The sequence below is a fragment of the Rhineura floridana genome, chromosome 4 (genome assembly GCF_030035675.1).
Source record: "Rhineura floridana isolate rRhiFlo1 chromosome 4, rRhiFlo1.hap2, whole genome shotgun sequence".
NCBI classification, from domain to species: Eukaryota; Metazoa; Chordata; class Lepidosauria; order Squamata; family Rhineuridae; genus Rhineura; species Rhineura floridana.
In genome coordinates, this window is record NC_084483.1 from 186,994,264 (window position 1) to 187,232,549 (window position 238,286).

At 43.8% G+C, this 238,286-nt stretch overlaps 3 protein-coding genes across 13 annotated transcripts; 1 reads left to right on the top strand and 2 right to left on the bottom strand.

Annotated features, from left to right (window-relative positions):
• Positions 1–4,499: 4,499 nt before the first annotated feature.
• Positions 4,500–44,320, bottom strand: FBLN7 (fibulin 7). 2 transcript variants are annotated; one of them, XR_009762597.1, is made up of 9 exons: positions 44,044–44,320; positions 38,685–38,844; positions 33,333–33,503; positions 26,505–26,630; positions 22,409–22,546; positions 17,928–18,065; positions 12,318–12,456; positions 5,172–8,687; positions 4,500–4,612 (listed from the first exon to the last, which is right to left on the bottom strand). XR_009762597.1 is itself a non-coding variant. In XM_061626464.1 (8 exons), exons 1-8 carry the CDS (start codon positions 44,116–44,118, stop codon positions 8,315–8,317), a joined length of 1,320 nt encoding a protein of 439 aa, XP_061482448.1. In that variant the 5' UTR covers positions 44,119–44,320; the 3' UTR covers positions 4,915–8,314. The 2 variants fall into 2 exon arrangements, 1 of the variants encoding a protein (XP_061482448.1); XM_061626464.1 differs by lacking the exon at positions 4,500–4,612 and having other exon boundaries at positions 4,915–8,687.
• A 7,418-nt stretch (positions 44,321–51,738) lies between these two features.
• On the bottom strand, positions 51,739–134,754 carry MERTK (MER proto-oncogene, tyrosine kinase). Of its 3 annotated transcripts, none has more exons than XM_061625526.1 (19): positions 134,549–134,754; positions 126,723–127,161; positions 123,265–123,365; positions 121,783–121,956; positions 112,391–112,477; positions 106,297–106,412; positions 93,044–93,227; positions 91,274–91,425; positions 83,571–83,724; positions 81,178–81,301; positions 72,666–72,751; positions 72,063–72,158; positions 71,140–71,220; positions 66,493–66,585; positions 64,061–64,179; positions 61,563–61,672; positions 57,159–57,318; positions 55,758–55,894; positions 51,739–53,214 (listed from the first exon to the last, which is right to left on the bottom strand). In XM_061625526.1, the coding sequence occupies exons 1-19, from the start codon at positions 134,652–134,654 to the stop codon at positions 52,713–52,715; spliced, it is 3,021 nt and encodes a 1,006-aa protein (XP_061481510.1). In that variant the 5' UTR covers positions 134,655–134,754; the 3' UTR covers positions 51,739–52,712. The 3 variants fall into 3 exon arrangements, with proteins under 3 accessions (XP_061481510.1, XP_061481509.1, XP_061481512.1); XM_061625525.1 differs by having other exon boundaries at positions 51,740–53,214; positions 81,178–81,334; XM_061625528.1 differs by lacking the exon at positions 134,549–134,754 and adding an exon at positions 131,286–131,316 and having other exon boundaries at positions 51,740–53,214; positions 81,178–81,334.
• A 19,004-nt stretch (positions 134,755–153,758) lies between these two features.
• Positions 153,759–236,987, top strand: ANAPC1 (anaphase promoting complex subunit 1). Of its 8 annotated transcripts, none has more exons than XM_061625529.1 (49): positions 153,759–153,918; positions 155,259–155,293; positions 157,805–158,041; positions 161,781–161,942; positions 163,161–163,212; positions 164,067–164,170; positions 164,806–164,888; positions 165,622–165,695; positions 167,121–167,269; positions 168,138–168,358; positions 171,340–171,546; positions 172,702–172,797; positions 174,050–174,140; positions 174,257–174,322; positions 178,180–178,317; positions 186,098–186,238; positions 188,150–188,210; positions 188,475–188,662; positions 189,757–189,831; positions 191,129–191,394; positions 192,224–192,315; positions 193,986–194,134; positions 197,150–197,228; positions 197,915–197,951; positions 199,751–199,821; positions 200,848–201,026; positions 202,402–202,628; positions 203,951–204,069; positions 206,294–206,565; positions 207,984–208,218; positions 209,815–209,906; positions 210,101–210,235; positions 211,232–211,314; positions 212,776–212,854; positions 214,187–214,261; positions 217,005–217,081; positions 218,952–219,042; positions 220,017–220,070; positions 221,014–221,207; positions 222,999–223,085; positions 223,268–223,385; positions 224,851–224,928; positions 226,175–226,242; positions 227,335–227,473; positions 230,232–230,318; positions 231,436–231,531; positions 232,508–232,706; positions 235,709–235,843; positions 236,629–236,987. In XM_061625529.1, the coding sequence occupies exons 3-49, from the start codon at positions 157,829–157,831 to the stop codon at positions 236,742–236,744; spliced, it is 5,850 nt and encodes a 1,949-aa protein (XP_061481513.1). In that variant the 5' UTR covers positions 153,759–153,918; positions 155,259–155,293; positions 157,805–157,828; the 3' UTR covers positions 236,745–236,987. The 8 variants fall into 8 exon arrangements, with proteins under 8 accessions (XP_061481513.1, XP_061481517.1, XP_061481518.1 ...); XM_061625533.1 differs by having other exon boundaries at positions 167,124–167,269; XM_061625534.1 differs by having other exon boundaries at positions 165,622–165,683.
• Positions 236,988–238,286: the final 1,299 nt, after the last annotated feature.

Here is a 238,286-nt window from a genome sequence, read left to right on the forward strand (position 1 = left end):
CTGGTGGTGTCCTGAGGTGCTGCCTACTGAAAGGCGGTAGCCACAAGCAGGTGGGAACCTGACAGGTGGAGCCAAAGGTGGGAACGTCACAGTGTTCCATTAATCTACATGAACTATATGGATCTGAGACACATGATTATCATTTTCACTGTTATTTCACTATCAGCCCTGGCCAGGACATTTTGCTTCCTGAGGCGAAGGATAAGATGGTGTCTCCCTTGTCCATGTGTAAAAACTGACCAGAAAGCTGAAGTAAGCCAAATCTTACTTCAACATTGGTATTGAGACATTGTCTTCCACTGTGCTTACAGGCAATAGATTAGTGGAGGGAGTGGAGGGCAGGCTCTGTGGCACACACAGATCTAACTGCTCCCTGCCCCTCAGAATCTGCTGTCTGAGGGGGCTGCCTTATTTTGCCCAATGGTAGGGCTGGCCTTGCCCAATAGTCTACTAATTAGTGTGCTGGTTTGTCACAATCAAATGTTACGCTTTTCAGTGTACACTCAAATCTCGTCTACATAACCCAAAGCAACAAATGTGAAATCTCCCTGTGCAATAGGACCTCTTTCTGCATGCTCCCCCCCAATCTGTGTTGGGTTTTCCCCAACCCTCCAGGGTAGATCTGAGAGAGGTGCAGGGAGCATATGGGAGGAGGAGAGGGAGAGGAAGTCTTGTTGCATAGGCAGAAGTCCTTGCACTATCAGGACAGCTGAGTTGGATACAATCCCAAGGTTAACTAAACCAGTTTCTCTTTGAAGAGGGCCTCAGTCAGCCCACAGGCATGCAACCTGTCCAGTGGGGAAGGGAAGGGAGGAAATGTGGTATAGCAACTGGATTTTTTATTCCCTTCCCACAAAATAACCACAGGAATGGAGGAGCGCTTTCCAATCCTGAGCCACAAAGCAAGATCCTCCAGCATCATCCCATGGCTTACCACTTAGATGATGGTCTGGATGAGGTCTTTAGGTCCCATCCAAGCCTGTAATTCTGTATCTGTAAAGTTGGTATCTGTAGTGGAAGAAACCTGCTAAACTGGTCAAGTCATTTTCTTTGTTAAGTTAATGGCCCTAGCTGGATCTGTTAAGCACCCTATTTATATGTCTCCAGACTTGGTCAATAACAGATGTGTTGCCATAGGAACAACTGGCTAGTGATGCTCTTTCAGGATGGGGTAGACCACCACATCCTGGGGCCAGGAGCTAGCCTTGGCTAGTCTGGTCTGGAGCTGGGAGCTGGAAAGCCACAGAGGCTTAACTTGCTGTCTGTGCTGAATCCAAAGCTATGGCTTTGGGAAGCCTCCATGGAAACTTAATGGGGAAGTAAGATCTATTGGAGTGTTGTGAGCCCCTCCATCTTATGTTCAGGTTGTATATATGTGTAAGTAAAACCATACATCCTAAGATGTGGAGAGAGAGAGAAATAGAGAGAGAGAGAGAGAGAGAGAGAGAGAGGAATACAGTGCTAGTTTGGCACTCTTGGTTGGGAAAATTAATGCTAACATTCATTTGGTTATTTGACATGACTTAAATCAATCAACTCTACCTGCATAAGCTAGTTAGCAAGCATTCAAACGTCCAATAGATGAAACTAATCCCTTACAAACAAAGAGCAGTCTGCCTACAATATTTTAGCAAGACTCCTTTGAGAACCATGGCTGCATGGGAAACTTGAATGCCCAGGTCCATGCAACCAGAAGGAACATTCAGTTTTGTTTGCTCCTGTCTACAGGTGACTTCAAATTAGTTCAAGCTTCTTAACCAATGGCTGAGTCACATTGACACAAATGTTTTGAGATCACAGGATGTAAAAGGGATTGGAGGAAGATAAAAAAGGTATTATCAACATCTGTTTCATCGAAGATTTCATAAGAACATAAGAACATAAGAAGAGCCTGCTGGATCAGGCCAGTGGCCCATCTAGTCCAGCATCCTGTTCTCACAGTGGCCAACCAGGTGCCTGGGGGAAGCCCGCAAGCAGGACCCGACTGCAAGAACACTCTCCCCTCCTGTGGCTTCCGGCAACTGGTTTTCAGAAGCATGCTGCCTCTGACTAGGGTGGCAGAGCACAGCCATCATGGCTAGTAGCCATTGATAGCCCTGTCCTCCATGAATTTGTCTAATCTTCTTTTAAAGCTGTCCAAGCTGGTGGCCATTACTGCATCTTGTGGGAGCAAATTCCATAGTTTAATTATGCGCTGAGTAAAGAAGTACTTCCTTTTGTCTGTCCTGAATCTTCCAACATTCAGCTTCTTTGAATGTCCACGAGTTCTAGTATTATGAGAGAGGGAGAAGAACTTTTCTCTATCCACTTTCTCAATGCCATGCATAATTTTATACACTTCTATCATGTCTCCTCGGACTCGCCTTTTCTCTAAACTAAAAAGCCCCAAATGCTGCAACCTTTCCTCGTAAGGGAGTCGCTCCATCCCCTTGATCATTCTGGTTGCCCTCTTCTGAACCTTTTCCAACTCTAGAATATCCTTTTTGAGATGAGGTGACCAGAACTGTACACAGTATTCCAAATGCGGCCGCACCATAGATTTATACAACGGCATTATGATATCGGCTGTTTTATTTTCAATACCTTTCCTAATTATCGCTAGCATGGAATTTGCCTTTTTCACAGCTGCCGCACACTGGGTCGACATTTTCATCGTGCTGTCCACTACAACCCCGAGGTCTCTCTCCTGGTCGGTCACCGCCAGTTCAGACCCCATGAGCGTATATGTGAAATTAAGATTATTTGCTCCAATATGCATAATTTCCCATTAGTATTGTTAACCAAGATTTACCCTTCCTAGCTCTCCCTGGTAACTCTGCTCTGAGTGTTTGGTTTGTCTCAGTTTCTCATTTTTCTATCATTAAGTACAGTTTTCCACATTTCCACATCAGTTTGTGAATATTTTTGAAAAAAGTCCTCATGAGAATTCATCAGCATTTTAGTGCATATTTCTCCTAATGCACATATTTCCATATACTATTTTGCCTAACATACACATTTTTGCAAAGTAGTTTTCCCTAATATAATGCACAAACGCATATTATTTTCATAGATATGTCCAATTATATGCATACTTTACCCTAGTATATGCATTTTTGTACACATTACTTGGCTAGAGAACGGCACTGCAAACTCTGGAGAACTGTAAATTTTGAAGAATGGCTGTGTTTTGGATGACGTATTGTTTCATAAAATGCAAATCAGTAAGTTTAAATGCCAACTGAATCCCCCCCCCATCCCTATTTATAGCAGGGGTGAACCACCTGCTGCTCTAGGGTCATATGTGGTTCTTGGTCTAATGTGTTTAGTGGAACCTGGAGGGAGAGAAGAGATGGGAAGGGAAAAATCCAAAATGGAGGGAGTTCAAGTACTTGAAAGGTTGTCACACAGAGGAGGGACAGGATCTCTTCTTGATCGCCCAAAGTGCAGGACACAGAATAATGGGCTCAAGTTACAGGAAGTCAGATTTCAACTGAACATCAGGAAAAACTTCGTAACTGTTAGAGTGGTACGACAATGGAACCAATTACCTAGGGAGGTGGTGGGCTGTCCAACACTGGAGGCATTCAAGAGGCAGCTGGACAGCCACCTGTTGCATATGCGTTAAGTTGGATTCCTGCATTGAGCAGGGGGTTGGACTCAATGGCCTTATAAGCCCCTTCTAACTCCGCAGTTCTATCATTCTATGATGGAGGGGGGAATCAGTTCAGACTATTCAGTTCAGACTAGCAATGGAATGATGTGTCAATTTCTGTTCTCTAAGTTTCTCATTTTTTCTAATTTTAAATTCAGTTCTCCACATTTCTGCAGCAGTTTGTGATTTAAAAAAAAATTCTCATGAAAATTCCTCAGCGTTTTAGTATGCATTTTTCCTAACAAATAATTTTTTGTATGCAGGTTTGACTCATGTACACATTTTTGCAAGCTATTTATCCTAATGTAATGCATTTTTGTATGTTATTTTCAGCAGTATATTTATTTTGTGCAACTGTTCCTCTAAAATGGGCATTTTCGTAAACATTGTGTGGTTGGAGAACTGCACCACAAAACAGGTGAGTGTGAATTCCGAAGGACGGCTGTGTGTCGGTTCTCACATAGTTTCAGAAAGTGCAGATTTGATAAATCCAGCTTTAAATGCAAACTGAATCAGCCTCCTCCTTGATTCCTAGTTCAGACCTCTAGCAAGAGCAACCTCTCCCTCTCACAGCAGCCTGGTAGGCAAGGAGGAAGGGGCAGGGAAAGAGGAAGGGAGTCAGAAAGAAAAGGGAGCGGCATTAGCCACTTTGGATCCTGGCCCTGCACCCCACTGGCTTTGGCCCAGCCAGCAATGGTACGTGGCTCCCGGCAGATTATTCCTCAAGGGAATGTGGCTCTCAATAGAAAAAAGAGGTTGCCCATTGTCAATTTATAGTTAAAGATGTCACTGTGTTGCAGGGGTGGGGAACCTCAGGCCTAGGGATTGAATGTAGTCCTCCAAGCCTCTCTAGCTGGTCCTTGGAACTCTTTTTGGGCCACGCCCATCTCCAGGCCACGCCCCTCACTGGTCCTGCTTCACACCCTCCTTGAGTGTTTTTGCCCAACTGGATATTGTCCTTTAATGCATCTTGCTTGTCTGGATGGAGAACAGAAAAGGGTGCGTCAGCATGTGCAGAAACTCATCTACTGTACAAATTAGTTTTTCCCACCCATATTTGCCTCTGGCCCCACCCACCACTGGCATGTGGCCCTCAGGAGATTGCCCAGAAGGGAATGCAGCCCTCAGGCTAAAAAAAAGAACACTGATGGCCTTTGAGGCCCAGTGGCTTTTAGCAGATGAGGTGCGCCCAGTACCTTAAGCCAGGGCTGGAGAGAAACTGTTTGAGCAGCCACAGAAACCTGAGATTTAAAAGTGGATTGCAAGAAGAGGACTCCAGGGATATTTTATTTATAAAAGAATTTATATACTGCCCTCTCACAAAACATCAGGGCAGTGTAAAGCAACATACAAACATTTAAAAGCAATACAAAACAATCATTAAAATGAATGGCTACGCAAGAGGCATTTTAAACAACTGCAGAGGCCTGTCAGCACAAAAACGCCTTCAAGAGACGCCTGAAAGTCAAAAGCACGATGCCTGATGAATCTCTGCTGGAAGAGTGTTCCACAGCATGGGACCGGCAACACTAAATACCTGACTTCTGGCTGAGATCAGTCAGGCTTCTGTAACGTGGGGACAACTAACAGCTCTCCTCCAGATGATCTCAGTCATTGGGCTGCAATATAAGAGCTCTGTTATCCTGGACCCAAGTCGTTCAGGGCTGTGTATATTAACACAAGAGCCTTGAACCTGGCCCGAGGGCAGCCCTACATAGAACACATTGCAGTAACCCAGTCAAGGTTACCAGTGCATGTTGCTCGCTTTTGAGGAACTGATGCTGATTTACAGATAAGCGCTGCCTGTTTAGGCACTCCCTGTGTATGCTCAACTCGTATATTTGTAAATAAACATACAAGACCTTTCTTTTCATAAGGGAGTTGACCATGGAAAAATAGCTCCTTACCACTTTGGATTGTGGGGGACACAACGATTGCAGTTGTGTAGACCTGAGCATGAGTCAGTCTTCAGCTAAGTCAATCAGTCTTGCAGAGGGCAAGGGGCAGATAAGGGACAACAAGAGCCAAGAGGGTCAAGCGAGCCTATGCAGGTCGCAGATCATACACTGATAGGGATCCAGGGCTAGTCTCAGACATTTTGCTGCCTGAGGCAAAAGACAAGGTGCCCACCAATGTTCATGTACAAATGCCAACTGAGCTGACAGTTGATTCTTCTACACTAGCACAAGGAGTATCCTCCACTGCACCTGAGGGCAGCAAGCTAGTTTAATGGCTGCTTGACAGGCCACATGACAGACATAGCTCTGCCCTTCAATGGAGGGGAACAGCGGGGGGGCTGCCACCAATGTGCCCCCCGCAGCGTCACTCACCTGAGGCAGTTTCCTCACTCTGCCTAATGGTAGAGCTGGCCTTGCAGGAGTCTCAAAACCAATGACTGACAACTTGTAAAAGCATCACACGCTGCATAGCCATGGTGGCTTGCCCGGAAGAGGGAGTTGTTGGCCCCCTGTAGTTAGGAGGACAACACTAATGCAATTGGCTATAGTGCTTATTGTCTGGCATTGGTCAGGTGACCCATGGGGCCAATAGCAGTCCACTAGGCTCTATAAAGCCTCACATTCTGGCCTGATTCTCAGTCTGAGGAACTTGCTGCTTGCTTGAGCTGCTCTCAGAATGTCTAGCCTAACTTGCCAGAAAATTTATCAAGTTGTTGCCAGCCAATCACAGACTTTAAAAAACCCTGAGGGAACAGCGATTGATACGCCTTTTTCCAGGCTTGCTATTCTGGCACAAGCCTGTACCCAAGATACCCTTGGGGCCTGGCGCTTGATATTGAGAGCCAGATTACGAAGAAAATGCTGCAGCTGTTTCTGCTACTTACGGAGAACCATTAAAAACAAACAAAACATATGCAGGTATAAACCCAACCAGGAGGCTGAGTAAACAAGACAAATCTGGATGAGCTGACATTTGCCAGTGTTCAGGTTTGTATATTTTATAATCCAGATTTTCCTCATCTCAGTTTCAATGAAACTGCATCTCAGTTTTGATGATCCATGATCCCAGAGGCATATATAGCGCAGGAGAAGACAATAAGAAAAATCCAAAATACTCACAGAAAAACAAAATGCAAATAAAGACATCCCGCACTTTTCTTTGAAAAACAAGATATCTAAGTGGGACCCAAATTCTTTTTATTCCGGAGCTGGGGGGGGGGGATGCACAGGGATCATAAGCAATTTGCATAAGACCAATTAGAACCATTTTAAGAACATACATTTATGTTTATAAAAGTATGTTGGTCCTTTGGGATATTGCCACTGATGGAGGCTCTTGGGTTTAGTGGGATTAGGAAGAGAAAAAAGGAAGGTGCAAAAGGTATCAAATTTGGCAAGTTACTGCTTAACATAATAGTTTCTAAAATTCATCACCAAGGCTTAAGATTCAGTTTCTTCAAAGTCTCCCTCAAAGCTGTATTTCACAGGCAAAGTATGACAAATATATATTCAAATTTTAGTTCTGAAGTGAGGCTGAAATTGTGAGTTTGTTGCAAAGTTTAGTTTCAGCTCTGCTAAGCACTTTGACCCCCCTCTAGGTTGCACACCTTAACGTGGTGAGGGGGTTTGAGAGTGTTGAAGAAGCCAAGAGCAATGCCGTCAGAAGTCTAGACCAAGAGGCTAGACTCCTAGCAGGGTCACCCAAGGCGGAATCGTCAAAGCTGAAACACCAGACTAAGATGCATTGAGACTCAGCGGAAGGCAATAGTAAACCACCTCTGAATATCTCTTACCACGAAAACCCTATGAACAGAGTATCCAAAATGCAATAACAGAAGGGAGTAGAAAAAGAGGAAGGCCAAACAAGAGATGTATTGATTCCATAAAGGAGGCACGTTGTGCTTTTCTCTCCCACTGAAGTAAATGGGAATTAAAGGTGTTTCATTTTGGCTGGATCATGCCCACTGTTTTCTACATCAGATCAGCACTTAGCACTATATGAACATTGGAGAGCAGAATCTTGCAACAGAGCTATAATACTGCTTTTATACACCATGAGAGGGGGGGGAGGGAGAGAGAGAGGGAGGGAGGGAGAGAGAGAGGGAATCTATCCCCCTTGCTTGAATTTCTGCTTGGAATGAGGTCTACATTAAGGACAGGTTGTCTGTATATGTGACATGCTGGATTGGCCATCAAGGGGAAGGTTAGAGCAAGGAGGGCTGCAGCCTAGGTGGGCCACAACAGTAGTTTGTACTAAAGCACATTATGATCCCTCTAAGGTGCTCAGGGCAGCCCAGGTGGGCTACAACAGTAGTTGGTACTAAAGCATATGATCCCCCTAAGGCATTCAGGGCATCTAAAGATGTGTTTTACTCAAACAGGGATAGCCAATGTGGGTCCCTCCAGAAGTTGTTGGACTCGATCTCCCATCAGCTCCAGCCAGCAAGACCAATGATCAGGAATGATAGGAGTTGTAGTCCAACAACATTGAGAGGACACCATGTTGGCTACCCCTGGAGGAGAAGCAGAAAGGCTATAGGCATTATATCAGTGCTGGGAAGACATGGCTGGTATTAACACAAGCAAGTATGCAGATAGCCCTTGCCCGGATGTCAATCCCGGATATTATACTGGAGCTGATGGTTAAAGCACAATAAAAAGTTCCCAATGAACAAGAACAGTCTCTGAGCTACTTATTTCCTCCCTTGTATAAACTCTCCCTTTAAAACTCATAAGCTGACACAAAGACAGTGATCTTTGAGACATGCTTGGCTTGGAAAGTGCGGTCCAGGAACTCCGTCATGTCCACCTCCACTTCTGTGGTCTGAGGCCCTTGCAGGCTCTGGACGAGGATGAGCTCTCCAGTCTGCCGGTCCGAGCGCTGCATCACAAAATGCCCTTGGCTGTTTCCTCCCACAATCCCAAAGCGCAAGCTGTCGGGACCAGGCCGCCCAGGAGCCGAAGCAGTCGCCATGCGGAAGAGTGGGGTGGGAGTGATGAGGTTAGATGGCAGAGGGAGGTAATGGAAGGAGATGGTCTTTGGGGCATGATGGCAGGATCTGCTGTCCATTGGGCATGGGTTCCGCTCACATTGACTAGGAAGGAAAAAAAGGGAGAAGATGCACTTATTTCCTCATTGTATTGTATTTCCTCATGAGTAGTACGGCACATGACTAGTGACTAGAGACAATATATGGGGATGCAATTTCCCCTTCAAACTGTAAAATGGATGTTAATGCAATGCCCTGTTGTGGATAGGGCATAAACATCCATTAGAAGACTTATCTCTGGATGCATACTGGACCCGTTTATGAGGTTTTCTGTCCAAGGCAATCTGTGCATGCAAACCTGCTTCTAAGAGTGCAACAGTGGAGGATAAGGCTGTCAAAGGCTACTAGCCATGATGGCTATGTTCTGCCTCGACTGTCGGAGGCAGTATGCTTCTGAACCAGTTGCTGGAAACTGCAGGAGGAGAGAGTGCTCTTGTCAAGCCCTGCTTGTGACCTTCCCACAGGCATCTGGTTGGCTACTGTGAGAACAGGATGCTGGATTAGATGAGCCACTGGTCTGATCCAACAGCCAGGCTCTTCTTAGGTTCTTAGGCCCGGTTTTGGCACCGAAACAGCCTTGGTCACCCTGTATGATGACCTCTGTCGGGAGAGGGGGAGTGTGACTCTGTTGATTCTCCTTGATCTCTCAGCTGCTTTTGATACCATCGACCATGGTATCCTTCTGGGGAGACTCACGGAGTTGGGAGTCGGGGGTACTGCTTGGCAGTGGCTCCGCTCCTACTTGGTGGGTCGTCACCAGAAGGTAGTGCTTGGGGAACACTGCTCGACACCCTGGACTCTCCGTTGTGGAGTCCCGCAGGGATCGGTACTGTCCCCCATGCTTTTCAACATCTACATGCAGCCGCTGGGTACGGTCATCAGGAGTTTTGGGGTGCGTTGTCATCAGTATGCTGATGACACGCAGCTCTATTTCTCCATTTCATCCTCAGGTGAGGCTGTTAACGTACTAAACCGTTGCCTGACCGCGATAATGGACTGGATGGGGGCTAATAAACTGAAGCTCAATCCAGACAAGACCAAGACGCTGCTGGTGAGTGCCTTCACTGCCCAGATGGAGGATGTTCATCCTGTTCTTGATGGGGTTACACTCCCCTTGAAGGAACAGGTTCGTAGCTTGGGAGTTCTTTTCGATCCTTCCTTGTCTCTTGAGGCCCAGGCGGCCTCGGTGGCACGGAACGCTTTCTACCATCTTCGATTGGTAGCCCAGCTATGTCCCTATCTGGACAGTGATGACTTCGCCTCAGTTGTTCACGCTCTGGTAACTTCTAGGTTGGACTACTGCAATGCGCTCTACGTTGGGCTGCCCTTGAAGATAGTTCGGAAACTACAGTTAGTCCAGAATGCAGCGGCTAGACTATTGACGCGGACCAGACGGTCCGCTCATATAACACCTGTTTTGGCCCATCTGCACTGGCTTCCTATTTGTTTCCGGGCTAAATTCAAAGTGCTGGTTTTGACCTATAAAGCCCTACACGGCATGGGACCGCAATACCTGGTGGAACGCCTCTCCCAATACGAAACTACCCGTACACTGCGCTCGACATCTAAGGCCCTCCTCCGAGTGCCATAACATCGAGAAGCTCGGAGGGCGGTGACTAGATCCAGGGCCTTTTCAGTGGTGGCCCCCGAATTGTGGAATAGTCTCCCCGATGAGGTACGCCTGGCGCCGACGCTGCTATCTTTTCGGCACCAGGTGAAAACCTTTTTATACTCCCAGGCATTTTAAAATTTTTAAATATTCTTTTTAAAGAAATTGTTTTGTAGTGTATTTTAAAACAGTGTTTCATTGCTGGTATGTTTTGATGTTGTCTGGTTTCTGTTCTTTGTTTGTTTTGCTTTTTGATTTTCTTATATTTGTTCTATTCATATATTTTCTTGTTTATCCTCTATGTACACCGCCCAGAGAGCCTTTTTGGCTTAGGGCGGTATATAAATAAAATAAAATAAAATAAATAAATAAATAAATAAATAAATTATAGCACATTAACGTCAATGGGTTTACTCTGAGTAGGACTAGCACTGGATATAACCCAATCTCCTCAGTATCTTGAAGAGCCAGCTGCAAAGGAGACTTGCTGACATGAATCTGGAACTTTTTCTCACTAATTTGTGGCTTGGCTTCTACTTTCCATTCAGGGCTAATTCATGTGAAACTTTCTTATGTGGTTACTGGCACAACCACAGAAGCAAAGTAGGCAATGGCCTAATGTTACTGAAACGCAAAGGGTGCTTGTCTTAGTTTGTCAATGTCGGGGGGGGGAGGGTTGTAGCCAACTGTGTTCTACTCAGAGTAGACCCACTGAAATTAATAGACATGACTAACTCAGGTCCATTAATTTCAATTATTGTACTCTTTGCTTGAACAGACCTTTGCTGGATACAACCAAGAGAGTTGTTATTATTATAAATTAGATTTATTGGTCACTTGATACCCAAAAGTCTCCAAGCAACTTACAACAGTGGTAAAAACGAAAGCAAATACACAGGAAGCTTGGGCAGCATGCTAATAACAGACAACATCATCTCAGTCTTTCAAATGCCTGGGAAAAAAGGTATGTCTATCTGGCACTGAAAAGATGTCAATGAAGGTGCCAGGTGGACCTCAATGGGTAGCGTACTCTACAGATGAGGAGCCACAACGGAAAAGGCCCTCTCCACTAGCCTCCGATCTCCCTCAGAGGGGGGAGTTGCTGCTGGCACTTTTGAAGGAGGTGCACTGAGGCAATTTAGCAACTCATAGGCTGGGTCAGGGGCAGCCAATGTGGTGGCCTTCAGATGTTGTGGAGTGCAACTAGGGATGGGGGAGGATTTGATTCAGTTTGCATTTAAAGGCAAACTATAAGCAAACCAAAACACAGCCTTCCTTCAAAATAAGCCCTTCTCTGTATGCAGTGCATTTCTCTAGCCGAGTAATGTGTACAAAAATCCACATAGCAGGGTACAGCCTGCATAAAAATGGATAGATTAGTGAAAATAACATACAAAAATGCATCATATTAGGGAAGATTGCTTTGCAAAAATGTGTGTGTGTGTGTGTGTATGTATATATATATATATATATATATATTAGGCAAAACCACTGCAAAATTGCATATTAGAAGAAATTTGCACTTAAATCCTGATGAATTTTCATGAGGACTGACTTTAAAAAAATCACAAACAGATGTGGAAATATGGAGAACTGAACTAAAGAGTGGGAAAATTTTTTAGACAGATTTGCCCATCCCTAACTACAGTTCTCATTGAGCCTGATCATTGGCCATGCTGGCTGGGGCTCACAGGAGTTAGAGTCAGGGTTGCCAGGCCCCGCCTCCAAGAGCTCTTCTGTATCTTTAAAAGTTGTGCAGGGGGGAGAATTTCACCCTGTGGTTTTTCTCATTACGGTGTTGCAAGAAAACCTGCACTTGGCTGAATTGTCTCTTCTCTTAAAGATACAGAATCGCTCTCAGGCCCTGAGCCTGGCAACCCTGGTCCAACTACAATTGGAGGACACCATCTTGGGGAAAACTGGCTTACGCTGCTATTCAATACATGTCTACTCAAAAGTAGGCTCCATTGGGCTCAATAGGCTCTACTCCCAGGTAAGTGTGTATTGGATTGTAGCCTTAGTGTAACAAGAGTGCAAAAATATCAGATTTCCCTCCTTATACTTACAATTGCGATGTTTTCACATAGCTGACATTTCCACTAGGCTTGGGACACTCTGGACTAACACACTGAAAGCCTCCTCCAGTATTGATACACGTTGTTCCCCTTGTGCAGTTGTGCAGTGAGAGAGCACATTCGTCTATGTCTACAAAACACGTGGAAATGTAAAAAGTGCTGTACCAGATTCAGTTGTTTACAGGACACACTCTGTACAGAATAATTATAATTATTAATGACTATAACACAGAAAGGTATATATATATGATCTCTCCACCCTTTTACCCTTAGGGCCAGTTACGATCCACACATTCAAACAGGTGCACAAAAGCTCCATCTAACTTGCCACTTTCCCATGTACATTATAAGACTTTGGGGCTAAGCTCTGCCAGGGAAGCTTTGATAGGAATTCTGTCCTCTAGGGATGTTTAGGTTGTCATCTATCACAAGCAGCGCCTCCCCCCACCTCATGTCTTGAAATTAGGGATGGAAAGATCTGTCCATTTCAGTTCTCTCTGTTTCTCATTTTTCCAATCTTAAATTCAATTCTCCACATTTCAGCAGCAATCTGTGATTTTTTTAAACCCTCATGAAAATTCTCCAGCGTTTTAGTGCAAATTTTTTGTAGACGTTTTGACTAATGTACACATTTTTGCAAGCAATTTATCATCATAGAATGCGATTTGTAAGGTATTTTCACTCATATATTCATTTTTGTACACACTTTCTCTTAACATATCCATTTTTGTAAACATTGGTTAGCGAACTGCACTGCAAAATCCGAATAAGTGTGGATTTTGAAGAATGGCTGTGTTTCAGGTCTCGTATTGTTTTGGAAAGTGTGAATTTGATAGATTTGGCTTTAAATGTGAACTGAGTCAAATTTCTCACCCATCCCTACTTGAAATTAAGGGTTATGTTTTCCTGGGAGGCTGCAGTGGTCGGTGGGATGGAGCAGTGGTGCTTGTGACGCCCTTCCCTGGCTCTCCCTGTCAGGTTCCTACCTGCGCGTGGCTACTGCCTATCACTAGGCACCACCAGGGACTCCACCAGTCCGGACTGTCCTTTTTTATTGTTTCTCTCCCCGCTCTAGCACAGATCTCAACAGATCCCCCTGCTAGGCAACCACCAGTCACGTCCTAATACTAGTATTCCCAGAGACTCTGAATACTGTTATTCTCTTCACCGCTGCCACCATTTGTTACAGTTTCCCTTCAGCCTTGGTCATTACCTTACCCTCCCTTCTGGTCTGTGAAACCCCAGCCAAGGATCAGGCCTTTGGTAAACCAAATTAAGTATTTATTAAAGATAACAAAGCTAACAAGATTAACAAGATTTCTTCTTAAGGCACATAAGCATATGGTTTTACTCAATACTAATCCGAACTCCACCCCCCTCCTTCTCCACTCTCTCCTGGCAAACCACTCTCTCAAACCCACCAAACAACCCACTCTTTCTCTTCTCCCCCCAGATTCCACTCTCACTCTTCCTTTTATACGTTCAGCCATTTTAAACACTCAGCCAATCATCTAGCATTCTACTGCCCATTCACTCCCCCTCCTCTTTCACTCCACTTACCATGTATCTTCTAAACAACAACACTTACCATATATACATAATATAGGAACATCACAGTGCTCACCTGATTTCCCATCATCCATGCCACTACTACTTACAGGGAGATAGGGGGAGGTGGTGGTAAGGTCAGCGCAGTGGAAACACATTTGCAGGAGCCCCATATTGGCTCTACTAGTACATTTGTATTGTGCCAATCTCTTCCCTCCTTCTCTACCTCCCAATAAGCAGCAGTGATGCAGGCAATGGGAGGTCAGGTGAGCATTGCTGTATTGCTGCCTGCTATGCTGGGACACCCATAGACCATTTGAACCTACTGATTCCAGACCATAAACCATGGCTTATTAAGCTGGAAATAACAGTTGTATTTGTACACTCCCCCTTGCTCCTCCCCTCATATGTCTGTTGCATCCAAAACACGAAGCTGCAGTTTAATCTCGGACTCCAAACCAGGATTTGATGTGGATTTTATATCCTTGAGATGGCATGAGGCGTTGGCTCCCTAAGGCAGAAAAACTGCTGATGTTGCAATTGTGTCCGTATGTGTATTTCTAATTGCCACAAATCAGGGGGTGGGGATGGGAAACAGGTGAAGAACACAGAAAGCCTAACATGCAATTTGTTGGCAATATAATTGTCTGGATTCAATAAATATAATGCTTAAAAAGAGAGGGAGAGTCCAGAGTCTGTGAGTCCAGAGTCTGTGAGTTCAAATCCTCACTCGTGTCTCCTGGGTGTCAAGGGGCAGCTAAAGATCACCCCCACAGTGAGTGGCTCAGGAGTTACATGCTCTGCCACCTGTGCAGCTGTGGGCAAGCTGCATAGTCCCAAGGAGCCCACTTGCCCCCCAGCTGGCAGTTGCGGACAAGGAAGGGGCTGGCTTGTGCAGCTGTGGCAAGCTGAGCAGGACCTAGCCAGCTGGGGAGGACTAGCCTCAGAGGGAGGCAATGGTAAACCCCCTCTGAATACCGCTTACCATGAAATCCCTATTCATAGGGTCGCCATAAGTCGGGATCGACTTGAAGGCAGTCCATTTCCATTTCAATAAATATGCAATCCCTGCATATTGATTTGCTTTAAACTGGTCATCTGAAAAGGTCATAAATTCCCAGCACCCTTAATAAACTACAGTTACCAGGAGTCTTGAGGAGAAGTCATGTGCTTTAAATGTATAGCATGGATGTGGCCATGGGCCTTTCCTTCACCCCCTACCTTGGCCTACTGCCTCAGGTGTGGATATTATCCAAGTACCTGTGTTGAACTAAGATTCAGCTGCCACTCCAGCTGGCTTCTGTAAGTAGAATTGGAAGGGGTTGTCATATTGTCCTTCACCTGACCTCAGGCAGCAAAATGTCTTGAGGTGGCCCTGCTTGTAAGACCATTAGGTCCAGAGGGAGGCCCTGTAAAACAATTAAGTCCAGTCTAAAATTATCGGAATGAACCACTGCTGGTACTATTGCCACTACTATCACCACCACTGTGGATTGATTTTATCTGCAGTTGTACAGACAACCATTTAGGGCCTTTTCAGATGACCCATTTAAAGCACAGCAGTATGCAGAATCCTGGAAACGGAAGTGTACCTTTCACAGAGCTACAGTTCCCAGCACCCTTAACAAACTACAGTTCCCAGGATTCCTGGCAGGGAGGAGGGAGTGTGCTTGGAATTTGCTTTAAATGTATGGAATGTATGCAGCCAAAGTAAATAATGAATTGAACTCTTCCAGCTTAACAGCCTTGTGAAGGGGACAGAAAATACTGTAAACACTACAACTTCAGTCTATTTCCCTAAGATGAGATGTTTTAATTTTAGAAACCAAAAAACACAAACAAATCCTAATGATTAGTTCTGTTTTATCAGAATTTGAAGGCATTTTTCTACAGCAGCCCAAGAACACGGAGTCCACGCTTCATGGATACAATATCACTATTCAATTCCTGGCAGCTTTTGGCACTTCACCTTCATACCTCCAGACATACCGAAACTGCATTACAATGTATACCTTGTTTGGGAGTCTTGCTCTCTTGGTAATTCACAGCTTGAATTTTAAGTAGTTGTACGTTACAAACTATTACAAAAATCTGGCCTGTGGCATGGTATTTGGAAAGTCCAGCTTCTATTCTGTTAGCATTTCATTGCATGAATAGTCAGTAAAATGGATCTAGTGTGTAAAAGTGCGGAGCAGACTTTGCTAGCCCTACTAATGCATGGAGTCTGTACGAGGTGACTGAGAAGCAAAGAAATGGCAACCAGCCTGCGCTCAGGAGCAAACTAGATGTTAGTGGCATGCCCATAGAAATAAAGGGAGCTGCTTTATACAGTAGGGCCCCGCTTCCCGGTGTTCGGCTAATGCGGCGGCTTTAATTCCCCTTTTTAAAGCCGATTTTTGCGATTTTGTGGCATTTTCACATCATTTTTGTGCGACACGCCCCATTATAATCAATGGGGTTCTGCTTTACAGCGATTTCTGCTTTACGGTAGGGGTCCAGAACGGAACCTGCCGTATAAGCGGGTCCTGCCTGTACCAGGTGAGATCATTGGTCCACTGAGGTCAGTATTGTCTACACTGCCTGGCAGCAGCTCTCCAGCATTTCAAAAAAGGGGACATTCCCAGTCCTACCTGAAGATGTTAGAGATTGAAGCCAGGACCTTTTGCATGCAGAGTGTTTGCTCTACCACTGAGTCACGGCCCTTCCCTTTTTACAGAAATAATAGTGCCAATATAGCAGAGAACGGAACTGTGTAGTGTGTTTGCTGCCTAATGCTAGGGTAGGAGTAGCATTCACACAGGAGAATCAGTGGCAGGGAAGAGCTTAACTCCGCCACTATTCCACTCCAAACCTCACTGTGTCCCGTCCTCCCCGAGAGATTTGGCACTGACTATACACCCAGGATCAGCTGCCATCAACCAGGAGCCAGAAGGTAAGCCAGTAACCAGGGCCTGAAGTACCTTTTTTGTAAATTCTCAACCAGCATAGGAACTGGCCATATACCCAGTCAGACTATGAGTCCATCTCACCCAGTATTGCCTAGTTTGACTGGCACTCAGTCTCTCAGGCAGAGAGTCTGACCATGGCTTTCCCTAAAGAATCCAGGAAACTGTAGTTTACCCCTTACAGTGTAAAATGAAATGGACTGCCTTCAAGTCGATTCTGACTTACGGCGACCCTATGAATAGGGTTTTCATGGTACGTGGTTTACCACTGCCTTCCTCTGAGGCTGAGAGAGTGACTGGCCCAGGGTCACCCAGGGAGCTTCATGGCTGTGTGGGGATTTGAATCCTAGTCTCTCAGATCATAGTCCAACATCTTAACCACTACACCACTCTGGCTCTATTATTATTATTATTATTATTAATTTTATTATTGTTGTTGTTGTTGTTGTTATTGCCCACTCTTCACCAGTAGGTTACAGAAATTAGTATTAAAAGAGTTAAAACACATTACATTCACAAGAATAGAATGGGTCCTGAAAACATACATGTCAAGTCCCAAAAGCCAGTGTAAAGAGATAAAATGCCAACTAAATGAATTTCTCCCCAATAAGCACTTCCTGCTATGCACTGCAAATGCCCCCCTTCTTCACACTACTGTCTGGGAAACATATTTGTCAAGGTAACATGCATTTCCACCTCTACATTTGGTTGCTGAGAAGTCCCCCAGTTCCAATAGCCTTACACACATCCTTTTGAAATGTCCTCAGCTCTTAGCTCCAGATAACACACATGTTTTCTGGACCAGTCCTGAGTTTGTGGCATTATAAAAAGAACTTAAGGTGGATCTGGAGACAGTGAAATGGTATGCATGTCCACTCAAAAAGTAAGTGCGACTGAGCCCAGGTAATTGTGTACAGGATTGCAGCTTAAGCCCTAACTACAAAGAAACACTCTGTGTACAAATCCTGTGCTTCATTTCAACCAGTTTCTTCATGACATAAAACTCTGTATGAAGCCTGAAAATAATGCCACTAGTGTGCCCGATTCTTTCGCTTCTGCAAAAAAGCCATCTGCCTCGTGCTTAAGCAACTGTAAAGCTATGTGTCACCTTCACAGCTTTTCCCGTCACTGAAGACTCTGTATCCACTGGGGCAGGAACAGCGGTATGAGCCAGGAATGTTGATGCAGGTGTGCATACAGAGACGAGAGGTTCCCTCCAGCTTGTAAACTTCACATTCATTCACATCTGCAAAGGGGTGGGTGGGAACATTGACATGAACCTATATTTCTGCATGGACAAATTTCATGAGAGATCACTGCTACTGATGTTATATATCAACAGCATGTTTTTTTATTATTTGAACATCTATGAACTATATGGATTTATTTAAAAACACAGTGCCTGGTGCTTCCTTTCAAATAACGTAAGAAAAGTCCTGCTGGATGTTATGTTATGTTATGGTTTATTTCTAGGCTGCCTTTTGGCTGAAAAGGCCCCCAAGGCAGCTTACACGCAAATAGACTGTCTCACCCCTGCAGACCCCCTGGATCAGGCAAAGGGTTGATCTAATCCAGCATGATGTTCTCACAGTGGCCAACATGATGCCCACGAGAAGTCCACAGGCATGGGGTATTTATTTATTTATTACATTTATACCCCAGTTTTCCTCCAAGGAGCTTAAGTGGTGTACATGGTTCTCCTGCTATTATACAGTCCTTTGAGATTGCTTTTAAAAGCTAGAACTGAGACACCAAAATGGCAGTTGTTGAGGCTGCCAGACCCCTCGATGCTAGAATCCAAATGGCATGTCATCTTTGGAAACTTCTGTGTGGGAACATTAATATCTGCTAGTAGTATGACCTGGTTACAGCTGGTAACAGCAGTAGCAAACCTCCAAATCTAAGGGGAAGGTGCGAGGGAAATGTCCACTAATAAAAAAAATGTAAAGAAAGTGAAAATGATCAGATGCATACTTGATTTTATCGACAAAGTGAACTCAGAATGCACCGATTCTGTGCTACTGAAATCTGGAATGGATACGATTTATTCTGAACCCTTGGAGAGCTCTTTTTCCAGACTCTGAAAGAAGTCCTGAGGAAGCCCCGTGGGCTGAGGCCTGGCACACTGACACAAGTCAAGGATATCAGTGACCTGTGTTGACTTGCAAATCTGCATGCTGCTACTGATGAAGGGCTGTAGCTCAGTGGTAGAACAGCTGGTTTACATGCAGAAGGTCTCCGATTAAATCCCCAGCATCTCCAGGTGGGACTTGGAGAGACCTCAGCCTGAAATCTTTGAGAGCAAGGTCTTCTAGCTCAGTAGAGGTCCTCCAAGGACACATGCCAGCCAGCCAAAAGCACTCGAGGAGAGCTTGGAGCATAGCCTGAGAGAAGTGTAGCCTAAGGAGGGAGCATAGGTTGGGAAGAGTCCAGAGGGCCAGACGGAGAAGCCTGAAGGTCCACATTTGGCTCCTAATGTTCCGTACCCCTGTTCTAGACCTTTTTTTCTAGGCTTATTGCTGGATGCCCAATGGACTTTTGCCAAAATTATTAGGCAACTGCTTCTAGATCACAACTAAGCACAGTTTGCGCACCCCTCAGTGCAAATGCGCTCTTATTTCAAGCTATATTTGATGACTCTGAACTTATTTAGAAGATCATTTACCTGGGGGTAACAATCCCTGAACTCACTTTAACCTCATATGTGTTTATACTGTCACAGAGTAAGATACTGTCCAAGATGAAAAGGAGCAGACAGCTTCTGGCATGATTGTGGATTCTTAATTCTCTTTCATCTGAGGATAAACCACTATGTAACTAACAGCAAACTTGTTAACTCCAGCAGTTCACAGTTCCCCAAATCATGGTGACCTGTGAGTGACCCAAAGACATTCCGCAAGATGGTGTTGAAACCCTCTGGAATTCCTTATACATGTGACAGGGTTCTTCAGACAACAAGCAGATGACAGCTTCTGCAACTTCACAGCTTTCTCTCTTTAAAAACCACCCTTTCTGTCAGGGCTGGCCCAAGGCATTTTGCTGCCTGAGATGAAGGACAAGGTGGTACCCTCTCCCCCATTCCTGATGCAGAAGCCAGTTGGACTGGCTGTTGAACATTCACAACATTGGTGATGGGATAACATCTTCCATCACACCTGCTTAGCTTGGAGGAGCCAGGACATGCCCTGTAGCTGGCCCAGCTCTGTCCTGCAACTAGGGATGGAAGGATCTGTCACTTTCTCTTCTTTCCAGTTCTAATTTTTCTAATCTTATATTCAGTTCTCCACATTTCTGCAGAATTTTTCATTTTTTAAAAAAGATCCTCATGAAAATTCTTCAGCATTTTAGTGCAAATTTCTGCTAACACATTTTTGCATGCAGTTTTGACAAATGCAACCATTTTTGCAAGCAATTTATCCTAATATAATGCATTTTTCTATGTTATTTTCTATTTACTTTTATACACATTTCCCCCAAACATACGCCTTTTTGTATATATTGTTTGGTTGGAGTTCTGCATTGCAAAATTTGGATAAATGGGAATTTCAAAGGATGGCTGTGTTTTGGTTCTCATATTGTTTTAGAAAGCGTTGATTTGATAGGTTTGGCTGCCTGAAGTGGCTCTTTGCCCAATGGTAGGGCTGGCCCTTTGTTTTATGTGACACCTATGGCCCTCATCCAGAATTGAAACTAAGGTAGCACTTTTACATTCACTTGATTTTGGAGTAAGCCTAATTGAACTTAGTGGCACTTACTTCCAAATAAACATGCTCATAGTATGACTGTAATCCTAAGTGTATGTGCTGTAATTGCATTTATTTATTTAAAGACTGTATAATCCACTTTTCCTTAAAAATTAATTCAGTTATTTACACATCATCTAATATCAATCTCAAGTCTTCAACTGTTTGCGCTTCTGTTGCCAAAACTGCACCACCCATGCTCAAGAGGCCTTTGGATAATTATTTTTCTGTCTGGTGCTTGGCATTATTACTGTGTGTTTTGGTTTTTGTGATTTTTATGGTTGAGTTTAACTTGGACATTGTTTTAATAATGTGAAAACCCTAATCAACTATGTATAAAAAACTTGGGTGTTGTTTTTATTTGAAATATTGTTTTGGTTCTGTGACTTGTTAGACACCTTCAGTTTCACTGAAAGTATGTATAATGTAGGTTTTCAAAATGTTTTTTTTAAAAAGGAATTGGCAAACTTGGGATAACCCCAAGCTTTGCAGAAGTACAAAAAATATTTAGAAAAGAACCCAAATGGGGAGGGGAGGTGGAAACCCAAAACAGCCTAATAAGAACTGAGCATGGTCAGCATGGAATGTTCACTGACTGTTGAAAGAAACTAAAACTGAAAATCAGGTTTTGGAGGGTGGAGGGGGAATGGATTGAAATAACTGGAAAAGAAGGGTAGAGGAAGGGACATATAGTGTTAAAAGTTGTGGAGAGAACCATCTCCTTGTCTGGGTTAGGGATGGAAAGATCTGTCCATTTCAGTTCTCTCAGTTTCTCATTTTTCCAATCTTAAATTCAGTTCTCCACATCTAGGCAGCAGTTTGCGTGTGCGTTGTTTTTTTAAATCCTCATGAAAATTCTCCAGCATTTTAGTACAAATTTCTCCTAATAAACACATTTTGGTAGGCAGTTTTGACTGATGTACATATTTTTGCAAGCCATTTCTCATCATGTATTATCTTTTTATATGCTATTTCACTCATATTTTCATTTTTATGAACACTTTCCCCTAACATATGCATTTTTGTAAACATTTTTTCGTAGGCCAACTGGATTGCAAAATTTGAATATGTGGGAATTTCAAAGGATGGCTGTGTTTCAGTTCTCATATTGCTTCAGAAAGTGCAAATTGATACATTTGGCGTGAAATGTGAACTGAATCGAATTTCTCACCCATCCCTAGTCTAGATAGATTGTTTACTGGCTCACACTGGAAGCTATATTTATATTTGTTTATTTACTTATTTATTGCATTTGTATACCGCCCCATAGCCTGAAGCTCTCTGGGTGGTTTACAACAATTAAAAACATTAAAAACAAATATACAAATTTTAAAACACATTTTTTAAAAAAGCAATTTAAAAACACATATCCCCAGGGATGAATTGCCAATAGTAATCAGTGGAAAATTCTAAAATTTTAATGTAGCTGGGATTGGGCCCCAGTGTGTCTGCTCCACCAAAATCAAAAAAACAAAAACAAACTCAATGAGGCCTGAGCATGCCTAGCAGGTGCAGAATGCTTGCTGATTTTTTTGGGGGGGGGGACCAGAAAACTGGGGACCTCAACAGAAGCAATCCACACTGCAATATTTTGTTGCAGTTCAGCCCTTCTTTCCCTTATTCTGCCTTCCTTCCCTTTGTCATCTTTCTCACTGTTGGGATTTATATTGTAAGCTCCTTGGATCATCTTTTACTCCAGAAAGCACCATGTACAATGATGGGGGTATATAAATGAAAACTACCACTACCACTCTGCAGCTTAGACGTGGTTTAACTTTGACTGGGAGCACAAGTACCTCCTAGTGGCTAACTCTTCTTCAGAGGAATCCTTCAATTACTCTCTTACCCTGACAGATGCTGTTTTCTGCTGTGCCACTCATATGGAAGCCTGCTTCACAGCTGCACTGTTGCATTCGGTCAAATTTGGCACAGCGTGGTTTACGGCTGAATGCTGGATCATTTGTTACACTCCATTCTGGTGGTACTGAAAGACAAGTGGGGAGGGAAGTCATTGCCTCCAGACCAGAACATCTGACTCTGAGGGTGTATATATACCATACTGATCATTACCAAAGGATATAGGGGCCAGCTATTTCTTCTCATTGTGCCTTCTTCTCTTTAAACATTCTCTGTTTATACCATTTCCATTCTTTTTTTCTAAGAATTGTTTCAGTAGTTGTGCAAAGGGATCTTTCTTTTTCCTCCAAAACATTTGGGTGAAAATGGTCACTTTCAGATGGTGCAAACCTCAGGATCAGTAGTGGATGGCTAGGTGGGGTGGCAGTGTTTATCTGACCTTCCAGCAACGGAGCCGCTGCTGCTTACCAGGAGATGGTCAAGGTGGCAGGGAAGTCAGTGCAGTGCAAATACCACAGCAAAGCAAAAACAGCACTCTTGCTGGTGCATTTTCACAGCTTCAATCCCTCACCGTCTTGCTGCTCTCATTCTCCCTCCCAGTTAAGCAGCAGTGACCCACCTGCCAGGAGATCAGGTAACTGCTGCCGCCACACCATGCTGCCTGCTACTGCTCAGGACTATGTGCTCCCTCCTGCCTCCATCAGGGAGCGGGAGGGAGAGTGCATGGTTGTGCTTCTACTTTACGGCAAGCCATGTGGGGCTGCCCTTGAGATTGGTACGGAAGCTGCACCTGGTGTAAAATGCGGTGGTGCAACTGCTCACTGGGGCAGACTATCGCCAACATGCTACCCACTGCTGAAAGAATTGCACTGGCTGCCTATTAACTGCCAAGTTCAAGGTGCTGGTTTTGGTGTATAAAGCCCTTTTATTTGTTTGTTTGTTTGCTTTACATCCCACCCCTTCTCCCAGTAGGAGCGCAGGGCGGCAAACAAAAGCACTAAAAACACTTCTGAACATCATAAAAACAGACTTTAAAATATATTAAAACAAAACAACCATTAAAAACATATTAAAATAAAACATCTTTAAAAACAATTTTAAAAAGCTTTAAAAACATATTTTTTATTTTAAAAAAAGTTTAAAATATATTAAAAAGCAATTCCAATACAGACGCAGACTGGGATAAAGTCTCTACTTAAAAGGCTTGTTGAAAGAGGAAGGTCTTCAGTAGATGCTGAATAACAGGGATGGCACCTGTCTAATATTTAAAGGGAGGAAATTCTACAGGGTAGGTGCCACTACACTAAAGGTCCATTTCCTATGTTGTGCCAAATGGACCTCCTGATAAGATGGTATCTGCAAGAGGCCCTCACCTGCAGAGCACAGTGATCGACTCGGTATATAGGGGATAAGATGGTCTTTCAGGTATCCTGGTCCCAATTGTATAGGGCCTTGTACTCCAAAACTAGAACCTTCAACTTAGCCCAGTAGCTCATAGGTAGCCAGTGCAATTCTTTCAGCAGCAGGGTGACATGTTGGCAAAGCTTTTTTTTTTTTTAAAAATGTTTTTAATGTTGTTTTGTTTTTATGATGTTTTTAAGTGTTTTTAGCGCTTCTGTTTGCCGCCCTGGGCTCCTGCTGGGAGGAAGGGCGCGATATAAATCAAATAATAAATAAATAAATCATACCCCACCCCAGTGAGCAGTCTCGCTGTTGCATTTTGTACTAGCTGCAGCTTCTGGACCAACCTCAAGGGTAGACATAGAGCACATTACAGTAATCCAGCCTGGAGATTACCAGTGCATGGACAACAGCAGTCAGGCTATCCTGGTCCAGAAATGGCCGCAGCTGTCTTACCAGCTGGTAGAAGGTACTCCAGGCCATTGAGGTCACCAGAGCATCTAGTGACAAAGATGGATCCAGGAGCACCCCCAAACTACAGACCTGCTCTTTCAGAGGGAATATGACCCCATCCAAAACAGGCAACTGACCAATTATCTGAACTCGGGAACTACCAACCCACAGCCCCTCCATCTTACTAGGATTCAGACTCAGTTTATTGGCCCTCATCCAGTCCACCAACCAGTCCAGGCAGCTTCTCCCTATTCAGATGTTACAGAGAAACAGAGCTGAGTATCGTCAGCATACTGCTGACACCTCACTCCAAATCTCCTGATGACCACTTCCAAGGGCTTCATATAGTTGTTAAACTGCATCAGGGACAAGATAGTACCCTGCGACACCCCACAGCACAACTGCCAGGGGGCCATAGCACAACTGCCAGGGGGCCAATGCTATTCTCTGAAAACAACCCTGGAGATAGGATCGGAACCACTGTTAAACAGTGCCTCCAATACCCATCTCACCAAGTCAGCCCAGAAGGATACCATGGTCAATGGTATCAAAAGCCACCGAGAGATCAAGTAAGAATAACAGGGTCGCACTCCCCCTTCCTTCTCCCGATAAGGTCATCCATCAGGATGACCAAGGCCAATTCAGTCCCATAACCAGGCCTGAACCCAGACTGGAATGGGTCAGATAAGAATACTTGCAATTGCTGCACCACAACCCTCTCAGTCATCTTCCCTAACAAGGGGTATTTGTGACTGGGTGGTAGTTGTTGCAAACCAATGGATCCAGGATGGGCTTTTTCAGGAGCAGTTGAATCATCGCCTCTTTCAGAGCAGCTGGAACCACTCCCTCCCGCAACAATGCTTTGACCACACCCTGGATCCACTCGGTCAAACCCCCTCAGCAAGCTTTAATAAGCCAAGACTGGCAAGGGTTGAGAGGCTGGCCACATCATCACAAGCACCTTGTCTACATCACCAGGCCGCATCAACTGAAACCGTTCCCAAGAAGTTCCAGCAGATGTTGCACTGGACACCTCATTGGGGACTACAGTAGATGTGGATGGGGCATCAAGCCTGCTACGGAGGCAAGCAACTTTACCCTCAAAGTGCCTTGCAAACAATTCACTGTGGGCCTCTGAAGGGTCTAAAACTCCATTTTCTGGAGTTGATGTCAACAGATCTCTGACAGTACAGAAAAGCTCCACTGGATGGCTACTTGAGGATGCGATGGAGGCAGACACAGAACACACAGGCAAGTGGGCACAGCAGATGAGCAACAAGGAACCTATCCATGAGAGGAGTGGGACTGAGAAACAAGAAGAAGACAGCCTTGCTCTCATCTTCTATAGTAGTTCACCACCTCCTCATGGCTATACCTGCCTCTACCCATGATCACTGAAACTGAAATTGGGGTGGCATCACCCATGTTCCTCCTTACTAAGACTCCTCCTAAACACCTAATATGGACCCAACAAGAGCCCACCTACAAAACCTACCTGAACCAATTATCCCAGTAGGTCTCTGAGAGCTATGCAGCTTAGGACCAGGAGACCTGAAAGACCGTCTTACCCCTTACATACCCAGTCAAACACTGCACTCACAGGTGAGGGCCTCCTGTAGATACCATCTTAGCAGGAGGTCCATTCTACACAACATAGGAAGCAGACCTTTAGTGTAGTGGCACCTACCTTATGGAATTCCATGAAATATTAGACAGGCGCCATCTCTGTTATTTTTTTGGTGTCTACTAAAGACCTTCCTCTTTCAACAAGCCTTTTAAGTAGAGACCTTACCCAGCTTGCATTTGTTTTGAAATTGCTTTTTAAGATGTTTTTAAAGATTTTTTTTAAAAAATGTTAAGTTGTTTTATTTAAAAAGTTTTTCAGATGTTTTGTTTTTAAGATGTTTTAAGATGTTTTTAGAGTTTGTCCTTTGTTCGTCCCTGGGCTCCTTCTGGGAGGAAGGCTGGAATAGAAACAAGAATAAGAATATTTTTTTATTTATTTCATTTAACAAATTTATATACCGCTTAAGCGGTTGCTTTGCAGTACAGCTGCTGCATTCTACACCAGCTGCAGCTTCTGGACCAGGCCCAAGGGCAGCTCCACAATACAGAGCATGTCAGTAATCCAGCCTCAGGGTTACCAGTGCATGGACTACACTGGCCATGGTCTATTTAGGCTTAAATATCTCTCGTTTCCACCCTCTTTCACCCCTCATCAAAATACATACCTGTTTGTGTTTGATACTGACAGTTGGGACCTGTCCACTCTGGGAGACAACTGCATTTGTACTGGTTACCGCCATCAACACATGTTCCCCCGTTCTGGCACAGATGAGTTGTGCACACACTGATATCTAACAAAAAGCAAATAAAATAATATTTCTGAGCTTCACTATGTTTCTGCAAACCATAACCTGCTTTTGAAGTTCTTCAGTGACAGACTATAGAGTTTTGAGAATGTAAGAAGACCCCTGCTGGGTCAGGCCCACATAGTCCAGCATCCCGTTCTTGCTGTGGCTGACAGGATGCCCATCAGAAGCCCACAACCACACCTGAGCACAACAGCCCTCTCCCCACTTATGATTCTGGCATTGTATCCAAGGTTGCACTGAGTAAGTGCCACATCAGTGCAAGGGTTACCAGTAGCACAATGGGACTCTCCCCCCTCTCCTTCCCCTAAGTCCCCCTAAATCTGTTCCAGGGGTTCCCCCTTCTGGAGCAGATTTGGGGAGGGTGCAGGGCATGCATGTGGGGGAGGAGAGGAGGAAAGTCCAGTTGTGCTAGTGGATTTCTTTGTGCTGATGGAATCTGTTGGTAGAATACCACCCTCATTCCCCATCGTGGCTAGTAGCCACTGATAGCCTTCTCCTCCATGAATTTGTGTAATGCGTTCTAAAAGCCATCCAAATTGGTGGCCACTGCCTGGCAACGATGAGCATCTGGCTTTAGAAGATACAGAGGTTACAAGCTGAGAAGGAGTGATGAGGTCACGCCCTTGGCTGTGGTGCAACATCTGAATAGGTGCACATGGCTCCAAATGTCATGCAGCAATCACGTTTGCTATAAGTACACTAAAGCAAACACACAAAGCGTGAATGAAAGAGGCATGTCCGGGAGTGACGCAATTCCACTCATCATGCTCCACTTGGCCACCCCTGTTGGCAAGCGTGATAAGCTCCTGCCTTCCTCCCTACGTTGGAAATGGGGAAAGGACAAGATGGTACTCCAAGTACCATAAGAATACACAGTGGTGCAATTTTGATAATTTTAAGATTCTGGTCATGTCCTCCCCCCACCCCAAGTTTAGATGCATTACTTCACTTCAAAATGTGTATTACTCTGGTCACATCCACACCATATATTTAATGCACTCTTATGCCACTTTAATGGCTTCCTCCACAGTAGGCTACATCAAAGCCATGCACAATTCTCAGGTTTCTAGCAGGGGTGTGGTTGTGCAGGGTCTCGGGGGATCTTAGACCCTTTACTTTTTTGGGAGCAGGGTCCCAGCATCCTACAAACCAATCAGTATGAAAAAGGAGTGCATTAGCCACCGAGAAGAGTCTTCTAACATGTTTCCTTGTCCTTTCCTGCTGATTGGAGCCAACCAGAGTGAAAGGAGGTGAGTTAGCCATTGAGAAGACTCTTCTCAGCAGCTGACACTCTCCCCTTTCATGTGTATTGGTTCCTAGGCATTAACAAGGATCTCATTCTCAACCCCACAGCAAAAAAAGTGAGGAGGAGGCATGGCTGTGATTAACATGAAGGGAACTTGCACTTCTGAATTTGCCACTGCACTGCTGGTTTCTAGACATGCCTCTTCTTTCCATCTAGGCAAATCAGAGGCATCATCACAGTCCAAGAGCACATTCTAGCCCATCATTTGCACTAAAGGGAAAGAGCCATCGCTCTGTGGTAGAGCATCTGCCTTGCACCCAGGCTCAGTCTCCAACATCTCCAGGTAGGGCTGGAAGAGAACCAATCTGGAACCCCGGAGAGCTGCTGCCAGTCCATGCAGACAATACTGAGCTAGATGGACCAATGGTCTGACTCAGTATAAGGCAGCTTCTTGTTTTCCTATGTAAAGGAGGGGGTGGAGCAGGGCCGGTGAGCAGTGTAGCATGGGAAGGGGCATGACCTGAGGAGAGTCTCAAGGGCCAGATAGAGAGGCCAGGAGGGCCACATTAGGCCCCTGGGTCTGAGCTTCCACATCCTTGCTTTGTACATTTGTTCCAGGGAACACTAGTGCAGGGGTAGCCAACTTGGTGCCCTCCAGATCTTGTGGACTCCAACTCCCATCAACCCCAGCCAGAATGGTCAATAGTCAGGGATGGTGTGAGCCGAAGTCCGCAACATCTGGTGCAACCTGTGATAAAGACAACCACTCCGTAAGACAACACCACCTCAATGAGTCTGCCTACCTGCCCCCAAATGCAAGGCCCTCTTTGTTGACAAAAAGACACCAGCCACATACAGGTTTGCCACAATGTTGGGCAGTTTCCTCCGAGTTTTCAAAATGCACATTTCTTCCTCGAAGGCACAACACACTTGAACAGAAGAAGCCAAACCCTTTATTTGCAAGAGCTGGCCAGATTGCCCCCAAATTCCTATTCACCTAAGACCCCCTTTGACCTCTCCCTGGCTTATTATGTGTTGAAATAATTAGCGCAGAGGAATTTGTCAAAGAAGCGGGCTGGGTGCTAATACCTTGTGGGTTGCAGTTGCTTGCTTTCCATCGGCCAAGAAAGCCAAGCTCTCCAGCTCATCAATAGAATATTCCAAATAATCAGGGGTCATCAGACCATGAAGTTATTGAACAAGCAGCCAAGGAGCTGTAACTCTCCCCCCGCCTTCCCCCTCACGTCCTGGAACTTTCCTCCGAACTGAGATTCTCATCTGGCTCAACGCAGTGAGTATGTGTATTGGGCCTCATCAACACCTGGGCTAGGCCATGTGCTGTCAGGCATGCAACAGTCACTGCCCAGGTGTTCTCAAGAGAACACAGGCTAGTTTTGCAACCAGCACAGAGGCCAGCTACCAAACCTTTTACGTGTATGTCAGGGACGACATTGTGGACAACACCAACTGTAATTCTTTTCCCCACCATTTGCTTGATTCTAGGCCAAAGGTGCCAAATGCAGCCCTCTAGACCTTTCTGTCTGGCCCTTGGGACTCTCTCCAGGTCACACCCCTTCCTCTGCCCCACCCATTCTCCTCAGGCTTTCGCCTGGGTGGGATGTGTCCTTGAACTCTGATAACGGCGGCATGCACACCATCCATTGAAAGGAAATGACTTCGTCCAAAGAATCCTGGGAACCGTAGTTTACCCCTAACAGAGCTGCAATGCCAAGCATCCTTCACAAACTACAGTTCCCAGGATTCTTGGGGGGAAGTCATGTGCTTTAAATGTATGGTGTTTGCGCAGCCTCTTAGTTGCCTGGATGGAGGAGAGAGAGCGCTGTGTGAGTGTGTATGGAAAGTAGCCTACTATACAGAGGTAACCCTTACATTCATTGTTTTCCTCCTTTTGCCTCTGGCCCTGCCCACCATGGGCATGCAGCCCCCAGAAGGTTGCCCAGATGGGAGTGCAGTCCTCTGCCTGAAATAGGTTCCCCATCCCTGTTCCAGAATCCCATCTGCTGTTTGACTAGTACAGCGTGCCATAATCTCTTTAGAAACATCCATCTTCTCCAACACAATGGAGAGCAGCAGGCCCCTGTCCTCAACAGCAGCGCAGGCAGCAGCTCAATGGCTCATTAGCATTTTGCACAATGAGGTGGGAATTCACTTAAACAAACAGCACTGTCAATTGCACAGGGGCATAAGCACCCTGAGGAGGAGCGTGTGAACATTTAAAACTGCACAGACCAGGGCAAGAATGTTTGCATCAAGTTAACTTTTTTTTTTTTAAAGGTCAGGAAAATGGATGCAAATGTAGCGTGTGAGTGTAGAGAGTTTGTCTCATATACTCTTGATCTGATGCTCAGTAATTTTAACCAACGTTTGAGACGAATAATTCTCCATCAAATGGCAATGTGTGCTGAAGGACCCATGTTAACAGGAAGCAAAAATTGGCTACCTACAGCAAGCTATTTCTTTGCTATTTCTTTACTTGGCACTTGGCTTTCCTCATATAGTTTAATTAAGGTGGCTTACAAAAATAGTAAAATGCAGCACAACAAAAGTAGCAACATATGAAAAGCAACGATAAGAGGCAGCAATAAAACAGTTTAAAAGCAACAGGCTAAGAAGTGTAATAAAATACATCACAAAACCAAAACTAAAAACCAGAATTAAAAAAAAAACACCAGAAGGACTGCTGACAATTATTGTAAGCAAGCAATAAAAATCCCAGTCCCTAAAGGCCAAGGCTTTTCTAAATATATACTAATACATATACATAATACATATATAGATATCCTTTCCTTTTCAAATTGGTTAAAACAGGTCATTCTTAGCTGTGAAATCTCTTCTGACTTCTTTCATAGCACAGCCTGTTAACAGGGGCAAACAGTAAGCTTACCATTTATTTATTTATTTTAAAATGTATGCCACAATTTCATTTTAAAAAATTGTCAAAGTGGGTGGTTTACAACACCATACAATAAAAACCATGCAAAAATTAAAACAGATCACCAGATGACAATTACAGAAAACATTTTTCTTAACTGTCTGTATAAGCCTAGCAGCAAAGAAAAGATTTCAGCAAACATTTGAAAGTAAATATAGAAGGGGCCTGCTGAATCTCTCCTGGAAGAACACTCCACAGAAGTGGGCCAACAACACTGAAGGCTCAGTTCTGTGCTGATGTCAAATGAGTCTCACCAACCATAGTATAACTGACTATAGGTTTAATTGTAGAATTGTAAAACAGCCTTCCCCAAGCTGGTGCCCTCCAGATGTTTTGGACTACAACTCCCATCATTCCCACCCAACACTAATGGGAATTGTAGTCCAAAAGATCTGGAGGGAAGGTTGATGTAGAAAATGTCCATGTGTTACAAAGAGCATTTCTAGATATTCTAAACCACTACCCACTAGACTTCTAAGAGACAGAAACTGACAAGACAAGAATTTTCTGGCAGAGACAAATGATGAGAAAGCTTAACGGGTTTAATTGCTGCATGCAAGGCCCCTGTGCAAGACAGTGGAACAAAGTCAAAAGCCCATTTCTATGGCTCATGGTAGTTAATTCCCTATCTCAATTACATGTCAATAAGCAAAAGACAATAAATATACACGTTAGAGATAAGAGCAGATTCAATTTCTCTACAACATATAATGTTCATACTTGTGGTTCCAACATTAAGGAATAATTCTGGAGAGTCTAAGGACAGCTAATTTGTTTAAATAAATGGCATTCCAAGATTTTATTAATCGGGCATTAATAATATCTGGTATTAACTCAGATTTCCAGTTTTTGGCAAAAGCAATTTTAGCAGTTGTAATAAAGTTAGGGTGCAATCCTACACCTAGATGCACCAGACTGAGCAGAGTTAGGATATGGCGTACTTTAAACCGGCTTAATTTACACCAGTTTAAGTTATGGTGGCTTCCTTGACATAGGATTGCTCTGCCCATCCACAATTTCAAAGGGGCTGGATTTGCCACCTCTTTTCTGCACCCCAACCAAGTCCTGACACTTTTGTAACTCCCAGGCAGAAAGTACCAGCCTGTGTTGCATCCTGTATCCTTTTGAATACTTGCCTGTATAGTTGAATACCTGCCTATATTTTGAAACTCACCTGTTTAATGTACAGTTTGGTATTTGAGGGCTTTTTTCAGCTGAAAGGCCGTGGCTGGGGTGGGAGACCTCCAACCCACATGTCGTATCTGGCCCACAACATCAGTCTGCATTGGCAATTATGTCCCTTTAGTCTGGTCCCAGCCTGGTCTTCCCAGTATCCCTTGTCCTAGTCTGTAGGTCAATATTCTAGCTTCTACCCCAGGGGTAGGCATCCTCCATCCCATGGGTCTATTTAGGCCTGGCACAGGTCCCCATTGGGCTCACTCATGAGGCCATTTCCCCCAAACCAGGCCCACCTGCCTCACACCTGACATCAGACGAGGCTGATGGGAGTTGTGGTCCATATGACCTGGAGGTACTGGGGTAGGCTGCTGTACAGTACCAAGCAGCAGAATTATAGTTTTCAGAGACATCCCATCATGTCTTCCCACCATGCTTTGTTGTTCTCTGTCACCGTTCCACCATTGCCTTCTTACAGCTACAGGCAAATCCGGTAATAATGGCTGTTCAGGAATTTAAAATGTGTGTTAATCCAAATGGATGCTTGTGATCATAGAATAGCCTTCTGCCCAGGAAACAGGTTTTTAATAGAGGTAATTATGTATAATTTACTTGTTTGCCAATCTGGATAAACCTCATATTGGCATGTTTCTACATAAGCACATTAAATTAATTACTGTGTTTTGTGCCATGGCAGCCAGTTTAAGAAAGATGTTGGCATCTGTTTATTAGCAATCAACTGTCTATTTTTTTTAAAAAAAGTGACATATGCTTGGATCTGCAGCCTTATCCACAATGAATAACAGTCACATGGATTCAGAATGATTGGCAATATTCAGGGCACCAAAAATCCATTCTGTGGAACAGCTTTTTTGCATTGCAAGGAAAGCCTCCACTAGTGTCAATAGGTGTTTACCCTGAAATGCAAATACCGGCTTGGGAAAAAAAGAGTTAAACTCCCCCTCCTCACCCCCCATAGTCTTAAGGCTGCTCAGCTTCCCTGTTGCTGCCGTTTACAGTATACAAAAACAGGCATGCTCATTTCATTCAAAGTTGCTCCTGCTTTGGCCCTAACCCTGCTTGGCTGGTAGTCTTCCAACCATGGTAGTCTTCCAACCATACAATGTCCAGCAAAGATGAGGAACCTGTCGGTGCTCCAGATACCACTAGACTTCAACTCCCAACAGCCCCATTCCATTGACATCTGTGAGGTGGGGGCACCACTTTGGCTACTCCTGAAACAGGTTTGCTTGACACTCTGATGGAAAGCATTTATGTCCAGACCAAGGGAAGGGGAAGGGCAAAGTACCTCTGCACTGAGGAACGTCTCCTGTCCAGCTGCCATTTGGCTGACATACTTGAGAACTGGAACCGATGAGCTGAAATCCAGGATCACAGGTGAAATGGACTTCGTGGTCCACCATGTTCTTGGTGCCAAATCTTTTGCCGTTCAGGGGGGCATCCAGTGCAGGACAGAACACTACAAGTTGGGTACACAAGGATTAAGAAGGCATGTGGTTAGTCGCTCTTAGAGGAAATAGGACAAATAGTAAGGATAATCACAAAACCATGCTAGTGTGTAGGGGCATTCTTAGGGGGTGACTCAGGGTCTCATGGTATTCCTGATCTCTATGTATGGATGTGAAAGCTGGACAGTGAAAAAAGTGGATAAGAGAAAAATCAACTCATCTGAAATGTGGTGTTGGAGGAGAGCTTTAAGCATACCATGAAAAAGACAAATAATTGGGTGTTAGAACAAATTAAACCACAACTATCACTAGAAGTTAAAATGATGAAACTCAGGTTATCATACTTTGGACACATAATGAGAAGACATGATTCACTAGAAAAGACAATAATTTTGGGGAAAACAGTAGGGAGTAGAAAAAGAGGAAGACCAAACAAGAGATTGATTGATTCCATAAAGGAAGCCACAGACCTGAACTTACAAGATCTGAACAGGGTGGTTCACGACAGATGCTATTGGAGGTCGCTGATTCGTAGGGTCACCATAAGTCAAAATTGACTTGAAGGCACATAGCAACAAAAACAACAGGGTCTCAAGCCCCAGGTCTCCCACCCCCATTCCTTTTTATTACCATAGTATTAAAACCTTTGCGGGGGGGGCATGTTGCAAAGCACACTGCCAATGAGATCCCAGCCCCCTTCCACTGTAATTTGCCAAAAGGCAAATTTGTGTCAAGGGCCTGTGCTCTGAGTCTTGCAGAGGTAACTTGCAATTCACACTGAAGTCATGGTTTGCTTGCCTTACCATGAGGCAAGTGAGAGCCTCTCCAGACATCATTTTAATTGCACATTCATTATTTTTTGTGCTCATGATGGTATCAGGGCAGCCATGTCCAATCCCACTTTCAATACTGTATGCACCTGCAAAAGTTCTATGGTGGTCACATGGCTTAATTTCTGGTCAGTGTTCATCCTGTAACTTCCTGCTGAAATCCCATAACTTTTTATACCACAAAAGTTCTTGTTTATTTTTGTCCCACTTTTGTTGCACTATATCCCCTCCAGACAGCAATAAGGTGGTAGAGGAGAGGGCCTTCTCAGTGGTGGCCCCCAAATTATGGAATGATCTCCTTGACGAGGTGCGCGTGGCACCAACACTGTTATCTTTTTGGCACCAGGTCAAGACTTTCCTCTTCTCCCAGGCATTTTAGCATGTGTTTTTTAATTGTTTTTAAATTTCTTTAAATTGTGTTTTTAATTTTTTTTTTGTCTTTTAAAATTTGTATATTTGTTTTTATTGTTTTTAATTGCTGTAACAACTAACAGGGCAGCAAAAATCCACCGCTAATGCACTATTATTGTGTCAAGGACTTGTTGCCGAATACAATAAAAAATCAGTCTGGAGGAGCCCTGAGATTTAAAAGATTGTGAAAGCCCAACTCAAACAGCATCCTTCTGACAACAAGGCATATTGGCATGTACAAAGTCTTTCCCATGCCCTCTTACATGAGTCTATGGAGAAGCCAGCAGGGACTGCACCCTGCATGCAAAGCATGTAACCACTGAGCTCAGTCACCTGCACAGGCTGGCAAGCTCTGGAAATCCTGAGATTGCCAAGGGGTGGTGCAAGTCGAATCCTGCAGTAATAGTCAAAGATGGCACTTTAGCAGGGTCCCAATCTAAAGAAAGTTAGCCATGCTCTACCTCCAGTTGAAACCAATATGTCTTGACTTAGGAATGACTAACTTGTCCCACTGAAGTCAGTGGGGACAAGTGTGACTTTTCCTGGATATCAAGGCCAGGGTTTTCAAATGGCTACTACATATCCAAATGTTGTGTGTGAACAGGCTCTCAGGGTGTTCACCACACAAATAATTTACCTTTGCCTATGCAGCTTGCTTTGCAGTTCTTATATCCTGCTATACCTTGATTGAGCTAGGTATCCTTTGAATCTGAGCCAGGTGCTGTTTGGATGGACATTCAGCAGAATCAATTAGCTCAGAATTCCATACTGAAGGTTTTCTGTGTCTGCACTGAAAATGCTTCTTAAACAGTGTCTCTTGCTTGGCTGGGCGAGAACAGCCCTTTCAGGAGAGGGGCTGCTAAGCCGCATGGCTGATCTGTGTTTGCAAAGTTTGTCCAGGACCTTTGTCATGAAAGTATACAGAGGTTTAAAATTAAAGCTTCTCTGAGTCAACAGCCAGGCTCCTCAGGATTGCACAGTTATCCTCACATTTTTTTAAAGTATAGAGAAAAGGAAAAGCATTGGCTGTTAATCTTTTTGGTGACATTCTCTAATTTCTCCCAGAAATAGATCAGAATATGACACACTAATTCAGAAGACGGGATTGCAACCATGCTCATTTTGACTCTCCCTTCAGCTGTCCCTCTAGTTTTTTATTAGTGCTAAATTTGGATTCTAATGTTTTCATAACTGTATATTGGGGTGGGGAACTTTTTCCAGCCTGAGGGCCACTTTTGCTTCTGGGCAACTTTCCAAGGGCCACATGCCAGTGGAGGGCAGTGCCAGAGGCAAACGTGGGCAGGGCAAAAATATAAATGCTACCTTTGTACAGTAGGCTACATTCCAGTCACATAAGTGAAGTAGATGTCTACACATATACAACTCTCCATCCTCCACCCAGGCAAGGAAGAGGGACTGTCGCAGTTCAGGGACACACTTCAGGCTGGCAAAAACACTAGAGGAGTGCGCAGAGCAGGACCAGTGAGAAGCATGGCCTGAGAAAAGTGGCCGTGGGCTGGGAAGCACCCTGAGGGCCAGATAGAAAGGCCTGGAGGGCCTGATTTGGACCCTAGACTGGAGATTTCCCACCCCTGAAATAACGTATTATTATCACCCTGCAGAGTAATAAATGGTCTTTCTGCAGATATTTGTGTTGCTGTTAGCTAAAGGAGTGTCCTCAATGGACATTGATGCAGGGCTGGCTTCATGTTTGATGGGTCTTTGGGTAAAGTGCCCCACCTGCCAGGTCCCCTCCACTGCTGGTTATTTGTCAGGGCATGTAGCAATGGCAAGCAGCACACTGAGCAATGCTAGGTTGAGGGCAATCATATACATTTCCCATAATTCCCAGAGCACAGTGACATCCATTGTGGGAAATTTAAATGGTAGCTAGATCCACTTGCTCAGTGCTGCTCACTGTGCTAGATTTTTTTTTAAGAGGGACTTAAAGGGTGAGCATCAACAGTGGACCCTGTCTGGGCCCTGTGACCTGTGCTGATATTACGAAACACAGCATATCTCACCAGTGCCATACATGAGAGTAAGAGCCTACATGCTAAATCAGGCCAAAGACTAATCACACATGTATATCTTATGAAAATATCCAAAAGCTGCGAAAACTTGTCTTGGGGGTGGGGAGAAAGCATCTCCACCTTTCAAGTTTACATAGGTTCAGAACTCAGATTCAGAATGTCAACCACCTGCAAAGGTCCCAGGCTATGGCCTGAAGGCACATGAGGCCACCATCGGTCTGGTCAGTGCCTGGATGGGAGACTGCCTGGGAACCATATGTAAGCTGCCTTGGGTTTCTATCATGAAAAGAAAGGTGGGATATAAATGTAATAAAATAACTAACTAAATAAATAAATAAATAAATAAATAAATAAATAAATAAATAAATAAATAAAGGTTACTGTTGTGAGGAAAGTGAATGAATCCCCCATTCAAATTGCTGATAGTTCACATAGACTAGTACTAGTTCCACTCAATTTGGCACTGGTTAGGCCTCATCTTGAGTACAGTTCTGGACACGGCACATTAAGAAGGATGCAGGCAAAGTGGAACAGGTTCAGAGGAGGGCAACAAGGATGATCAGGGGACTAGAAACAAAGCCCTATGAGGAGAGACTGAAATAACTGGGCATGTTTAGCCTGGAGAAGAGAATGGGAGATATGATAGCACTCTTCAAGGACTTGAAAGGATGTCACACAGGGGAGGGCCAAGATCTCTTCTCGATCATCCCAGGACATGGAATAATGGGCTCAAGTTGCAGGAAGCCAGACTTCGACTGAACATCAGGAAATACTTCCTAACTGTTAGAACGGCACGATAGTGGAACCAATTACCTAGGGAGTTGGTGGGCTCTCCAACACTGGAGGCATTCAAGAGGCAGCTGGACAGCCACCTGTCGGGTATGCTTTAAGCTGGATTCCTGCATTGAGCAGGAGGTTAGACTTGATGGCCTTATAGGCCCCTTCCAATTCGACTATTCTATGATTCTATTACTAGCGAAATCAGCAGCAAGGAGAGAAAGGGAAGCAGTACCATTTCTCAACACAGGTGTGGTACCTTAAGCCACCACCCCTCGCATAAGAGGAAGCACTTCTTAATGAGACACTTTCTGTTTATTCTCCTTTCTGTGTTGATAGAAGGTCCCTACTCTCTCTTTGCTCTTAATAAGCAACCCCTAGATTTGTTCCACTGTGGCTGTGTACAAACCATTAATTTAAAGCACATGGCTTCCCCCAAAGGATCCTGGGGAAAGTAGTTTACCCCTCCCAGCGCTACACTTCCCAGGACCCTTAGCAAACTAGAGTTCCCATGTGCTTTAAATGTATGGTGTATATGGTGAATGTATAACATACTAGAGGGCTTTGTGATGCAAATGGAAGACACAGACAACTGGATCCCGGTGCCTTTTACTTGCTGTCCCGCTACAATAACTTGCTAGAGGATGGGGCTATTAGCCTGCTCTCTGCTGTGCAGTTGTGGCGGTGTCAAACTTCCCTCCCATCTCCAGCATTGCTGCAACTTACATGGGTGGGAATGGGGCAGGGCAGCGGTGAGGTTGGGGCTGTGTGGATGTACTGGCAAGAGAACCAGATTGGTTCCGCTGGCGCATCTACACAGCCCTGGTCTCGCTGCCCCCCCCGCCTTGCTGCAACCTCATTGAAGTAAGCTGCAGTAATGTTGGTGTCAGGAGAGCAGCTTTGCAGCTCTGCCCTATAACGCAGGCTGCTCCTGTGCTTTCAGCACCACCACTGCAGATGGCCAAAGGGTGGTACTGCAGCTACCAGCTCATCAGGGGTCAAAGTGACACAAGGAGCCAATTGGGTTCTATCTGGTGCTATAAAGCTGCTGACTGTGGTCTGAGTCCCAGGCTGAGCAATGTTGCTCAGATACAGGCTCCCACTCCCGAACAACCATCACCATCATTTTGGAGTTTTTTACCAGTTTGTGGGCCTGGGGTCGCTTTCGTGACTATGTTTTGCAGAGTTGTCAGTCGGTGTTTCATGACGCGGATTCCCTCAGCAAATCTGGTTTCCTGCCCCTTTAGAAATTGCTGCATTTGGCGGATGGCAGCCAAAAGCTGCTGCTTGTTCATGCAGTTCTGTGGGAAATACAAGGAAATGAATGAAGCAGATGGACCAGTGCTTTAAATACACCACACTTTGGCAAACCCCTGGTCCTTTATCTGTATGTTGTTGAGTGTGACCAGAAAGCAATTTGCTCCAAAGCCTTCCCCAGTTGATTTATATCCTTCAGGATGCTCCCAGTGCCAATCTTACAAAGTAGGATTGGCTGAGGCACTGTGACATGCCCAGTGCCACCCACTGAAATCCACAGTTCATCTGAGGAACCCAATGGCCGTTTTACACTATATATACATGTTGCACATGGAACAACCTGTGTACTCACAAGACTATGTGAATATAAAAATAGACTGCCATCAAGTTGATTCCGACTTATGGGCGACCCTATGAATAGGGTTTTCATGGTAAGTGGTATTCAGAGGTGGTTTTACCATTGCCTTCCTCTGAGGCTCAGAGGCAGTGACTGGCCCAAGGTCACCCAGTCGGCTTCATGGCTGTGTGGAGATTCGAACCCTGGTCTCCCAGGTCATAGTCCAACACCTTAACCACTATACCACACTGGCTCTCTATCTGCATATAGCAAATGTGTTTAAAGGCAGTAGTTCTGATGTGAGCTCCAATTTCAACAGAGGCAAGGGTACGCTGGACAGCTCTATGCAGGGATCCGCCAAATGCTGCCTGAGAGCAGAGCTTAAATCGGGTGGGGAACCTCTGGCACGCAGGCCAAATCTTGCCCACCAGGCCTCTCACTTTGGCCCATTTTGGCAAGCCACACACACATGCCCTATGCCACATGTCACATATGGTGTCAGGTGTGGGGCAGGTAACGGTGGAGCTTGGTCAAAAGGAGCCTTGCAGGCACCGCCAACTGACCATGCTTGCAAGGCCCCTTGCACAGGACTTCCCAAACACCCAACAATCAGCTGGTTGTCAGGCATTTGGGAAGTGCTGTGCACAGAGTTGAGCAAGCCCTTGAGCAAGCTGAGGCTAGCAAGAGATGCTAAAAGCAACAAAAACGCTTTCTTCAGGTACGTCCATAGTAAAAGACAGAGAAAAGAAATGGTGGCACAGCTATTCAACGTGGAAGGCAAAATGATAATGCATGACAAAGAAAAGGCAGAAGTGCTCAATTCCTACTTTGGCTCAGTCTTCGCCCAGAAAAGGGTCTATGACCCTCCTGGGAAACATGAAGTAGAAGAGGCAGGATTGGAGCTTGAGATTGACAGACAGGAATACCTAATCACTTTGAATGAGTTCAAATTGGTAGGGCCCAATAAACTGCATCCTAGAGTATTGAAGGAACTGGTTGAAGAACCCTCAGAACCGCTGTCTATTATCTTTGTGAAATCGTGGAGGACTGGTGAAGTGCTGGATGACTGGAGGAGAGCTAATGTTGTCCCTATCTTCAAAAGGGCAAAAAGGAGGAACTGGGGAACTACAGACCAGTCAGCCTAACATCAATCCCTGAAAAAACTCTGGAGCAGATTATAAAGCAGTCAATCTGTAAACACCTTGAAAACAATGCAGTGATTACTAGGAGCCAACGCAGATTTATGAAGAACAAATCCTGCCAAACTAATCTCATCTCATTTTTTGATCGAGTAACCTCCCTTGTAGACTGTGGGAATGCTATGGACATGATATTGTATTTTATGCTGATTGTTGTGAACCGCCCAGGGAGCTTCGGCTATGGGCGGTATATAAATTTAATAAAATGAAATGAAATGAAATGATATATCTCGACTTCAGCAAAGCTTTTGACAAAGTGCCCCATGATATGCTGATTAGCAAGCTAGCTAAATGTGGGCAGAATGGAACAACTATCAGGCGGATTCACAGTTGGCTCCAGAATCATACTCAAAGAGTGCTTATCAATGGTTCTTTCTCAAACTGGGTGGAAGTATCGAGTGGGGTACCACAGGGCTCGGTCCTGGGCCCAGAGCTCTTCAACATTTTTATTAACGACTTGGATGAGGAGGTACAGAGCATGCTTATCAAATTTGCAGATGATACAAAATTGGGGGCACAGCTAATACCATGGAAGACAGAAAGAAAATTCAAAGGGACCTTGATAGGCTGGAGCATTGGGATGAAAGCAACAGAATGAAATTCAACAGCTGCAGCACTAGGGGGGAACAGCTGCAGTACTAGGGGACTGAAGAAGACTCAATGTCCTTATTGGCCCCTTCCAACGCTACTATTCTATGATTCTATGATTATTTGCATGTTTATTGAGTTCAGTAAGATTTACTCCTGTGCAATCATGCTTAGGATAGGTAAAACTGACCATGGGGAAGGAGGAAGGGGAGGAGGGAAGGGGAAGGGGAAGGGAGATTGGAAGGGGATGGGGATGGGAAGGGAGGGGCAAAGAGGGGGAGGGGCAAGAGGGGATAGGAAGGAGGAGAAGGGAGGGTAGGTTTCATCATTTGCATACTTTTTGAGTTCAGTGGGATTTATTTCTGTGCAATCATTTTTGAAAATGGAAATGGACTGCCTTCAAGTTGATCTCAACTTATGGCGACTCTATGGTAAACGGTATTCAGAGGTGATTTTACCATTGCCTTCCTCTGAGGCTGACAGACAGTGACTGGCCCAAGGTCACCCAGTGAGCTTCATGGCTGTGTGGGGATTCGAACCCTGGTCTCCCAAGTCATAGTCCAACACTGACCCAGCAGAGGGGCAGGGAGGAGAGGAAGAAGGGGAGGGGAGGAGATTGGGTGGATGGGCACTGGGCAGAGGGGAAGCCCCTGTGCTTTCCAAAAGGAAAACATTGTGAACAGTATCATTGCTTTTCAGCATTTCCCCCACCTTTTTATTCTACAGCAGGCACATGTAGCTTCCCACCCAAATTTAAAACAAAGCTTTTCCTGGCCACATCCACACCTGACTATTATTTCACTTTGGACAGTCACGGCTTCTGTCAAAGAATCCTGGGAAGTGTAGTTAGTGAAGGGTGCTGAGAGTTGCTAGGAGATGGTCTGTTCCCCTCACAGAGCTTCAATCAGAGCAGTTGACTGTTAAACCAGTGTGGCCACTGGAGCTCTTTCAGGGGAACAGGAGTCTCCTCTCAGCACCCTTCAGGAACTACATTTCCCAGGATACTTTGGGGGACGCCATGACTGTCTCAAGTGAAATCAAAGTCTGGTGTGGGTGTGGCCCTCTGATTAGCCAAGCCAAGCAGCTGTGAGTCTGGTTTTAGAACACTGACAGTTGGTTCTTACTGAGCATGCCCGACACTATCATTCAGTTTAATGCAAAATTTATTAAATTAATTAAAGATCAGCGAGGCATTTTTTAAACTTTTAAACTGCAGAAGATGAAGGTCAGAGTATGGGGCAAGGTCAGTAATAGGATTACAGGTACTCTGTGAACACGGCTGATTTTTAATGAATTTCAACAGATTATGAGAACTTGGACAAAAAAAAGCCCAAAAGGGCTCTGAGTTTTTTCCCTCTCTTTTTAAACTTTGAACTCTCTATTCTCTCTGATTGTTTTGTGTATCACCATGAAAATTTAGAGGGTTGTTAAGCAAGCATTTCTGAGTTCAGAACTATAAGCTTTGCAAGGTTTTGTTTTGAAATGAATTTATGGGAAACGTCAGAATGGCATGGGGGTATTTTTAAGTTAACATTGCGGAATGTGAAAAATCCACACTGGCTATAGTATACAGCCACTCTTGTGGCTTTATAATCTATCTGTCTCTCTGTCTGTCTGTCTGTCACACATAGGGATGGACAAATCTGTCATTTTCAGTTTCTTTCAGTTTCTCAGCCTCAAAGTCAGTTCGCTCATTATTGATTCAATTTGCAATTTTTTCTTGAAAAAGTCAGCAGAAAAATTCATATGCATTTTAATGCACATTTCCCCTAATATATGGAATTTTGTATAACAGATACACATCTTTTTGCAAGCAGTTTTCCCTAACATAGTGTAGTTTTATATGTTATTTTCATGAATATATGCATTTTTGTGCACTCTTTTTGGTTGGAGAACTGCATCACAAAATTCAAAAAAGCATTAATTTTTAAGGTTAGCTGTGTTTTGGAATACTTACTAGTTTCGGAGTGCGAATTAGACAAGTTCACATTAAAAATAGCCAAGTTCACACTAAAATTTGAACTGAACTAATTTCTCCCCCTCACACACATGGACACACACACAAAAATGCAGTTTTTGCTATGGAATTGACTTTTTTTGTGAATTGCACAACTTCACCAGGATCAAGTCAGCACTAATACAGACATGGTATAGCTAACTGTTCACACAATTTGAATGAAAAATAATTTAATTGCCCTATTTTATATAAGCAAGTGTTGGGGAGTGACTGAGTGATTTTTTTCTTGCTCAAGATTCTTATTGTATATGGCAAAAAAAAGGCATACTGCATACTTTTATAATAAGCTCTTTGTTAGGGGTTATTTTTAACCTAACTGCTGTGGTACAGTTAACCATAATAAACTTCACTGTACATCTCTCTCAGTCCATGTTGATATTCCAACAAGATGACTTGAAATCACAAGCTCTGTAATTACTTGATTGGACCGGTTTATTTGGGCATTAACAGAGGAACAGGCTGAGTTTATTTTCGAATCCAACAAGAGGTTTACATATTTGAACCAACATAAAACAATATAGCTAGTAATAAGGTTCAGAGGCAGATTAATTGCATATGTAATTATATACCCAGCGCGTCTGGAGCTGCACTCAGCTCTCCACCTAGATCAGCGTGGCGGGAATTGAGAATTAAGTGATGGGAACACTCTTTTTATTATTCAGTTTTTTCCTGGTGAAGAACTGAGTACAAAACTGATGTTTATTGGTCTTTAAGCTCAGTTTACCTCTGCACCTTTGGGCTGACATTGTTTCATGCACTTTTTTCATTTATACCAAACTTATCCCCTCACTTGTCTGTGGATCTAAAGCTGAAAATTAGAGGAGGTATATAAAAGCCAGAGGGCATTAGCAATCATAATTTCACCTTCCTGTTGCCTTTGAAAAAAAGACACACAGAAGGAAAAAAAGCTAGACAAGTTCAGCCTTTTTAGAAAAACTTTGCAAAAGAACCGTCATTCATTTTACTCTCGAGGGAGCTCGTTCTCTCTTTCACGCATTGCGTTTTCCTCCCCACACAAAATTATGGATGCTCATTTAAAAAGAAGAAATGTTACCCAAATAAAACAGCAACCAGCTGTGGGTTTGGAGGGAACAGGACTTACCTGGGACACCCGAGATTCCTGACATGATGTTAGGCACAAGAAAAGAAAAAGGCTGTACTGAAATCCAGAAATCATGGCACTGTTATTCCAAGACAGAAAGAAGAAGAAGAAAACACCTCTTTTCCGATTGCACCAGTGCTTGGCCAAACACTTTCCTCCACAGTCAAGTTTCCCTGACTGCAAATCGAGTGGGGGGGGGGAGAGAAAGAGAGCAAGAGCTCCTTTGCTCCGATCACAAATGACTGCAGCATCACACAGCAGGTTTTCCAAAGAGTAAAAATGCTCAGTTTCAACCTCTATCATTGGTAGGCTGATTTTGCTGCAAGTGTACTCTCTGATAGGAGCTGTCCTCCCCCCTTTCCCACCACAGAGAGAGGAAGAGAGAGAGAGAGATCTTACAAACTAACACCTAAGATTGATGGCTCTTACTGGGAAGCTGACTTGCTTTATTTCGACTACTCAGAGATGACTAGAATAAGCAAAACTCCCCTCCTCCCCCCCCAACACACATACTTTTAAAAGCAGCATCTCAAATGGGGGGGGAAAATAGGACAACTATTTATTGATCAAAATGGGAAATGGACTGCCTTCCAGTTGATCCTGACTTATGGCTATCCTATGAATAGGATTTTTATGGTAAGCGGTATTCAGAGGGGGTTTACCATTGCCTCCCTCTGAGGCTCGTCCTCCCCAGCTGGCTAGGGCCTGCTCAGCTTGCCACAGCTACGCAAGCCAGCCCCTTCCTTGTCTGCAACTGCCAGCTGGGGGGCAACTGGGCTCCTTGGGACTATGCAGCTTGCCCACGGCTGCACAGGTGGCAGGCCATGTAACCCCTGAGCCACTCACTGTGGGGGTGATCTTCAGCTGGCCCTTTCCACCCAGGAGACACGAGTGGGGATTTTAACTCACAGACTCTGGACTCCCAGCCAGGCTCTCCTCCCCACTGTGGTATACCAGAATTATGGGTATCATTTTGATGTAGAACCTGTCCCCCCAACGCAAGGGCCCACATTAAATATTAGTGATATGTATTATTTATTTTATTTATAGTTTAAATTTATATCCTGCCCTTCTTCCAAAAAGCAGCCCAGGGCAGCAAAAAAGTGATAAACTATTTAAAAAAAATCTTAGAAACAGTTCTAGTACAGATGTAGATGGGGAAAGACCTCTGCTTAAAAAGCTTGTTGGAAGAGGAAGGTAGACACAAAAAAATGATCAAAAAACCCTTGTAAACCCCCCTTCCCCAACTCCTACCATTATTTGTTTGGGCTAGTCAGGAGGCATCATCATCATAATCCATATATTGTCAATCATTTGGGGATGTCTCATGGGAAACTATTCATAAATAACAACAATAACAATTAATGCATATACCATTTGACAAAATTAACCCAGTCGTCCTTACAACCACCCCATGCGGTAGGGCTGCATGGTTACCTTTGGTATTATCTGCTGTTGTAGGGAAGTGGCTAAAGGCCAAACTACACATTATGTTGTTCACAGCATAATATTTTATTCTGGAGGGGGGAAAGCCTTACAGGGCCCCAGTCAGGATCAGAACACAGCACCAGTTTCCCCACCCCCTCCCAAATTTGTACTTGTCTCTGACACTTGTTCAAACTTTCATTTGTTCCCATCAACAGCACTGCTGACAGTAGGATGGGTGGGTGGGGAATGTGCACTAGGGCCTCTCCCGCTCACCTCACTGGTTGGGCAGGATCATATGGAGGAGGGATTCTTTCAAGTACCTGGCTCTTTCCATTGCAGAAAGTAATTCAGTACAAAGATATTCCATCTTTTCACAAGTGGAGCTCATCCCTAACCCTTGCAGCCTTTAATAACCATAATTCCCTCTAATAGTCAACTTGGGTGGCTGAGTGCCTAACAATTCCCAGAATTCCCTGGGAAGAGGGATGAACTGCTAAGCCACTCTAAGAACTGTAGCTCTGTGAGAGGAATAGGGGCCTTCTAATAACTCTCAGTATCCTCAACAAACTACAGTTTGCAGGGATCTTTGGGTGAAGCCAATGGTATGATATTGCTTTAAATGTAAGGTGCAGGTGTGGCCCCCATTTGGCAGCGGAAAGGTGGCCACACAAAAATTACATAGTGGCTTCTACATACTTGAGGGACTCCTTTGTAAGCAACACAGAAGTATATAAATGTCTAGAACAGTTTTAACTCTCCCCCCCACCCCCCACAAATGGCCCTGTGAACTCCCAGGACATATTGCATGCTGAGGCCATAGAAATAAGAAAACTTTAAGAAAACTCATCATTTTGTCTGGAAAGGGAACTGAGTTCATATTGAGCTATTGTTTTCGCTGCTACCTTTTGTTTGGAGGATGGGGGCTGGGGTTGGATCAGAAATTTGATTCCGTTTGCATTTCAAGCCAAGTCTATCAAATTCACACTTTCCAAAACAGTATGAGAAGCTAATCTTCCTAATTTTGCACTTTTGTGATGCAGTTTGCCAGCCAAACAATGTTTACAAAAATACATATATTAGGGGAAACTGTGCATAAAAATGAATATAGTTATAAGTGAAAATACAGTACAAAATGCATTATATGATAAGAGATTGCTTGCAAAAATGTGTACATTAGTTTGAACAGCCTACAAAAATGTGCTTATTAAGAGAAACTCACACCAAAATGATGGAGAATTGTCATGAGGTTTTTTTGTTCGTTCGTTTTTTTAAACTGCAAATTGCTGCCCAAATGTGGAGAACTGAATTTAAGATTGGAAAAGTGCGTAACTGAGGGAACCAAAGCCAGAATTGGCCGCTCTTTCCATCCCTAGTGGAGGCAGAGAGACATAGCTCATCACAGCTATGCTGAAGTCTTGGGTTTCCCCCCTTGCTTTCTAAAAGCAGTTCTCGCTTCTGCTTCAGGGAAGGACATTGGGGAAAGAGGTCTAAAGGGACTAGAAGTCAGGTACAAGTCTGTAAGGCCAAAAAACAATGGTTGATGGTGGTTGAGTCATGGAATGTCGGAGGTGTCACCTGGTGAATCAAAAGAGGAAAGGGAACATAATTGGTCTGCTTCAGGCCCTAACAACTTAGAGCGGCCCCAGAGCCACATTTTGTTATGGCAAGGGCAATCTCCCAGAAGCTCCATACCGCTGGTAGGCAGGGCCAGATTTAAAAGCAGGCAGAACAATCGGAGTGAGTCTTACCTTTGTACAGTAGGACTGCTTACATGCCATACATTTAAAGCACCCCTCCCCAGAAAAAAAATCTTAGGAACTGTAGTTTACTCCCCACAGAGCCACAATTCTCAGCACCCTCAACAAACTACAGCAGGGCCCCGCTTTACGGCATTCCGCTTTACGGCATTCCGCTTTACGGCGTTCCGCTCATGCGGCGGCTTTCAATTAGGGGACATTCCCCGTTTTAAAGCCGATTTTGTGCTTTTGCGGCATTTTGCGGCATTTTGGCACGATATGACCCATTATAGTCAATGGGTTCCGCTTTACGGCGATTCCCGCTTTACGGCGGGGGCCTGGTCCCTAACCCGCCGTATAAGCGGGGCCCTACTGTACATTTTCTAGGACTCAGAGGAGGGGATATTCTTTCAACGTATGGCGTATATGCAGGCCCAGTTACATTCCAGTGATACAAAACATTAGGTTTCTCCAGTCCACACACACCTGTTCAAGGACACCTTCCAGCCATGCAAAAAGCACTTGAGGGTGTGGTCTCTGGGAGGGGGGGGCAGTGTGGGGAGAGTCAGGTTCCCCACCCCTGACAGGACTGGCAAAGGGTGAGGATAGTTGGAGTCCAGAGCTTGTTGTGACCACTCCATTTAGCTGGCAGGGGATATGCTGCAACATTTTGTTATAGGCCTCCCGCGCCTGCCCGCCCCCCAAAAAAGTTTGTTGAACAAAACTACTATGGATCTTTAAAATTTGCTTTGGTAAAATTATTGCAACATCTCATTGCAACAAATAAAGAAAGTATTAATTTATCCTAAACTCTAGCACCACCTGCTGTAGAATTAGTTAAAATAATCACTACAGTGGAAGCAAAACACATAGACCCAGTTAGGGTTGCTAGGTTCAGGGCTTGAGACTGATCCTGTATCTTTGGGAGAAGAGAAAGTCAGCCAAGTGCAGGTGTTCTTGCAACCCTGTAATGGGAAAAACCACGAGGTGGAATTCTCCCTCCCCCCTGCACAACTTTTAAAGATACAGAAGTTGTGCAGGGGGAAGGGATAATTCCACCTTGTGGTTTTTCCCATTACAGGGTTGCAAGAACACCTGCACTTGGCTGACTTTCTTTTCTCCTAAAGATACAGGATCAGCCTCAGGCCCTGAACCTGGCAACCCTAGTCTGTACAGTAAAGAGGTTGGAGCAGCTACGTTAAAAGGTAGGCAGGGCATTCCAGGCAGGGGGTTGCCAACCCTGCTTTGATATCAATATCATTGCAAAGAATTAGAGCATAAGAACATAAGAAGAGCCTGCTGGATCAGGCCAGTGGCCCATCTAGTCCAACATCCTGTTCTCACAGTGGCCAACCAGGTGCCCGGGGGAAGCCCACAAGCAGGACCCGAGTGCAAGAACACTCTCCCCTCCTGAGGCTTCCAGCAACTGGTTTTCAGAAGCATGCTGCCTCGGACTAGGGTGGCAGACCACAGCCATCATGGCTAGTAGCCATTGATAGCCCTGTCCTCCATGAATTTGTCTAATCTTCTTTTAAAGCCATCCAAGCTGGTGGCCATTACTGCATCTTGTGGGAGAGAATTCCATAGTTTAACTATGCGCTGAGTAAAGAAGTACTTCCTTTTGTCTGTCCTGAATCTTCCAACATTCAGCTTCTTTGAATGTCCACGAGTTCTAGTATTATGAGAGAGGGAGAAAAACTTTTCTCTATTCACTTTCTCAATGCCATGCATAATTTTATACACTTCTATCATGTCTCCTCTGACCCGCCTTTTCTCTAAACTAAAAAGCCCCAAATGCTGCAACCTTTCCTCGTGAGGGAGTCGCTCCATCGCCTTGATCATTCTGGTTGCCCTCTTCTGAACCTTTTCCAACTCTATAATATCCTTTTTGAGATAAGGCGACCAGAACTGTACACAGTATTCCAAATGTGGCCGCACCATAGATTCCTAGTCAAGCCTTACCAACAGCACAATCCTAACATTATCTATTCAGAAGCAAGTTCTGTTGAGTTCTATGGGGCTTAGTCCTTTAGCGTGTTTAGAATTGCAGCCTTCGGGGGGCATCCATCTTTACTCCTGAGTGCTCCCATCTAACATCTCCACAACACTAGGCTTTCTTCCTACAATGGCCTTCTAGTGACTGGCCTGGCCTGAAGGAACTTAAACCCTTCTTGCCAGACACAAGTAGGCTAGATTAAATGTTTCTTACCCAGGCTCTCTAAGCAGGTGAGGAGGAATGATCCGGTCACTTTAGCTGGATCTGGAAACACCCTCATTTAGCTAAGATTTCTATCTTAACTTCCAATCAGATTTTTTTTGTTTGAGTGGTATCCTCCAAGCAGCTGTGGTTTATGCTTAATGTATCATGCTTAATGACATCACTAAGGTCCACCCCTGAAATCTCAGGGGTTGGGATGCTTCTGATCTAGCAACCCTATTCCCCATTCCTGTTCTAGTTAAAACAACTTGATCATTACTATTCCATTCCACTGTATGTTATAGTACAGCTTGAGGACATTGACAAGGTGCTTGGACAGGTTCGTGCAACCACTTCTGTGCTGGATCCTTGCCCTTCTTGGCTAATAAAACCTAGCAGGGATGGGACAGCCGGCTGGGCCAGGGAAGTGATTAATGCTTCTCTGTGAGAGGGGGTGGTCCCTGGCTGCCTGAAAGAGGCAGTAGTGAGACCACTCCTGAAGAGGCCCTCCTTGGACCCAGAAAATCTTAATAACTATAGGCCGGTAGCAAATGTTCTATTCCTGGGCAAGGTCCTTGAACAAGTGGTTGCGGGCCAGCTCCAGACACTCTTGGATGAGACTGATTATCTGGATCCATTTCAGTCAGGTTTCAGGACTGGTTTTGGCATGGAAACAGCCTTGGTTGCCCTGTATGATGACCTTTGTTGGGAGAGAGACAGGGGAAGTGTGACTCTGTTGATTCTTCTTGATCTGTCAGCGGCTTTCGATGCTATTGACCATGGTATCCTTCTGGGGAGACTGGCTGAGTTGGGAGTGGGAGGGACTGCATGATAACTGCATGGTAACGGAAACTGCAACTTATGCAAAATGCAGCGGCTAGATTGGTAACAGGGACTAGATGGTCCGAACATATAATACCAATTCTAGCCTGCTTGCATTGGCTGCCTGTATGTTTCCGAGCTCAATTCAAGGTGCTAGTTTTATCCTATAAAGTCTTACACGGCTTGGGACCACAATACCTGATGGAACGCCTCTCCCGATATGAACCCACCGTACATAACGCTCAACATCTAAGGCCGTCCTCCGGGTGCCTACTCTGAGGGAAGCGCAGAGGGTGGCAACAAGGGAGAGGGCCTTCTCAGTGGTGGCCCCCAAATTATGGAATGATTCTTTTGACGAGGTGCGCCTGGCGCCATCAGTTATTTTTTCGGCGCCAGGTCAAGACTTTCCTCTTCTCCCACGCATTTTAGCATGTGTTTTTAAATTGTTTTAAAAATTTTAAATTGTGTTTTAAATTGTTTTTAAAAGATGTGTTTTAAATTTGTATATTTGTTTTTAATGTTTTTAGTTACTGTAAACCACCCAGAGAGCTTCGGCTATGGGGCGGTATACAAATACAATAAATAAATAAATAGGAAGTACATCCTTTGCTAACATTGCAGATCCTTGTTCCATGCTTCTGGTACATACTCCAGCTTGTAGAGGACTGAGCTAGCAACAAGATGTCTCTAGAGCAGGGGTAGCCAACATAGTGCCCTCAAGGCACTGTTGGACAACAGTTCCCATGTGAACCTGCCAGCATAGCCAATGATTAGGTAAGATGGAAGCTGCAGTCCAACAACATCTAGAGGGCACTACATTCACTATCCTTGCTCTAGAGAGATAATCCTTCTTCATAATTATATGAAGCAACTCTTCTTCCTATTGTTCAAAGCACATCTTTTATTTCACAGAAACATACAACAACTTTGTAATATAGGACATGATTATCTTCTTTGTATTGCAGATGGGAGACTGAAAAACTGGAGCTTATCTTAGGTCTTCTAGGGAGTTCATGACAGAGGCAAGTTTTGAATTGGAGATTGTGACGCCCTTCCCTGGCTCTCCCTGTCAGGTTCCTACCTGCTTGTGGCTACTGCCTGTCACTAGGCACCACCAGGGACTCCACCAGTCCGGGCTGTCCTTTTTTATGGTTTCTCTCTCCGCTCTAGCACAAACCTCACCAGATCCCCCTGCTAGGCAGCACCCCCAGTCACGTCCTATAACCAGTATTCCCAGAGACTCTGCCTGAGTCTCTCTCAATCAGGTTACCTCTGTGACTGCGTGCTTAAGCTGTCCCAATCCCTTTGATCTATATAGAATGCATATAATTCTGGGTTGCTCTGGATACTTGTGGTGTTGTATTCTTCCCTTCACCGCTGCCACCAATTGTTACAGTTTCCCTTCAGCCTTGGTAAGTACCTTGCCCTCCCCTCTGGTCTGTATATTCCCCAGCCAAGGATCAGGCCTCCGGTAAACCAAAATAGTGTTTATTAAATATTAGAAATAACAAGATTACTTTATAAAGGCACATAAGCATATGGTTTCATCTATTCCTGTGGTATTTGTCTTAGTATTAATCCGAACTCCACACTTTCCTCACATCCACCAACTCTCCACACAATCTCCTCTCAAAAACCCCACCAAACACCTCTCAAACAACCCACTAACGTCCACCCAGATTCAACTGTCATCCTTCCATTTATACTCTCAGCCATCCAAACACTCAGCCAATCATCCAGCATTCTACTGCTCATTTACTCCACCGTCCTCTTTCACTCCATCTACCACATATCTTCTATACAAACAGCACTTACCATATATACATTAATACAGGAACATCACAGAGATACCCCAGCTCACACTCTTAGTCATTACACTGGGTGGCATTCAATGCTAGTCCTACTCAGAGTAAACCTATTGAAGTTTGTTTTATTTAACAAAATTTATATGCTGTTTGATTGTAAAAAAAACCTCTCAGCAGTTTACAAAAAATTAACAGACATGACTAAGGAGGCTCTCCAGGATTTCAGGCAGGAGACATTCCCAGCCCTATGCAGAAATCTACAAAGCAGATACTCTAACCACTGAGCCACGGCCCTCCCGTTGCCATTAAAAAAAACATGGGAAAGGCAATGATGTGCTAACGTCATGTCTAGCGAGGCTCATACAGAAGCTGCAAAGGAGCTTGAAGACAAATAATCTGTAGAAATCCATATTTTAATGAAAAGAGAGAGATCAAACCCCCTTGAAAAGAACCAATAAAAGAGACCATCATAACGGGGTGTTGTTTATTAAAATATAATCTCTATAAAGATACCGTATTATACAAAAGAGAGAGAGATAGAACACCGTTTCTATAAATCACATGCTGTACATTAGGCTTGGAGAGGTTGCTACATAGGACTGGCTTTGCATGAGAAAAACAAGTAAAGTCCACTGAAAAAGTTCCTGCCCAAGGAGCAGCTCTGCTCTGCAGCTCCTTCTTTCACAGGGGAATTTCAGAGTCCTCCAAAGAGTCATCCGCATACAGTAGTTCACCTGTCAACATGCTCCCAAAGGGAAGTGTGCTAGCTTCAGACCATGACGTCCTATTCTGCAAGGGCATCTGCTGCAGCAGAGGAATAACTTCCTCTTCTGTTCTTGCCAGGCTGACACTGTGTTCCTCACTACCCCCGCTTAAAATGTATCTCTCCCCCATTCCGTTGCTGTCGTGGATGTCAACAGTGACCACCGTGGTCTCTGGTCTCTGGGAACAGGACTCTATAATGTGGTTAGGATCAAGATCCGTGTCTATCTGGGGAAACTCAGAGTCTTCTGACAGCTCTTCCATGCTCTCCTCCATCAGGCTAGTGTTAATATAAATTACGTTGTCAGGCTCGCTGAGGGCTGGCAAGCTTTCCAACAGCTTCTCCAGATGAAGCTTCAGGTCTGAGAAGGTGGGGCGGTCCACAGGATCTACCCTCCAACAGGAGTACATTATTTCATACCTGAGGCAACAAGAAATACATTATGGTGAAGCACATTTTTGTTTGTTTTATTTTATTTAAGAGATTTATTGACTCCTGTTCAAAATAAATATCTCCCCATGGGGGCTTACATTTTAAAAAATAATACAGTATCATCAGAACAGCAACAGTAAAAGCATTACAAATCCTTCTATATAATCACAGTCTGGTGTTCCAAAAATAGGAGTAACAGAGGCCAGAAATGGGACATTAAAAAGAATTCTACAAAGGAAAGAGTGCATCACTTATCTAGAAATAAGTCCTAATGAACTCAATAGGATTTAAATCAGTTCAAACCTACTGACACCTTGCTCCTCTGTACTTTGGTTCCTAGCACCTTTTTTAAAAAAAAGGCTTTGTAGCTTCAGGGAACTGCAGCCTTCAAGCTGCTGCCAAAGGGTAGATGCCTAGGGCAGGAAACTGGTAGCCTTCCAGATGTTGTTGGACTCTCAACTCCTATCAGCCTTGGCCAGCACGGCCAACAGTCAGGGATCTTGGAGTCTAACATCTGTAGGGCCATGGCTTCCCCATCCCTGGCTTAACGGAACCGATCCTTTGGGTATATACAGCTATGTTTGGGAACAAAGCTTCCAAGCAGAGATTATAAGGATGCAGGCTCTTTCTAATCTCCATGGCGCAGAGTGGTGAGCGGCGGTAATGCAGCCGAAAGCTCTGCTCATGGCCGGAGTTCAATTCCAACGGAAGGAGGAAGTCGAATCTCCGGTAAAAGGGGTCGAGGTCCACTCATCCATCCGTGGTCAGTAAAATGAGTACCTGGCATATGCTGGGGGGTAAAGAAAGGCCGGGGACGAAACTGGCAATCCCACCCCATATATACGGTCTGCCTAGTAAATGTCGCAAGACGTCACCCTAAGGGTCAGAAACGACTCGCACTACAAGTGCGGGGACACCTTCGCCTTTACAAATTAAGTGTGCTGCTGATATTGACATGGGGGGCGGGCAGGTGTGATCCCCAATGGGACATAGTGCTTCAATTGGTTCCCTGGTTGTTATCCCAGTGTGTGCTTGTTTTTAAAGTTCCTGGTTAGTCTGAGGACCCACAACACAGCCACCTGCTGAAGCTAAGAAGATTTGGTCTGGCCAGCACCTGGATGGGAGACAGAGTGCCTGGGAATCCTGTGTGTGCTGCTGTGAGTTCCATGAAAGAAGAAAGGGAGGATATAAATGAAATAAATAAATGAAACAGCCCTTGAAGTAGCTTGTAAATATTATTTTTGTGGGTACTGGAAAGGAATTATTATTAGATTTCTCACCTGCCTTTCACCATGAGGATGCTCCAACATGGTGGAAGAAGGTATGCTCTAAGAGGGAGGGGCAAAGCCAGAACCATGTCCCATAATGAAGGCTAAGAAAATGGGAACCGGGGGGGGGAGGAGTACAGAGGATGAGAAGTAATTAAATTGTATTCTGAGGACCAGGTGGTCAAAAATAGGACAAAATGCTTATATAAGGCATATAATAAAAGAGACTCAGAAGCAGACAGTTTGATGCAGAAAGAGCATCTACAAATGCTGGAAATTGAGAGGCAGGGGGGGGCCACGCAAAAGATATAGGATGCAAAGAAACAGACCTCACAGCTTCCAGCTTCCCAAGCTGGCAGACTGCAGTACTAGCAATTGTCTTGAGTAAGTCATGGAGTTCCGCTGTATTGAAAAATCTCAGTCAAATGACAGGGAAGGCTCATAGCTCAGTGGCAGAGTATCTGCTTTGCATGCAGAAGGTACCAGGTTCAATCCCCAGCTTCTCCAGGTGGAGCTGGGAGAAACTCCTGTCTGAAACTCTGAAGAGCCACTGCTAGTTAGTATAGATAATACTACACTGGACCAATGGTTTGACTCAGGCCACATCCACACCACACGTTTAAAGCACATGGCTTCCTCCAAAGAATCCTGGAAACTGTTGTTTACCAGCCACAGAGCTATAATTCCCAGCACCCTTAACCAATGACAAATCCCAGGATTCTTTGGGGGCAGCCACACATTTTAAATGTGCTTTAAGTGTATGGTGTGGATGCTGTATCAGTACAAGGCAGTAGACACCAAAAATATAAGAGACTGTGCCTGTCTAATATTTAAGGGGAGGGAATTCCACAGGGTATATGCCACTACACTAAAGGTCCGCTTCCTATGTTGTTCTGAACAGACTTCCTGATAAGATGGTATCTGCAGGAGGCCCTCACCTGCAGAGCACAGTGATCAACTGAGAATATAAGGGGTGAGATGATCTTTCAGGTATCCTGGTTCCAAGCTGTATAGGGCTTTATATACTAAAACCAGCACCTTGAATTTAGCCAGGCAGCTAAATGGCAGCCAGTGCAATTCTGTTAGCAGTGGAGTAACATGCTGATGATATTCTGCCCCAGTAAGCAGTTGCACCGCTGTGTTTTGCATGAGCTGCAGCTTCTGGACCAGCCTCAAGGGCAACACCACATGGAGTGCATTACAGTAATCCACACTGGAGGTTACCTCCTATGCATAGCTATCACAGTGAGATAAAATACTTACAACTCATCTAAACAGTCTTCTGGCTGCTTCAGCCTATGCCCGTGAAGGAGGTAGTCATAGATTTCATGGTTCTGCACTCCTGGGTACGGAGTCATTCCTCGCGTCGCTATCTCCCACATTGTGACACCAAAAGCCCACTACACGGAACAAAGAGACAAACATACTTTTAAAAGGCATTGCAAAAAGTCTGAATTAATTAACTAGGAAAGATAATTTCCTAAGGCTGCAATCCTAAAGACATTTATCTGGGAATAAGTCCCATGGAACTCAGTGAGATTTATGTCCCAAGTAGACATGCAAAGGATTGGTCTGTGCTTCCTCGTATATTGCTTGAAAAATCGTGTTTGTGATATTGAGTTCCCAAAGCATTTGATATTATTGTAGTGTAACTTGCAAGACTTGGGGGGGGGAATAGTGTTTTTGTTGGTGTTGTCAAATTCATTATGTATGGTTCTGCTGCATCAGAACTAGTTGTAAAGGCAAGTCTAAAAACTGACACAGATATCTACATTTTGGCATGTGATCTTTACTAGTTTTTTCCCTTGATGGTAGGGCCATAACTCTGTGGTAGATTACACGCTTTGGATGTGTAAGGCACCAGATTCAGTCCAGATCTTCAGGCAACAGGATTGGAAAAGACCTCTCCGTCTGAGATCTTGGAAAGCCAGTACCAGTCAGAATATAGTACTGGGCTGCTAGATGGATGAATGGTCTGACTCAACGCATAGTAGCTTAATACATTCATACAGTTTAGAGTTTGTTGGACTACAACTCCCATCATCCCCAAACAGCATGGTCAATGGTCAGGGATGATGGGAGTTGTAGTCCATCAACATCTGTGGACCCAAGGTTGAAGAGTAGTGGTTTAAAGATAAAAGCACCTATATTTTGAATCACATGTGCCTCAGTCTAGCAATTTCTCAAGGTGTAGGGGCTCCAATGCACATGCAGAGTTCTCCAGCTTTAAGGACTTCTCTACTCTCTTTAGTGCACAAAACCTTTTGTGCATTCTGGGCTACCTTTTAAATTCAAATTAATGTGAAGTCATTTTTTCAACCTTAAATTCAGTTCACCACATTTCTGAATTCCAAAATATCAGCTTGCAAGTTTTAGGGTACATTTCTCCTAATATATCTATACACATTTAGGGACTAATTTCCCATAACATGTTTGCGTATGTTATTTCCACCAATATGTACATTTTTATCCACACTTTCACCTAAAGTAGACATTTTGTACACTTTTTTTGGTTGCAGAACTGCATTGCAAAATTCGGAAAAGTGCAAATTTCAAAGAATTGCTGTGTTTCCATTTGCATATTGTTTCAGGAAATCTGAATTAATCAGGCTTGCATTAAAACGCAAACCAAACTGAATTTCTCTCCAATCCCTATTTACACACCACATCGCTTTTTGTTGTGTAGACTCGATCGGCAAGACTTTCTATTGCAATCCACTTCACGGGCATCTTTGCGATGCGCCCTTGCCGGTAGTAATCCCCACTGTAAATCTTCTTGGATAAACCGAAGTCTGCCACACACACAGTCATGTCATCCCGTAACCTGTTGATTGATTTAAGGCACAATATTAATACAAATATGTTTGAAAAAGACAAAAACCTACTCAAAGATGTAAAATTACATTATGGACATGACACTGGGAAAAACAAAGGTGCAGTTGCCTAGCTTTGAAATACACATGGTCTTTCGGCAGAGAACGCTGGGACGACAAAGACTTGTTAAGAGATCAGGGATTTCTAAATGTTCTCAGTGCCTTCACAGAACCTCAGTCCCTGGGAAAGCTCTTAAGAGTTACAATTGGCTTTTAATTGTATAGCTTTGATGCACCTTGAACCGTTCCAGAATGATAATTTGCACTGATGGGATGTTTCCTGGCATAATGCCTATCAATGTACACATTTAATCATAGAATAGTAGAGTTGGAAGGGGCCTACAAGGCCATAGAGTCCAGCCCCCTGCTCAATGCAGAAATCCAAATCAAAGCATTCCCGACAGATAGCTGTCCAGCTGCCTCTTGAATGCCTCCAGTGTCAGAGAGCCCAGTACCTCTCTAGGTAATTGGTTCCATTGTTGTATGGCTCTAACAGTTAGGAAGTTTTTCCTGATGTCCAGTCAAAATCTGGCTTCCCACAACTTGAGCCCATTATTCTTTTTCCTGCACTCTGGGACGATTGAGAAGAGATTCCGGCCCTCCTCTATGTGACAACCTTTCATGTACTTGAAAGGTGCTGTCATATCTCCCCTCAGTCTTCTGTCATTGATCACAAGCTGAATATGAGCCAACAGTGGGATGTGGCTGCAAAAAAGGCAAATGCTATATTATATTTATATTTATTTATTTATTAATTCAATTTATATACCGCCCCATAGCCGAAGCTCTCTGGGCGGTTTACAACAGGTAAAAAACATCTGACATACAATTAAAACCTCATATTAAGCAGTTTAAAAATAAGTTAAAATATCAAGAATTAAAACATAATTAAACACACACTAAAATGCATATTAAATACTACTAAAATGCTGAAAATGCCTGGGAGAAGAGGAAGGTTTTTATCTGACGCCGAAAAGATAATAATGTTGGCGCCAGGCGTATCTCATCAGGAAGAATATTCCATAGTTCGGGAGCCACCACTGAGAAGGCCCTTTTTCTTGCTGTCACCTTCCGGGCTTCTTTCTGAGTAGGCACCCGGAGGAGGGCCTTCGATGTTGAGCGCAGTGTGCGGGTAGGTTCATATCGGGAGAGGCGTTCCATCAGGTATTGTGGTCCCATGCCGTACAAGGCTTTATAGGTTAAAACCAGCACCTTGAATCGAGCCCGGAAACATATAGGCAACCAGTGCAGGCGGGCCAGAATCGGTGTTATATGTTCGGACCGCCCGGTCCCAGTTATCAGTCTGGCCGCCGCATTTTGCACGAGCTGCAGTTTCCGAACTGTCTTCAAGGGCAGCCCCACGTAGAGTGCATTGCAGTAGTCTAATTTAGAGGTTACCAGAGCATGGACAACTGAAGCAAGGTTTTCCCTGTCCAGATAGTGGCGTAGCTGGGCCACCAACCGAAGCTGGTAGAACCCACACCGTGCCACCGAGGCTACCTGAGCCTCCAGTGACAGGGATGGATCTAAAAGAACTCCCAGACTACGAACCTGCTCCTTCAGGGGGAGTGCAACCCCATCCAGGACAGGTTGTACATCCACCATCCGGTCAGGGGAACCACCTACTAACAGCATCTCAGTCTTGTCTGGATTGAGCTTCAATTTATTCGCTCTCATCCAGTCCATTATCGCAGCCAGGCATCGGTTCAGCACCTTGACAGCCTCACCTGATGAAGATGAAAAGGAGAAGTAGAGCTGCGTGTCATCAGCATACTGGTGACAACGCACTCCAAAACTCCTGATGACAGCACCCAGCGGCTTCATGTAGATGTTAAAGAGCATGGGGGACAGAACTGACCCCTGCGGAACTCCATATTGGAGAGCCCAGGGTGCCAAGCAATGCTCCCCAAGCACTACCTTCTGGAAACGACCCGCCAAATAGGAGCAGAACCACCGCCAAGCAGTACCTCCAACTCCCAAATCCGCAAGTCTTCCCAGAAGAATACCATGGTCAATGGTATCAAAAGCCGCTGAGAGATCAAGGAGAATCAACAGAGTTACACTCCCCCTGTCTTTCTCCCGACATAAGTCATCATACAGGGCGACCAAGGCCGTCTCCGTGCCAAAACCGGGCCTGAAACCCCATTGAAATGGATCCAGATAATCGGTCTCATCCAAGAGTGTCTGGAGCTGGTCCGCAACTAGGCTGCTTTAACAGAAGTATAGTTTCCAAATCGCGTGAAGTACTAGTTCCCCTCTATTCAGCATTGGTTAGGCCTCATCTTGAATACTGCGTCCAGGTGTGGTCTCCGCACTTCAAGAAGGATGCAAACTGAAACGGGTTCAGAGGAGGGCAACAAAGATGATCAGGGTACTGGAAACAAAGCCCTATGATGAGAGACTGAAAGAACTGGGCATGTTTAGCCTGGAGAAGAGAAGACTGAGGGGAGATATGATAGCACTCTTCAAGTACATGAAAGGTTGTCACATAGAGGAGGGCCGGAAACTCTTCTCGATCGTCCCAGAGTACAGGACACGGAATAATGGGCTCAAGTTGCAGGAAGCCAGATTTCGACTGGACATCAGGAAAAACTTCCTAACTGTTAGAGACATACGACAATGGAACCAGTTACCTAGAGAGGTAGTCGGCTCTCTGACACTGGAGGCATTCAAGAGGCAGCTGGACAGCCATCTGTCAGGAATGCTTTGATTTGGATTCCTGCATTGAGCAGGGGGTTGGACTTGATGGCCTTATAGGCCCCTTCCAACTCTACTATTCTATGATTCTATATCTTTTCCATTTCTTCAGCTATTTCCGTCAAGGCAAGGTTTGCAGTCATTTAGAGGAAAGAGGTTAAAGGAGAGGAAAGCAATCTTTACCTCTCTAAGGCCCCATCTGCACTATACATTTAATGTCATATCATGCCACTTTAAAAAGTCATGGCTTCCTCAAAGAATCCTGGCAATTGTTATTTGTTAAGGCGGCTGAGAGTTGTTAGAAGACACCTATTGCTCTCCCAGAGCTACAATTCCCAGAGTTCCCTGGGAAGAGGGACTATTATTAAAAACACTCTGGAAATTGTAGGTGTGTGAGGGGAAGAGTGGTCTCCCAACAACTCACGGCACCCAAGTTCCCAAGATTCTTTGGGGGAAAGCCATGACTGTGGTGTAATACTGCCTTAAATGTATAGTGCAGATGGGGCCATAATCATAACCCACCTACCACCATCATCAGTTTGGTAGCAACCCAAATCCTCAGATCTGGGTTCTGCAACTGTACACCCAGACCAGCCTATAGAAAATTTGCACATCAGGGAAAAGTCTGGACCAAAATAATGTGTTCGTTTTCTAAGCGCAGGAAGTCTTTTGCCTCAGAAGGAACATTCAAATATGAAACCCCCCCACCTGCAATCTGAAGTGGTACAGTCCCAAGACATAATTGTTTCGAATGTGTGCATCACCTCCTCCAAACAATGTTCAACATTTTGAAAGAAAAGATTAGAAAAATAGTTTCGCAAACTCTGAGCAAGATTTACAAAGACTTAATAAAGCAGAGCCGTCGCCGGGACCATGTCACCCCAGTGTTGATGGAGCTACACTGGTTGCCAGTTGTGTACCGGGCCCAATTCAAGGTGTTGGTGTTGACCTTTAAAACCCTATACGGTTTTGGCCCAGTTTATCTGAAGGAACGCCTCCAGTATCACCAAATATGCCGCCAAACAAGATCAGCCTCACAAGACCTTCTCTCGGTCCCACCAGTGAAAACAGCTAGGCTGGTGCGGACCAGAGAGAGGGCTTTTTCGATCGTGGCCCCCACCCTCTGGAACTTGCTTCCTTTTGACCTCCGACATGCCTCCTCCCTGATGGCTTTTCGCCGAGCCTTAAAGACCTGGCTATTCAGGCAGGCCTATGGGATCTCTGGGGTGGGCTAGGTTCTTATACTGTATTATTGAAGGGATGGTTTTAGATGAATTGATGTTAATGTTGTGACTGCTATTGTATGTGTTTTATATTGTATTTTATATTGTTGTAAGTCGCCCAGAGTGTCCGTTAATTCGGACAGATGGGCGACTAACAAATAAAATTTATTATTATTATTATTATTATTTTATTTCTCTTTCCAGAGCTGCAAACAGACAGATGATGAAGCTGGACTGTTTTATTCTAAGTTGAAGAGGGAAGTGTAGAAACTCACATGCAGTTTCGAGCAGCCAAGTCTCTGTGGAGGAAATGTCTGTTACTAAGGTATTCCATTCCTAGAGCGATATGGATCATAAACTTCAATAACGTCTGCAGAGGTACATTCTGGGAAGAGAAGAAGTCAAAAGTTGTGATATAGTCATCATATGGTTAACAAAAAACAACGATAACAACCATAGTGAAACATAATAAACCTCCTACATCTTTAGTCAGACATTTAAAGCGAGTGCAAACAGGACTGATAGCACTGAAGGAGAAAACCCAATCAATTAAAGCACATTCCCCTAACAATTCCCTAGGATGGAGTGCAGCTCCAGATATTTCTGGAGTCCAATTTCTAACAGCCCCAGCCAGCGTCAAGTTTCTTAGTTGCTTATCTATCAGATATCTTGATGAACTGACAACAGCGTATATCTTGGGTTTTCCTGTACAACAGAAAAATGTCTTCCCCAGAAAACTCCTGATGCTGAATCAAAACTGCTCAGCCCTTCATAGCTGGGCTCTAATTAATGATAAAATGAATGCACCCTGCTTCTTTTAAAAAAGGGAAAATGTAGTCCATTTCCCAATCTGGAACAATGGCAAGCAGAATAAGCCTCTCTTTGATGGTTCCCAATTACATGCAAAGTCACTGTTTAAATTTCCACTCATTCACTGGTCATGGAGATTCATATGCTCAGCCATGAACAACTTCATTGTTTGTAGCCGGTCAACAAAACCATCATTTGTTTATAGCAGGCTTTTATTTCTTTTTATTTTTCTTTAGTGAAACAAATATGAGAAATAAAATCGAGTAATTCCAGTTTATCACAAAAAGGAACATCATCAACTAACTCGATGATTTCCTTGCTGCTGAAACACTCTTCACTGTGTTGTCCTTTTTTAATAGGGCTCCTTTGTGGGAATAACCGATCAAAACAACAGAACTGCTTTCGCCATAAAATGAAGGACAGCCATGTCTTCCAGAGGCATTGTTTGCAGAACAATTAAAGCCTTTATCTACTGTTCTAGACTAGAACCAGAATGACAGTCCATCCATGCATGACACTAACAAGAAGGACCACAGCCTGTTTCAGTTATAGGTATAATTGTCCAGAAAGCTGTCATATATCTTGAAAATCAGACTCTTAACATTAGTGGGCTTTGAACAGACATCAGGTTCCCTTCTGACTGTCAAGATTGTGGCCTTTAATCAATCAATCAATCAATCAATCAGATTTATATCCCGCCCTTCCTCCCAGTAGGAGCCCATAACTCGCTGAGTGCAGCACAACTGAACAACACTCAAAGGTCAGGAAACAGCAGTGCAGCTGAAGCACACAAGAATGCAGTCCCAGCCCATTCCAAATGAAGTGACATTGCGGACTGATCCTAATACTTATTCTGCCAGGCATACGTCTTTACTTAGTTCCACTGTACAACATCCTTTTATCCTTTATCCATCAACCCAAGACCATAACAAGAGGTGGGTGGAGGTTCATTGGCCCATCTACTTCTATCCCCCACAGTATTCCTGGTTACAACCACTAATCCCTTCATGCATCTCTCTTGCCTCTGGATCAGGTGTGGGGAACCTCTGGCCCTCCAGATTTTGCTGAACTTCAATTTCCATCACCCCTGGCCATTGGCTATGCTTGGTGGGGCTGATAAGAGTTGTAGTTCACCAACATCTGGAGGGCCAAAGGTTCCCCACACCTGCTGTAGATTGCCAGACAGTATCCCTCCAGTTAGTGGATTTGGTTCCTGGGCCTCTAAAGAAGTCTTCAGAGTCTTTATAAAGCCTTCTCCAGTCCTAGGTCCCCAGATATTGTGGACTACAACTCCCATCATCCTTGACAACTGGTTATGCTCACTGGGGATGATGGCAGTTGCAGTCCAACATCATCTGGGGACCCAAGTTTGGGGAAGGATGCTTTATAGAATATGGCATTCCGGTGTGACTCTGCTGTGTTGCTGCTGCTGCTGCATAACTATGGGCAGGTGACTAACTGAGATATTCAGAATGGCAGCCTATGCAAACTTTCTTGGGAATAAGCTCCACTGAACAGTGGGACTTCTGGAGTAAGCATGCATAGAATTGGGTTGTGTATCAGTTAAAGATCTTCATTTGTTTAACCCCCTTTTATGTGGAACTACAGTCAATTTGTATTTGCCATGCCAATAATCCTCCAGAACAGTTCAACAGTTCCCCTTTGTGAGCTGCACAGCATGCCTTTGATTTTGTTTTCTCGGCTGCAGAAAGGAGATACTAAAATACATGGGAATGACATAGCAGGATTCAGCTCTAGCCTCTAAATGTTTCCCTACATTCGGTATGGGCCCACTGGTGGATGGGGACCTCCTTGTTTCTTAAGAGAATTAAGCAGGTTTTTGTTCTCTCTCTCTCTCTACTCTGAGGAAGATGTCAATAAAAGGTTCTGTTATCACATTTCTATCCAGCTTTCCAATCTTCTGTTCTACTACAGGGCAATTTTCTCCCGAGTTGTTGATTACCTGTGGGCCCATTCCAAGCCTTGAGCGAAGGAGGAAGCTATGCAAATCTCCGTATTTCATGAATGGGAGGATTACCATGGGCTTGGGAACCTGCTGAGAACTTGGTTCTATACACACACCTAGAAAGGATGAAAAGAAATCAGTACAGCACACTTTCATTCAATAACAGTGCACTGGAAATCATGAAGTAGGGATTGGTACAGTAGAACTTCACCATAAAGACCTTAAAGCAAGATTTGATGCACATAGATCAAAACATACACCTAGTCCACCATGCTGATCCACACAGTGGCCAGCCAGATGCTTGCAGAAAGTCCACTAGCGAGGAAGGACAGAGCTCTTCTGTGCTTGTGGTATATAGCTTCTGACTATAGAGGTTCTATTTAGCTATTACAGCTTTGATAGACTTTTCATCCACAAACTTGTCTAATCCCCTTGGTCATCACTGTATCTCAAGGCAAGAAATTCCATAAGTTAATTATGCATTCTGTGAGCTTTTGTTTGTCCTGAATCTACTTGCGTATCACCACCTAAACTTACTCTCCACCTTTGTCGGTATAAAGGCTACCTAAGTTTCTCTTTATCCTTATTTTTCGCCTACCAAGGAGCCTATGTGTTTTCGTCTAAGGATAGAAACAAACTAGGGTGACAACTGTTCTTTGTATTTCCAGAGATGGGGAATCAGCCGTTATATATTTCTCCTTCCCACTAGGCTTTTGCACAATCTGAAACCAATCTGAAACCCACTAGGCTTTTGCACAATCTTCAAATACCCTCATTTGAATGTTTGCTACTTCCTCCCACGCTCCATTAAAAAACCTCTCTTACCAGATGCAGATTCAGGTGGCACAGCCATTTCCCCCCTCCTGCTTGCTCTATTTACCATCTAGCCTGATGAAGAATTCTAGAGAACTCGAAAGCTTGCACACTGTTTTGTGAAAATATGATGGAAGGGGGAGCATAATGCTCTGCTTCACCTTTGTGCAGCTTATTAGCGTATCCTGGAGGAGAGCATGTTGGGCAGGTTGAAAACCTGTTGGGAAGTGTTAGGATAAAAATTAAGTTGGACTTGATATAATTTTAATATCGGTTTATTTCCCTGTGACCTGACTTGTGACCTTCCAGTGGCTCTTGATTAATAAAAGCCTATTTCAGCTGGATTTCATTTCCCTCCCTGCATCTATATGCATAGTAGTAAAGTGGCCCATATAAAGTTGCCATGTAGTATCACGAAAGCATTCTTGTATTTGATTCATATGCTTATAGGCCTTGACACGCATATCCCTACAAGTGTAAAGTGTAACTTGAGTGATCTTTCTGATTTAATGGCTCTGCCTGTAGTTATTCCTCCCACATTATCTGTTTCTGTGTTCTCTCCTGACTGCACTGCTTATCTCAAGGTCGCATACTTATGCAAACCCCTAGCTAAGAAGAAACCAAGATTTTCTTTGTTATTCTAAAGCACCCCTTTCCTCCTATCTATACTGTTACTTTGTCTAGTAGAAACCCGAATGTCTGAGAGCTTTCTTATCTCAAGCACCCCATTTCTAATGTTTTGATATTACAATGACTAGCAGTTTTCTTGAATGTAGTGACGCATAAACTCCCCAGTTTTATTATCTTTGGGGAAACTCTCTGTTCTTTCAATAAACGGGGTTCCCACTTCTGAAAAGCATCTTGCTTGAAGGCACTGGGTCCCCTTTGCAAAGGTAAATATTGCGTGTGTGTATTATTATTATAGCCTCTGGCAGTGGATAATTGCGCTCAACTCCGCACCTTCCCGGGTGTTTGCGAGCTGAGAAAGACAGTGATGGCTCACGTGTTGGGTTTGGACCTAACAGAAGCAAGGATGCACTGCAACATTATGTTGCAGCTCCACCTTATCAGATTAATTACTAAGCTACCACGGTGAAAGTCTGGGCAGTTTCAGAAATAAATTAGCAGTAAATTGCCAATATGAATACTACCATGATGTTCTGCTTACTTTCTGAGATACAGATGTCATCATACCCTTTGATTTCTTCCTGTTTCTAGATGATAACAATATAAGAAGATCCACTGTGGATCAGACCAATGGACCATCTAGTCTAGCATCCTGCCTCCCACAGCGGCCAGCCAGATGCCTCGAGGAAGCCCACAAAAAGGATATGAGCACAATAGCTGTGTTTGTATTTCCCAGCAACTGGTATTCAGAGGCATGGCACCTCTGATACTGGAGATAGTGCACAGCCATTATGACTACTAGCCACTGATAGTCTTATCATCCATGCATTTGTCTTGCATCAAACTTTTTCTCAGGGTAATTTGTATGCAGAAAGAAACATTTACAAGACAAGAGAGTTGCTACATAGGCCTCAGCAGAGATAATGGCCCTTGACTGTATTATGAATGAAAAGTTGCCCCTAACAACTGCCACTTGCTGATTGACATACCAAGAAGTTTGATGACATTTGGATGATCAAAATCTTTCATGCAAGCTGCTTCTCTGAGGAACTCTTCAATTTCTCGCTGGGAAAAATTGTCCACTAAAAAAAAAAAGTTCTTATTAAGAAAGGTAATATCACTTCCTTTTTACAAAAATAGTAAACAACCTTTTGCCTAAGTAACTATGAAAGGAACAGACTGTCCCTGGCGGTAATTTAGGTGGAAGAAGATCATTTAAGTGGAAATTTAAAAACAGCCATTTTTTCCCTTTGGGTTTATGCAAAGCTTAGCATGCATATAGTATATCAAAACCAGAGTTGTTACCTCAGCAATATTTTTGGCACAACTAGGTGTTTTAGTTGAATATTTCAAGATAGGTTTTCTGAGTTCAGTTGGAACATGAACTAGGACTAGCTCCTTTGTAAAATGAGCTTCCCAAGCTCTGTTTCTACCATTCTCCGGCTTGTGCTTCACACGGAACCAGTGGTGGCTCCGTGGGGCAATGGAATCTGCTCTGGGCTTTAGTCCAAACTTTCAAGGCGCTGTCCCAAGGTGCTTCTGCTTCTTCTTGAAAGTTTGGGCTAAAACCCAGAGCTCATTCCACTGCTCCACTGACATGGAGCCACCAGCCTCCAATGTATGGAACTATCCATGCAGCTTAAACCTTGCCTTAGCAGAACCTGAACTCAGGCTTGCTTGACTTCACCCTTGCTTGCTTTAGCAGACCCCAAACTTGTGTCTACGACCCTTCCAGGGCTAGAATCTTATCTGGCTGAGACCGCTGCCTGGGACAGTACAAGCCTGTATATTTGAAAGTTAAGGAAAATATGTATATATATTAGGGTTGCCAGGTCTCCGGTTTTCTGCCAGAGTCTCAGGGTAAATGGGGGCGTCTCCGGCCTCCGGCCATATGTCAGTCAAACTGGTGGATCTCCGGCTTTGTAGCGGCCCCCTCAGCCACGCATGCGTGAAGAGGCGGTGGCTGTGGAGGCCAGGCTGGGCTGGCTCCTCCTTAGGCAGTTCTCCTGCTCCGGAAAGGAAAAGAACTCTTTCCTGTGGCAGCTCAAGCTTAGCAGACCCGCAGAGCTGGCTCGCCCGGTGGAGAGAAGGCAGCGACTCTCGCCTGGATTCAGAGACCCCAATTGCTTCGGCTAGCGGAGCCCAAATGCACAGGAAACTGTTCAAGGTGAGGCTGCCTTGATTTAACCCTGTCCACTTTGGAACCCGTTTCCTCGCTTTCGTGTTATGTCTGGCCCCGAGATCTCCCTCCCCTCCCCCGTCGCTTCTCCCTTTCTCTCTCCGCCCGCCCCCTTTCCCTGGTAATAACGACATGTATGCCCTCCTGCCCACATTCTAGCAACCAGGAATGTGCCAAGCGCCGCAGCAGGCAGCTGCTGCCACCCACTCACCTTGCCTTGCCTTGCCTTGCCTTGCCTTGCCCTGCCCCCTCGCGCAATGCAACGGACCCCCACCCCGGAATCCTGCACCCCCTCCTCTTTCCCTTGTCAGTCAGACAGACGGAGCCGGACTCGGCGAAGCTGGCAGGCGAACACTCACGCCCGGAGCTGCCACAGCGCGTGCATGCGTGCTCACACACCGAGCGAGGCAGTCCGAGCGGGAGCTGCAGCTTCTCCGAGCAGCATGCTCTGGGAGGGTGGCGTGGGTAGCTTGCTGGCTGGCTGGCCGATGCCAGCCTTGCCCCCCCGATCGGGGGCTTGGTGGGTGGGGAGAGGAGACCGGGAGCCTTTGGGAGCCCTGACTGTGCCGCCGCACTCCCTCCCGGCACCGTGTGTGTGAGAGCAGGTGCGTGTGAGTGTGTGAGAGCTGCAATCGGCAGGGAGGGGCTGAGCGAGAGGTTGACAGCCGCAAGTGGCTGCATTGCAGCAGCGGAGGCGCGCACCCCAGGCACCGCACGGGCCAGCCGGGGACCAGCAGGCGAGGGGAAGGGAAGGGAGGCCGGCCGATGCCAGCCTTGCCCCCCCCGATCGGGGGCTTTGCGGGCAGGGAGAGGAGACCGGGAGCCTTTGGGAGCCCTGACTGTGCCGCCGCGCTCCCTCCCGGCACCGTGTGTGTGAGAGCGGGTGAGTGTGTGAGAGCTGCAATCTGCAGGGAGGGGCTGAGCAAGAGGTTGACAGCCGCAAGTGGCTGCATCGCAGCGGCGGAGGCGCGCACCCCAGGCACCACACGGGCCGGCCGGGGACCAGCAGGCGAGGGGAAGGGAAGGGAGGCTGGCCGATGCCAGCCTTGCCCCCCCCGATCAGGGGCTTGGCGGGTGGGGAGAGGAGACCGGGAGCCTTTGGGAGCCCTGACTGTGCCGCCGCGCTCCCTCCCGGCACCGTGTGTGTGACAGCGGGTGCGTGTGAGTGTGTGAGAGCTGCAATCGGCAGGGAGGGGCTGAGCGAGAGGTTGACAGCCGCAAGTGGCTGCATCGCAGCAGCGGAGGCGCGCACCCCAGACACCGCACGGGCCGGCCGGGGACCAGCAGGCGAGGGGAAGGGAAGGGAGGCCGGCCGATGCCAGCCTTGCCCCCCCCCGATCGGGGGCTGGGCGGGGAGAGGAGACCGGGAGCCTTTGGGAGCCCTGAATTGAGGTGGGGAGGCTGAAAGAGAGCCCACTTCCTTGCCGGCTCACCCCTTTTTCCCCAAGGGAAAGAGGAGGGGGTGCAGGATTCTGGGGTGGGGGTCCGTTGCATTGCGCGAGGAGGCAGGGCAAGGCAAGGCAAGGCGAGTGGGTGGCAGCAGCTGCCTGCTGCGGTGCTTGGCACATTCCTGGTTGCTAGAATGTGGGCAGGAGGGCATACATGTCGTTATTACCAGGGAAAGGGGGCGGGCGGAGAGAGAAAGGGAGAAGCGACGGGGGAGGGGAGGGAGATCTCGGGGCCAGACATAACACGAAAGCGAGGAAACGGGTTCCAAAGTGGACAGGAAAGGACACACTGTTCACTGTGGACTTTCACCGTTAAAACCATTTGGAACAGAAAAAAGATCAGCTCTGTATTGCTAATTAGAATAAGGAGTTTTGTAAAGACTGCACTAAAGAGTATCAAAGAAGCTATTGTATAGTGACCAGCACTATGGAAGCCCCAAGAGTGTTGACATCAAAAGTGAAGGAAAACCTCTACATAATAACAAAGAAAAACAACAAATTTTGTGGAGGCATGTTGGGAATGCTAGTGAAATGGACAATGGAAAGAAGGACAGTGGATACTCCTCTTTGTTGGCCAGTCAGCACGAGCCCACAGATAATGACGATAGTATGCTACTGGCAGGAAACATAAGTGATACACATATATGCATATTCTTTATCTTTTAAGGAGGCAAGTCCTAAATGGGGGGTGGGGGAGAGAGAACACACACCTCTGCATTATTTTAGAACAATGAAATGGTATATAAATAGTCCCCTGAAAATATATGTAGGTGACATTGTGTACTTTGTAAAGCCAGAAGCAAGTAAGCTAGATTAAATGTTCCCTAAAAGTGTTGGACTGTGACCTGGGAGCCCAGGGTTCGAATCCCCACCCAGCCATGAAGCTCCCTGGGTGACCTTGGGCTAGTCACTGCCTCTCAGACTCAGAGGAAGGCAATAGTAAACCACCTCTGTCTGAATACTGCTCACCATGAAGATCCTATCTGGGATCAACTTGAAGGCAGTCCATTTCCATTTTGCATCACCCTAAGCTTGTGAGAAAGAATGACCTTGTCACTTCAGATGGACCTAGGAACACCCTATTTTAGATAAGATTTCTATTTTAATCTCCAGAGAATTTTTTTTTGAATGGTATGCCCCAAGCAACTGTGGTTGATACAATGTATCGTGTTTAATGATGTCACTAGGGCCCGCCCCATGACATCACTAGGACCCACCCAGTGACATCAATAGGGCCCGCCCCGTGACATCACTAGGGCCCGCCCCATTTTCTCAGGTTTTTGGATGGTTCCGACCTGGCAACCCTAATATATATATATATATGCAGTTGCAACAGAGGTACCGTCTTCTTCCCAGATTGAGCTGAGGGGGAATTTGTTGGTTTTTTCCAGTCTGACCAGATGCCAGGCTTGCACAGTGCTGTTGGGCTGGCTCTTGTCTTCATTCACAAAAGCTATCTCTTCCATTCTCAGAGCAAAGCTGAGGACAGCACTGACTGGCTAGCCCTCATGTCAGTCAGAATCCCACCCATCCTTGTCAGAGCAAGTGTGTTTAAAAAAATAGAGAAGACAAACCTAGGAGAAAAGAAAAGTGCCCAGCAAGGGCTGCTTCAGTATAGAAATGAAGGCAGATGGCGCCATGATCACCCTACAGCAAGTATCAGTCCACAGTCATTTCCTTTTCTAAGAACATCCTACACCTAAATGTGTAGAACTGAGCAGACCATATATTCTTCCTGTTTCACCACAATCCTTCCCTGTTATCTCCTCTGTGCCAAATTTATATTGTAAGCACCTCAGGACAGGGATCTTTTTCGTGCACATTGCTGGTGATATATGCGGGCCTTCTTACTCTCCACGTACTTGCTGGATTTTTAAAGCAAAAAGGTTTCCTATCGTTCTTCGTAGAGAAGCGCCATGGTACCGTCTTCCTCCCTCCCTCCCTAAGGGTGGGTGAATGTTTCTTAGAAACAAACAACTCCAGACCTATCCAGCTCTGTGGATACTTACACTTCATAGTTTTCACAGCTACTTTCTGGGTAGTTCCGTCAGGATTGCTGAGATTCCCTTCCATGACTGATCCAAACTCCCCTAAAGGAGGGGGGGAAATCTGCATTTGTCTCTGTTTCCGAAAATTCCACCATGGAAATCAGTCAGCAGCTTCATTTTAAGAGGGACACATTTCCTGAGATAAGAACAATTCAGGGTGGGCATGGGAGAGAGAACCTGGAGTGGACAACTGGTGGGCGGGAGGTTCAGTTGCTTATCCCACCCATTGGTTCTTGCCTGCAAATCCACCTCCCATACTGTTTTCTCCTGTGCTCACTTCTGATTTCAGAGCCCAGATGGAAAGAAAAAGTGATACCTACCGGGGGGGGTGATATCTGCATGGGAAAATGTCGGTAGAGGAAGGGTTAAGAACCTGTTACTTAAGGGAAACCAGGCAAACTGAACCAGCAGAAATTCATAATGCTGGTCTCAAATATTCAACCCAGCTGATTTTATAATTGGGGGGGGGAGGAGACACCCTGAAGTTGTAGCAGATATTTTGTTTTAATAAGTTTTTCAGGATGTTTTGTTGTAATATATTTTAAAGTCTGTTCTTATGGTGTTTTAGAGTATTTTTAGTGCTTTTGTTTGCCACCCTGGGCTCCTACTGGGAGGAAGGGTGGGATATAAATCAAATAAATAAATAAATAGTAATCTTTGGGGAAGGACAGGTGAATATAAATAGCACGGCCAAGCCAGGTCCCAACCGGCTCAGCTGGAGATCCGCTGCATCCAACTCCCCTCAGCTTGGTATAAATGCAAGTTGGATTGCACCCCAAGTCTGGTCTCACAGAAGCTAAGGAAGTGCACTTGCACCTTGCCCAGCAGAGGGCAAGTGGGAGCTCGCTCATGCCAGTCTACAGAGAAGGACGTGTGATACTCACCCTCTCCCAAGATCTTCCCCAGAGCCAGGTTGTTCCTGACAATCACAACATCCCGGAGTTTCTCCTGCAGTTCTTCACTCACACCAAGGCTGCCCACTGCAACGGAAGCCTTTTGATGAGTTAGGAAAAAGGGCACTGTATGCATTTCACATCACATGCCGAAGACCACAAGAGGTCGTCAGCTGGTACGAAGAAAGCAGATCCTCTTTTCTGCTTCCACTTAAGAGCTTGTAAGCAAGTTGTAGAATCACATGGTAGGTACCACTTCAGGCCACAGGTGAATAATCTAATGACTGACTGCTTCCTATTGTAAGGGGACTTTTCTGCCAACAGAAAATTAATGGGCTACTAATTAATAGACTATTAATGCAGATGAGTTATGTGTGGCCTCTTTCCTAATGTGCTGTGTGCAGTGAGGTGGGCTTTTTGTAGGTGGTGCCTCCATGGTGGTGTCTCTCCCTTATCACCATCCTCTGCACCTTGCTCAGAGGCAGCACCCAGAGGAGGGCCTCAGATGAATTGTTCTGTTCCACCAAATGCATAATCCTGTGGTAATGCCAGCAAACCAAACAAAATAGCTGTAGTGACAAATCTAAAACTTACACGTCAGTTCAACAGCTGTGCGGCAGTAGGACTTCTTTGCTCTGTAATTTACAGCCAGTCCTGATTCATCGCTGCTGAAGGCATACCTAATGGAGGGTGGGCAGAAACACAACATTTTAATGCCAACACAATAGTGTTCCCATCAGCTTGAATTCTTTTGGGAAGCATGGGGCTGCAGCTGCAAAAAGGGGCCAGAGTCGTCATGGACAGGTGTTGGGCTCACAATGAATGAAAAACAATACAAAATGCCAGCATTCTCTCCCGTCATTTTTTCCTCTGGTGGCATCATGCAATGCACTCAGTTCCATTGCTTTATCTCAACAGACACCCGAACTAAACTTGACTGTAAAAGAAACACTGAGTCACCCAGCTATTTTTTTTTGGGGGGGGGAGAACTATGCAAGTTACAATTTCCTATTCCTGTAACAGCATTCTCACTAATAATACCACAAAAACTATACACTTTCACTTCCATACACAATTTTATTTTTCCTTTCTGGCTTGCAGTTCCAGCTTCTCAAAAAGAAAACAAGACCTTCTGAGTTGTAAGGGACAAAGCAATTAAAAGGAAATCCTCCCCACCCCCCCGGCAGCAGCTATTCTTAGTGTTTTTAAATATTGTTCATTTTTAAACCATATTTATTGTTTTAAATATGTTTTGTTTTATTTTAATTGTATTGTTTTACTTCTTGGTTGTTTTCCGGCTTAGGCTCCTATAGGAGGAAGGGCAGGATAGAAATTGAAAATCATCATCATCATCACCACCACCACCCTTGGAAAGAACCTTCCATCTAAACAGAACTAAAATCAGCATCCATGCCAGCAACGTCCCCAGTCAACTCAAAAGTTCAGTTTCCCTATTTCGTCTAATATGTGTATGTTAGGGGTGGAAAGATCTGTCAATTTCGGTTTTATCAATTTCCCATTTTCCCATCTTAAATTCAATTCTCCACATTTCTGCAGTAATTTGCCCTTTTTTTAAAAAAAAAACCCCATTAAAATCCTCCAGCATTTTAGTGCATATTTCTCCTAATAAACACAGTTTTGTAGGCAATTTTGACTAATGTACACATTTTTACAAGCAATTTCTCATCATATAATTTTTGTTTATTTACTATTTGATTTATATCCCGCCTTTCCTCCCAGCAGGAGCCCAGGGTGGCATAATGCATTTTTGTATATTATTTTCACTCATATATTCATTTTTATACACACTTTCCCCAAACATATGAATTTCTGTAAACACTGGTTAGTTGGCGAACTGCATTGCAAAACTGAAATAAGTATAAATTTCGAAGGATGGCTGTGTTTCAGTTCTCACACTGCTTTGCAAAGGGCAAATATGATAGATTCAACTTTACATGTGAATTGAATCAAATTTCTCGCCCATCTCTAATTTATATGTACACATATATCCTTGACCAGAAAAACAGAACACAAAAAAGGGTGACATTTCACGATATCTGAGCTTTGATTTGGTGTGATGGAACTGAGCAATCAGGAATAACACTGTCCACTTGTATTAAACTGCTGGACTTTTGCAAATCTGATAATAAGGGCTGCTTTTACACTGCACTTTATTCTGTTATTCTGATGATTTCTTACCTGGTAATTTGAGCATTGTATTTGATCTTTCAGACAAAGGACAAGCTAGTTCTGGAATTCTAGTGGAATATAGCACAAGTTTAGTGCTAATTTTTGTGATAAATAATACCAGAAATAATCTGTTTGCAAGCTTGGGAGCCCGGAAAATTGCAGGTTTTCACTAGCATCTCAGCATGCAGTCCCTTCCTGCCCTTTAGATGTGCACTTTTGTTTCGTCTGACAAAAAATGTATTGGTATTCCGGTGTAAGCGCAGGTAGCAGCATCATTTCCCACCCACCCCTGTGTCTGTACAACTAAATGTATATACATGCATGTATGTCAGATGTTAAAGGGAGAGGGGTTGCACGGCGACAGATGAGATCTTAGACCTCCCACACAGTGGGGAACCACGGTGTGCATGCATATAATGGGTGAGGGTCAAAAGCAAGACGTTCATTACAGCCATGTGAAAGACAGTTGCGTGAAATGCCGGTATGTCGGCTGAAAAAGGTACTGTTCCTTAACCCTGCACTGGTTGCCAATATGCTTCCGGGCCAGATTCAAAGTGTTGGTATTAACCTATAAAGCCTTATACGGCGCGGGACCATGATACCTGTCGGAACGCCTCTCCCGATATGAACCGACCCGTACACTACGGTCTACTACGAAGGCCCTCCTCCGGGTTCCGACTCATAGGGAGGCCCGGAGGGTGGTGACAAGATCTAGGGCCTTCTCAGTGGTGGCCCCCGAATTGTGGAATAGTCTCCCCGAGGAGGTGCGCTTGGCGCCGACATTGTTATCCTTTCGGCGCCAAGTTAAAACCTTCCTCTTCTCTGAGGCATTTTAATTTAAGTCACTTAGTTTTAAATGTGCTGTAACTGTTCTTAGATTGTTTTATTTTATATGCTTTGTTGTATTATATTGTGTGATTTTATTGTATTTCTGTTGTTCACCGCCCAGAGAGCTATTGCTAGTCGGGCGGTATAAAAATCTAATAAATAAATAATAATAGTAATAACCCAACAGGTACTGCAGTGTAAAAGGAATTTCAGAAATCGGGACAGACATGCTACCATTTTAATCCATTAAACTAACACAATAAGCTCTATGTATGAAAACAGCCAAGGTTACCCTACAGCCAAACCCAACAAGCCTCTCTGCTGAAAGTTGGTGTAGCTTACTGGCTAAGGGCCCATTCTAGTCTAAGGGCACAAAACTCCTTCCCTTGTGACGTTATACAATAAAGTTCCAAAGAGATCAGCTCTTGCCCTTTCCAAACCCGGCTCCGATCCCGGAAGTTAGCTGGCAAGGGGGAAATATCTGAAAGCAAAAAAGCACAGGGAGGTAGGGCCAGGTGTCACCCCCTCACGTAAAACGTCCACCTGCCCCCATTTTTAATAGCCAGACTAGAAAGCTGGGATGGCTGGGGCTGACAGGAAAATCCAAAACAACTGGATAGCACTAGGTTGGGGAAAGCTTGTCATAAAGCATATGCGCCAACCAGTGGCGGCTGGTGGCTCCATGTCAGTGGGGCAGTGGAATCCGCCCCTCCAGGCGTCTATGTCTGGCCCTTGGGACTTTCCCCAGGCCACAGCTCCTATGCAGCCACATCCCTCACCAGCCCTATTTTGAGTGCTTTTGTCTGGCTGGAGGAAGTTTGTCCTTAAACTCCAATAATATCTCTTGGTTGCCTGCAGGGGAGGCTAGAGAGGAGTGTGTGAGTGTGTGTAGGTTGTCCACATGGGGATGCAGCCCTCAGTCTGAAAAAGATTCCTCGCCCTTACTTTCATCAAATGTTATTGTGAGTTGCTGGCTGCTGTTCTTTAGGGTTCAGTCTACTAGATCTGTTTGTGTATATGTGGGAAACACATCATGCCTTTCTTGCCCAGATGTGCAGATGCACCTACATAAACACCAATTAAGGCATTACAGTATATTTTGCATTCAGGTTTCAGCCGAGCCAAATTTCCAGAGGCACATTATGAAAAAAATATTTTTGGGACACTCAGAACAGCTGGTTATTTCAAAAGGTCTTAAAAGGAAAGGGCAAGAGCTGATCTCTTTGGAACTTTATTGTATAAGGTCACAAGGGAAGGAGTTTTGTGCGCTTAGACTACAATGGGCCTTTATGTAAGGATTGTTTTCCAGCAGCCTCCCATGTTAGAAATGACTAAGGATTAAAAGCGTTGTGTGTTGTAAACAAGACTAACAGTTGCACAGCACAGCCTGTGCTATTTCTAGAGGGCTGCACCACATAACTTCTGCCTGATTCCCATTGACAGAATAACCCCCAATTTTACAATAACCATGGGCATATTTCCTTCAGAAAGGCACCATCTGCACCTTACATTTCCATCACAACTATACCACTTTAAACAGTAATGTCTTCCCCCAAAGAATCCTGGGGACTGTACTTTGTTAAGGGTGTTGAGTGTTGTTAAAAGACCACTATTAACCTCACAGAGCCACAGTTCCCTCAAAGTGGTTTAACAACCAAACCCTTTTTCCAGGGAACTCTGGGAATTATAGCTCTGTGAGGGGAATAGGGGTTTTCAGACAATGCTCAGCACCCTTAACAAACTACATTTCCTAGGATTCTTTGGGGGAAGCCATGACTGTTTCAAATAGTATGATACTGCTTTAAATATGGCCCGGTGAACTGCATCCTAGAGTATTGAAGGAACTGGCTAAAGAACTCTCGGAATCACTGTATTATCTTTACGAAATTGTAGAGTATGGGTGAAGTGCTGGATGACTGGAGAAGGGTTAATGTTGTCCCTATCTTCAAAAAGGGCAAAAGAGGAACTTGGGAACTACAAACCAGGCAGCCTGACATAGATCCCTGGGAAAATTCTGAAGCAGATTATAACCAATCTGTAAGCACCTTAAAAACAATGCAGTGATTACTAGAAGACAACATGGACTTATCAAGAACAAATCCTGCCAGACTAATCTTATCTTATTTTTTGATTCGGTAACCTCCCTTGGGTAGACTGTGGACATAATATATCTTGATTTCAGCAACACTTTTGATAGAGTGGCCCATGATATTCTGATTAGCAAGCTAGCTAAATGTGGGCTGGATGGAACAACTATCAGGTGGATCCATAGTTGGCTACAGAACTGTACTCAAAGAATGCTTAAAAATGGTTCCTTCTCAAACTGGGGGGATGTAATGAGTGGGGTACCACAGGGCTCAGTCCTGGGCCCAGTGTTCTTCAGCATTTTTATTAATGACTTGGATGAGGAGGTGCAGGGAATGCTTATCAAATTTGCAGGTGATAAAAAATTGGGAGGAATAGCTAATACCCTGGAAAACAGAAACAAAATTCAAATGGATCTTGATAGGCTGGAGCATTGGGCTGGAAACAACAGAATGAAATTTAACAGGGATAACTGCAACGTTCTACACCTTGGAAAAAGAAATCAAATGCACAGTTATAAGATGGGGCATACTTGTCTCAGCAATACTACATGCAAGAAGGATTTTGGGACTGTTGTTGATCACAAGCTGAATATGAGCCTACAGTGTGATGTGGCAGCAAAAAAGGCAAATGCTATTTTAGGCTATATTAACAGAAGTATAGTTTCCAAATTGTGTGAATATTATTTCCTTTCTATTTGGCACTGGTTAGGCCTCATCATGAGTACTGGGTCCAGTTCTGGACACCACACTTTAAGAAGGATGCAGATAAACTGGAACAGGTTCAAAGGAGGGCAACAAGGATGATCAGGGGACTGGAAACAAAGCCCTATGAGGAGAGACTGAAAGAACTGGGCATGTTTAGCCTGGAAAAGAGAAGACTGAGGGGAGATACGATAGCACTCTTCAAGTACTTGAAAGGTTGCCACACAGAGAAGGGCCAGAATTGTCCCAGAGTGCAGAACACAGAATAATGGGCTGAAGTTGCAGGAAGCCAGATTTCGACTGAACATCAAGAAAAACTTTCTAACTGTTAGAGCGGTACGACAATGGAACTAATTACCTAGGGAGGTGGTGGGCTCTTCAACACTGGAGGCATGTGGCATATGTTTTAAGTTGCATTCCTGCATTGAGCAGGGGGTACACCCCTTCCAACTCTGTGATTCTATGAAATGTAAGGTGAAGGATGTGGTCAAAGCTAATTTAGTTCAGCATACACTTTCTTTGAAATCACCGAACAATTTCATTCAATTTTTACTTTTCAACCTAGATAGCTTTCAGACACAAACCCCCAATAAATGTTTACATTTTAATAATAATAATAATAATAATAAACTTCTATACTGCCCTTCCTCCCAGAAGGAGCCCAGCATGCAAAGTCCAAAAACGTTCTCAATTATATGGTGAAGTCTTTTCAAGTTTTTAAAAACCAAAATATTTCCCAAGAAAACAGAACTCCCTCCTCCACATAATCATTGGATTTCCTTTGGCAAGATGTTGCGCAAGATGCAAATTTAGGTTGATAAGAACACAAGAAGAGCCCTGCTGGATCAGGCCAGTGGCCCATCCTGTTCTCACGGTGGCCAACCAGATGCCTTTGAGAAGCCCAAAAGCAGCACCTAAGCACTCTCTCCAAGTTGTGAATCCCAGCAACTGGTGTTCAGAGGCATACTGCATCTGACTATGGTGGCACAGCATAAAACTGAACTCTCTTCTCCACATAATCATTGGATTTCCTTTGGCAAGATGTTGTGGTTCAGCTGAAAAACATGCAGGATGTAAAGTAGGAATGAGGGGGAACCTCTGGCCTTATAGATGCTGTTGGACTACAATTCCCATCATCCCTAATCACTGGCCATACCAGCTGGGGCTGATGGCGGTTGGAGCCTAGCAACATGTGGGGGGCTACAGATTACGGGTTTCAGGTTCTAACCTGGTTATCTGCAGCAAGTGATCAAGCAAATTTAGGTTGTTCCCCTGGTTTTTTCTGCACTAGTGTCATCTGCCCCCTGCCCTCATCCTTCCGGAATGAATAGAACTCCAGGTGGGCCACACCACAGGTAGGCGAGAGAGTGGACAACAGGACCAGAGAAAGAATAAGTAGGAGAAGCCATGGTACCACATGGGTTTCTGGCTTGCAATGTGGCAACAGGGCAGACTTATCCATTAGGCACAGTAGGCACAGTGCCTAGGGCCCACGAAAATGTTTTAATTTCTTTTAAAAACAGAAGGAAAAAAATGAACTTTTAGGCTCGAAGAAAATGTTTTAATTTTTTTCTCACATCAGAAAAAAATGAAACTTTTAGGGCCCACAAAAATCTATTAAATTTTGCCTAAAACAGAAAAAAAATAAAATGTTGAAGTATTTAAAGTTATTATTATGGTGGGAGGGGCCCACGAAGGCAAAAGTGCCTAGGGCCCAGGAAAGTCATAATGTGGCCCTGCGTGGCAACCCCAACAGGGCAGAGGCAGCTATAAAGCGTACCAATATACTGAAGGCGACCGAAGACTGAGAGCGCAGACCAGAGAGGTCTGAAGTTCAGAGAGACTTTACTGTGCGTTTTGCTGTAAAAACATCCAAGACAATTAAGACCTTCAGCAGTTAGAAAACTACTCACAATCGCATGCTCAAATGAATCCTGCTTCACAAAAAGGTTACAGAGCCTCTATTATCCAAATCTGCTGATTACATGAATTTACATCTTGTGTTGTCTCTTACTACTCCTTGGGCCATCATGGAGCCAAGATTCAGCTTGCATAAGTCCCAGTTCATTTCAGCAGGAGAAAATTAAACAGATACTTAGGGCTGCAGGCCTGTGCAAACTTACTTGGGAGTAAGTCCTTCTGACCTATGTGGGACTTAATTCTGAGTAACCACACTGCCGATCTCCCATTGAAATCTTAACTAAGTGATTAACTTCGGCTGGATTGTACCCATCTGTGAATCTTGCACATCCTTTCCCACTCTTGTTAGCTATTATTATTTCCATTTCATAGCTGGAGAACAAAGGGCACTAATAGTGCAATCCTTTGCATGTTTACTCAGAAGTAAGACCCACTGTGTTCAATGGTGCTTATTGCCATGTAAGAGTGCATACAATTTCAGCCTAACTTAGAGTAGCATTCAATTAACACAAGGGTTCCCAAACTGTGGTCTGTGGACCGCGAGTCATCCGAGAGCTTCAATCAGGTGGTCAGCAGCATGTTTGCAATACTTTAATTGCATTTTATTGCTTCTTTTATTTCTTATGTTGCATTTTATTGAATTTCTATGGAATGCAAATTGTCATACAAGAAGACACAATGTAAGAAATAAAAGAAGCAATAAAAATTCAGCTGAAAATCATTTAAGCGCAGTGCATGACAATAGCTACAACAAGCAGAAAAAAAATCATTAAGTGGCCTGTCAAGGCCATCAGCAACTTTCCAGTGGTCCATGGGGAAAATAAAGTTTGGGAACCACTGAACTAACACATCCTGTCAGCCCAAAGATTTCCCCTTGCGCAGCAAGGACTACCCTCTCCTCTCCCCGCCTGCACACTGCACCCTCCTCAAATTTGCTTTGGAGCATGGGGGGGGGGGGGAACCTAGAAAAGATATAGGAGATACGTGATGGGGAAGAACATTCTGTTGTGCAAGCAGAAATTCTTGCACTGATGGAACATTCGCACAGCACTACATGGGCTGTAACTCTGTGTCTTGGGCCAAGCGTGGGTTCCAAACCATTTCAGCACTCAACTAACCAACCACCCTGACCAATATTCAACTATCTTGTTTAATATAAATTTTAGAAGCAGCTTTGTCACAGGGGATTGTGAATATCCTAGATGCATGCAAGTATTCTGGTTGAACTCCTAAGGTGGACATTAATGTCAGCTCTTTTGAAAGCCAGCAAACTCCCTCATCACCCAATCAGCGAATTGTGGCTAAAGGCATGAATTGGTCTTAAGAAACTAATTCCCAAGCTTAGGTTATTAGCGTCTTGTCTTCCTTTGTGTACTTACCCAAACTTGGCCTCCTCTGTAAATCTTTTCCTGATAATCACAGACACATACAGGATTAACCCAACGATGACAACTCCACATATAAACCCAAGCACTATTGTAAGTAAATCCGTGTTTCTAGATGCTGAAGTTGAAGAAGGGGCAGTGGATATTAAACCTAGGACAATAACATACGTTACGGAGAAAAGGAGACTGGCATCTTCATACAGTCTGGGGACTGGGAGCTGTTATGGGGGGAGATTCACAATAACATTTTTCATGCATGTGAAGTTGATGCAACTCGGTAGTTCCATTAGATTTACATATTCTGAACTGGTCTGATTAAAGTTTCAGCTAGATTACAATACAACCTCTCTTGGCCCATTTATTCCTGAAGCACCTCAACCAACCATGAGAAGGGGCCATTTCAATTATGGTGCCCGCATAATGGATTGATTCCCCAGGGAGGTGGATTCTGAACCCCATATCACCTACTTTTAAGTGGGCAATGAAGACAGTATTATTTTGGTGGGCATTTTTAGTGATGGTCTCTCTCATTCCAAGATTTTTCTTGCAATTTTTTGCTGCTTGGTTGTATATTAAATCGTCGTTATACCGTTCATTTAAAATTGTTGCAAAGCATTTGCGTAGAAAGGTGGATATACATTTCATCATACATACACATATACAGTCCCATGAGTTGGTTCACACATTCTGCCAGCCAGCTAATCCCCACAGGTAAGTGCTCCTGTAAGTTTGACAGCTGATAAGAGTTCTCACGGAGTTTGGGCAACCATGAACAGAACCTGCTGTGGGTGCAGAGGTCCCCACTCTTGAAAGAGCTGCTCCAACTTCTATGAGTGTTCTTTGTCGGGGGTTATACACTGCTCATGAAAACACGTCACTTTCATGCTTAGTTCTTTCCAACAGTGAGGCTGTAGTGAGGGTGGAGCCAGTGGGTGCAATGCCCCACCTAGAGCACATAAGAGCTGCTTTGGATCAAACTACAGGCCTATCTGGTCCAGCATCCTGTTCCCCACAGTGACCAATCAGGTGGGTATGAGAAGCTCACAAGCAGGGCATGAGTGCAATAGCACTCTCCCACTATTGTTCTCCAGCAACTTTAAAGCCTGATTGATTGATTGATTGATATCCCACCCTTCCTCCTAGCAGGAGCCCAGGGCAGCAAACAAAAGCACTAAAACACTTTAAAACATCACAAAAACAGGCATTAAAATACATTAAAACAAAACAACTTTAAAAACATTTTTTAAAAAGCTTTGAAGTTGATGGCCACCATCAATGTAAGTTGATGGCCACCATCACATCTTTAGTAGCAAATCTTGGGGTTTAACTGTACACAGTTTGAAAAGGAAGTTCTTTTTGCCTGTCCCAGTTTCCCCACCATTAATAACAGCCTGCTGGATCAGGCCAGTGGCCCATCAAGTCCAGCATCCTGTCCTCACAGTGGTCAACCAGGTGCCTATCGGAAGCCCAAAAGCACAACAGCACTCTCCCCTCCTGCGGCAACTGGTATTCAGAAGCATACTGCCTCCATGGCTGAGCATAGCCATCATGGCTAGTTGCCACTGATAGCCTTATCCTCCATGAGTTTGTCTAGTCCTCTTTTAAAGCCATCCAAGTTGGTGGCTATCACTGCCTTTTGTGGGAGTGAATTCCATAGTTTAACTATGTATTCAGCTTCATTGGATGACCCCAAGTTCTTTTATTATGAGAAAAGGAGACAAACTTCTCTCTGTCCACTTTCTCCATACCTTTTTTCTAAACTAAATATACCCAAATACACCTTTTTCATCATGTAATTCTTTTAAATGCAGGTTTTTCCATTTATGACATGCCAACTTTGATTTAAAGGATGAAAGCTTGTTTTCAGAATAGCAAAATATCTGGTTAACAGTGGTCTGGCTGTCGGCACTTGAGATGTATGTCTTCAGGACTCACTCTGTTCCTGTGAATGCAATGTGTTTTATTTGTTTTTAATACTGTATTTTAAATTTCTGTAACCTGCCCTGGGACCTACTGGTGAAGGGTGAGCAGGAAATATAATTATTATTTCACCTCAGCCAGCATGACCATGGCTGGGGATGATGGGAGTTGCAGTCCAACAACGTCTGGAGGGCACCAAGTTGGGGAAGGCTGCTGCAAGATCTCAGGGGTCCTGAGATCCTCAGACCAGATACATCAGGGAATGAACCTAGAAATGTTTTTATATGTAGAACAGGTGTTCTACAACTAAGCTGTGGCCCCTCCGTGCTTTGTTTTAGACTAGTGGATGGTCTCTTCCAACTTCTGTATACATTCTGCTTGCAACTTTGGTTCCAGATCAACTGTTATTGCACAATCCTGAATTTGAATCTCACCTTAACTCATATCACTACGTTATTCCAACTTACCATTTCCTGGAATAAAAACTCCCACTGGATTACTGAACGGCCCAACTCCACCTTTTGTGATGGCAGCAACTCGCACTATGCAGGTGGCGTTAGTGGCCACAATTGGAATGCGGATAGTACTGGAATCTTTGCCAGTATGAGAAGAGAGATTCTGCTGCAAGAAACAAGTTTTTAAAAATGCAGAATTATTAGTGGAAAAACCTTTCCCCTAGTAGACCAGACCCATTTCTTCCCCTACGAGACAGAATGATTAGCTGAAACCCTAGATTTATCCCAATCTGACAGATTTCCAGATAACATTTCATGCTTGTTCGCCTAAAGGAACCAGCAGGCATTAATGCCAAGAGACCTGCCATCTATTTATGGGGAATTATAGTCTCTGTAAAGATGAACAATTAAGCAGCTGACAAACATTTCTCTTTAAACACTCTTACTACTAAAGTCAAAACTCAACATAGGTTTTACCAAGTTGTACAAGCTGCCAGCTGTGGACCATCAGACCTAGTTGTTACAAACCTGTCTTTCTTACAGTCAAAGCCAAATAATCAAGACAAAATAAAACTAACAACAAAAAACAAAATCTGGAGTGCTATGGGAAAACAGAGGATGAGAAGAGTTTGTAAAATTCTTTTCTTTTTCTTCCCATGCTCAGCCTTCTCTCTCCCCTTTCTGACTTTACAAAGCCACAGGCTCTAAATCTGTTTTTGTTCTGAACACACTGGCTATGGGATCCCTAATTGCCTGGGATCACTATTTCCAGCAACCAGAAAGCACCACTTAAAACAAACAAATGGTGCCAAATCAGTGAGGATAGGCAAGAAAGATGGTGGTTGGGGAATCTTTTGGGGCCCAAAGACAACATCATCTCAGACAATGTTATGTTTGCCCATGAACATTTGACAGACTGTTAGCATGCAATTGTTTGCCCACTTACTTGAGAGTAAAACCAATTGAGCAAATGAGACTTACTACTGAGCAAGCATGCACAGGATTGGGACATTAAGATATTCTTGATCATTTACTAATGGTCTCACAGTTTCTAGTGTTTAAAGCAGCATTGTCATTAGAGAAAATATTAATTCAGACAACTAGCTATTCCTCTTAACACTTGTGATATTTGGTTGGGTACATGAGAATCCAAGGGCCATGCTAGCTGGGTTCCTTTCAGTCTTGTAGCTAGAATTCCCCCAGAGATGGGACAGGCATTTGAAGATCTCCCTTCCCACCCTCAGTTAAAATAGCACCCGAAAAGGATTTCAGGCACTGGAATGAAACAATGAACTAGATGGAAACAATGCAAATTGTTTTAATAAGCTTGCACAGCAGCATCCCAACCAGATATGTGTGTGTGCCATCACATGGTACTTGCATATCTGATCTGAAACAAGAGATTCCCTTTCCCATAAATTCCCAGTTATTTCCTGGATATCCAGTGAGTCAGCTGAACAACTGAAAGAATGATAGGTACTGCTTCCTGGTAAACCACTATCAAAAACAACAACAACAAAAACTTCTCTGAGTCACAATCCAGCTGGCAGCCTGGCATGTAATGCTCAGAACCTTTATAGGGCAATGGGCTACAGTGGTATAGCTTTAAATGACTAAGCCAGGATAAAAATTCTGTGTAAACAGGAACTGAACATAGTTACAAAACTATTAAAGCCACCATCTGATCATTATAGATAGATTTAACACCCCCACCTCCTTAAAATGGGGAAGGAGTTAGCAAAACGTTAGCAAAGGAGGGCTCCCTGTTTTTTTAACTCCCTGTAAGTAGACAACTAGCACACAGGAATAGGTGGCATCTAGCCATTTTCTCCTTGATAAGGTAGGGTTTAAAAAAAAACTTGGAGGGATTTTTTTGTAGTGAAAAATTTCACACCTGCACTCTGAAATGGTATGGTCTATTCCATCAACACATTTTCCTTTAGATCCAAGTGGCAGTTTAGCAGCCAACGCTATGACAAATCTTCTACGTGGTTTAGGGACAATCCTTGCTCTTTATGCATGAAAGGAGTCAAAGACCATCAGACGCCATACAAAAGGCAGCAGTTTTATAACTGTAAGTTGTCCTGTCTTCCTTTCCATTACTTCAAAGAGTGTTCCCTCCCACTTCCTAACAGGCCAGCACTATGACATCACTACCTTTCAGTCTTCAATTACCCATCTGTAAACTGGGTTGCATCATGATCTACCTCACAAGGTTGTCGTGAGGACCAATATTTAAAAAGACATAACATAGTTTTTGCAGTGCCCCTCTCCCTACAAAAACAGGCCAGCACTATGAGTGCACTTGCCTTTGGAGGAGGAGGAAGGAGTCCTTCAAGATGAATCAGTGGGGACATTTGAATTGTAGACCGGTTATATGATTAAAAGAAAACCACTCAAAAACACTAGGACTGGTACTGATCTCTTAACCATAATTAATCATAACCCACAGGGCCATATACTCTCTCCCTACCCTCCTCACATTCTGCCCCAGTAACTTGCTCTCTTTTCATTAATGAATTTCCCCCATCATTCTTAACTGCTCAAGCACTATAACAGGATGAACATTAACCATAGTTAATGAGAAATAATACTGACCAAATGTGTGTGATTGAGATTTTGTGATTGTAAGTTGTTTCAAACTGTTTTAAGGGTGTATTTTAAACTGCCCTGGGACCTCAGGGTGAAGGGCAACAACAACGCTAAGTCAAACCTTGGTTGAGTGTAAGCATGCAGCAGCCATTATGATTTTGCTCCTCTTCTGATCCTGAGGCTGCTGCACTGCTGCAAGCTAAGCCATGGTTTGACAGTCGGTCATCTGAACCTGGGCTTGTGCTTTGTCATGCTCCAGACAGACCACAAGCTTTAACCAAGGTTTGTTTTTGGTTTACAGCTCATGGTTTGTTTGAAAATGATAAACCATGAGCCCAGGTTCGAATGACATGCTAAACCAAACCACGGCTTAGGCCCAGGCAGCGCAGCAGCAACAAGACTGGGGGGTGGGGGGTGAGGTGGCCACAATTGCCTCTGCAGAAGCCTGCATACTCATACGTTTGCACTAAGTCATGGTTTGCTTTAGTGTTATATTTGAGCCATTTCTCTTTGCCAGGATTTGAATCTGGTTAGCAAACCCCGGTTAAGAGGGAACCTGACTAGCATAAATCATGGTTAACATCTATCCTGATATAAAGCTTATAATCACAGTTAAGACAAGCTAAATTATGTTCCTAAAACAAGAGAAGATGGCCAGAGAAAAGGAACATGCGATCCCATGTCTCATTTTAAGTCATTTAAGATGAGGGGGACTATTCTTGCCTAAGCAACTTCTACTGACCAATAAATCCCCCCTATTGCTATAAGCAACTTCTTTTGTGAAAGGCTTCATTAAGAGTTTACAGCCTGACAAATGCTTTTCCATCTTACTCGGGAATGTTATAGGCAAACAATGGACTGCATTTTATTACATCTTAAAAGATGTAGGCACATGTAAAATATGAACTGCCTCGCTTTGGCTTTCAATGTTTTACTAGGGGAGCTCGGAGCGAGAAGATTTATGTTCTCCTCCCGAGGATCAAGGAAGTGACTTTTTCCCCTGTCGTCTGTGGGATAAGTTGATGAGTTAGCGTCTCCACCCTAGACTAGTCACAAGGTCATGTTACTGCTTTGCTGATTTCAGTGTGTTTAAACCATAACGATTTCTAAATCCTAAAAACATTAAAAAGGGAACAGAAAACCCGAGCCTTACAGAAAATAAGCATGAATCACTTTTCCCCCTTCTGTGGGAGATTTGAAAACATTGATCCTGAAATCCTATGCACATATACCTGAGAGTAAGCTTAATTGAACTCAACGGTGCTTACTTCTGAATAGACAAGTGCAGGACTGTGGTGTGCTATGTGCAGTTTTGGTTCAGTGCTTCAACTGTAGACTCAAAAAGCCAGTCTAATATAAATAAAATCAACTGGGTGGGAGGATCATAGGAACCTAAGAAAGTAGGGTCTGTATAGGAGCATGCTTCCATCATAAATCTCAACTTCTTCTGGTTTTGCTTTTCCATAACACTTCATTATATAAGGCTCTGAATTTTCTGATGCAGGCTACATGTCATATAACCATGAGGACTTGATGTTGTTTTCAATCAGAAAGCAACTCAGAGGCTAGGTGGGATAAGTAAGCCTTGGTCTGAGTAAGATTCCCAGTTCAAAGGGTCTAGAAGTTCAACCAGCTTTATATAATGCTCTGATAAGCTCAGTTCAACAGGGTGGTTCATGACAGATGCTATTGGAGGTTGCTGATTCATAGGGTTGCCATAAGTCATAATCAGCTTGAAGACACAGAACACACACGCACAAGCTCAGGTCAAAATCAAAAACAAAATGATTTCAGAGTATTACATCACAGTTTTTTAAAACAACAACAAGGTTTTAGGCCCAATTCCTCTCTCATTCATAAGCCTGACTTCTGTTGTCCACGCTCTGGTAACCTAGATTAGAAATGGAAATGGACTGCCTTCAAGTCAATGGTGAAACTATGAATAGGGTTTCATGGTAAGCGGCATTCAGAGGGGGTTTACCATTGCCTTCCTCTGAGGCTGAGAGGCAGTGACTGGCCCAAGGTCACCCAGTGAGTTTCACGGGTGTGTGGGGATTCAAACCCTGGTCTCCCAGGTCATAATCCAACACTCTAACCACTTCACCACACTGGCCTTCTAACCTAGATTACTGCAATGCATTATACATGGGGCTGCCTTTGAAGGCAGTTTGGAAACTGCAGCTGGTACAGAATTCAGCAGCCAGATTGCTCACCGGGACAAGACAGTCTGAGCATGTAACACCAATTCTAGCACAACTCCACTGGCTACCAATTAGTTTCCAGGCTCAATTCAAAGTGCTGGTTTTGACCTGTATAGCTTTATATGGCTCAGGACCCCAAGAACTGCCTCTCCCTATATGAACCAACCCAGACCCTGTGCTCAACATCCGAGACCCTTCTTCATGTGCCCCCTCCAAGGGTGGCGACATAAGAACTGGCCTTCTCAGTGGTGCCCCCCCTGTCTGTGGAACATTCTTCCCCAGGGAGGCATGCCTGGCGCCATCGTTATCTATCTTTAGGCACCAGGCAAAAACATTTATCTTGTCCCAGGCATTCGGCTCTTAATTCTGGAGGGTTTTTTATGTTGTAGCCTCTTTTAAGGGGGTAGGCTGTTTCACCGCCTTTTATCTTTATCTACTGTGGTTTTTAACTTCCTATTTGTTTTAGTCCTCTATATTGGTTTTAATCTTTTTATCGATTGTAAGTCACTTTGGGTTCACTTTGGTGAAGAAAAGCAACTAATACATTTAATAAATAATAACAATAAAAGTAATGAAGGCTATAGATATGGTGTAACCGCCAAGTCAGGACTGATGCAGACTTAACAGTCTCACAGTGCAACCCTTTGCATATCTACTTAGAAGTACTCCTACTGAGTTCAATAGGATTAACTTCCAGAGAAGTGTGTATATAGTATGGTGACTACCTCAATCTCTTAACTGCAGTTAGTTTTCTGGGACCAATTGCAGGGCGATATGTACCCTTCCCAGAGCATATTTACCACTCTGCCTTAACCATAGTTATGCGATATATCAGCACCAACATCTCCCTTAACCAGAGTTCAAAGTAGCTTAACCATCTCTGGATAAGAGGGAACCTAGTTAGTGTTAACCAGGTCAATGTCCACTAGTCATGATGGCGATATATTAACTCCAGTAGTAGAGGCAGTCAGTAGTGTAGTGGCAAATTCAGAAGCGCAGTTTCCCTTCATGATAGTCACAGCCACGCCCCCTCTCAAATCTCTTTTTTTTTCCTTGCTGGGTTGAGAAGGAGATCCTTGTTAATGCCTTTTCCCACAACAACAGACATCCCTAGGGGGCAATAAGCATGGAAGGGGAGAGTGTTAGCTACAGCTACTAAGAAAAATCTTCTCAGTGGCTGACTCACCTCCTTTCACTCGGATTGGCTCCAATTAGCAAGAAAAGACAAGGAAGCATGTTAGAAGACTCTTCTAAGTACTTTGGACACATAATGAGAAGACATGATTCACTAGAGAAGACAATAATGCTGGGAAAAACAGCAGGGAGTAGAAAAAGAGGAAGACCAAACAAGAGATGGATTGATTCCGTAAAGGAAGCCACAGACCTGAACTTACAAGATCTGAACAGGGTGGTTCATGACAGATGCTCTTGGAGGTCGCTGATTCATAGGGTCACCATAAGTCGTAGTCGACTTGGAGGCACATAACAACAACAAGTGGCTAACACTCCCATCTCATGCTGATTGGCTCGTAGGATGCTGGAGACGTAGGGTCCCTACAGGGACCCTGCTCCCAAAAAGTAAGGGGTCTAAGACCTTCCAAGGTCCAGGATGACTGCACTCCTGGAGGAAGCATGCTGCTAAATACCAGTTGCTGGGGAATACAAGCGGGACAGTGTGAATGCAACTGCACTCATGTTCTGCTCGTGGGCTTGCATCTGGTTGACCACTGCGAGAACAGAATGCTGGACCTTTTCCAGAATTCAAGGCGTTTCTTATGCCCTTCTTGTTGTATCACTCTGCCACCCTGGGCTCCTTTTGGGAGTAACAGCAAGATATAAATTTAATTATAAATAAATAAATAAATAAAATGTTTCAGGTGGATGAGAATGGGATTTGCTGGAGCAAGGCAAGTCCATAATCTCGCAACATACGCCAAATCAGGGCCTGTCCATCTGCACTGTACATACCGTATCAGGCTTCTCCAAGACTGAAAACAGATCCTTTGGGATGAGTACAAACCCAGGGGCACTAGGGCCTAACTAAATGTGAGAGTGTCAGTCCTGTATGTTCAGACATGGAACTACCTCAATTATGCATAAAGAGCAAAGGCCTAACTTTAAAAACAAAAGAGGAACAGAATTCTCCTTCCAAGCTGTGACTTATATCCCTGCAGCTTTTCTCCCCAAAGCAAGTTTCTTATCAGCCAAGCTCAAGTGTCCTTTGAGAAAAGCTTGAGAAATAATAGTGTTGGTCAGACAAGAGTAGGCTTCCACATCCCTCACTTGTGTTCCCCTTTTGCTTTTAAAATCAATTCCCCATGTTTAAAACATCCTTACTGCCATCATCATACCTGGTTTGGCCCCTAATGCTTCCTAATTTGGAAAGAGCAGTCATAGCTCTGCAGCTAAGTGCCCATGGCTTAAGGCAGAAAAGTCCAAGTTCAATCCTGACATCTCCAGTTAAAAGTATCAGATAGCTGGAGATGACAGACACCCCAGCTGATACTCTGGAGAAATGCTGCCAGTCACAGCAGACAGTACTGGACTAGGTAAAGCATAATGTTTTCTTTATATTACCTATGAAAACACCTAAAGTTTCAGATTTGTAGACCCACACACCTAAAATGCTACCATTTGCAATAAAGTAAACTTGAAAACAGAAAAAGGCAATGCTTCCTTCTGGATAACTCTTTTTGGAAGGGTTATTCATTGGCCAAGTTCACACTTAACACTAATCTATGGTTCATAAACCATGGTTTAGTTAACCATAGTTAAAGCTGATCTCCAGAACCTGGCCTTGCTGCTTAACTATGGCTTATAAACCACAGTTAAAACATGCTTGGTTTGTTGTTGGTTTATAAACCTTGGTTATTAACCATAGCTCAGGATTACATACAAACAAAGCCATTGTTTCTTACTTACAGACACCTCTAAATTCTGCCACACATGAGAGATGCTGTAGCCTTGAAGTTCACCATTCATCTGTGCAATGGGAGGCTTGATCCATGTGATTATCACAGAAGAGCTGGACTCATTGATTGAGAGTGTGATATTCCCAGGTGAAGCTGAAGGAGCTTAAAAACAAATGCACACACACACACACACACAAAGGCTGAACAATCTTTTATGTGGATACTATGTAACTTTTTTTAAAAAGTAATATAATAGAGAAGAAAAAAAGAAAGGGAACGCACACTACATATACAGAGAGTAAAACTCCATGTCCCCTTCCTAATAATTATCATTCCAAAATGCTCACTGTGAACAACAGAGGGATGGCCATTTCTCCATTTTTGTTTAATTAAAGAAGATGTGTGCTGCAGAACTGATGGGGTGGGAGCATACAGCACTCAAATAATAAAATAAGAATAAATGAAAGTACATCACAAGATAGGCACGGGGTGTGTAGCCTCGCTAGTGTCTTCCACTCTTAATTTTTAAAGGGCTGCATACACTGCTTGAGTGACACAGAAGGTAAATACTCATCTATTAAGAAAATTGCACAGATATGAGAGCAGGAGGGGAGGGGCATTGCTCATCACCAATAAGATCACTGGCACCATCCAATAGGAGCTCACATCATCCACACTACATTCCATGCAGAGGTTGCTATCCTAACTGATAACTCTACTGGGCAAGTGGGGAAAGTATTTTCCCACTGACAAAAGATTGCAGCTTGAGTGATAAATGTGATTTTCCTGCAACAAAAGCACTGCCTTGGATTTTGGATCCTGCTGCAGCAAGTTGGTAATAATGTATAGAATTACTGCATATAGAAACATAACCTGGAAATGTCTCAGATAATCACATGGTAGTGTAAAATAGGCTGTGGCTTGCAATGTATACTAATGTGGTATTCAATATAGAAATATAATTAGACTCTTCTTGAATATACTGCTGTAAAAACAGGACAGAGCTCTAGAGTAGCTGCATGAAAGAACCAGTACTACAGTGTATAGGCCTCAACTGGTGAAACCTGGGTTCAAACCCCTCTTCACCCATGAAGCTCGTTACATGTCCTTGGGTTAGACCAGAGGTTCCCTAACAATTGTCCGTGGACCACCAATGGTCTGCGATCTTCATTCAGGGGGTCCATAGCATGACCACAGGAAATATTCATATCTATTTTAAATTAGATTCTGATTGCTTCTTTTGTTTCTTGTATTTTATTGTAGTATAATTTGAATTGTAATACAATAAAATGCAATATAAGAAATAAAAGAAGCAATATAAATACAATTGAAAGTCATACAGCAGCCTTTCCCAACCTTTGGGTTCTCAGATGTTGCTGGACTACAACTCTCATCAGCTTCAGCCAGCATGACCAATGGTCAGGAATTATGGGAACTGTTGTCCAGCAACATCCAGGGACCCAAACTTTGGGAAAGGTTGACATACAGCACCTGGCACAGCACATTACAACTGATACAACAGGCAGAAAAATAATTAAATGGTCTGTCAAGACCCTCAGCAATTTTCAAATGTTCTGTATGGAAAAAAGTTTGGGAACCACTGAGCTAGACATAGTATTTCAGCCTAACCTCACAAGGTTGTTGGGATGAGCAAAATAGGAGGAAACATTTCTGTATGTCACCCTAAGCTCTTTAGATTTAGAAAGATGGTAAAACACACAAACATGATAAAGGGCTACTTTATTTATCAGTAGGGAATTGCGCCATTTGCTTTTCTTACCTCCTTCTGTTGTACTGGCTGTAATCCATGAGCTGAAGCCAGACCAGCCTACTTCATTCATGCAAGAAACACGGATGTCATAATCTTTCACAGCCCCCAAATTCTGAATATGGTACTGATGAGGTGGTGCAGAAGTGTTAAAAACCAAAACAGAAGCATTGCTTGGTGCAGTAACATCTTTCACCTGAAATGAAAAACAAACTTTGATAAGCAAAAACGATTAAGCAAGGAGTTCCAACGCTACCGGGGCTTTAGACACAACGTCTGTTAATAGCCCTGCTTAGTTTGCAAGACGAGAAGTGACAAGCTTCCCACCCACCCCGTCAAATGGTGAGGAAATGGCTCGTTGCTGAATGTGTGCGAAACTAACACCACCACAGAGCTTTCAAGAGTTACAGCAAATTGGTGTGCAACAGTCTTTGCGCTGGCTGAGCAATTGAAAGAACACAATATAGATCTCAGGGGAGTGACATCTAAGTGCACATTAGCTGGGGCCTGGTTTCTCTTTATTGCATATGTTGTTAGGCAAACTGGGTTAATACTAGCCCCAGTCTCACAGAGGGCTTTCTGGATAGACTCTATTCCAAAACATTTCTGGACCTTAGATTAAGTATTCCATACTACTCCCTGTACATAGGATCCTGATTGTGTTATACCTTTCCAGAATTTTACAATGTGTAATATAGCGTATATGCACCAAATATTTTAGTTGTAAATGTTAGATATCTTGCTTGAAAGTTACTTTCTTTCTGTAATGTTTTGTTTGTGATCAAAACTGAAAAACCTTTTAGTAAAGGAATTAATTTTTTAAAAAAGTTAGAGCAAATGCCTACAATGAGAGAAAGAGACATTTCAGGGGCTAATGCAAGCTTCAGAAACACATCTGGAACCCAGCTAAAGCGTTCTTCAAATATTACTCGTGTTAAGAGGGAAACCAAGTAGAAAGCAATTACCGATGCAGCCTAGGGCTAGCTCTCACTAAGGCTGTAAACTGGGATGTAAATCTTCATGCAGCGCGAAAGCATCAGATTTTTTTTTTTGGGGGGGGGGGAGGAATCCTTGTATCCAGAAAATTAGCATGACAGGGAGAAACTAGAAACCTTCTCCCTGACATGCTAGGATTTTTTTATGCACAGGTTTTGTTTGTTTTTGCACAGACAGACATTTAGTTATGCAAGTCCTCATCTACAGCCTGAAGTAGTATAGTTCAGACGCACCTTTCCTAAGCTCACTGGGAAACAGGTACCCAGCCTTACATCACCCTGTCATAACCATGACCCCCCACGGGAGCCAGGCTCATGCTTCGGACCCAATTCCCCACCCTGGGTTATTGATCCGGAACCCAATTTCCCCCTTGCCAAGGCTGTGCAAACCAACACCAACCCTGCAAGGTAGAAGATAGGCTGCCACCACCCCCTCTACTGGTTCACACTCTCGAGTCAGGGGAACCCAGAGCCCAGATATAGGTATGTTGAGAAAATACAGGGTGTGTTATAATGTATAATAGAAATAGACCTCAGGGAACTGATTACAATGTACTGAGTTAAGGATAAAGAAACTAGCTGGAAGTTATGGTTTATCTTGTGTATGCAGATGTAATTGGCAGATACCCAAAAGGTGATGACATATCTTTAAGTTTTGTTTTATTAAACTGCTTGATTGTAACTTTTATTGCCACATAACATTGTTGAGATAAGGTATATAAGGAAGGCCTGCTTTGTAAAATGCAGGCAGCTCACTTTACGCATGAGCGGTGAGTGTGTCTCTATTCTGCAGAATAATAAATTTGGGTTGAACCCTCGATGGCTAACTTCTCGTTCTTGGTGGTAATTCAGAGACAGCCTACCAGGGAACGAACAGCATTTTTGCAACAGGTACACCAAGGATTTCTAAGGACAAGAGCCAAACAGGCACTCCTAGTCCAGAAGCCCTCAGGTAAAGCCAAAACACACTTGGTAGTTTGTGGTCAGTGGTCAAGGTGCCAGATTCAGAACCAAAGTTATTCTCGCTCAATGAACACACCAGGGTAAATAAGAAGTAGCTTTATTAATAAAAATATATGTGCACAATTAATAGCAGCAAAACAATTCCTCAAAACCTACATCCAACCAGGAATTTACGTAAGACAAGAGAGTTCAGACACAACCCAAAATAACAAAACTAACTGACCTATTCTACTTACTTGAAGAGGTAGTTGTTGTAGATCTCATCTCTCCTCAGAGAGACATAAGTAGGGAAGTGAAGGCAGTGGAACCCCGCTCAGGTAACCACCCGTCTAGATGGAACCCAGGGGAACAAAACTATAGGTGTCACCCCCTATACTTGAGGGAAAAAACCTTAGCAATAGTTCACAGTGATTCAGCCAATCAGGGGGCTTTCTAATGAATTAATTTTCCCGAAGCTTCTCCACTTTTCGCGCCTTAGCAGGCCCCCCTCCCTTCCTGATCTCAACTCTTCTCAGGCCCGCTTGGCCTTGAGTACCAGGCTCTCAGCAGATAACAGAGATAACCAGGTGCTGCTTCTCCAGCTCTTAATTAGTGGCAGCTGAGAAACGAAACTTAAAAGTTTTTCACTCACACAGAGGCCCATCTCTTCCCAAGATGAAATCCCCACAATTCTCTGCATCGGAGCCATGTTGCAAAAAGCATTTTAGACCATTTTACAATTTCATGACACACCCTATCTGTAGTGTTTGTATAGAGTGGTCCAGTACAGGTGGAAGAATCTGTTGCATATGGTCTCGGGGCTGGGGGGGGGTTGTATCTCCCAGTGGACACCTTTCAAAACCTCTGGCACAGATGTCCCCCCATAACACATTGACTGAGGTTAAAGCACCTTTCCTATGAACAGTCCAGTTCCCCACCAGCTTCCTAGAGAGACAAATGGCATCTTCTGGGATTGACCCAAATGTTTGTGGTTCAACAATTTATGTGTAAAAAGGAGAAACCCAAAATATTCTCTGAACTTCCCCACCATCACAAACAACAACACCCTTGTCTTCATCTCACCATTTTACTCCTGTTCACCGCCCCTCTTGGCAGCCTCCTCGACACAATTATGTTGCCAGGAGGCATTTCTGGCTATCTACATGATTCAGCCAATCAGGGATCACATAGCCAGTGAGATGGTGTCACATCACCCCATAGCCAATCAGTTTTGGTTAGGTGATGGCATCAGGGAGCCAGATGAGAATGAAGGAAATGATCCTGCCCTCAACCTCAGTGGAGAACAGTTTTGCTTTGTTTCATCAGTCCTTCCAAATCATCATCAAAACAAAGCAGGTGCATTGTATGGGGGGATTTTTATTTATCTGCAAAATCCATTCCCCCTGATGTTTCAGCTCAAACCTAGTCTCATCTCAACTTTGGCAGCATCCACATCAATACAACATACTCTAGACAGAAAAGTGAAATTAAGCAGCCCTTGATGCTACCAGATGCCTTGGCAATCAAACACAGGAGAGTAATCATAAACAGCTGTTTCTGTTTTTTATATATTTTATTTGTAAGAAATGATCATATTTCTGGCTCTTGTGTTCCCGAAGGCAGCAAAAGAGAGGTGGCAGAGGCCAATTGACACAGGCAAAGGAACCAAACCAAACCACACTTTAAAAACTTCAAGACGGTAGTAATTTTGTGAATGCCACATGCTCAGAGCTCTACAAACTGACTTTCCTTGGAGATTTGTAAGCTTTCTAATTCAGAAAGTCCATCCCTGTGTGTATCACAGTATATGTAAAGTGGCCAATACAGAATATTAAGTCATAGGATTTTTAAAATGATTATTATTTTCCAACCTATTTCTGGACTTTCAGCAAGAATGCAGCATCAAATACCATGAACATGACAACATCCGGAAAGGAAAGGCATCTCCCTGTTCCTGACCCACCCACTACCATAGTTCACAAAAGCCGCTTCTTCAGAGTTGCCAAAAGGGAGCTGGTGTTGCTTAAACTTACACAGTGGTTCTATTAAATAGGAAATTTAATCGCCAGCCTCATACTTGCTTAAATTTTCAAGGCAGCTCTTTTCTAAGGCTTTTATTTGGAAGCTAAAAGGAATCCATTTGTGCAAAATGAGATACGAAAAACTTTCCCCTAACCTTTCTTATGAATGAGTCGCAGCTTGAGGATATCCTGATGCTGCCCCATTATCTACAAGTAAGGGCATTTCCTCAGATGAACGAAGCAACTATTTAAAAGCATAACATGATCACAAGGAGCAACCTGCTGTGCAGATGTGACTGCACCCCTGCGTTGGGTTTCTGCCTACATCCTGGGGCCGGGGTGTGTGTGTGTTCCATTGGTCTACAACCACTCATTAAAGAATGGGGAGCAACGGGCTTGTGACTCCTGGCCAGGAGCACTTGTGACTGATCCACCCAATCATTGCACCCTTGGAGGAGGATGCTTAGTCGCTACCCCATGAGATCTTGTGGCTCTGTAACGGAGATCTCTGGCTAAGATTGTCTCTGTTCTGTGCAGCACCTTGTCAGTGCAAAAGGAACGTTAAGCAGTAGTGATAACATAGGAAGCTTCCTTATATCAAGTCAGGCCCTTGGTCCATGGAGTTCAGTAATGTCTACACTGACTGGCAGTAACTGCCCAGGGTTTCAGGCTTGGTTCTCTTATAGCCCTTATCTGGAGATGCTGGGACATTGAGCCTGAGACCTTCTGCATGCAAAGCATGTGCACTTCCCCTAAGCTTCCTCATTTTTCTGTTCCAAATCTGGTGCCAAAAACGACAGGAGTGAGAAAAGGGTCGAGTACCCTCTCCCCTACTGCTGTTTCCTCCGTCAAAATCATCGCATTTGTATATAAATCAACACTAATGAAGGTGGGGAACCTGGTTAGCTTCCTAGCAAAAGCTGGCATGCTTTCCAAACGCCCCTTTCCCTACCACCAGTAACAAATGGATCGCCTCCCTGAAGCTTGGGATACCAGAAAGGAGTTTTACTGCTTGAACCAGCAATTTCTATGCACTCTAGGGAAGGTAGATTGCTGATTACCACCAGTGGTTTGATGTAAAGAGTGACCCTGGGCCCATTGTTCTCTCTGGGCCTAACCTACCTCACAGGGTTGTTGTGAGGATATGGGGAAGCCTTCTGCACTGCTCTATGCTCTTTAATTTATTAAATATTTAGAGACTGCATTGGTAAAATATCGCAAGCCAGTATACAACCTAAAGACACAGTCCTACAGTAAGGACAATAAAAACATCAAACACTTCAGTAAAAGCTGTTTGGCAAAGAATCCCAGATTTGAAAGGTCTGCCTGAATAATATAGTTTTTAAAAATGTCTGAAAGTTGGAGGAACCAGACCTCCCTTTGTGGTATATTGCTTCCTATATCCTCCCTTTGTGAATATTGCTATCCTAGAAAAAATTACACTCTCTTTACATTCACTCCAAGGAAGAGCAAAACTTTATGCATTTTATACTGTGTGGTCGGACTTTATAATGTTACAGAATACAAATTACAGCAGCAACTTCCATTAAGAAAATTTGGAACTCTTGATCTGAATTTATATTATTTTTTATGATATGATATTCCCTAGTCCCTACAGCCATACTACCCTCAACATGCCCAATCTCGTCTGATCTCGGAAGCTAAGCAGGGTCAGGCCTGGTTAGCACTGGATGGGAGACCACCTGGGAATACAGGGTACCGGAGGCTTAGAGGAAGGCAATGGTAAACCACCTCTGAATACCTCTTACCATGAAAATCCTATGAATATACATATACATATACATATACATATATATATATATACATATATATATACATATACATATATACATATATATACATATATATATATATACATATACATATACATATATATACATATACATATACATATATATATATATACATACATATACATATATATATATATATATATATATATATATATATAAGATTCATAGGGTCGCCATAAGTCATAATCGACTTGAAGGCATTTAACAACAAAATTGCCTATTCCATTCCATTTGTTCCAGTATTGTTGGTTTTATATTATATTCAAAATCTTAATAAAAATGGTTAAAAGAAGTTTGAAAGAGAACAGGGATGACTCCATCCAAATATCTACTGGCAATCAGTCCCACATGGCAGGGTCTGCCATGCTAAAGGCTCAGCCCCTGGTAAAAGCCAGCTGAATCTCAGGAGCATGTGGGATCACCAAAAGTGTCCCATCAAAAGACCTCAGTGACTGAGGTAGAGCGTAAGGAATCTGGCGGTCCTTAAGGTACTTTGGACCCAAGTTGTTTAGGGCTTTGTGAACTAACCATAGAATCATAGAATAGTAGAGTTGGAAGGGGCCTATAAGGCCATCAAGTCCAACCCCCTGCCCAATGCAGGAATCCAAATCAAAGCATTCCCGACAGATGGCTGTCCAGCTGCCTCTTGAATGCAGCCTCCAGTGTCGGAGAGCCCACTACCTCACAAGAACCTTGAGCTTGGCCTGGTAACCAGTGCAGCTCTCTCAGCAGTGGAGTAGCATGTTGCTAGTAGCCTGCTCCTATGAGCAGTCTGGTGGGTTGAAATTTTAACAACACAATAACTTATGCATCCTTATGATTTAAACATCAGAAATGCTGAATAGGAAGAGTGTTGTTCCTCTTCTCCCATTGCTCCAGGCAAAATCTTCAAGGAAATACCCCTGCTTCAGCATTCAAACGAGACATTATGGCTGCAGCCCTCCTCACTGGAAGGCTCCCCACATCCCACAGGAATTAATGGGATTCAAGGAGCTTAACCATGCGTAGGACAGCAGCCCACACATCCAGGAATTGCGGATGTACAAACAGTTATTCTGAAGCAAGCAGCTTCAGTGAAACCAAAAAAGCCAACGGATAAGTTACCAAAACTATTTGGCTGCACTCCAATATCTACATAGCTCTGTTCCTTTGACATGGCGTGACCAAAGGGAAGCAAGATAAAATGCATACAATATTACTGTGAAATAATAAGTCAAATGCTTAAGCAGCTGGTGCCTGACCTCTTGCAAGGTTTGATTGCTTCTGGCCATTTTCAAATTGCAGAGCGCTTCTCCTGCACAAGAAGCTCTTTGGCAGTACAAATGGTTAAGACAGAATTCATGGAGGATGGTATCTAAACCAGGTACTATTTGTCAAGATGGCTCGGGGATTCAAGTTTTTTTATGCTAATTTATTTATCTGTAAACTTTGGATTCCAGCCACCGTTCCAGCGACATAAAATGAAAGCTAAACTTGTTGTCATTAAATCCACAGTTAGAAACATAAGAACAGCAGCTGCAGAAAAAAAAAAAAACACGATACACGCATAAAAAGCCGGCATGCTCAACAGATCCTGGGAAATAATCTGGTAAATTAAAGAAGTTTTCTGCTTCTAGCAAAAACTTTTAAAAAAGGAACCTTATCTGATCACCTGGGAAAAGGAGCTCCAAAGAGTATCTGTAGCCCCCTCTGAATGATACGATAGGAAAATGGTCTGGAGTGTCTCCACATTGCGTTGGGTCAGCGAGACAGACTGGGAATACTGCTGGTGTACCGTCCACCCTGCTGCCCAAAAGCCTCCCTAACTGAGCTGACAGAGGTGGTCGCGGATTTATTGTTGCGATCCCCCAAGCTCTTGGTATTGGGGGATCTCAACATTCATGCCGAGACCGCTTTGTCTGGGGTGGCTCAGGACTTCATGACCTCCATGACAGTCATGGGGCTGTCTCAATTTGTTACTGGCCCTACGCATATCTCGGGGCACACTCTAGACTTAATTTTTGCCACTGGATTAGGGGATGGTGATCTGGGAGTGAGGGATTTTACATCTATTCCTTTGTCATGGACAGATCACCGCCTATTGAGGTTTAGACTCACAATGTTTTCTCCCCTCTGCAAGGGTGGAGGACCAATTAAGATGGTCCGTCCCTGGAGACTAATGAATCCTGAGGGTTTTCAGAAGGCTCTAGGGAGTTTTCCAGCTGATAAAACTGACGCTCCTGTCGAAACCCTGGTCACTCTGTGGAATACGGAAATGACCCGGGCAGCTGACGTGATCGCCCCGGTGCGCCCTCTCCTTTGCAGAGCTCAATTGGCTCCTTGGTATACCCCGGAGCTAAGAGTGATGAAGCAAGAAAGGAGATGGCTTGAGTGCAAATGGAGACGAACTCCCGACGGCTGTAACCATGCACTTGTGAAGGTCTCTAACACGCTCTATGTGAAGGTGGTGAGGGCAGCAAAGAAGCAGTACTTTGCTGCCTCCATTCAGTCATCTTCTAACCGCCCAGCGGAACTTTATAAAGTTGTTCGGGGACTTTTACACTCTGGTCCTCAGAACGCAATAATACCATCAACAGCCCGCTGTAATGAGTTTGCGAGACACTTCCAAGATAAGATCACGAACATCCGTCGGGACCTTGACTCCAACATTGTAGCAGTTGAACCTAATGAGGTGTCCAGAGCACAGTCCTGTCCTGTTTTATTGGATGAATTTCAGTTGGTACAGCTCGAGGATGTGGACAAGGTGCTTGGACAGGTGCGGGCGACCACTTCTGCTCTGGATCCTTGCCCCTCGTGGCTAATAAAAGCTAGCAGGAATGGAACAGCCGGCTGGGCCAAGGAGGTGATTAATGCCTCTTTACGAGAGGGAGTGGTACCACCCTGCCTGAAGCAGGCGGTGGTGAGACCGCTCCTAAAAAAACCCTCCTTGGACCCTGATAACCTTGACAACTATAGACCGGTAGCAAATGTTCCTTTTCTGGGCAAGGTCCTAGAGCGTGTGGTCGCTCGCCAGCTCCAGGCTCTCTTGGATGAAACTGATTATCTGGATCCATTTCAATCGGGCTTTCGGCCAGGGTTTGGTACAGAAACAGCCTTGGTCGCCCTGTATGATGACCTCTGTCGGGAGAAAGACAGAGGGAGTGTAACTCTGTTGGTTCTCCTTGATCTCTCAGCGGCTTTTGATACCATCGACCATGGTATCCTTCTGGGGCAACTTGCGGACTTAGGAGTTGGAGGCACTGCTTGGCAGTGGCTGTGCTCCTACCTCGAGAATCGTCTCCAGAAGGTGGTGCTTGGGGAGCATTACTCGAGTCCCTGGGTACTCCAATATGGGGTCCCGCAGGGTTCAGTTCTGTCCCCCATGCTCTTTAATATCTATATGAAGCCGCTGGGTGAGGTCATTAGGAGATTTGGAGTGCGTTTCCAGCAATATGCTGATGATACGCAACTCTACTTCTCCTTTTCATCTTCTTCAGGTGAGGCTGTCAATGTACTAAACCGCTGCCTGGCCGCGATAATGGACTGGATGAGAGCTAATAAACTGCAACTCAATCCTGACAAGACTGAGATGCTGTTGGTGGGGGGGCTCTCTGCCCAGATGGTTGATGTCTGACCTACCCTAGATGGGGTTACACTCCCCCTAAAGGAGCAGGTCTGTAGTTTGGGGGTCTTATTAGATCCGCTCCTGTCACTGGAGGCTCAGGTAGCCTCAGTGGCACGGAATGCGTTCTACCAGCTTCGGCTGGTAGCCCAACTACGACCCTATCTGGACAGGGAGAACCTCGCCACGGTTATCCATGCTCTGGTAACCTCTAGATTGGACTACTGTAATGCACTCTACGTCGGGTTACCTTTGAAGACGGTTCGGAAACTTCAGCTGGTGCAGAATGCTGCGGCCAGAGTTCTTACTTCGACTAAAAAATCTGACCATATAACACCTGTCCTGGCCCAACTGCACTGGCTACCAATATGTTTCCGGGCCAGATTAAAAGTGTTGGTTCTTACCTATAAAGCCCTTAACGGCATCAGACAGCAATACCTGGTGGAACGCCTCTCCCGCTATGTACCTACCCGTTCGCTACGCTCGACGTCGAAGGCCCTTCTCCAGGTTCCAACTCATAGGGAGGCCCAGAGAGCAATAACTAGATCTAGGGCCTTCTCAGTGGTGGCCCCCGAATTATGGAACGCCCTCCCTGACGAGATATGCCTGGCGCCTTCTTTGTTATCTTTTCGGCGCCAGGTAAAGACCTACCTCTTTGCCCAGGCATTTTAATCTTAATTTTAATTTTAATTGTAATCTTATTTTAATCTTTGTCTTCACCTTGTTTTTAAAATGTTTTTATAGTTGTATTGTACCCACATTCACCTGTATTTTAATGTGGTTTTATTCTGTTGTACACCGCCCTGGGAGCTTGTCGCTAAAGGGCGGTCTAAAAGTACAATAAATAAATAAATAAAATAAAAATAGGAAGCTGCCTTATACCATTGGTCCATCCAGCTCAGTAATGTCTGCACTGACTAGCAGCAGCTGTCCAGGGTTTCAGGCAGGTTTCTCTTTCATTCCCACCTGGAGATGCCAGGAATCAAACCTGGGACCTTCCACACGCCAAGCAGTTGCTTTACCACTGAGCTACTACTATCTATAGCGCTATGCAAATATTCATTCCCGGTAGAAATGAATGCAAGGCCTGCTGCCCTTGACTTTCACATGTTCAGGGTTGTCCGTGTGCCCCACTTCATAGATAAGAGTTCTCCATTTGATGGGATGTAGAGGACAGTCCTCTTTTTGAAGGGCTGTCCAGACCAAGCCTGGTTTAAAGACAAGGAACCAAAAGAAGAACCGACCGGGAAGAAGAGTGGGATATAAATCTAATATATAAATAAGAAAGGAGGAGAGAAGTTGAAGTTGCCCATCAACAGTTAATATCTGGGCAACAGACCAAGCAGATGCACAGGTCACCTGCTCACCGTCTTCCCCACTATGTTGACATGATTTCTATTTCTATTGACGTTATAGCAAGTATTTCTAAATTTGCATCTATCCTCATATATTAGCATAAACAAGTTTTGTGCAAATTGGTCTCCTCTTTTTCCTCCTTTGGGGGGGGCACACACAAGTGGCCACCATATCAAGGTGTGATTCGCAAAGGAAGCCTATGCGCATAAACTGAGCGACTGCTGAGCGACTAACTGCCCTTGCCCTCTCCAGTAGCCACCATGCTATCAGGCTACCTGCTTCCACTCCAGCTGGTCATGATAAGAACTGTAATTTGAGAACTGCTGCCTGAGCGTGCTTTTTTCCTTGTTCTTACCTGTCCCTTTTCCCTCACGTGTCATGCATTTTACATTGTTAGCCTAACAGCAGTTATTTAACTTTTGTAAATTGTATTGTTTTATTGATGTATTTTATATTGTATTTTTATATTTGTGTTTTTTGTAAGCCGCCTTGAGGGCTTTTGGCCAAAAGATGGGGTATAAATAAATAAATAATAATAATATTATAATAATAAACACTCGAATGTGCTCAGGCTCCTCGTGCCCAATCCAGGCAGGAGCATCATCAGGCTCATGCTGAGGCCTACGTTCCGGTAGCAGGCCTTCCTCCAGCCCCAGCAGCCTCCTGGTCCTGCTCATTCCCCTCCTTGCTGTTGCTGCCTGTTCAACCCATCCTCTCCAGAGCTCAGAGAGGTACAAGCAGCAGCTGTTTCCGTGCACCTTGTCCTCTCCCTCTCTGGAATGTGGTGCCAACTGGGCACAGAGTGAGAGGCAAGCAGGTGAGCGATGGCAATGCCAGCAAGGAGAAGTTGGGGTCACTCAGGGACGGGGAGCTCATTGAGAACAGCTTACTCAAGACCTTCCCAAACCAGCAACGATACAATCCTAGTCCATGCTTCTTCCAAGGCACGGATCACACACAGGGAGCCCACACACGTTTGGGTGTACGCACACAGACACCTGCTCAAATGACACCTTGAGCATGTGGAGGCTAAAAGTCAGACTAGCAGGTGCAACCTTAATTATCCCCACCATGCGCTACCGGGACTGAATGTTTGCGCAGAGCTCAAGTGTCAGTCTCTGAGAGTAATCACAAAAGAGAGACATTGCCTATGGCTGTCCTAGGTATGGAACTCTTTTGCACTGAAAATTCTCCCCTCTCCTTACCTGAGCAACTTTTTATTCATTTATTTAACACAATGTATATACCACTTGAATACAAAGACCTCTAAGCGATTAAAAAAAAAAAGTGTTGCATGATCTGTTTGGTTTGGCCCTCTATGCTCAGGGTTAGGTGTGCAAAGGGTAGGGGACTTGTTTGGCTAGGACCTTTTCTTCTTGTTAAGCACATTATGCCGTAAAGATGGGGAAGGTGATGTATGTAAACAAACACAGAACAGCTGTGCTGCAGTTTCACCTGGATGACTGGCCAGTCAACACCAGACAGGCTTCCCATTTAATCTCTTGGACACAGACCCTCAAGGAGTCCACATCAGACTGCTTGTATTTTGCACTCTGAACTCATATAATTGACAGCAACCACTTTGGTCTCTGTAGCTAGGATGACTCGCTATCAGTTGGTCTCATCGATGGGACTTTTGTCTAGAAATGACACCCAGAATTCTCTTTAAGAAAAATTGAAAGTGTCAAGCATGCATACGACTCCTGGCTATGAGGAAAGAGGTTCTCTCTTGACCTTTGCACTGAGCCGCCTCTGCTTCCTGGTGCACTGCCATGACTTCTCTTTCCACCCAGGATCTGCTTTCTTTTTCTTTAGATAAGCCATGCTTGCAAGAACCCAGGACAAAAGGGGGCAGGGAGCTTACTATTAATTTAACTTATTTCATTCATCACTTTAAAACGAAGGGGGAGGGTCTCAAACAGACTTGCAACAAACTAAAAATGCAAAAATATGATAAAATAACCCAAAACAGTAATGCTAACAGCATTAATTCACCATGAATCAATTAACATGCAAAATAGCCTTCCCCATCCAACCCAATTATGCACAAACCCCAAAAGATCAATCCACATCAAGGTCCAAATGCCTAAGAGAAAAATGGATCTGTCTCATGCCTGAAAGCAGACAATGTTGGCACCATGTAGGCCTCCTGCAAAGAGCATTCCAGAGCCGAGGGTCTACCACTGAAAAGGCCCTGTCTCTTGCTGCCGCCCTCCAAGCTTCTCTCAAAGGAGGTATATGGAGAAGGGCCTCTGATGACAATTGCAGGGTCCAGGTACATTTCCCTTCTGCTTAACTGTTATCCTGAGCTGTTATCCTGAGCACCTTCCTGTGAATAAGCCCCATGGAACTTAACAGGACTTACTTCCAAGTAGATTTGTAAGTCGCTTGGAGACCTTCGGGTAACAAGCGACTAACAAGTCTAATAAGTAACGAAACAATAGATCTGTATAGGGCTGCACGGGATATACCCTATGAACCATCAGGTAAAAGCACAACGCAAATGTAAAATATTAAAATTATTTCAAAGGCGTACCTGAACACTGCAGCAACTCAAAGGTGAATAGCCATCAAAACCTGGGACCCAAGATACTGCTATTGTGTGAGCTGTTCTGTTCTGAATGTGCACCTCAAGAGGTGGAGATGGGATCCCTGCATGAGAAACAGCAACATCATCATCAGCAGTGGCTGTATATGACAAAAAGTGCAAACTGAAAGGCCATTTTGACACAATGTGAAACCATCAGGCTTGCCGGATTTTATGGGGGGAAAAGAGATAAGCACAGAATAACTGAGAGACATAAATAAATACTACCAAGTCATTAGCTTGCCAAACAAATTGCATATGGACATCCCTAAGGTGGATGTTTCTCAGCCTGATGACTAGGCCTGCCTTGCCCAACTAGTGGGCCACCAGATGTTGTTGGACCACAACTCCTATCAGCCTCAGCCAGCATTGCCAATGGTCAGGAAAGATGGCAATTGTGGTCCAACAACATCTGGTGGCCCACTAGTTGGGAAAGGCTGGCCTAGGCAGTAGTGCAATCTTATATACATGTCTACTCAGAAGTAAGTCCCACTGTGTTCAATTGGGTTTATATTCTGGATTGCAGCCCAAATGAGTTTTGTTTACTTTTGCCCCTTTCTTCTTTCAAGATGCTCAAGGTGGCTTATGTGGTTCCCCCCCCCCACACACACCACCCTTTTATCCTCACAACACACCTGTGAGGTAGGGTGGTCTGAAAGTCAGCAGCTGGCCCAAGATTAAGCTTTTCAGGGATTTGAACCCAGTGGTGCTTTCACACATGGGGCTAATAGAGCTAGTTTAACGGAATAATAAGGTAGCACTTCATTCCGGATTTCAAAAATCCCTTTCACACTGCAGTACCTGTTATACCGGCATTTTGCGCAACAGTCTTTCACACAGGTCTTCACCTACCGGTTTGAGGCCTGTTCTTTCGGTGCGTGGGGGGGGTTTGAAGGAGGCGCGATCGCGATCAGCTGAGAGGCGGGCCACCACAGCAGCAGAGGCCCTGGTTAAGCAGCAGCAGCATAGGCTGCTCTCCAGGAGCAGCTGGGATCAGCTAGGAGGCGCCGCGCTGGCAGTTGGTAAGGGCGGGAATGCACTGCATGCTGGGATGGCTGTCACGTGAGCAGCAGCAGCAGCTCAAAACTCCCGCAATCTTCCAGGTTCCCAGCCTGCTATTGGAATTTTCCCGGAATTTATTGCAGAATTTAGCGCAAAACTTCCACTACATTCCACCAGAATTCTGGAGCTACCCGTTATGTCGTGTGAAAGCTCAAATTTTATGCGCAAATTAACAGTAAATAAATCGTCAGAATAACGGAATAAAATGCAGTGTGAAAGCACCCCAGATCTCCTAAGTCTAAATCCAGCACTCTAGCTCAAGTGTGGGAAATCTGTGGTCCTTTGGAAATTGTTGGACTCCACCAGCCTTAGCCAGCAGAGCCAATGGTCAGATATGTTGGGAGTTGTAGTCCAACAACATCTGGAGAGCCACAGGTTCCCCATCTCTGATTTAGCTGCTTCACCATGTGCTACAAAGCTTAGTTAGGAAAAATGGGTGAAGCTCACATTGCTGTCACAGGGTCGAGTGTGAGCTCTGCAGCACCCTGACCAGGGCCGGTTCTAAAGGGCAGCCAGGTTGGGCACTGGCCCGAGGGCCCCAGAACTACAGGGGCCCCTGAAGGGCCCACCACTCCCCTTCCGCGATCCAACCCCCACGCCCCCCACTTACCTGTCAGCCGGCTTTTTAGCATTGCCCTTAATGAAGATGGCGGCCGCAGCTTCCCTAAGGTACTGAAGCCTCTGCCGCCATCTTAGTTGATGGCAGATATGTACGCGCATAGCATGCATGTGTGCCATCAACAAAGATGGCAGTGGAGGCTTCATTCCCCTTAGGGAAACTGCGGCCGCCATCTTCATTAAGGGCAATGGTAAAGACTAGACAGGTAGGGGGGTTGTGGGGGGGCGCATACGCACATGTGCACACACACCGACCGGGGGCCCAGGGCAAGCTGATGCCCAAGGGCCCCTGCATGCCTGTAGCCAGCCCTGACCCTGACCACCACCTAGGGCTCTGGCGTTTGCTTTAAACTTTCCTCTTGTGTTGTGTTAGAGAAACCTCCAATGAATAACTTCAAATATGTAACCATTTGAAGGTCTCTTCTGTATGAGTGTACCAGGCAGAGCAATGAAGGAACACCGTGGGAGACACACACACACATTTTGCTCCTGGCCAGCCATTTATACATTGTCACAGTCTGATTTTCATGAATATGAGTCATGCAGTTTTTTTTTTAATTTGCCGTTACTTCCCTGAGCAGCCTAGAAACCCAAGTTAATTTTAGAAAAATAAAAAAAGTTTTATCCGAGCCGAAAATCACTCTCTCTCTCAAACAAACACAGAAAGATTTTATTATTATTATTATTATTATTATTATTATTATTACTGGTTTGGTACTAAAAGTGCAACCAGTTTGTCATCTATTGAGGGATTGCCTACCTTTTCAGACCTGTGGGCACATTTGGAGTTTTGAGAGAGTGCCGTGAGCCACACACCCCTGGTTGCTCCTCTCCCTCCTCCCCTGAGCCACCACCACTCTGACAAGAAGAAAAGGTGTGCACATGTCTGCACGTGCAAATCCGCACATGCACACTATATTTGTTTTTCCAATTAAGTATGGGTGAAAGTTGGATCCAGTAGAATTAAAACAGATTTGCATGATTTTGGACAGGGTTCCCCACCCAAAAAAATCAAATTAAAGTTTACATTGGTAGATGCCACAGTAAAAAACACATATTCTGTGCTTGCTAGCCAGGGCTGTGGAGTCGGAGTCGTGGAGTCAGAGTCGGAGTCGGGAGCAATTTTGGGTGGAGTCGGAGTCGGGAGCAATTTTGGGTGGAGTTGGAGTTGGTAGAAATGTACTGACTCCGACTTCCAAATAAATTTTGATTGACAAGAAGCAATTTTAGGTGGAGTCGGAGTTGGAGTCGGAGTCGGACAGTAGAAAAATAGAGGAGTCGGAGTTGAAGGTTTGGTGTACCGACTCCACAGCCCTGTTGCTAGCACCACAAAAACAAGGATTCAAGGCACATGTCCTCATGATTTTAAAGAGGATGGCAACAACAACAAATCACAGAACACATCTTCGGACACTTTATCTCCATGGTAGTGCTGAAGAGCACTGGACCAGTAATTTTGTTTGATTCAGTCAGTGGAGACTGATGGGCTCTCTGATGTGGCAGTGGAGAGGAAATGGGAAAAATGATACACAATTTCAAGAGGATCTGCTTTACTAGATCCAAAGTTTCTGAGGGTGTGCATATGTGTCTGTCTTCCTTCCTTCCTTCCTTCCTTCCTTCCTTCCTTCCTTCTCTCTCTCTTTCTCTCAACTCCTGTGCAGGGTGATCAAATGCAAATGAGGATGGGGCTCCTGCACCTTTAATAATTGTGTAGCAGAGGAAATTTCAGCAGGTGGAGCATGCAGAATAAGCAACACCTGCTGAAATTCCTTCTTTGAAACAACCATTAAAGGTGTATCTGGCCTAATCCTATAGTGCCCCCTTTTCTCCTCCTGCCCTCCCCAGTCTTTCAGGTTTCCTTCTCCCCCAATCCCTGCCTTCCACACTGCTCCCCTTTCTCCTCTCCCGGCATTCAGCTGTCTACTAGGCATGATGGCTATGCTCTACCTCCATAGTCAGAGGCAGTATGTTTCTGAATACCAGTTGCTAGAAACTTCAAGAGGGAGAAGTGCTCTTGCACTCAGGTCCTGCTTGTGGGCTTCCCATGGGCATCTGGATGCTGGACTAGATGGGTCATTGGCTGGAACCAGCAGGCGTTTCTTATGTTCTTTTTTCCTAGCTACTTAGATGCCAACCTGAGCCATGAAAAGCAGACAGAGCTGAAGGAGGAAATGTGAAAGACTGTCGCTTTTCCAGCTTCCTCCTTCAGCTCTATATACTTTCTCAAGGGGAGGGAAAGGGTAATATCCTCACCAGCTCATGAAGAAAAGGGCAGTCGAGTAGAAGGGATATGAGAGGCTTCACAGGTGGCAGGGGAAGCCTTCAAGAGTGCCATTGTGCCCATGAGCACCACTTTGGTGATCCCTAGCTTCAGATGAATGATTTTTGGTAGCTTTACAAATCCTATCACGTCTACTCAAAGTCACTCCTGCTGAATTCAGTAGGACTTTCTCTAAGTGTGTAAGATTTTAGCCTTTTCTAACTTCTTAAGGTGCTTGAAGGTTATTGGTGCTGAACAGCTATGGAGGGGAATTGGCAAGAAATGATGGAAAAAACTATTAGCAATTACAGGGTTATGAACTACTTATGGAATACATTGCAATACTCATAGCAAAGCAGAGTTAAATATGATCTCTGCACAGGACAAGTAACAATTTGCCTTATTTAGAAGTAAATTGTGTTCTTTTTGAGTCCTAAATCTAGGAAGATCCCTGGAGAGCAAAACGAAGGACAGGAAAGGGGATTTTTATTTTTGCTTTAGGCTGCTGCCGAATAGAGTACCTTAACAAACTTGATCATACACCCCATGATCTGAAGACAGGCTTTCTCATTACATAAAGCAATAGCCCCCTACATGGTGTTACAACTAGGAAAGGGAGGATCCCTTTCCATCTTAGACCCCTGCCCATCTTAGACTGGGGTCAGTTATGACAGATTAAATACTGTGAACATCAAAATCAATCAATTTAACATCCAGCCCCATTCCAAATCAGCAGGGCCCATCATGCTCCCAATGACATCTCTGAGAGCACAACAGGGCACTAGAGGTTCTTCCAAATGTATCAAGAGCAAGAGTAGCAGGAATAATTGGACCTTAAGCTGCTGCCTGGACATGGCTGCAAGGATGCACAATGTCCAGGACAAGGAGTCAGATTCCCCTTCGTCAAGTGATAGAAGCAAAGACTCAGGACCTGAAGGGGCCGAGCATGCACAGCCAGCAGGAGCCCAGGACGGCACAACACATATAGTACTGCTATCTTCTGACTCCAAAGACTCCACTGCAGAAGACTCAGGAGGACCTGAGGGTCCCCTACTTTGTTGCAGTGCCAGATTACCCAAACAGGACCATAGTGCATGTGTTTTCTTGCATGTAATCCTCAGCTTGAAGCCGAATGGTTCCCATGAGCCCTCCCCAGTGCTCTCTTGCCTTTGAGCATTTTGGGGAAGGAGGAGCTGGGGCTGACATTCATGACTGGCCTGGATTACAGATGCAGCTGAGTCTGTGGTCAAATCCTAAACTAATCCAGGAACATCCAGCACTAGCAAGATAGATCTCATGGCCAGGTCAGAAGAGGCAAGGCATCTGGGATGGAGGGACTGGATGGGAAAGCTTCTGTCTCAGATTATGACTCCAGGAAGAGAGTGGTCAGAGGCAAATGCTTCAGGACCCCAGACAAACCACAGGGAAAAAGACTTGTTCCAATGACAGCTTAGTCTCTACTGAGCCCTTTTATTTATACTTCCTGGAACTGACTAGGTCTCTGAGGCTCCCTGCCCTGCTGATGAACGCAAAGCCTTAAAGGGGCAGCCCCCTGACCTGGAGAACTAGGCTCAAGAACTGCAGTCTCAGGTGTCTCAGGCTTGGACAGTCCCTGATCACTGGGCTCCGTGGGGTCTGTGTCTGGATAGCTTCTCATTTATTTATTTTATTTTCTTCTAAGCATTACTGAGGGTGGCCAAATAGGGCCAAACTCCTGTAGCTTTAATAGTAGAAAACGGAATTTCAGCAGGTAGTTAACTATTAAAGGTGCAGGAGCCTTAGTCTATTTTCCATCTGGTCACTGCTGGAAGTTGGGGTCATCATCAAAGGGAATCAGATCCACAAAATCCACTCTGGATCTGTTTTCAGCCTCCACCCCATTGCTAGTAACAATTATTGTTCAGTATCCATACTTTAATATGCAGATGAAATGCTATGCCTTGGTCCCACTGAGACATGAACAGCACTCCGTTGTACTGATCCTGGAGCAACTGCAGCTGAGCAAGATGGAATCAGCCAAGAATTGCAGGCTGTTCTTCCCAAAATTTATACAAGCAACACTTTAGCTACAGTGATAAACATAATGTCATACTTAAGGCTGACCTTTTATATTGATTCGGGCTTCGGTTGACGTTGCTACTCCCTTCACGTTATGAGCTTCACAGTGGAAAATGGCAGCTTCATTAAGACCTGCAGCCCAATTAAAACAAAGTATACAAATTAAATTTGACACAAACTGAGCACATGAACATGTTGAAGACAGAAAAGCCATGGAATCCACTTCTCCCCGAACTTGGCTTCCTTTTTGAAGACAAGACCACAAAAAGAAACAAAGTTCCCGAGTGTTGTTTGACAGTTTGGATAAAACGTCTCAAGTACAGCACTTCACTGACCACAAGGGAGATTCTTTGTGGGAAAGACTGGCTCCTTTTCTTTTCTTTTCTTTAAAAAATTACTTTCCTTTGCCAAGGAAGCGATTGAATGCTTTGATAGAACTATTTTAAAACCTGCCAGTGCCATATACTGTAGCTCTGGCCAAGCAGCCAACAAAGCCACAAAATGGAGGGGGAAAAATGTTTAACAAACCAGCAGCAAATGGGAGATACCCGACTGAAGAGGATTCATGCTGGCTCAGTTGCTTCTCCAGCAGCCTTCCCCAACCTGGTGACCTCCAGATATTTCAGCCAGTGTGCATGCAGGTAGGCGCTGTGGTCCAAAACATCTGGAGGGCACCAGGCTGAGGAAGGCTGCGCTAAGCTTTGAAATCAGCAGTAGTGTAGTGGCAGATTCAGAAGTGCAGGGTCTCTTCCTGGTAGTCACAGCTATGCCCCCTCACAGCCACACCCCCTTTTCCACTTTCCCTCGTCTCCTTTGCTCTCCAAGTCCACACTCCGCTGCAACAGATGTCCCTAGGAGCCAATCAGCATGGAATGGAGGTTGTGTATTAGCTACTGTGAAGAGTCATCTCTGTGGCTGACTCACTGCCTTTCACTCCGATTGGTTCCCATCAGCATGAAAGGAAAAGGACTCTTCTCACTCAGTGACTAACATGCTCCCTTTCATGCTGATTGCCTTGTACATAGGAACCTGGCTAGGATGCTGCTTCCTCAAAAGTAAAGAGGCTATGATCCCCAGTGACCCCACACAACTACATCCCTGGAAATCAGTGGTGGGAAATTGCAGTGGGGGGTGTTTCAGCAAATTATCCTTGGCTTTGTATGAGAACTGCAAAGTTAAGCACATCCCTATTTTCACCTGAGAAATATTGAAGGTTACACATGCTCTGCTGCAAGAATGGCAAACCTGTGGCCCTCCAGTTGTTGCTGTATTGCAACTCCCATCAGCCCCCGCCAGGATGGGCAATGGTTAGGGGTAAAGGGAACTGAAGTCCAACAACATCTGGAGGGCTGCAGGCTCCCCAGCCCTGCTCAAGTCCTCAAACAGAAATTCAGGAACAGGGTGCAAAAATCCAGATGCCAAGGAGCTGCTGGTGCCAATGTAGCCCCCATGAATGGGTTGGTTTAGCCTAATGGGGTAGAGGTTCAGCTCTCTTCTATCCAACATTGTTATATTTGTATTGTGATTGCAGGGCAATGTCTTTCAAACTGCAAATTTAAAGTTTGCCATTTCCTATAGTTGTCCTGTCAATTTGGGACTTAAACTGGTTGCAAAGGAGCAACTCAGAAATATCCTGCATCTTGGTGGATTAAAAAAAGGTTTGGACAGGCTGTTTACAAAGTTTGCAAGCAAGAATTGGCAGATTTTCTGCTTGAACTCAGAAGGATATACTATAACATTGTTCATGAGTTAAACCAGTAAGTTTTAACATCTATATGAAGCCCTTGGGAGCGGTCATCGGGAGATTTGGAGAGAGGTGTCAGCAGTACGCTGACGATACGCAGCTCTATTTCTCTGTAACATCTGAATCAGGAGAGGCTGTGCAAGCCCTGGACCAGTGCCTGGACTCGGTGGTGGGCTGGATGAGGGCCAATAACCCAATAAATGGGGGCACTGTGGATTGGTGGTTCCAGAGTTTGGTTAATTGGTCAGTTGCCTGTTTTGGATGGGGTCGTACTCCCTCTGAAAGAGCAGGTTCATAGTCCGTGGGTGCTCCTGGATCCATCTTTGTCACTAGAGGCCCAAGTGACCTCAGTGGCTAGGAGTGCCTTTTACCAGCTTTGGCTGATAAGACAGCTCTGGCTGTTTCTGGACCAGGATACCCTGACCACTGTTGTCCACACACTGGTAACCTCCAGCCTGGATTACTGTAATGCACTCTATGTGGGACTACCCTTGAGGTTGGTCCGGAAGCTGCAGCTGGTGCAAAATGCAGTAGTAGAACTGCTCACTGAGGCAGGGTATCACTAACATTTCACCCCGCTACTGAAAGAATTGCACTGGCTGCCCGTTAGCTACCGGGCTAAGTTCAAGGTGCTGGTTTTGGTGTACAAATCCCTACACAGCTTGGGGCCAGGATATATATTCAGTCAATCACTGTACTCTGCAGCAGAGCTTGGAAAAGTTACTTTTTTGAACTACAACTCCCATCAGCCCTAGGCAACATGGCCACTGGATTAGGCTGATGGGAGCTGTAGTTCAAAAAAGTAACTTTTCCAAGCTCTGCTCTGCAGGTGAGGGCCTCTTGCAGATACCATCTTATTAGGAGGTCAATTCTGCACAACATAGGAAGCAGACCTTTAGTGTAGTGGCCACTACCCTGTGGAACTCCCTCCCTTTAAATATTAGACAGATTTAAAGCTTTTAAAAAATGTTTTAAAGGTGTTTTATTTTCATAATGTGTTTTTATTATGCTTTGGAGTGTTTTAGTGTTTTTGTTTATCACCTTGGACTCTTACTGGGAGGAATGGCAGGATATAAATTTAATAAATAATACCAACAACAACTTAGGCATTTAGCTTTTTGTGGCCAATATTGCTTATTATAGTTTACAGTTCGACTTAAAAAAAGTCTTCACTTTTAACTATATATTATTGTATTTATACACTGCCTTTCTACCAAGGCACACAAGGCAGTTGAGAACGCAAAGTATTAGAATAAACAAAAATATTCTCAGGCAGCTTCAGGAGCTGATAGTGTGAACTCCATGGCTTGAGCTCCCAGAGGACCCACAAAGACAGAGGTTACACCAGACATTAGGAACTTGTGGCCCTCCAGATCTTCTTAGGACTGCAACCGCCATCTTCCCTGACCATTGGCCATGCTGGCTGAGGCTGATGGGAGTTGGAGTCCAACAATATTTGGAAGGCTGCAGGTTCCCCATTCTTGAGTTACATCCAAAAAACCTGGCCTGGTGATTAAGTTTCATGAAGAGAGCATGAAGGAGGTTTTTCCCTCCGCCCGTGTGTGCTGCTGTTTGCAGGATTTGGCCCCTGCCTTATTTTACAGTCCTTTGGAAGCTGAGATTTCTTCCTCTCATTTTATTTCTGCATCTACACTCCATCTAACCCCCGAGAGAATAAGGGGATTTTCAACAGCAGTTCTGGATTACTGCTTTGGCCAAACCAAGTCCCAGAGCCTCCACAGACAAGCATTCTTCATAATTCTTTCTGACGGCTTTCTTTGTTTTGACTTCTTCCTTCTTGGATCTTTTATTCTTTACTCCACAACCAGATACCCCCTAGATCAGCCTTTCCCAACCAGTGTGCCTCCAGATGTTGTTGGACCACAACTCCCATCAGCCTCAGCCAGCATTGCCAATGGTCAGGAAAGATGGGAATTGTGGTCCAACAACGTCTGGAGGCCCACTAGTTGGGAAAGGCTGCCCTAGATGTTGCTGAACTACACCTCCCATCATGCCTGACCACTCCAGCTGGAGCTGATGGGAGTTGGAGTCCAACAACACCAGGTCACCAGGATGGGGAAAGGTGTTTATTCTTTTTTATCTCATATTTTCAGTTTTCATTTAGTATTTATACCCCACTTTTCCCTCCGAAAAGGAAGCCCAAAGTGGCCGAAAATAAAAGTGCAAAGCAATCCATACAACAATATCAAAATTACAATCAATACAGATTAATATGATGAGTAAAACAGGTCAATACCATACCAAATTCATAATGACAAAGAAAACTAATACATATTAAACAGTTGCAATAGCGTTGTTGTTATGTGCCTTCTAGTCAATTACGACTTATGGCGACCCAATGAATCAGCGACCTCCAATAGCATCTGTTATAAATCATAACATATGGTCAATATTTTTCTAATAAAAGGTCACATTTAACCAACAGCATAGCATAATAATAAATGCAACAATCCCAGAACAGAAACAGAACAATGTATTGTCAGCAGGGTGCTTGACAGTGCAATCCTACACGTCTTCTCAGAATTTTAAGACCTATTTTAGGTTAATTGTGTATAGCGGGCTGGAGAACTGAGGCCCTCCAGATGTTGCTGGACTACATCTCCCATCAACCCTTTGGCATTGGCCGTGTTGGCTGGGTCTGATGGGAGCTGGAGTTCAACAACATCAGGGGGATAACAGATTGCCGCCTGAAGGAGGTAAGGACTGTATGCTTAGATAGATCAGACCCATTGAAATCAATGGACTTTAGTCATAACTGAAACCCACTGATTTCAATAGGTCTACCCAGACTATGACTTAGTCGGCTATGACCGCAAATTCTTAGCTTCTTAAAAGAAGGTGCTCATTGTAAACAAGTGAAAGTTTCTGAACGAAAAATTACTGTTCTTATTTCTGACACCAACCATTCAAAGACACTAAGACAGCAATCCCTGTAAACTACGTATAGGGAACCTATGGTCCTCCAGATGTTGTTGGATTCCCATCAGCCTCAGCCAGCATGGACAGTGGTCAGGGTTGATAAGCATTGTAGTCCAGCAACAGCTGGGCAGCCACTGGTTTCCCATCCCTGCTAAACACACTTATCTGAGAACAAATCCATTGTTTGGGGACTTACTTCTGAGTAGACATTCTTAGGATTGCATTGTAAGGCTAAAATCCTATTTATAATTACTTGGATGTAAGTGTTATTTAATATAGCAGGACTTGCTTCCAAGTATATATGCACAGAACTGTGCTGAAAAATGTTTTGTTTTAGACACTGGGGCTGGTACACAGGGCAACAGAAGCTTTTGTTACTTTAATAAGGAAATCACTGCTTGTCTGTGCATTTATTAATTTTACTTTATGCAGTGCCTATAGTGGCCAGATGGAAAAGAGGACACTCCTGTACCTTTAATAGTTGTGTAGAAGAGGGAATTTCAGCAGGTAGCCAGCTAAAAAAGGTGTAGGAGTCATATCCTCTTTTCCATCTGCTCACCCTAGCTCCACCTAACATGAAAGGCTCTGGCTTTGGACAGAGATAAGATTCCTTTCTTGAGAAACAACAAAAGCAAAAGCAAAACAGGCAACTAGACATTTTCTTTTATGGTGCTCAAGTAAACAAGAACAACTTGTCCTTAGCAGAGAGAATGTGATCCACCCAGAACTCATGTTGCCCTCCCTTTTTTATAAGTCGGGCATTATTCTATTCAAGCACCACTGAAATTAATGCAAGCTGAACAGCAACAAGGCTTGGTGGAACTGGCCCTGTGGCTTCACTTCTTGTGGGTATATGTGGCTGAGGGGGTGGAAAGAGCTATTTCTAGATTGCTGGGGTGACTAAAGTTTTTTAAAGGCAACTTCCTTTTTATGAAAAAGGAAAGAAAAAAAGTTGCAGACCTTAAACAGCAGGAGTTTAAGGCCTGCAACTTTCCCCCCACAAAATCATGGGGTGGTATTCAACTAAAATGTTGTGCTAGTGCAAGGGTTCACACTAGTACAACAGGTTCCCCCTCTCCCCCCTTGCACCCTCCCCAAATCTGCTCTGGAGGGTTGGGAAAAACTCCAGAACAGATTTAGGGAGTGTGGGGGGGAGCAGAGCGAGAGATCATTCAATTGCACAAGAAGAAATCTTTGCACTGACAAAAAGTTCTGCTTAGATCGACATTGACTACAACCCATTATCTGTATCTCTCAAAAATGAGGGATAACTTAGCAGAACTTTCCTCCTCCTTCAGGTTGAATAATGTAAAGATTAAGGTTACTCTCAGAATCAAGTATCAAAAGTTAAATAATTTGATGCTACCTTAAATTTTGAACATAACAACTCCGTGTTAAGAAAATATTAAGCTGCTTGATACCAGGTCAGACTATTTGCCCATTTTGTCCAGTCCAGTCTACCCTGACTAGCAGCGGTCTCTGGGGTCTCTGACAGAGAGAAGAGTCTGTCTCCCAGCCCTCCCACCTAACCCTTTTAAGTGGAGCTGCGAGGGGTTGAACCAGGGACCTTCTGCATGCAAGGCATGTGCTCTACCACTGAGCTATGGTCCCTCCTGAGTGCTGGTGTGCTTGCCTTGGCAATATGGAGATGCGTTTCCTATTCTGAGATGCTGTGCAGCATGGACAGTAGGGTGGCCAGATGCAAATAAGGAGAGGGCTCCTGTACCTTTAATAGTTTGGTTGAAGATGGGATTTCAGTGGATGTAGCATGCACAACCACCAACACATGCTGCTGAAATTCCCTCTTTAAGACAACTGTTAGCAGGCGTAGGAGCCCTGTTCTTGGCCCCATCTGCACTATACATCTAAAGCAGTATTGTGCCACTTTAAAGAGTCACGGCTTCCCCCAAAGAATCCCAAGAAGTGTAGGTTGTGAATGGTGCCGAGAGCCGTTAGGAGACCCCTATTCCCCTCAAAGAGCAACAATTTCCAGAGTTCCCTTGATTCTATAAACCAACCATTGTTGGGATCTTTAAGGGCATCCAGTCCAGTGGTTGCCAAACCTTTTCTCCCCATGGACCACTTGAAAATTGCTGAGCGTCTTGGCAAACCACTGAATGATTTTTTTTTGCCTGCAGTAGCAATTGTAATTTGCTTCATGATAGACGCTGATGGGTTTTTAAATTGTAGTTTATTGCTTCTTTTATTTCTTATATTGAATTGTGTTACAATTGAATTCTAACGTCCTTGCTGAGAAACTCCTAAAACATTTCTGAAGAACCTCAAGATTTTTCCAGCATGCAGTTTGCAAGCCATTGGGCTTAAAGTCAAGCAAGATAAGCAATGAATGGCCAGGGAAAAAAATGCAAAAATTCATTCAGATCAGCAGAAAATAAACTTCTAAAGAAAACACTGCAAGCTAAACTGAGGCAACCGCCTGGTTAACTAGAGGTCATAGTCTCTCTCCTCTCCCGTCCGTGAAGTTCTTAAATCTTCCAAATAATTTCACTAAGAACATTAGCCAGGCAGTATTAAAAAAAAAAAGGAAATGCCTACCACATTCTGTAATACTGAAACAATTTTCTCAAAAGGCTTTTGGTTAAAACCAGATAAGCCACTTTGAAGGACCACACCCATTAAAACAATCCCTCAAACCAAGGAATTTGTGTAGCTATCTCAAACTAAAGTCCCATATTTGTTTCAGCAGCAGATTTCTGGAACAGCCATCTCCAAACCTACTACCTTCCAGCTCCCAGGAGCCCCCAGCCAACATGGCCAACAGTCAGGGATGATCTGTGTTATAGTACAAAACATATGGATGACATTGGGTTGCAGAAGGATGCTCTGGAACCATGACTGTGGAAGGCATAAGGTGGTTCTAGATGCAAACAAGGAGAGGGCTCCTGTCCCTTTAACAGTTGTATAGAAGAGGAGGTTTCAGCAGGTGGTGCATGCACAATAAGCAGCCCCTACTGAAATCCCCCCGCTTCAACACAATTATTAAAGGTGCAGGAGCTCTCTCCTCATTTGCATTTGGTCATTCAAAGTACGCTGTATCTATAATATATTCAGTCTTAGTCACTGCAAACTCAGTTTTTGGTGGTCTGCGTCTTTGTTCAGTCTTAGATCAGCTTCTAGGAATCACTTCAGACACTGCATTTTTAGCAGATACAAGTTGCAAACTAGCACAGTGCACCTGTTAAGGCCCACATCATATGCAAACTTAGGAAGCGTGGTTGGCGCAGTCCCATCGCATTGTATGGTTACATAAATCACACCAGTAATGCCTGCTCCATTATTACTAGTAGTAGTCAATAATAATATATTTAAATGTATTTCTTCTTTTAGCCTTCCCCAAACTGGTACCCTTCAGATGGTTTGGATTTGGACTACAATTTCCAACAATGACCATGCTGGCTAGGGCTGATGCGTAGTCCAAAACAATCTGGATGGATTACTGGATTTATATCCCACCTTTCAACTTTAAAAGCCATCAAGATGACTTACAAGCAGATTCATTTGAAGCAAAAGAAATTTATTTATTTATTTATTAGATTTGTTAGACACCCATCTGGCAGAGGTTAATCTGCCACTCTAGGCGACGTACAACAACATACAATACAATCCATGTAAAAACAATTCAAAAAGCAAACAGTATAAAATTTAAAAACTGAATAAACCCCCACGGAACTACCCTCTGCCACCCTAACCCCCTTCCCAAGCCTGGTTAAAGAGCCAGGTTTTCAAGGCCCAACGAAAGCATAACAAGGAAGGGGCCTGACGGAGGTCAGTTGGCAAAGAATTCCAAAGTGAGGGAGCCACTACTGAAAAAGCTCTGGACCGTGTCCTCCCCAATCTCGCTGCTTTTGTTGGGGGAAATAGAGGAAGTTGTCTCACACCAGATCAGTACATCTGCCCACCTAGCCAGCAATGTCTATTCTGAAAGGCAGCAGCTCGCCAGGGTGACGGTTGAGAAGGGTCTTTGCCATCACCTACTTCCTCATCCTTTTAATCTGACACACCAGGGCAGTAGCATAGTGGCAAATTCAGAAGTGCAGGGTCCGTTCATGACAGTCACACCATGCCCCCATCACAGTCACACCCCCTTTTCCACTTTCCCTTGTCTCCCTTGCTCTCCCTGTCATCTTGTGAGTTCATACTCCATTACATCAGACATCCCTAGGAGCCAATCAGCATGAAAGGGGAGACCTTAAGTTAGCTACTGAGAAGAGTCTTCTCTGTGGCTGACTCACCTCCTTTCATTCTAATTGGCTCCAATCAGCATGAAAGGACAAGGACTAATATGCTCCCTTTTCATGCTGATTGGCTTATACCCTGATCCTGAAAAAGTAACAGGTCTACGACCCCCCACAACCCCAGATGACTACACTCCTGCACCAGGGACAGACTCTGAGGCCTTCTGCATGCAAAGCATGTGCTCTACCACTGGGACTGTGCCCCCTCCCATAAAGCCACAGACAACAGCACCGTAAAAGCATGAACACAGGAAACTGTAGCAATAAATAATAACACAGCAGCTTAGACCAAATAAAATATAATCACTGCATCATCAGTTTTTCTTATTGTAAGATGGGCCAAGCTAGCAGCTCAGATGACTCAGGATTCAATTATCTGATAACAAGATATTTGGACAGAGAGCTCAGAAAATGTTAACACACTCCTATTTCACAGCAAAATGGTAAATCGTTCTCATACACTCAAATACATTTGCCTTGAAAACCATGTGACTCACCTGGCACGACCAAGACAGATGGAGAAATGTCAGGTTTCTTAGTAATCTGACTGCTGTTCCAATACCAGCAAATCTCAATGGGCTCAGGGGGCCCCACAGCATGGCATGTGAGATTGAATGGCTTGTTTCGGGTAACGTTCAGCTCCTGGGGCTGCTTAATGAAGTACGGCAGCCCTGCCATTCAACAGAAGGGAAAGAACAGACTTAAATGACAAAGAGACTCTCAGGGACTAAAGCAACAACAAGTAAAACCGAAGAGCAATTTATAGTAATATAGTATCAGCTCTAAGCCTTTTTTACAAGCAAAAGCAATTATATAATCTGCTGGAGCACCAGGGTAATTGGTTGGCTTTTCTTGCTCTGGCAAGGGAATGAGGTGATAATGAGGCTTTAGGCTAGATATTTCTTTCCTTTTCTTTCATGGGGTTTGTAGTTCACAATAGCAGTTCTTTGCAAGTTAGCTGTTAAGTAGGAATACAAAAACTGACAAAAGATTTTTGGATAAAAGATGCAGAAATACAAGGTAGCCCCATCGGACTTTAACTCTGTACAGTATGAAAGTAAAAAAGAAAAAACATTCATAATTTGCCTGGTCTCACAGCGTCAAATGTATGTCACATGGACACTCTATAAACCTTTCATATGCAAAAACTGAGTGGGGATCTTAGCAGTTCCACAAAAGTTCATATTGCACAGGAACTCTTGCTAAACTCCTCTTGTCCCACTGAAAATCTGACTTCCTCTATCCCTGACCATTGACCATGCTAGCTGGAGCTGATGGGAGTTGGGAGTCCAGTGACATCTGGACAGCCACAGGTTCCCTATCCCTGGTCTAAACAGAGGGATTCCTTGACAGCTGACAAGTATGGGGGAATTGCCTAGAAAGCATGGGTCTACCTCTGACAGCACAATTCTATGCATGTCTACTCAGAAGGAAGTCCCAGTGAATTCAATGGGGCTTATTCCCAGGTGAGTGGGCATAGGGAAAGTGGGAAGCCAGGAGTCAATATTTACTGAGCTGTCCTGCAGTTGAAACAAGGATGTTGGCTCTGCCCACTATTCTGGGAGCTGATAGATTAAATATATACATCTGCCTTTCTGAGTATAACATGGGTTGTAACAAACAATGCACAAGTGGAAGGCAATTCATGCAACATATATTTTTTCCCATCTTCCCCCCCCCCCCCGCGTCTCCCTGTATTTCCAAAAAAGCTGCTCCAGGGGGTCGGGGAGATCTAATGATCTTTGTAGGCTACATCATGTGGGGTTGCAGAAAGAAGGGGAGGGAACTTCCTGAAAACGGAATCTTCCACCAGATTTTTCTTTCAGTAATTTCCCAAATTGGTTCTGTGTTTAATTCATTTTCTCTCTCTCCAGTTCTCCTGGAACAGTCACTTTCATATTTGCTGTGCAAAATCTCCCAAGCCAACTATTCATCCGCAGGCTCATGTTATGAAGTAATTCTTCCAAGTCTAAGCTTACCTTCCAACAAAACCAGAATAGGATCTGACACTACTTCATCGCTGTTGACTTTCAGTTTGCAGGTGTAGGACCCATTATCAGAGCGCTGGACATTGCGTATACTGCATGTGGACAGGAGAAAAAGACTTAAATTTTTGTATGTTATTAAAATATTTATATGTCACCTTTTATATGCAGTAAGAAGGCACTGCCCAAAACAAAAGAAAAAAATGCAGTTCCAAATAGAATGGCCAATAAGTTAAAAAGAAATTAATTGGTGGTATTAGTATTCACTTATATACTGCTTAATGCCAAGATCACTTCTAAGTGGTTTACTAACATAAAAAGCAATTACACATCATTGTTACAATACAGAATAATTAAAAATACACAATAAAATGTATGTGTAAATATTATTATTATTAATAATAATAATATAACAACAACAATAATAAAATTATTCCATTAAATTATAAATGCCCATGATTAAAAAATACAGTAAAACAATCCCATTAAAACAGCAGAGCAATTAAAACAGCAGACTCGGATAAAGAGATGAAGGGGATGCCTGTGTAGAACAAGTGCATCTTCAAAAGCTGGCAAAATGCCACTAAAGATGAGACCTCTTGTATTTCAGCAGGGACTGCATTCCACAACACTGGTGCCACCTGTAAAAAAGCCTGTCTCCGCATCATTACAAGCATCATTGCAATCATCAGGGCATGGTAAGACTAACCGGGTTCCATTTTGTTGACCTTAACACCCTTACTGGGCAATTAGTGGTCAACAAAGACATCAGAAAATAAATGGGTTTTAGCAAGTGCCAAAATTGTAACAATGTAGACATTTACTGCAATTCAGAAGCAAGGAAGTTCCATAGAGAGGGTGCCACTTCTGAAAAGGCTCTTCCCCTAGTCACTCCTAAGCAAGCCTCTGTCTGTTTAGTCTATGAGTTAACCAAGAAACTACAACTTCCAGCACATACTAAAATAATATTACAGTATTTTATGACTGGTAAGAAAAAAATATACTATGGACACTATTATTATTATTTATATTTATATTTATATCCTGCCTTTCCTCCTAGCAGGAGCCCAGGGCAGCAAATAAAAACACTAAAAACTCTAAAACATCTTTAAAAATACTTGAAGATGTTTTGCTTTAATATATTTTAAAGTATTTATTTATTTTATTTTATTTAAAATATTTCTATCCCGCCCTTCTATCCTATAATAGGGCACTCAGGGCGGTTTACAAAAATAAAATCAAACATGTAAATAAAATTATAAACAGTAAAATCACAAAAACATTAAAATAAATTAAAATATATAAAATACTACACACACACACACACACACATATACATATATATAGGGATTGGTACTAAATTTTACAAAGGTAAAATTTAAAGTAGAAGGCATGAAATCAGTGTCAGGGTTTACCTTCAGTCCCTCCCAAAGGCTCTCCGGAACAAGATCGTTTTCAGAAGTCTCCGGAAAACCAACAGGGAGGGAGCAGAGCGAATATCTTGGGGTAGAGTATTCCAAATCTTGGGGGCCACAGCTGAAAAGCTCTCTCCCGTGTGCCTGTCAATCTAACATCTTTCACTCCAGGCACGCAGAGGAGACCAGAGGCAGCTGATCTTAAATCCCGGGCAGGTACATATGGGCGTAAGCGGTCCCTCAGGTACATTGGTCCAAGGCCGTTTAGGGCTTTAAAGGTGAGAACCAGCACTTTGAATTGGGCCTGGAAGCAAATTGGGAGCCAGTGGAGTCAATAAAGCACAGGGGTGATATGCTCCCTGCACTGTGCTCCAGTTAACATTCTGGCTGCTGCATTTTGAACCAACTGCAATTTCCGAACCGTTTTCAAAGGCACTTAGAGTGCGTTACAGTAATCAAGCCTCGATGATACCAATGCATGTGCCACTGTGGCCAAGTCAACTGCCTCCAGGAACGGACGCAGCTGATAGACCAGTTTGAGTTGGCCAAAAGCACTCCTGGCTACCGCAGCCACCTGATGTTCAAGCAGCAGGGCAGGATCCAGGAGGACTCCCAAACTGTAGACCTGCTCCTTCAAAGGGAGTACAACCCCATCCAGAACAGGTTGCAACCCCGTCCTTGATGCAGTTTTCCCTTGACCAGCAGTACTTCTGTCTTGTCTGAATTAAGTTTCAGTTTGTTAGCTCACATCCTACAAGTTAGCCCACAAGTATGTTTTAAGATGTTTTAGAGCTTTTAGTGTTTTTGTTTGCTTTTGTTTTCAGCACATCTTTTAAAAAAACTTTAAAAAACATCTTAAAATGCAATTCTAGCACAGGCGCAGACTGGGATAAGGTCTCTACTTGAAAGGATTGTTGAAAGAGGAAGGTCTTCAGTAGGCACTGAAAAGATAACAGAGATGGCGCCTGTCTAATATTTAAGGGGAGGGAATTATGAGGGGTAAGTGCCACTATGATGGGAGCTTTATGAATACATATAAAAACAAAGACCTGGGGATAATCTTGCTCTTTATCAGCATTCTCTGTGTGCTCCCAACAGGGCCGGTTCTAAAGGGCGGCCAGGTGGGGCACTTGCCCGAGGGCCCCTGGAGCTACAGGGGGCCCCTCAGCTGCCCCTTCTGCGATCCGTGCCCCCCCCATGCCCCCCCACCTACCTGTCTGTCTTTTACCATTGCCCTTAACGAAGATGGCGGCCGTGGTTTCCCTAAGATACTGAAGCCCCTGCCACCATCTTAGTTGATGGCACAGATGCGTGTGTGCAGCATGCACACATGCCATCAACAAAGATGGCGGAGGAGGCGTCATCCGCTTAGGGAAACTGCAGCCGTCATCTTCGTCAAGGGCAATGGTAAAAGACAGGAGACAGGTAGGTGGGGGGGGCATGGTGGGCCATTTGTGTGTGTGCGTGTGTGCATGTGTGCGTGCGCATGCACACGCCGGGGCCCAGGGCAAGCTGATGCCCAGGGGCCCTGTCATGCCTGGAACCGGCCCTGGCTCCCAAGCACCTTTTGAACCAACTGGGTGATGGTTGCAGGTAGTACCTGGGTACAGGGGAGCAGGTAGGGATTGTGTGCAAGACGTAAAGGGCAGGAGGTAAGAGTGCACCTGATCTCAGTCCTCAAACCTCAAGATGTACCTGCACCAAGCCTGCTTGTAAGTCTTCTAAGCACATTTCTATATGTCATTTTAAAATGCAATAAATGCATAGTTGTTATTCAATTGTTCAATGGCATCTTTTAGCAAGAGAGTGCTTTTGTGTTCTGGGAACTCACCTCAGGGACAAGCAGTACCATTTCCCGCATTATATGAGAAGGAAAATGCAGGTCAGTCATGATTCCTGGTTGTTGCTTCTTTGTGACTTTTGCAATGGTCCTAAAACTTGTGAGACTTTTGGATTCTAACTAATGCCTTTTCATACATTCTTAACATTAAACAGCTGTTAACAGGACAACTTTAAAACTGCATATAAGTTATTTACCTGAATGTAGATGTCATAGTAGTTACATCGTCGTCTTCTAATTGAAAATACTGGCTATATATCCTGTCCGATTCAAGAAGCTCCTTCCCATTTTTCCACAAAAAAATAAGTGCTGAGTCAGGGCTGATTAGTGATTTAGGAACACGGATTGAGCAATTAAATCTTACAACCGTATGTTCGGTAATTACTATACGTCCTACGGTAGGATTAAACTTAATTGACCGAAGAGGGTGAGCAGCATAACCTTCGGTAGGGGTGAGCTTATTAGCTTTCACAGTACTGGAATTCACAATATATGTTGGTGCATAGACTGTGGAAGTATTGTTTATCTTGACCAGCAAGGAACGGGGTAATCGGTGTACACTATTTGAAGATGAATTGGATACCCTGGGTGCCAACAAGTTAAGTCTCTTTGCTTCTTGTTTCTTTTGAATAAGATCTGCAAATGAAGACAGAGAGTTTTATCAAGTTTTTTTGTTCCAACATTCTCAACATTGTTATGCCTTTTATGAATTTTCCATTACTTTCAGCATCTTGCCTTAATCTACACTGGGCCACTGAATACAGGACTTTGGATGGTTTGAGGTCAATGCACTCAGAATCGCAGTGGATGCTGGTCTGTTAGGGTGAATGGGGTGAATAGATATTTGTGTAATCTATTTGGTGATTTCCTGCTAATTCCTATACAAATGAAACTGTTAAAAGTTATGCTCTGGGGCCAGACCTGGTCTCTGGGCCACCAATTACAGCCATTTCTTCTCAAGGGAAACAAAATTGTGGCTTGCAGTGTGTACATGGTGCACACACGAGTACCAAATTAGTATGTGCTATATTCAGCAAAACTGAAATGCCACATGCCTGAATATGCTTAATAATTAACTACAATTTTGTTTGAACTTTGTCTGTGAATACTTATCCTGATTGCTCAGGCCTACTCAAGGATTTGCAACCCAGACTGCCCAAGTTTAAAGGACAAAACACACCCTTGATGCCATCACATGTGAATCGTGTACTTGCAATAAAAATAAAAGCAGGCCGTGCAAGAACAAGCCAAGCAACTCTCAAATAGCAAAAGATGTACAAAGGAATAATTGCAGGTTTGGAGACATCAGCACCATTTCTAGCATAGGCAAACCAAAGAGAGTGATCACTGTGTAGTTCAGTTTTATACAACACATAATTAAAGTCTGGAATTCGCTCACATAAGAGGCAGTGATGGCCACCAACTTGGATGGCTTTAAAAGAAGATTAGACAAATTCATACAGGATAAGGCTTTTCAATGGCTACTAACCCTGATGGCTACTTTCTACCTCCACTGTCAGAGACAGTATGCCTGTGAGTGCCAGTGGCTGGCAATCACAAGTGGGGAGAGTGCTGTTGCGCACAGGTCCTGTGTGTGGGCTTCCCATAGGCACCTAGTTGGTCACTATGAGAACAGGATGCAGGTCTAGATGGATCACTGGCTTGATCCAACAGGATCTTCTTATGCTTATTGTGGGGAACTTCTGGCACACGGGCCTGATTAGGCTCCACGACCCTCCCCGTTTGGCCCATAAGACTGTTTTGGCCGAGCCATGCCCACTTGCCCTGCACCTGATGTTATATACGACATAAGGTCTGAGGCAGCTAAAGATGTGGCTAGGCTGAAAGGGGGTTTCCAGGGGGCTGTGATATCAGGTGACAGACAGTTGGGCAGTCTTGCCCACCTGCCAAACTTATTTATTGATTTATTACATTTGTACCCCACCTTTCTTCCCAGGAGCTCAAGCTGGTGTACATGGTTTTCTGCTCCCCATTCTATCCTCACAACAACCCTGTGAGGTAGGTTAGGCTGAGAGACAGTGACTGGCCCAAGGTCACCCAGTGAACTTCATGGCTAAGTAGGGATTCAGATTCAGGTCTCTCGGGTCATAGTGCAGCACTCTAACCATTATACCACACTGGCTCTGGGCCATTTGCAAAATATAAGCAAAGGCTCCTTCTAAGCTACTATAACACATTTTAATATATAACATTGTTATTCAAGTGGTGGGTCAGGACCCACCACCAGCCCATGGTCTGATCTAAGGTGGGGCATGAAGGTGGTTTTCCCAGGGTGAGGCTCATCCATTGCACTCCAGGTGTGCTGACCCTTGATATTTCCCCAAATGTGGGAAACTCGGCTGCATAATATTGTGCCACTACCACCACACAATTATATGGTTAAAAAGTTAAGAAATGCGTCCCCAAATGCACGTTTGGGTTAGAGATGGGTCTGGGTCTGAAAAGGCTGAAGACTGCTGATACAGATGTATTGTAACAAGATGTGATACAAATCTGGGCTTGAAAATTAACTTTCTTAAAATCATTAATGCTAATGGAGTAAAACTGTCTACAGTCAGTGCCAGGATCAACAATGAAGTCACAGAGCACATAAGTTAATGAGCTCTAAAGGGAATAGCTAACCCAGCAAAAGTCCAGAGGAGACTCAGGGACTTAAACAGTCACTGCCTCTACCTGATCCTCTGCCTGGTGATTGCCTGCAGCTCGATCATCCCCTCCTCCTCCTGAGTAGACTCTTCCTCCCATGTAGACCCCTGCACATATTGCTCTCTGGCAGCCAAAAGGGTGCTCCTCCTGCAACTTTGGGCTTCCCATTAGGTCTACTACCACCACCACCACCACCACTGTTGCTTCAGAAACCTAGCGGGCAATGGGGGAGAATTAGAGATCAAGGCAGGGCTCAGGATGGGGTCATGGGGAGCAGTGAGGCACTCTCTGGCTGCCTTTGGACCTGGTGCAGCTTCCTCCATGTCTTCAGGGAGAATGGGGTGCTGTGTGGGCCCTCAAGCCTCTTTCTCCAAGGAGGCCTCTTCAGCATCTGATTCAGCCAGGATCCTGGCAACAATAAAAGCGCTATTTTGAAAAGTATATGTATCAACTACTTCTAAGAAGAACTTCTAAGAAGCTGCCTTAGGCAGAGGCAGAGCACTGTTCCCGTATACCTCGGTACTGTCAACACCAGGGATGGGGAACCTGTGGCCCTTCAGCTGTTCTTGAACTCCAACTCCCATCAGCCCCAGCCAGCATGGCCAATGGTGAGGGCTGATGGAAGGTGGGAGTCCAACAAAAATCCAGAGGGCCATGGATTTGCTGTGCTTGGTCTAAGAGCAGTGGCTCTTCAAGATTTCCGTCTGGGTTTCAGCAGGTGCTTAAGACAATACAGTAAGGGTGTCTGCCCAATGTCAATAGGCAGGGAGTTCCAAAGCAACGGTGATGCAACGCTAAAATATTGACTTTCCACAACTGTGGAAGGAACATTATGTGGCACTTGCAGAAGTGCAAGTTTCACTTCTATTTTGCTTCTGTTACAGCCAAGACTGTGTATATGCCATGATTTCACCAGAGTACAACAAAAACAAAAAACCCCACTGGATGTAATATTAGGTGTAAAATCTGTGTTCTTGGAAATGTCAAGCTTTCATTTTTCTAAAAGAACAACAAGTTCTTAAGGTCACCAAGATATGCTTGACAATGCAAGGTTGGCTGAAATCTCAGATACTAGAGAGAAGGCTGAACAAGATGTCCAGTAAGGGTGGAGCATCAGTTCCCACATATATCTTTATTGCTTCCCTTACAAGCAAACCAAGTTATGTAAAACTGTACAAATCGCATAATAAATTATACAAAGGAACAAGGAAATCTGCTTGGTTTGCATAATTTATACAGGTAAATGAATTTAGTGCAGAACCTGGATTACCTTAGCGCAGAATTTCAAAATCTTTTTAAAACACTCAACCCTCATGATCAAGTGGAAGAGACGTGCTGTTTTGTCCCATTGATTTCAACAGGAAAGATTTAAGCATGAGCTTAGTGTACCCTTTGAAATCATTAAGGAAGAAACGTGCTTAACTTTGATTTGAAAACATCCTAAAATGTTTAAAAAAGAAATAAGAAGTAGGTCCTGATTTCAATGGCTCTAATTTCAGTCAGTGGAAAAGATCTACACCATTAGTTTGCAAATTGATATCTTTTTCTACACTTTTATTTACCTAGGAGAAGGTAACCCTCTCCCTGGATTTTAATTAAGGTGGCAAAAGGCTTTCCATTAAACTATCTCTCCCTTTCCCACATTCAAAGAGCTGCTCAACAGGATCAGAGGCTTCTTAAAGGGTGCTTGCCTTGTTTTCCCAACAAGGAGAGGTTTCCCAGTTTCTCAGAGACAGAAGTGTGACCAGAAAATAAATGCAATTAAAAAAAAAACTTTGAAAGCATCATTATTACCAGCATACAGACTCCCTATTACCTCTGGTCTTGCAGTGGGAAACTCTTAGAAATGAACAATTTTCCTGTTACTCTATAGATTACTATGCAGATCTGAGCACATGTTGCCTAATAATCTATACGATTAGAAATGCAAGATATTTATCCCACTGTTTTGAGTATACATGTCCATATTAATTACTGGATGCATATTTACAAAGATTTTTAGAGCACCATCTATAGACACCGGGGGGGGGGATATTTCACAACCTTCTGCTCCAATGCCACAGAGTCTGCCTCAAGTATTAAAACACACTTACTGCTCTGTCTATGCATATGGAATCTATGGTCATTTTTCCTCTGCATTCTGGGGTGGGGAGGACTTTGGCAGATGCAACCAAGGGTCGCTTCCACACTTGCCTTTTTCTTTAGTACTGACACCTTTTCCTCACTCATTTATTCCTGAGAATCCAGGTGAAAAACACTCCTTGCATTCCTATATGATATTTTGTATTAATTGTTGGAGTTTCCATCATAACAGCAGTGCAATTCTTTCAGATGAGAGCTGACATGGAGCGATTGCCTCACCTTGTTTGGAGGTGCGCCTTGTGATGTGCTTGGCGGTAGAGTGTTGCTATCCCGCAACTATCACTATTACTTGACTGTCCCACTACCACTGCCCACTCCGCCCGGGGGATTTCTGGAGCTGGAATTGCAGAGATCCTCTTATAGTTTCAAGGCAAAATGACTGGGACTAAGTAGGTGAATTGCTGGGAATCTTCCCAGTGTCACCTATGTATATGTAACAGGGGCAGCCAGTCCCACAGTGCAGTCCTTTTGTGGGTTAAAAAAAAAAAGGTACCTGTACTCAGTCTCCTGATAAAAGTGTTGTGGGTGCCAGCACAAAATGGCTACCATGGGCAGCAAAAAAAAAAGAAAAAGAGGTGCCGGTACCAGTGAGTACTGTCACCAAAAAAAGCTGTACGGTTTTCCTGTCCTCATTACTGCAGGCAAGTCCTGCTATAATTTCAGGCAAAAATGAGATGGAACTGACAAAACTACTGTCAGCTTTGACTTCTTTTTTAAAGCTGCTTTTTTCAATACTTAGCTCTTACAGGCTAAATTCCCCTCACAGCAAGCAGGAGCAGCAGATGAGAACTCTAATTAAAAGGAGAGCAGTTTTCTCCCCCTTTCTGGAGCAGCGGCAGTGATGTCAAGGGAGAGGAATGGCTGGCTGAAATCCTACCAGCCGCCACTCTAGTTAGGGAGGGGGCAGGTGAACAGCACACCTGCACTTTGTGAAACAGGCAATCTGTTCCATGGGGACTTCACATTATGCAGATATGGAAATTGGAGGCTTCTACAGCATTAGCTAAAAAAATAAATAAAATGCTTTTCTGGTTGTTCTAATCAGGAGTGAGGCGGCATCTGCTTCAGATTTGGCCCCAAACTCCCAGGACATTATACTTTTTGTAGCAGTCACCACAAGGCTTAAATCAGCTGTACCTCTCCCCAGGTCTTGTTCCCACCTGTCTCCAGGTTATCCTAGGACGGTTACTGTTTGTCCTCTAACAGAATCTACATTTTTCCCTCCCACAAACTACCTCTAGCTACGAAAATATACTAAAAAGCATGCATTTTCTGTCATGTGTATACATGCCAAGGAGTACTATATAATCTCAGTTCTCTTGCATGTGCATCCTTTAAAAAATGAAATAGACTGCCTTCAAGCCGATCCGACTTATGGGCGACCCTATGAATAGGGTTTTCATGGTAAGCGGTATTCAGAGGTGGTTTTCCATTGTCTTTCTCTGAGGCTGGGAGGCAGTGACTGGCCTAAGGTCACCAAGTGAGCTTCATGGTTGTGTGGGGATTTGAAACCTGGTCTCCCAGGTCATAGTCCAACACCTTAACCACTACACCACCCTGGCTCTCTTGTGCATCTTTTAAAGCACATGCTTTATTAAAATGTGAGTTTGTCTGGTGCACACAGTCAATTGTGTGTGCATTGTACTGGTTCACCACTGTTTATCACAGTCATGACACCTGTCTGAGGCCTACCAAGAAACTCAGATGGGAATCTTTTTTTTTTTTAATCGTCACAAGATCAGATTAGGTTGAGAAGCAGACTGCCACCGAGCTTCATAGCTGAACTGTGTTAAAACCCACTGAACTCATCATTTGGATTAAAAGCGTATTGTGCAAAGCAGCCCCTTGAGGCAGGTTTTAAAGGTGCGTAATCTACACCGTAGACATCTACAGTTATCTCCCCACAGCAGCCAGTCTGTGTGCACAAGTTCTCAGCTGCTGCCTGCTTGGCTCCATCCTTCCTGGGCCTTTAAGATGTGATCCTCAGCCTGAGCAAACATTAGGAAGGAATACTAGGCAAGGTCAACAGGAAGGAACGGAGGTGCTAGGCAGATTTGTTCATCCCAGCGTGTCCTCCAAAACAGACCCCTCTTGGGACAGTTATCCATAGGAGGTGTGCACCTTGTTTCTCTCATATACTAAATTTAGAAATTCATTGTATTCCTAATGACCATTCAAAAGGAGCCAATGGCTATTCATATGACACGTCCTCAGATAGGCATTAGTAATTGTAACCAAAATGGAGAGAGAGAGAGACAGAGAGAGAGAGAGACAGAGAGAGACAGAGAGAATGTGGTGCCCTCCAGATACTGTCGGACTGCACCTCCAGCCAGCATGGCCAATAGTCAGGGGCGATGGGGAGTTGCAGTCCAACAACAACTGGAGGGCACCATGTTGTCTATAATTGGCTTAATGTACAAAAAGAGAAGTAGTATTTGTCATGGCCCTAGTACAATCAACTTCTTCTTCTTCTAAAATCTGCCTGCAAGTTAAGGTCTGTGGTGTAGTGGTTACAATGTTGGACTATGACCTGGGAGACCAGGGTTTGAATCCCCACACAGCCATGAAGCTCCCTGGGTGACCTTGGGCCAGTCACTGCCTCTCAGCCTCAGAGGAAGGCAATGGTAAACCACCTCTGAATACCACTTACCATGAAAACCCTATTCATAGGGTCGCCATAAGTCGGGATCGACTTGAAGGCAGTCCATTTCCATTTTCAACAACATAAGAAGAGCCATGCTGGATCATGCTCTTCGGCAGCGTGCTCCTCAGAGCATCACTTTCCCTCTCTTTCTCCGTCATTTACGAATGCCAAGTCTGAGTTCTGCCGCTGAGCGAGGCTGAGCCGCGGCCAGTTCTCCAGCTCGGATCAAAGCGAGGACAAAGTAATTCTCTTTCGCCACTTTTGCAAACTTCTTTTTCGTACAGAGCGAAAAGAGCGCGGCGGCGGCGGCGGGGGGCACTGAGTCACAGCGCCTCCCTGGAACCTGCCAAGTGAGAGGGAATGAGGCACCCCGACGAGGTGACCAGAGGAATTGGAAAGGCAGGTAGCCCTCTCCCCGGTCACCCTCCGCCAGCTCCACTGCACCTTCTCGGTATCCTGCCCCGATTCTCCCAGGGAGAGACTAGGTTAACAATGTCTCCGGCTCCTGTTCCAGCACTTTGGACACGTAACAAAACGCTGGAGAGAGAAACAGACGCACGCACACTTTACCTACGGAGCAGGAGGCCTCCCCAAGCAGCAGCAGCAGCAGCAACAATCCCCCAAATCCTTCCATGGCGAGGCTGAGGCAGGCTCGGCCAGAGTCCGATCTGGGCATTCGGGGACTCCCGGGTTCCCCCGCCCGCTTTCCCAGACCACCTCGAATGTTCTTCCGACGCCAGGCAAGGAGAATCCCCGAGGCGCCTAGCCGCCGCCGCCGCCGCCACAAAACTGTCCTTCTCAGTGGACCAAAACAAAAGTTATCAGGAAAACTTTAGAAGAGGCGGGGCCAGGGAGGGGGTTGGAGGGAGGTCCCTCCTCTGGCTCTGAAGCTGAGGGTGGGAGGCTAGGAGGGTTGCAGTCGGAGGAGGTTGGGCTCTGGCTGGGGCTCGGGAGAAGGGGCTCGGATTCCTGCAAGCGGAAAAAAGAGTTTGTCAACAATACAGGAGGGCGCAGGAAATCATCTTGTGACACCTTCAAGACTAATACATTATTCGGCAGGAGTTTTTACACGAACGCATACCTAGAGGCCAACATTGTAAACCTGGCTGGGAGCTGAAGGGAGTTGTAGTCTAAAACATCCGGAGGGCGCCAGGTATCTCTTTTGACCCCCATTCCACGACCTTTTAACCCCACTTGCCTGCATTTTTCTATTTCTTTCTAGATCGCTTTGTCTGTGCACGTCAGTCCACTGGGAATCCACTTCAGCATCTGAAGGAAGCTTGTGCTCAAAAATCCTATTAGTCTCTAAAGGTGCCAAAAGACTTTTTTTTAACTGAAAAAGGATATCACAGGATTTTGCCCAGTGTCCAAATTATAGACCACATTCACACCAGACATTTACTCCACTATTATTCCACTTTAAAGAGTCATGGTTTTCTCCAGAGAATCCTGGTAAGGATTGTTTGTGAAGGGTGCTGAGAGTTGGTAGGAGACCCCTATTCCCCTCAGAGAGACACAGTTTTCAAAGTGACTTAACAGTCGGTTCCCTTTCCCAGACAACTCTTGACAGTTGTAGTTTTGTGAGTGGAATAGGGATCTCCTAATAACTCTCAGCACCCTACACAAACTACATTACCTAGCATTCATTGGGGGCAGCCATGACTATATGAAGTGGAATAATAGTGGAATAAATGTCTGGTGTGAATGTGGCCCGAGTGTGTGTGTGGGAGTGACACTTATTTTATTTATTTTTTATTTATTTATTAGATTTTATACCGCCCGACTAGCAATAGCTCTCTGGGCGGTGAACAACAGAAATACAATAAAATCACACAATATAATACAACAAAGCATATAAAATAAAACAATCTAAAAACAGTTACAGCAGATTTAAAACTAAGTGACTTAAATTAAAATGCCTCAGAGAAGAGGAAGGTTTTAACTTGGCGCCGAAAGGATAACTTCCCTTAGGAACAGTTTTAAGTCAACTACATGGAGTATGATTGTGATAAAGTTGTGGGGAGTCAGGATTGGGGCTTGCGGATTTCATTTAGAGCTCCGTCTGCTCTCTCCCCCACCCAATAATTTTGAGCACTGATCTCAACCTCATCAACCAACAATGGTATTTCTTTTATTTATAGGACTTCCTTTTATCCCAAATGCTCTAAAATCCATGAAACATAACGTATGTTTCTTATTATCCACGCCTTTTTATAATTTGCTCATTTATTATGTCTTTATTCTTCATTTCAGACAATTATACCACTTGAAACAGTTATGACTTCCCCCAAAGAATCTTGGGAACTGTAGTCTCTTACAGGTGCTGAGAGTTGTTTGGAGACCCCTATTCATCTCACAGAGCTACCGTTTTCAGAGAGTTAGTTTAACAATCTCTGTCTCTTCCCAGGGAACTCTGAGAACTGCAGCTCTGTGAGGGGAACAGGGGTCTCTTCTACTCTTAGCACACTTAACAAACTACAGTTCCCAGGATTCTTTGGGGGAAGTCATGACTGTTTAAAGTGATATGATACTGCTTTAAATGTACAGTGTAGATGACACACAAGGAAAGAGGAATGAAGGGGAAAGGTAGAGAAGAGAAACCTGTTCTTCAAGGCCAGAAAAAAGTAGTGAGCTACAAGGATTTATGTCCAATCTGGACTAGGCTGTTCTTTCTTTGCTGGCATTTTGATTTAGTAGCGGCTGTTGCACTCTTGGCCTTTAGCTGAGGGATGGGATCAGAGTGTCCTTTCCCCCCTTTCTAAAGTAGTTCCAGGGCAACTGGCCGCTGGAACAGAGTGTTGTTTCTTCACTCAAAAGAGAGCTCTTAAGATGTTCTTATTTCACTCCACATTTAATTCACTGCTGAGTCCTGTGATTTTATATTGTGTTATATTTTTGCATGCAGACTTCTGAAGCTGATGGACCCTGAAAGGCAGTTTAAAACCCTTTTCATATTATACACCCTTGCTTTTTAGGCAAGGAGCAAAACTGCATGATCTTTTATTCTTCTAAAGTTCTTTGAAGACTGAACATAGAAGAGTTCTTAATATGGACAAGTAGTACGGAAAATATCACAAGCTTGGCAGAAATCCTAGACCATGGATATTATCACAGCTAATTGGGCTACAGGAAGCTGCCTTGCATCAAGTCAAACTACTGATCCATCTAGCTCTGTATTTTCTATACAGTAGGGCCCCGCTTTATGGTGCTTTGCTAATGCGGCTGTCTCAATTAGACGCAATTAGACTAAAGCCCCACTCATACGGCGCTTGTTCCGCTTTTACGGTGGTTTTCGGGCGTTGCGTGGCATTCTATTCAATGAATTCTGCTTTTCAGCGGTTTTCGCTTTTCGGCAGGGGTCCGGAACGTAACCTGCCGTATGAGTGGGGCCCTACTGTACTCACTGGCTGGCAGTGGTTTTCTGCTGTTTTTTGGGGGGGATATTCCCAGGCTTACCTGCAGGTGACAGGGACTGAGCTTGCATGTAAAGCAGATGCTGTACCACTGAGCTACAGCCCTTCCAAACTAGGACACAAGCCTGTCTTAATTCATTTTTTAATAAACCACGACTTGGTTGGGACCAGCGACATACTTAGCATCATGTGTGGTTAAGGCTCTTCTCAGAACTACCTGGATATGGCAGGGACTGAACCTGGAACCTTCTGCATGCAAAGCATGTGCCCTACCATTGAGCTACAGCTTTTCGCTTATAAATGGGTTATAGACATGTTACCATCTGATAAGGACACGGTGTTTGCATGTGTGTTTTTAAGTTTTTATTACAGACCTGTACATTGCTTCTAATAGGCCTAATTCCACAAAACTGATCTACTTCTGAGCCCAGCTGTTGAGAAGATGCTGCTTTCCTCCTCTTAGTATCATCAAAGAAGAATGTCTTAACTTGCAAGGCACTGGGAGCTAGTAGTCCCTATGAACATGGTTTTTTTTAGGGGTGGGGAGGGAATAAATAAATAAAAATCATTTTTCAATCATATCATAAAACTGGGCAGTTTTAAATATGATAGCCAGATTAGAGATACCAGTAGTAGACACAATCAAGTATGCAGTGTAAGCCAGATAGAAAGTGCCTTCCAAAGGTAAATAAATTATGGGGGGGGGGGAAGCAGTATTGGAAGCAAATTGTTCCCAGACGCCTTTAACTATAAAAAATGCTTATTCAGCGTTCAGTCCAAGCTGCACTTCTGGCAGATATTGCGTTTCTGCTTCTCTCACTTTTAGCTGCACAAACTTCTAACATCTTGAAGTAATCAGCAGCTAGGAAAAGGCACGTGCCCCTGGCAGCCTGGGGTCAAGTGGGATGTGACATCGGCAACAGGCTTGTATGCCAGACCTGGATTGCTGCCAATTTCCTATGAAGCGGGATGGAGGGGATAAATTTAAAGCACAGAATGGTATGTGTGTGTTTCCCTGCCTGTGGTCTTCCCCATAAAATTGCTTCTCCCCAGTTCTTTTTATGTTAGCAGGGCTAATTCCCACTATAGGCTCCTGCAAACATCCTTTTTATTGGGCATTCATGATGATTTGTGCTCATGATGGTATCAGGGCAGTTATACGCAATTCTTTTTTCAATACTGCTTGCACCTGCAAGTTTTTTCCAGGCAGAGCACACATACTGCTTCATTTCTAACCAGTGCATATCCCATAGCCTCCTAATGAAATCCTGAAACTTTTTATACCACAATTGTTGGTTTGGGGTGGTGTGTGTGTTCTGCTTTTGTTTCACTATGGTACAAGAGCACCGCTCCAGATGGAAATAATGCAATAACATTGGGAAGCATCGCAGATCAACTAATAAAGCAGAATGATTCATGGATGGTCCAGTACAATTTAACCACTAACGGGCTTTTATTGCGTCAACGACATGCAAAATGCATCTGCAAAAAAACAACCTATCTGGAGGGGTCCTATATGAAAAACAAAACAGATGAGACAGGGAAGGTTACAACAGCCCTTCCCTTCTGTACTTTCATACCACCCCACACTCACATACTTTATAGGAAAATCGGAGACAACCTGATTTTGATACATGGGTCACGGTGCCATATCATCAAGTTTGGCCCTTGGAAAAGAACAAAACAAAAATGGAAAACAGCTGTTATGAGACAATGGGGAAAATGTTTTTCTCTCCAACCTAGAGTTTTGGTTTTGCTATGCTCCTATAGGAAACAAGCCCTTTTTACTTATATTTTCTACAGATGTTGTGGTAGAGAAGAAAGCCTGGAGTTATGTTGCTAATTTTTATTCTTAGGTGGTGGTGGGGGTTTAAGCAAAGACATTCTCTCTCTCTCTCTCTCTCTCTCTCTCTCTTTTGTCCACTTTGATTTTGCTTTAATCCAGTGGCTTTCAAATGGTCTGCAACAGCAAAACTCTGTGTATATTTAGAATCTTCAGGGAACCCTTCTCACATCAACTTATCTGTCAAACAGGGGCATCACTACCGGGGTGCGGAGGGTGCGGACTGCACCTGGGTGACACCCTGAGGGGGGTGACACCCAGAGCTGCCCCGCCCTGTGCCGTTGCCCAGCAAAGGAGCTGAGAAGCGCTCCGGGTCGGCGCAGCCAACTCCTCCTCGGAGGCAGGTAGGCGAGATGGAAAGCAGGCGCCTGCTCGCTGGTGGTGAAGCCGGGATGGGCCTTCCACCGCCAGCCTGGAGCGTGCACGCTGGAGGTCCACACCCCCCCACACTCCCGCTAGTGATGCCGCTGCTGTCAAAGAACAAATTCTGCAGATTTACTGATTTGTATTACCAAAATAGGAGCCCTCTAAAAGGATTCCCATTCTAAGGATCAGGGTTTTTTAAAATTAACTTTTATTGATTAATTTTTCAGAAAAAGAAAATGGAGAAAAGAACAACAAGCCCCTCCCAATCCCCCCCAAAACCTGGAACTATGGATGATTGACTGAGAAAAATGTATAGTGATACAGAATAAGGAAGATTACAACAAATATCAGAGCTGAAATATAGGTATGTAAATAAAATGCAAGCAATCAGAGAGAATATTTATGAGAACTAAATAGTCCTAGCTGAATTTGAGAGATGTCCACATAAATCTTGATGAGAAGTGTAGTCAATAAATAGCCACCACTTGGCCATGAACGCTTCTGGCTTCACTCTACCTTGTAAGGAACAAAGATATAAAGTAAGTTTGTGCATGATCACAATTTTCCAGATGTTCCTGTACCAACCAGACTGATCCAATTCATCTAAAGACTTCCATCGCTACAGCACTGTTATTCCGTGCTGCTAATAATAATTTGGAAATAAAGGTTTTAGATTTCAAACCCATATTATCATCTTTGAATAAAGAAAGTAAAAACAGCTCAGCTCTAATTTGTATGTTTTCTTCAGTAATACTGGTGAGCTCTTTATATATCAGTCTCCCAAAAGTATGGACCTGTGGGCATGGCCACCACTGGTGGAAATACGTGCCCTTGCAAGCACAGCCTGGCCAGCAAAGTGGAGTTGCTATGGAGGATATATCTTGAAGTTTTTTAAGGCCCAGGTTAACAAAGAGTCTTGTTGGAAATTACTTTTTTAAAAAGGCCAACTCTGTACAGTTGATGGCAGTGTGAGACTACTGTTCTAATCTTTTATGATTTTTTTTTAAAAGTCTGCAGTAATAAATCACAGGGCATCATGATGGTTGCTTGATGCCTAGTGCCGCCAAGTGGAAATGCAATTCACTTTTCATTACTTCATTACTTCTCAACATGTGCCTGTTCAAAGTCCTAACTGGAAATGCTCCTTCATGTCTGCAGCCACAGACACCTGAGTTAAATTAAGGTGAGCACATAGAAAAGGAATGGGTTACCTCCCTGAGAAGAGATTAACTGTCTGGTGATTAGATAACAAAATTGGAATGGCCAATCTCTGGGGAAGTGAATTCCAGTGTTGTTGTTTTTATTGTATAGTTTATTAGGGTTTTCACATTATTACAATAAAAGAACTGTACATTTAATTAATTAATTTATTGGATTTCTTAGTCGCCCATCTGGCTGGCCATCCAGCCACTCTGGTCGACGTACAAAATGAACAAAATAACACAAAATGACACACCAATACAATAACATTAAAATCTAAAAGCGATAATGATAAAATCTAACCTTAATTCTCTCCCCACCCCACCCAGCTCCCCTATGTCCTTCTGCCCTCACTCCCCCCTTTTTTCTGATGTTCAGTTGTTTGGCATGTAATGTAGCATTCAGGTTTAGGAGCAACCACTAGATGGGGATGTACAGAAGCAGCGATTTCCATCCTATCCTGAGTTCATCACCGTAAGCACTATTTTGTTCCGCTACAGTTTGGATTCTGCTAAAAACTAAATTATTAGTCTTGCTATTTGCTATGGTCAAAAGCTATGTAATTAATTACACAATCAAAAACAATCCAGAAAATAACATAATTATTTGTGTAACATTTGCAAATTAAAAAATGATAGCAAATACCACTTGTGTTTGGCTGGTTGTGTGATTTCCGTTCCTGACCTTGGACGAATATGTGAATTGCAGAAATTTTAGCTCCTGTTTCCATTTCTGATGGAATTCTCTGACATCCCTAGGTGTACCTCTCAGCATATCCTTGTGGTCCTGACAATGCCTTGCTTGTGTACTTCTCAGGATGTCCCTGTTCCGTCTTAAAGGGTTGTGGTAGGGGTCAGCTATGCTGGACATAGGCCTTTAGGACTTTATAGGTTATCATCAGCACCATGATATAAAGTCTAGAAAGCAATATGGGGCAGGGGCGTCACTACCGGGGTGCGGAGGGTGCGGACCGCACCCGGGTGACACCCTGAGGGGGGTGACACCCAGAGCCGCCCCGCCCCGCCCCGTTGCCCGGCAAAGGAGCCGAGAAGCGCTCTGGGTCGGCGCAACCAACTCCTCCTCGGAGGTGGGCAGGCGGGTGAGACTGAAAGCAGGCGCCCGCTTGCTGGCTGTGAAGCCGGGACAGGCCTTCTGCCGCCAGCCTGGAGCGCGTGGTGAGTGAGTGCGTGTACACGTGCACACACACACACACAAAACCAGCCACCCCCATCCATGCACCTGGGAGCGCACGCGCCGGAGGTCCGCACCCCGCACTCCCGCTAGTGACGCCGCTGATATGGGGGTTGTTCAGACATTAGGGCACCAGTATAATGTTCTCTTCATGAACTATTCCTACCAGCAGTCAGGCCACAGGGTTTGGAGCCAGCTGGAGGTTCCAAACTGTCATCAAGGGCAGCCCTATGTACGATGTATTAGAGCAGACTAGTTTTCAAATGGTTGCTGGGCCTCCATCTATGAGAAAGGGCTGTCTGTGAGAAATGTTTTCACTGCATGCTTATGATTAAGGTGTGTTCTGTGCTACAGCAATACCTCAATTGACAAATCCTCCTGAAGAGAAGTTCCTATTTTAACGAAGTCTTTTTTGGGTGCAGGGCAGGGCACACACTCTGACATAGTTAGAATGTGGCTCCTTGTCTACTGGATTGCAGTTGATGCAGGCAGCTCTCTCACATGTGGCTGGAATGGCACTCCTTGTCAGGTGGTGCAGACACCTCCACAGTAAACAATGCTTCAGGTGCCCTGGAAGGGCTGTTTGCTGCGGATGTTTCTGCTTGAGTGTAGGGGAGGATGGCAGAAAGAAAGAGAGAGACACCAAGCACAGGGTGGAGGTGGTGGTGATGGCTGCCCCTTGACTGCCTGAAGAGAACTGTGCTCAAAGCTTTAGATTGCTATAGCAATACGCTACATGATGAAAGCAAAAAGGCAAGACAGGATCCCTGGATATATTTTGTTTTTTTTTTTCAATAATTTTTATTCAGATTTTCATAAAACATACAAGACGAAATCATAAAACATTCAAAGACAAAAAACAAAATCAAAAATAGTTAAACAAAAAGAAAAAAAGAAAAAAAAACAAAAATAAAAAATAAAGAGTAAAATATTGACTTCCCATTTGTCAAAGATCAAATCAGTTATAAGTCTATAATATATAACAATCCTGTCTCTTAAGTCATATTATAAAATCACTTTCCTCCAGTAGTTATCTTACTTAATCATCAAATCTCATAAACATTACTTTATTCTTTCCACAAAAAGTCAAAGAGAGGTTTCAATTCTTTAAGAAATATATCTATCAATTTTTTTTTCCAGATAAGCATATCGATTAATCCATCTCATTACTAATTATGATAATCTTATTGTCATAACCATAGTCAAAATAAACATTTCAATTAATCCATCACATCAGAATCTGTTAGGTTCAGTAATTTCAGTAGCCATTGTTCTATTATCCCTATTAGTTCCATTTTCCATCTTCCATCTTCAGTAGTCTTGTTAAGTCCAGTAATTTCAGTATCCAATCTTCCATTATCAGTATTCCATAATAATCTTGCTGTCAAAGCCATAGTCATATAGTAAGAGTCTGATGGGAATTACCTCTATCCCAAATATTTCCATCTTCCATCTTCGATAGTCCTGTTAAATCCAGTAATTTCAGTGTCCAATCTTCCGATAGTCCTGTTAAATCCAGTAATTTCAGTGTCCAATCTTCCATTATCAGTATTCCATAATAATCTTGCTGTCATAACCATAGTCATACAATAAGAGTCTGATGGGAATTACCTCTATCCCAGATATTATCTTGCCAACCATTCTGAATAGGTTGCTGAAATACTGCTGTAAGATCATATCTCTGTTCTTTTTTTCAAAATGCACTGGCTCATCTCTTGAAAGTTTTTCCATTGTCACATGGCTGCAGTTAATTCCATCCATCACATCATTCCAGTCCAGAAGATTATCCATGCCATTGATAACTTTCTCTCTAGAATCTTCCTTAGTTTCTTCAGAGATAACATTAAATTCCAAACAATAGATTTTATTTCTAAAATCCATAAGCTTCAAATCTTTTTCCTGTTCCACGTTTGTTCCAGTCTCCAGGGTCTCCTCTCTCACAGGGACCCCTATTTCTTTAAGCTCCTGTGACATTTTGCTCAATTCAATTATTCCAGTCTCCAGGGTCTCCTCTCTCACAGGGACCCCTATTTCTTTAAGCTCCTGTGACATTTTGCTCAATTCAATTATTCCAGTCTCCAGGGTCTCCTCTCTCACAGGGACCCCTATTTCTTTAAGCTCCTGTGTCATTTTACTCAATTCAATTTTCGGCTCCTTACAACCCTGTCGCAGGTCTTTTTCCTGTTCCACGTTTATTCCAGTCTCCAGAGTCTCCTCTCTCACAGGGACCCCTATCATTTTGCTCATTTCAATTTTCAGCTCCTTACAACCGTCGCAGGGTTCGTTTCGTTATCTCAATTTCATCCATTATTTTCTGAAACATAGATACTTCCAGGTTCTCAGCCACTTTCTTAATTGCCATTTTAAAAGAAAAATATAAAAGAACCACTTCTTATTTCAGCAACAATTGGGTTAATACTCCAAACTTGGTGACATCACAGCGTAAACAGAACAGACAGCCTTATCTCTCCATGCTTAAGTAAACAAAAAGCAGTTCCCAGGATCGAAACAATTAATGGCGTTGTGAGAAAACAGATTCGTCAAAATAAAATGAACTAGGAAAAAAGTAATCTCAGACAATATAATATTCTTCAGAATAAAAATCAGGAATAGAAATCCCTCTTCCGTGTATATCTTTAGGGTGCAAATCCAGGACAGCTTTTTGCAACAAAAACAGAGATAAGCTATTAATTAGTGAATAGCAGAGAGAAGTTATGGCTCCCCGGTGAGATGTCAAAAACTGATCAATCTGGCAAATCTCTTTTAAACAGCAACAATTTAAGTCAAGTAAAAGAAAAATATAGAAAGAAGGGTGCTTGCCTGTTAGTGCGTTCTCTCTTTGAAGAAAAGATGAACGTTCGCTTTATCAGATAGAGCTTGATTGTTGAAAATCCGTCCCACCTTCGTCGGCTGGACCTCGTCCCACAAATTAATGAGATCTGGTCGTCCCAACAAAAATAGGCTTTGAGGTTAATCTCTTCGTTTCTCCCTACCCGGGAGAAGTTTAATCAGTCAAAAAAAAAAAAAAAATCTGACTGATATATCTGAATAAGCTTCTTTTGAGGCAGGAGCCCGTCTCAAAAGCAGGCACAGGCTAAGTCACCCTTCCCGGAAGTCAGGATCCCTGGATATATTTTGGAAGAAGCCTTCAAGTGGTCTGTATGCAAGGCTCACCTGACCTGGTTGTTTCATTTCAGACATGAGTATTGTCAGTTCTGAATAAAAAGTTTGCTGAAATATGTTGAACTGCTCTTCTTTTTTGCGGTGTAGGAACCTGTCCCTATTCTTTCCATGTTATTCCTGCCTCTGGTACCAACGTTTCTGTTGTAATGTCCAGGAACACATTTACTTAATTAACCGAGGTATTACTATAGTCCCTTAGTCAGAAATTTATAGCAATATGGTTGGGAGATAACAGGGATTGAGCAGAGGACATCTTGGGCTGCAAACACACAGCATTTTACTCTAGAATCAATGGAGATGTGAATAGTTGTTGTTTTTCTACGTAGTCCACACACAATTTAGGTTTATTGCATATTTTTTGCCCCTGAAAAGTGCTTCTTGAGAAACTGGTTTCATTCCAAAAATACTCATTGCAGATTGATTCTATAGTATCCCACAGTGTGCCCATTTGAAAACAGATGTAGGCAGTCCTAGCAATTGGGGTGAGTGGGTGTATTTACACCTGCCCAAGGATGTTGTGGATGGGCTTATAGAAAGATTGCAATCATTACCTCCTACTTCATTCACCTGGACCAGATACAGGGAGGAAAAAGTGTGGATAAATTAATCAAGGGGAGTGCTTTCAAGCGCATATCAGCTAACCACACCCATCCTTGCAAATTCTAGAATCAGTCTAGACTGAAAACAGTAGTTGAAGGCAAGCACAAACAATTCCAGAATGAGAAAAACTGTATCTGCTACAAGCGAGCTAGTTTGCAATATACAGCCTCGGTCTTTTTACTGACAAACCAGGCCCATAGAAGTTGCTGTTGTCTTGTCTATTCAAAAGGAATGGGCTGAATTTCTTATGATTGACTGCTGGCACAATTTAGAATAATGAAGCTCAAGGAATGCCAGCTGTCAGGGGGCTGCCTAATCTGTTGCCAGAGCATTACATTAAAAATGGGTAGAATCCTGTTTTACCTATCATTTTTGTAATGAGTGATATAGGGTTTTTTAAAAGGTTTCGGAGATAATATTGGATATTATGATGGATTATTTATTATCTTTATTTATACCCCGCCCTTTTTCCAAACTGGAACTCAAGGCGGCTTCCAGATAAAAATAAGTACATATCATTAAGAACCTATAAAAATATAAAACATATAAACACATAAATTCAGCATTAAAACAGGATTAAACTATTAAGATGTTAAAACCAATTAGATATACACTTAAAATACTGCAACCCAGTTTAGGAACATACAAGTAAAACAACAACATACAGCATCCTCTTCAGTTACTACCCTTAAAGCCTTCAGTTCCAAAGGCCTGCCGGAAGAAAAAAGTCTTTGGTGTCGGCAGAAGGACTGCACAGAGGAGGCCATTCTTGCCTCCCTAGGGAGGGAGTTCCAGAGCCTAAGGGCAGCCACCGAAAAGGCCCTATCTCGTGTCTCCACCAGTCGCACGTGTGGAGGTGTTGGGATCGTGAGAAGGGTCTCTCCTGAAGATCTCAGAGCCCGGGCAGGTTCATATAAGGAGATACGGTCTGACAAATAGCCTAGACCTAAGCCGTATAGGGTTATATAGGTCATAACCAGCACTTTGAATTGTGTCCAGAAACAGACTGGCAGCCAGTGGAGCTGTTGCAGCAGGGGAGTTGTATGGTCCCTGTAACCAGCCCAGTTAACATTCTGGCTGCAGCTCGTTGCACCAACTGAAGTTTCCGAACAGTCTTCAAAGGCAGCCCCACATAGAGTACGTTACAGTAGTCTAAGCGGAATGTAACTAAGGCATGTGTCACCATAGCCAGATCAGACGACTCCAGGAACGGGTGCAGTTGGCGCACTAGTCTTAACTGTGCAAAAGCATTCCTGGCCACTGCAGAAACCTGGGCCTCCAGGTTTAAGGCTGAGTCCAGGAGCACACCCAAACTGCGAACTTGCGTCTTCAGGGGGAGTGTAACCCCATCCAGCACAGGCTGAACCCCTATTCCCTGATCCGCCTTTCAACTGACTAGGAGCACCTCTGTCTTGTCTGGATTAAGCTTCAGCTTGTTCACCATCATCCAGTCCACCACTGCTATCAGACACTGGTTTAGAACCGAGACAGTTTCCTTGGAATTAGGTGGAAAGGAGAAGTAGAGTTGGGTGTCATCTGCATACTGATGGCACCAAACCCCAAACCTCCGGACAACCTCTCCCAGCAGTTTCATGTAGATATTAAATATCATGTAGATTATGTTTTTAGGTTATGTTTTAGTTATACTCTGATTAGTATATTCCACTTTTTCATTGTACCATTTGGATGACTGGTGATATTCTTTGGCTAAGAAACAGAGATTTGGATGTGTAAAGAGAGGAGTAACATTTTCTCCTTTTCGTTTTCAGTGTTAAATTCATATTGATTGTCTCAGGTTTCCAATAGATGGCCAAATGCAACCATGCTTAGTTCTCATTTAATCAATGAGGACTGGAGTATGAGGGTGTGAACTTGTGAATGTGGTCTTCATATATATTTTAATATGTTTTTAATAATACATTTTTAATAATGTTTTTAACCCTTTTAAAAAGATTTTTTAAAGCTTTTTAAAAAAAGGTTTTTAAAGTTGTTTTGTTCTAATGTATTTTAAGGTCTGTTTTTAAGTGTTTTTTGTGTTTCTGTTTGCCACCCTGGGCTCCTGCTGGGAGGAAGGGCGGGATATAAATCAAATAATAAATAAATAAATAATATGTGCAGGAAATGTTTAAATCAGTTGAATGTCTTCTATATTTTGGGCACAGCCACAAAATTTATTGTTAATTGATGCTGCCCGTACGTTCTGAATGAGAAACCAGAGTTCAAGTTGCAAATTGCAACGGACATTGCTTGGCATATTAACTTGCTGGGTCCACTCCAGCGGCTTGTCACTAGGAAGAGGGTTTTTACACAGCCAAGCCTTATTAAATCCTTGCATAATTGTGGTTTTTGTATTCCTCTTGGTAAAAACAATTTGGACTAATAATACAAAGTTGAGGAAAATAATGTGAACTTGGTTTAGGGGTATGTTGAAATTCAAGAAGTGTGCTTGTTAGCCATTACTGGAACACCACGACAAGAAATGTTAATTTAGCAACATGCACTATTGAAAACGAGGAGAGAACTCTATTGTACTATATTGCAAAGATAAAAAAGTACTTTTATGGACCCGATCCTCCAAGCTGATGCATGAGAATTAAGCTCGTTGGATCCGGCAGTGCCATCTCAGCATATATTTGAAGGTCAAGTGGTACTGATATATGACGGCAGCATCTGTTGCAGTAATAATCACCAACTTGGCACTGTTTTGCACAGGCTTGTGACTGTGCCTGTTGTCAAGAGCCTGGTTCTCAAGATCACTTAATGCAGATCATTTACACCAGAATGAGGAAAAGGTGGTTTGTATTGGCCTCTGTGGGTGTTGTGGATCCCAAATGCCCAAAAGATGTGGGACAGAGAAAGCAGGGGACCCCTCCCCCAAACGCTCCACTGGTCTGCCTGTATCAGCTAAAAAGATGTAACTGGAAGATCAGCACTTCAATATTCTTTACAAAATAGGAAAGTACAAATACATAGAAATACATAACAGAGATTCCCCTACTGAGTGGGAAGATAGATGAATGTTACAGAGAGTGATGGTGCCTGGTGGGAAGGGAGTCACCACTTTCAGTATAAATGTCCATATTTCACTCAAGGACAGCTGTGTAGTCCTGGTGGGATGCTCTGGGATACCATCCCGTTACTTTTTTTTGCAGGTGGCCCCGTTCCGACCCCCTCTGATCTGCCCTCCCATACCACCACAGAGAAGGAGGGCCCCCTGGGCCAAATGACAGAGCAGAGGCCTTGACAACAGCTTCTTTAAGCTGGGCCAGACAGCAGAGGAGGAGGAAGAGCCACCACACCATGGGGCAAGAGACAGGCTGCTGTGGGGTGGGCAAATCTGCTTAATTCCGACTGCGAGGGTGGTAGTGGTCAGAATTAAGTGGATATTCATCCACCCCAGCCTGCAGCCTGTTTCTTGTCCTGTGGTGTGGTTCCTCTTCTTCCTCCTCTGCTGTCTGGGCCAGCTTGGGAGGCTATTGCAGAAGCCTCTGCTCTATTGTTTGGCATGGGGGGGGTCCTCTCCTGCCTCGTCCTTCTCCATGATGGTGGGGGGTAGTGAACTGGCAGCGCATGCACCAGTTGTATGTTTCTGTGAAAGAGAAAGGCTGCGAGAAGGCATGGCCTGCATTTCCAAATTTGCCACTACGCTACTGCTCAGGGACTAGGCAGGGGGAGGGGCAAAGAATGGCTTCATAATGTACAATTGTAGCAGAAACCAGTTTTTTTTTAAGGAGTAAAGATGTATCGTATTCCTCTTTATCTGATCCATATTCTACCTGTATAGCAGAACACATGCTTCTGTGCCTATAGAATCATAAATAGTAGAGTTGGAAGGGGCCTATAAGGCCATCAAGTCCAACCCTCTGCTCAATGCAGGAATCCAAATCAAAGCATTCAATTCCAGTTCCAAGTTTTAGGAAGCCCTCAAGCAAGATGCTCTCAGTGGGCCTGCCTCACTGAGTGTGCCCACCTTCTCCTTGCACGGTTGGCATCAGCACTTGACATCCTTGGATACCCGACACCCCTGATGCATTCTTCACACAGTATCACTCCGGGACACTGAGATAAATTTAAAGGGGAAGCATCATAGCTCAGTGGTATTGCATCAACCTTGCATGCAGAAGGTCTCAGGTTCAATCCCCAGCATCTCCAGGTAGGGCTGGGAAAGAGTCCTGCATGAGGCCCTACAGAGCCACTGTCAGTCAGTGTAGACATTAGTGAGCAAGGTGGACCAATGGTCTGCCTCAGTAAGAACATAAGACCCTGCTGGTATAATATGTGACAGAGTAAGAATATAATAAGTGCGAAGTATTTTCTTTCCTCACTGTGGAACCATACAGATGATATCTTGCATCCTTACACATTAACAGCAAGAATTTTGGGGTGATTTCCCCCCCTGCCTTCACATCCTACAGTTAGTGTGTATGTTAGCAGTCACATAATGCATACATTGAGAATTAAGGTGTATTACGGTTGGCACTTGTTGCAGAGCACGAGTATACTCTGACCGATGTATGACATAAATTCAAACACACTTTGCATAGGCTCAGGAGCACTTTGCATTTAGGTCTTTATTTCCCTTTGGAGAAATTGAGCTAAGCATATAGTCAGAGACACTTAAGAATGAAGTGATCCCTATGTTTTTTCCATTGGCTGAAGTAAATATCCAGACAGGCTTAAATATTGAGTCTCTATATGTCTCATTTTAGAAATTAGGCCTGATCTACACAAGGAGCAGTATGAGGTTTAAATAATATTGAGGGGGGGAAACTGAACTGTACCATTTCAGACTGTGGGGTGGGTGGGAATAACCTTTAAAAAATATTCTCCATGTTTAAAAAACAACCTACAAATAAGACACTAACATATAACACATGAGTGTGGAAAGTTCTAGCCTAGCTTACTCGCTGCTGCACTAGTAGCAGGAAGTTTTTTGTTTAAGTAGTGAAGTGGGTTTTATTAAAAAGTGGTCTGCCTCCTGCAGCCTGAAGTGGTACAGCCTCCATCACCTGCATGTGTAGATGGAAAAACCCAGGTATGCCAAGTTGGAAGAAAGGTCCACTGAGTTACAATGAGATTTACTCCAGATAAGCATGCATAGGATAGCAGCCCTAACCACAGGGCAGCAGTGTTTTGCCCAGTCACCAGCAGAATCAACAGCAGACATAGAAATTGTAGCAGGTCATTATCCCCTCTTGTTGCCTCAGTATTAAGTCAATATTAATGTCACAAATATATTGGTCTTCGTACACAGGCCCATACTTTAGCTGGTATAAACTGATCTCTTCTACCTATTAAGTTCCTTACACAGAAGGCTTAATTGGAACAGAATGTTAGGGTTCTGGTGGTGTCTATAGACGTGAAGTCTAGGAACTTTGACTCCCCTCCTTAGGATTTTTGCACAACTGAAGTGCAAAATGAAGTGCACTGAAACACTTGCGCACGTTGTCCGATTCTGAACAAGAGCATACGTTTTCTTGCAACCAAACACAAATGTTGCTCTGACAGAGGACTTTCTCCAGTCAGTTTCTGGACAGGTCCTGTGAGAATGCTTGCCCAGTTAATAATTATTTATTTGATTTATGAGTCACCTAATAAAAATATTCTCTAAATGATATTCGCTAGTAGGCAAAAAACTTTGCAGTTTAAGAACATACCTATTGCCAACAGTTATTTCTATCGAACTTTAAAAAGCAGGGAAATTGGGCAGCTATAGTGAATGGACCAGGGGAGCAGGAGACCTGACCTCCTCTCTGAGATATTGTACTGCCCTACAAATTTGTCAAAATGCAAACACAATTTGGGTTGGTCTTTCACAGTCCAATCCACTTCCTGTGTAGCTAGGAAGAATTTGGTAACGTGCTTCTGAGCGGAGGGGGGGAGGGGGAGGGGGGAGGGCTGGAGCGGGCAGGGGAGGAGGAAGAAGGAAGAGGGGAGGGGAGGAAGAAGAGAGGTGGAAGAGAAAGGAGAGGGAAAGGCAGATCTGATCATTTGTGTGTTTACTGAGTTCAGTGGGATTTACTCCCGTGCAATCATGCTTAGAATAGGTAAAACTGACCATGGAGGAGGAGGAGGAGGAGGAGGAGAGAGGAGACAGGACAGAGAAGGAGGGTGAGGGGAGGGGGGAGGGACAAAAGGGAGAGAATAGGAGGAGGGGAACAGGTTTGATCATTTGCATGTTTTTTGAGTTCAGTAGGATTTATTCCTGTAAAATGCTTAGGAAAGGTGAAACTGACCTGCGGGAGGGGAGGAGATTGGGTGGGTGGGCACTGGGCAGAGGGGAAGCCCCTTTCCTTTCCAAAAAGAAAACATTATGAACAGTATCATTGTTTTTCAGTGTTTCCCCCACCTTTTTATTCTACAGCAGACACATGTAGTCTCCCACCCAAATTTAAACCAAAGCTGTCACTGGCCATATCCACACCAGATCTTTATTTCACTTTAGACAATCATGGCTTCTCTGAAAGAATCCTGGGAGGTGTAGTTTGTGAAGGATGCTGCTAGGAGAGGCCCTATTCTCCTCACAGAGCTACAATCCCCAAAAGAGGGGCTGACTGTTATACCACTCTGGCCACTGGAGTTCTGTCAGGGGAATAGCAGTCTCCTAACAACTTTCAGCACCTTTCACAAGCTACGCTTCCCAGGATTTTTTGGGGGAAGCTATGACTGTCTAAAGTGAAATAAAGGTCTACCATGGGTGTGGCCCCTGATTATCTAAGCCAAGCAGCTGTGAGTCTGGCTTTTAGAACACTGACACTTGGTTCTTACTGAGCATGCCCAGTGCTATAATAGACTTCAATGTTAAATTTCTTAAAATAATTAAAAATCAGCCAGGCATTTTTTAAACTTTTAAACTGCAGAAGATGAAGCTCAGAGTATGGGACAAGGTCAGTAATAGGATTACAGGTACTCTGTGAACATGGCTGATTTCTAATTAATTTCAACAAATTATGAGACCACTGACAGAAAAAACGGGTCTGGATTTTTTTCCTCTGGTTTTGGTTTTACACTTTGAACTGTCGATTCTCTCTGAGTGTTTTGTGTATCACCATGAAAACTTACAGGGTTTTTGAGCAAGCGTTTCTGAGTTCAGGACTATAAGTTTTGTAAGGTTTTGTTTTGAAATTAGCTTATGGGAAGCAACAGAATGGCATGAGAGGTATTTTCAATTTAACAATGTGGAATGTGAAGAATCCATGCTGGCTATAGTATACAGCCACTCTTGTGGCTGTATTATACGCCATAAGACAACAAAATTGCAACAATTCAATAAAACTAATCCAGCATTAGTACAATTATAAAAACCAAACCATAAAGCCAAACATAGGAACCCCATCAACCAATCCAAGCAATTAGTATACAAGAACAAACCTCAACCCAGCTACAAAAGTTACAACGGGCAGAATTGTCATCGTTCTGCATCCTTCTTATAGCAGAGTCGGTGTAATAGAACGTTAGGGCCACGACCTTGGAGATCAGCGCTGAAATCCCCACCCGCTAGGCGACCTTGGACCACTAAATGTCCTAGTCCTCATGTCTATAGACAGCCACAGAACCCTAACATTCTGTCCCAATTAAACCTTCATAGGATTGTTGTGAAGATAAAACGGGGAAGGGGGAGAACAGTGTACACCACCTTGATATCCTAGTGGGATAACTGTAAGAAACAAAACAATGATATTTAGGGGAACCACACAGGCAGACCTGAGTCACTAGTCCACAGGACTGCAGGAAAAACCACGGAATGCAGCACCGGTCAATGGAATCTCAACGGTCACGTTAGAACGGACACAAACAAACCCAACAACAAACAAGTTCCTAGTCCTTATGGTCTCTCCGCGACTTTGTATCCTTTGCTCCCCTCCCCTTTTTCCTTGTCGCCCTTGGACACAGCAGCGGAGAGCCGCAATTATTCCTCGCCTGCGCTTTTCCCCAAGCCAGTTTACGACGGCGACCGCAATGGTCCCGCCCTTGGCCTGTCGCGGGCGGTGATGGGAGTCCCAAAATGGCTGCGCCCGTCTGAGAACTTTGGAGGGAGACCGCGCTGCTGCTCCTGCTGCTGCTGTCGCTATTCAGGGAGAGACACGGGGAAGAGCCGCTGGAGCCGAGGCCCGCAGCCGACCGCGCTTTCCTGTGTCCCTCAGGTTCGTGAGTCCCTCCCTCGTCCCCCAGACTTCCTCCCGGTTTAATTCCCGCCTTCCTCCACTCCGATCCATCAGCCTGTGGCTCGTTTTCACGCTGCCTGCTCAGCCGTCTGCGTGGCCGCTACTCCCATTCACAGCGCCATCCCTGATGCGTGTCAGTTCAGAAGTAAGCCCCACCGACATTATTCCCAGATAAACGTGTGCGTACAAGATTGCAGCCTCATTCATTCCATAATCCGGAATAGGGGCTGTCACGCGCTGATTCTGTGCCCTCTGCAGCAATCATTCTAGTAGAACATAATCCCAATGAGCCTTACTGTATTTTCTTTCTTACTAAAAATACCTGGGCTGGACTTTCCAGTTTTTTCTCCAGAGTTCTCAAAGAGATGTATGAAAGAACACAAGCGTCAACCTTTGTTTTTATTTTTTAAAAGCAAACATGTGCAAGGATAGGTACAATAGTTAATTGTATTTTATGTATTTTAATGTTTTTGTGATTTTACTGTTCACAATTTTATTATGTACATGTTTGATTTTATTTTTGTAAGCCGCCCTGAGTGCCCTATTGTAGGGTAGAAGGGCGGGATAGAAATATTTTAAATAAATAAATAGTGGAAAGAATAAGAAACACCAAAGTTTGCTTTGGGAATACGTGCCATTGAACTCAGCTTGACTCCTGAGTAAAAACAGGTATAGGATTCCACTCTGTGTGATTTTGAGTGACATCCAAAATAATCACAAACATGTATTTTAGCTTGCCCAGTCATCATAAATTCAATGGGGGGAAAATACACATTTGCTAAGTGGCGTGTTGTGTACTTCAGTGTTTAACTTAGGCTGCAGTCCTAGCCTTACTGAATTCAGTAGGACTTATTTTTGAGTAAACATGGGTAGGATTGTTATCAACGATAGGATGTTCCTCTGCACATAGTATCTGTTACAAGTCCATGCAGTTCCACTATAAAAGCTTGTTCAGAACCCTAATTTACTTAGGGAGCAATCCAAACCCAAGATCCGTGGGGATTAGTGGAGTTTGGAATAGCTTTCTGGCTGAGCCTGGGCTCAGCTGACTATAGTCTCTCATCCCAGCTCAGCCGGAGACATGCCAGTGTAAATTCTCCATCCTGGTTCAGCCGAAGGCAGCTGAGCCAAGGTCGAGTAATTCTTGAAAAAGGGGTGTTTGGGAGGCATGGTGGGGGTAGGATGGCACAGGACAAGAGGAGACTTACCCCTAGTTCAAACTCTGGTTAGCTCTGTCATGTGACCCAGCAGAAGTTATACTGGCAAAAAGGGTGGTGTAAGTCAAACTCTGTTTTAAAAGGTTGTTTTCCCTCCACCAGGCTTGGGCCAATGCTGAACAAAGTTTGGAATTGGGGTAAAGTATATCAGCATAATTTATCCCATCAATTGAACTGATTTCCTATAGTTTGGACTGCTGTGCCGTGCCCCAAATATCTGAAAAACTGCCTGCTTTCATACAGACTCTCTTAGGCGTGAAGATTGATGGAGGGAGCCCTTTTGTTGTTCTGCTGCCTTCAGAAATTCAGGAGGTGGCAGTCTGGAAGACGGCATTCCCTAAGTTGCAGTCCCTAAGTTGTGGAATTCCCTCCTCCCAGAGATGCATCTGGCACCTTGATTGTGTAGTTTCTCTTGCATGCCAGAGACATACCTTGTTACTCTGGCCTTTGACCTCTGAGGCATATGCACTTTAGCACCCACCCTATTGTTGTAACTATTATTTGTTTTAAATCGTTTTTTAATATAGTATTTTTAATTGCTGTAACCTGCCCTGGGACCTTATGCTGAAGGGAAGGTAAGAAATTGAATTGTTAGTATCATCATTATCATCATCATCATCATCATTACCTGCATCATTATCATTAATTTGATTTCTTACCTGCATTATTATTATTATTATTATGCAGATAAGAAATCAAATTTATTTATTTATTTATTTATTAAATTTATATACCGCCCGACTAGCATAGCTCTCTGGGTGGTGAACAACAGATTAATACAAAATACAATAAAATACAATAAAACGAACCACAAAGTACAGAGAATGGGAGATCTAAAAACAATTACAATACAATTTAAAACAGAATTAAGTTAGATTAAAAGCCCTGGAAAAGAGGAAGGTTTTAACCTGGTGCCGAAAAGACAGCAGCGTCGGCGCCAGGCGTACCTCATCGGGGAGACTGTTCCACAGTTTGGGGGCCACCACTGAAAAGGCCCTAGTTCTTGTAACCACCCTCCGAGCCTCCCTGTGGGACGGAGCTCAGAGGAGGGCCTTTGATGAAGAGTGCAGTGTACGGGCAGGTTCATATTGGGAGAGGCATTCCAACAGGTATTGTGGTCCCGCGCCGTATAAGGCTTTATAGGTCAAAACCAGCACTTTGAATTTTGCTCGGAAGCAAATTGGAAGCCAGTGCAAGCGGGCCAGAACAGGTGTTATGTGTTCGGACCGCTTAGTTCTTGTTATCAGTCTGGCAGCCGCATTTTGCACTAGCTGAAGCTTCCGAACTGTCTTCAAAGGCAGCCCTACGTAGAGCGCATTGCAGTAGTCCAGTCGCGAGGTTACCAGAGCATGTACCACTGATGTGAGGTCCTCTCTGCTCAGATAGGGACGTAGCTGGGCTACCAACCGAAGATGGTAGAACGCATTCCATGCCACCGAGGCTACTTGATCCTCTAGTGACAAGGAAGGATCTAAAAGAACTCCCAAGCTACGAACCCGCTCCTTTAGGGGGAGTGTAACCCCATCCAGGACAGGATATATATCCACCATCTGATCAGAGAAACCCCTCACCAACAGCATCTCAGTCTTGTCAGGATTGAGTCTGAGTTTGTTAGCTCTCATCCAGTCCATTATCGAGGTCAGGCAACGGTTTACAACATCGACAGCCTCACCTGCAGAAGATGAAAAGGAGAAGTAGAGTTGCGTGTCATCAGCATACTGATGACAACGCACTCCAAAACTCCTGATGACCACACCCAACGGCTTCATGTAGATGTTGAAAAGCATTGGAGACAAGACCGATCCCTGCGGGACTCCACATTGGAGAGCCCACGGTGTCGAGCAATGTTCCCCAAGCACTACCTTCTGGAGACGACCCGCCAAGTAGGAGCGGAACCACTGCCAAGCAGTACCCCCAACTCCCAACTCCGTGAGCCTCTCCAGAAGGGTACCATGGTCGATGGTATCAAAAGCCGCTGAGAGATCTAGGAGAATCAACAGAGTTACACTTCCTCCGTCCCTCTCCCGACATAGGTCATTGTACAGGGCGACCAAGGCTGTCTCAGTGCCGAAACCAGGCCTGAAACCCGATTGAAATGGATCTAGAAAATCGGTTTCATCCAACAGTGCCTGGAGCTGGCCAGCAACCACTTGTTCCAAGATCTTGCCCAGGAATGGAACATGCGCTACTGGTCTGTAGCTGTTGAAATTATCTGGGTCCAAGAAAGGTTTTTTCAGGAGTGGTCTCACTGCTGCCTCTTTCAGAGGGCCAGGGACCACTCCCTCTCGTAAAGAGGCATTTATCACCTCCTTGGCCCAACTAGCTGTTCCATCCCTGCTAGATTTTATTAGCATAGAGGGGCAAGGATCCAGTATTGAAGTGGTTGCCCGTACCTGTCCAAGCACCTTGTCCACGTCCTCGAGCTGAACAAACTGAAACTCATCCAATAAAACATGACAGGCATTATTATTATAATTATTATGCAGATAAGAAATCAAATTGATGATGATGCAGGTAAGAAATCAAATTATTAATGATGATGATAATTAATTGAGGGGTAGCAAAATTAATAAGAACAGTCAAGTATTGTGTATGCTGAAAAAGTCGCACTTAAAACCACTTCAACTTGTATATTGGTCTTGCTTCAGAAATAATGTTGATATTTGGAACTCATGTCGAACATCTATGAAGAGAGGGTAACAATGATTGCAGCAGGGGATTTGCAGGAGTTTGTCCCTTTTGGCCGTGACCACTGCAAGCACCATCCTAATGCGCTGAACCTGCAACTTCGGCAGCTGCAACCAGCCTCAGAACTTTGGTCCTCGGATGGAGCAGCTGGTTTGGTGGGATCCCTTCAGGAAGTGACAATCCATGAGAAACACAAGGTAAAGCTGCCTTTCATAGAACCATAGAATCGTAGAGTTGGAAGGGACCTATGAGGCCATTGAGTCCAACCCCCTGCTCAATGCAAGAATCCAAATTAAAGCATACCCAACAGGTAGCTGTCCAGCTGCCTCTTGTATGCCTCCACTGAGAACTCACCACATCCTTAGGTAACTGGTTCCATTGTCATACTGCTCTAACAGTTAGGAAGTTTTTCCTGATATTCAGTCGAAATCTGGCTGCCTGCAACTTGAGCCCATTATCCCGTGTCCTGCACTCTGGGACAATCAAGAAGAGATCCTGGCCCTCCTCTGTGTGGCAATCTTTCAAATACTTGAAGAGTGCTATCATATCTCTCCTCACTCTTCTGTTCTCCAGGCTAAACCTGCCTAGTTCTTTCAGTATCTCCTCATAGAACTTTGCTTCCAGTTCCCTGATCATCGTTGTTGCCCTCCTCTGAACCTGTTCCAGTTTGTCTGCATCCTTCTTAAAGTGGTGTCTAGAACTGGACGCAGTACTCAAGATGAGACCTAACCATTGCGGAATAGAGGGGAACTAATACTTCACCTGATTTGGAAACAATACTTCTGTTAATGCAGCCTAAAATAGCATTTGCCTGCCTTCTCCCATCTTATAACTGTGCATTTGGTTTCTTTTTCCTAGGTGTAGAACTTTGCAGTTATCCCTGTTAAATTTTATTTTGTTGTTTTCAGCCTGATGCTCCAGCCTGTCAAGATCCCTTGAATTTTGTTTCTGTCTGTCAGGGTATTAGCTATCCCTTCCAATTTTGTATCATCTGCAAATTTGATAAGCGTTCCCTGCACTTCCTCATTCAAGTCATTAATAAAAATGTTGAAGAACACTGGGTCCAGGACCAAGCCCTGTGGTACCCCACTCATTTCATCCCCCCAGTTTGAGAAGGAACCATTTATAAGCATTCTTTGAGTACAATTCTGTAGCCAACTATGGATCCACCTGATAGTTGTTCCATCCAGCCCATATTTAGCTAGCTTGCTAATTAGAATATCATGGGGCACTTTGTCAGAAGCTTTGCTGAAGTCGAGATATGTTATGTCCACAGCATTCCCACAGTCTACTGGGGAGGTTACCCAATCAAAAAATGAGATAAGATTAGTCTGGCAGGATTTGTTCTTCATAGATCCACGTTGGCTTCTAGTAATCACTGCATTGTTTTCAAGGTGTTTACAGATTGACTGCTTTATAATCTGCTCCAGAATTTTCACAGGAATTTATGTCAGGCTGACTAGTCTGTAGTTCCCAGGTTCCTCCTTTTGCTCTTTTTGAAGATAGGGACAACATTATTCCTCCTCCACTCATCTAGCACTTTACCCATTCTTCACGATTTCGCAAAGATAGACGGTGGTTCTGAGAGTTCTTCAACGAGTTCCTTCAATACTCTAGGATGCAGTTCATTGTGTCCTGCAAATTTGAACTCGTTCAAAGTGATTAGGTATTCCTTGACCATTTGTCTATCAATTTCAAGCTGCAATCCTGCTCCTTCACTTCACTTTTGCAAAGAGGGTCATAGACCCTGTTTTGGGAGAAGACTGAGCCAAAGCAAGAATTGAGTACTTCTGCCTTTTCTTTGTCATCTTGTTATCATTTTGCCATCCGCATTGAGTAGCAGTACTGCCATTTCTTTTCTCTGTTGTTTACTATGGATGTACCTGAAGAAATCTTTGTTGTTGTTTTAGAATCATAGAATATTAGAGTTGGAAGGGGCCTATAAGGCCATCAAGTCCAACCCCCTGCTCAGTGCAGGAATCCAAATCAGAGCATTCCTGACAGATGGCTGTCCAGCTGCCTCTTGAATGCCTCCAGTGTCGGAGAGCCCACTACCCCTCTAGGTCATTGGTTCCATTGTCGTATGGCTCTAACAGTTAGGAAGGTTTTCCTGATGTCCAGTCGAGATCTGGCTTCCTGCAACTTGAGCCCATTATTCCATGTCCTGCACTCTGGGACGATCGAGAAGAGATCCCGGCCCTCCTCTATGTGACAACCTTTCATGTACTTGAAGAGTGCTATCATATCTCCCCTCAGACTTCTCTTCTGTAGGCTAAACATGCCCAGTTCTTTCAGTCTCTCCTCGTAGGGCTTTGTTTCCAGTCCCCTGATCATCCTTGTTGCCCTCCTTTGAATCTGAAGGCAACATTTAAGCTGTAGACAGCATAGATGATAACGTGCACTAAAATGAGCAGCAATGGACAGAAGGAACAGAAGAGGATAGGATGTGATAGGAAAGCAAGATGACCTGTTAAACTAGTTATTAAGATAACAATATGTGGTACACATTTTGATATTTTACTGATGAGTAGAGTTTAATGAACATTCAGTACATATAAATAACATTAAACAGATACATTGTAGATGAGTGTTTTTCAACCTAGGGGAACCCCTCACATGGGGGACATGAGTGTTTCCAAAAAGTATGTACAATCTTAGTAAAAAATTAACAAAATTAAAATATAAAAGTATGAAATGTTGCGTTCGGAACGTGAGAAGATCGTATGTACGTCATCACGGCTGCGGGGGAGTTTGGCATTATTACAGGAGCCAGGCTGGAAGGGTGGCGTTGGGTTTTTATGTTGGCTAAAAGGGGACACGCTTTAGAAAAAGGTTTTATTTATTTATTTATTTGATTTATATGCTGCCCTTCCAGCAGGAGCCCAGGGCGGCCAACAGAAGCACTAAAAACATTTTAAAACATCATAAAAACAGATTTTAAAATACATTAGAACAAAACAACTTTAAAAACATTTTTAAAAGCTTTGTAGACATCTTTTTAAAAAAAGGTTAAAAAACATATTTTTTTAAAGTTTAAAAACATATTAAAAAGCAATTCCAACACAGAAGCAGGCTGAGAAACACTGTTGTAGATGGTGGAATTTAACTGCAGGTATGTTGAACATGAATCAGGAGCATTTGCATCTTGCTTCATCTACAGCTATGTAGCATCAGCTCTGCACATTTCCTGACTGGTTGCAGACACAAACATAATGCTGTTCTTTTCTGTGCTCTCCTCTGTAACAGTGCTAAAACCGGGGCTGGCTCAGTGCTTCCTTGGGCAGGCTAAGAAAGTGGAATGCCCTCTTTCATTAGAAGTAGTAATAGTCAATTCGACAGTAACTGAATTCAAAGCACAGCTAAGCTGTTTCCTGGGTGATAAAACTGTTAGCAGTCATATAGTAGGATCCTAAATGGTGTGTCCTGATTCTTAACCATCGAGCTGAGGAATGGATAGCAGCAAACTGAGTCATCTGTTAGTACTTTAACAATTTTCTGAAGTATCTGCACCTGATTACCACCAAAGATGGGCTACTGGGCTAGATGGCTGTTAAGAAAATGTATTTTATGTAGAGAGAGATTGACATACTGGGGAGGCGTCTTCCTTCTTCTGTTTCGTAGATCACTTATCAGCCCTGATATTTTCTCTCAAACCAGTATTTATTTTTTAGCATTTATATGCTTAGAAAGTGCTCTCCTAGTGCATATTTCCTTACCATGTTCGTTAATTCAGCAAAGTTTTTGACTACCCACTTGCATTGCAGAGTAGCTTCAGGTTCAGTATAATTTTTGGTTTCTTGGCAGAAATAAAAAAAATGCAGAAATACAGCATTCAATGCATCAGAAATGCAAACAAAAATCTAGTGTATTTTTATATTGTCACCTGCATATAAGCAGCATATACACTTTCTGATTGATTGATTTGTCTCCTTTCAGGAAAGTTGGCAGTTAAGGAAGGGCATCAGTGATGTTGGGGAAGAAGTAGAATATGATGAAGAGCTGTATGTGGCCGGCAATATGGTCATTTGGAGCAGAGGGAGTAAAAACCAAGCTTCTGCAGTGTACAAAGCATTTACTGTTGACAGCCCTGTTCTGCAGGTATGTAAACTGAAATGTGTTTGTTTAGCTGCACATTGCATATGAAACTGAGGCCAGAGTTATCCTTGCATTTGCTCAGGAGAAAGTCCTGTGAAGATCTGTGGGACTGGCAACCAGTCGGGTATGTAGAGAATTGCCATCCTGGGTCGTATGGCCTTTTTGTTTAAGAAAGTACAAATGCGTTTATTATTTATTGAATTTATATCCCAACCTTCTTCCTGAAGGAACCCTGGGCAGCAAACATAAATAAAACCATTTAACAACAAGAAGAAAACATATTAAAAACAGTTAAAAACTTTCCAAAGCATAATTACAATTTAAAATATTGTAAAATACAGTTAAAATATTATAAAACATAGCTAAAAATATGCTTTCCTCAGTGATCTTCCAGTTGTCAGGATAGCTAAAAATATGCTTTCATCAGTGATCTTCAGGTTGTCAGGAACAGCCACCAGTTGCCTGGTTAAACAGGAATGTTTTCAACTTTCTCCTGAAAGTCGATAGTGATGGAGACAGATGCGTATCACTGGGGAGGGAATTCCACAAGCAGGGAGCCACCACTGAAAAGGCCCTGTCATGGGTCATCGCCAATCGGACAGCATTGGGTGGCAGCATCACCAACAAGACTTTGTCTGCTGATTGTAGGGTCTGAGATGGTTGATACTGGGGGAAGGTGCTGTTTTAGATACTTGAGTCCCAAGCCATTACAGGCTTTATATGCTAGTGCTCACTCCTTGAATTGGGCCTAATAGCTCACTGGCAGCCAGTGTAGAGCTCTCAGGACTGGTAACACATGGTCCCATTGGGCTGTTCGACTTACCAGCCTAGCAGCAGCATTCTACACTATCTTCACCCTCTAGACCATCTTCAAGGGCAGCCCGAAATACAGGGCATTACAGTAGTCCAGATGGGAAATCACTAGAGCATGAACAAGATAGGAAGTCAGACCATTGGTCCATCTAGCTTTGAGAACAGGATGCTGGACTAGATGGACCTTTGACCTGATCCAGCAGGACTTTTCTTATGTGTTTGATACATTATCTCAAGAAGCTAAGGCTTCCATTCAATCTGTTGGGTTGCGGATGTGTAGGAGGAGTATTTTCCAAAAAGGTTCACTGCTTAGAAATTTCAGTGATTAAGTGCTATATAAATAGCTGAAATAAGCAACCATGTAAAATCGAAACATTCTTTCTACTGAATATTTTTATTTTACTACAGGCATTGTGGTGTGATTTCTCTATACCCCAGGATAAGTCTGACAAAACAGAAGGTAAGTTTCATTATTATTCAGTTTTATTTGAGGTCTGGATTATTTGATTATTTTTAAAATAGGTATACCTCACTTTCCCACTCCACACAGGGAGTTGCTCAAAGTGGCTTACAAATAGACACAACCATAAAAACTAGCAGTAATCAATAATCCAATTTAGGAACATAGGAAGCTGCCTTAGTCAACCTTTGGTCCCTCTAGCTCAATATAGTCTACACTGACTGGAAGCCACTGTCGGGTTTTTTAGGTAGGAGTCCCTCCCAGCTCTACCTAAAAATGCTGGGGATTGAAACTGAGGCCTTCTTCATGCAAGGCAGATGCTCTACCACTGAGTTATCCCCTGTAATGAAAGGCATTGCCTGTTTCAACATGGTGTGGCGGCACCTACCCTGTGGAATTCCCTCCCCTTAAATATTAGGCAGGCGCCATCTCTGCTATCTTTTCGGCGCCTTTTGAAGACTTTCCTCTTTCAACAAGCGTTTTAAGTTGAGACCTATCCCAGTCTGCATCTGTGTTAGAATTGCTTTTAATATGTTTCCTTTAATAATATGTTTTTAACCTTTTTTTTTTTAAAAAAAGACGTTTTTAAAGCTTTTTAAAAAATGTTTTTAATGTTGTTTTGTTTTAATGTATTTTAAGGTCTTTTATGATGTTTTAAAGTATTTTCAGCGTTTCTGTTTGCCGCCCTGTGCTCCTGCTGGGAGGAAGGGCAGGATATTAATCAAATAATAAATAATAATAAATAAACATGCTGTAGTTTCCACAACCAAATGCAGAAAATACAGTCTGGTTTTGAGAGTAGGGGAGCTGCAAGGAAGATTATTAAATCGTGCTTATTTGTTCTTCGATTTCAGATTGTAACGAAGTAGTAGAAAAGTGTATCTGTATATTACAGAGCTCTTGCATAAATATCCACAGCATTGAAGGAAAGGACCACATTGCTTCTCTGCCCTTTCAGGTCAGTGAGTGTTGAAACTAAATTTAAAAAATTAAAGTACCTTGTTTCTCCTGGCCTATTTTACTGTAGGCATCCAAACTAACTAGAAAGCTACCTGCAGCAATGCAGTAATACTTTTGCCATCTGACTGCAATAACAAAGCAAGTTATAAACCATGGATGGGGAACCCTTTTCAGCCCGAGGGCCACATTCCGTTCTGGCAACTTCCCAGGAGCCACATGTCAAGTGACGGGTGGTGCCAGAGCCAAAAATGGTCAGAACAATGAACATGAATTTAAGCTTTGTACAGTAGGCTGGTTTCTGCACCCTCACATAACCTTCTCTGTTCTCCACCTGGGCAAGTAGGAAGCATTATGAGAATTCAGAGACATACCCCAGCGGGGCAGAAACAGTCAAGGAGGGTTCAAAGGAAGGCTAGTGAGGGGGCGTGGCTTAGGAAGATGTGTGGTGAGGAGAGGCCTGGAGGGCTGCATTTGGCCCTTGGGCCTGAGGTTCCCCACCCGTGTCATAAACAAAGCAGAAAGCATTGTGTTCTGGTAGCCAAAGCGACAACGTTATTAGGAAGGTTTCTAATATCACAGTTATAAACATTTGAATCGCATTTTTAAAAGTGAATATATATATATTTTTTATAGGTAGCCAATGTGTGGCCAACAAAATACGGCTTGTTGTTTGAACGTAGTAGTTCTTCGCACGAAGTGCCTCTAAGTCCAACCAGGTAAATTGACTTTGATGAATTTGATGTATCATTTGATGACAGGAGAAGGAGGATGTCCTCAGTAAACGTGATGACGCATAGATTCTGTGGCTCTGTAACTTTGTGTCTTGGCATGTTTTGTGGAGGGATAATTTCGTAGCTGCCCGAGTGGATAGAAATCATGAGTTTTTAAAAAATATGAATCTGCTTTTATTGTTTTGCTTTTCAGTTACATTAAATGTCTCTCAAGAAATAACATGACTTTAAAATGACATCTGAATGTAATATTAGCATACTAAAGTCTACACTTATGGACTGCATCCAAATGTCGTATTTTCTGACCTTCCAAACTGTAGTTTGGAGGATTGAGAATGAGCTTCGTGTAGGCACTTGCTTCTCTCTTTATGTGCCCAGCTTAAGAAAACATTTCCTAGTTTGTCAAACTACATTTTGCTATTACATGCAATCTCTTATTTCCAGTTCATGTTACATTTAGGATGTAGCCTTCATTATTGACCAAGGCTGCAATCCAATACACACTTACCTAAGAGTAAATCCCATTGAACGCAATGGAGTTTACTTCTGAGTAGGCATGTATTGGATTTCAGCCTAAGGCTGCAATCCTAACCATGTCTACTCGGGGAAACTTCTGAGTGGGGCTTACTCCCAGGCAAGCAGAGCTAAGATGCAACCTGAGTTGTTTATCCCAGTTCTTTCTTCAGTGCTTAATCTTCTTTGCCTGCTTTCTTTTCAGAGAACCTTTGCCCACCATGTTCAGCATGCTACATCCGTTGGATGAAATAACACCAATGGTTTGTAAGTCAGGAGGTAAATTATGTAATGTGTAAAAACAAGGAGAAAAAAATTCAGTTGAACAGTATTCAGGAATGCTTGATTAATGGTGGTGGTTCCGGCTTTGGTGACATCTAGGAATTTGGAGCGGTAATTGATTTACTGGTCAAGCATTTTTACACTCCTCTTTATCAGAAACCAGCTCCCAAAGTGGCCTGTCTAAATTTTAAAAGAATCCAGTCTGGAGAATCTTCATTTGGGAATACAGGGAGAGTTTTCTGTAATTAGCCTTCTGCTGAACTGCGCTGGTAATACTGCATATTATTACCGGAACTTGTTTCACACCCTCTAAAATGTAGGTGACTTATCTTAATAGTTTTTTCTGTGTCGAACAAGACCAGTGGCTTCCAGGACTGAAAATAACCCAGGCAAAGGTATATCCCCAGAGTTACACAGGGCTCCATACCAACACCCTCCTGCTTTTGCCTAGGGCCATCTCCATTCCAATTAGGGTTGCCAGGTTGCGGCCTCCAAGAGGTCTTCTGTATCTTTAATAGTTGTGCAGGGGGAAGAGAAAATTCCACTTTGTGGTTTTTCCCATTACAGTGTTGCAAGAACACCTGCACTTGGCTGACTTTCTCTTCTCCTAAAGATACAGGATCAGTCTCAGGCCATGAACCTGGTAACCATATTTCCAATTGCAGTTGCCAGCACCACAGTCCTAGCCTTCCTTTATCCTCAACAGGGCTGAGCCAGGCAACTGAAGAGTATCACAGAATCAGCTGCCGGATATGCTGTTCCCCTCCTTTGCCCCCCCCTTGATTCCAGTGGGTCTAGGGAAGAAAAAGGAACACACACACACAAACACACAAAAGCAAGCTTTATAGCACTCGTCTGGGCAAGATCTCACCTTCTCTGTCTCCCGATTGCCTGTGTGAAAATGCCAAGGCAGGAAGAATTGCATGTGGGCTGAATTCCCCCCTCCCCTCCCTACTAAGCACACATTGGTTCATGTCCAGCTCCATTAAAATCATTGGGAGTGTTCCTGTTAACTTAGTGGGATCTGCATTTGTAGCCTTTAGGTGTTACTGACATAGACCAGTGCTTTATTTTGTGTGAGTGGTGAAGAATCCAGGGCATGTTCTTTGAATAGGGTTAGTTCCATCTGTTGTCAGGCTAGTAGAGTTCTTTATTCCCACACTTCCAGTTTCCACTAACTGGGATCCTTCTGGGAGGAAAAGGGCGGGATATACATTTGATAAATAGATAATAATAAACAAAATCATTGCCCAGTGTTTCAGCACAGGGATAGTAAAAGCACTATATGTCAGGAAAGCAAGTTCCTGTGCTTTCCTCTCTGGTAGATGAGGTAACTTTGGGAATCCCAAATATTTGTGGAATGTTGCTTTTTAAAAAATATGTCCCCCGCATGAGGGTTAACCTGGGCTTTCTTTTGCTTAGCAGGTTTGTTTGGCTCTGCCAGAGTACAGTATGTTGCCGACTACGCTATGAGAATTGTTTTCCTCAATGCTGAGCCTTCCATCCTAATGACGTATGATGCCACTCAGAGTTTACATACCATCTGGGCACTTCGTAGAGTAAAAGCAGAGGTAAGAAGCCAAGCACAGGCTCAGTGTCACGCTTTGGGTCAGCTTGGTGAGAAAAACTACCAATAAATAGAATCATAGAATAGTAGAGTTGGAAGGGGCCTATAAGGCCATCAAGTCCAACCCCCTGCTCAATGCAGGAATTCAAATCAAAGCATTCCCGACAGATGGCTGTCCAGCTGCCTCTTGAATGCCTCCAGTGTCGGAGACCCACTACCTCTCTAGGTCATTGGTTCCATTGTCGTATGGCTCTAACAGTTAGGAAGGTTTTCCTGATGTCCAGTCGAGATCTGGCTTCCTGCAACTTGAGCCCATTATTCCATGTCCTGCACTCTGGGACGATCGAGAAGAGATCCCGGCCCTCCTCTGTGTGACAATCTTTCATGTACTGAAGAGTGCTATCATATCTCCCCTCATAATCAACAACAACGTGTAATGTTAAAAATGAAGAGGTACTGCTGCCTTGATCCAGTTTAGTGTCCCCTTGTCCCTGCCCTCCTCTGGAGTAAGGAAAAGTCTTTGCGAGATCTGTTCTACTGCCACTGTCAGAGGAGGTAGGCCTCTGAATACCAGTTGCTAGGAATCACGAGTGGAGCTTGTGCTCTTGCGCTCATGTCCTGCTTGCGGGCTTCCCGTAGGCATCTGGTAGGCCACTGAGAACAGGACGTTGGACTAGATGGGCCACTGGCCTGATCCAGCAAGCCTCTTCTTATGCTCTTATGATCCTGGACCTTTCCCCTCACATTTAGGTTGCCCTTTCAAAGTTGGATAATTAGTACTATATCTTAGGATATCGTGTATGTGAAAAGCTATACTGCTTAAAATGACATAAACATATTTTTCCTTTTCCTTTTTGTGTCTTTGCATGCAGGAGCAGAGTGCTGTCTTAAAGTTTTCCGAGCAGGTGGGGACCCCGCAGCCTGTAGCCACCAATAGCTCCTTCACTGCCCACCTTAGGAATCTGTCTAAGGGTGACTCACCTGTGGCTTCCCCATTCCAGAACTATTCCTCTATTCACAGTCAAAGCAGGTCGGCATCGTCCCCCAGCATCCACTCCCGCTCACCTTCCATATCCAACATGGCTGCTCTGAGGTAAGGGGATGAACTTCTCTTATTTTGGTTGTTGATTTGTAAGAATTATATAGGAATCACACCACGTTACAAAGATCTGGGTTGCCGAAAACTTGTTGCCAATCATTATAGTTCTTAAATAGGATCCAAAGAGTCCACTACTCTCCCCCATCCCCCCCAACAATAAGCTTCATAAGAACATAAGAACATTGGTTCCAGGCTATGGTCTGAAGGCACATAAGGCCAGCACCCTGCTGAAGCTAAGCTGGGTCAGGTCTGGTCAGTGCCTGATGGGAGACCCCCTGGGAACCATATGTAAGCTGCCTTGGGTTTCTATCATGAAAAGAAAGGTGGGGTATAAATGTAATAAATAGATAAATAAACAAACAAACATAAGAAGAGCCTGTTGGATCAGAGCGAATAGCCCATCTCCTCTGACATCCTGTTCTCACAGTGGCCACCCAAATGCTGATGGGAAGCCTGCAAGCACGATCTGAGTCCAACAGTGCTCTTCCCACTTGTGATTCTCTGCAACTGGTATTCAGGGACATACTGTCTCTGAATGGAGGTAGACCATAGCCATTGTGGCTATTAGTCATCGATAGCCTTACTCTCCATGAATTTGCCTTGTTGTTATGTGCCTTCAAGTCGATTATGACTTATGGTGACCCTATGAATCAGCAACCTCCAATAGCATCTGTTGTGAACTACCCTGTTCAGATCTTGTACGTTCAGGTCTGTGGCTTCCTTTGTGGAATCAATCCATCTCTTGTTTGGCCTTCCTCTTTTTCTATTCCCTTCTGTTTTTCTCAGCATTATTGACTTTTCCAGTGAATCATGGTTCTCATGATGTGTCCAAAGAATGATAACCTCAGTTTCATCATTTTAGCTTCTAATGGTACTTCTGGTTTAATTTGTTCCAACACCCAATTGTTTGTCTTTTTTGCAGTCCATGGTATCCGCAAACCTCTCCTCCAACACCACGTTTCAAAGGAGTTGATTTTTCTCTTATCGGCTTTTTTCACTGTCCAACTTTCACATCCATACATTGAGATCGGAAATACCATGGTCTGAATGATTCCGATTTTAGTGTTCAGTGGTACATCTTTACATCTGAGGACCTTTTCTAGTTCTATCATAGCTGCCCTCCCCAGTCCTAGCCTTCTTCTGATTTCTTGACTATTGTCTCCATTTTGGTTAATGACTGTGCCAAAGTATTGAAAATCTTTGACAAATTCAATGTCCTCATTGTCAACAGATTTGGACAGATTCAGTTGCAGTAGCTTGTAGCAACTCTATTGGTATGCCATCTGTTCCTGGTGATTCGTTTCTCCCAAATATTTTAAGAGCAGCGTTCACCTCACATTCTAAAATTTCTGGTTCTTCATCATACGGTTCCTCCGCGAATGAATCTGTCATCCTGGCATCTCTTTTATAGAATTCTTCAGTGGATTGCTTCCATCTTTTATTTCATCTTGGTCAGTCAGTGTGTTCCCCTGTTGATTATTCAACATCCCTACTCTTGGTTTAAATTTCCTTTTCATTTCTCTAATCATTTGGAATTGGGCTCTTGTTCTACCCTTTTTGTTGTCCTCTTCTATTACTATACAATAACTATTATAATAGTTCTCTTTGTCCCTATGTACTAGTCGCTGTATTGTTGCATTTAGGGTTCTAACTGTGTTTCTATCTCCTTTTGCTTTTGCTTTCCTTCTCTCTTTAACCATTTTAAGAGTTTCGAGGTCTTTCTTTTTAACTAGAGGTATTGTCTTTTCGCATTCTTCCCTGAAAATGTCTCTGAGTTCACTCCATAGTTCTTCTGGTTCTCTGTCAACTAAGTTTAAAGCCTCAAATCTGTTCTTTATTTGATCTTTATATTTTCCTGGGATGTTATTTAAATTGTATTTTGGCATTATGATGGCTTTGTTGTTCTTTAGCTTTACTCTGATTTTTGATATTACCAGTTCATGATCTGTACCGCAGTCTGCTCCTGGTCTTGTTTTCACAGAAATTATGGAACTTCTCCTGCTACCAATTATATAATCAATTTGATTCCTATATTGACCATTTGGTGACGTCCACGTGTACAGTCATCTTTTCGGTTGCTCAAAAATGTGTTTGCAAGAAACAAATGATTGGCTTCACAGAATTCAATAAGCCTTTCTCCTGCTTCATTTGCCTAATTCTCTTTTAAAGCCATCCAAGTTGGTGGCCAGGACTGCCTCCTGAGGGAGTGAATTCCAGAGTTTCATTATGCACTTTGCATGTAACAAATCTGTATTGTACAAGCAGATCTGTATATGCACCTGGCACTGTGTCAGTTTTCCATTCTGGCTGCAGTCCCTTGAGCTGCTTTGGAAGCCACTCTGGATCTCCCAACATTGAGCTCGCTCTGTGGGGGGGAAGTGAGACCAGAATTTTTCATCTCCATATTATATATGCAGTTGCTGAGGCTTAATAGTTTTAGGAAATGTTCTGTAATCCATTTGCTTTTACTTTGATCTGTGTGTCTTCACTCACTTTGCAAATGTATAAATGTGAACAAAATTTGTATTTTAGGTATGTAAATATAGTATTTAATTTATTTAGCTTTATTTTATCTCAGTTGAGCTAAAAATGTACCTATTTGCTTTGTATTTTATGTATTTCAATCTAGATTATTTCTTTTGTAATATTGAATTTATTTTATGTTTTTACATTGTTGGTTTTTGTCCTGCTTGAATTTATAATGTTTTATAAACTGACTTCTCTTTGTTGTAAGCTACTTTGGGCACAGCTTGCAGTGGAACGGTGGCATATAAATAAACTCAATCAATCAATAGTATTAGTTTGCCTGAGGCAGCCCAATGAGCTCATAGCTGGGCTGAAGGTGTGAACTGGAGATTTCAAACATGGAGCAACTCCCTTGATCCCTCAACTGTGAACACCTTGGTTTACTGCTGGAAAAGGGTGATGGAAATGTAACTTATTAATGGGAACCCCCCAAACTTCTGTCTTTGCAGCCGATCTCACTCCCCGGCCTTAGGGGTGCATTCTTTCTCAGGAGTCCAGAGGTTCAACTTCTCCAGTCACATGCAGTCCCCCAAGAGGCACAGTGCCTTCCATTCTCCAAGCAGTGCGACTGACTCCTTCCTTGCCCCAGAAACTGAGCTCATTGTTCCAGAGCTGTGCATAGACCATCTATGGACTGAGGCCTTCACTACCTCGAGGTTTGGAAAAATCTATTTATTCAACAAGGTATTAACAGAGGCCCGACTTTCTCTCAAGCTTGCTTTCTTGCTTAAACTTTAGAGAAGAGAGTGGATATTGTGTTGATAACCATGAATAGTATTAATAGTTTTTATTGCTTTATATTAGAATAAATGGATAAATGTTAATAGTTGGAATAAACTTCTCAAATTTTTAGATGACTGAAGATGGAAATGAAACCTTGTATGTCTACATGTGTTATGTCTTTAGGTTGTATAAAAGGAAGAGAATAGATGTTACAATAGATAACATTAAATGATGTATTTAGTGGGTAATAGTGGACAGATTTGTACATAAATAATTATGGATTATAATATTATTTAAATGGATGTTTCAGTAATAATTAAAAGTTGAAAGAGGCCTGCTTTACTATAAGGCAGTTTCTTATATCTTCTGCCCAGGGCTGTCAGATGACTAAAGAATTTTAGTTTATCTTTTCACCAATTTAATTTAATTGATTAACCTGAAATACATTTCCATATAACCCAAACGTCAATATAAGAGCATTTTTGAGTTTTACAGTGCAAGTCCGTACATGTCTACTCAGAAGTCATCCTACTGAGTTCAAGGGAGCTTACTTCCACATAAGCAGGTATAGGATTGTCTGAGGTTGTAGACCAGTACTTATGAGCCAGGTGTAAGCCCCACTGAACACATTGGGACATACTTCAAAGTAGACATGTAGAGGACTGCACTGTTATGGAAGTGTAAAATAACATAGTTTCATTTTAAAAAGTAGTCTTTGTTTGAGGAAGACCTCATTCACACCATACATGTATTCTACTATTATTCCATTTTAAACAGTCATGACTTGCCCCAAAGAATCTTGGGAACAGTAATTTGTGAAGGGTATTGAGAGTTATTAGGAGACTCCCCTCCCCCGCTTCTCCTTGCAGAGCTATAATTGCTAGAGTGGTTTAACAGTCCCTCTTCTGAGAGAACTCTGGGAATTGTATGAGGGGAATAGGGGTTTGCTAAGAACTCTGAGGACCCTTCACAAACTACACTTCCCAGGATTCTTTGCTTTAAAGTGGAATAATACTGGAATAAATATGTAGTGTGATTGTAACCTAAGCCTAATTTTGCTATTATTTGCTTATTTGAAATGTTGACAGAGAGAAGAACTGTCAAGCCTCCAAAGTATTTATTACAACTGACCTTTGCGGGCAAAGGTTTCTTTGCTACTTAGTGGAGTCTCAGCTTCAGTTGCGGTAAGCATGTTTCAATACGTTACTTGAATTGTTGTGTAAACTGTTGGAACCCTAACGAAAGGGAGCACGGGTTCTCACACTGTGGTCTGTGGACCACCAGTAGTCCTTAAGCGTCCTTCAGGTGGCCTATGGTGCGTCCACATTAGATATTCGCATTGATTTTTAATTGTATTGAATTGTGTTTTTACTTGCATTGAATTCTGTGGAATTCAAGTTGTAATAGAATAAAATAAAATACATAAGAAATAAAAGAAGCAATACAAATACATTTAAAAATCATACATCATCTAATACAGAGCATTGCAATTGCTGCAACAGGCAGGAAAATGTTGAAGTGGTCCACCAAAACCCATAGCAATTTTCAAATGGTCCATGGGGAAAAAAGCTTGGGAATCACTGATGTAGCAATTCTCATTTTTACTATTGAGAAGAGAGAGGCTTCATTTGCATATAATGGTAAATCATAATTGTTTACTGTGAGTGCATCAATCTGTCATATATTTCTCTCTGCCTTCCCCAAATCCTTCATGTAACACTGCTACCTCAAGGACAAGAATTTTAACTGGTAGGCTTGACTATATGAGAAGAATTACTGCACTGATTAATTTGACAAAATAATTAATTGATATTAGATCAAATGGTTTATTTAAACTGGATATCACCAACAAAACCATGATTTGAATTAACAGCAGTTGAGAGCTAAAGCCACACTTTAAACTTCCCCAACATATGGACTTGAGGTGCTTCTCAGTGTTCATTTCCCATTTGCTCCGCATTTTCATTTCAGCAGTGGGGGGCCCTCAAGAAGTGAAGCAATAATACCAAATCATTGGTAGTACATGGTTTTTGATCCTGGTTTACTGGCCAATTGCAAACCATGGTTTGCCACTTCAGGCATCATACCAAACTATAGTTAAGTTTCCTTAACACATGGTTTGGTGTGATAACTAAACGGAGTCCCTGTCTTAACCTAGTGCTTCATGTCAAGTTATAAACTTTATGCATATTAAAATATTAAGCATTCATAACCTTCCCAGCTGGCAGTCATGATTTTTGGGGAAACTGTGTAAATCTGCTCTTATTATACTGAAGAGATTATATATTATATACTGGGCTCCTGCTGTGCCACCCTGGGCTTCTGCCTGCAGGAAGGACAGGATATAAATCTAATAATAATAATAATAATAATAATAATAATAATAATAATAATAAAGAAGTCATTGCTGAAATGGTTTTCTCCCCTCACGTTTAGCTGTGTAAAGTTTCAACAGAGTAATGACATGTCACAGTTGATCTTTGGCTCCGTTACTAACATCCAGGCAAAGGATGCTGCTCCAGTTGAAGTAAGTATAAGAGTGTTAAATGAAGAGTGCAGATGAGCATAATGCCATTTACTCAGCATTTACTCAGATGCCAGCAGACTAATGCATTTTCTGTTGTTTTCTTTTGATATTTACAGAGCATCGACACAATGCTGGTTCTGGAAGGTAATGGAAACTTAATCCTCTACACTGGAGTAGTTCGGGTATGTATAACATTTCTTCTCTAGATTGTGCATGAGAGGGGCCTCCAGAACAGCCAAGGATGTAGGCTGCCACTGCCAGGGATATGGCAGGTCGTGTGGCTGAGAATGTAAAAGGCAGCTCCTTTCAGCTCCACCACCATTCCTTTTCGTGCATCACCAGGGGTAGGTTCATTCCTTCAGCTTCTGCTTATTTTTCCACTTTGAGAATTTCCCCCCTCAAATTTCCTTTCCTCTAGCTCAAGGGAGGGAAACCTTTTTCAGCCTGAGGGCCACATTCCCTTCTGGGTGACCTTCTGGGGGCCAAATGCCAGTGGTGGTGGTGGAGGGGGGCAGAGGCAAAAAGTGGGTGGAGGAATGAATGTCCGTTTTACCTTTGAACAGTCGGCTAGTCTTTATGCAAACTTGCACACTCCATGTAGCCTCATCCAGGCAAGCGAAAGGCATTATCAGAGTGGAAGGACATCTTCCGCCCAGGCAAAAACACTCATAGGAACAGAGGAAGCTGCCTTATACCCTTGGTCCATCTGGCCCAATGTTGTCCACACTGACTGGCAGTGGCTCTCCAGGGTTTCAGAGAGGAGCTTTTCTCGGCCCTACCTGGAGATGCCATTGGAGACTGAATCTGGGACCTTCTACATGCAAAGCAGAGGCTCTGCCACTGAGCTGCGGCCCTTCCTCGAGGAGGGTGCATGTCAGGACCCCTCCTGTGGTCACCACCCTGTCACGGCCCCACCTCAGGGTCCTGGTCTCTTGACAATTCTCTCACAGGCCCTAGCACAGATCTCTCAAGATCCCACTGCTAGGCACCACCACCTGACACTCTGTAAACAATATTGCCTTGAGAGTGTGCCTTAGTCTCCGCCTGGCCTTTTGCTACATTGTGTCTGGGTGCGCTTACAGGCCACAACCCCCCTGTATCTTTGTGCCTGTAAAGATTACAGCCCTGGGTTGTTTTGAATACCTGCTGATGTTACACTATCCCTTCACTGCTGCCACCATTGATGCTGTTTCCCAACCTTGGTATATGCCCACCTAAATCCAATCCACCATTCCAGAACCAATCACCACCCTCTCCAAAAAACCCTCAGCACTCGAACCCTCTCACAACTGTCATCCTCCCATTTATACCCTCAGACACCCAGATGCTCAGCCAATCATCATACAACACTCATCAACATTCCAACCCATGTATTCCCCCCTCTCACTCACCACATATACTCTAATAAACCTGTACTTACCATAGTTACAGTAATTACATTTACAGGGGCATCACAGTGCACAGCAAGGCCAGGGAGGGGCGTCTCCTGGGGAGAGGGGATGAGGCTGGGGAGAGGATGTGGTGTGGGGAGAGTCCCAAGGGCCAGACGGACAGGCCTGTAACTTTCCAGTGAAGATTCTGTAGGGCTTTGTTCTTCAACAAACTATCATAACAGTATACTATAAATAAACCATGTGATATTTGGCCTCTGAACTTGAGGTTCCCCATCATGGCTCCAGCTTTTTATCCCCCCTCTCCCCGCAAAGCTTGTTTGTCCCCTCCCTGTGTTTTCTCTCTCTGTTTTTACTTCTCCACCTGCCTTCAGGACGCCTCCACTCTTTTTTTCTGCCCTGTGCAAGCCTTTTCAGATCGGTTTGGCCTTCATGCATCTGTATATATTTATTTATTTGATTTACATCCCGCCCTTTCTCTCATTGGGAGCCCAGGGTGGCATATATGCAACTCCCTTTGCTCTTCTTCTTCCCATCTTTCCAAAAGGCCTGCCCAACCATGCTCCTCTTATCGCATTTGAAGGAGGAAAGGATCTGCTCTTGCTGACCCCGGTGCTGCGTCCTGCGCTGACCCCAACCTTGCCCCTCTGCGCATTGGAGGAAGAGGAAGAGATTGAAAGAAGGGAGCCTGTGCTTTGTGCATGTGGGCTTCCAGTGCTATTTAGAACTCAGGTCACACAGGGCTCTCAAATTGCCCAGAGGAGGTTCCTGCTTTTGGACTTCTCTTCCAGTGCATGGATGGGGTAGGGCCAGTGAATGCAGCCCTGTGCTTATCCTCATGTGATTCTAATCAGCGCCTGAACAGGGCTTATGTCTCGTGTGGATCCTTTAGTCCAGGGGTGGGGAACCGGTGGCCTTCCATATGTTGCTGGACTACTAGATGTTGCTGGACTTGAACTCCTATCATCCCTGGCCATTAGGGACATAGGAAGCTGACTTATACTGGGTCAGACCATTGGCCTATCTTAGTTCAGTATTGTCTACACTGACTGGCAGCAGCAGCTGTCTAGGGTTTCAGATGAGGAGTCTGTCCCAGTCCCACCTAGAGATGCTGGGGGTTGAACTTGGGACCTCCTGCAAGGTCCCCTGCCAGGCTATGCTGGTTGGGCTGGGAGTTGGAGCCCAACAACAGTATGGCAAAGTGGTTAGAGTATTGGATTACAACCTGGGTGAGCAGGGTTCAAATCCCCACTTGGCCATGAAGTTCACAAGGTGACCTTGGGCCAGTCACTGCCTCTCAGCCTAACCTACCTTACTGGGTTGTTGTGAGATAAAATGGAGAGAGGGAGAAACATGTATGCCACCTTGAGCTCCTTGGAGGAAAGATGGGATATAAAAAGCAAATAATAAACATTTGGAGGGACATAGGTTAGCCACCCCTTCCTTCCTCCATACCCTGTAGCTGATTGCCTTGGTTTCAGCTAGATTGAGGACCATACTCATTTGATGCCCAGTCATGTAGTTCTCCCTTCTCCCTCCCACAATTCATTTGTTCTTTTCAAAATGCACCCATGAAGGCTGTGAAAGGCCCACATGGGGATGTGGGAGCGGGGGGGGGGAGCAGCTTGGAGGAAAGTGCAGTTTCTAGCAGAAAACTTGGGGGGGGGAAATGATTCAGTCATTAATTTCCTTTGTTTATTTGTATGCTGCTGTCCCACAAAACTGTGTCCAAGGCAACTCACAACATGTCAAATGAAATGGAAATGGACTGCCTTCAAGTCGATCCCGACTTATGGCGACCCTATGAATAGGGTTTTCATGGCAAGCAGTATTCAGAGGTGGTTTTACCATTGACTTCCTCTGAGGCTGAGAGGCAGTGACTGGCCTAAGGTCACCCAGTGAGCTTCATGGCTGTGTGGGGATTCGAACCCAGGTCGTAACAACAAAAAACAATTCAAAAGAACAGATTAGGAGCAGTTATAAATAATCATAAGGTCAAACGGTTGCAGATCTCCAATTCCGATTGCAGCCTCCTTGCATTTAAGAGGATGAGTGTATTACTTTTACTGAAAGGGACAGTGTGTAAATAATCACTGCTGGCAACAATAATCACAAATCATTTCATAACATTCTAATTAATAATTTAGAATGATTTACTATAAGGCTTCTTCCTCTGTTACTATGGTTCACACCCTAGATGCCTCCTTCTGTACTTCTAGACTCCCAGGTTCAATACTTGGCATCTCCAGGGTGCACTGGGAAAAATCCCTGCCTGAAATCCTGGAGAGCTGCTGCTGGTCAGTGTAGACAGTGCTGAGCTACATGGAGCAACAGTCTGATTCAGGTCTCCTTTGTTCCTCCGAAGCTGCATTTTCTTACAAACAAAAATAAGAAGAACCTCACAGGAGAAATTGTATGAAAACTGAACGTTATGTGTAGTTTGGCTGTTGGTATCTTTTTTAATTTTTTAAAGCAGGTGATGCTGTCCAATTCTAAATGAATATTTTGAGCAGTTCATGTATTAGTCATGTATTAAGTTAATTAAGTTACAGCTGGTTCTACTGTTGCATTCATTGTTTAGGCTCGTCTTTTAAACATTAACTCTCTTGGAACTTTGCTTAGCTTTTCCATTTCTTGCCCATTACAAGGTAGGAAAGGTTTTCATACCTGGTTTGCCGGCTCCATCACTGACGATGTCAAATCAAATGCCTCGCCCAAGCACTCCTTTGGACAGTATCAACACCCCTTCCAAGTCTTTGAATAAGCACCTTGGACCCTTAGATGAGGTAAGGGATGGTCCTGTTTCTTTGAGACTGAGAAGGCTTGTGTTGCATAACTGGGCTCCTGCTGAGAGGAAGGGTGGGATATAAATCAAATAATAAATAAATGTTACCCATGTATCCATCTATGTGAAGGTTATAGAACCTTCACAGTCAATCCAACATCGTTCAGGAATTTTGTCTCGCAGGCCAGAGTTTCCTTCCTGGGCCTTGGAATTCTCAGTGCTGTTTCTGCTCTGGGCATTTATTCAAACTTCCTCTTGCTACTCCTGTTGCCCTATATGTGTTTAGACACAGAATGGATACTTGTGTCGAGGGGCTCGTGGGGAGAAGTGAGAGTACAAGGCCTGCGAACGCTGAAAGTTGAAGGATCAGGTGGAAGGTTTTAAATGAAAGCTGTGGTTTTCCATAGGAGGACTGCCATCAAGCGGGTTATAGCTCCACCTATCATCCGAAGGCAAGAATGTTTTGAAGTCAAGACTAGGGGCGTCAGGCCCCTCCCACTCTCCAGTTCATTCTTGCCTTCGTCCGTACAAGTTTGAATTTATTGATAGCGTAGCTTCTAGATAAGTTTTTGTGTATCTGTGTGACAGGGTGGGAGGTTTGTGTGTGTAGTCCTGTGCGTTTCCTTCCCTCTGTCTTGTCTTAAACTGTCTTGTTTAAAACTGTTTGTTTTATTATTCCTGGGGAATTTCTTTGGGGGGTTCTCCCTTGCCCGTGTTTTTTCCCCAGTACCTAGCCTAACGGCGCCTTAGGGAGACCGCGGCTGTGGTTCCCTCTTCCTCAGGCGGTGGACGCAGCCTTAAACCAGGAGCTTGCGGCTGCAGTTTTCTGTTCTGCTCCGCCGCTTTTTTCGTGCCTTTACGGTTTGCCGCCTACCCCAGGAGCCTGCTGCTGCGGCTCCTTTTGTCTTCAGTCCCTTTGTTCGTTGGGTTGCCACCTTCCTGGTTACTGTCGCGGCATTTTTCTTCAAGGTGGTTCCTTCAAAACTCCCCCTCCAGGAGCCTGCGGCTGCGTCTCTCATTCCTTCCCTCTTAGCGGCTCTTATTAGTTGGGCTGCTCTGCCTCCCCCGACTCGTTCCGCGGCTTTAAAAATCTCGCCGCGACGGTCTCTAGGAGTCTGCGGCTGCAGCTTATTCCCAGTTTCCCTGCTACTGCCCCAACGGCTACGGGGATTTCGCTGGCCGTCCTGCCTCCTTGGCAGAGTCTCTCCTACCTGGCTTTTAAAGCCGCGATTGCGTCTCTCAGCCCCGCGGCTGTAGAACGTATTTGAGGCCGTTCTCTCGCATTTATTTTTTCTGGTCAGCCCCATTTCAGCTCGCTGGTGCTCCTCAGTGTCCGCCATTGCTCGTTCCTCGTCCCTCCGCCATTTTTTATTGAATTTTTTTCGCACTGTTTTCACAGGCACCATTTTGTTTGTCCCTCTTTTCCCGCTCTTTCCGTTCAGCCTATTCAGTACTGAAAAGGGGGTCTAGCTTACAAGGGCTGTGGATAGCAGAGCCAAAGGCTTCAAGTCAGCTCCCGCAGCGCGATCTACCCTTTGTGTGTGTGCTGCAGATAGGATCCTATAGTCCTACACAGGTTCCTCTACTAAATCTGCTACTGCTGCTGCCTCTTGCAACTATTTGATCCTGTACATTCTCATCTGCTACTGATGCTGCCTACTGCAACTATTTGAACCTGTACATTCTCATCTGTGACTGTCTCATCAAGGCTGTTTTAACTGTACATTCTGCCCCATCCGTGGCCGTGTACCAGGCTGTTTGAACTGTACATTCTGCCCCATTCGTGGCCGTGTACTAAGGCTGTTGATATTGTACAAAAGCTGTTTGAACTGTACATTCTGCCCCATCCGTGGCCGTGTACCAAGGCTGTTAATTCTGTACACCCGTGGCCGTGTACCAACGCTGCTGAATCTGTACATTCTGCCCCATCCGTGGCCGTGTACTTCGCCATCTGAGCTGGTGCATTCTGCCCCATCCGTGGCCGTGTACTGAGCCTATTTGGGTCTGTACATTCTCCCCCATCCGTGGCCGTGTACTGAACCCCTCGGGAATATATGATGGCGGAACAGCCAGTGACAGCTCAGGCAACCAAGCCTAAACAATCTAAGGCAACCAAGCACAAGCACATCAAAGCAGTTGCCAAAACTAAGCATATATCCAGCCACAGCACAACTATGTGGGCACGCTACATTTCTGTACCTGTGTCTGAGGAGGCTGGCCAGGAACCATTAACAAATCTGTTTAATTCTCCGACCGCATCCTCCGAGGAGGACTTTGCAGGGTTTCCTGACCAGCCAGCAGCCAGCTATCCTCCTCCCATATTACCACCGAGGGCTCATTCCTCTTCTCAGCCTGCTGAACCGTCCATCTCTTTGCCTTTGCAAGCACAACCATCTTCCACACCGGGGCTGCAGCTGTCTCATGAGTTCATATCGCAACTACAAGACATGCTGTCGTTCTTCTCTCAAACACAGGCACAGGCACAAGTCACTGCCGTGCCTCAGCGGAGTGTTTGCAGACAACCCAATGATCTGGGCCACTATGTTCACAATGAGGCAGATCCATCATGTTCTCCAAACCCTTTTGACATTGCCAGGGGCAGGTTTGCCGATGACGTCTCTTGTGGGGAGGACCCACCGTATGCTATGCAAGCCGAAGGTGACGACTGGAGTGACCAGTCGGAGCAAGAGGAAGATACATCCTATCGTCTGTTTGATACCTCCGATTATCAGCCCCTTGCTCGCAGAGTACTGAACACCCTTGGTCTACAATCTACACAACCTGCAGCTGCCACTCCCGCAATTAAGGGGGTCAGGGTCCTGAAATCCCCCACACCAGCAGAGCACTACCTTCCTGTGCCAGATCCTATTGCTAAGCTGGCCAAGGACGAATGGTCTCACCCATTACAAACACGCCATCTTAACGCCCTTGCGGACAAGCTTTACTCTTTGGCTCTGGAATTTACTAGCAAACGGGCCGTCCCTGGCATAGACGAGCCAATCTCCAGTCTAGTTTCTAGATCCCTTTTGCCGAGGGAAGGAGATTCACATTTAAAGGACGCCACTGAGCGGAAGCTGGACTTTGCCTTACGCAAAAACCATGAGGCCACCGCTTTCTCCATGCGAGCTTCTGCATCAGCTTCCATCTTTTCCAGGGCAGCGATGATGTGGTTGGATGACCTCTTAGATGATCCTAATCCCGATCCTGTCTCTCTGAGGAGGTCACTGGTGAAATTACGCAAGATGGCGGCGTTTGTGGCTGATGCCACCTTGGATGCTAATCAGTTGGGAGCAAGAGCTATGGCAGCTCAGGTAGTTGCTCGGCGGACCCTTTGGCTTCGTCATTGGCAAGCGGACTCTACAGCCAGAGTCAACTTGTCAAGGGCACCTTATTCGGGCTCACTACTTTTTGGCGAGGAAGCCCTAAAGGCAGTACTTGTTGACCCCAAGGATGCTTGGAAGCCTGTCTTGGCCACTGTCAGGAACGTTGATCGCAGGCCCTTCAGACGTTTCACCTCATACCGCACGACCCAGCCCTTTCGAGGAGCGCGGCCCGGGGGACGAGGCCGCGATTTCCGAACCAATGATTTCCGTTCCTCCAGGGGAGTCTGGAACAGACGTTTCCCAGGCAGAGCTCAGTACCAGGGACGCAGAGGTGCCTCAACGTCTTCATATCGGGGCGGGTCTCGCCAGCACAGACAGTACTGACGCAATACTGGTCAGGGGCAGACTGCTTCTGTTTGGAGACCATTGGCTGCGTCTGACTCAGGTCACCTGGATCAGAGATCTTCTTTGTTATGGCTATGCACTAGAGTTTTGGACAACCCCTCCAGACAGATTTCATCCCTCTCCTTGCCCCAGGGCACCATCCAGGCACTGCATCACGCAAACAGCCATACATCACCTCTTGGACATGGTGGCAATGGAGCCAGTCCCTACAACAGAGAGGTCGGAAGGGGTGTACTCCCTCCTATTTGCTGTGCCCAAACGAGATCTGTCATGGAGGGCGGTGTTGGACCTCAAGTTCATCAACCGTTTCGTAAAGTATCGCAGATTCAAAATGGAATCCCTCCACTCCATTACAGAAAGCCTTCTCGAAGGAGACTTCCTGGCTTCTATCGACCTAAAGGAAGCGTATCTCCATGTGCCCATTTGCATAGCCCACAGGAAATTCCTTCGGTTTGCCTTCGGCCCCCAGCATTTTCAATATCGAGCGATGCCGTTCGGCCTCTCGTCTGCCCCGAGAGTATTTACCAAGGTGCTACTCATACTAGTGGCTTACCTCCGACTTCAAGGGGTGCACATCTACCCCTACTTGGATGATCTTTTAATACGGGCGAGTTCGAGGGAGCTGGCTCATTGACATCTAAAGCTCATGCTCCATGTCTTGCAGACCTACGGCTGGCTAGTCAATTTCAACAAAAGCCATCTACAACCAACCCAACACCTACAACATCTGGGGCGATGTTAGACACCCAGCAGGCGACGGTGTTCCTGTCTCCAGACCGCATAACTGCTATCATAGACATCGCAAGATCTCTGATGCGCCACGCAACCGCAGATGTCATGCTTCTAGCCAGGGCTCTCGGAATGTTGGTATCCACCATCCATATTGTGCCATGGGCTCGAGCTCGTACTTGCCACCTTCAGTGGGCTTTGTTGCCGTTTCAGCAGGACATTGCCAGCTCAAATCATCGAACAATTCCCTTGAGCCCCGCACTGCATCTTTCATTCCGCTGGCGGACAAGGGTCCGACATCTCACCCAGGGCACTCTGTTCAGAGAACCCCGCAGGACTGTTATCACCACAGATGCCAGTCTACTCGGCTAGGGAGCCCACTGCAACTCCCAGTTTGTTCAGGGGGTTTGGACCGCAGTAGAGCAGACTCAGACCATCAATTGGCTGGAGCTAAAGGCTGTCCACTTAGCTCTGCTCCATTTTCAGTCTCTGTTCCCCTTGGACCATGTTCTCATTCGAACGGACAACACGTGTGCGAAATCACATTTAAACAGACAGGGGGGAACCAGGTCCCGTTCTCTGCAGAACCTAGCTTACCTCATCTTCGACTGGGCAGAACAACATCTACAATCCTTGAAAGCAGAACATCTCAGAGGAATTTGGAAAGTGACAGCAGACTGGCTCAGCAGACAACAGGTCTTTCCGGAAGAATGGAAACTTCATCTGACCATTTTCCATCTTCTCCAGCGTCGGTTTGGCGTCTTCTCAGTCGACCTGTTTGCCTCCAGTCGCAATTGCCAGCTACCCAGGTACTTTGCACGATACCTGGACACGACAGTGGAAGCGGTGGATGCTCTTTCACTACCGTGGCCGGATGGCCTATTGTACGCCTTCCCTCCAATACCACTGTTAGCCAGAACCTTGAGGAAGGCGCGGCGCGAGAGGGCACAGCTGGTTCTGATAGCACCATATTGGCCCCATCGACCGTGGTTCTCGGATCTCCTTGCAATGTTGGTGACGGACCCTTGGACACTCCCAGTCAGGCCAGACCTCCTATCCCAGGGCCCAGTATGGCATCAGGACCCCAATTGGCTCAACCTAACAGCGTGGCTTTTGAACGGGGACATTTGAGGTCAGCTGGCCTGTCTGACGCTGTTATTGACATTATCTTGGCCTCGAGAAGACCATCTACCACTCGTATATATCAACATACTTGGGTGACATTCTCCAGGTGGTGTCAGTCCCAGCACCTTGATCCTTCCCAGGCTGCGAATGAACTGGAGAGTGGGAGGGGCCCGACGCCCCTAGTCTTGACTTCAAAACATTCTTGCCTTCGGACGATAGGTGGAGCTATAACCTGCTTGATGGCAGTCCTCCTATGAAAATCACCCTTCAGGTGAGACCAATGGTCCATTTTTGGCTTTCTGCTCAGATACCACAGGTTGGGAGTCCCAATTCATAGTCCGGTTTTTTTTACCTTTTTATAGCCCTTAACAGCTTTTGACCATGTTACTGGAATGATCGCCTTTTCCCACATGTACTTACAGTGCCGTGAAAAAGTATTTGCCCCCTGTCTGATTTTCTGCATGGTTGCATATTTTTTGGCACTGAATGCTATCAGATCTTGAACCAAACCTAATATTAGGGAAAAGGGAACCTGAGTGAACAAATAACACAAAATTTTGATACTTATTTATTTTATTTATTACAGAAAGTTAAGCAACACCCAATGCCCCTGTGTGAAAAAGTAATTGCCCCCTTAGACTCAAAACCTGGTTACGTCACCTTTAGCAGCAATGACTGCAACAAACGCTTCCTGTAGTTCTTGATCAGTTTCTCACAGTTCTGTGGTGGAATTTCGGCCCACTCTTCCATGCAGAACTGCTTTAACTCAGTGACATTTATGGGTTTTCGAGCATGAACTGTGCCTTTCAGGTCTGCCACAACATCTCAATGGGGTTTTGGTCTGGACTTTGACTAGGCCATTCCAAAACTTTAAATTTCCAAAAAAGTGCCTTCTTTGACTTATTTGGCCAGAGAACATTGTTTGCCAAAAAGCACCTGGACAATCATCAAGAGTTCTGGAACAATGGATGGAACTTTTTGGGTAACATGGGCCCCATTACGTCTGGCGAAAACCAAACACTGCATTCCACATGAAGAACCTCACACCAACGGTCAAGCATGGTGGTGGCAGTGTCATGGGCTTGGGATGCTTTGATGCATCAGGACTGGATGACTTGCCATCATTTAAGGAACGATGAATTCTGCTTTGTATCAGAGAATTCTACAGGAGAATGTCAGGCCATCCATCTGTCAGCTGAAGCTGAAGCACGGCTGGGTCATGCAGCAAGACAATGATCCGAAACATACAAGCAAGTCTACAGCAGAATGGTTGAGGGACAAGAAATTTAAAGTTTTGGAATGGCCTAGTCAAAGTCCAGACCTGAACCACATTGAGATGTTGTGGCAAGACCTGAAAGTGTCACTGAGTTAAAGCAGTTCTGCATGGAAGAGTGGGCCGAAATTCTGCCACAGAGCTGTGAGAAACTGATCAAGAACTAAAGGGTTTGGTTGTAGTCATTGCGGCTAAAGGTGATGTAACCAGGTTTTGAGTCTAAGGGGGCAATTACTTTTTCACACAGGGGCATTGGGTGTTGCTTAACTTTCTGTAATAAATAAATGAAATAAGTATCAAAATTTTGTGTTATTTGTTCACTCACGTTCCCTTTTCCCTAATATTAGGTTTGGTTCAAGATCTGATAACATTCAATGCCAAAAATATGCAACCATGCAGAAAATCAGACAGGGGGCAAATACTTTTTCACTGCACTGTAAGTACCTGAACCTTGAGATCCTTTTCAGAGGCCCTGCTCTGGGCCACTCTGCAAAGTGAAACGAGGCTGGAAGCTACTAAGAAGAGGGCCTTCATGGTGGTGGCATCCTGGTTGTGGAATGCCCTCCTCAGAAGGGCTCACTTGGTACCTTCTTTATGGTTTTTTCAGTACTAGGTGAACACCTTTTTATTCTCCCAGGCTGTCTAGAATTGCAATCTTAGGACAGTGAATTTTAATCTACTGTGTTTATCTGTTGTGGTTTATTTATTTATTGTGTATTTTAATGTTATATGTTCTGAGAGTTGCCCAGAGAACATTGGTATTGGGTGGCGCATATTAAATATTGTAAGCAAACAAACAAATGTAGCTTATAGTCGCACCTGGATTCATATCTCTTTGAACCTGGTAAGGAAATGCATTGTTTAATCCTGAATCTGGGCTTTTGAGAATAGTGCTAAAAGATTATAATATTTGCCCCCCCTTTTAGCATGGAGCGTTGTCCCCTGTTCCAGAACTGAGGGATTCTTCCAAACTTCAAGATTCCTCTTATATTGATGATTGTACTTTTCAGCAACTTGCAACTTTTGTTCATTCTGTGAGAGATCCTGTCCAGAACAGAGTGACTCTGGTAAGTGAGCCTACGTCAAGCAACCTACAGTGTGGTGCAGTAGTTGTAGAGCTTCTAGCTTCTGGGAAACCACTTTCAAACCCTTGCTCATCCATGTGGCTAATTTGGGTAAGATTGACTGCATGGTAAGATAGCTGTGGATATTTCGGGATCAGAATAGCCTGATCACTGTAACTTCCAGGCTGGATTACTGTAATGTGGTCTATGTGGAGCTTCCCTTGAAGTTGGTCTGGAAGATGCAACTGGTGCAAAATGTGGCGGCGTACCTACTCACTGGGGCAGGATATCGCCAACATGTTACCCAGTTGCACTGGCTGCTTATTAGCTGCCAGGCTAAGTTCAAGGTTCTGGTTTTGGTGTACAAAGCTTGGGACCAGGATACCTGAAAGGCCGTCTCACCCCTTATATTCATGGTCGATCACTGCACTCTGCAGACCAGGGCCTCCTGCTGATACCATCTTATCAGGTCCATTCCACAGAATATAGGAAGTGGACATTTAGTGTTGTGGCACCTACCCTTGGGAATTCCCTCCCCTTAAATATTAGACAGGCATAATCTCTGTTACCTTTTAAGCTCCTGCTGAAGACCTTCCTCTTTCAACAAGCCTTTTAAGCCTGAGACCTTATCTCAGTCTGTGTCTGTGTTGGAATTGCTTTTTAAGATGGTTTTTAAAGTTTTTTTAAAAAATATGCGTTTAAGACGTTTTATTTTAAGATGTTTTTGTTTTTAATATGTTTTTAGTGTTTTGTCTCTTGTTTGCCGCCTTGGTCACCTTCTGGGAAGGATGGATATAATCATGTTTCTGGATCCTCTGAGAATGAGCCCTGTACTTAAATGTTCCCCCCTTCTTATTTATTTATTTTATAGTCCACTTAATGTTTCTCAGCCTGTTTTAACCCATTCCTCCCTTTTAGCTAACATAAAATCCCATGCACCCCTTGAAATCTGGTGTACCCCAAGCCTCTGTTAACCTCTCAGTGGATTGGGTGTCAAAGGTTGGTTACAAGATCATAACTCAGCTCCCCATGTTTTCCCTCAGATTGAGACAGCTCCTGCAGCCTGGGAACCCTTTCCTGATAAGTGAATTTTGTTGTTTGTTTGTATGTATGCTAGATTCCTCTAATGACATTTACATCTATATAATGAAGCCATCCCTAGATGCAGCGATCCTGTGGTTACGGTGCTCATGTAGTGATTTTGTATGGTCCTGGTCCATGTAAAAATTGCATTCTGTAATGTGCATGGTTTCGGAAACCTGGATAAGAGATCCAGAACGAAAGACTCATTAAAGAGAAAGAAGCTAAATTTGATCACACTGCAAGAAACACACCAGAAAGTATGTGCTGCTAACTTTTGGAACAACCTTGATTTGGGGAACAGTTTTACATATCGTAATAGCAAAAAAGTGTACTTTTGAAGCCATAGATGTCCTTAAACATCCCTGTGGAATATAAATTTTTCTTAAAGGTAAATTGGGACATGCTTTAGATATGTTAGGCTCTATCTTTCGCTGATGACATAAATATACATTCTTAGAAGATACCCTGGATGAACAAGGCAGGTAAAGTTATAATTGGAGGGGATCTGAATGAGAGATCCTAACTTAAACAAGAGTAGTTATTCCTCTATCTCTGGTTGGGCATCTACACTTGTAACTGCAGTAATTGATGCATGGAGAGAGTGCAACCCTGTGGTTAAGGATTTTCCCTTTTTCTCCTCAAGACATAAGTTATACTCACAAATTGATGTTCTACGCTTGCCTATTGGGAGTTCTTGTCAAATGTGGAAGACCACAGATTTGATTTTCCATGGCTTTCTAATAAACTTTGAAGATACCTTGAGAATGCTAACAGATCACTTTTGTTTATGTAATGACATATCCTGGATGATGCACCTGTTTTTTCTTCTAGGAACTCAGCAATGGCTCCATGGTTAGAATTTCCATACCAGAAATTGCAACTTCAGAATTAGGTATGATATTGAGTAATAATAATTAAGAAAATGGACAAGAGCTCACACATTTTTTTCTTGTTTGGGAACTCTCCTTTCTTCCTTTTTCTGACCAGTGATATAGAATCCAACACATTAAAATCAAAGCACTGAACCAGTGTAGACTTAACTCTCTACTCTTGCCCCATTCTCCTAAGTATGGCTAAGAAACCAGAGAATGTCACAGAAATGGACCAAGTGGCTCAATGACCAAATGGTAATCTAACTGTTCTTTCCCCTACACAGTCAAAAGATGTTTACAAGGTATTAAGTGTATCCTGCCCAAAGAAGTAGCCGTTCAAATGCTTGTCAGGTGGTATAATGCTTACAATGCACCGGGCGGACCAAGTTACTACTCGGAGTGGAATTTATTTGTTACCTGCCTCATGAACATGATGGGCTACAACACGGACAGAGTGGCATGGACTCGTAATGTAAGTAACTCTTGCAACGACATCACCTGGCTTCTAGCCAACAGCTAATATTAAGGCATTACTTGGGGAAAAAACACAACAGTAATTCTTCCACAAGTTCTAGGTGTTGATCTCAATATCTTCAGCTGTGTAACAGGCGAGTAACAAGGTACTACTGAGATACTGTTACACTCCCCTCTCCTCCCTGTACTTCTCATATTTTATTTTATTTATTTGTATTGAGAAAGGCCATGCTGCAATCCACAAACCAGTTGTAGTGGACCTTGTGAATTTAGGCTGTTCATCTCTAAACACTCCCCTGTTCCACTGAAGTTTCCCATGTGATTTGAAGACTGCATCCAAAATCCCAGTGAAGTTGTTGGGGGATCCTTAGCTCTCTTATAAGTATGTTCCATTGAAATCAGAGAAGCTTGCTTTTAAATGAAAGTAATAAGAATCAGGATTGTAACTACTTGAATCCTAACATCCCAGCTTGACTGGTTTGTAGACTGGGATGTGTAGTAGTCATGAGCCATACTTTATGGCAGGTATAAGGAGCCTTTGGCCCTCCAGATGTTGCTGAACTCCTCCTCCTATTATCCCTGGCCATTGGCCACGGTTTGTAGGGCTGATAAGAGTTGTAGTTCAGCAACTTCTGGAGGGCCAAAGGCTCCCCACGCCTGCTTTATGATGTTGGTTAAATCCACAAATTATGTAAAGTAGGTACCCTCCAGATGTAAACCCTGGTACCCTCCAGATGTTTTGGACTGCAACTCCCACCAGTCCATATGCTGGCTAGGGCTGATGGAAGCTGTAGTCCAAAACAACTGGAGGATCATTTTGGTGAAAGCTAATGTAAAGGAATAATGGCAATTGTATGTGGAATTATTATTATTACATTATCATAATCATCATCATCTACTACCCACCCATCACCCAGAGGTTCCAGGATGGTTACAACAATTTTAAAATGTGGCATTAGAAACAATTTTAAAAAATCTAAGCTACTGCATGTCGGCTTTGTTTTCTTCTGACGGAATCATTTATGTAATGTATGAATTTTAAAACTGTAATTCAGTACCCAGTGTAATAACTTATTTATCTGTTTATTTTAGCTTGATTTTGAAGGATCCCTTTCTCCAGTCATTGCCCCCAAGAAAGCCCGGCCTTCAGAGACAGGATCAGATGAAGTAAGAGAAGAATTAATTATTTTAATTAGCAGTTCTTGAACAGGTTAGGGATTTGTATGTTCCTCTGATTTGGAAAGTGTTGTTTCCTAGGGTTGTATGTTGCTTAGTGCAAAAAAGCTTTGCATGATTTTTGGTTGGTGTATGTGCACTAGGTGTGATTTATTACTTACAGCAGGGATGGGGAAACCTGTGGCCCTCCAGATGTTGTTGGGCTCCAGCTCCCATCAGTCCCAGCCAGCATGGCCAGTGGTCAAGGATGATGGGAACTGGAGTCCAATAGCATCTGAAGGACCACAGGTTTCCCCATCCCTTTATTAGAGAGAGTTTGCACTTCACCCATAATGTTCACCCATGACGTTTTGGACTGAAAGCTGATTTCACAGGTATACATGTCACTCAACAACTTTGATCATTAGCAGCTCAGCGTTAAAACTTCCAGAGGGGGAACTGTGTTGTTGTTTTGCAGGAAAAGCAACAGAGAGTCCAGTACAGTGATGGCTAGTGGCTTCAATACCTTAGACTTTCCCTCAAAAGTTTGGATTAGAACCTGGAGTGGATTCCGCTGCCTCACTGACATGGAGCCACTAGCCGCCATTGGTCCAGTAGCATCTTAAAAAGACTAATAAATGTATTATGACATAGCTTTTGTGGGGTGGAGCCCACTTCATCCAATTTGGAATTTGCTTTTGGTACTTAGTAGCTTAGCATGCCAGCTATGTAATTGAAAAATACTGTGTTTTGGTTCAAAGGGATGTGGGCTGATAATGAAAGTTTTGTCTGCTTTGTTTAACAGCTGTGATAGCTATTTGACATGTGCAGATTATCATGTGATGTTGCAGTCAGTGAACTATTAGTGTGCAAGTTTCAGCTCTCTTCTACAGATACTGATCAGGCAACATCTCAACCTGATCTCAGCATAAGAAAGACCTTATTGGGGGCCCAACTTTCTGAACTGGGCTACAGAGAGTCTGTAGATGCTGATGAAATGCCAAATGATGTCTTGGCAAAATTGTCTCTTGCCCATAAAATGTTATGCCATGGTTGTCTTTAAGGGGCCATGGGATTTTGTTTCTTAAAATCAACAGCATCCTAATAAGCACCTTTTAAAAACAGCTTAAGATCCATTATATTGCGTATAAGACCATGCTGGTGATCTTGCGGTTGGTGTTCTTCTTTTACTTGCTGCTTTGCATTTTTCTTTCCTTTTAAAAATGCAAAATACTCCCTCAGCTATGTATACTAAAACAATTTAGTAGACAAGATTATCTTGTATGTTCTTTCTGCTTCTTTTTACTAGGACTGGGAATATCTGCTCAATTCTGACTATCATAAAAATGTTGAATCGCACCCTTTGGCCAAAGCTCTCCGACTGGATCCGCTGGAAGCAAAATTTCCCAGAGACAACCTCTCGCATAACCACTGCTTGGATTCCACCACTCTTCTCTTCCCCCACATTCCAGCTATTTTCTCTGTGCTCCATTTAATCTATGAGGAGCTCAAGCTGAATTGCTTGATGGGTGAAGGAATTCATTCTCTTGTTGTCCTTCTGGTTCAACTGGCAAGGTACATCCTCACGAAAATGAACTCGGGCTGGTGGTGTTTCTTGGCATCAGTTAAGAGGATTTGGAGTTGGGCTTTAAAACAAATCTGGCCTTTTTTACAAGTTTAAGTAAGCAGAGTGAATAGTCCAAACTTTCAGAGGGATGTCTAAGGTTGATCAGACATCTCCTTGAAAGCTCAGACTGAAACACAGAGCGGATTCCACTGCCCACTGACTTGGAGCCTCCACTCACTGCAGTGTATAAATTTTGGAAATAAATAAAGAGTGTTTTGCTCCTTAGTGTGCTTCAGGAACATTAATGTTAAGTCTGTTTTACATATTACAACCTCTTTGTCAGGGATGGAGAACTTGTGACCCTCCAGATGTTGCTGGACTCCAACTCGCATCAGCTCTAGCCAGCATAGCCAATGGGGAGGGATGATGGAAGTTGTAGTCCAGCAGCATTTGTAGGGCCACATATTCCTCATCACTCTCGCTTTATGTAGATGCCTGTTCTAAATTGTTCCAAAAGGCCCAGGGCCAGGCCTACCGCAAGGTAAGGAGAAGTTCCTTGCTTCAGGCAACCTATTTTGTGGTATTATAAAATGGTAGTGAATTGGCAGTTATTTAACTTTTTATTTGTCTTGGTCTGTCTCTTTGACATGTTCACTCTTAATGGGCTTGTTCTCTATGGATTAAAAAAAATTCTACATCCCCATAGCAAAACTTTATTTACAGACGTATGAGCTGGAGTGGTGAACATTGTTCTTTCCCCATCCTCCTCCCCCATTCCCATGCTGTCTCATGCATCTTGTTCTTCTCATCCAATTTGTTTCTTATTTCCCTTTTTAGAGACTTGAAACTAGAAGCTTATCTTGATTATTACTACAGAGACTATCCAGTGCTTGTAAAGACCTCCAGTCAAGTGTGCGTAATTGATCCAGGTGCATTTCAAGAGACTAGTTTGCATTATTTGCTAGAAAAACATTTGCATTAATAACCATGTCGGTTGATGTGTTTGATGCCATGCTGCCAGATTCCGGGAATGCTGCAAATATTACAATGTGATCCTAGACCTTTTTAGCTTTCTTCATGAACTATGTACAGTCTAACACCATTTTACTTTAATTAATTGCAGAGCTAGAAAACAGATCACATATGCTTCACGGTCATTACTATGCCTTGTTGTTCTGTACAGCAGCCTTTGCTAACCTGGTGACCTCGAGATGGTTTGGACTACATCTCTTATCAGCCTTAACCATCTGCTAAGTAGTCCATACCTTCTGGGGGACACCACATTGGCGAAAGCTGCTGTATAACAATTTATTTATTTGTTTGTTAGATTTATAATCTGCCCTTCCTCCCAGTAGGAGCCCGGCAGCAAACAAAAGCACTAAAAGCACTCTAAAACACCATAAAAACAAAGTTTAAAATATATTAAAACAAAACATCTTTATAAGCATATTTTTTTAAAAAAGCTTGAAAAACATATTAAAAAGCAATTCCAACACAGATGCAGACTGGGATAAGTTCTCTACTTAAAAAGGCTTGTGAAAGAGGAAAGTCTCCAGTAGGTGCCGAAAAGATAACAGAGATGGTGCCTGTCTAATATTTAAGGAGAGGAAATTCCAAAGGATAGATGCCACTACTCTAAAGGTCCGCTTCCTGTTGTGTGGAACTGACCTCCTGATAAGATGGTATCTGCAGGAGGCCCTCACCTGCAGAACGCAGTGATTGACTGGGTATATGAGGGGTAAGACAGTCTTTGAGTATGGTGCTAAACACTGTGCATTTTATTTTTTCCAAACAACTTGCACTGGCTAATTTTATTTCTTTTTAAAATATTTATTGTTGCTCTTGGTTGCCCTCAAAGCCCTTTTTCACAAATGCACATTTTTGGAAACTAAAAGCAGTATCAATGGATGTTTTTTGAGGGGAGCTTCATTCTGCCTTCGAAAGCTCTGTCCTTAATAAGCTATCTACTTGCCATAGACAAAGCTCCCACAATATTGTTATGGGTATCCAAATTCACCAGGCAGTGAGATTAGAGATGTGAAGGCCCGTGGGGGAAAACCTGAAGAATTGCAGGGGGGGGGGAGGGGGCTGGCTTTTTCCCTATGTTTTCTTTTCCCCGGGGCAAAAAATAGGGAAAACCTGGAAAAATGGGAGGGTTCCCCCTGAATTTTACCAGTGTTTTTCCAGTGCCTCATCTCTCTAGTGAGATGTATCAAAGATGCAGTGCTTTCTTGGGTTTGGTTTCCTTTGGACTGAGGTCACTGGAGACTTACTGATGTTTTAGATACCTGTTCACTTACAAATATACAGGTTGACCATAGCTCAGGGATGGGGAGCTTGTGGTCATCTGGATATTGTTGGTCTCTGACTCCCATCAACCCCAGCCAGTGGTCAGGGTTGATGGGAGTTGTAGTCCAGCGACATGTGGAGAGCCACAGGTTCCCCAACCCTGACCTAAGAGTTTTAGCCATATATGAACAGGCTCATGGTGGCCAGATAACATTAATTCTCTGTTTTTGACAAGCGGTGGAGCAGCCTCTATATTTCTACCATGGTGTATGTGACCTGATATTATGACCTGAGATTTTATTTGATTTAGCCCAAACAGGTTTCATGCATCATCCGTCCTTTTTTTCGGCTGAACCTCCAAGTATCTTCCAGTGGCTAAGTTCCTGCCTGAAGGGAGAAAGTATGCCACCCTACCCTTACTTGCCTGGAATCTGTGAAAGGAGCAAACTAGTAGTGCTGGTACGTGCTGGAACACTTACAGACTCAGTACTGCAAATCTGTGTCAGCGCACTTCACTTCATGCGTGAACTGAGGTACCTCTGTTGTCCATCCCCTTAGTCTGAACTGGGATGGGGAACCTTTTCCAGACTCAGGGTCGCATTCCTCAGTAGGCATCCGGGGGTGGGGGCTGGAAGGCAGTGGTGAGGCAAAAAAGTAGCCAGGGGGATGGATGCGATGCTTACATTTGCACAGTAGGTTACATTCCAGCCAGACAAACTCAGGGGTTCCTGCAGGGAATCAAGCAAGGGGCATTATCCCCAGTGAGAGGACTGGATGGAACATAGGAAGCTGCCTTGTACTGAGTGAGAACATTGGCCCATCTAGCTCGCAACTGTCTACACTGACCAGCAGCGGATCTCCGGGGTTTCAAGCAAGAGTCTCTCCCAGCCCTAACTGGAGAAGCTGTGGATTGAACCTGGGACCTTCTGCATGCAAGACAGATGCTCTACCGCTGAGCTACGGCCTTTCAGGGCCAGTGAAGATGGTGGCCCAAGGAGGAGGCATGGCCTGCAAAGAGTCCCGAGGGGCCAGAAAGGGAGGTCTGAAAGGTCATATTTGGCTTCCAGGCCTGAGACTTCCCAACACTGCTCTAAATGTTGTGAGTGCCTCATCATTTGAATTTCTCAACAGTGCTTCTTAACAGGAAAAAATATCATCATCATCATCATCAGTGCTTTATGGGTAAAAAATGAGGTGCCAGTACTCATTTATTGATAAATGTGCTGTGGGTGCCAGCACAAAATGGCTGCCATGGACAGCCAAGAAAGAGGTGCCAGTACTCATCATACCATCACACAAAAAAAGCACTGATTACTATTTTTATTTATTACCCGCCCTTCTGTAGGTCCCAGGATGGGTCACAACAATATAAAATACATTATTAAAAACAATTTAAAACAAATTACATTCATAACTTGAGAGGGTCCTAAATATATGTATGTATATATATATATATATATCAAGCATCAAAAGGCAAGGTGAAGAACTGTGTCTTCAGCATACGATAAAAGCTGAACGGTGAGGTGTCAGATGTATCTCTGTGGGGAGGGAATTCCACAGCTTAGGGGCTGCCACAGAGAAATTGGTATGTTTAAGCTGCAATATACATAATGGAACAAATTTTAAGCTGAGAAGAGCAGATGAGTGGGATGCCAATGGAACTAAGTGGCTTAACTATTCATATTATTATTAGACTACCAAATCATAGCTCTACTTCACATGAACAAAAGAGACAAATGATATTTTCATGAACAGATTGCTCAGGTGTTTGGGCACGGCCAGTCCTATCATGTGGCAGGGTGAGGAGGTCTGCCTCAGAGCAAATTTCGGATTGCTGATGATAATGTAGCAAATTGCCAGTTATTTTGGTTCCGCACCACTACTACCATTTAGCCTGCTGTGCAAAGGTCATAGTCATGACCGTTGCTCCATCCACATTTTGCTTCTGGTCCCACCCACCGCTGTCATGCAGCCCTTGGAAGGTTGCCCTTGGCAAAATGTGGCCCTTCGGACTGAAAAAGGTTCCCCATCCCTGCTTTATCTGAAAGTGCTTCCATTCACACAAGCAGAGAAATGCTGTCTTCCCTGATCCACCACATCTATTGCTATCCTCCATGCAATGACTCATTCTTTTCTGGAGGGACCTACAATCCTCAGGGGCAGCTTATAAGAGAATTAGCGGGGAGGGTGTAAACAGTGTAACGGGCAGTGCTATTTTTGGTGAAAAAATAAATAAAAATGAGGTGCTGGTACTCGTGCCTTAATAAAAGTGCTGTAGGTGCCAGGGCAAAATGGCTTCCATAGGCAGCAATAAAAAGAGGCGACGTGAATTACAAAAAAACCCTGGTGGTAGGGATTTGTGGTCATTTTCCACTAAGGCAAAGCTACCCTTGGATGTCACCCTCACTCCTGCTCTCTTCTCTATTTAACATCTCTCTGAGGCCAGGTTCATACAAACATTTATTTCATTTTAACCAAGCCTTCAACATGTGTCTAACTCTCCTCCCCACCCACCCCATTCTCAAGGAGAGAGAAATGTTGGGTAATGTAATCTAGAATCTCCTAATGGGGGGAATCTTTAAGTTTTGCCTTTGTGCATTTCAGTATATGAAAGCATAGACTGTGTTGTACTTTTAAAGTTTGGAATATCATATATGTCTCCCTTACAAATAAACACTTGCCCAAGTTGCACAACGTCCCTTGAAGGTTAGAACTTTGCTGTGTTCACTGTGCTATACTCACACATGGTGGTAAAATGTTTCAGATCTGGTGTAAAATGGGATCATTAAACGTGGAACATCAAACGTAAATCCTGGGAGCATTATTGGGCTTTTGGCGTCCATGTGCCACATTTAGGATTCCTGAATTATGAATGGTGGGACCCATTCTCGGGGCTAGGAAGCTGATGCCCTTAGTAGGGCAATAGGACTGACTTGCCAGTGCTGTGCTCTGTATGCAGAAGGTTCCAGATTCCATCCCTGGCATCTCCAGACAAAAAAGATCTGAGGTAACACCGCTGGGGAAAAACCTCTGCTTGAAGCCTTGGAGAGCTGCCGTCTTATACAAACAGTAGCCTGGCTCACTGGAAGGCAGCTTCATATGTTTGTATTAAATTGGCCTGTAGCCTGTGTTTAACATTCCTGGTTCTATAGTTTGTTCTTAAAGGTATATTCTCCTGTAAGTGAACATGGGCACATAGGAAGCTGCCTTTTATTGAGCTGAACCATTGGGTCTTCTAGCTCAGTACTGTCTATACTGGCTGGCAGCAACTTTCCAGGATTTAAAATGGGTTTGTCCCTGCCCTGCCTGGAGATGCTGGTTGGGCTTAGGATCTTCTGCATGCAAAGCCACTGAGCTACGGCTCTGCCCCCCAAATGACTCCCAATAATTTTTGTATTCATGTGGTTTGCCCTCCCCCCCAATGCATATACTGTAAAATAAACCCTAATACAGAATTTTTTTTCTCCTGAGCAGAGTGTTGTGCTATATATCCTTGGTGATGAAAGAGCTGTTTCAAATGAAGCATCCAACTATCTGTCCAGAATAACTTCAGGTAATACATCTTCTGAGGCTATCCAAATGCTGATAGGGATGTTATTTTGTTTTATTTATCTAATTTATGTCTCACATCTTCAACATAGAGAGTTGTAAGGGGAAAAGGGTGCAATTTACTGCTACTACTTTCATAATGATATTAATATATTATTTTAATTATTATTTGTTAATTATTATTTTAATAATTAATATTATTATAATATTTATTATTTTAATTTAGTAGTAGTAGTAGTAGTAGTAGTAGTTGTTGTTGTTATGTGCCTTCAAGTCGACTACAACTTATGGGTCACCATAAGTCGTAGTCGACTTGAAGGCACATTACTACTACTACTACTACTATTACTACTACTACTTAATTATAATAATAAATAAATAAAGCATGCAAGCTAATAACAGCAAATTAAAGCAGCGACCACTCATTCAAGCAGAGAGTAAAATCAAACCACTCTTAAGATGCTTACTTGAGCAGTTCTTAAAAGCCTGGGAAAATAGAAATGATTTTACTTGGCACCGAAATAACAGTGATGACATCTCCTGGTGGGTTTCCTTGGTGAGGATATTCCAAAGAGGAGGTGCCACCACAAAAAAGTCTTTCTACCCATTCCTTACTGCCTATTTTAATTTTCCTAAGTAAAGGTAGAAGTAGGCTGCATTTTCATCCTCTTTCCTCTTCTCTCTTTTTAGGGCAGCGAAAGCAACAAACTGAACAGGAGGAATCTCGGTATGTTAATTAGTGGGTGGCATAAAGTTCCACTGGGAAGCTGTTTTGTTGTTCACTCTGTTGACATCTCCTGCCTGAGCAACATGAGAATGCACCCCTGAGGACTCTTAAGGTGCTCTCTCAGTTCGTGGGCTCTGTCTACTTCGCTCCCTTGTTAAAAGCTTGTCTTTTCTCCTGGAGGACCTCTAAATCGCTGAGCTGGCCTCCACTTCTTCCCTCCTTCCTCTTCATGGTCCATTTCCTGAATCGCCCTAGTTGCAAAACTAGGAGTCGGTGAGATTTTTCATAAGAGCCAGGCATAAGGAGGGAGAGATTGAAGCCTGGGCCACATCAGTGAGAGGTAGATCCTGTTCCGTCAGGTGCATTCTGGTCTGCCCCACCCTATCCCTGCTGCTTTCTCCTGTTCAGAGGTGCCAAGACTCAAGCCTTTCTGGAAACTATAGCCCCTGACTTGGGAACTGTTCCTCCCAGGAGCAGCTGCTGAATGCAGTTACCCGTTGGTGAGAGGAAAGCGCTCACTGCCACTCATGGAGAAACAAAGTAGAGACTAAGAGGGGACAATAGCCGCCTTCTCCCCCTCCTTCAGAGGTGGGGAACCTTTTTCATCCTGAGAGCCACATTCCTTCATGGGAAACCTTCCTGAGGATGCACTCTAGAGGTGGGTGGGGCCAGAGGCAAAAGTGGGTGGGCATGCACACATATATACATATTTATCATATATAAAATATGTAGATGTATATACACACATGTGTGCACACATGCATATACACAAACACACCCTTCCTTCCAGGCAAGGAAAGGGCATTATCACAGTTCCTAAGAGCCTGCTGGATCAGGCCAATGACCCATCTAGTCTAGCATCCTGTTCTTACAGGGCCAACCAGATGCTCATGGGAAGCCACAAGCAAGATCTGAGTGCGAGAGCACTCTCCCCTCCTGCGGTTTCCAACAACTGGCATTCAGAAGCATGCTGCCTCTGACTAGGGTGACAGAGCACAGCCATCATGGCTAGTAGTCACTGATAGCCTTATCCTCCATGAATTTGTCTAATCTTCTTTTAAATCTATCCAAGTTGGTGGCCATTGCTGCCTCTTGTGGGAGCAAATTCCATAGTTTAGCTATGCACTGTGTGAAGAAGTACATTTATTTTGTCTTGTCCTGAATCTTCCAACGTTCAGCTTCGTTGGATGTCCACAAGCTCTAGTGTTATCTGAGAGGGGGGAAAATATTTCATTATCTGCCTTCTCCATGCCATGCATAATTTTATGCACTTCTGTCATGTCGTCTCTGACTTGCCTTTTCTCTAAACTAAAATTCTTACTAGGCAAAAACTACTTGAGGAGAGCTGGTGAGGGGTGTACCCTGGACTGGAGGGGTGGCCTAGCGAGAGTCCTGCAGGGCAGGTAGAGAGGCATGGATGGCTGTATTTGACCCCTGGGCCACAGGTTCCCCCCCCCGTCCTAAATAATAGCTCAGCTGGGAGGAGGTGAAATTTGCTGCCTGCCCTCTTCAGCAACCCAGCTGCTAAGTCCAGGCACTTGGGTTTTTGAACACTTGCCAAAGCATCCTCGTACCTGTTCTTAAACTGTCCTCTGATTCCTTTTACGTTACCTTTTCATGCCTGTAAATCCTCCAGTGCTACATTGTTCAGCTACTGTAGGTAATAAACCCTCTGGAAAAAGATCCGTGTCACTTTGGTGTACGTTGCCTGGCATGGTTTGGGTGCTACATAAATGTCAAATAGCAGCAAGAGCAGTAACAGTGCATTACATTTAATCTGCTTCGCCACTGTTGTGCAGGTGCAGTTTTAGGCATAGCACGTCTGCTTCCAGTCTTGCGGAAAAGCTAGTTGTCTGGATGACAAATGTAGGTAAGGAGATCTTTTGTGTCAGATATTTATTTATTTAGAATATTTATAACCCGGCTTCACTAGAAGGCCCCAGGGCTGAAGTATACACAGTCCAAACAAAAAACTAAATAATAAAATTATGACCGTGCACAAGGGATTGGTTTCGTATGCATCTCTGCATATATAGCTATGAAGGCTGGGAGCTTCATTTTTAAAAGCATGAGTGCAGAACCTAGAGATAGTTGCATTTTTTTCAGAGAGTTGAAGGCAGTTTGAAAGTGAAATTGCTGCTTGTGTGTGTGTACACATCCTACTGGTGTCTGTGGCCAAACAGGTTTGTAAGTTTTTATCATTTCAAAAACCTGTTCAGCCAGAGGTAATAGTGGGACTGAAGAAACACAAAATACGTGTGTACACCATAGGAAGTTATGCTTCTCTCAGAATACTTTCAACTTTCTTAGAAAATATTGTCTGTCTTCATCTTGACGGATTCTGATCTGCACTTATGGGGTATGTTCATATCAGGGCTGTGGAGTCGGTATGCCAAACCTTCGACTCCAACTCCTCTATTTTTCTACTGTCCGACTCAGGCGACTCCACTCAAAATTGCTTCTGACTCCACAGCTCTGGAAAGCGCTGTAACTGTCTTTTTAAATTGGAAGCTCTCATAGGAGCATTTTTATCGCTGCCTGAATATGCGCTGATCTTGGCATCACAGCATTTGTCTTCATCTGGATCCTGTGTCATACACTGACACACAAAATGTTTTCCATCTTGAGTTATGGTGAAAGGCTCAACTACAGCTGACTTCATGGGAAGCTTCTTTGACATGTTGAATTTATATTTTTTAAAATTTGTCAATCAAAATTTATTTTGAAGTCAGAGTTGGTACATTTCTTCCGACTCCGACTCCACCCAAAATTGGTTCCGACTCCACAGCCCTGGTTCATATCTCTGCTTTTGTGTCTAGAAGCAGAAATGTGTATATTTGGATATTAGATGGATTTGTAGAAACTACTCTCAAGTTTGCTTTCTTTATAATATTAGGATTCACCTTAAGAGATCTGGAGTCCTTACCATTTGGAGTCGCTCTTCCTATCAGAGATGCAATATATCACTGCCGACAGCAGCCTGCCTCTGACTGGCCAGAAGCAGTCTGTCTTCTGATTGGCCGTCAAGATCTTTCCAAACAGGCGTGTGAGGGAAACTTGCCAAAGTGTAAAGCTGTAAGTAGCAGAATAGAAGGCAGAGAAGAATCTTCAAAGAAAAAGTGGGAAGATTCCTCAAAATAATTCTTGAGATGTAATGCTTGTCCCTGGTTTTCCATTGTTTAAATTCAAATTAATTAATATTTCCAGTTTAACCAATAATGCATTTTTATGGAAAGAAGGGAATATTTGGATTTGCACCTCTTTCTTTAGCAGCTCACATAAGAAGTGCCCTGCTGGAACAGGCCAAAGGCCTAAACAGTCAAACATACCCTTTTCTTCTTGATCATCCCAGAGCGCAGGACACTGAATAATGGGCTCAAGTTACAGGAAACCGTATTTCAGCTGAATATTGGAAAAAACTTCCTAACAGAGCAGTAGGACAATGGAACCAATTACCTAGGGAGGTGATTGGCTCCCCGACACTGGAGGCATTCAAGAGGCAGCTAGACAGCCACCTGTTGGGTATGCTTTAACGTGGATTCCTGTATTAAGCATGGGGTTGGACTCGATGGCCTTATAGGCCCCTTTCAACTCTACTATTCTATGATTTTCTTTCCCACAGTGGCCAACCAGATGCCTCTGAGAAGCCCACAGGCAAGACATGAGCACATAGCTCTCTCCTGCCGTTGTTCCCCAGCAACTGGTATTCAGAGGCATGTTGCTTCTGATCCTGAAGGTGGGATATAGGACTAGTAGCTGTTGATAGACTTATCCTCCATGAATTTGTCTGATCCTCTTTTAAAATCATCCAAATTGGCAGCCAGGAATACATCTGGTAGCAAATTCCATAGGTTAACTCTGGGAAGAAGTACTTCCGCTTATCTGTTTTGAACCTCTGACTATACAGCTTCATTGGATGACCCCAGGTTCATCAGTGGGCAGCAAAACAGGTTTAAAGATGTTCTCAAAGCTAATCTAAAAAAATGTAACGTGCATCGAGAACTGGGAAGCCTTGGCCCATGAGCATCCCAATTGGAGGTCGGCCATTATCAAAGGTGCTATGGACTTTGAAGAAGCACGAGTACAGGGCGAAAGGGACAAACAAGCTAAGCGGAGGCACGTCAAGCAAATCCTCATTGTGACCATCTCCCATCTGGAAACCTATGTCTTCATGGTGGGAGGCTGTGTGGATCCAGAATTGGCCTCCACAGTCACTTACGGACCCACTGTTAAAGACCTTACCCTGGAAGACAATCTTACTCGGCCACAAGTGATGGCCAATGATAAGAGGGGGCTGAATACTTCCTTCTGTCTGCTTTCTCCGCACTGCATAATCTTATGCCCCTCTCTTATGTCCCACTCCCTTACTCATCTTTTTTCTAAAATAAATAGCCTCAAACATTCTAAGCTTTCCTCACTGAAAAGACCATTTTTTGACTCTCCCCAAAAGTCTGACACCCAGGTGCTCTCGTCTGAAATGCCCTCAACAGCAGAGTCAGAAGAGGATGACGATGGGATGAATGATATGAACCAGGAAGTGATGTCGCTAATATGGAGTGAAGACCTGAGAGTGCAAGAGGTGCGCAGGCTTCTGCAGAGTGCCCACCCTGTCCGCGTCAATGTAGTTCAGATGCCAGAAGTCAGTGACCACGAATATATAGAAGAAAAAGAAAACCGGTAAATTGTTGCCTTTTCTAGCAGCTTCTTTATTGGAGTGTCGTACTGTTGTCATTGCTGAGGTCCTCAAACTTTTGCCACGATTAGACTCCCTAACAGTGCTTCCAGGCACCGGAATCTCCTAAGGATGGTGGGATCAGCACTGGAGAGTGGGCAATCAGGGAGCTCGACAGGGAGTTTATTATTGAAAAAGCTCTTCTTGTTGCAGGACTGAGATTGAGGGTGCTTCTGGACTGTCATTATTTTCAGGTGGGAATCAATCGCATCCCAGCAAATTCAGGTTGCGAAGTTACAGTTGATTGGGAGGTCTTGCGCAATGACTCTGCTTCCCCAAAATTTGGACTTTCTGATGGGCAAATGCACAGGAAGGTGTGAGTAACACACTTTCCAGTGTGGGATAACATTTGCTTGACGCATCATTGTCTAATCTCCCTGCAAACAGATTGAGATGAATGCTCAGTGAACAGGTCATCTGGAAGAACCCTTAGCATCACTGTGTTGGTGCAGTGGCAGTTCTGCCACTTGACATGAGGAGACCTCTTGTCACAGTAAATAACTGTGTAAACCTCCTCAGACATAAAGAACACATATTGTTTGGATGGGCTTGCTCTTGTCTTGTGTCTGGGTTCAGGCACTTCCAAAAGAAAGGGTGGGGAAAGAAACAGGTTCATCTTGAGCCTAAGCTCACAGACAGAGAATCTTACACTGGAAGAAAATAGTGGGTTGTTCCAAGAATTGTTGGTTTTTATTGTATTGTGATTTTAAATTGTATGCCCTGAATAGCGCATGAGCACTAGAAAAGCAGAATAGACATTGTTACATTAATAAAATAAAATGTTTGTCACTTAATGACTGCAGCACCAAGTGATGACTTGTGTAGAAGTGAATGAGTCATCACAGACTTAGCACAACAGATGTGTCTGGTGTCATTTCGAGCACCAAGTTTTTCAGTTGACTCTGTTCGCAGATTCAGCAACCTGCCATAAAATGTGCACCGACAGAGTATAGAGATATCAAATTATGTTAATTCATGTGTCACACATCCCATAAATTCACAAGTTTCCTATCTGCTTTGCATATTGGTCTTGTGAACTATTGGACGCATTTGGAACACATCCTGTTAATGGCTGGTAGAAATATTTTTGTGTTTGCACTTTACTTTCACTGCTTTTTATTCCAGTTTTTAAAGTTGGGTGTAACAACATAATCTCTGTAACGTATTTCTTTAAGCAGTTGGCACGAATGCATTTTCTGTTGCGTACAGGTTTTCTTAAAAGCAATTTTGTTGGTTACATTCTTTCTGAACTTCCTTTCTGCAATAGGCTACTGCAGCTGTGCCAGCGGACAATGGCGCTGCCTTTGGGAAGAGGAATGTTCACTTTGTTCTCTTATCATCCAGTTCCAACAGAACCGTTGCCTATCCCGAAGTTGAACCTGACAGGTGTGTTCTGAATGTTTAGCACGATAACCTGATGTATCTACGTACAAGTGGGTGTGCACACGCACCCCACAGCTCTACCTAGTCTGCGATGGTACCACTGAAAATCCTCTGGATTAGGTAGCTTGAGAGTGGCAGTGAGAAAACTGAGAGAGGAGAAAACGTAAGAATACCTTAAGTCACAACAGGAAAAAGAATGAGTTCTTACAGCATTTTTCTTCCTTGGAAATGTGGGAGGGTATCTTGTCTATTGAATTGTTGGTATTCAGAAACAAAATAACATCAGAAGTTAGAATTCGAAGTTCCTGTAAGCCGAACCCCGCTTAAGGGACTCTCCTTCTAGTGGAAAGGGGAAAAGGCGATTGTTCCTACCCCCTGCAATTCCCTGTGTCCCTGAAAATATTGCTCTGAAGAGTTGGGGGATCCTCCAGAACAGTGGGAGTGGGTGGCACAAGGGGTGGAAGAAGATGTGGCAGGGAGAAGGAAGGATTGAAAAAAAAATCCCCTGCTTACCACCAGCGGAAGCCTCTGTTGGAGTGAAGGCCCTTCTACATTTAGGATCCAAGCCATTATATTTATATTGCAAAATGGTGGGCACACTGTTAGGATCAATTAGCCAAGATAATACCAGAAAAGCACCTGCTGAAAGAATCTTGTTTGTATAGAAACTATTTTTTTAAGATCTGCTTCTGGAACCTGAGGGTTGCGTCATGCATTACAGAATTAAATTCATTTGTGCATATCCTCAGTGTTTCCTCACAATGTATGCAACAGATACACAACATGTTTCTGCTGCAGTTTTCTGCGTATTTACTTAGCTATGGAGGGAGTGAAAAACTTTATTTACACATTACTGGTATATGCAGATCAAGTAAGATGATCCTTCAAGCCATTGTATAGAGGATCAGAAATGAACTGGGCGGTCCTTCCTCCTCCCCTTTTCCCCTTTCACTGGGCTGGTTCACATATAATACAAACTATGGTTTATTAAACTATGGCTTAGTGTTATGTATGAACCCTTTCTACCAGCTTAACTATGGTTTGCTTACTGCTAACAAACTACAATCTGAAGCCATGGTTTGTTGTTGGCTTACAAACCTTGGTTGGTGTTTTTTTGTTTGTTTTTTTGTTTTTATCTATGGTTTGGTTTTATGTATGAACCCAGGACCCTTCCTTAACTATGGTTTGTTTGGTGAGTGTCTGGAGTGGGGTCATCAAACTACAAATGCTCTTGAGGTTGGTCCGGAAGCTGCAGCTGGTGCAAAATGCGGCGACAAGACTGCTCACTGAGGCAGGGTATTGCCAACATGTCACCCAGCTGCTGAAAGAATTGCACTGGCTGCCCATTTGCTACTGGGCCAGGTTCAAAGTTCTAGTTTTGGTGTACAAAGCCCTATACAGCTTGGGACCAGGATACCTGAAAGACCATCTTATCCCTTGTATACCCAGTCGATCACTGCGCTCTGCAGGTGAGGGCCTCCTGCAGATATCATCTTATCAGGAGGTCCGTTCTGCACAACATAGGAAATGGACCTTTAGTGTGGTGGCACCTACTCTGTGGAATTCCCCACGCTTAAATATTAGACATGTGCCATCTCTGTTATCTTTTCGGTGCCTATTGAAGACCTTCCTCTTTCAACAAGCCATTTAAGTTGAGACCGTATCCCCGTCTGCATCTGTGTTGGAATTGCTTTTTAATATGTTCTTAAACCTTTTTTAAAAAAAACATGTTTTTAACCATTTTTTTTAAGATGTCTTCAAAGCTTTTTTAAGAAATGTTTTTAAAGATGTTTTGTTTTAATGTATTTTAAGTCTGTTGTTATGATGTTTTAAAGTGTTTTTAGTGCTTTTGTTTGCTGCCCTGGGCTCCTTCTGGGAGGGAGGGATATAAATAAAATAATAAATAAATAAATACAAATGCATGAGGCAAGCACAGCTGGAAAACACTCCAAACTTTAGACAAACAAGCTATGGCTTGTTTGATTATCTGCAGGATAACTCATGGTTAAACTGCGGTTTGTTAACAAGCCATGGCTTAGCGTTATATGTGAACCAGGACCCTGCCAGTTTGCAGTTTAATAATTACTAGTTTGCTATGACACAAAAGTGGCTAACTATACTTAATGCTTGGCCTCCAAATCAGAAAAGGGTTTCTTCTAAACTTGGTTCCTGGAAGTGGATTTTACCATTCTGATTTACACTTAATCAATTGTTTTACACTCTGTAGGCCGGGCTCCTCCTAGGAATACCACAGTGGATCTCAACAGCGGAAACATAGATGTGCCTCCTAACATGGCTTGCTGGGCAAACTTTCACAATGGTGTCGCTGCTGGACTGAAGATAGCACCAGTGTCCCAAATAGATTCCGCATGGATTGTCTACAACAAACCCAAAAATGCAGAACTAGCCAATGAATATGCAGGCTTCCTCATGGCCTTGGGTTTGAATGGCCACCTCACAAAGCTTGCAACACTCAACATCCATGACTACTTGACAAAGGTGAGGCCCTTGTTCCAATGTAAGAAGTGGAGACTGTTTTCCTTGGGGCCAATCAATATACTGCCTTCTCCACGTTGATGTAAATGCCTCCATAGTTCTTTGTGACAGCATTTTTCGTAATTATTCTCAGCTCTGTTCAGGTGTCATGCCAAACCATGGTTTCTGCTAATCATAGTTTAGAAGCCAAACCACGAAACAAGCTTTCAGATGTGAATCATGCAAACCTTGTTTCAAGCCTTCTTGTCTGCTCTTGTTTTCCATCGGCTCAGGTCTCCTATTGGTAAATGCAGCAGCCTCCAGTGATGGAGCAGCAGCTGTAAATATGGTTTGCAAATTACAAAACTGCCAAACCATAATTAAAACAGTGGTTGTATCCAACGATGGCTTTGTGCTAGAGGAATGCATTTTTGCTCATACAAGGCAAAGCACCAGGCCTTTGCCAGTCCCCACCCCCACCCACAGCCCTCAAAAGGTTATTCCAACCAGAATGGGATGTGCACTCACGCACACACATACACAATTTTCAAATAAATACTGAAACATAAGAAGAGGCCTGTTGGGTCAGGCCACAGGACCATCTTATGCAACATCCTGTTCTTACAGTGTCCAACCAGATGCCTACGGAAAGCCTACAAGTAGGACCTGAGCACTACAGTGCTCTCCCCTCTTGTGATTTTCAGCAAACTGGTATTCAGAAGCATACTGCCTCTGGCAGCAGAGGTAAAATGGAGTCATCAGGGCTAGCAGCCATTGTTAGCCTTCAGGGCTGGTTCTAAAGGGTGGCCAGATGGGGCACTGGACCGAGGACCCCGGAGCTACAGGAGCCCCTGAGGGGCCCTCCGCTCCCCTTCAGTGATCCGCAGCACCATCCATGGATTGTATGGCAGGAGCTTCTGCCTGCCCGCCATTCCCTTGCCCCACCTACCTGCTTTTTAGCATTGCCCTTAATGAAGATGGCGGCCGCGGCTTCCCTAAGGTACTGAAGCTGCTGCCGCCATCTTAGTTGATGGCAGTTATGCGCGCGCGTAGCACGCACGTAGCACGCACGTGTGCCATCAACAAAGATGGTGGCGGAGGCGTCATCCCCTTAGGGAAACTGTGGCCGCCATCTTCATTAATGGCAATTGTAAAAGACAGGAGACAGGTAGGTGGGGGGGGGCTGCACGCATGCACGTGCATACACGCCAGGGCCCAGGGCAAGCTGATGCCCAAGGGCCCCAGCATGCCTGGAGCTGGCCCTGTTAGCCTTATCCTCCATGAATTTTGTCTAATTCTCTTTGTTTTAAAGCCGTCATAGTTGGTGGCCATCATCATCCAATCACACAATTTAATTTGGAATATGTACCTTATGAATGTGTGTTTAAGCATTTGTTTCATTCAGAACTGCATCTGATCGTGGCTTTTGTTTCTCATGGCAGGGTCATGAGATGACGAGTATTGGGCTGTTGCTTGGAGTATCAGCTGCCAAGCTAGGCACGATGGATATGTCAATCACTCGGCTGCTCAGTATCCACATACCTGCACTGCTACCACCAACTTCCACCGAGCTGGATGTCCCTCATAATGTGCAAGTGGCAGCCGTGATAGGGATAGGTTTGGTGTACCAAGGCACAGCTCACAGGCACACTGCTGAGGTTCTGCTGTCAGAAATAGGTAAAACGCTAGAGGAGGAAATCTCTTGGGACAGCTCCTGTGTTCTTTGTAATGAATGTTTTGCAGGGGTAGCCAATATGGTGCCCTGCAGATGTTGTGGACTGCAGCTCCCTTCATGTGCTGCTTTCACTGGGGTCCTGAGTAAACAGGGGACTTATTTCTTGTCATTTATTTATTAAATTTATATCCCACCCTTCCTTCCAGAAGGGGCAGCAAACAAACAACAAAACACTACAAATCTCTATAAAACATCTTTAAAAACATATTCAAAACAAAACAACTTTTAAAAACATCTTTAAAAACATATTCAAAACACAGATGCAACACCAACGAGGGCAACAACCAAAACAGTATAGAGGGCCAGTCCAGGGTGCAAGTATGCGGAGTCCACAACAAAGGGTCAGGCAATAGGCAAAGTCAGAGCAGTCCAAGGTCAGGGTCCAATTGGTCTCTGGGCAAAGCTGGACAAAAGCAAGAGGAAGGTCCAGGGCATCTGTGGTCCAATTTGGGAGTCAGTGGGTCATCAGTTAGTAGGCAGAACACCGGAGGTGCATAGAACTTGTTCTGGCAGCTTTTTCAGCCTAGCACAAAGGTTTTTGAGCTAGACCTGCTGAAACCACACCCCAACCTCAGCTGACTCCTATCAACTCCCTTCATCCAGAGGTCTCCTCGAGAGAAAGGCCTTAGTCCTAAGAAGTCCTTGCCAGTAGTCTGGCATTTCTCCAGATGAGTTTCCATCTGGCATTTGAGTCACTGCTTCTCCCTGGGTCTTGGAGCCTGTTGGGCCTCGATGTCAGTAGCCAAATTCACCCTGGGTGCGGATGGATCCTTCTTGACCTTGTCGTGAGACCCTAGATGGAGCCTGAGCCAAGTCTGGATTTAAGAATGGAGTTTCCTGGCCAGGACTCCCCCAGCTGAGACATGACACATCATCCCTGACCATTGGCCATGCTGGGTGAGGCTGATGGAATTTGTAGTTTGCATCACCTGGAGGGCACCACGTTGGGTGGTGTGAATGATTTCATGGATACTTTCTTGCAGTTGTGTGAATGGATTAGGGTTGCCAGGTTCATGGTCTGACACTGATCCTGTATCTTTAGAAGAAGAGAAAGTCAGCCAAGTGCAGGTGTTCTTGCAACACTGTAATGAGAGAAACCACACGGCAGAATTCTCCCTTCCCCCTGCACAACTTTTTAAAGATACAGAAGACCTCTTGGTTGCCAGGCCCGTCCAAGAGGTCTTCTGTATCTTTAAAAGTTGTGCAGGGGGAAGAGAGAATGCCACCTTGTGGTTTTACCCATTACAGTGTTGCGAGACCACCTGCACTTGGCTGATTTTCTCTTCTCCTAAAGATACAGGATCAGTCTCAGGCCCTGAACCTGGCAACCCTAGAATGGATAGATTTGTTTTTGTTGCTCTAGACTAAAATTCTTAATGCAGTTCTGCAAACTGGCCCTTATTTTCTTTATGACAAGATGATATTGAGCAAAATGTAATGGTCTAAGCTTGTTGTCATTTACATGTAATTGAATAGAAACTGAGTATTTGCTTGCTTTATTCAAATGTTAACTTACTGTTTTTGTTTTTTAATCCAAGGACGCCCCCCAGGTCCCGAAATGGAGTATTGCACTGACAGAGAGTCCTATTCGCTGGCTGCTGGCTTAGCGTTGGGCATGGTTTGTCTTGGCGTAAGTGCAGCTTTCTCTTTTGGGGAACGTTTGTGTGATGTTGAACCATTTGCTGGATTTTCATTGGAAAGCAACGTCAGTCCATTTGCTGAATGGGCACCCTGGAAACAAACAAGCAGGGTTGGCCATGACCACTTCCAGTTGTACAATGTGAATGGCATGTTTTCTCCCTTTGTTGTTGGTTCCTCCCACAGCATGGCAGCAACTTGATAGGCATGTCGGACCTCAATGTGCCTGAGCAGCTTTACCAGTATATGGTTGGGGGCCACCGGCGGTTTCAGGCTGGAATGCACCGTGAAAAACACAAGTCTCCGAGTTACCAAATTAAGGTGATTTTAGTTCTCTAGAAGCATGCCTTATTCCAGGTCAGACCATCTAGCTCATTATTGCCTGCACTGACTGGCAGCAGCTCTCCTGGGTTTCAAGCAGGAGTCCCTCCCAGCCCTGAAGATGCCCAGGATAGAATCTGGGTCCTTCCCCATGCAAAACAGATGCTCTACCACTGAGCTGCAACCCTTCCCCAAAAGAGATGGAGATGAGCAGTGGCCAAGTTATGTTCCTTATAACAAAAGAGCATACATAGGAAGGTGACTTATACTAAAGTCAGAAAAGGGTCTTTCTCAGCCATACCTGAAGATGCCAGGGTTTGAACTTGGGACCTTCTGCTACCACTGACCTACAGTCCTTCCCCGTGAGCATGGCAAGGAGAAGCCTTTGTGTACTACAGTTTATCCCTCTCATCCTTTTTGTAAGTAGGTTTGTTGGTTGGTTTACACATATCACACATTTTTTCATGGGGACTCAGTGGAGTTCCTAGGTGGTCTGCCATCTAGGTTGCTAGTTTTGTTTCAGAGGTGGGACTCCATCAAGTGCCTTCAGAAGATTCCCTTGGCCCACCTTCCACACAAAGCAAAGCTGCTGTGAAATCGCTTTGAGATATTTTGTTGGAAATGATACAGAGCTATTTTATGGGAAGTGATTCATAAGTGATTCAATGAAGACCTTCCTCTTTCAACAAGCATTTTAAGTAGAGACTCTATTCCAGTCTGCATCTGTGTTGGAATTACTTTTTTAGATGTTTTTAAAGGTTTTGTTTTTTAAAAAGACATTTTTAAAGATGTTTTGTTTTAATATGTTTTAACATCTTTTGTTTTTAAGATGTTTTAGAGTGTTTTTAGAGTTTTTGTTTGCTGCCCTGGGCTCCTCCTAGGGTGAAGGGAGGGATATACACAAACAGACAAACAGAATCAAATAAGTCACACAAGCTGTATGCAACACCAATCACTGGCATTCAGACTGATTTAACCCCACTTTTATCTTGTCAGGAAGGAGACACCATAAACGTAGATGTGACTTGCCCAGGTGCAACTCTGGCACTAGCAATGATCTATCTAAAGACTAACAACAGGTACTGGGTTTAGAATTGTGCTTATAAGATGCATAACATTTAGAATTGCAGGATTTGAGGATAACTAGAAACTCTTCTCAGTCCCCTCCTTCCCATACCTATTCAGACCACTGTTTACTCCAGTGCTTGTGTACTAGGAGTACTACAGCAAAAAAACACAATCCTCTTGCAGATCAAAAAAGTTCCAGATTGCTCTGGTAGCCATATGGCATAGGGCCCCCACATGCCATGGGGACTGGCAGTTACACCCTGAGGATGAAACAGAAGCCACCCATCAGAATGACTGAAAGAAAATGTTGCTAGGCCTGAGCTGACTTGTGAACCATTGTTTCATTTTGGTTCTTTGCTTTTTGTCTGAAACTATATCTCTTAGTCAGTTATTGAGCAGTTATTAACCTGCTGCACATGTTCTTCCTGTATCTTAGCCATGGTTAAGAGGTCAACAAGAGCACACTGTGAGCTTGTAGGAACATGGGAAGCTACCTTATACAGAGTGAGACCATTGGTCCACATAGTTCACACTGTCAGTACCACAGTGACTGGTAGCTCTTCTCCAGGGTTTCAGACATGGGGCATTCGCGGCCCAATCGGGAGATGCCAGGGACTGAACCTGGGACCTTCTGGAAGTAAAGCAAATGCTCTATCAGTGAGCCTCTGTGCTTCCTCCCTTTTCCTTTCCTCTGCGCATATTCTTCCTTCTGATTCCGTTTCATTGTTAGCATTCCATCTGTTGCTAACCATAATTTGCTTTAAACCACAGTGATAAGTGATCGGGAAGCATTGGGTGGTATTCAACATTGTGCTCAGGAGATTGTTCCAGCAGTGCAAGCATTTCTGCTTGTCTGACAGCACACTTTCCCCTCTCCTCCCCCTGCTCCAGAGCAGGTTTGAGGAGGGCACTGAGGGTGCGCAGGGGGAGGAGGGGAAGTCAGATTGCCCTAGCGGGAATACTTGCACTGGCTTCTGCTAGCACAACGAGTTAGGTGAATACAGCCCATTTTGTCTACATCATACTAAAAAAAATGCCCTTACAGCCATTTCTTACATTTCTGTAATGCCAGTTTCAGATTAAGGTTATGGGCTTCTGTTGCATTATCATTAAAATGGTGGCTTACTATGTAAATACCTAATGCTTAAGGGTACTTCCAACCCATCACAAAGCTTGCTGCCTTGTATCAGGCAATCTCTGGAACATGATGGATGCACTTTCCACTCAATAAATACAAGGAGTCTTTGCAGTTCAGTCTGAGCAATGGGTTCTGTGCCTCTGCAAGTCTTACTAAAACTAGTGATGATTGTCGCAAGAGGACAAATAGAGTTTAAGGTTCAGAGAGGAAGTTGGTAAAGCAGCAAACAAACACAGCTATTCAAGATGTGCTCTGCTGAAGCATCTCTTTGTGCTTCCTGAAACAAGCCATTTCAATTCATAACTCTCCTTTTTTTGTATGTATATTTTGCAAGGTCTATCGCTGACTGGCTTCGAGCTCCAGACACAATGTATTTGTTGGACTTTGTGAAACCAGAATTTCTTTTACTAAGGGTATGTTTCTAGTTTGGTTTTGCTCTTCTACAGTGCAAACTGCTCAAAATGGAATTTCCATATTTATTGACTATTTAACAAGGTTTATATACCGCTGAATCAACAAAAACCTCTTAAGTGGTTAACATAAAGCAAATGATAATATTCATATGAAATCAAATTACCTTTTATTAGGTTTACTTTATGCTGCTGAATGGAATGATTTTGCACTGTGGTGTCAAAATAATTTCTATGAATTACCTTTGTATTTTTTAATCTGAACACTCGTGCTGTTGTTCCTGCTTAGGCCATTCATTCATTTTTTTTAAAATACAGTGCTATCTTTTAACCACATATATCTCCTTCCTGTCCCAGTTTAGAGTCACTTTGCATATTACAAAGTTGCGACATGCAAGGCCAATTGTGACCAGCAGAAGTATAATATGCAGCTAAAAAACAAAAGACGTGTGATCATTGCTTGCCAGTCTGTACTTGGGGCTGCACTTGAATCTATCCAGTAAATTGCTTGCCATGTAAGAAACTGTTTTTTTGGTGATTTTTAGTAGCATAAAGTAAACCCAATAAAAGGTAGTGCAGCCCAGAAAGTGAAAGATATTCTTGTTCAAGGTTAACTAAGAGGCTGTATTAGGCCTTGATTCAAATATTACTTCTGCAACTGATCTGGTCCCATTGGCTGGCTGTACTGTAGTGGGATCCATCCGCATCATTACACCTGCCCAGGTGGTATTTGTTTACAAATGTTGTTGGAGTGGCATCATAGTGTGAAGGTAATGTTTGAATCAGGCCACATTAACATCTGATAAGATCTTAGAGTATGTTTCTGATTTATGTTTGTGGTCCCATGAGTACAGCAGTAAAACCCATTTTATGACCTTGTATTTTAAAAGCCGTCTTTTTTCCAGAAATCTGGTAGTTTTATGACAGTATTGTAGTTCCAAAGACATTTCTGGGTAATCTAGACAGCCATGACACTTAGCTAATATTTCAGAAGGAATAAAAGGATATAAGCAGTGAGTTCATTGCAGTGTACTCCTTTGGGGGCAAAAATTAAGCAGACTCATATCTTGTGTCACTGTTTGACTATGAAAGCCAATGGCTGGTTCTGCCATGGTACATAAATAGCTCAAATCAAGATTATATAGCATATTGTACTGTGTTGAGAAAGATGTTTTTAATTTTCTCATACCGTTAAGAATTCAGAGTGCTTTCTTCATATGTAAGTTCCTGACCAACTCATCTTAATTTCTTAGCAATTCTTACAGTATTGCGATTTCTGAGGCCATTGCAATTTGTTTTCCTTTACCCTAATTGGTTCACTTTGTTTGCTTGAAGACACTTGCCCGATGCTTGATTTTATGGGATGACATGCTGCCCAGCTCTAAGTGGATCGACAGCAATGTGCCGCAGGTAAGTAGCACACTTCCAACTAGCATGTTATGCTTAGTCAATGCTTTTTTGGATTTTCTCCCTTCGAGGAACCTTATCCACATCAATTAGTCTGCCAAGCATGCCTCCTTACCTGTCTGCTGCATGCCACGTGTTGCAGAGGAGTTGGGGGCCACAAGTATTCTAGGGCAGGGGTTCCCAAACTGTGGTCCATGGAACACTGGTGTTCCACGAGCTTTATTCAGACAGTCCATGGTGTGTCTGTAGGTATGTAGTTGAAGATGGGAGACAGCACATCCGTCACGTTAAATATTCATGTTGTTGTTGTTGTTGTTATGTGCCTTCAAGTCGATTATGACTTATGGTGACCCTATGAATCAGCAATCTCCAACAGTATCTGTCATGAACCACCCTGTTCAGATCTTGTAAGTCCAGGTCTGTGGCTTCCTTTATGGAATCAATCCATCTCTTGTTTGGCCTTCCTCTTTTTCTACTCCCTTCTGTTTTCCCCAGCATTATTGCCTTTTCTAGTGAATCATGTCTTCTCATGATGTGTCCAAAGTATGATAACCTCAGTTTCATCATTTTAGCTTCTAGTGACAGGTCTGGTTTAATTTGTTCTGACACCCAATTATTTGTAAATATTCATACTTGTTTTTATTACATTTTTGTTGCTTCTTTTATTTCTTATATTGTATTTTATTGTATTACAATTAGAATTCTGTGGATTCTATATAATTCTGCATTGAAATACTGCAGTAAAATACAATATATAAGAAATAAAAGATGCAACAAAAATAGTTAAAAATCGTGCAGCACCTATTACAGTGCGTTATAATTGCTACAGCAGCCAGAAAAAGACCCTCCAGAATTTACGTGGTCTGTGGGGTAAAAAGGTTGGGAACCACTGTTCTAGGACACGCATTGGCCTAGTTTGTGCCATTATATTGTATTATATAATAAGCCAGGATATGCACAAGCTGTTTGCAGGTGTATGAAGTTCCTTTACAAACTGAGTGAGTGAGTGGCTGAACGAGCCAGGATCCAGCTGTTAACCATAGCTCCCCATAGTTTCTATAGTTCCCCTGGAAACTATAGTTAATTGCCAGCAATCTTGGGCTTCATTTCCTACCCTGTCCGAAATGACGCTGTTGTCCTAGAACATGCCCCCAAACTCTCCTGTGGCTTTGCATAGCAGATGAAGCTTGGTAATGGTAGACCAGCTACCATTCAGGCATGCTTTGTCAGCTGTTGCCAATCTTCTCCTTGAGAAATCCCTCATAAGCTTCCACAAAATCCCATGGTTTTCTTGAGCGTACATTGAAGCTCACTTAAAGGCGTCTAGGCAGTGCTGTATCTTACTGTTAATACCCTGCCATGCAGACTTGTTTGGTTTCTGCAGGATGCTAAGAATCTCATCTTTTCCCCTCCTTGCTGAAGAGTCATAAACCAAAGAAAATATGTGTGATGCTTCTAGTTGGCATAGGTGCAAACCTCCTGCAAAACTGCCTGTGTTTTCTTGTTTCCTTACAGGAGTAAAAAATTCCACACTTCAGATGGCGACATACATGCAGTTGACATATTAATTCACATAGATTGACTAATCACATAGTCCTAGGCATGCTTACTTGGGAGTTAGTTCCATTAATGGGAGTTACTTCCAGATGAAAATGTGTTTTCATTGGTAAGAACATAAGAAGAGCCTGCTGGATCAGGCCAATGGCCTATCTAGTCCAGCATCTTGTCCTCACAGTGGCCAACCAGAAGCCTGATAGGAGGCCTGCAAGCAGGACCTGAGTGCAAGAGCACTCTCCCCTCCTGCAATTTCCAGCAACTGATATTCAGAAGCATGCTGCTTCTGACCATGGAGGCAGGGCATAGCCATCATGGCTAGTAGCCACTGATAGCCTTATTCTCCATGAATTTGTCTAATCCTCTTTTAAAGCCATCCAAGTTGGTGTCCATCACTGCTTCTTGTGGAAGTAAATTCCATAGTTTCACTATGCACTGTGTGAAGAAGGACTTTCTTTTGTCAGTCCTGAATCTTCCAACATTCACTTTCACTGGATGTCCATGAGTCCTAGTATTATGAGAGGGGGAGAAAAACTTTTCTCTATCAACTTTCTCCATGCCATCCATAATTGTATACATTTCTATCATGTCCCCTCTTACTCCCCTTTTCTCTAAACTTTTAAAGCCCCAAATGGTGTAACCTTTCCTCACAAGGGAGTCGCTCCATCCCCTTGATCATTTTGGATTTCCTTTTCTGAACCTTTTCCAACTCTACAGTATCTTTTTTGAGGTGAGGTGATCACCTCTCCATCAACCTCTCAAGAAGTGGAATACTTATAAAATGCATCTGTAATGGAATAATACATTGTTACCAGAGTCCTCCCATTTTCAGGCATGTTTCAAGATCCAAAATCAGTCCCAGGCTATGGTCTGAAGGCACATGAGGCCACCACCTTGCTGAAGCTAAGCAGGTCTGGGTCTGGTCAGTGCCTGGATGGGAGACCGCCTGGGAACCACATGTATGCTGCCTTGGGTTCCATGGTGAAAGAAAGGCGGGGTATAAATGTAACAAATAAATAATAAAAATTGGTCCTGACTTGAAAAAGTAGAGTATATTAATCCTGATAGAAGAACTTTCAACACATTACTTCTTTATTAAAAGAAAACTCATTTGTCTTCACTTCTATAAATCTATGGAAACTTTTGCAGGGTCGGGAATAACTGGTTGCATCTACTGTCATGTTTTTTACAGATTGTGAGGGAGAACAGCGTATCCCTTCATGCAACTGAAATGCCTTCATCAGAAGACCTGAATTTGGAGACTCTGGCGTAAGTAATCAAATGAGACTGGCTCCTATTTGCTGTAGTCCATAGGCAGGTATAGCAAAGGAGAAATGTAGGACTCGCTACATATGTGGGTGTGGGAGTTAATGCAGTATGGGTGCTGTGGAACATAGGAAGGTGCCTTATATTTATTTATTATTATTTTATTTATTAAATCTATATCCTGCCCTTCTTCCAAATGAGCCCAAGGAACAAAACCTACCAAAAATAAAACAATAAGAACATAAGAAGAGCCTGCTGGATCAGGCCAGTGGCCCATCTAGTCCAGCATCCTGTTCTCACAGTGGCCAACCAGGTGCCTGGGGGAAGCCCGCAAGCAGGACCCGAGTGCAAGAACACTCTCCCCTCCTGAGGCTTCCGGCAACTGGTTTTCAGAAGCATGCTGCCTCTGACTAGGGTGGCAGAGCACAGCCATCACGGCTAGTAGCCATTGATAGCCCTGTCCTCCATGAATTTGTCTAATCTTCTTTTAAAGCCATCCAAGCTGGTGGCCATCACTGCCTCTTCTGGGGGTGAATCCCATATTTTAAATACAATTAAAACTTCTAACAACAGTTAAAAACAACCTTAGGACCGTTTACAACTCCAAAAAAGCTACCATCTCTAAACTAATAATTTCAGTGTGGCCCTCATACTGAGTAAGACCCTTGGTCCATATGGCACAGTATTGTCTGTACCAAGGACGGGGAACCAGACAGACTACAACACCCATCATCCTTGATCGTTAGCCATGCTGGCTGGGGGCTGATGGGAGCTGGAGTCCAGCAACATCCAGAGGGCCGCAGGTTCCCCATCCCCAGTCTATACACACTGGCAGCTGCTCTCCAGGGTTTCAGACAGGGGGTGTTCTCAGCCCTTTCTGAAGATACCAGGGATTGAACCTTGGCAGTTGTTCCACCAGTGAACTGTGGCCCTTTCTCTGTGAAGGTAATCCTAGAAACCCTGAACCACATTAGAAGAGGCCCTTCTCAAAACAGGAGCAGTGTTGATATCAGGAGATGGCACAGTATAGCACCTCCCATGTTGCAAATGTAATGTGAGCAGGTCCCCTAATGAATGTAATGTGAGCAGGCTGTATGAGGGCATTTCCTTTTTGTTTGGTAAGCTTTTAGAAAGTAATAGGCATGCACTAAATAAGTGATTTTTGCCAGTACTTATGACTAGTCTGGTTCCTTCCTTCCTTCCTTCCTTCCTTCCTTCCTTCCTTCCTTCCTTCCATCCATCCATCCAGTCCCAAAGCCCCATGGCTCCAATTACATCTTTGTATCAGCAATGCAGGACAAACCTCTTGAAAATAAAACCTGTAAAAACAAGGAAGCTCCCAGATTGCAACAAGATCGAAAGCCCAAACCAGAACATCTTAATCCTATCCACTAAAGTATGTTGCAGCAGCATAGTGGGAGCCTCTTTTCTGTAGTGTTATCCCATGGCAGAGCTGTGTAAAGTTTAAAGGCCCGCAACCACATGGTCGCACACCAGTCGCTTGGGTCCATAATTCAATTGGAGTACCAGTTTAGTGTTTTAAAGTCTCCTGTGCTTCGCCACTACCACATGGTTGTGGGCCTCTAAACATTACAGCTGAGCCATGGGATAGATTCATGGAAAAGAATCTGAAGCAGCAGCTGCACATCCTGAATGACCAAGGTTATCTGTGGGTGTTCCTACAATGAGTCAATTCATTTCTCCGATGTTCCCCTTTAGGGCTTTTAAGGAGAATTCAGCTTGTGTCTTGGAGAAGGAGCTCAAGCCATTGCATGATTTTTAACTGGAGAGGAAGTAGAAGCCAATGCAATTTGGTTTGGTATGATCTTTCAACAGTATTTGAGAACGTTCCTTGCCAAATATTTCTTTTTAGGCAGGCTCATGTCTACATCATTGCTGGGGCCTGTTTGTCTTTGGGCTTTCGATTTGCTGGTTCAGAAAATCTGGCTGCCTTTAATTGCTTGGTAAGTGGATCAGTAGTTAGCCAGTATTTATCACGGGCTTACAGGGGTGGAGAATATGCAGGTCCAGGGCGCTCATTTGTGACTCCCCCAAACCCCACTTTCCTCTGGGGTCTATGTGAGTTTCAAGGCCTTGCGACTGCAGAAGTACTGGTGAAAACTTGGTAGGCGTTGGACTCAATAGCCTTATAGGCCCCTTCCAAGTCTACTGTTATATGATTCTATGTCAGTACGTGCTAAATCAGGGTTGGGAAATATGCTGCCCTCCAGTTGTTCTTGGACTGCTACTCCCATCATCCCTGACCAGTGGGCATGCTTACTGGGGATGATGGGAGTTGGAGTCCAACAATGGCTGGAGGGTGACAGGTTCTCCATCTCTGTGCTAAAAGAAGACTAGGGTTGTAAGTGATGTTTCCTCCAGACCGGCTTCTCCATAATACATGCTTGAGCCACGTGGATGGTTTTACCTAACTAATGAATGACACGTGGGCATCTCGTGCCTAGGACATCTTGCTCACTCCTGATTTCTGCTGGCAGTACGCTGATTGACAGCATTCTTATAAGACCAGCTGCCGCAGCAGTAACTAAAACAACCAGCTGTCTTATTACCACAGTAATATAAAGTTCAGAATTGCAGTCATAATACATCATAGAATGCCTCTTTGACTAAACATACCTTTAACTAGTTTTCTGAATACTTGCAATGGGAGGCTCTGGCACTGTGTGTGTGGAGTATGATGAGACAGGGGCCATGACTGAGAAAGCACTGCTTCCTTACCTCTGGATTATAGATTTAGAAGTTTTTGCTTCAGGGTTGACTGGTCTTCAGGTATCTTCTGACTGTGATTTTATGAAATGGTTGGGACTATAGCAGAGTTGCCAGGTGGGTGGCTTCCATGCTGGAGACCCTAGATTCACTCCCACGTTGTCATTTGCACTTGTCCTAATATGTGTGCATTTTGAATTCCTCTTTCTAGTACACATTTGCAAAAGATTTCATGAAGTGTTTGTCCTCGGCTACAGCTTCCATAGTAAGTTTCCCCAGATTCACCATTAGTAAAACAAAACCCAAGATTTTATAGTACTGTTTTGGTTGAAATTTTTGTGGGGTTCATTAGGGTGTCACCCCAACCCACAAGTCCTCAAGTACTGCAGTTTCCTGTCCTTCCCCTAGCCAAATGAACAATTGTTTGGAGAGCAAGAAAAAGTACTTGTACAGAGCTTGCCACAGAACATTGGTGAAGTAAGTGTGTGTGTGTGTGTGTACATGTGCACACGCCAAGTGAACTCACAGTTCTTTCGTTCACAAATCCACTCCTGGAATTCCCCCCAAAGTTTCTTCACTTCAGCAGGCACATTTACATAGACATATTGCTACTTATGAACAATTTGGGAAACACTTGCTGATCAACTGCAAATCATTCAGAGGTCTACCTTTTGCCAATAGAGGAAAGGCCACAACATTTGAGACTTTGTAGTTTGAAGAAAAACGGAGTAAGGGGGACATGATAGACGTATATAACATAGATGTATTTATTTATTTATTGTATTTATACCTCACCTTTCTCCAAAGAGCTCAGGGTGGCATACACGGTTCTCCCCCTCCTCATTTAATCCCCACAACAAACCTGTGAGGTAGGTTAGGCTGAGAGGCAGTGACTGGCCCAAGGTCAGCCAGTGAGCTTCACGGCTGAGAAGGGATTCGAACCCTTGTTTCCCATGTCCTAATCCAACACTCTAACCACTGCACCATCCTGGATCTGATGCCAATAAAATTATCCATGGTGTGGAGAAAGTTGTTAGAGAACCGTGTTTCTCCTCTAAGTCCCATTGAACCAAATGAGAGCCATGCATAGGTTTGCGCTGAAAAAATAAGTTCTGAGTAAGGCTCTTCCTTGAGCTTGGGACTGTGTATCTCTTGCCTGCTTAGAAGCTAAAAGTGGAACTGACAGCTTGTCTCCTCTCTGTATCAAGGCAGGTCACTACAACTTGGAGACTTGCCTGAGCGTGGTGTTGCTCTCCCTTGCAATGGTGATGGCAGGATCTGGAAACTTGAAGGTCCTCCAGCTCTGTCGTTTCATGCACAAGAAGACTGGTGGGGAGATGAACTATGGATTTCATATGGCCCATCATATGGCCCTTGGACTCCTTTTTTTGGGAGGGGGAAGGTAATGCCATATTTCAAAACCAACCCTTTCCTCCTCAGTGTTAGTATGCATATAAACATCCAGGTAGCAAGGGGTTACCAGCTGTTGTACTGACAAAGGAGCCCAAGTTCTCTGCCATTCTTGGCATTCACTAAAGCTACAAATGGAGATATGTGTATTTGTCATTTCCACAACATGAGCATAAAAATAGTTTTAAGCTTTAGCCTTATAAGAACTTCAGTCGCTTAATTTTTTTTAAAAAGAAAGCAAGTTTCCAGTCCTTAATGACCTGGGAGAAAACAAAATTGAAAACACAAGACAGGTGTCTGATGATAATCTGGAATGCTGAGCAAGGCTGAGCAGAAATGTATCACGTTATTATGAATAAAATATTTTTCTATTGCCTTGTAACCAAAGCAGCTGTGGCCAAAGCATCTGCATGCAGTCTCTGAATTGTTAGCATAAGAAACCTTGTAAGTTTCAAGAAGTGGAGCTTTATTTCTTCCCTGCTGTAGTAATTCCAAATTATGTTGTAAAACTAGTTCTTGGAAGAAAAATAAGTTATGCAAGATACATTTATGCAAATACATTTTGTTAACACAAGCCAGTGGGGAGGGGCCATTCCTCAACTGTAAAGTGAATGCTTTTAGTCTGATCCCAGGCATCACCAGTGAAAAGGCTATTCAGCAACAGAGCTGGGGACAACCCTCTGCCTGGACGTTTAGCCTGGACAAGAGAAGACTGAGGGGAGATATGATAGCACTTTTCAAGTACTTGAAAGGATGTCACATAGAGGAGGGCCGGAATCTCTTCTCAATCGTCCTAGAGTGCAGGACACGGAATAATGGGCTCAAGTTGCAGGAAGCCAGATTTCGACGACATCAGGAAAAACTTCCTAACTGTTAGAGCCATACGACAATGGAACCAATTACCTAGAGAGGTAGTGGACTCTCCGACACTGGAGGCGTTCAAGAGGCAGCTGGACAGCCATCTGTTGGGAATGCTCTGATTTGGATTCCTGCATTGATCAGGGGGTTGGACTTGATGGCCTTATAGGTCCCTTCCAACTCTACTATTCTATGATTCTATGGAATGCTGGAGAGTTAGTACTGCCTGTCACATTTAATAGCAGTAGGCTAGATGGGCTAATGGCCTGATGTATAAGACAGCACCTTACAGCCTTTTATTGGCATAGAAGTGCATATTGCATACATCCACTGATTAAATTGTACAGTATCTTTAGTTTGCTGCATGTTTTTGCACCCTTAACAGCCTGTCCCCAATTTCTGTATTTCAAGTGTAGGTAGCAATCCTGTGCTCTTTACTGCCTCAATAATAAAAGCAGGATTTTTTATTACAGTAATACCTCAGTTAACAAAGTAGATGTGTTCCTGGACATTACTTCTTCAACAGAAACTTTGGAACCATACGTAGGAATAACATTGAAAGAATAGGGATAGGTTCCTACACCTGCTCACAGATGGTGGGGACAACTTTAACAGGGGCTTTAAATGTGCCTACCCAGCTCCCTCCCCTGAATAGTATCGAATCCTTCCCTCCCCAACCCCGGGAGAAAGCAAGAGATCAGTTTCACCCTAGCAAAGCGAAGGCACAGGCTTATCTGTTTATTGATAGCAAAGCATAGACACAGGCTGGTCAGGTTCACCTTAAAGCAAAGGCATAGGCTTGAAAGTTTGTCCATAGCAAAGCAAAGCTAGTCAGTTTCACCTTTAAAAAAGCCTTTGATAAAAGGAGCTTTGTTCTGGGAGGATTCCTTAACTGAGGCATTACTGTATCTTACTTTTCTTGTAGGTACTCACTTAGCACTTCCCGTTCTTCAATCGCTGCTCTTCTTTGTGCGCTCTATCCTCACTTCCCAGTTCACAGTACCGATAACAGGTAAGATTTAACCAGTAGATGAGGATAAAATAAAGATTCTAGAAAACAGTTTGGTCCAGCTGCAGATAATGTGTTCTGTACTGGGGCAGCTTTGTTTCGATTCTCAGGTGTCTGATGAATGCAGTCAGATGAAGGATGGAGTCTTAAAACCTTCATGTAGTAATGGCAGTCTTTACATGCAGGTATCACCTTCAGGCCTTGCGGCATCTCTACGTCCTTGCAGCAGAACCCAGGCTCCTTGTCCCTGTGGATGTGGATACAGATACTCCTTGCTATGCGCTGCTAGAGGTTACTTACAAGGTGGACAGATTCTGTGGGGTTCTTATTGAAGGAAGGGAGCGAAATCTGGGTAGGGAGTAGAAGGCGGGAGATACAGTCTCCTAAGTTGTCCACTCCTGTTTTGCAATGGTCTGAGGACCTTGCTGCCCTGGTTGCCTTTGAACATAATTCACATGGATGTCAATTTCATGTGGATACCTATTTGGACATCTGCAGGGCTTATATTAACGTATATGTATAACTTAAGATGCATGTGCTGATGGTTACTGTATCCGTAATATAAACTGATGGTGATTTACTGTTACTGTTGGTATTATTCACATATTATTTTTTTCTGGATTTTTTTTCTATTCTAACTTTAGTATATTTATTTATATTTTCTCTTTTTTATTTCCCTTCTTTGTTAAATTTGCAAATTAATAAATAAATAAAAGTTGCCCACTCCTGTTCAGCCTTGCCACCTTGCCGTGCGCTGTTACTGGACTGGAGGATGGGCACGTCACTTTCTGAAATGTGGTAACAGGATGGTGGAGAAGACTGTCTCCTCCTAAGTTGTTTGCTATTAATAGCCAGGCCACCATGTGGTGTGGCCCTGCTGGACTTGGAGAGATTTCCACCAGGGGTGGGGAACCTCAATCCTGGGGGCCAAATGCAGTCCTCCAAAATCTCTTTCTATGGCCCTCGGAACTCTCCCTATGCTACCTTCCCCCTCTCCAGAACATACTACTAACTGACCCTGCATCACACCCCCAAATGTTTTATGCTCGGCTGGAGCGTGTCTTTGAACTCTGATAACTTCTCTTGCTCAGTAGTGTAGCGTCAAATTCAGAAGTGCAGGGTTCCTTTGCCACAGCCACAGCCCTCCCCCCTTTTTGCTGCTGGGTTGAGAATAAGATCCTTGTTAATGCTTTCTCCCACAATAAGAGACACCCCAGGAGCCAATCAGCATGAAAGGGAGATTGTTAGCTTCTGCAAAGAGTCTTCTCAGTGGCTGACTCAGCTCCTTTCTTTTGGTTGGCTCCAATCAGCAGGAGAGAACAAGGAAGCATGTTAGAAGGCTCTTCTCAGTAACAAACACACTCCCCTTTCATGCTGAGCAGCTTGTAGGATGCTGGAGACATTGGGACCCTGCTGCCCAAAAGGTCAGGGGTCTAAGACCCCCCAAACCCTGGACGACTACACCCCTGCTCTTGCTTGTCTGCATGGAGGACAGAGAGGGATATGCGAGTGGGTGTAGAAAGTAGTCTAACATACAAAAGTAACATATTTGTTGCCCCACCCACTTTTGCCTCTGGCCCTGCCCACTTCTAGCATGTGGTCCTTGGGAGGTTGCTCATAAAGGAATATGGCCCTCAGGCTGAGAAAGGTTCCCCACCCCAGATGTGTACAGTCAGTCTGAGCTAATGTGGCTATAATGTGCTTTCTTCCATCATATATCAGAATAACGTGACTGAAGTGTGTGTGGTTTTTGTATCCCCCTCCAAAGGGAACTCAGTGGTATGAAGAAACAACCGAAGAACTAATGGCGCCCACCCTTCTCCCTGAACTGCACTTGCTGAAGCAGGTATATAACAGAACTTGCTTTATGGCAGCTTTGCTCTACCTGGTGCTTTCCAGCTGTTTTGGACCACATTCATACTACACGTTTATTCCACTATTCTTCCACTTTAAACAGCCATGGCTTCCTCCAAAGAATCCTGGAAAGTGAAGTTTGTGAAGAGTTCCCTGGGAAGAGGGACTGACTGTTAAACTACTAAGGGAATTGTCTCCTAACACCTCACCCTTCACAAACTACACCTCCCAGGATTCTTTGGGGGAAGCCATTGCTGTTTAAAGTGGAATAATACTGGAATAAATGTATGGTGTGAATGTGGCCTTGGACTACAACTCCCAGCACTGCCCAGTAACATGGCTGTGCTGGCTAGAGCTGATGAGACTTGTAATCTAAAATATCTGGAGGGCATCAAGTTGGGGAAGACTGCTTTTATGTGCTAACAGACCCATGAAACAAAGTGGTAAACAAACCAGTTAGCCTAGCGAGAAATATTATGCTGGAGGGTTGAAAAAACATCTTGCTAACTAATGAGTAGCAAAGAGCTTTTTGGTTCCTTTGATAATTCAGGTCCTTTCTTGAGCCTGTTTCTGGCAAGTAGAAACTGATTTGAAATTACTGCTTGCTGATGAACTTTTACAGTCATTTTACATTTGCACATCAGCTATGTCTACGAGTTGTTCTAACCTGTGATTAGGGCTACCAGGCAAGGGGTATTCTGTTTCCAGTTTAATAGATCCTTTTGGCTACATTTTAACATACCTTGTTGCAACCAAGGTGGTTTGTATGTGTATAAATGTGACAGTTTGATACAGTTGCTGTGGAGGTGGGGAGAGCACTCACAGCATATTTGCAACTTTCACTTAGTTGTTCCTCTTTTGCAAATAAATTCTGCTCATGATTTGAGCAGTAGGACAGAAATAGCTGAATAAGAGGAAAAACACCTTTCTTTCTCAGAACACCAGTTGTATTTTAAAGAGTTCAACTATAATGATGATAGATTTGTGCTATGCAAAATGACTGGGATTCATCTTTCCACTCCCAGAAAGCACTTCTGTTCATGCACAGATGAGAGGGCAATATTTTCTTCCAGGTGCAGCCTTTTGTGTCTTATAGAGCACAGTTCCTAGAGATCTCCCTGAGGCTGCTGGAAGGGAGCACTTGAAAAACCTGTGTCTGTGAGTGACACCTCCAGTGATGCATTGATCCTATCTAACGTATAGTTTTCTGTATAACTGAAATATTTTTATGTTTCCAGATCAGAGTGAAAGGTCCTCGATACTGGGAACTACTAATTGATTTAAGCAAAGGCACACACCATTTAAAGTGAGTAGTCCTGATGAAGGTTTTGCATAACAGTATGATGCCCCACAAGAGTGGTGGCTCTGCAGACCACACGAAAAGTCACATTTAGATTGTTCCTGCAGTTGTTGTAAAAACTTTTTCATTTGTGGTTGTCCAGTGCCTGGTGTTAAGCAAATATGGTACTTTTAACTGTTTTAGTTTCCCCCCCCCTAGCATTTTTCTTCTTTGTATGGAATCCCTGTGGATTCTTCCTGTGTTTTGAAAGGCAGAGCCTTCTGTACATGAAATCCACATGAGATCCAGCTCTGTGCATGTAACAAAGGGATCCAGTGCAGACTGCTGGGGCAAGGTGTTAACACAGAATAAAAATTCAAATAATAACAACAGGAATGCAACATGCTTCTATCTTTCAAGCCTTTCAGACTTGCTTAATTATGTCATCAGGGTGAAAAGTAGCAGTAAAATCAGATGGCTCACAAAAATGGAAGCATCAGGGCAGACAGTCAACCAATCCATGAAAATGGTGTTCCTACCCTGAAAAAAGCAAATAGCGTGCCCAGAAAGAAATCTCATTGAGACCTTTAAGAAATCTCAATCTCCCCTTCCTGAAATATTTTGAGGGTCTCTTGATTCATCATCCGTAATTGGCTGCCTTCCTTGGCATCCTCATAGCTCTCTTCCATTGTGTGACATTTCCTCCCCCTCCCCCTATCTTTCTTAGCTTTCTCTTTCATGTTATATACCACAGCAAGCATGCAGATCTCCTTATTCCAAAACTCCCAGTGCATGGTCTGAGGGCACATGATGCAGCCACCTTGCTGAAGCTAAGCAGGTCTGGTCTGGTCAGTACCTGGATGGGAGACCACCTGGGAACCTCATGAGTTGCATGATGAAAGAAAGGTGGGATACAAATGTGTCGATGAAAAAAAACCCACAGAAACAAACAGTGCTTCATGTAGGTATTCATGGTAGGGAACTGAGAGTGTAATTTGCCACACTTTTAAGACTCAGCTTGGGGCATTGATGCTTCAGTATCATCTATCTTCAAGGTATGTGAATGTGCATGCACAACTTATTATCTGATACAACAACAACAAAATCTTACTTTTCCAGATCAATTCTTTCAAAAGACGGAGTCCTGTATGTAAAATTGAGAGCTGGGCAGCTTTCGTACAAGGAGGACCCAATGGGTTGGCGAAGCCTGTTGGCACAAACGGTCACTCACCGGAACACGGATGCCCGTGCATTCAAGGTAGCCTTATTGCGCTGTTCAGTAAAAAAAAAAAAGGCTGAAAGTGACTGTGTGCTGCCTTGCAATTACGCTAGCAAAGCTGATAATTGAAACAATGCCTTAGGACAGCGATGAGGAAGCTGTGGCTCTCCAGATGTCACTGGACTCAACTCCCATCAGCCCCATCTGGTCATGGATGATGGGTATGATGGAGAGCCACAGGCTGGCTTAGGATGTCTTTATTTATTATTTGTTTATTTCAACAGTGTAAGTACCACTTAGCACTGCGGTCCATAGGCCTTATGCAAGAAGGTTTAAAAGATAACAGTTCAGATAAATGCATATATGTTAGCAGAACTTTATATCAAAATGCTTCTTAGGAAGTGTCCTTCCCCCAAAGAGATTTTTACTGGATTGTTTTTCCAAATAAATGATGATGATGAATATACAGTGAATGAAAGCAAAAACTATATATAAGGTATCTTCATTGCATTTTTTCAAATATGTAATAATAAAGAAGAATATGCAATGAATAAAAGAAAAATTATTCATAATAAACAAAATTAAGAAGCTGAATTTTTCATTGGGTTATGAGGTGAGTGACATGGTGGAATTGGGATCATTGGGAAATTAATACAAGTTGCAAAATGTTTCTCTGCCCCTTGGAAAGACCTGCAATTGGTTCATTGGTCTTTGTTGGAATGCTGGAAATCCCACCTGTCATTCATAAAACTCTAGCACATTTTGAAAGGCTGCATGAAAAAAAATAATTCAGGAACTGGAGGTATTCAAGAGGCAGCTGGTTAGGCACCTGTCGGGTATGCTTTACGTTAGATGCCTGCATTGAGCAGGGGGTTGGACTCTTATAGGCCCCTTCCAACACTACTATTCTATGATTCTAAAGTATTTATAAAACTTGCTAAACAAAGTTAGCACCAATTACATTGTTCAGCTCTGACTTATTTGGTTTTCCCCCACTCCAATTTTCCTATTCTTGTTTGGTGTGGTTTCCTTTTTTGGCAGCTGACAGAATAAGCGCAGTATAATGGCCAAATGTTTGGGACAAGAAAATGCTGTGAAAATATTCTTCCCTGAGAAGTATGGAAGTTTCAGGGAGGGCAGTGCTTATGAGCTTCGGATCACAAGAGATTTCTGTAATGTTTGAGTTTATTTACAAATATACAAGTTGAGCATCTAGGTGAAAGCACAGCTTAACTTTCCAGCAGTCCGCCAAATCCACTGTTCCATGTCAGAATGCCCCAGAGAGAGGTACTTGCACTCTAAAATGCTTCCAAAGCTAGCTCTCACTGTTCTCTGTCTATCACATTCAAAAACTGCAGCTTCTATTATTTTGGTCCTTTTTGCACACAGACCTAGCTTCCTCCTCTCCCTTCTGTTGGAGGGGGGGGGGAATACGGATGAGTCAACAGCTGTGTATGCACCATACATTTAAGGCACATGACTTTCCTTAAAGAATGTCAGGAACTGTAGTTTACCCCTCACAGAGCTACCATTTCTGGCACCCTTAACAACTTCCAGGATTATTTGGAGGAAAGTCTTTTGGACACATAATGAGAAGACATGATTCACTAGAAAAGATAATAATGATGGGAAAAACAGAAGGCAGTAGAAAAAGTGGAAGGCCAAACAAGAGATGGATTGATTCCATAAAGGAAGCCACAGACCTGAACTTACAGGATCTGAACAGGGTGGTTCATGACAGATGCTGTTGGAAGTCGCTGATTCATAGGGTCGCCATAAGTTGTAATCAACTTGAAGACACATAACAACAACAACAACATGTGCTTTTAAATGTATGATGTGTATGCAGCCAACTTCTCCAACTTTCAAGGCCATTTCCTAGCAATAGATGTGACTGGCCGTACTTTGCCACTGATTGCTAAGTTGCTTTTAGCAGTCCTCTGGGTCCTATTAGCTTTTTTAGTGTTAAGTGTAATGACTGGAGACTTTATAAGGTTTTTTTGTGGGGGGGATTAATTGGTTTTATCATACTGATCTGAAATGGGCTTTTTGTTATGGCTGATCTTATTACTTTAGTATTGTATATATTAGTGTTTTATGATGCCTTTTTGTAATTAGCTTTGTTTTTTTGCTTGTGTTTAATGTTGTTTGAAAGCTTCCCTAAAAGTCAGCTTATAAATATTTTAAATAAATAAGCTACACTATGTGAGCACCCCTGTGAATAACAATGTGGACAGGGTTGCTTATAGGGGTCTTTTCCTCAGTAATCAGCACCTCACCGTGGGAGAGGGCCGTCTTGCCCTTTAGAGTGTGTATCACGGCATTGCCATCTTAGGAGTTCAAAGGGTTAGGAAATCTGTAAAGACCTCCAGAGCAAAGTTTGAGTGAAGAACACTGGATGCATCCATCATTCTGGTGCAAATTTCATTGGGAAGATGCCAAATCGCTGTGTTGGCTATTGTGGAACCTTGCATCGATGCGAAATAACCTGAGAAACTGAACTGCTGTTGGGAGAATTTCAGTTGCCTGTCTTGTTCTCTCCAAAAAGGCTCAGATGGAACAATTTTGTTGGCTCAGCTGTGCTGGTAAGGTAGCAGGTTTTTCAGCTGCATAAATCTCTGTCAGGTGAGAAGTTTTTGCTGAAGGGGTACTGTTCTGTCCATTATGCTATTCAAAGAGGCTGCAGCATTTGTTAAGGGAGGTGACAGGTTGCAGTGAGGACGGGTATAAATGTGCACTTTCCCATAAACAATAAAAATGAAATAATCCTTAATTTTAAATGTCACTTTATTTTCAGCCAGAAGCTATTTCTGCTTTTACCTCTGATCCTGCGCTGCTTTCATTTGCTGACTACTTTTGCAAACCAGCTGCAAATATGGGGCAAGTACGTTGTCAGCTGTAAAACCTAGCTTTTTTTAAAAGGTGGGGAAGGAAGAGGTCTTTGGCAAATATGATGATGAAAGAGCTTTTTTAAAAAAAACATAGAAGTGTGACAGGGCCCTTGAAATTATGCTCCACCCAACCAGACAGGTAAATAAATACAGGTATCTATTATGCATACAGTAGAACTGCACTATCAGAGGCAGTATTTCTCTGAATACTAGTTGCTGAGAATCAAGAGGTGGGGAGAGTGCTGTTGTGCTCCGGTTGTGCTTATGGGCTTACCAGAGATGTCTGGGTGGCCACTATGACAACAGAATGGGAGACTAGGTGGGCTACTAGCTGATCCAGGAGAGCTCTTCATATGTTCATTCTAATTTCACACATGCAAAACTCCTAGGGTAGGTTCATGCTTGCAGGAGCTCTGCCAATTGACCTTATTGCAGAGGTCCTTGCTCCCATTTGGGTCAGGGAGCTACCATGTGAACGGGAAGTACATTCAAACCCAGGTACATCTCACCGCAGTGATTCTGTCAGTCACGGCAGCTTCAAAAAAATCATGTAGGGTACATGTGTGCTTCTACTTCACACATTATTTTCTCTATGCAAACAAGCATGAGCCCAGAGATGTTCGCACAGAGGCTGTTTGGTGGGACTATCACATATGTAAATTGACTCCTATTATTTATTTTATTTTATTTTATTTAAAGCCTTGTTACTTTTACCCTTCAATAAGTTGCCAGAGCATTATTTTGGAGCATTTTTACATAGGCTGAAAAAGAAGGATAATCTTCCATTGTGCTAAGGTATTGGGAAGTCCCTAGAATATCCTGTCTTTGCATAGGATTAATGTTAAAAAAAGAAAATATGGGTGGGAAGATTGACAATATTGGCCACTCCAGAATTTAACTAAGCTTCCAACAGAGTAGTCAATATGACAGGGGTAGATGACCTGTGGCCCTCCAGATGTTGTAGCCCCAGCCAGCATAGCCAATGGTCAGTGGTGATGGGAGTTGTAGTCCAGCAGTATCTGGAGGGCTCTAAGATCCCTATCTCTGCAATATGCAGCAGGTGCCATGTGTGGGATATTCTTTCTGATTTACCTCTTTTTTTCTTTTTAGAAACAGGAAGTGTTTGACCTTTACTCATCTATCCTCTATGAGTGTGTTACTCAAGAGAATCCAGAGATGCTGCCGGCTTACATTGCAATTGACCAGGTAAAGTATGCTAATGGAATCTTTCTCAGTAAGTATGGCTCTGCATGTGGTTGCTTTTTTTCCCCTTCTGCTTTTTCCCAGTGCGTTAGTAACATTTGTTTATTTATTTATTTATTTCATTTAATTTATATCCCATCTTTCCTCCAAGGAACTCAAGGTGGTGTTTAAACATGGGTCTCCCTTCCCTCCAGGTGTTACTCTCACAACAACCCTGTGAGGTATGTTAGGCTGAGAGAGTGACTGGCCCAAGGTCACCCAGTCAGCTTCGTGGCCGAGTGGGGATTTGAACCCTGGTCTCCTTGGTCCTAGTCCAACAGTCTAACCATTACACCACACTGGCTTTCTAGTTAATAGTAGCTTATGTGTTTCACATTATGTTTTAGAATGCTTGCATCTAGGTTGAGTTTATGCAATCAATTTTTAAAGGGAAATTGTTACTTTATGGTGACATGAGAACATAGGAGGAGCCCTGCTGGATCACACCAAAGTTCTGTCTAATCCTGATGCCTACAGGAAGCCCACAAGTACAACATGAGTGCAACAGTCTTCTCTCACTTGTGGTCCTCAGCAACTGGTATTCAGAGGCAAAAATCCCTGACCCGGGAAGCAGCATATAGCCATCATAACTAGTAGCCATTGGCAGCTGAAACCTCCATGAATTTTTCTAATCCCCTTTTAAAGCCATCCAAGTTTGTGACTATCACTGCAATTTGTGGTATGTTCTCGTATTCCTTCTGCAGTTCAATAGTATGTTCCCCATTATTTTCTGTCTTGATTTTAACCTATGGAGGTGTGTTTGCATGAATGAGTAATCATAGTGCAATCATGTCACCTTGTGCAAACTCCCCATAAAGTTTCCTTCAGTTTAGGTACGTCTCTATATGATCATTTTGTAGACCAATTATCTATAGCTAAAGAAGAAATATTTCTCTGCTCTGACTATATTAACTCCATCTCTGTTTCCTTTTTCTGCTAGGCTGTAAGAAGATTAGAAAAAAGAGAAATGTCAGAGACATTTGACTTGTGGCAGATAAAATTGGTTCTAGAATTTTTTAATTCCAGAAGTCATCAGGAGAGAATGAGGAAAAATCCACAACGAGGGCTTTTTATGAACTCTGAGTTTTTGCCTGTGATGAAGTGTTCTATTGATAATACCTTGGATCAATGGCTGCAAGGTAAAAGTAGTAGGGTATTTGCTGCTAAATGAGTCTGGCAAGCTCTGCTCACTTGGCGGATATTACTCTCCTCTGAATGGTGGCATATCTGAGCCAAGAGCATGAATTCCTGCCCCCAAATGACCTGTTGTTCATTTGTAATCTTTAATAAGTCTTGCGTGCAAACAGAAAGTCTTAAAACAATTCAGTTCATGCCATGATATGAAGCTGTTCTAAAATTTAAAATCTGGTTATGCATAGGCTGCATCCAATTAAGGCACTCTGCAAGTGAAACAACTTCCGCTCGTGCAACGGAGCTTCCCCTTTCTCTCTTCCCCTTGTATGTGGAGGGTTGGGGGAGCTCCCAGACCAGATTTTTTTTGGGGGGGGTGTAGGTGCAGAGGCACATGAAAGGAGAAGAGGACAATGAAGTTTTGTTGCACGAGTGGAAGTTGTTCTGTTCATGCAGTGGCTTAGTTGGATACAACCTTAGGCTTCTGACACTTTATTTTATTTTGTTCATTTCTATGCCACCCTTCCATTTAAATATTCCCAAGGCAGCTTGCACAATGAAACCAACAAAAAAACAGTAAAACAACAAAAGTGAACTATTTTTTAAAACCACGCACTGGCACAATTTATTTTTACTGCTGCTGCTATGTGCCTTCAAGTCAACTACGACTTATGGCGACCCTGTGAATCAGCAACCTCCAATAGCATTTGTTATGAACCACCCTGTTCAGGTCTTGTAAGTTCAGGTCTGTGGCTTCCTTTATGGAATCAATCCATCTCTCATTTGGCCTTCCACTTTTTCTACTTCCTGCTGTTTTTCCCAGCATTATTATCTTTTCTAGTGAATCATGTCTTCTCATGATGTGTCCAAAGTATGACAACCTCAGTTTCATCATTTTACTGCTGCTAGTGGTTTTAAAAAATCAGAGCCTAGAAATTTAGAAGCCTGGGAAAATTTAAAAATATTTACTGGTGCCAAAAGGATAGCTTGGTAGCAACAGCTGATGCTCCCTTGGGGGGAGAGAGTTCATTTACCTCCAGTTCCTGTTGCATATTAGCTTTCAGTATGCAGAGGACTCTGAGAAAGAAAGGAGCAAGGGCTTTGAACAGTGAGAGTGCCCTGTCCGTGTGCCATTAAGGGGGATTACTGATGGGCTATTACCTTGACTATCCCTCTGCACCATCCTGGGGAAGTCGACCTCCTTTTACAGGTGGGTGGGGTGATCCTTTTAAAATACATTTTTCTCCTGGGGAGAATCAAACAACTCTGATTTCCTTCTGTTCACCTTACCCTGCTTGTGCACTCAGAAGAATGCATGTGGGAATGAATGTGGAGCCCTGCGCCAATATTCCCATCTCTGCAGCCTCCACCTCCTCCCACGCTGAGTAGGAGGGTCTGAAGGGGGAGGGGGGCTTTGTCCATGGGCAATTGGGAAGTCTGATGGCACAGGAGAGGATTCTAAGTATATTCAGCTGACAATGCAAAGAATCCACCTTCAGGACATTGGCCACAATGCACAAAGGCAGAAACAAAAGGGAAAAGCACCAAACTGAAGGCAGGAAAGAGAGACAGGCTCTGGTGCTGAGTAGATTTATTATAAGTTCGACGCGTTTCGGAATGATCCTTCTTCAGGAGCTACAAACATTAAAACAAACTAAAATCAATAACATAGAGACAACACCATGGTCTGACACATAAACAAAATACTTTTAAAGACCACATTCCATATAACTCACTTTGCATACATTTTAAAATGTTGTCATTTTGTTGTATCCTTAAGTATTAACATTAAACTAACATCTTATAAAACTGTGCTGTGCAGCTCAAACAATCACTGCACTTACAAATTTGACTGATCCAGCTGATACTTACAGTGACTGACTGACATGTTCAGTGGTTACAGTAAGTCAGCCAAATTTCATATAGGAAATTTGTAAGTGCAGTGATTGAGCAGGTGAGCTGATCCATATATTCACTATAGACACCAGCAGCATTTGAGTTTGGTTTGTGGTTTGCGTTTAGTGTGGAGCTGGACAAAGAGTTTGAATTGCCTGGATAGAGTAAAGAAAACAGATCTCCACTGGTCAGTATAGGGCATTATCTTCTTTTGGGGGGGACGGTGAGAGAGTTTTATGTTGTGGCTGGCTAGCACAAGAATTTGCTTTGTTTGAGCTGCACAGCACAGTTTTATATGATGTTAGTTTAATGTTAATGCTTAAGGATACAACATAATGACAACATTTTAAAATGTATGCAAAGTGAGTTATATGGAATGTGGTCTTTAAAATTATTTTGTTTATGTGTCAGACCACGGTGTTGTCTCTATGTTACTGATTTTAGTTTGTTTTAATGTTTGTAGCTCCTGAAGAAGGATAATTCCGAAACACGTCGAGCTTATAATGAATCTACTCAGCACCAGAGCCTGTCTCTCTTTCCTGCCCACAAGGCACAAAGGTCTAATGTGGAGCCCACAGGGACAGAGACATTGGGGCTGGGCTGGCATGTGCAGCCATGTGCTTCCTCCGCACTTTATTTCAGCATGTGTCTTTTGAATTACAGAATATGGCTTTCATCAGACTATTCCCCCCCTGCCCCACATGCATTTGAAGGAATACTGTATAATAATAGTGAACTCGTTCTCCAAGTGCTGATCTTCAGTAGCCAAAACAGCACCATCCTCATACAAGAGGGGAGGTATTAGGAGTCCTGGGGAACCCAATCTCTACAGAACTACAAAAAAACCCACAACCCACACACTTTAGGAACAAATATTAAGGAGGGGGAGAATTGTGGACAGAGTATGCTCAGTGGCCACAGAATGCTGATTGACTGTTGAGAGGGGGAGAAAATTGAAACCATTTTTCAAATGGAAAAAGAGGGCAAATGGCTTGGAGTATCTTGGAAGGACACTTGTTAGAAACTTGAACAGGAGCACTCCACACTGCAACACTTTGTTGCAAGTCCCACTTGTGTCTGCTAAACCTGAGCTTACTTCTCTTGTGTGTTGCAGCTGGAGGTGATGTCTGCTTGCACTCCTATTTAAGTGGACAGCCTACTGATGAATCTCAGTTAAGCATGTTGGCCTGTTTCCTCATATACCATTCTGTCCCAACACCAGGGCAGCTTTTAGCTGGAGGCTTGGAAGGTAAGATTAAAATTCAACTCTTTTTAAAAAAAATAATGCTGAGAAAACAATGTAGATTTCCAACACTGTTCTAGCACAAAAGTTGGTGCATTTCACCCAATGTGCTCGGAAGGTAGGAAACTGGCTTATGCCACTTCAGAGCATTTGTCCATGTATTGTAGTATTGTTTACACTTACTGGCAGCAGCTTTCCGGGGTTTCAGAAAGAGGTTTTTCCGAGTCCCACTCTGAGATACCAGAAACTGAATCTGAGTCCTTTTATGTGCAAACCATGTGTTTGACACCAGGAGTCTTGTCACTAAATCAGCTGTGCTGTTAAGTTTGCTAGTGCAATAACTGATAGGCTATTGCTCTCCATAGCAGCATCTTAGATATTGCAAGGAACAAAATGAGTTCATGGCAGTTGCAGATAATGTAACTATTCAGTAGCCATATATTTTATACACACTACAGGAAAAACAAAACTCTTCTATGCTGAAGAAGAGCTACATTTCTGCATCTAAAATACACTGGATTGTATTGAACATAATGCTAAGGAAGTGTCCTATCAGCGCAAAGATTACTGCTAGCACAACAGGACTCCCCTTGCACACCGTCTAAATCTGTTCTAGGGGTTTCCCGAACCCTCTGGAGCAGATTTGGGAAGGGTGCAGGACATGCATGATGGGAGAAGGGGGAAGTCTAGTTGTGCTCGCAGTAATCTTTGCACTGATGAGATACCCTTTGTTTTGGTATGTGCATTCTACTTGGAGATATGATCATTCCCTCCTGTTATTTTTATCCTAGGTAGTGCAAGCTTCTCTGAATTGCTGTTGAAATTCAAGCCACTGAGAATGCCAGTCCGTGCACTGCTAAGACTCGCACCCCTGCTGCTGGGAAATCCACAGTCAATGGTTTTGTGAAAGCGACAACTTGAATTTGATACAACCGAGTGACCAAACTCCACTACCAATATAGTATTTGACATTAGATGAAAGATGCATTGATGAAGTCTGCTTTGTTTTTTAAGTTTACAAACTTACATTTAATATGTTTTCCATTCCCTTTTTATGTTTTGAGAGTGATAAAGAGAGGTTTATATATTGTTGGACTGTTGACATGCCTGTGTTAATTAATACATATACTTTTTGTAAATAAAGCTTGTTTGGGGGGAAAAGTATGATGGTGATTTGGGAATATCTGGAAGCAATTTATCAACATTGTTCAACACAGCATCCTTGGGTGAGTGGCGCTACATTACTCATTGCTAAATATCACAATCTGAATCTTCTGGGAGGGAGGAAAAACACACACACAAAGTCAAGCTCAGTACTTTCTTTGAAGCTACCTTTTCACATAAATGTCCAATGTCTGATTGCTAAAAATGAGCATGAAGGAAAGTGTGCAATATCCTATATTATTAGTGCCTTGTATATTCCTTCAGTGTTGGAGAATGGTAGAGAAAGTACTTGGGCGAGAGAATTTGCTCTCCATTGTGAGTACTTTGTGTGTTCTACTCCGTGCACAGTGAGCATCTGGGATTGGTGCCTAGTATATAACAATAAGAGCCTAGCTTCTGCATTAGGCCACTGGCCCATCTAGTCCATCATCCTGTTCTCACAGTGGCCAACCAGATGCCTATGGGGAAAGCATGAAAGCAGTAAGGGGGGTATATTCTCATCAATGCCTTTCTCCATCTGTAACGCTTCCTGGGGGGAGGGGGACTGTCTGTGACAAGAAATACATGGATGCCACTGAAAACTAGGCCTGTGTCAAATCTACCCTTTTCCTGCCTCAATCCCCGCCCCCTCGGTAATACAAACTTCGCTGTGTCCTGATTTGTTAAGTTACTTATAAAATCATTTAAATGCCAGCTTTTTCAACACAGCCTACACAAGGTGACTTAAAACATTATAAAACAACAAACACAAAAATTTAACAGCAACAATATTAACAAACCCTTAAAGCAGTTTTTCCTCAAATTCTGCTTTGGGGGATCCTGGGGGTCTGCAAAGCCTTCTAAGGGGGGGGGAGAATTAAAAACAGACAAACACACACAGTGTGTCATTTCCATTGAGTTGCAGCCTTGGGGCTTAAATGCACTACTTGAGCAATTGTCCTGGGAATCCCTTCTTCCTGTGCCTGCACTTTCCACATCAGTAGCAGCTGACGGGCTGGTCAGGACAGCATTGATTGCCTGGTTTCCCACTGAGAGGAGGAGCTTGTTTGGGAAGCCAGGTAAGCAACAACACACTACCCCAGCACTGGGTTAAATATGCTATTCAAGTCCTTGTCATGGGATTTCCTCATCTTCCCCCACCGCCTTAGCACTTTCTATTGCATTGCAGCCTGGTGTCAAGGGTTAAATATGCTGCTCCTTCAATATTGATGGAGCCATAAGAACTCTCTCTGATAACACCTGAAGACTTAAGGATGTCAAACTAAAGCCTCTCCCATCAGAGGAG

Bases quoted from the DNA above. Each gene is read 5' to 3' on its own strand.
- FBLN7 (XM_061626464.1), bottom strand. From the start codon at position 44,118: ATGATTTCTGGATTTCAGTACAGCCTTTTTCTTTTCTTGTGCCTAACA. The intron at 22,547-26,504 runs GTATGTATTTTG...CTTGTCTTTCAG, and splicing joins TCAGTATCAAACACAAACAG to TACCACCAGAATGGAGTGTA. The intron at 8,688-12,317 runs GTAAGTATAAGG...TTTCCTTCCTAG, and splicing joins TATGTGAAAACATCGCAATT to TCAATGTGAGCGGAACCCAT.
- MERTK (XM_061625525.1), bottom strand. From the start codon at position 134,654: ATGCCCAGATCGGACTCTGGCCGAGCCTGCCTCAGCCTCGCCATGGAA. The intron at 93,228-106,296 runs GTACGCCTTTGA...TTTTCATTTCAG, and splicing joins TGAGTTGCTGCAGTGTTCAG to GTGAAAGATGTTACTGCACC. The intron at 81,335-83,570 runs GTAAGTTGGAAT...TTATTGTCCTAG, and splicing joins AGTTTTTATTCCAGGAAATG to GTTTAATATCCACTGCCCCT.
- ANAPC1 (XM_061625529.1), top strand. From the start codon at position 157,829: ATGTCGAACATCTATGAAGAGAGGGTAACAATGATTGCAGCAGGGGAT. The intron at 165,696-167,120 runs GTAAATTATGTA...TCTTTTGCTTAG, and splicing joins AATGGTTTGTAAGTCAGGAG to CAGGTTTGTTTGGCTCTGCC. The intron at 191,395-192,223 runs GTACATCCTCAC...TTCCCTTTTTAG, and splicing joins CTTCTGGTTCAACTGGCAAG to AGACTTGAAACTAGAAGCTT.